The sequence below is a fragment of the Hevea brasiliensis genome, chromosome 3 (genome assembly GCF_030052815.1).
Source record: "Hevea brasiliensis isolate MT/VB/25A 57/8 chromosome 3, ASM3005281v1, whole genome shotgun sequence".
Lineage (NCBI taxonomy): Eukaryota > Viridiplantae > Streptophyta > Magnoliopsida > Malpighiales > Euphorbiaceae > Hevea > Hevea brasiliensis.
The window spans coordinates 3363474-3588055 of NC_079495.1; the positions used below are offsets into that span (position 1 = coordinate 3363474).

Genomic DNA, 224582 nt, shown 5'->3' on the forward strand with positions numbered 1-224582 from the left:
TAGTCTCCAGCTTGCATCAGTTCAAATAATTTACCAGTAGATAAACTGTCCCATCACTAAGCTTATTAATTTACAATTAGTTAGCAATAAGACAATGATGAAGATGGTGATTATCTTCTTGGCTTTTATATTGTCATCAAGATTTCTTGACAGTGATTTTGATGATAAATTTACTTTTTAATTTTAAGTTTGACTGAAGAATGTGAATATAATGATGAATTTTTCATTGAATAAAATTCTTGGAAAAAAAAATGCTAAATGTTATTTATTGAATATATTTAATTTAGTCTATTTTTAATTTTTTTTATCTAAATTAATATAAAAGTTTCAATTTAAATTTAATTTAAATCAAAAATTAAAATTTTGAACTAAATTTCTTAATTTAGATAAAAATAAGAAGTTTAATTTCTTAATTTTTGAGTTAGATTTCTTGATTTAGTCTAAAAATAAGAAGGAATCTATGTTTTTCTTAATTTTTGAGTTCAATTAAATTCAAATTAAAACTTTTAAGAGTAATTTAGATAGAAAATTAAAAATAGGCCAAATTAAATATCAAATGAAATTAAGCATCAAGTCCCAAAAAAGTTACCACCTCTAGAAAAAAAAAATCTCCAACTCATCACCAAGTTAGAGAAATTTTTTACCTAAATTCAGCTTATCATGAACTAAAACTATAATCATATGAAATCTATATATTTAATTAATAAATTTTACTATATATTTTATTTTTTAAATCTATTATACACAAAATCTAGAGAAAAAAAAAAATCCCACCAGAATATCATATGAACTATTTGTATGCAGATACCTGTACTTCAGAAACCTGCATGGTCATCATTACATATCTTCTGTACATTTCTGCTTTAACAAGAAGAAACTTGCAGGGAGTTTAGATTTTAAATGCCTTGCAGGTAAATTAGGGTTTCAGTTATATCAGCAGTGGAGAAATGCACAGAACTGTAGGTAAAATGTAAATAATATACATACAAAGGACAGGAATTTTACATGCCATGTCTCATCAAGCAAAGGATATATCAGACAAATTCCCCCATCTCTTACATGATAAAATATACATAAAACCATACTACCATCTAACCCAGATCCTTCTCGCCTTGGATCTTCTTTTCTAATTAGCTTATCCCTTGATGGTGGATGTTAGACTAGACCCTCATTAATATTTAATTTAGAAAAAGGGGAAAAATCAAAGAAAGTTAAACCAAAATTCATTTTAAATAACATGAGAGCTTCAAAAATTGTTTCTCATTAGATCCCAGTTAAGCCAGCTAGTTCTTCAGACAACTCCTCCACCAATAATCCAAAGATTCCTAGTTCAATATCTAGTGTTGTCTCCCCCACCTGTTGTTGGTTTCTTTTCCACCCATTAATCTCTTCTCTCTCAAAATCTTGTTCCACCATCATATCAATGGTGTTTGATTCCACCTGTTTCCATGACTCAAACCTCTTGCAGACCCTTTTAACCATTGTTTCTCTATCAGCAACACATTCTGGTTCTTTCTCTTCTTCTTTAATGAGATCAGAAACCAATCTCTTCATGTCTCTTGGGATTTTTCTTAGACGACAGAAGCTTTTTTTACTAAGTTCTTCAATGATAAACCTGTCAATGTTCTGTTCCCTCTCAGAAAAGACTAGCTCATTGTCTTCACCTTGCACGTCTTCCTCTATGTCATTAACATCACCACTGTTATCATCACTTTCTTCTTCTTGCTCCAGCATTATTTTCTCGAGTTCAACTGGATCCAACTCTGCTAGTTTCTCAAATCTACGTAGCTTTTGCAATAGCTTCTGCTTTGCTCCTGAATACAGTTAAGGAAAGAGGTTATCAATACCTTTCACTCATGATCGTTTAAACATCTTAGTAAAAGATAAATTATGAACTGAAGTGCATGTTGAATAATTTTCAACTTCAACAATATGCATGAATCAGAAACTCTTCTGTTTTTTCACATCAGAATCAGTTAATCTGAATGCAAGTCATTTCACTTAAATTCACCCTGCGGCACCATAAATACTTCTCAGTGTTGCGCAAAATAACACATTCATTATCCCAAGGTTTTTACCCTTGGAGGAGACCAAGTACAATTGGATAATCAGTTTCAAAAAGAAGTACAGTGGGCATTTAAGATCCAAGTGGATGGTCTTTCCTCCTAACTATAGTCTTTTCATTTTCTCAGTGGATTAGACTATGAAGTTATGATTTGATGGGTTTGGCTGCTGTCAAGATTCAAGATAAAAGAAAATGTAGAACAACAATGAAGATGCCATGGTAACTGAAAGTGAAGGTTACATTTATTATTTACAGCATCTGAAACATTGGGCCCATAAATTCATGAAAAGGCAGGTTACAAGCAAATTTGCCATCAATCTAGGGAAAATTTCAACTAGAAATCATGTAGATCTGCCCCAGTTAAAGACAACATATGGCCACATGTTTTAATTTTAGATTAAGGAAAATTCAATTACTAGGTCCCTACAAGTAGTACCAAAGGAAACTTAAATATCTATACATGATTATACAGCAGCTTTTGTGCAATTCAACCAAAAGAAAAGAGAAGCAAATGATTAATAAGTCAAGAGATCTCATAGCTGAAATGGGTTCCACCAATTTTTTAAATCTTGAGGACAAGAGACATCAATGGCCTGAGATCATCAAAGATATATGTAGCAAATTTCTTGAAGAATTAGGTTGATCATACCCCAACCAACATCCCTAACAGGACTACCAGACTTGTGAAAGCCCTCCAAGCATTAAAAAATGTGGGTCATGGTAAAACGTTATGAAATATATATATATATATATATATTCTGATTCAAGAGAGGGAATACATGTAAATTTCTTGTGAAATGTCCTTTTTGTCGACTAAAATAGCTGTATATACCTGCATATATATATATATAACATTTCACAAGAAATTTACATGTATTCCCTCTCTTGAATCAGAATATAACTTCATTTACACGTCTAAATGGAAATCACAGGCACATTAATCTCTACTACTCTTCAAATGGAACCCACATAGATCTCACGTGATCATAACCCTCCATTGATCCTCTATCATTGTAACAGGGCATTTAAAGCATACAAGTGTCATCAGTACTACAGTAAGCTTGCAGTGATAAAGACCACACAACCGACATCAGAAAATTGTACAACTTTTCAAATTTTTTTCCCGTATTTCTTTTTTCACCTGGCTGAATGGCCCTGAAAATGACTTCATGGTCATTGAGCTAAAGCTGATTATTATTCTTCTTGCATTTTTAATCTAACATAATCCTGATAAAAAAGTATATTAATTTAAAGAGATAAGGTGGCATGTGAGATTGTTAACTTACTTTGTACAATTGCATAGCTGCATTCAAGATCAAAACCGTCGTCCTCGCTTTGATCGTCATGTCCATCGTCATCGTCTTGGAAAGGAGGTTCCAATACAGAAACAGGACTACATTGTTCTTTATCTTCTTCTTCCTCCTCATCTTTTTCTTGATGTGCTTGGAATTTCATTAAACTTTCTACATCATTATTCTCTTTTCCCTAAAAATAATCACACAGCAACCTTGATTAGGACATCATTAACTTTAATGGGTAAAAGAATTCCATTCCATTATTGTGTATTTTATTTTTAATATTATAGTTTATATAATTGGTGGTGGGTTTGTTGACTGTTTCTTCAAAATTTTCAAGAAAAATACAACTAAAAATAGCAAGTTTACTGAAAGGGATGTCGGATTTTGGTGCTGGGATCTAGCAGAAAAAACAAGAAAGCGATTTGTCCTTTATTGGGAAATTATTTTTTCTTGCCATCAATCTTTAAAAATAAAAGATTTGCATGGTGGACTTACGATCATAAGTATTTACAAACACACAACTAGTAATGCCATTAAATGGACCAAATGACATCTATAGCCCTCGAAAGCATTTGTCATTATTTTGCGGTCAACATTCCGGCCAAAATTGCACAGAATTACCATATTGCCGACAGTTCAAATAAGTCAAACTCAGTTGAGTCACGAGTTCACCAGCTGAGTCATAATCATCCATATGTATGTATCAATAAATAATTAACAAAAGAAAGGAGGAGGAGATAAACCTCTGTTTTATGGTGACTAGGTGAGGTGGCCGGAGACGAGAATACTGGGGTCCGGTGACCGGAGGAAGGGCTTCTTCGAAGAACAAAATGGAAAGGACTTTCACAGAAGTGATTATCATAAGAAGCAAAATCAGTATTACCATCCAAATCTATTATTAGTTTGTCAACGAACTCAAAATTTCCTACACAGTCCTCCTCTTCCTCCTCATATTGGCTACTGCTTGATGTATTTAAATCCAAATCCCAGGACTTCTCTTCATTGCTCTCTGACCAAACCGCACTAGTTGGCCCCCCATTGCAAGAGCAAGAAAAACCCATCTTACAAGTACTCTTCTCATGTACATTAACCATAATCGCTTGCTCTCGCTTGCTTTCTCTTTCATTAGATAGTTTTCTACGGCCAAGAGAAGAGTCCCACCTTAGAATGTCCTTAACTGAAGCTTTAACCCCATCGCCACTGATTTCTTGCTTTCGGATTTTATTACGATGAGTTATTCTCTTTATTAAGGACCCAAATAAACCAAATCCATTATTGTTTTTGGCTTTTGGAGATGATGGTTGTTTTTGGATCCTAAGGGCAGCTTCAAGAAGAAGAGCTGCGGTTTTAGCAGGGATGTGGAGGAAGATGGCATTGGGACTTCTGCAGGGGCTTTTGGAAGGAGATTGGAACTCAAAGAGAGGGGATTTTCTGAGGTCTGGAGAGTTGTTAACAGATAAAAAGCAAGCATTCCTGCAGAAATTGTGAGGGAAATTAGAGTTGTGGGAAACAGGCTTTCGTTTCTTGATTTGTAAGTGGGATTTTGGAGATGGTTTCTTGAGCTGGCAACGTCTGTCAGCAATGTAGTTCTTGAGCAAGAATGGTTCTTGATCCTCTTGCAGGAGCTGGTGCAAGGGCTTTTGAGACATCATCAGATTCTCTGCAACTGATTTTAGCAAAGCAAAGCAACTCTGTTCTAGCTTTTAACAAAAGAACAAAACAATGCGTGTAGAACCCAATATTATATACTTAAAGAAACAAGGCAGGGAAAGAAAGACTACTGAATTTTTTTTTTTTCTTCTTTTTCTTCAGGATGGTATGAATTTCAGCACCATGAAAGAGTTGAAGAGGTTTCAACTTTTGAACTGAAAATGAAATGCAAATGGGGAAGGCTGAAGGAGAACCGGTTGCCTACAAATACAACAGATAAAAGAGAGAGAATGAGAGAAGGGAAGGAATGAGGAGACTTCCTGATTCAAATCTGGAGTTTAGTATAACGAGGCAAGGTGGTGCTGCCAAATAAAAAATAATAATAAACATAAATAAGAAATGGCTGCAAAATGTAGGTGCTTTTTATTAAATTAAAAAACAAAAAAAAAGAAATGTAAAATCTCTCTCAGGCTCATCCTTAGGGCCCTAACACAGTAAAATAGAAAGAAACAGAGTACAGAATACTTGAATACGTATCAGTATTGTGTAATGAAGATTAGTGCCATTGTCTTCTCTAATGACAATGTTAACTGTGATTAGCAGTATAGTACTGAATCACAGGATTGGCGAGAGAGCACAGCTACTACCAGTACAGCGCACTGCTCTCGCTATCCACATCTTGTGCTTTTCCTCGTTGTCGTAGCTACCTCACATATTTCCTGAGATACTCGTACCTCATCTACGGGTCTACGATTACCAGCTGCACCTGGCGATACAGCAACTGATGATGACAATTTTAATTTGCGATTAAAATAAATAAATAAAGTTTTTCAGTTTTAATTTTTTTTTTTGTTTTAATTAAATTTATAAATTCAAATTATTTTAAATTTTTTTATTTTTAATTTAATTTTAAATTAACCGATTTTAATTCATTTAAATTTAATAAATTAAATTTGAGAGAAATACTTAATTAGATTTTTTAAAGTATTGACAGATGAGGATTGTATTTATGGAGATTTAATATACTAATAGTCTTATTTTTGTTGTTAGACTAAATTATTAATTAAAAAATAAATTATATTACAATAACACAATCAAATTTTTACTAATAAATAAGCTAAATTTCTTCATTTTACTTGATTTTATTGTGAGTCTCTAAAAATCAATCTAAATATCACGTGAGCCTATAAACAAAAAGAAACATTGTGATCAATGACCTTATGACTGTGAATTTAAAGTAAGTGAATTAGATAATGAGAGTTTCTATAAAAAAATTTGATAAAATGTGCTTGATTAATAGTTATTTCTCATATTTATTAATAAAAAATTAAATAATCCTTATAGTTATATGCATGAATATTAGAAATTAGGTTAATATTATGAGATTCTATCCTAAAATACGGCCTTATTATTGATCAATATTATTGACGCTCAGTATAGTTGATGCTTGGCTTACCGAGTGAACATTTACATCCCATCAATCTTCTTTTTTGTTTGGTCTAGGTTGCTTGAACATTTTTCACTCTTTATAGCCCGAACACCCTTTTGCTCAATCTTAGCTACCGAGCATTCTTTTGTTCTGTTCAAGTATAGGCTCTTTGCTGCTTTTGACTATTTGATCAAGTTCCGACACTTTAATTAGCATGTTAAATTTTTCACTCAAACGCTAATTATTTGACTCAATTTTAGGTGAGTAATATCATTACTATTTAAATCAAACTCATTAAATATGTGGATTTGACAAAATTTTTTATTTAATCAAGTAATATGATTTCACAATGGACACAAAGCTTATCCTATATTCCTACTTGGGTTACTTTAATTTTTTTTTTCTGTAAGATGCTAGGTATTTTTGGGTAGATATGGTCACGGTCTGATTTTAGTTTTAAAATCAGAGAGATTAGAGTTAAATAAAAAAGTCCTTTAATTTTGATTTTAATTTTAATTCAAATCCATCTAATTTTAATACAATTTAATTGTCAAAATTTTTGTAATTTTTAATTTTTATTAAAATATTGAACTTTAATTCAAAATTAAACTGAACTTATCAATTCCGATCGATTTAATTTTCATTTCAATTAATCAGGTTTAATTTATTTTAATTTAATTTTAATTTTAAATTGAGTCGATTTGATTTTTATCTATCTTCAAATTAAATCATATCACAACTACCTATATTTTTTAGATCAATTTACGTACATTGAGAATTTTTTTAATGATTTTAATAATTTAATGTATTCAACACTTTAAATCATATTAATCTCATGCATTTAAAATTTTTTAAATAATTTAATTTCAAATCTCAATTTCAATGTTTGAAGATTTAACTTTTGCTCCATTTTTTATGAATATAATTTCAGTTAATATACGTGGTAAATTTTCATTGCCCATTAATAGCTCTTATGTGACAAAATTGCAGTCCATCATACTCAAAATGGGTCGCTTTACAGCTGGACACTATTATAATCCTTGTTGAAAATTTTTTATCTAGACAAAATGGTCCAATACCCTAAATCATTTAGCCATATACTCACATAATCGACACCGTGGGATCCATCCAAATCTCATATCGGGTGTAAATTAAGTGTGTAGATAGCTTATATAAAAAAAGTTCATTAAAATTATTATAATTTTAATAATAATTTATTTTTCTCATTAAATCGTTATTTATATTTTTTACGTAAAAAAAAATAAAACCTTATAAGTAAAAATAAGTGAAGAATCTTATTTTCGATGTGACTGAGAATTGAGGTTCACTAGTTTACGGGCATATTCCCTGAACTGATCCTTAGGGATGAGCAGTCGGTTTAAATCGAACCGAATCGAATCGAATAGGATTAAATTATAAAAATTGAACCGTAAATTTTAGAAACTAAACAGAATCGAAATGGGTGAAAAATTGAATCGAACCGAACCGCTCTATTTCAGTTCGGTTAGGTTTAAATTGATCGGTTTGATTTTTTAATTTAGACTTGATTTTCAAGTTATTTGGTCTAATTTTAACTTTAGTTTGAACCTAATAACCATTAATCAATGAAATTAAACAATTAATATATATATAATTAAATATAATTCATAAATTTTTCATAAAAATAAATCAATTCAAAAATCGATTCGATTCGATTTAGTTTGATTTGACTATATAAATTACTATTCAGTTCGGTTCGGTTTAACCGATTTTTTTCTCTTCAAAATTGAACCGAACCGAAATTTTTATAATTTAAAATCAAACAGAATCAATTTAATTTTAAAACCGAACTAATTGAACCGAATTAACTCGATTCGATTCGATTTTTCAATTTGAATAGAATTCTGCTCAACCCTACTAATCCTTTAAGATTCTACATCGATTATGAATTGAATATGTGCGTAATTTATATGAGAAAAATAATTTTATTAAAATTATCATAATTTTATTAATGATCTATTTTTATCATTGAATTATTATTTATTTTTTCTATGTAAATAAAAGATGTCACCATTTACAAATAAAAATGTCTAAAATACCCTCAGGTTGGCAGGTGTCTTACGACATCTTTTGGTTCATAATATTCAGCAACGGGGCATTGCACCATAAAATGTAAAAGCGTTGACGTTTACGACGTTGTCATTACCCGGAACCAACCACGAGAAAATGAAAAAGAGACGAGAAAATGGATATATATATATATATGTATGTGATTATTATGGGAAGGCGTGGCAACGTCTCGGGGGCTCTAGAGCCGAGAGGGATCGGAAAACGACAAAAAAGGAGACGACCGCGCGTGCCAACTAAGAAACAGAAACCGCATCTTGACTAAGATTTTGACGCTTCTTCTGTGCCAATGATGTGGATGACTTTCGACTTTTTTTGCTTGTCGCTGTTATTGTTAACTTTTATAATAAATTATTGGGTTAATTACATGTGATTGTATCAGTAAATTTCTAATTTTATTTTAAAATTATTAAACTTTTTTATTTATTTATAAATTATTTTATTATTAAATTTCACTAACCATCTTGTAATTTGAATAAATATATTATAATTATCCTTCAATTTTACACTATGTTTGGGAAGGGGGAAGGAAAATAAAAGAGGGAAGGAAAATAAAAGAGAGAAAATAAGGAATTAAAATAAAAATTATTTTCCTTCCCCTTGTTTGGATTGGGAGAGGAAAATATTAGAGTGAAAATTGTTTTATGAATAGTAAAATTACAACTTTACCCTTAAATTTAAAAAAAACTATTAAATATAGGGATATTTTTGTATTTTTTCCTTACTTTCCCCCCATTTTGGAGAGAAAGGAGAAAAAGACAAAAAAATTTTATTTTCCCTCCAATATTTTCCCTCCCCCTTTATTTTCCACTCAATCCAAATAAAAGAATGGAAAATAAATTTATTTTCCCTTCACATTTTCCTTCCCCTCTCACTTTCCTCCCTTCCCAAACATACCCTTAATCTTCATCACAAAAAATTCATTAATTATTATTTATTTTATTTTATTAAAAACTATGCTCTTATTATTGCTTTTTTAAATAAAAATTATAAAGGTTTCACATCTAATTCTATTTTAATGTAATAAAAAATTAATAATATATATTATTTTAATTTATTTTAATAATATTCAAACTCTAATTAAATATGGATTATTCATTTTTTTATATATAAGTTGATATTACATGTATAGTTTTTGTCTTATTTTTTATATTAACAAAATAATATATCTAATCTTAAATTATTATTTAGCATATTTTATATTAAAAAATTTCTTATAAGTTAAAGTCGAGAAATATTTATAGTACATTTATTTAAACTAAGGGAGGATAAATAAAATTTAACCATGAATTAACTTGTAAATCTATTGAGAGATGACACTAATAGAACTATCAAAATTGAAGGAAAATGAATAAAATTTTTGAATAAAAAGCTAAAATTTAAAAGTTATTAAATTCAACTTGTAAAAAAAATTATAAAGTCAAACAATGGCCTAAATCATTATCGAATAAAGTGTAATTTTCATTAGTTAATCAAATTAACTATCCTATCAATATAATTGAATTATTCAAATTAAAGTAATTATTATTTTTTTATAAATAATTTATATTAAATTTAGAAATGTATAAATATATAGTAACACGAAGGTTTATATGTAACACTCCTGATTTTTTATATATTATTATTGGGCTTCGTGTAGGTATCCTCAATTCGCGGAAATTCGACAGTTGTCCTGGATGCTGAATTTCCTACTCAGGAAAAGTCTCGAATTGGATCGAGGTTTTGGTTACCCCACCATTGTCGGGCATCCCGGCGCGTTCGAAGTCGGAATCGGCAAAGGTAAACCCGAACCTTGCTTTTTCGTAATTTTCTAGTGCTTAAATAGGATTGAAAATCCATAAAATATTCGTGGTAGCTTAGAAAATTACGATTCTTTTTGCAATAGCTTAGTAATATTTCTAAGGACAGCGGGGCAGAGTTTTATAATTTTTAGAGCTTATTTGAGCAGTTTTTGCAAAAATGATCAATTACAAGGACTAAATTGAAATTTTACATATTGTGATGAATGATTGATTTGATGGGCCCAGGAGGGGCTGTGTGATGTGATTGAGTTGTGGATATATGGATTGTGGATATAGAAGTGTGTTTTGAGCCCTTTTGCAGGTTGGGTAGGTCCTAGGTCTAGGGAGACTGGATTTTGCACGACTTAGGGCGTATTGGGTCTTTTCTTGATTTGTATTGAGTCATTTGTATTAAATAATTGTAATATAATTGTCGTGAGCTGACCTTCTTCCTTCGCGTGATTGCCGTCAAGTCTGTGAGTAAAATATTAATTTTAATTATAATTTCGATATTATTATATGTTCAGCATGCCCATGCATCACTTATATGCATATATTTATGTAGTTAAACTCTAGGCACGATTTATGTTGCATTCATAACTGTTAGCGTGCCATGGATGTTGTTGTGGTAATTTGGAGCAGTGTGCGTGTGTTGGCGTGCGTGTGATGTGGTGTGGACTATGGATAGGACGGGTAGACACGGCTTGAGATCTTTGCTGGGACCCGGTCCTCCGGGGTAGACACGGCTTGAGTTCTTCGCTGGGACCCCGATTTGGTTATTAAGTGGAAGTCCGAGCTGAGTTCTTCGCTGGCACCAGGTTGGATTTAAGAGAGCTGTATAGGGGATCAGCTCCCATATATTATGATTGATATTACAGGGTGTGTGAGTGCTCCAAATTATCTTTTTGCTGCTATGATGTGAAATTATTGCTATTGTTGCATTTCACTCTACAGGGTGCATTAGTTTTAGATAGTTATAGAGATTATGGTTAAAATTGATATTTTACTCTCTGAGTCGAACGCTCACTCCTGTTCAATATTTTTCCAGCCACGGAGGAGTTATTTCTGAGAGCAACCTGTTTTCTTCTTCGCAGTTTAACGTCAATTATTTAATTGTTTTACTATCTTTTCTAAATTAAAAATCTAGAACTCGCATGTGTTAGAAATAGTGTGGACCTTGGTAGAGGTTGTGTGAACTTAAATTTTTAAGATTAATAAAGGAATATTTGTATGGTTTTTAAACAGTTTGTAAATGAGGTATAAGGGTTGATCTGGGCTCACCTGATTTTAGTTACTGATAATTTATGTGCTAAGTTGTCCCGAAATTAAATTATAACATTTTGATTTTAATTATTTTATATGCATATTGGGCCTAAATTGTGGGCACGGTTATGGATTTGAGGAATAGTTAGGCTTACTACGGGCCTCGGGGCTTTAAGTGGCCTGTGTCCTAGTCTGGTCCGCCCATAGGTTGGGTCGTGACAAAGTGTGGTATCGAGCTTAGGCTCAGATTCATAGGGAAAAATTATCTAAGTGTTGGGAAGAGTCTACTAGGAGTCACATGCGGAGTATAGGATTACATTTCGTCTTTTCTGTAATTCTTTGTTTCTAAATTCTACGTTATACCTCGGGAAATATAAGATTACCTCAGTTAGTGTCTTGATTTTCGAGTTAGTAGACATGTGAGATCTATCATGAGGATACGTACTCCAAGAAATGTTATATTTTTGTCAAGATGGGTTTAAATGGTGTGCCCATTTCGTGTAAGACACGAGTACATAAAAGTGAGTCTTAAAAGTGGGTTGCCCTAGATAAGGATGAGGATACCACTCATCGGTAGATGACCCGACTGAATAAGTTTGTGATAATAGAAGATTCGGAGAGATAAGAAATTAGAAGACCTATCGGTCGTCAGACGTATCGTAGTAACTATACAATGTTCTCGATGTCCGCTCTGTAGATTCTGATGCAGACATGAGATTATTGTGTAGAGCTGCGTGCATCCGTGGTGCTCCATAATGAGGGTGTTTGAGATGGCTTTTGTTTTGGTACGCTTATGCCGAGTTCTATATTTGCAGAGGAGTTGGGAACTCCTGGCTAAGAGTCTAGAGTTAGAATATTGAAAGGTCACAGTTGGGTGATAACTAGAGTCAGTGACTCAGTTACCCCAGCATGAGCTAGAGTTACATCGAGAGTTGCCATCAGACCAGAGGTTTCGGACTAGTTGCAAAGTAAAGGTGACACTTATAGAGTGAGAATAGTATACCTTGTGTGTATCAGTATGGAATAAAGTACAACTCTACTACCTAGAGAAGGTCGAAACTATGAATTGATGATTTATAGAGCTATGATATGATAAAAGAGTCATTAACTTGACATGGTTTGGGCAAGGTGGTAGATGTAGTACCTTTGTTGCAGCAAGTTAGGATATAGTCCTATCTTTTCAGAATGGATCGAAGGTTATTACTGATAATGATGACTTATGGAATAGTGTCCCAGATGGGACTGTAGAGTGTGGTAGAGAGTAGTTGGCTCGGGCATCCTGGAGAGGATACAAGTTCCATTATAGGAATCATATATAATCAGATCACGATGGATGTAAATCCTTTGAATTGGATGACGGGTTTGGGTGCCCGAAATCTTAAGTTTTGGAATTGAGTAAACATGGAAAATAATAATAATAATAATAATAAAAATAATAATAAATAAAATTAGAATCGGTTCTCGAGGTAGTAAGGGTATTATGTAAGCTAAAGGATAAGAATAGAGATCATACAATAAAAGTATGACTGTAATTTTTTGAGTTCCTTTCTAATTTCAAATTATTCAAAACAATAGTATAATCTAATTATAATAGTGTTAAGAGTAATAAATTAGCGAAGATAAATCACAGAAGGCCAATGGATAAAGAAAGTGCAGAATGAAAGTTTGGGCAATTGATTGCAGATGCAATATAATCTAAATGCTAGTGGAAGTACTAGCTAGAGTTGTCAAAGGACCAAATCTGAGTAGCAGGACATATTATAATGCGATAGAGAATCTGAAAGATATAGTTAGCAAGTACAGCTATTATGTTAGGAAGAAGAATGGAACCAGGGATAGAATAGTCAAGTTCTATTTTGGGTAAGACAAAGGAAATAAATGAAAGGACAACCTAAAGAGCGCATAATAAAAGGAACAAAGTTAAGATATAGGATAGGCTAAGTGTTATTCTTGGCAAGGAGAATGACAAGGATGGAAAACCCAAAATGGGACCACATTAGTGAGAAAAGTGATGGAGGTATGGAATACAATAATAATGAGTAAATGTTAGAAGGTGTGCGATGGTATTGCGGACTACCTAAATAGGTAGAGAAAGAGAAGTTAGTAAGCGAAGTTGAATAAAAGTCGGTCTAAGGGATCAAATAGGTATGATGAGAGGAAAAGAATGATAGATAATGACACATAGGTTTTAGGTTAGACTTTTGAGATAGTGAGAAGGTAGTTAGAGGTTAGTTATAAATGTCGTGCAAACATTTTTAGTGTGATCAGAATCACTTTGTAGTGAAGCAATAACGACAATAGTAGGGGTAGAACGAAAAGTGACAAGTCTGGATGGTTATAAATCAGTAGAAAGTTCAAGGATCAAATTAATGACCCTAGATAAGGGTGGAATTAGTGTTGGAATAATTTATTAGTGAGAGAAATCTTTCAGGAATCAACAAAAGTTAATGGCACAATAAAAACGATGATAGATATGAATCATAGGTCGAGTATAAGTAAAGTTAATAAATTATAAAATATTATGTCAAGAAGGAAAATGGTACGGTAAAGGGTTCATGCAGATGATACCTTATAGGTAGAGCATAATTGTGCTAGGAGATGATGAAATTTGGAGAGAAAGACCAAGAAACTTAGGTGAAACGTTATAATATGACAATCGGGTGTAGTTGAATATAAGAGGATATTTTCTTTCTTTTCAAGTTTAGCTTGTGCTTTTGGTTCTAGAAGGTTATATACGGAACAGACCGAGTCAAGGAGACCTAGTTATTGAGAGTTTAGTAGGCACAAATTCATACATAATTTCCTGATATGAGAATGACAGTAAGTGCATACCTAGTATTAAGTATGAAAGGACGAACAGAGTAATGACAGGAGTTAAATTGAGTTAGCTACTAAGGCTTGCAACTGTTTTAAACTATGAGCTGGAGGAAGTACTATTTATGGTTGAGATTCAATAGATGAAATTGTTGCTGATGGGTAATTTGAGGTTGAAGTTTAGAAAGCTATTGGCAGTATATATGATTATATTAAGTAGAATGAACACGTGAAGTATCTTTTTTGGAATTAAGTAATGACACATATTTCATACAGAAAAGTTATTTCATATGGAACTTATAGTTTATGGGGCTCATATTCATCCAGGATAAGCAATTTCCTACTAAGGCTGATAGGGAATGATAATGTTCTGATAGTTAAGTTGGAAAAAAAAAAAAAGGGGATACAAGAAAAAAAAAAAAAAAATTCTATGGGTAATTATAAGTGTTACATAAGGTGAAGAATGTGCTGGTAGGAGTAAATCATAGGGTTAGAATTCTTGAAGTAATGAAACTAGTATTCAAGATAAGACTAAGAAATAAAAAGAAAGTTAAAGTTGATGATGGGATAGACATCTTTGAAGGAAAAGGTGTAAGGATGAGATAGGACTAAAATTAAGGAATAAGTACAGCAGGTTGAAATGATACCAACAATGCCAAAATAGGAAAAGGGAAGTGGATAAGATGCAAAGGACAGGAAGAGAGCTCGATAGAGTCAGTTATAATGATGAGGATAAGGAGTGTCTAACCACTGCCCCTGTGTTAACACTACCTATGAGCGGTGAAGGATACACCGTGTACTGTGACGCCTTCAGAGTTGGCCTAGGGTGTGTTTTGATGCGGAATGGAAAAGTAGTGGCTTATGCTTCAAGGCACCAAGAGGCATGAGCAACTATCCCACCCATGATTTGGAAATGGCGGTGTAGTCTTTGCACTAAAAACTGGAGACCCTCCCTGTATGGTGAAGTGTGCGAGATATACACCGACTATAAGAGTTTGAAGTACATCTTCCAACAGAGGGATTTAAACTTGAGACAGAGGAGATGGATGAAGCTTCTGGAAGACTATGATTGCCCCATCCAGTACCACCCTGGGAAGGCCAATGTAGTAGCAGATTCTTTAAGCATAAAATCTTCCGCGCTTGGCGCACATTTCACAGAGAAGAGACTGATTCAGGAGGTACATGAGTTGATGGATCAAGGTTTAATCCTAGATCTTTCGGATGATGGGTATTGTTGGCTCACTTTTCGGTGAGGCCGACTTGAGGGACAGAGTTAGAGTTTCCCGGACAGAGACCAACAATTGATGAAGATCATAGAAAGAGTACAAAGAAGGTGAAGGTGGTCAGTTTGTCTTTGCCAATGATCTCTCCCTAGTGCAATGTTATAGGATATGTGTGCCCGATGTGGAAAACCTCACTAATGAAATCATGCGAGAGGCACACTATACACTGTACAGTATCCACCCAGGTTCCACCAAGATTTACCATGATGTGAAAGATATCTATTGGTGGAATGTCATGAAGAGAGACATAGCCGACTTTGTGTCAAAGTGCTTGACTTGTCAGAAGGTGAAGTTTGATCACCAGAGACCGTCAAGGAAGGCGCAAGAGCTCCCTATCCCGAATGGAAGTGGGAAATGAGTACTATGGATTTTGTGGATGGGTTGCCTCGTACCACGCGAGGATATGATTCGATATGGGTAATTGTAGACCGCTTGACCAAATCAGCTCACTTTACTCAGAAGACTACATACTCGTGGCACAAGATGCCCGGCTCTACATTCGAGAAATAGTCGATTGCATGGAGTTCCGGCCCATAATATCGAGGGTCGATTCACTTCTGGTTTTGGAGAAAGTTGCAGGAGGCACTTGGCACAGTTGAACTTCGACGGCTTTCCACCCTTAGACAGACAAATTGAAGGACGATCCAAACATCGGAAGACATGCTTCGCATGAGTGTTTTGGATTTTGGAGGTCAATGGGATGAGACTAGCTTTAGTGGAGTTTGCCTACAACAACGATTATCACTCCAAAGATAGGGTTGGCACCCTATGAGGCACTATATGGAAGAAAGTGTAGGTCTCCGTTGTGTTGGACAGAAAGGGGGGAAGCAAGGGTGCATGATGTAGACCTAGTGCAAGACACTTGCAGGTAGTTCCTTTAATCAGGAACGATCGAGGAGAAAAGTTATGCAGACCCCAGACGGAGGGATGTGGAGTTTGCGGTGGGCGACTATGTATTCCTGAAGGTATCTCCAATGAAGGGAGTCATGAGATTCGGAAAGAAGGGCAAGTTGGCACCTCAGTATATCGGACATTTTGAGGTTACGGATAGAGTTGGAGCGATTGCTCACGGTTGGAGCTACCACCCAACCTCTCTCACGTTCATCCCGTGTTTCACATCTCCATGCTCAGGAAATACATTCCCGATCCTTCTCATGTACTGCAGCCGGATGTGATAGAGCTAAAAGAAAATTTGACATTTGAGGAGCAGCCTGTAGCCATAGTGGACTACCAAGTGAGAGTGAGATCAAAACAGATCCCTATGGTTAAGGTTTTGTGGAGGAGTCGGTGGAAGAGTGCACTGAAGTCGAACGGGACATGCGTAGCAAGTACCCTTATTTGTTCAATGTATAATCATGTGCTTTATTACGCTTGTGTAAAATTCGAGGACGAATTTTACGTAAGGGGAAGAATGTAACACCCACGATTTTTATATATTATTATTGGGCTTCGTGTAGGTATCCTCAATTCGCGGAAATTCGACGCTTGTCAGGATGCATGAATTTCCTACTGGAAAAGTCTCCGAATTGGATCGAGGTTTTGGTTACCCCACCATTGTCAGCATCCCGAGCGTTCGAAGTCGGAATCGGCAAAGGTAAACCGAACCTTGCTTTTTCGTAATTTTCTAGTGCTTAAATAGGATTGAAAATCCATAAAATATTCGTGGTCGCTTAGAAAATTACGATTCTTTTTGCAATAGCTTAGTAATATTTCTAAGGACAGCGATGCAGAGTTTTATAATTTATAGAGCTTATTTGAGCGCTTTTGCAAAAATGATCAATTACAAGGACTAAATTGAAATTTTACATATTGTGATGAATGATTGATTTGATGGGCGGAGGGGCTGTGTGATGTGATTGAGTTGTGGATATATGGATTGTGGATATAGAAGTGTGTTTTGAGCCCTTTTGCGAGTTGGGTAGGTCCTAGGTATAGGGGAGACTCTGCGGATTTTCGCACGACTTAGACGTATTGGGTCTTTTCTTGATTTGTATTGAGTCATTTGTATTAAATAATTGTAATATAATTGTCGTGAGCCGACCTTCTTCTTCCTTCGACCGCCACAAAGTGATTGCCACAAGTCCGTGAGTAAAATATTAATTTTAATTATAATTTCGATATTATTATATGTTCAACATGCCCATGCATCACTTATATGCATATATTTATGTAGTTAAACTCTAGGCACGATTTATGTTGCATTCATAATCATTAGCGTGCCATGGATGTTGTTGTGGTAATTTGAAGCGCAGTGCGTGTGTTGGCGTCGTGTGATGTGGTGTGGACTATGGATAGGACGGTAGACACGGCTTGAGATCTTTTGGGACCCGGTCCTCCGGTAGACACGGCTTGAGTTCTTATTGGGACCCCGATTTGGTTATTAAGTGGAAGTCCGAAATGAGTTCTTCACGGCAGTTGGATTTAAGAGAGTCGATAGGGGATCGGCTCCATATATTATGATTGATATTACAGTGTGTCTGAGTGCTCCAAATTATGTTGATGCTGCTATGTTGTCAAATAATTGCTATTGTTGAATTACACTCTACAGGGTGCAGTAGTTTTAGAGAGATATAGAGATTATGGTTAAAATTGAGATTTTACTCTCCGAGTGAACGCTCACTGCTCAATATTTTTCCAGGCCACAGGAGGAGTTATTTTACAGAGCAACCTGTTTTCTTCTTCGCAGGTTTAACGTCAATTATTTAATTGTTTTACTATCTTTTCTAAATTAAAAATCTAGAACTCCGCATGTGTTAGAAATAGTGTGGACCTTGGTAGAGGTTGTGTGAACTTAAATTTTTAAGATTAATAAATGAAGATTTGTATGGTATTTAAACAGTTTGTAAATGAGGTAACAGGGTTGAGCTGGGCTCCCCTGATTTTAGTTTCTGAAAATTTCTGTGCTAAGTTGGCCCGAAATGAAATTATAACAGTTTGATTTAAATTATTTTATATGCATATTGGGCCTAAATTGTGGGCCTGGTTATGGATTTGAGGAATAGTTAGGCTTACTACGGGCCTCGGGGGCTTTAAGCTGGCCCAGGTCCTAGTGCCGGTCCGGCCCATAGGTTGGGTCGTGACATTATATTTTAAATTTATATTTTATTTTAAATTAATGAATATGTTTTTCTCTAAAAAAATTAGAATAAATTAATATTTGATTTTATAATTTGTTAATATTTATAAATTAATCTTTATATTTTAAAGTTAATTAATTTCTATGATTAATTCCATTAACACTTTAATATTTCTTTTTCATTTTTATGCATTTTCTTGGTAATCAAAATATTCAAATGTGTAAAAATATGGAAAATTATCAAAATATTTCCCCTTCCGTTAATAAAAAACTATAAAAAATAATTCACATATCTAAGAGTTAAAAAAATTTAAATTTAAAAAAAATCTAAATATATCCACATGCTTTGATTAATTTAACTGATAAAAATATAAAAATAAACAAAAGAATTAAAATATTAACAAAATCAATTTATAAGAATCAATTAATTTAATTTTAAAAATATAAAATTAACTTATAAATATCAATAATTTTAAAAATTAAATAATAAGTTTCCCTAATTTTTAACTGATAATTGCAAGCATAAGAGGCAATCACTACATGGTATATCCATCTCTCTCGCCCTTTTCTGTATCCTGACCCATCTATTTCACAATTCAACTTTAATTTAAAATTTTTGAATTTTTTTTTTACAATTTTTTGAAATTTTTGGGGAAGAGTGACCAGTGGGAGTGACCTACCCACCAGAATTTTATTAACATTTTTTTTTTGGTTGCAGGTGAAAATGAGAAGGAAAGGAAAGGAAAGGAAAGGAAATTCCATTTCTGAGAATGAATGAATGTTTGTTTGAGTGTTGACAGGTATATACCGTGCAATCAGACGATAACACTGATCTGTGTAAGAGTAAAAGTAATAGTTATTTTAATCAGTAAATGAAGAAATTTAAATTAAATATTTCTTCATATTATAAAAAAAATTGTGTAATAGTAAAATTACACTATAATATATTATATTATGGGATTACGAGGATTTGGATAGGAAAATGATCTTTTCGCCCCATACAAATTAAGATCAAAATGGAGTTAAAAAAAATTAATCGAATTTGAAATGAATCAAATCGACTTTATAAATTTTTGCTATGCTAATTCAAATTGTAAAAATATAAATTCGTATTAACCATCGTCGGAACTCAGAAGTGTGTGATATTTTAGTTCTTCTCATATTCTGCATATATTAAAAGTAAATTAAGAACCTAGTTAATCACCGCTATAATCCAAGAACATGCAAACTAGTTCATAATAAGTGCATGTAAACCTATAATATATGATATTGCTCGTACCTACATTTCAAGCTTAGCTCTAGATAGAGGTCAACCGTCCATGTTCTATAATAAATTAAAGACTAGTGCAAGCTATAGATTTATCATCACGTTTTCAATGCCATTGAATTAGAAAAACATGTTTTTCAATGCCATTGAATCACTAGATATTTACCATCCCATGTTTTTTTTTTTTTTTTGAGTTATCTTTATTAATTATCTCTCACATAATGCAAGAACTCAACACATTTGATGTTGTCGTGAGCTTTTGGGATCTAATTTTATTGCAGTAGAAATGAGGTTAATGACTTTATGGCCAACTATTCTAACGTTCAAGTCAGAATAATAGTAATAAAAGAATGAGAGAATAAGAAAATGATTTAGTATTGATTTAGGACAGTGTGTGCGCATACCTCATTTCTGATTTCTTTTATATTTATAGGCTTTTAAGAAAAATATACGTTACCTTAATCACGAAAATGATTGACATGCCGAGATTGCCTCCTAAAATTTAATTTTATCTTTGCTTTATGTTACTTTTGCTTGGTTATAGTTTCGCTTGGCTTGTTGGGTGAGCATTGCTTTTTGTCCAATTTAGACCTAAACAAATTATGTTTTGTTTGGTTTGACTCTGTCCGGTTTAGGTTGAGCGACCTTTTACTTGTTCCTTGACTCTGTCATATTGAATTTTCGTGCGTTGACATTTTGACCATTACGCTAGATTTTTGAGTGAATAATATCAATATCCAAACTTAAACGATACTTTAACTTATGATGGATAATGAAACTTGAAATTGTTACTTCATCTTGAATCTGTCCATGCCACTTTAATTTGAATTTTGATTGTATGGTAGGTTGTATAAAATTCTTCGGAAAAAAATAAAAAGGCTGTATAAAATTATGTAGACAGTACAATTGAAGCAGGTGGCGTTTAAAGTGTTGCATTAGCAGCCAAAGAGACAGAGAAATAGCTGGAATCTGCCTAAAAAGCTCCTACATATAAAATTACCTGGCGTGGTAGATCTCGTCTTGTTTATCAGAAGAAAGGCAAAGGCAAAAATCCCAATATCAAGAACAGAGACAACATTTAAAAGTGCATCTTCTTTTCTTGTTGCCCACAATCATTAAGCTTTTTGGCCTCAACGTGGAGGTTTGGTTTTCGTGAAAATTCCTTCTTTTAGCTTAACCAAAATCACTTTTTAATAATATTATAACATGTTTCTGCAAAATAACCAGCCAATATATCAGCTAAAGCAGAGCCAGTCACCGTCCAGCTTCAGGCTGTGGCCATATGCTCTAGGAATAGCAAGAGAATGGATATATCAGCTAAAACTGAGCCCGCCACCGTCCAATTTCAGACTATGGCCCTATGCTCTGAATCGGATTATATGGTGGCGGATTAATACTATTTTGTTTTTGCGATTTTCAATTAATTTTTATTTTATTTTTTTATTGAAAAAATACACACAAAATAAGGATAATATACATCCTTAATAAAATTATAATAATTTTATTAAGATATATTAAGCTACACATCTTATATTGTACACACTCTCCACAAGCAATATGAAATTTTAAAAAATCAATTTTATACACTAAGACACTTAAAAACTAGCATAAAACACTACACTGCACACACAAACACAATTAATTGCTTAAGAATGGATAAGTACAAGGGATGATAACACGTGTCTCCTAAGACTTGGGTTAGTGGGAATGAATGGGCGAGCTTCGGCTAAGTACGACTATTTTGTTACTTCATGGTTTGAGGGTAGCCCTATTTGGGAGGGCTCTCCTAGGGTATGATAAAGGCTAAGTGAGAATTTCTTTTACTTGTTGAAAGATGACTTGTATTTATAGAGTTAAATAACCATTGAATTCTTGATATCTCGTTAGTATCAATCGTCTCATATAAAAAAAGGGAAAAAAAGTGAAAAGTATTACATGATTTGCCTAATTGTATAATGCGCTTTTAATTTTAATAATGATAAGACCCAAATAATACATTGTGAAATCAGTTGAGTTAAAGCAGACAATACCATCATGCAATGGGCTAGGAGGTTACAAAATAAATAGAGCAAGTGTGATAAAATAAAAAAGAAAAAAAAACTTTTTTGATTCTTTAATTTCCTGGGAGGTTAACTATCTGTGGCCTGAGTGGAAGAATAATAGAAGAAATGGAAGGCATAATCGATTAGGCGCCGAAAGCTCTTTAGCTCATTGTAGGTGGCACTTTAATTAAGGACAAATTAGATGATGAAGAAAAGCTAATTATATATATATTAATCGCTCAAAGAGAACTCTAGTTTATACACGCACTCGACTTAGTTATATATAATCTAAAATTTACCCAAAATTAAGATAAGTTGGGGATAGGGAGATGATGAATATCTAAGCACGTAAGAGGAAATTGCAATAATAATAATAATTTTAAGATTTTTGCTATAATTAATCTTTACAAAGAGGAAATTCCTTAATTATGGCATGAGAAAGGAATAATGTCCTAAAAAGTCTTGCGTTAAATGATTGGTAATCATTAGCTGCTTTATAGCTTTAGAGTTGGCATGGGTATATATATATATATATATATATATATATATATATATATATATTTCGTTAGATAAATTATACGTATACTTAATTTTAGTGGTAAAAATGAATCATTATTAAAATCCTAAAGATTTTAACAGGATGTTTATAACTTACACTATAGAGTTGGAATGGACATGTATTCTTTCAAATGTGCCATTTTGCTAGTTTAGGCTACACTAATTAATGTGTGGTGTTGCCTAATTCTTCTCTAATTACACATCACAACCTATACTAATTATAAACTCTAAGAATTAAATCCTCGAGTCAAATCTAAATAATGTTTTTTGTTATAAACAGATTAGGGTTTTTCATAATAATAAGAAATAATTAAATTATCTAAATTACAATAAAATATTATTTAATTTGATTAAATTACTCTTTATCTCATCTAATAAAAAAGAAAGAAAAAAAGTGATAAAATAGTTTTAGAAAATTGTCAAAATAATTATTTTATTTAGTAGAAATAAAAATAAAATTTGAAAAAAAAATTACTCCCTCTATCTCATTATAAGTGATATTTTAAAAAATCTTTTTGTCCCTCTTTATTTACTTTTTTAGAAAATTAAAGAAGTATTTTTACCATTTTCCTTATCTATTGTTTTCCTCAATACATTTATCTTTTTCATATCATTTTTTTTATTTTAATTAAATATCAAAATATTCTAGTTAATTATTAATTTTTTTATAAAAGTAAGATTGCTTAATTATTTTCTTAATATTTATAAAAAAATCTTAAAAATACTTGAAATGAGGTGGGGAATAATTAATACTTTCTAATTTTATCAAAATGATAAATAATTTTAAATAAAATAATTTTTAAAAATTAATAATAAAAATAAATAGAGAGAGTATTATCATGTGATTATAAATATATATATATTTTTAAATTTCATTTTTTAACCATTAGAAACTATAGAGCAACAGCTGAAAGAGAACATTATCCGTCCCCAGTAAAACCTACGAGGGATTTATGAGCATTATTGAAGTTAGGTTCAACAGTTGAAGAGAAAAATTAAATGAATTAAGCTGTACAGTGTCTGATTTTATAGGGACATAACGTCTCTGTTTAATTTTGGCTTGGAATTCAGTGATCCTTCTGCAACTTGTCATCGACATATAATCCCCACTCTAAATACAGGGACAATGTTACCCCTCCATAAATAAAATTTAAAAAATAATAATAAAAAATAGAACAGTGAGAAAGATTAATTAGTCAGCAAAGACTTTTTTTTTTTTCCTCCTATTGCTGGTTGTTAGGGTTTCGTAAAGTGGCAGCATCTTTCTAATGTAAACAGAATCCTTTTTTATTTTATTTATCTACTCATTAAAAGAGTCGTTGAGGACCCATGAGCTGCCTTTAAGCCTACTTTGAGTTTTTATTAAAATTAGATAAATAATGTAATTATTCGCTGCTGAATGAGTACCTCATTTTACACTTAAATTTTTTTTAACACTACGAATATTTAAAATATTTTATAATATATCTTAATTCTTTTAAAGTAAAATTAAAATATTTTTAATATACTGTATGAATTTTAATTGTATTATCATAATAATTTATTCACTAAAATCTAAAAGGTGTCTTAATTTTACTTTTATAGAAATTAAAATGTGTTATAAGATTTTATATAAGTATGTTATTAGATGTTTTAAATACTTAGGGTACCATCAAATTTTTTTGATAAAATTCAATGGTGAATTTATGTATTCTGCCCTACTCACCTTATTCTCTATTGCATTTTATAATTATTTTATTCATAATTATTTATCATTTTAAAAAATAAAAAGGATTATTTTTTTTTCTAATTTTATTATTATATCTACAAAATACAATAATTATTTATACACTATTCTAGAACACATTTTATCACCTCTCCATCTCTCTTTTAATTAAATGAGATAAAGGGTAATTTATTCAAATTAATTAATATTTTATTAGAATATAAATGATTTAATTACTTTCTTAATTATTATACAAAAGTTTTAAACAATTGATAAAAGTAGATAGAGAAAATATTAAAAATCAAAATGATTGAGTAATATTAAAATCATTTATAAAATTGTGATGTCTCAAATTCTAATTATTATAATCAAATAAAAAAAATTAATGAGAATGTAATTTTTTATTATTATTTTAAAAGATTTTTTAGCGATTAATCCATGATCTCGCTTATTAACATTTTTTTTTATGAAATTGCATTAATTGAGCTAATCTCTAGTGAGTTCATAATAGTTGCTTAATTAAACTAATTAACAAAGAACTTATCTAATAATTAGTAATGATCCAATGAATTAAGTAATTATCGTGCTACTATTCATGCTTTTTAATTAAGTTGAGTTCCTTAATTCATCCCCACAATATTTTATTCTATGAAACGCATGCCATAACTTTTGCTTTTTAAAAAGACACAAGCTTCTTTAGCTTTTTTTTTTTTTTCTTTTTAATAAAAGTAATTAAATGTACATTCTTTCATAATTACTCTTCTAATTGAGTATTAAGTTATTCCTTTAATGGAACTTTATTGTATGAGGATCAATCACATCTTTTGAGGCTGTAAAGTGAAAATTGTGAGCACTCAAATGTGAGAAACTAATTTTTTATTATTTAGAGATGGAAGTAGGGATGACAACGGATAAAATATATAAAAATTTATAAATATTATTTTAAAATATATTTTATATTTAATTAAATATTTATATAAATAAGTTTGATAATGGATATCCAACACATAAAACCTAAACTCAATCCAAACCTGTCACGGATATTAAACTTTAAATTTGAATCCGTCTCAAATCCGATTATAATTTTTTAAATCCGTCTTATTAGAATACTCATAAAAATCAAATATCCGTGAAAATCAGACTTATTACCATCCCTAAATGTAAGATATATACAACAAATTACTCTTTCAATGGAGAATTTGCCACAAATTACAATTTTCCCATTATAAATTTTTGTGGGGAAATATTATTTCGTCGCTAATTCAGCACGTAAAAAAATTTTGTGGCAAAATATAAATTTGGTATTAAAGTTTTATATTTTTTTTGAAATTAATTTCATCACAAAAACATATTTACTTTTGTTTAAAAAATTTGTTGATCCAATGAAATTAATTTTTTTGTAAAGGATTAAAGAAGTCGAGATTCGAATTTGAATATGTTAAATGAGTTATATGCATTCAGCAATTGAATTAAGTCAAGGTAAGCGATGAAATCATATTTAATTAAAATCATTCAACTTTTTTGCGAGAAAAATTTTTTCCGCAAAATATATATGTTATTTTTTTGGTGAATTAAATTTCCCATAAAATATACCATTTTATTGGAAAAAATTTCTGCAAAATATGTGATCATTTATTTAAAAAAATTAAATATATACATTTTTTAATTTTTATAAAAATATTGATAGTTTTTAAAGTTAATGAGACTATTTTTATTAAAATTTATTGCAAGGCTAATTAATATAGCCTATTATATCCAATAAAAATATATTTAATATTAGAAAAAATAAACAAATAAAAAAAAATGCAGAGCCTGATATAGATCAATATCATATAGCTCCAACTGCCAACCATACATTCAAGAACATAAATAAAGGAAAATAAAATATAAAAAGACAATAAAAATATGTTCTTCTCAAAGTTTTAAAAAAATAAATTATAATATTAGTTCGTTAACAAAGTATGCAAGAAAGAAACATTCAAATAGCCAGAGCCATAATGAATATCTAAAGAGAAGAATAACAAAAAAAAAATAATAATAAAAAGAGAAAAAAAAAACTCTTTTCTTTTATTCTTTTTTCTATAGTTATTAAATTTATATTGAACCGATGAGTCAAACCAGTGAATTGGTGAACTAATTCTCAAATAAATCCAAATTTATAATTAAATTAAATAAAAAAATAACTCGATTGACTCAGTTGAATCAGCCTGACCCCGTTCAGTTATTCAATATAATCTTTCTTTTTTAATGTTAGTACAAAAAACTAAACTCAACGCTTCATAAAAAAATTTTAAAATTAAAATCAAGTAAACTAACTTGATAATTATGTGTTTTTCATAGACTTAATATTTCATAAATATTTAACAGAATTATATATTTATAGAAATTTTATTCATTATATTATTTAATATTTTTATATAAAATTAAAAAATACAATTAAAATTTATTAAATATAATTTAATAAATATTAAAGTTTTATTTTAAATAATTAAAATTAATTATTAATTAATTTATATATATTTAATTAATTTTTAATAATTCATTGATTGAGTCATTAACCTATTCGGACCGAATTTAACAACACTGCTTTATTCATTCTAATTGATATTGAGGCTCTAAAGTATTCAAATGAGAAAACTGGTATTGGTATATCTATATATTATACAATAAAATAAAGAGAGATAAAAACGAGTAATAATAAAAATAATCAATATCCTACAATGAACTAACTTTGAATTCTGAAACAGATGCAGAATATTTACAAAAGTACATAAATCTCTATGTTTGTTACGCTTGAAGTTTTAGATTTCAATCAATCTCATAAGAAAAAAAAAATTATAATAATAAAACAAGCTAGTGCACATAGCTTTTCCTGGTTTTATATGTTGAACAACAGGGCAAATTAATTATCAACCCTTTCACTAGTAGAAGCAAACAGCCATATGCTGAAACTGCAGTACACACAGATTTGAAACAAGTCAGAAGAAAGATATGATTGCTAGATTTTCTTCTTGTTCTCTCTTGTTGGTAGTCCTATAATTGTTTTTCCTTGGAAGTTAGTTGCTTCTGGTTTTTTTCCTCAATCTTTACACCATATCATGACTTTAGGAGGCTTGATGTTGCTGCTTTGGTGTCTCGGTTGGTTTTATCTGCATGTTTGCTTTCAAACCACCGGTGATGCTTTTAGGTGGCTAGGGCAATTTTGGTTTCTGTATGCCTAAGGTGCTAAGCGGTTTTGCAGTGATGGGCTAGGTTTTAATTTAGTTGAGTTTAGGTTGGATTTGATTGTGGGTCTCAATTCGTTATTTAAGTTAATTAAGTTCTAAAGTGAAATTAAAATATAATTAAAAATGAGACACTAAGCAATTAATTCAATTAACAAACAATTAAATCAATTTCAGTCAACATTGACATTGAACAAATGTTATTGAAATTCAATGTGTTTCATGGCATGCATTTTGGGGACAGTTAGTTAAAATCATATTATATGTTTTAATCTTACGTAATTAGTTTTAATTAGGGCTTAATTGATTTAATTGGGTGGTTAAGAAAGGTTGACGTGATGTTTATGTTATCCAATAACGGGCAAACCAATAATAGGGTGTAATTGCACAATTCACAATAGTTCAATGCTTAATTAGCAATTTTTGAAATTTAGGATGAAATTGTAAATTTTTTAAAAATTAAGGATTATAAATATCCACATTCATCTATTTTTTAAATAACTTAAATTAATAATTTTAAAAGTGGTGATTTAAATTGGAAAATATTTGGAGCAATTAAATTTAGATATTAAAAAAAAATACTTTATAAATCATTCATTTTTACTTTAATTTAATATGTTTAGCGACGCCACCGCTCAATACAACGACGACGTAATCTTTGCAAAGTTGATCTTAGTCGCAGAGGACAAAAACAACAAAAGGACAAGGACCTATAAATGCACCGTCACTCGGTGCATCCGCATCTACGGCCAATAATGCTTGTTGAATTCGCACGTGTTCCAGAAGGTACCAGAGCCACGTGTCAGAAGTGGTCGGATTTTTGTCCTCCCGTGTTGTGGACCCTTGCGACCTTAGGTGAAAATAAAATTGCTTCCCGTCTCCGACATGGCAATCTCCCTACATCGGATACTTTTTTTTTTTTTTAATCTTTCTTTCTTGTTGAACATTGGATACTGTACATGATTTTGCATTGTTAGTGGAATATTTTTCTTTTTTTTTTAATTATTGAATTTATGATAATTTTTTTTAATTAAAGTGTTGGGAATCCTTTAAACATGAAATTTTTGGCTCTATACACTTTAAATTAGAGACAATAATTCATGATAGATCATTCAATAAAAAGAGAATAAAAAAAATTTATTTAGACAACATAAAGATAACTAGACTCAGTTTCGTTCATATGCTATATCTCTCATAATAAAAAAGAAAAATCTTTTATTCAATAGATGGATAATAAATTAAATAATAATCGATAAGTTACACTTATTATAAAAGTAAAAAATCACAAAATAAATAAATAAAAAGATTTAAACCGAAATATTTCATCTCTCTTCAGTAAGAAAACTAACATAAAATCCCGCAAGAAAAGTGCACAGTCTCATGTGGGTCAAATATTCTAATGAACAAATAGGTTTCTCTCAAAGGAGACATCAAAATCCTCATAGCAAGAAAAGGACATCTCCCTCCTTCACATGCCCAACTCAATTCTCTTCATCTAGTCATAAGATGCTTCATAGGAATGGATATGTATATATATTGTCAAACAAATGAAGAACCTAAGATATGGAATGGGTAGATAGATCATATTAGATTCTGTTTTTGTGCAATTTTTTTTTTTTTGATGATATGATTCAAATTGGGTTATTATGGAGACAATAATTAGTCTTGTCCTTGCATGTTGTGTTTGGATTAAGCTAGGAATGTTCCTCCATACTTGATGAGATCACTCTAGAAACTAAAGAGAGAGACACCTTCAATATATCTTTTCCGACCAAAGTGTATTAATTATTATTTTGGGTTAGTTGTTAAGATTAAACTACTTTCTTAGTGCTCTAAATAGGAATACAAATGCCAAAAGAAATGACATAGTGCTTTCTATTTCAAAATTAAATATAAGAACATGTCTTGGAGCAATTTAGACAACAACCCAATTATTGATCCTCATTCCAAATTTTAAATTTCCTAATGGCTAGCTAATCAATTTTGCTCATATTCATAGCCAGCTATATATTCTAATATTTAAATGGTTGTAATTTGAAATTTTTCACTTCTCCATGCCTTTAGAATTTTAGGATTTTGTGCTATTGGATTAAATGTTAATGACACGATCCATGAAAATTGCTCATGGGTATGAACCTATAAAACATAAAATAAATGGGTCAAAAGTTCATCGAAGTATTCCCGGTGTGAACCCTTCGACGCTCATTCCAAATTTTAAATTTCCTAATGGCTAACTAATCAATTTTGCTCATATTCATAGCCAGCTATATATTCTAATCTTTAAATGGTTGTAATTTGAAATTTTTCACTTCTCCATGCCTTTAGAATTTTAGGATTTTGTGCTATTGGATTAAATGTTAATGACGCGATCCATGAAAATTGCTCATGGGTATGAACCTGTAAAACATAAAATAAATGGGTCAAAAGTTCATCGAAGTATTCCTAGTGTGAACCCTTCGACGCTCAAGTTAGGGCTGATATAAGAAAATAATGTATCAGATTCATTAGGAAAAAGAGCATACGTTGCTATTATGATGTGATTCCTTTACAAAGGCTTTACATGGAGGTTGGCTATAGAAAGTCAACTATGTAATAATTAGCTAGCATAATAAGAGGGATATGCATAATTATTGGCAGTCTTTAGTGATGTGTCTAGATGAGCTTCCTGTCTAGATAAGCTACTTGTCTGGATGAGTTACCTGTCTGAATGAGCTCGAACTCTATTTTATGAATCTAAACTACGTGTCGCTAATCTCTGTCTAGATTTGGTTAAGCCGATCTGTTTGTGGCTAAGTCGAGCTAGCCGATCAATACATAACCAAGCCAAGTTGGCCGATCTACTCATGGGTGAGCTAAGCTAGACGACCTACTCATGGCCGAGTCGAGCTAGCGGATCTACTCATGGTTGAGCCGAGCTAGCCGATCTACTCGTGATCGAACCAAGCTAGTCAATCTATTTATGGCAAACCGCTAATACAGTTTGGCCCATGAGCTATCTAAAAACCTGAGTTTCTAGGTCAAATGTATATTTTAGGGAGCTATATCATTAGTCCTCCCTCAAGTACGAATCTTTAGGTTCGTTTAGCCATCGCCATAAAATGTTTAGAGTGTAGACTATCATCTTTAAATCGGCTACTGAAGCCTGTCATCTTGGTAAACTACTACTTTGAATTAGCTCTTTAGAGCTTCCTGGGTGAAGATCACCTTAAAGTGTATTTTCAAGGCTTAGCGGTCAAAAGGTAGCCTTAAGAGTGCCTCATTAGGTCTTATGTGGAAGAAGATCTCCTAAGTGCCTCTTTATAAGTCTTATATGGTTGGAGATCTCCTAAGTGTCTTTTGACAAGTCTTATGTGGTTGGAGAACTCCTTCGTACCTTTTTCCAACTTTGTAGGTAGAGATCTCCTGAGTACCTTTTTTAGGTCTTATATAGATAAAGATCTCTTGAATGCCTTTTTTGAAGTCTTATATGGGCGGAGATCACCTGAGTGTCTTTCTATAGGTCTTATGTGGTTGGAGATCTCCTAAATGCCTTTTTATAGGTCTTATTTGGGCGGAGATCTCCTGAGTGCTTTTTTATAAGTCTTATATGATTGGAGATCTCCTGAGTGCCTTTTTCAGGTCTTATATAAGTGGAGATCTCCTAAGTGCCTTTTTTAAGATTTAATATGGGCAGAGATCTCGTGAGTGCCTTTTTACAGGTCTTATGTGGTTAGAGATCCTGTAAGTACCTTTTTACAGGTCTCACGTGATTAGAGATCTCCTTAGTGCCCTTTTATAGATCTTATGTAGTTGGAGATCTTCTAAGTGTCTTTTTACAGGTCTTATGTGGATGGAGATCTCCTTATTACCTTTTACAAGTTTTATATGAGCGAAGATCTCTTGAGTGCCTTTTTATAGGTGTTGTGTTTGGAGATCTCCTGGGTGCCTATTTTAGGTCTTATGTAAGCAGAGATCTCCTGAGTGCCTTTTTTCAGGCTTACATGAGTGGAGATCTCCTGAGTGCCTTTTTTCAGGCTTACATGAGTGGAGATCTCCTGAGTGCATTTTTCAGGTCTTATGTAAGCGAAGATCTCCTGAATGCTTTTTTTCAGGTATTATATGGGCGGAGATCTCCTGAGTGTCTTTTTACAAGTCTTATGTGATTGGAGATCTCGTTAGTGTCTTTTTATAGCTTTGTGAGCAAAGATCTCCTAAGTGCCTTTTTCAAGTCTTATGTAGTTAGAGATCTCCTTAGTACCTTTTTTCAGCTTTGTGGGAGAATATCTCCTGGGTGCCCTTTTTTAGGTCTTATATGGTTGGAGATCTCCTGAGTGCCTTTTTACAGGTCTTGTGGTTGAAGATCTCCTAAGTGCCTTTTTATAGGTTCTATATTATCGGAAATCTCTTAAGTGCCTTTTTCATGTCTTATATTAGCGCATATCTTCTGAGTGCCTTTTTTAGGTCTTAGGTGCCTTTGTCCAGTCTTTAGTGCCTCTTAGAGGTCTTTGGTGCCTTTGTCAGGTCTTTAGTGCCTCATGAAGTCTTTGGTGCCTTTATTAGTTCTTTAGTGCCTCATGGAGGTCTTTGATGCTTTTGTCTGGTCTTTAGTGGCTTATTGAGGTCTTATGATGGAAGTGGGAGTTGGGGCTTTGGGCTTGTATTTAGTCTTCATTGCTTAAGAGCTTTTGCTTTGAGGTTTTTGATCTTTGACTTGAGGCCTTTAGCCTTTTTGTTCTGAACATGTTTAGCATTTGATATTCATTTTCAAAATAATTCTTGCACAAACATATTTGTGAAGAAAATTCATATAATCAATGTTGTAAATTTATCCAAAATATATTATAAATCAAATGTATAATGTACATTTCCAAGGGGTTTACACACTGATTTTGATCAGTAATAGTGGCCTTTAGGCTCAAAGAATATTTAGAGTAATATCGCTTGCTTATACATGTATTCACATGTGCATAGATATCAACTGAATTTAAGTTTGATTAAAGTTTAAAGTCTATAGCATTATAAGCAAGAGCCATATCAAAGACCAAAACAATATTGGAAAATTTTTGGATGCCCCAATTTTACCATTCATTTTGTTGATAATAATAGAATATATAAAACCAATTAACACTTTATTAATTTCGATCTTGAAATTAATTTCAATAAATTGAAAGCATGGAAGCAAATATTATAAAAATTCCTATTATGAAAGACACAGAATCATGGAACTTCATTCGAGCAGTCAATGATTGCATTTATTAATTTTTGAGCAAGAAAAAGACAGTACTATCAGTGGACTTTCCATGAATTTGAACAACTTAAAGTAGCCACATGGTAGCAGCAAACTTGTAAATAAATCAAAAGCACATGACAATTGCGATTTAGTAAATGAGATGAAAAATATGGAAACTTTAAAATGAGCTGTCTTCTCCTACTTTGAGTTAAAAGATAGAATCTTTTTAAAAAATGATATTTCTCACAGGTTCGAGAACCAAAAAATTTTAAATAAATTGGATATAGCTGTGAATAGATTTTTCAATTCATACCTGGACAGAATTCGGAATAAATTTTTTTTTTTAGTGACATAACAAATTTTTCTGACTAGGTTGTCACAAATCACAAGCCATCCACTTGTTTGGTTCCTTCTCCCATTTTGAAATCAAAACATAAAAAGTGGAAAGGTGGTTGAATCTAGTTTTTTCAACAGAGATAAAGAGGGAAAGACATAGCTTTTTGTGTCTCTTCTCACAAACGGCACCATTGATGTGTTCCATGAAAATTTCTAATGGGTATAGACTTGCAAAACATATAATAAATGGGTCAAAGGTCCACTAGGGTGTTTCCAGTATGAACCCTCCGACACTCTAGTTAGAGTTGATATGAGAGAATAGTATATCAATGCATTAGGGAGAAGAGCATACCTTGTTGTTATGATATGATTCCTTTATAAGGGTTTTAGATGGTGATTGGTTATAGAAAGTCAACTGTGTAATAATTGGCTAGCATAATCAGAGGTATATGCATAATTATAGGCAGTCTTTAGTGATGTGTCTTAATGAGCTTCCTGTCTGGATAAGCTACTTGTCTAGATGAGTTATCGATGTGGATAAATTACTTGTCTGGATGAGCTTGAGCTCTATTTTGCTGATCTAAACTACGCATGGCTAATCTCTGTCTACATGTGGTTAAGCCGATCTATTTGTGGTTGAGTCGAGCTAGCTGATCTGCATATACCCAAACCGAGCTAGCCGATCTACTCATAGTCGAATCGAGCTAGACAATCTACTCCCTAATTTTTAATTTAAGTAAAGAATCTAAAAACCAACTATTGAAAGTTATTGAGGATTTTACGTTATTTAAATTAAAGATTAAGAGATTTTGTATTATAAATTGAAATGATTACATACTCTTAAGTTAAAATACCATATATATAATTTACTCATTGAAAATGTCATATATTATAGGATAGCTTGGAGCATGTGCTCCTTCACTAACTTAGGGGTGGAATCCACTTTCAAAAATTTATGGGAACACCCACACTTACGTGGGTGCGAAAAAGCAATATAATTTAGTGCTTTAAGTATACCCAATAATTTCCTCATCCGTAAAAGTTGCCTAATGTGATTTTAAGAATGTATTTCTTTATATTGAATCAATATATTTATAAATTTTATATATATATATATATATATATATAAACAACTTTTATTTTTATCAATTACTCTAACCCATAGTGGGGTAATTCATATAAAGAGCTAAGAGTACAAGCCCATCCTGAAACAGATTGGTCCATCATTCATAACGGATGCCATTTTAATTTCTCATTTTTCAACGGTTCCCAAATTTCTCCCTCGCTCTCCCCCTATTTTTTAAGTTCGTTTGAAAGTCCATTAAAGCTATACGGGCTTTTCTTTGGCCTTGAGTAGGCTTGTGGACAGGTCAGGTCTAGGGATATATTTGTGGTCCATATTAATGATATGTTCATTATTATTGAAATTATTCTTTTAAGAGAAACAAAGGATATGGCATTCAAAACAGGACTTGGGTTGGGTATTATTGTATGATATAGGCTTGTAATGCTAGACTTGGCATGAGTGAGATGCAGGTTCTTAGCTTAAATTTTACACAGAATGGGAGGCTTCAAATGAGACTATGGACCCCAAAGTCAGCTATTCTTTTTACAGTGCTAGCCACTCACCACTACACCATGGCCAACCTTTGGTCTTCAATTCATTTTAAACGAGTTGCTCAGATATGGAGCCCAATTTCTGAACCTGATTGGGCAAAACATTTTAAAAACTGAGATATTGAAGGATGTATAAGAATATGTGATGGTTCCTACTATTACAACTGTATGATATGAAGATGGTATATTATAGGCTTCTATAAGAGGTCTTCTCCCAATAATAAAAGCAGATTGACGATTCCCGATACAATAAGTCACGTGGAGGCACGTGAGGTCATAGCAAGGCCCTCGCGTGCTGGCGTGCCATAATTTTTATCTTTAATTCTTTATATTAAAAGATTTTTTGAAAAATAAAACGGAATTTCTGGGACCCACGTGAGCATCTGTCTCTTCTGACTTCTTTTCTTTTTCCTGCAATATTTCCGTTAAAAAAAAAAAGAAATTTTAAAATAATTGTACTGACAAATCTGTGCCAAGTAACGTATTGTTCCGAGACATGTGAAAGATTTTCTTTTTCTTAGAGTAACTTACAATTTAATTTTTATTATACAATTTAATTTTAAAATATAATAAAATTTTCGACATATTTTATTATATATAGTAATTTAATTTTTTAAATTTAAACTCTTTATTTTAATTAAAAAACAATTAGAAATTATTTTCTTTTTTTATAAAAAAAAGAGATTAAAATACATTTTTTTCTTAAAAACTATCTTAATTAATTAATTTCTGGAATAGATGACGTGAGTCTTAGGGTTGGTGGGTCCCATGACAGATCCGTACAAGTCAAGAATTGACTGTTGATCCAAGATGTTTTTTTCTTGGCCTTGTGAGCTGTGGCCAGTGGGTTTCCTGGCTCCTGGTGGTGGTGCTGCTTCGGTTCTCTTCTGTCGTGACTCGTGACTGGTTCATCTTTACCAAAATACCCTCCTCTTTACTTTTATATATAAATATACATTATTTGATCGAATAATTAAATTAAATTAATAAAATTTAATTATTTTAATAAAATTTAATTATTTTAATAAAAATAAATTTAATTTAATTTTTTTATTAATAATAATAATAAAATTTTATTTTTAATTATCAATTCGGTTATTATTAATTTAATAACTAAATTAATTGAATTAATTAAAATTTTAATTAATTAATATATTAATTATAATTATAATATAATTATTATTTTTATAATTTTATAATAATATTTAATTTATAATTATTATTTTATTAATATTAAATTATATTTATTATTTTTTTATAAATATTTTTTTTCAATTAATTCAGTTATAATTATTAACCGATTGAATATTTTTAATTTTGATTAATTTTAATTTTTTTTAATTTAAATTTAATTTAATTAATATTTTTAAAATCGATTAATAATTTAATTAGTTAAAAATTTGATTTGATTAATAAAATGCTCACCTTACTTATATGAGTTTTTAACGCATAAAATTAAAATTCAACCAAAATAAATTTAAAATTTTTGTTTATATAACTTTTATTAAAAAAAAAATTGAATCTAATATATTGAAAAAATAAAACATAAATCAATGAATCGTACTAAAAATTTTAGACAACTAAATCTATATTTGTAAATTTGATTTATCTTATTAATATTTTTTATTAAAATTTTTAATTTTTCTAATTAATATTTTTTGAATAATGATGTTTTATGTAATTAAATATTTGAATAATATATTTATATCATTGTTTTAAGGCATTATACATGAGTGATTTTGTAGTTTCTATTCATAACTTTAATAAAATTTCCATTTTTACTATTTCTTTGTAATAATTCATCCGCGCGCGATTCGATTTTAGTTAAAGTAATAAAGTAAAAAGACTTTTTAAATCTCTAACTATTATTTGTAGACTCAAATAAATTTTTATTAATTTAATTAATTTATTTAAATTTTTAATAATTATTTTTAGAGTTAAATAAATTATTATTAATTTAGTTGATTTATTTAAATACAAGCCCTTGACAGTTATTGTTATAGTCAAAACGTTAAAAATTTGAGTCAAAACATTAAAAATTTGTGTCCAAGAGGTCTAATCTCTAATCTCTATTAGGTAATCTACATTTGATAGATAGACGTTTAATTAACGTCCGTTTTTGTTAGATAACCTAAGAGATAAATTCTATACTACTATTTCACACACTTTCTCTACGTAACTTAATTCTATTAATAAAAAATAAATGATTGAAATATATGTATTATGTACAGTTATTTTTATTCAATATACTTAGTGTTGAATTCAGTATTTTTCGATACGTTTAGTACTAAATTCAAAAGAGGAGCTTTAACCGCTACATGACCGAGTAACACTGGGCATGCTAGATTCAAGTTTAACAGAACACACATCGTCAGGTAAAGGCTTATAAAAGTGAATTTTCGATTCATAGGAGCTTAAATGAATTAATTAAATTGATACGAATTTATTTTACTTTAAGAATAATTGTCATGGGTTTAAGATGATAAATTAAATTAATAATAATTTATTTTACTCTAAAAATAATTATTAAAGACTTTAAAAATTAATTAAATTAATAAAAATTTATTTAATTTATAAAATAATTGTAGTTTAAAATAGCTTTTTGTCAAGTGATAATTATCCTCAAGGAAAAACCACTCGTCAGTTGATTGTCATTTCAAATTAACTGAAAAGAATATCTTCTCTTCTTCATCACCAAATTATTGATGGTATTGATGAATGAGATTGCAACTGTAGATGAGTTGGAAGTAGGAAAGGCAGCAGGTTGGGATTTTATGGGTATAGTTATTAAATTTGAATTGAATTATTTAGTTGAATAAGTAATTATATTTTTAAATTAATTCAGATTTATAATCAAATTATATAAAGAAGAAATCAGATATATTGACTTGATCTAATATTAATAGGACGAGTTTGAATAGTATATAGTCAAGTTTATAATGCATTTAGATTTGAAAAATAATATTCATAATGAGTTATTCTAATTTTACATGTTGAATATTTATTATCTGAATATATTTATATAAAATGTTTAATTAAATATAAAATATATATTTTTATAATAATATTTATAAAATTTTATATATTTTATTTAAAAATAAAACAATTTTAATTATTTTATAAAATTATTAAATTTTTTTTAAATACAAATTTTTAATAAAGAATTAAGTTTTATATAAATTATTAATTAAAATATGTAGTTCGTTTATTAAAATATATAAAATTAAATAAATTTAAATATTTTTTAATAGGTTGGAGTGGTTAAAAAGTAAAATTTAATCCAATTTGAAATGAATTTAAATTTTAAAAATATTAGTAAAATTCAGATTTTTATTGCATCCTAATTTTAAGGCAGAAAAGAAAGAACGGTGGATTTATTTAGTAAAAAAAATATTTTTTAAAATATATTAATTAGAAAATAATATAAAATAATATAAAATTTAATTTAATAAATTTTATTTATAAAAATATTAAAAAAATTAATTATTTTTTTAATAATATTTTTATTAAAAAAATAATTTAAATGCCATAAATTCAATGTGAAATAGACACCTAACAGCGTTGTTCGGTGCGTCACTCACGCTTCTCTCGCTGCCAATGCCTGTGCAGGCGTGGATTGTGGACTTTCGCTTTCCTTTTTTAGTGCGTTCTGTTGCTTCAATTTCCTTCCTTCTTTCTCTACTTCAAAAGCGCATTATTCTATGACAATTAATGTCAGAGATTTTGGTTTCTAAAGTTGAAAATCGAATCGGCTTCTGTTTTAAATTTTTTTTTTTAATTTTTAATAATAAAAAAATCAATTATTTCTTTAATTTTTTATATAAAAAAAATTAAATATATTAATAAATTAATCATTCTATCTGAAAAAAAAAGCCACTCCTTTGAAGTGATGTTTTAAAATTTTTTTCATATTTTATTTATTATTTTAAAAAAAATTAATGAAGCATTAATTTATTATTTTTCTCATTATATTTATCTTTTTTTATCATATTTTTTATATTTTCATATATTTTATATTTTTTTTATAAAAATAAAGTTATTAAATTTTTTTCTTTAATTCTTTTGAAAAACTTTAAAAATTATTTAAAATATAGCAGAAGGAGCAAATTAAAATCCTAAAATTAATTTTATATACACACTCTTCCCTCTTAAAATTAAATTTTATCCCACGCATTCTTGTTATTATGGTTTTGTCACTTGAATGTGGATTTCTACAACCAATTAGATTAGGACCTATTGCGAAGCAAGAGGGATTGAAATGCAGGCTTGAATTCTTCCTCTTTCATGCTCAATCCAATAGAAAATTTTCAAATCTCAAATTGAAATGATGAATTTTGCAAAACCCAATAAATCACAAACCAAAATTGATTGGATTTTTCAGAGAATGATGGAAAGATTTCAAACAAAGCGGAGTGGCGAGACAGAGGAAAAGCCAGGGAGCTCGCGACACTAGCGGCCAAGGGATAGGACGACGCGATGATAAAGCAACCATATAGAAAAAAAGACACTGCTGTAGTGCTTGGGTGCAAAGAAGCGCGCACCAGCGAAGGAGACAAAGAGCATCAGGAGCTAGGGAGGATGGATGGTAGAGAATATTAGCGGCAGGGACAGGAGAGTAAAGACCGGAAAGAGTGAGTTGAATTTTGGGGGTGATGAAGAAGGAAAGAACAGAAGCGATTTTTTTTTTTTTCAATTTCATTCTCATTAAAATATTTCAATTAGATTAATATCGTTTTTTTTTCTTTATTTTAATTATTTTATAAATAATGATTTTTTTCATTTTGTTAATCTAATTTAAAAATAAAAATTTTTAATGTTAAAAGAAATAATTAATTTATGAATGCATCTAATATTACTTTGGCCTCATGTAAGAATAAATTTAATAACTGTTAGATTAAATATTTATATTGAAATTTCTATAAAATCAATTAAAGTATATATAACTAATAAATAAATTTAGATTTTAATACAATACGAGTATATGAGTCCTCATATTAGGGACATGTGTAAATACGTAAAGAAGCCGGATAATTACCTCAACATGAAAAGCCCATTCCATAATATGATTGCACTGGTCACAAACTTACCTCTATTTCTAAAAGAAAGGAGTCGCACAACAGACACCGAGCATTAATTATGGTCATCTAGCTCACTCAATGAAAGATGATGATGACTGTTAGCCATGTTTTATAAGGAACTCCATTGGTAATATTCATTCATACTGAAGAGGTAGGTCACTGGAAAGCATCTTTGAAATGAAGTAGTCGGTGCAATTGATGTACTTACAATTAATGGAAACCAAATTCTTTTATAAGGTCATCGTTTGTTAAGTATCATTTGTATAACTTGAGTAAGCATGACTAAGAAGTGTTGTATTATCTAGATATGGTTTACGTTTTCCTCCGATTAGTTTGAGTGAAAGTGTCTTCAATAAATAATTTACTTGTTCAAACAAACAAGTCGTATGAAATGTTTATTATATCGATTTATCTCATTACCTCTTATAACTATCAGTTCAGGCATGTCAGAGTTATTATTGCTATAAAATGACCTGTTAGACCTTTTAAGCATATTTTAATAGTTGAGACAACCCATTTATAATATCTTTTTATGTGTCTGACAGTTATTAGCTTAATCATTCTATAAATAAAGACTCCCATATCGTGTGGGGGTTATATTTTTCTGGCTAATCTTACTATTCCAATCAGAATACTGCATTATTCTTTCCCCTTAAGCACATTTTCTAGTAGTAGTCATGATAGCATTATATCTTAAATAAGTAGTTGTACGAACTCGAAATACTTATGCTCTAATATGTCCTAAAGTCATTTTAGTCATAAGTCACTTGTTCAGACACCACCTATATCATTATGAGCTGTAAATATTTAAAACTCATTTTTATACGAGTTTGAGTTTTTCATAGTCGCATCTTTAATTGCATTCTTAATTTATTAACGTTATTAATCATGAAGAATTAAATTATTAAATAATAAAGACAAACTCATGCATTTTACCTAAAGTCAAAAACATTTTTACAAAATACTCAAATAACAATGAACCATGCTCACCCCAGCTTAACTAGCTAGGGGTTTAGGGTTAGGTGGCATTTGGGTTGTAGCCTTGCGTGCATTTACCTCAACTACAGCCTGCAATTGCTTGTGTAGTTCTCTACTTGTCTTCTATTGCCCCTATATGAACTTTTTCTCTTCTTTTTTTAATAAGACCTTATTTAGTTTAAATTCTCAAACTTATTAAAAAGTGAAATTTTCAATTAATAACTTACTCTCATATATGAAATAAATTATTTCGGAAAGTAAAGGACATAATTTTTTTAATTTCATAGAAAATTGAAATAAAATATAAATTAAATAAATTAAATTTTCATATTTTCTAAAAATTTAAAATTCACTAATCAAGTTAATTCAATCAAATATAGTCTAAATAATTACAGGCAATAAAAATAATTATAATAAAAATAATTTTAAAATTATAGACAATAAGTAATAAATATTTACTTGAGAATCACTAGATAAAAATTAAAATTTTAAAATACTAAACTATGATAAATTATACAGATTGTTTTATAATTTATTTAAATAAAATAAATAAACATAATTACAATTTTTATGTATAATAATTAATATTAATATTAATAAACAAAGTAAATAAATAATAGATTTGTTGAAAAAATGTAATTTTAATATTAAAAATATTTAAAATAAAACTTAATATAATATAAAATAACAAATATTTTATTTAATTACATTATATATATATATATTATGAGAATATCTTGGTGTCTATCTATTGGGGATTATGGATTGGGGACAGATGGGGATTATGGATTGGGGACAGGCGAAGGTAGATAGCGTGGCGACACAAAACGCAATCTACTGTAATTTCAGAGAGGAATCAGGGGCGTATTCGTCAACCATTCTGTCGTCCTCATAATTGGTTGCACAGAGCCCACGGGCCCACTTCATCGCCCTATTCTTCACACCAGTTTTGCGGCTCGGCTCAGATGTCAAAGCCGGTTAGCTAATAGCTGGCTTGGGCCGGCTAGGCTAGAAAGTTGAAAGGAACTCCATAATATTGAAGCTAGGCTAATGGGCCGAGTGTTTTGGCCCATAGTTTATTTACATTTCTGTTCCCCCATTTCCAAAAGAAATTCAATATTTTATTATCACTTTCTGTACCAAAAAAGCTTCAACTTTTGGGGATTAAATGTAAATATGGTAGAGAATTTAGATGAATTTCATTTAACATATTTTATACCTAATTTTAAAATTTTTTGTCCGATATTATTTTTATTTATATAATAAACTTAGAAATTGATAGAAATTATTCATGCTCGTATTAAATTTAAATCTCATAAGATAATTTTTTTAAATATTTTTTTATTTACACCTAATTCATCATTGATTCAAGATATTTTAAATTTATTTTAAATTTATAATAAATTAAATTTAGATAAAAAATTTTTAATATTTAAATTTATTTTATGCAGATAAAGAATTTATTTCTTTACATCGACTTAATGCATTAAAGATAAAAATATTCAATCTAATTAATATTTTAACATTACAAAAGAGAATTCAAAAATTAATTTATAATATCTGTAATTGTTATTACTCAAAAGTACTTTCAAGAGTATGACATAGGGCTTCATTAGAAAACAACCCTTTATAATGATTAACAATATTGTTAAGTAGGCTTAGTATTTATTTTCTGATTTAAATTTGGACAAAATTAAAATATATTAATATAAAGTAATAATAGCTCGATGAGAATTGCAATGAAACCTGAAACTGAGAGCCTCAATCTTCATCAGGCTTGATTATAGTTAAAATCAAACCCATGTTGCAAAAACGTAAGTAATGCATTAACATCTGATTTTATTTATAAAAAGAGAATTTATACTAATAAATTTAAAGGGAATAATAAGAAACCGAAGCAGTACAAAGGATATCTCATTTATGGAATTTGACATGTCAGGATCAATGCAAGAAAGACAGTGTAGAAGAAGACAACACAAGTTTGAGTTTGACCCTGTCAAAGAGAGAGAGAGTTGAAAGGGGAGCGCATAAAGGTCTGTGATGAAGGTGGATGAGATAGGAACTGCAAATGATTCTGAGCTCGGCTGAGAAGGAACTGCATTGTCGGCTCAACTCTTTTTTTTTTTTTTTTTTTGACCTTTGCATGGAAGGAAAAAGTTTATTGTTATTAGGCCAAGGAGGCTAATAAAAGAGATTTATCTATGGACTCTGCTTTTTCTTTCTTACATCAAACCCTAACTCTCTCTTTTCTCCCTATCTATTCAGTGCTATTCCCAAGGCAAAACAGAGAGAGACAGACAAAGACTGCAGGTGATATTTTATCTCATCTCTCTATAACATGTTTAAATATTTTATTACATTTTGGGATTCTCCTTTTTTCTCTCAACTGTCTTGTCTGACTGTCTTTTTCTCAAGTGCTCCAAGGCTTCTCCGCTGGCCATAAACAAACTTTGCAGCCTTTCTTGTCAGAATTATCTCTCCTCTCTTGTGCTACTCTGCTACTATCTGCCAAAGATATAAAAGAACCTGCAGAAGTTCCTGGAAAAGCTTATCCAACTTTCTCTTCGCATAACCAAACGCCAAACAACCCTTATTAAAATCAACCAAATCCAAAACAAACCAAACTAAACTGATCTCTCTCTCTCTCTCTCTCTCTCTCTCTCTCTCTCTCTTCATGGACTTCCATCTGAAGCAATGGAGAACGCAGCAGCACGAGTCAGAAGAACAACCCTCTGCAAAGATGCCAAAACTCCTCCTGAATCCTTATCAACCTCAACCACAGCCACAACACCCGTCTGCGTCTACTGCTTCTCTCCCTTTGTTTGTACCTGAATCCAACAATAAACTCAGTAACCTGTCAGCACTTCCAGATTCAACCCCAGCTGCCACCAACAGATTTCCCAGTAAGCTTTCGCTTCCTTTTCTTGCACCCTTTATGTTTCCTTCCTTCCTCCTCCAAGAAACTTTACTTCCTGCTATAGAAAGTTTCTTTGTTGGTTTATTTCCTAGTTTGATGCTTCAAGCCTACTTTACTTTTCTCTCTTTTAAGTTTTCCTTCTTTTTGTTTTTTTCCTGATTTAGGGATGGAAGGGAGTTGCTTCAGCTTGGCTCAGTGGCAGGAGCTAGAGCTGCAAGCTCTGATCTACAGGTACATGTTGGCTGGTGCTGCCGTTCCCCCTGAACTACTCCAACCAATCAAAAAAAGCGTTCTTCGCTCTCCACCGTATTTCCTCCACCACCCACTTCAACATTATTCTTATTATCAGCCAACTTGTAAGTTTTTGCTAAAACCTCACTTTTATAATTACGTAGTCTTTAATTCTTAATTCCCCCAACGCTTGCTGCTGTTTTCTTTCTTGTGAAAAGATTAAAGATTGTTTTCTTAGATATGCGTTCCTGGCCATCTCATGAACTTCTTGGTAAACATGACCTTGTGGAAATGTATTTTCTTGATATTCTCTCTACTAACAAATCTTGCTGTTTCTTCCGCTTTTTACACTATAAAATGCATTCGTCTCAACTATTGGATCTCAAAGAATTTTCTTTTCTTTCTGTCTTTCTAAATATATGGACTTGGTTATCAATATGCTTTATCAGTGTTGCAAACAGGGTATTGGGGACGAGCAGCCATGGATCCAGAGCCTGGTCGATGCCGGAGAACAGATGGTAAAAAATGGCGGTGCTCGAGGGACGTGGTGGCGGGTCAAAAGTATTGCGAGCGCCATGTTCACCGTGGTCGCAACCGTTCAAGAAAGCCTGTGGAAATCCCCACACCCACATCCTCCACCACCACTACTACTATTGGTACTAGCGGGGGAGGAACGGGTGGTGTGGCCGGTGCTGCTTTTAACAGCACGACATCCATTGTTGCACCGCCTCTAGGAGCGGTAACTAACGGTGCAAGTTTTCCTTTTTCTGGGCAATCGCCTTCAACAGATCTCCTCCATCTGAATAACGGGTAATTTTGATGCCTGTTTCTTAGCCGTCTTACTATAAAAATTAAAGTGACTTTACTGAAATCTTGTAGTTAATGCTGTACCAGAGAAGTTGGTTTTGCTAATTCGATAAAAACGTTTCTCTCAACTTGGGAACATGATGGAATCTCTTTGAATTATGTCCTTTGGTAGGACCCCAGTGGAGGTCTGGTCATAATGTCTCAAATCTGGGGGAAGAGCTCTAGATTCTGTACAAGCTAACCCTGACCACAACTTTTGAAGATATTGTTTTTGCTTATGTGTTTTCTTTTGCTTTTTCAAACTTTTCTTTGTTTTGTTCTTTGCTTGATCTTTTTGCCCTTGTCCACGTTCTTTTGTTCCCTTGCAGTTCCTCGGATTCCAAAACTGAAATCAAGGGCCTGCTTGGGCCCGAAAAAGAGGTTGCTAACAGAAATAATGGTCACATTCTGAGGCATTTTTTTGATGACTGGCCAAGGTCGCATCAAGAACCGGACAGTGCAGGAAGCAATGCGAGTCCAATGAACTCGGCAACCTGCCTCTCAATCTCAATGCCTGAAAACTCTCCTTCAGACGTGTCGTTGAAATTGTCCACTGGCAATGGAGAGGAACCAGCAGGCCCAAGAGGCAATGAAAGAGAGCACCCCCAAGTGAGTTGGACCGGTGGATGGGGGACAAGCCAGGTGGCTTCCATGGGAGGACCTCTTGCGGAGGCACTAAGATCCTCCACCTCTAATTCATCTCCAACCAGCGTTCTACACCAGTTGCCTCCAGGCTCTGCTTCTGAACCTAGCTTTGTTAGCACTTGATTCTGGTTTCAGTTTTATATAATACCTTAATAATGGGTTCCCCAGCGTTGGCTGCTACAGACATCCCAATCATAATTCTACCATGTAACATTTGCACGGCTGGCTAGTGCCATGGCGGCGGCTTTTGATTGTTTTGGTTGGAAAATTTACATGGATTTAGTTTGTTCCCAAATTTGTAGCGTCTTTGTTCTTACCAGCAACTTGGTACGCAGCCCAAGAAGAATCATTTTGGAGACTTGAAGGGGTAAATAGCGCAGCGCAATGTGCAAGTAGGAGACTTTTGGGGATCAAAATTCAAAACCATTTTGTCTCGAGGATGCGGTGGTTCTTCCAAGTTCATAAGAATCATTTTCATCATTCCAGTCAAGAACTGATCAAATTATTATGCAACGCCACTTTACACGACATAACACTTAAATATCGTTGTGGGGCTCTACACAAACTTTCTTGTTAGCATCCACAGCTAACATAACAAACTTGGCTTGCCAAGTACTACCCTGCAGGCAACTTGCTTTATAATTTAGGTTTGCGCTACCTATGATGACGGAATCTGGCATTTATCTCTCCTTCCCCCTTTATCTTTTGATTATGCTTGTCATGGGCAGCAAAATGCCAAGAAACGCGATGCAAATTTGCAAGGACCATCACATCAATTATAGGCTCAATGTATTTCGTTCAATTAAGATGCACAGGTAGATCAATAATGCCATTATTGCCTCAGAAGAACCTGTTGCTAAGGTCGAGAGGTTCCACTTTATCCTCCACTAAAGCATAGACCACTGCTGTTCTAGATGGTGTATACACCATGAAGGACCGAGGCCGGTTATCATACCACCCTTCCTGCACAAGTAGACGTGCAAGTTTAAAACCCATCATGTTTTTATAGGGAAGAGCCATAGCAAAAAAAAATTTCGGGTAAAATCTTTGGTAAATTTTCTTACAGAGCTGAAGTACTCTGCATTATGATTAAGCCTGCCGAAGCCTCCAAACAAGGGATCATCTGAATCCAAGACAATCTGGATGCAGAAAAAGAACATGAGCGAAGCATACAACTACAATAATATAATCTTCTCCCTCCTCATTTTCTCTTGCTCTTTTTTTGCCCACATGGGTCAAGGTATGAAAAAAGAAATGTATTTTTCTCTCCTTCCATTTCTCACTCTTTAATTAAAGCATGAAAAATTATTTTGTCAAAGTTTCGAATTGAAATTTAATTTCAGTGATATAATTACTACAACAATATAAGTTTCGGTGATTTTCAAGAGGCATCGAAATTGAGCATCTTCAATGGGATCCAATAACAACCTTAATGACTGAATGAAATCAACTCCACACAATTAAAACAAGTGATTTTCGTTGTTTCTTTGCTATGCAACCCCTTTATATCCTCATCACTAGCTTTTTCAAGTTTAGGCAAGAGAAAAAGAGACTTTACCTTGTACTTTCCTGGCTTTAAGCAGCCAACTCGGTAATCTGAATAGCTGCTAGTCCAATGAAAATTGAATACAAAAACCAGGTTTCCCCTCTCGAAGACAATGATCCGATCTCCTTCATCTTTCCGTGATATGTATTGGTGCTCAGAAGTCATGAACTGCACCAAGAGTTGCCCTTAATGGATTATATTCATTTCATCTTCAATTTCCATAAGAAAAATGCACATACACAATAGAAAATTAGTAGAACACACTTGAAATGCGGTATATCATCTTAGATGCGTAGAGGAAGAAGAAATTGGAGGTAGATGACGAATCAGTTGAAATTCTCATGGAAGGGCAAAAAAAGGGAAAGAAAAAAAGAATCGGCAATATTTGGTTATAATTTGCCGATATATTGTGGGATTCTGTTGAAATGACTTGACATCTTCTCTTTCTGTTACAATGAGAGATTCTGTCCCTTTGCAAACTATAATGGAAATAAATCAGGACGCTCTTCTAATATCTCAAGTCTTGTGAATTTAAGAATTATGTGTATATGGTATTCCATTTTATAACTAGACGAGAGAGAGAGAGAGAGAGAGAGAGAGAGAGAGAGAGAGAGAGAGAGAGAGAGAGCCTAGCATAGATATTAGCTACCTTCTCCACCCATAGTAACAATTAAGTGAAGACACCATTACTATTTCACTCTTTTAACAGTATTAGAAAAAGAAATAGTTAAACACAAATGGATAATTTGTAAACGCATGACAAGAACAACCAAAACAATGCTAAATAAGTAGTATGATTGGAACTTACACCATAGGCTTCTTCAAGATGCTGCATTCCCTGATCAAACTCTTGCATTCCATGATATCTTAGATACTCTGCATCACCCTAGGGGCACACAGCCAACAGAAATCAGATGCGTCCAGATTTATTTAGAAATTAGAATCTATCCTGGAATAGCTACTTTCTCAAGGCATAAAGGTAATTATTGACAATTTAAACAGTCTTAGGAAGACAAAAAGTCATCTATTGCTTTCACAACAAGGTGATTACTTGCACTGGTCATCACAAGACACACTTACTAATTATGAGCTGTGACTGTCACAAAAAAAAAAAAAGTTTTCTTGAATCATTTTGTTGGCATAATTGTCTCTATGACTCGATAGAAACATTAAACAGATAATAATTCGAACCATCTTACACAATCACAATTTTATAGTTAGGTCTAATTGGTTAGCATCCATTAGAAACAGAAGTGAACTTCAGCAATATGAAGATATTTTTATAGTTAAATGTGGTACATGCTTATGAAACCCATCAAACTGAAACATTAAGATGTATACATATTTAAGCATTTAAGGCTGCTGGCTAAATGGTTCTAGTTAAAAAGCGAGCGTGTAGCTGCCAAGTCCTAAAAATTTATTAAGAATCCTAGTTTAGAAGAGTAAATCTATACAGATGACTTGTGATATTTTTCCTGCATGGCAATCTATACAAAAATAGAATTAATTAATTAATTAATTAATTATATATATATATATATATATATATTGATACATGCATTTTGCATAGTCATTTAGGTTAGATTTCATGACCATTTCATTTATTTGTTAGTTCCTTTTAACTAATTTTATTAGTTATTTAGATAATTTTTTATAATTGTCAATTTTTGGATAAATTTGTAATTTTTGCTTTGTTTTGTAGGTAAAAATGGTGTTTTTGAGGGACTAAAATGTAATTGTGTCAGTGAGGAATGATTCCTGGAGCCAAAAATATCAAAATGAAGCTTGAAAATTGAAGAATGCAAAATTACCAAAGTCTGCATAACCTTTTGCATAAGTCGTGCAGTTTTTGCACATGAAGAAGAAGTAATTTTTGAACCTGCTGAAACCTGCATGACTTGTTACATAACCTATGCAGATTCACTCCCCGCTTATGCAGTTTCACGGAGACCTGCATAACTTGCTACATAACTTATGCAGTCTCATGCCTTGCTTGTGCAACTTCACAGAAGGCAGCAGTCAAAGTGGCCGAAATCTGCATAACTTACTGCATAACTTATGCAGTCTCACTCCTCACTTGTGCAGTTTCATGAAAGGAGCACTCATTTCAGCCAAAACTTGCATAACCTATGCAATCCACTTATGCAGCTTCACGGAAGATACCAAACCTGCCGAAATCTGCACAACTTGCTGCATAACTTATGCAATCTGCTTATGTACCTTCACAGAGACTCCAAAGCATGAAAAAACCTGCACAACTTATGCAGTACCACGAAGCTTGCACAACTTGCGCAGTACCACGAGAAGCACCTGGAACCGCTAAATTTGCATAGAATCTGCATAGGAAGCTTGCACAACTTGTGGAACTCTTCATAATGAGCTAGCAGAAAAATTTTTACACGCAAATCTTTATCTCAAACACACCATTTTAGGGTTATTTGTCAGAAAGTATAAATAGTGCTCTTACCTTATTTTTGACCATAAGAAGAAAGAGAGGAAGACAGAGAAAGGGGCAGAAAAAACAGAGCAGCAGTCGACTTCCATTTTTGGAAGCAAAATCCAATTTCTTCTTCTCTTCTTCACCATTTTCTACATTTCTTCTATCGGGTTTCTTTAGTTTTAGTTTATTTTCATGATTTATTTCCTCTTTTACTTAGAATTTCTTATACTAAACATGGATTATGAGTAGTTTTCTTTCATTCTTGAGTAAGAGATGTAATATTTGAGCTATTTTTTTGGATTTGAACTGGGTTAGTCCCAATTTAATAAAATTTATTAGGTTTAATCCATTTATTGTGTGCTTATTCACATGCTTAATGAAAGGCCCAATTAAGTTACGTTCTTAATCCTTGGTTGAAGCCCCGAAAGGAGAAAACCAAGTGATAGTTAATCAAGAAATTGGACTTAATTAGCTTAGATCTAGAAATAGACTAAGGGTTAAGAGGGTTTTAATAGATTGAGTAAAGAACGTAATGGGTCTTGGTTAATTTTAACTCCACGAAAGTAGGATTAAATTAATTAAGACACTCTTGGTCTCGGTCGAAAGAGTTTTCAAGGGATTTTAGAATAAATCTCCTTTAAACTCATAAATTTCATGGATTGGGCTAGCTAGAGAAAATCTCAACATGACTTGAATATGAACCCTTAACTCCGGAATCGTCTTTTATCAATTGTTGTTTAGAATTTTATTTTTGAGTGCTTAGTTTAATCTTATTTTATCAATTTTATTATTAATTTCTCAATTTCTTTATTTAGCAAATTATTAAATTAGTCATTGTTTGAATTTAATTTTACATTTTCACACCTTTAAGTTTAAATTCCAAAATTTCTTTTATTTGTTAGATTAAATTACAATTTTAGTATAATTCATTTTACATCAAAAATTCAATCGAAAACACAATTATTCGTGAGAACGATATTTTTTTCTATACTACTTGACTGACCTGTGCACTTGCAATTAGGACAGATCAAGTTTTTTGCGCCATTGCTGGGGAGTAGTTTGTTTAAGATTGAATTCTTGATTATTTTAGTTGCTTATAATTTTTATTTTTATTATCTTTTCATTTTGTGATTGTTCTTTTTAGGTACTTTTTGATCTTTTATGAGAAGAGCCAAAAGCATAAGTGACACATCTCTCTTGTACAATCCTGAAATTAAGAAGTTTTGTAGAGCCAACAAAAAAGAAACTAGAAGAAGAAAAGAAGCATTGAGAGCAGCTGAAATTGAACCAGAAATGGCTGAAGAAAGAGTTAGAATTGGTGGTGATAATGCTAAAAATGATCAAAATAATGAAAATGAACCTCGAGGGGAAGAAGTTGTCAATGCTAATGTGTCTAGGAGAAGTATGATGGATTATGCATTCCCTCATTTTGATGACTTGAGGGAACATTGCAAGACCAAGGATAAATGCAAACAGCTACAAGATGGATTTTGGAGTACTACAAATGACTCATAATTCTCAATTTGGAGGTCATCCTTCAGAAAATCCTCATACTTATCTTAAGAAGTTTGTTATGATCTGTGACATGCAAAGGCAACCAGGAGTGTCTGATGATGCAGGAAGGCTAAAATTGTTTCCATTCTCTTTGAAGGAGAGAGCATTGGATTGGCTTGATTCTTTACCTCACAACTCAATTACAAATTGGGAGCAGCTCACTGATGCATTTCTTGCCCAATACTTTCCACCTGGAAAAACTCGAGTTGAGGAATCAAATGATTGCTTTTAGACCAAGAGAAGATGAGACTCTTTATGAGTCATGGATGAGATGGAAGGAGTTGGAGAGACAATGTCCACATCATGTCATTCCTAAATGGATGATAAACCAAAATTTTTACACAAATATCACTCTTGCTATCAAAGGAATCATTGATGCTCAAACTGAAGGGGAATTCATCATTAAGCATGAAGATGAAGCTTATGAGTTGTTAGAGAAAATTGCAAAGAACACTCATCTATAGAGTAGTCCAAGAGGGCCAGCTCTAACTCAAAAGAAGCAAGTTGCTGGAATGTATGAGCTTAATCCATTCAACATGATCAATGTCAAATTTAATGCACTTACTAATGTCCTTGCTAAGAAAATGGAGGATTTAAGTATGCGAGTCAGCTCATCAACATCTTCTGGAAGTTCTCAACAAGTTGCTTATGCAGAAGGAACAATGAGTTGTGGAGTAGATTATCCTTCATATGCTTGGAGGAATCATCCCAATTTTTTATGGGGGAATCAGCAAAATCAAGTTTCAACTGAGAACTTTCCACCACAACAACAAGGGCATCAATACCAACAGCCTAGGCAACCACCACTTGGTTTTCAACAAAGGAATGCAAATCCTGCACCTCTACCAAAACAACAAGAACAAGGCTCTACAACTAAAGCTTTGTTACAACAAATTCTTACCAATCAAATTAAGCATGATGAGGAGATGAGAGAGATGAAAGCAAGGCTGGAATAGATGCAAACATACAATGGGATGTTGGAAAATCAAATTGCACAACAAGCAAGCTCCTCAAGTACCAAATCAATGGGAGGACTTCCTAATCAGATAGAAAATCTAAGAGAGCAATGTCATGCCATCACACTGAGGAGTGGTAAAATAGTGCATAATGAGAAGAGTGAAAAAGGTGAGAAGAGAGAAAATGAGGAAGATGTTGAGGGAGACGAAAAACAAGAGTAAAAAAGAAGAAGGTTTAAGAAAAAGCAAAAAGGAGGTTGAAGAGAAAGAAGAGAAAGAAGAGAAATACATACCTCCAGAGCCTTACAAGCCACAGCTTCCCTTTCTACGGAGATTTCAAAAAGCCAAACTTGACAAGTAATTTGGGAAGTTCTTGGAGGTTTTGAAGAAGCTATATATAAATGTGCCTTTTATTGATACTCTTTCCCAAATGCCTTCTTATGCTAAGTTTCTAAAAGAAATTCTCTCAAACAAGAGGAGACTTAAAGATTATGAGACTGTAGCATTAACTGAGGAATGCAATGCTATCCTCCAAAGGAAACTTCGTTCAAAGCTCAAGGATCAAGAGAGTTTTTCAATTCCATGCCACATTGGGAAATCATGTTCTACGAAAGCTTTATGTGATTTAGGGGCTAGTGTAAGCCTTATGCCTCTCTCCATATATGAAAAGCTTAACATGAGAGATCTTAAACCAACCTACATTTCTCTTCAGTTAGCAGACAGATCAATTAAATATCCAAAAGAGATATCGGAGAATGTACCACTGAAGGTTGGAAAATTCTATATCCCAGTTGACTTTGTCATTTTGGACATGGAAGAGGATTCTCATATGCCAATCATTTTGGGAAGGCCTTTTTTGGCTATAGCTGGTGCTTTGATTGATGTGAAAGGTGAAAAGCTTACTCTTAGAGTCGGAGAGGATCAGTTAGTCTTCAACATTGGCAATGACAAGAAGAAGCAACATTAAGATGTAAACTCTTGTTTGAGAATTGATATAGTTGATGAGTTCGTAAAAGAGCACTTTAGAAAGAGCTGTCCTAAGGCTTCTCTTAAAAGTTGTCTTGTCCATGAAGGGAGTATCAATGGTGAAAATCCAAAAGTGGCTGCATTTGCACAACATTTGAAGAGTAATCCACCTTGTCCTATAGCACCAATCTTTCAAGTTGAGCAAGTGGATAAAAGTGAAGTCAAACAACTATCTCTCAAAGAAAAAGATGCACCAAAGGTTATCAAGAAAGAAATGGTTGAATTTTTAGACAAAGCAACAAGAATCTTCTCATGTGATGGAAAGAAAATGAAGTATAGATTCATTGAAGCACCTTTTGGAAATAGAGGCAACAATTTCCAATTCCAGCCACCATGAAACATGACAAAGGTCAAGCTAATGACCATAAATTAGCACTCTTGGGAGGCACCCCAAGTTTCTTCATTTTGTTTTTGTTAAGTTTATTCTACTTTCATTATTTTTATTTTGTTTTAAATATCCCTCAAATTCAATTTTGATATTGTTGAATTCTTTCTTTTGTAGATGCATTTTGAAGGATTAGAGGCTGTTGCACTGTTGGAAAAATATTCTTACTTAATATCTTGATTATCTACTTCCCCAAGACTGATTTGTTTTAATTTCCTTTGTTGTAGATCCTTTTGGGCTTATGCAAAGAAATTTTTGTGTGCTAATTCTGCAATATATGCTGTCAACTATCTGTTTATTCTTATAGCTGAGGTTAGGTGTATTATTTTTTGTGTCTTTAATGTTAGTATTATGGTGAGTGGTTCATTTTTGTGGTTGTGAGCTCAATTGGGTTGTTTCATTCAATTTTATGGTGCTGCATTTGATTGAAAAAACTGAGCATGCATGATTTGCTTTTGTGGATAAATGCAACTTTCTGATTGTAGTGCAGTGGTGTTGGTTCTTGCTAAGCTTAAGATGTGATTAATGTCAAGTTGCAGGTTTTGAGTTGAAATGATATTGCTCATAGGCTTTTGTGCAGAAATTTTTGCTATCATAAACTTAAATGTGCAACTAATTTGGATTTGCATGTGTTGATAAAATTTTTGATGCTAACTTTTAATGATTCATGCAACTTTTTTTTTTTGCTAAAAATTCTCATTTTTAATGAAGTTAAACATTAAAAGTCATTTTCCCTTGCAATTTCCAAATTTGCAAAGCGATTTTATCAACTTTTGTTTCTGCTGAATTGTGCATAGGCAAACTACGCAACTTGTTCAGTTTTTATAGTTCGTTTTTGCCCTATTTCTCATTTATGTCAAAACCTGCACAACTTAGTGCATAACTTATGCAGTTTCGCATCACTCAACTTCCTATTATTTCATTTTTGCCAAAACTTGCATAAGGACCCGCATAACTTGTGCAGCCTGCTTATGCACTTATTTTACAGAGCACTCCTACTGCATAACTTATGCAATCTGCTTATGCAATATGCATTATGCACTTTAAGCTACTAAATCATTGCCCTATGCCAGGTAACCTTTCATCTTTGCTTTTCATTTCACTAATACCTGGTTATTCATTTTTAACTTGAATTTCACTATACACTACCTTAGACATTGAGGATAATGTCTAATTTTGAGTTTGGGGGTGTATATAAGATTTTCGCTTAATTTTGCTTAAAAATTTTAGCATTTTTAGTCTAAGTGCATTTTATTTCATTCCATACATCATACATTCATATTGTAAATATTTTATACACACATACATACATACCATATATCATACAGTAACCATATAGAAATTTGCTTATAGATTTCTTTTATTTAGTTAATGCATTGCTCATTTTTTAGGAATTATGCATTCATGAAATAAAATTTTTGTCAACTCCCTTGAGTTATGAGAGCTACTTAGTAGAGTGATTTAGCTTATCTTTGGTTGGGTTTGAGGATTGAAAGTTTTGAAATGTTTATCCTTTACCTATATCTTTTTAGCCAAAAAGCCACCAAACTAGTCATTTAGAGATGGAAGTGTTTAAAGGGAGCTGTAGGATAAAAGGTAGTCAAGTGATGTCTCACCATTCCTAGAACAAATTTTCTAAACCTTTCGAGACAAAATACCAGCTTGTACTTGAAAAGAGAGATGATTAGGTATTCATTTATTTAAACCTTTTCATTTTAAATCTTTGGCCTTTTTCCCAATTAAAATTAACCCTTGTAAACCTCTTTGAGCCCTTATATTCCTAATTTTTCTTAAATCCTTATTGCTACCTAGCCAATGAACCAAACACTCCAACACGTTTCATTAGAATAATTATTTATAATATTAGGTACACTATAAAAAAAAAGAAAAAAAAACAAAAAAAAAGGAGAAATAAAAAAAAATAATAATAAAAGGGAGAAGAAATGCTTATCATGCTGTAAAAATGCTAGTATGTATGTTCTTTTCATCATTGCCATTCAAATTAAAAGAAAATCCATCCAAAGTAATTAAAGGAAATGAGTTTGGAGGTGGTATTTTTAGGGATAATCATCAAGAGAAGATACAAGATACAAACTTAAAGTATTAAAGTGTTCCTCCATTTTATGTATTTTGTAAAATATGCTAGCACTTGAAAATTCTCATTGTGTATTTCTCTCCTCTTTATATATAAAAAAAGAAGAGAAAAAAAAAAGGAAAAAAAATTATAAAAAAAAGAGAAAAAGAAAAAAGAGAGGAAAGAAAAAAAAAAGTGTACCTTATGTTTTCAAGATTGAAAATATTCTCATGCTTTGAATCCCTTTTACCCTTTTTCTTCTTAACCCCATTTTGAACCTTATAGCCATATTACATCCCTAAAAAGACATTTGATCTCTTGATAGTACTTGCTACATTAGTGGAAATAGGAATAGAAAGTTTGCCTATGGGATTGGAGCTTATTCATACATCAATCAAATTCCACCATTCTATATAGAGGCACTTTGATTATTGATTGTTCTAGAGTTCTTTTTGAGCATGACTTTCCCATATGATTGGTTGGTTTGGGAATTTTGGATGATAATTGATTTGATGGCTAAGCAGTGAAAGCTTGGATAAGCATTAGATTCTTTGCATCTTGAAGGATGGGTATATGGATCGTTGGTATGGCTAAAGGTATGTTAAGTTACTTTAATAGGTAATTTTCACAGCTCTTTGGACAAAGCACCCCTAAAATTGCATTATGTTTTAAAGTTTGCTTGAGAACAAGCAAAGATTTGAGTTTGGGGGTATTTGACACATGCATTTTGCATAGTCATTTAGGTTAGATTTCATGGCCATTTCATTTATTTGTTAGTTACTTTTAGCTAATTTTATTAGTTATTTAGATAATTTTTTATAATTATCAATTTTTGGGTTAATTTATATATTTTGCTTTGCTTTGTAGGTAAAAATGGTGTTTTTGAGGGACTAAAAAGTAATTGTGTCAGTGAGGAAGGATCCCCAGAGCCAAAAATATCAAAATGCAGCTTTAAAATTGAAGAATGCAAAATTGTCAAAGTCTGCATAACCTTCTGCATAAGTCGTATAGTTTTTTGCACATGAAGAAAAAGCAATTTTTGAACCTGCCGAAACTTGCATGATTTGCTGCATAACCTATGCAGATTCACTCCTCGCTTATGCAGCTTCACGGAGACCTGCATAACTTGCTGCATAACTTATGCAGTCTCATGCCTTGCTTGTGCAGCTTCATGGAAGGCAGCAGTTAAAGTGGCCGAAACCTGCATAACTTACTGCATAACTTATGCAGTCTCACTCCTCACTTATGCAGTTTCACTGAAGGAGCACTCATTTCAGCCAAAACTTGCATAACCTTCCGCATAACCTATGCAGTCCACTTATGCAGCTTCACAGAAGATACCAAACCTGCCGAAACTTGCACAACTTGTGCAGTCTGCTTATGTACCTTCACAGAGGACTCCAAAGCATGAAAAAAACCTGCACAACTTATGCAGCACCACGGGAAGCACCTGGAACCGCCAAATTTGCACAGAATCTGCATAGGAAGCTTGCATAACTTGTGCAACTCTTCATAAAGAGCTGACAAAAAGATTTTTACACGTGAATCTTTACCTCAAACACACCATTTTAGGGTTATTTGTCAGAAAGTATAAATAGTGCCCTTACTTATTTTTTGGCCATAAGAAGAAAGAGAGGAAGACAGAGAAAGGGGTAGAAAAAACAGAGTAGCAGTCGACTTCCATTTTTGAGAGCAAAATCCAGCTTCTTCTTCTCTTCTTCACCATTTTCTACATTTTTCCTATCGGGTTTCTTTAGTTTTAGTTTATTTTCATGATTTATTTCCTCTTTTACTTAGAATTTCTTGTGCTAAACATGGATTATGAGTAATTTTCTTTGATTCTTAAGGGATGTAATATTTGAGTTATTTTTGTTGATTTGAACTGGGTTAGTCCCAATTTAATGAAATTTATGACGTCTAATCCATTTCTTGTGTGTTTATTCATATGCTTAATGAAGGGCCCCATTAAGTTATGTTCTTAATACTTGGTTGAAGCCCCGAAAGGAGAAAACCAAGTGATAGTTCATCAAGAAATTAGACTTAATTAACTTAGATCTAGAAATAGACTAGGGGTTAAGAGGGTTTTAATAGATTGATTAAAGAATCTAAAAAGTCTTGGTTAATTTTAACTCCACGAAAGTAGGATTAAGTTAATTAAGGTACTCTTTGTCTCACTCGAAAGAGTTTTCAAGGGGTTTTAGAATTAATCTCCTTTAAACCCATAAATTTCATGGATTGGACTAGCTAGGAAAAATCCCAAAATGACTTGAATATGAACCCTTAACTTTAGAATCGTCTTTTATCAATTGCTGCTTAAAATTTTATTTTTGAGTGCTTAGTTTAATCTTATTTATCAATTTTTATTATTAATTTCTCAATTTCTTTATTTAGCCAATTATTAAATTAGTCATTGTTTGAATTTAGTTTTACATTTTCACACCTTTAAGTTTAAATTCCAAAATTTCTTTTATTTGTTTGATTAAATTACAATTTTAGTATAATTTATTTTACATAAAAAATTCAATCGAAAACACAACTCTTCGTGGGAACGATATCTTTTTCTATACTACTTCAATGACCCGTCCACTTACGGTAGGGACACATCATATATATATATATATATATATATATATATATATATAGAGAGAGAGAGAGAGAGAGAGAGAGAGAGAGAGAGAGAGAGAGAGAGAGAGAGAGAGAATATGATGCTCAACTATAATCAACCTACTTCCGGGAGCAAGGAACATTACAAAAAGAATGGTTTGCTTAGTTTCAAGAATCCATGATCGTGTTCTAAGTAGGGGCGTCGATTGGACGGTTTGTTCTGAACTAGACAAACCAATACCTAAAATTATGAGAACCGAACCAAAGTACAGAGAAAACTGAATCAAAACAAAAACTGAACTGATTGACTGAAAAACCAAATTAAAACGGTTCAGTTTAATTTTCCAGTTATGACTGATTTCTACTTAGCTCTAGTTCTACAAAAGAAAAGTTGACAAAAGAAGAAAAAAGGCAAACAACAGCATCACATACAACTCTAAGAAATCCCAAGCTTACAAACTACAAGGTAATAGTTTACCAATCCCCAGATCCACATCTACTTCTCCTAGTTAGCAAATCATCCTAGCCTCTTCATATTCTTTCAATACTTTCAGAGAATCAGTGGGAGACGAGGAAGGAATAGTAAAAAAGGAAGATTATCTGTTCCCTTTTTGTAAATGATATTGTGTAAAGATATGTATATCCCCTTCTTGATATGTTCACAATAAGAATTTTCTAGAGATGGATTTTTTTTCCGTTTTTGCTTTTTGATTGAGGAAATGGCTAAAAAGACCTAGAAAAAAAAAATAATAAAGATTGAGATTGTAGGATGTGAAGATGGTATGCACTAGATTAATGGATACCTCATCTAACTACATTAAGGTGGTGTTCCAAGAGATTTCCATGGATTGACTGCAGCAGATCCAATTCAGTATTGAAACACAACAAAACTATGGCATCACAAGTGAGAAGCAGTTCGTATGGTATCATCTAACAAGCATAACTACTCCACCCTCAATGACCTTTATTGGATAAGGATACTTGGACATTGGTGCGACTCTTTGACACTTCAAACTAATGGAAGGAGTCATGAAATTTCAGAAAATATGCAGTCCAATACTTTGCCAAATATCTGTATTGGATACTTGCAATCAAGTCCAAGTAAAAAGGTTGGCAAGATGCAATAAGTAAATCAAGAAGAAAGAAATCTTGTATGCGAGATCCTATGCTCAAGACTATCATGCTATGCATAGGAATTGGGAAAGAAAAGAAACAGGAAAGATAGCCTTTAAGAACCAACAGAAATGAATAAATAAATTCCAATCCATAACAACCTAAGTCCCAGCTTTAGGCAAAGGAGCTATAAATGGTCACTAAGGCCCACTATGAAAAGGAAAGTCGAAATGAACTCCCCAGAGTCATGAAAAATAAAGCACCTAAACAAAACAAAATGAAACATAGCTGAATCATGATTACAGATCATATTTATGAATTATGATTTTAAAATATACGCCTAAAATTATTATGCCTATAATTTTTTGTTGGTCACTATTCTATTGCATAGCATTATTATTGAGTCCTCAATAACTGTCGTGATTTGTTCACAAGTAATTCGTCTCCAGTATTAAATTACTCTACACAAACTCCAGGCCCAATTATTAGTTTTCTCCCTATGTCTTTGTCTATAACAAATTGCCTTATCATGTAATATATTAGTTGTTAATACCAATACTAGGTGACCTGCAATGAAGTCATGTAGATAGTGCCTAGATGAGGCTAAGGAAATTGAGTTACAAAATGCGGTAGAAGCTTACCAGATCAAATCTACGCCGGCATTTATCATAACTGTTATTGTTTCCAGGAATGAATTTACCACTGGGAAGATGTTGATCACCTCTTGGAAAATCAATCCACTCTAATTAAGGGGGAAAAAATAAAAATAAGTACCCACATAGTTAAGAGCTATGGATGGAATATTAGCTCATTGAATAATGATAATCCAAAGAATGACACCAACAAATAGCAAACACTGGTTTAACTGAGTTAACAATCTTATTCTTACCAGGGTGTCCAAATTCATTTCCCATAAAATTCAAATATCCTTCTCCGCCTAATCCCATGGTAATAAGCCTGATCATTTTGTGCAATGCTATTCCACGATCTATAAGAGGAGTAGATGGTCTTTCAAGAGCCATGAAGTCATACATATCCTGAGAAAAGAAATTGGTGTATAAGAAGAAAAGAATATAAACCATAAAGTTGTGCTCATATGTAAATTTTCTTAAGCTAGAATTAGAGTGCTTTATGTCCACCAGAACATATCAGCTGTGCAAAATCAGTTGTTAATCCTGGCTTAAACTTAAACCATAAAATACCAAACAAAAAATTGTAATGTTATTTCAATCAAAATTCACATTGATTCCAAAGTAAATGCAGGTTCATTTCAGATACATTTCCTTATGTCATTCCAAACTTGTTTCACAGATTGGAAAAGGCAGGAAAAGATGAAAAAATGACATGAAGGCAAACAAACATTTAGTCTAAATAACAATAGATGTCTTTACTCCCTCATTTTTCAATCTATGCTTGCAAACGGCAAGTAAAACAACCTTTACATAAATATACAAGGCACTGGTCGCTTCAATTAAAGTCAATAGCATAAAACAGTATAAAAGCATGAAATAAGGCATAAAACATTCAATTAAAACAACCTTTACATTAATAAAGGCAATGGTTGATAAAGTTACTTTTTTTTAACCATGCACTCCTTTTCACCATTATGCTTTACCTAATACATCATCAACATTGTTTCATAAGAAGGCATCTATCTAAAAGATGTTCACAAAGAACTGATTAATTGCTTATCTTGTCCTATATCCACACAATTAAGTTCATAATAGTCTAAAATACAAAATTTCCCATCTTGTACGCACACAGTAGAGTTTCCAACACTTGTATAAACTATCACATTGAATTGTCATGCAGTTAGAGAAGCAAGGGACGCTAAATTGATTCTAGTGCTAGTTTCCAAGCTTATCCATCTAAAAAATATACAGATAAGTTATCCCTAGTTTTATTCTGCAGGAGAAATTATCTCTATCAAGTTAAGATGATCTTAAGAAGATTGGCCGGTTAAGTATAAACAACAGAATTGAGTTCTCATTATATAAGTTTCAAGTAAATACTGCATCAACTATCAAAAAATATGCGACGTGCATCCAAGCCCATCCTTAGAACCATAAAGCATGTTGACCTTCTAATTTTGAATTGTGTGCATGGTCTTCAGGTAGAGTGATGTGCACAAATCAATAGGAGAGAAATTCTATGACCTTGTCCATCAGCCAAAATGCAATAGTTTTGTCACCAACAAGAGCTTGATCATGACTTTCAGCATAAGCAACACACTTTTCCAACCACCGTCTGTTGGTGAGTGTATGTGCAATGTCGCCCATTTTCCAGTCTTCGTCTCTCTTCCTACAACCAGTATCAATACAAAGGAAAATGTAGATTATACTTGGCCTTACACCTTAAAACTAACATTGACAACTCAAAGATAATAGATTCAAGCTAGTAAAAAGGAAGTTCTAAAGGTTTTTTTAAGACAACATACTGAAGAATCTCAATCCATTTATCAGCAATGGCCATCTGGAGACGGTAATCAAATCCAACACCACCGTCTTTGACTGGAATGCAAAATGTTGGCATTCCACTAACCTGTAAAGAGTGAAATCATCATTATAAACAGCAAAGTCAGAAAGAGCTTGAGAATTTTATTAGACCAAAGAGTCTTGGCGGTGATTTCTCTAGTGATGGGATTAACATACATCTTCACCAATGGTGACAGCCTCAGGGAAGAGACCATGAATCATATCATTCACCAGCATCAAATAAACCACAGCATCTACATCAGTTGCAAATCCAAAGTACTCATTGTAGTTGCCGGTAAAAGCTACCTACAGCCCACAAAAATTTAAGTGCGAGTGTGAGGGAAGGAGGGAGGTTTTACCATCAAAGAAAAAGGTAAAAAAAAATTATTAAGTTGCGTTATTAATAGCCCTAGATAGGCCAAAATGCCAACGAAGCCACATGAAACTCATCATTAGCAGTCAGCATAATCTTTTGTTAACTAAAAGTAGGAATCAAGTTAGTCATTCCTACCCAACAAATTAGACATATTGAACCTTGATAGTCAACTGCTTAACAAGTAACCAAATCATTGTGCTTCAATAAGAATTCCTAGCCACCTAAATGGTACCTGCAATCCATGGTGAGTGTACATCATTGAAGTCACCCCATCAAATCTGAACCCATCGAACTTATACTCATCCAACCACCACCTTGCATTTGAAAGAAGAAGCCTTAGTACCTGAATCAATCAGCAAGAATTAGTCTTGACCAACGATGGATAAAGGGAAAGAACACCAGAAAACTCAGTATGCCAAACTATTCCTCAAGTTTCAAACAATCACATACCTCCCAGCTTCCATAATTGAAAAGGCGAGAGTCCCACATCCAATGATGACCCCGTGGCCCAGAGTGAAAGTAGTGAGCATCCGTACCATCAAACATGTTCAGCCCATCCAAGGTATTATTTGATGCATGGCTAGATTTGTTTGATAAATTTTGTTGAAAAAGAAAAAATATTAGTTAATGGACCGAAACAATTAAGTGGTAAAAGTTACTGAGATTTATGACAAAAGATCCCACAAGCATCTGAGGTAACAGAAAATAAGAGAGAATTTCATCATCACATCAATGATCACAAAGATGATAAAACAGGCTCAGTAAACAAATATGCACAAGAAGATATTTGCTACCTCATAAAATTGTATAGTCTAAGAGAAGTTTCCGTCCATAATCTTGGATGAAGTTGAATTCACATTGCAACTAACATGCTTCCATCAGATGCAGTAATAATGAGAGTAAGCTGAATATTTGATCAACAAACATGAGATACTTAGAAAAACCTAAAATTTCAGGTGTTTTGCTACCTTTCACAAGTTTTCAATCCTAATAAATGTTGAAAACTCATTCTTCATTTCAACTAAATCAGATGAATCATACTAACTTCTAGATCCTCAACATATCTGTTTCCTACAATATTTTCCAACAGCTGAGTAATATACAAAGGAATAAAAATTGTTGTTGGTGCAAAACTGAAAATTTCAACATAAAGGAATTGAGCTCCAAGGCAGCCAAAAAAAACTTCAACAAATTAAAAAAAACAAATAAAATGAATAAGCCAGAAAACCATTTAGTTTTAAAATTCTGCCAAGTCGCCCCTAACCCCAAAATTAAAAAGGCTGAGCAATTAATATAAATATTGACATTTGACAGCATTCTCTAATGCTTACAGCAATAGTTACCTATGAACAATATCCATGAGAACAAGAAGACCCAACTCATGAGCTTTATCTATTAGAGACTTTAAATCATCAGGAGTTCCAAACCGGCTGCTAGGAGCAAAAAAGTTTGTGACGTGATACCTGCATTGGACCAAAGGGAACTCGCAAGTTTATGAGGGGATAAAGAAGAGGCACTCCAACACAAACTGTTGATAAACAATAAACATGGACATTATGCCAAAGAACCATACCCAAAACTAGCATAATATGAATGCTCTTGAATAGCCATGATCTGAACAGCATTGTAGCCAAGCTTTTTGATGCGAGGAAGCACATCATCTCTAAAGTTGGCATATGTGTTAATTACTGGCTCCTGCATTTCAAAGTTGGAATATGTATGTTATTTACAATGCATGCCTGTAAGCCATACTTCCAGGTCCAATGGAAAACAAGAACCCAGAACAAGGTTGTAAATTGAGAAGCTAAATTAGAATGTGCGCCTAACAAGACTCCACTCCAATAAAACCCGAGAGGCTCTTCTACATAAATAAATAAATAAAGCAAATCCATATAGCCGACCCCAAATTTTTGGGATAAAGGCTTAGTTGAGTTGAGTTGAGTTGTATATTTAAACTGTTACCATGTAAAAAAATAAAATTAAGAATATCAAGAAAACTAAGCTTCTTCATTTGAGATAGCACCAAAACATGATATTTGAAAATTAACAACGTAAATAAAAGTATTTAATAAAAAATTTCTACATGAGAGACAAAGGGAAAAGATGCACACCGTACTACTCATTCCAACATGTGACTCATAAATCCGAAGTGATTTTGGTCGCTTTGGCTGAGGATGTTTGAACACATACTTCTCCTGTAAAGAAAATAATAGGAAAATCAATGCCAAAGAAATCACATAAGAAAATAAATAAATAAAACAGAGTATGTTCAATTGACTTTGCAATCTTAAGCATTTTACAGAATCAAATGCAACCAATGCTTGCTGATTCATCACTCAACAAAAGCCAAAAGTCCTATATGGCTACAAGTAAGGCCACATGGATTATTGAGGCTAGTGAAATATAGATGTTCATTAGGATGACGTTTTGTAAATTAAATGAACCATTCTCTTGTGCAGCATATAAAATGGCCTGCTCCCAACGAGTGTGACTTTCTGAAGCTTTTACCCAGGACAATGTTATTTCTGCTCTTGGAAGTGGCCAACTTAGATAAAATGCAGAAGGTTAGGACATTGGACAATTGGTGGGACGACCAATGGATCATGGATAATGTCTTTTTCAAGCATTCGCAAACCCTCGCTTTAGTAATATTACTACCAAGTTTTAACATTTTCCAATGCCTTTCTATTGACTTAAATTCCATAATATTATCAGCATATAGTTTCAGTTCAGTAACTTATCATACGGTTAGGAAAAAAAAAATGAATGAAGAAAATGGGACAAACATACCTCCTCAGGAGGATCATAGTATATACCACTGTATGGGATTTCACCTGGTGCCTGAACTGAGAACTTGATCCAAGCAGGAATAGAATCTTTGATGCCAGATGGTGTATCCATGCGTATCTACATGCACATGGTCAAGTTAAAGCCTTTGACTTGGAGTTTTAGATTCACAACATTTTAGATATTCAAATTTCAAACACTAGCACTTCTGTGACATTGCATAGTTTTGAAGACCTTAAATTTGTCTTTAACTAAACCATAATGAATTCGAACTGCTAAAACAATAAGATCTCACTTCAACTGGGTGCCGGAAGCTAAAATGATGCTAAATCAGATAAGAAGTCTTATTAGCAAGTGTGAAATATATATCGCAGAAGCTAAAATTCACCCACCCACATATACAGACACTCATGCATGTACACATTTCAAATGATATTTGAAATATTTTCATAAAGGAAAAGAAGCACAAATAAATGGCAACAAGCCATATTTGCAGTAATTTTAAGTACTCATCTGGGGAATAGTGCTAGGCTTTTAAGAATCAAATACTTTCATTTCAGTTGTTGAGGAATATAGGGGCTATTAAAGAAGTCCCTATAGTAAACTCAAGCAATAATGAAATGCTTTATTTGTTTTTATCTTTTTAGAAATTTCTTCATCTACAATGAGAAAAGAAAAAACCTTTAAACTCAGAATGTTATAGCCACTTTGGCCCAGTGCTTGGATATATTAATTAGTAATGATGCTCATCTTATAGGAAGCAGTTCTATTGCACAGATAGCTTAAAGATAATTTTGTCACAGAGCAAAGAAGCCAACATGTCCATTTCACGCTTGCTGAACTCTCAACCCATTTTCATTTTTACAAGAAAGCTCAGATTGTTGGTCATTCTGGCAACTAATTTTGTCACACAACAAAGAAGCCATCATGTTAGTTTCACACCTGCAGAACTCTTGCTCCTTTTTCATTTTTACAAGAAAGATCAGATTGTTATTATCTTCCATTTGCCAGATTCAAATTTCTTTAATATCCAATACGAACATAATATACTTTACAAGCACAGATATTAGCATAATTTTCCTTATTATTGTAGGTAATTCAGATAAGATGACAAAATTGCATTGTTAACATCGATTTCTGGTTGTTCATAAGTTGCTTCATTTTATGTTTTATTCACTAGCTAAGCCTCTACATGTAGGACATGTCCTGGTCTTCTTTTCCATTGACTTCAACAAAAGAACTAGAAGTGATAAAATCACTAGAAGCTTTTATTTACACTTTGCATGTGAATAAATATCTAGACATGAAATTAAAAAGAAGCCAAATTTTATTATTTACTTGATGAGAAAAAAGAAAAAGACCGAAGAAATAAAATAATCAGCAGTGAGAATCAAATTTAAAGCACAGAACTCATAATTTTTACAATACAAATCCAAAATTCATTCTAGAGAAAGATTACCTTTACTCGAGAACCATGGGGAATTGGTGATGAACCATCTGCATTATTCGGCAAAAAGATCTCCCAGACACCAAATTCATTCTTCACAGGTAGGTGTTTTTGCGTGGAACATTAGCACTATATGAGATCTAACATGCAAAGAATCCAAATACAGCAAGCAAATAGCATATCTTTGTAGAAATCCATAATTTTGTAAAACTTGGACATGGTTAACTGCCTTCGTGCTTGATATTGTTAACACTCTCTCTCCATAGTTCATCAACCACCCAACACCCCCCAACCACCACCCCCCCCCCCCCCCCCCCGGGCCCGCCCCGCCCCGCCCTGCCCTGGGGCGCCCTCTCCCCAAAAAAATAATAATAATAATAATAATTAAAAACCACCCCATTACCCCAACGAAAGTTACTAGTCCCCCTTTCCTATGTTCAATGCCAATCAAGGTGATCCAAGAACAATCCCAATGCAACAAGAGGATGATGGGTTCCAGTTTTTCAGAAGATGAGAACACTATATTTTCAATCTTTCATGGTCTGTTGATACCATTACACACTCTAAACAAGCAAAATTGTTAAGACTCAGCCAAGCAAAAAGTGCCAACTGCATAATGTAATACAAGAACATGGAAAATTCTTTCAGATAAGTGATCCTCATTCAACCAATGAAAGAACAAATATATATATATATATATATATATATATATATATATATATATATATATATATATATATATATAAAGGTTTTAAATGATGGTTTTAGTAACGGTCGAGAAGTTGGACTGAATTGGATGGTAACAGACCACACCAGCGGCAGTAGTACAATGAATTTCTTTAAAAAAAAATTATATATGTATGATATCAGCTCAATCGAGGAGAAAAAGTTAATGGCTGGATTGGACAATCAACAAAGCAATGCAAAAATAGCATACCCGAGTCATGACATCTGCATTAGGATTCCAGTTATTGAAATCTCCAATCAATGCAGCCCACTGAAAACAACATTAACATATCAATACATTTGACAAGATATGAAAACAAAAGACAAATTTTTAAACAGTCAATTTGTTTTCTCAGTATCAGCTGGAAAGAACATTTATCCCTGAGGCTCAAACTCAATTGACAAACCACAAAGGAGCAACCCCTTGTATAAATGAATGGAGATTTACAAAACTAGATAACTGATGCATTGTCTCTGAATTCATGCCTATACACTTGTGCATTTGTTTTGTAATACAGGCCCTACAATCACGCAAATGATATTTCAAGACGAGACCTGAACTGATTGTCACCATATTTGAGAGCATGTAACACAAATGTCATGATTTGTAGGGTACACATGTCAAATGAATATTCAAAATCAATAATAAAGAAATGGGGCAGAACTAACCGTAGCTCCTGGTGCCCATTCCCTATAAGTTATTCCTGTTTCACTGAAACCCAGTAGAAATTATATTCAGCAACAATGAAGTATTATTTGAAGAAACTAAAACTGAATAATGATAAGGAAAAAAAAAATTCTCTCCAGAACTGCAAAATTATTATTTTACTTATTTTTAGTTTAAAAGGCATGTATCTGAAGCAGTACCCACAAGGGGAACATTTGAGAGGATGAACAGAAGCCAAAAGCATAAATAAGTGCCACCACAAAAAAGTCTGCGAGAGTATTCAAATTCATGGGGCCATCATAATAGCTTTCAAAGGTCACCTGGGTTACAAAAGTAAATTATTTGAAACAATCAATAGTTGAACCAACAAGGTGCGCACTAATTTACCTGACCCCAACTTCTTACTGCCATTTCTAAGCATAAGTCACTTCCCAAAGCCTACGAACAAAACATACTATTTTGTCCTTTGACCAAACCAGATAATAGAAAATTCAAGGTGTCTCAATTACACTTCATTGCGATGAAAACAATAATACCAGCAAAGGCATACTGCATTAAATAACAGATAGCATATGCACATAAAGAAGCTACTTTATGCAACGGAAGATAGGAAAAGCAAAAACCTGCGTGAGAAACCAAACTTTTCATAGCCACGAGAAAATTCATCCAAACCACCTTCATACTTGTCAATTACTTCACGCAGTCTTTTGTACTGTGCATACCTGTAATTGGACAAAAGATCAGACAGGATACAATTGAATTAAGTATTTGAACTATAAAATACTAAACTAGCCTTAATCAGAAAATAGTTGCGGTTGGCCTTTTTCCTCTCTTCAACCCCATTTAGGGCTACATCTTCAGAAAGATAGGGCCACTATATCCTTTTTCACTACTTCCCTTTATGTCATCCTAGGTCTACTGTCAATTTTTTTCTTTCCTGCAACTTCAATATGCTCAACCTTCCATACTGCTAAAGTCTCTAAACTATTATGGTTAGAAAACAAACTCCGCAATAAGCAGGAATACTAAACGAAAAGACAAAAAAAAAGAAGTTATTCTAATAACAGGATAGCTGAGAGGTAATGAAGCATCAAAATTCCAAGTCTTTAAAATAAGACAACACTACCAGAAAAATCCACTTAATCACACAAATAAAATCACAAGTAGAATTGAAAATAATAATTTAGCTCCCTCTTTCATGGAAAAAGAGTTAATTTCCTTGGGTTTCCAGGTGGGAATTTTGATGATTTTGAACAATGAGTATATTTTTTAATAAAATACTTTGCACAAATTGTTTTTTGAGAACAATGTGGCACGGAGTTGAAGGCTTTTCTTTCCAGAAATATGATTAATGCACTATTATCTGTTTAGTCATTTATGCTACTTCAAGTTGGAGAAAAATTAATAACTTCAAATATAATGCAAGCAAATGCAACAAGGCAAAAGGATCAGAGTTACTAGCACACTGCACACTATACACATACAATTGTAATCTTGCATGTGTTAATAAACTGAGAGAGTATAAATCTAGGATAGGGTCAAAATACTCAAACATAAACATGACAAAAATTAAACAATGTGAAGTCTTTTGGTATTGCTCCTTAAACAATCATTGGATATCAGATATAAGAAATGAGGAGAAAAGAACATGGAAAAGGATCAATAAAAAAAACTTAGTAGGAGCATCATCTCACCGGTAATCTAGGTGCTGACGGAAACCTGTCAAGCGTGGATCTATATCATATATTCTCTGCCCACTGCCAGGTGGAGGAATGAACCTTGGTTTAGATCCACTTTTCCCAATGTTAACTGTCTCATGCAATGGAACAGACTCTCTTTTTACTTCATTCTCAACAATCTTATCATCCATCATGAGACTCTCTGCATCAGTAAGCACCTAACACAAGCATCATAGAGGCAAGAGCAATTAATGAGTTGTCGGAAATTTGATGTCAATGAGATTTATCTTGTCATGGTCATTTACTTGAAAAGACATCAAGACATAAAGAACATGCAAACTATCAAAGCAAAATGACAATGCTAATTGGTCCACCAAAATAGACTGCAGTATAAGGACACAAGAATTCTGATCACACATGACTTCAGTCTTTAGTAAGCCCAGCACAATTATGTCGGAAAAACTCTTCTAACATGAAAAAAGAATTCAGTTAGACCAGTGATTATCATTGCAAAAGGGGCTATGTAACATGTTTGCAAAATTGCAGCTGTTTCAATATAAGATACTTTTTCTACATGGTTCTTAGAAAGTACAACTGCTTTTGCTACCATCTTTTAGCTCTTTTGTGGCAATACTTGATTTGCCACAAACAAAAGCTTTTTGTGGCAAGACCCTTCGGATATTCAAAATATCACAAGATCCAAGTGAAAACCAAAAATTATTACACTGCTTGGGAACTAGCAACAAAAACAACTCTGTTTAAAACCAGTTCTGCATCAATATTCAAGGATTGCAAATCTTTTGAAAATACTTTCCTCCATATCATTTTAGGTATCCTCATTTTCTTCCTCACTCTTTCCACCACTAATTTATCACATTTCCATATAGGAGCATTTGACTCAAAATATCACAAGATCCACTAAATTGGGGAAAAATAAGTGGAGGAAAGAAAACGTAGCGAAATTAATTTAACCTTATTTTGAAAGCAAAAGTAAATAGGGAGTAAAAAAATTGTGAACAATGAAATTACAATGACACCCTATACATTTGTACGATAAAATATAAGAGGTAGGATAAATAATTTGAAGAGAAAATTTGCCATTTTTACCACACTCACCAAATTTAGGAAGAATAATTTTTGTGTGCCCCATGACCCACGTACTATTTTATACCCTATTTTTCCTTTCTCTCATTTTTGCCCCTCTCAAACAATGGGAAATTGGAATATTCCTCATGTTCCTCCTCCTCTGTGTCTTTACGAGCTTTTTCCACCTTTCAAGTTGCAGAGTTAAGGCAGAAGGTCCACATAATATTTGTAGGTGCTGCATTTGGTGTTGTATGGTTCACGGTCGTGTTTCATATATGTGTTATACTCATTGCCATATAATAGGCAATCAAAACTTTCAAAACAATAATTTTGAAAGAGAAGATGAAGTTATAATAAACAACTCAGCGTAACAGCTATCTTTAAAGCTCATCATGCTTCAGCTGTTGGCAAGAGGGGTCCATAATCATCCCTTCCTCATTTTGTAGCACATATTCTTCTCCTGCAGCATTCAAGTTGATTGGCTAATTAGCTCCTAGAAGGATTACTTCTTGAAATGAGGTAAGGCAGTAAACGTTCAATGGTTGAGGCATGGTATTGGCCCATTGGGCAATTAAGGAACCTGGGAATGAAAACATGTTACAAGATAATAAGCGGATTTCCAGGTCTGTAAGTTGGAGTAATCTTCCACCGAAGGCACGCGCCTATACCATACCACAGCTTGACATTTCCTAATAGAATGTGATTTTACCAGTTCAGGCTTGGACCACATATTCTACCAAAATTGCAAGCTAAACATGTCTTTTTCAGAACGTTATTCCACACCCTTTTAGGTGCAAACTTGGTTTCAAATAAAGGCCGTTACGTTATTTACAAATTTTGGAAGGGGTCATTACGCAATAGATCATTATTTACAGGCAAATCTAGAGTTGCAAGTGTAACAGTTGTTACATAACGGTATCGTCCATTATTTACCATTACGTAACGGTAACGACCGTTATTTTAATTATTCCTCTACTGCAATCACATGGAAACAATGTTATTTTGTTTCTCTTTTCTTTGTCTACGTATTCTCTCTTCCACAATTACTAAATCTCTCATATTCTCTCAAAATTTCATCCAAATTTCTCATTTCTTCTACAAAATCTCTCCCTTATTGTTTGCTAAGCTAAAATCATCATTAATATCTCTATTCTAGCTATAAATTATTTAATGCTAATGATGTCTAAACATGATAGGTTTAATGTCTTTATTTGATATATTTGTACTTATTATATAGTTGTGCATCTTAGTTTTACTTGTATCTACCAATATATAGTCATCTTATGAACTTCACAAATTTTTCAAAAAAAATTTGTGTAGCTCTAGGTGGTTACCATTACATTACGATTGTTACAGGCCTATTTCTATTACTCATGACCGCGATTTGAAACCATGGGTGCAAACCAGTTTAAACTGAAGCCTGACTTCACAATAATAGCCATAGGCCTTCAATGAACATGACACAACTATGTCAACAAACTTTACTCTATTTTTCTTTTTTTTTCCCCCAATTGAACCTCACTTCCTTCCCATAATTGCATTTATCTTGTCCTTCCTTCTATTGCCACCCATGCATCTCAAGCTCTAAATTTAAATGTCATTTAAACTAAAAAAGTACCATCTATATCTACACAAGCACACTGCATCACAAACCTGAGATTCCTCTAAAATTGTGCCAGGGGTTTCTAATTGATCTGTTGAAGAAGAAGAGCCATCAATCTGACCATCTGGAATAAGGATTTTCTCAGATGCAGTGACTGTTAAATTTGAAGAGTCAAATTCATAAGAGGACTTTCCAGCAAAGATATTCCCTACAAACAAGAAAACAGATTAGTTTTACATATATAATAAAAGAACAGGAATGACTATTAGAAAATTCTAAAGACACTTAGATCCAACAGTAAATAATATATTCGTCTTCTTTTGGGGTGGTGGGAAGGAAGATGTATTCATACACACTAAGAACTGAAAACAATCCTAGTTACCAGTGATCTGCGAACTAAACAATAAAATTCAGAATATTCCAATGGGAAGTCTGGTCAAGAAGAGCCCCATAGCTATTCAAAGGTTGATGTATCTCATCTAAAGTCAAACACACTTGTTCCAACGAAAGGCAGCTGTGTAACCAAAATAAACAATTCCAGCAACCAAACCCTGTTGCTAGAATATAGGAAACTTCAGTTTCCCTAGATATATCCCAAAAACTTAAAGGAGATAGCAAATCCCTGCCACAAAATATTCACACAGATTCTGCCAAAGGTATAAGACTGTACAATTTCCAGCAGTATAACGCTCCACGAGTTAGCATTACTATAAGAAAGATTCACCAAAGGTATAATCCAATTTCTCAAGCTTATTAACAGAAAAATACGAGGAAGAATGCTCTCCCTTCTTAGAGAAAGATTCAAATCAAATGCTAAAAATCAGTAATCCAACTGCAATTAAATCACATAATCACCGAAAATTCAACGGAGTAGACAAAACTATTAATAATTATCAATTGAAAAACACTAGTCAAACTACAAAAATCTTAACTCCATTACTGTGCTAAAATCAAAGCTGAAATAAAACCAAAACTGATCCAGCTCTTCAATCAGAACCCACATAAAGCCACTATATCCACCAATAACAATAATAACAATCAATCAATCAAGAAGATAAAATCCAACCGCGATTAAACAAATACGGAAGCCAAGTCGAGCAAAACGTAAATCCAGAAATGAAAAGAAACAACTAGAGAAAGAAAGAGAGAAATAATACGAGAGAACGGCTCCTTCTTCAAGAGGAATGAAAGGCCAGAGGAGGTCCTTCGATCGCCATGGAAGCGAGTAGATTGAGATTTGTATAGCGAGGAAGCACAAGGAAAACGTATTACTGAAATGGCGTAGTATACCATTTCGCTGAGGTTGGGGAGAGAGAGAGAGAGAATGAGAAATGATGTAACTAATTCTATATATATATATATATATATATAATTGATATTTACAAGGAGAGAAAGATTGAAAGCTCGGGCGAGAGATGCGCGAGGCGGGGATGAACAGAGAGATTTTCTAGTAGAGAGAGAGAGAGTGGAGCTTGCAGTTGCAGCCAAGAGACCTGCACATGCACTTGCACTTGCATTTGCACTTGCACTTGATAGTTGCATGGGGATGGGATTTGTGGGTTCCACCATAATCATTCTCCACCGTCAACCGCCTCCAGATTTTTTTTCTTTGTTTTTTTTTATAAAGTGGAATGGCCCGTCTCTCGCGGCTCTATCCTCTTTTCACAAACTGAACACTGAAAAGTATTTTTTTAGGGACAAAATGATTTTTTTATTTAAATTAAATATAAAAAATAATAATTAAATTTTAATATTTATATGTTGTAGACAAAAATATTTTTATAAATGATTATCATTTTAACATATATTAAAAAATAAAAATAAACAAATATATTATTTTATAAAATTTATTATTTTATTGTGTCGATTTGCATACGTCTAATTATTTTATAAATTTTATTTAATTTTATAAAGGATAAAATTTAAGATACGATGCAGTCCACTTTTCATTGATGCTGTCAATGACTCAATTGATTGGATCAACGGGAACCGATGATACAGTCGACGGATCAATAATTGTTTACTATTTATTTTTTTTATTTGATTCAATTAAAATTATTATCTAATTAGAAATCGAATCATCACTTACCCGACCAACTCGGTTCGGATTGACCCACTACAGAATTTTTTGGCCTTCTGTTGCCTTGCCTTTTAAATTAGAGGATAAAAAATTAAGAAAAGGTTCCTTTTCTCCATTATTTTGACTGCCTCTTTTTGCAATGTTTTCATGCAATCAATTTAACTTTTGCTCTTCTGTCTCATTTTAATAATTGTTTAAGATTTTTTATACAATAATTAAAAAATAATTAATATTATTTTTATAAAAAAAAACTAATAATTGATTTAAATATCCTTAAATATAAAAAAATATTAAAAAGAGATAAATATATTAAAAAATAATAATAAATAAAAATAAATTTTAAAAAAATAATTCATATTTTTTAATTTTTTAAAATTATAAATAAAATGAGATAAAATAATTTTTCTAAATCATATAGTACGATGGGGATAGAGGGAGTAATTTAGGAGATATTGTTACCATCTTTCACAAAGAAATAGAAAAAAAAATATTATTATTTTATTTTTATATGTCATTTAAGATTTTTATATGGTGATTAAAAAATAATTAAATTATTTAAATTATAATAAAATTAAATTATTTTTTATTTCACCTAATTAAGAGAGAAAAGAGATGTGATAAAATGAAATATAGAAAATTATAATAATAATTATTATGTTTAATAAAAAATAAAGTAAAATTAAAAAAAATTAATTAATGCATTCAAACAAAATAACTTTTAAAAAACGATAAATAAAAGTAGACGAATGTAATATCTTTTTAATATATTTTTTAAATATTATTAAATTGTCATATTTTAAATATATGTAATAATTCTAACAAATTCTAGTCCTCAATTAGATGGGATGAATATTAGAGAAGGAGCGGGAAAAAAGCTAATATCATTATGCATTCATTTTGCCATTACTAAAATATTGGCATATGAATCCATCTATTAATTAATTATTTGAAAACAAAAATCTTGATTTTCATCAGAAGAGTTTAATTGAAATGAATTTTTAAGAAAATTAATTTGTTCGGAATACTTTTTTAAAATCATATAATTAATTTGAATTCTATTGTTTGAAATAATTAATAAGTGACATGAATGTATTTATTTTCATATTTTATCTTTATTTTTAAAGAAATAAATATAATTTAAATATAAGTATTTTAGATATTTAGTAAAAAAAATTATTAAATGAATTGAATTCTAGTAAAATTATGTTATTTTTTATATGAATTTATTTCTTTTTAAAATAATTTATTTTTTAATTAAAAAAATAAATTTTAATATTTTAAAATTTTTAAATAAAAAAATTAAGTAAATTAAATTCTTTAAACCTATTCATTTAAGGGGGAAAAAATCTTCTATCTAAGACGATATAAGTACTCAAAAGCAATACAAAGAATAAAATTAAATATGTAATTTAGAGAAAATCCGGAATGCTAAATTGTGATAGGCCGCACAAAAGCAAACAAGATATTAAGGAGCGGTGGTTATGAAATGACCGAAGTGGAAAGTGCAGAATTGAGAGTGGGAATGACAACGGCTGCACAAGGATCGCTTCTCCAGTCTTTGTCCAACAAAAATTCGGGGTGACGGGACTTTTTCATTGAGAGGGAGGCGAGCGAGTTTTCCTGAAGGAATTTTTTTTTTTTAATATATAATATAAATTCATTTATTAAAAAAATATAATTAGGTGTTATACATTATTTTACCAATATGTTTATTTTTTAAAATTATATTATTTAAATATATAAATATATAAAAATAAATTATTTTTTAATAAAAAATAATAATATATTATTATATGAAATGAGTTATAAAAATTTGAGGCAAAAAGACCATAATACTAAACCAAGAGGTTTTACCTAAAGAATATGCCAATAGTTAAACAAGAAAAAAAGAACATACCACATTTGCAAAATTCCACGTGTCATAATTAGAAATACCAGTGTAGTCAAAAGCGCAAAAAAAATGTAAGAAAAAATTATTTTTAATGATTCTCATGTGTACGTATTTGGAAAGTAAAGGATAATACAAATGATAGGAAATTTATTTTAATAAAATTCTTTTTAAATTATCAATTTTGAGAAAGATGTTCTTATTAGAGTTATATACGAACAATAAAGAAGAGTTAACCCCCGATTCGCATTATTATGCCCGATAAAAGAAATGAGGTAAGCTCCAACAGAAAAATATTAAAAGGAAAAAATACTTCGAAGATGCACCTACTTCTATGCAATAGTAGGTAATTCTTGATAATATCAAGCTAGAGCAACTTGTTTTTGTTGAACACCTCAATTAAAAAAAAAAAAAATTGCTTTTACATATGCAAAGTGCAGCGCATTTAGTGAAGCAAAAGCATTTTGCCCTCAAAGAGCAAAAAGGTTTAACTTCATGGCCAACATTGAAAGATGTTCGAAATTGATTTGAATGAAGATATTAATGGAAATGCATCTTATTTTAGGGATGAGGATGAAAGGATTGAAGACTTTAATGGGAAATCCAATAAATATCTCTAGGTTATGACTATGAATTTGAATGCTAAAAACTTTTGGATATTTGATTATTTCTTAAGAGTTTAAATTTTATACAGATGATTGTATTTTCTTTGCATAATATATTATTAATTAATTTTTAAATAATTTCGTGCCTCCTTCTTTAATCCAAAAATAAAAATGCACTTAGTCTAAAATGGTTAAACTTCTCAGAATATGATAGCAAAAGTTCTCCAAAATGGTTCCAATGGTGAGATTTCGAGTTTGAGTCCCAATCAAAACCAAATAGATTTAAAAGGAATAAAAAAAGAAAAAGAAAATCATGTTTGCCACTCAAGCACAATCGCAGAAACAAACAACAGGATCTACTCTGGTTGATCTTATCAAGAGTTTTATATAGCATATTTGCCTTGAATAAGCAATCAAATTTTGCTAAAATCTACATGGAAAAGAAAATAATTATTAAAAGACATTGCAAAGTTTACACTAGAAACTGTGAATACCATAAATGATATACATTCTGCAAATATCACATGAGTGTAAGAAGCAATATAGAGAGTGGAACAAAGTGTGTTCTTAAAATAAATTATTTACAAATGGCACAGAGCTAGTATGGATTCAATTCCATGAATGGATAAACATGCTTGGCTAAATTTTGGAAAGCATCAAGTGAAGCAACTGTTATTATATAATCTAGTATCTACCACAAAATTGAAATTACTCTGTGAACTTGTCTGTATCACGGACAAGCTTCATTGAGGGAAGCACAATAGCAGCCACTGGATTGTTCTCTAGTCCACCACCTTCATCGATAATCAACCTAAGACCTTCAATATGAAGTTTCCCATGATGACCGCTAACCACGATAGTTGGCTTCTCAGTTAATTCCTGTTAAGCATCAGACACCAAAATCTACACTTCAGTTTCACATCAGAAGGATGGCTATAATATACATGTAACGCCACCAAAGTACACAGATTAAAATCTCAGAAGAGTAACATTGTCTCAAAGTAGAGAGCAGTTTTAACAGAAGGAAACGAGCAATCACCTTTGGGATATCCCACACATTTTTCCTCCCACTGAGAGCCTCTACCTTGGGCACCCTGGTATCCTTGGCCTTCAAAAGTTTCAGTTGTTCTTCAACATTTTTCCCTTTCTCTAAACCAGCATGCACAGCAATCAATTTACAGGGTTTAACTCCTCCTTCATTCTCTATACATACATTTTCCTGCAAACAAAAAAGAGAAAAATTTGCATATTACCAACCAATTTTTTCTATTTCTCTTTTGCAGTTCATATCATTTCATAACCGCAGTCATTTGCTCATCATTGAACAGAGTTCTAGAAGATAAGAAACATCAAAAGAAACAAGCCTTGCCTCTTCATGGACCCAAACCATATCAGCCAGAAACTTCTTGTGCTCATCAGGAACCACCTGCATTAAATCTGCAGCAAAAATTATTACTCAATAAAAAATTTAACACAACAGAAGCACAGTACTAATTTAAAAAAAAATTCCATCTCAATTTTGAACAGGAAGGATCTAGCTATTGTCTATTATTTCTACTTCATACTAAAACACTGTTGAATAGGGGAAAAAAAGGAAATAAAACAGCTTCGAACACAATATGCTAGAATCAAAATTGATAAACCAAGAAATAAACTAATACATCAAACACCAAATTCCATCAGAAAAAAAGATCAACAATAAAATAATGAACTAGAAACCACAAGTTCAAACACAAGAATCTACTTCATATAGAAAGCCCAAGACAAATACAGTCCCTAATTGATTGCTGAAATTCACACCAATTAATCTCTATAGTCCATTTTCCATAACAAATCCAAAAAAAAACCCAAGAATCCACTGCCCATATAATAATAACTGAAAGATTCAATTTGCCATCAGAAATCAAGCAAAAGCACTCACATACCAGCAGACCCATGAGGGACTCCATAGGACTCAAATGTGGGTCCAGCATCATAAATAGAACCCTTATACTCAGTCCCTTTAGCAGCATTGAACCGAACTTTAATAGTCCCAGCCCACCTCCTCCCCTGCAGATACATATTCTCGTACCCAAGTCCTTTATACCAACCTTCTCGCTCCTCGTTCTGTTCGTACTCCTTCCATCCCTCCTTAAACGATACCCCGTTTCCGGGCTCCGGCAAAACCCCCAAAAAAGCCGCAAAAGCAAGGTCGTGATTGCCACAGAGAAACACATGCTTTTGATTTGGATAGGCCAAGGGCAAATCAATCAAGAAATCTATGACTTTCTTGGTATCTGGACCTCGGTCACAGTAATCACCCAGAAAGATGATCAAAGCAGAGCCAAAATCTTCGGGGTTGATTACGGTTTGGAGATTGGACCAGAGGTTTTGGAGCTTGGCGAAGTAGCCATGGATGTCACCTATGCATATCACGACTCTGAGTTTGGCGGTGATACTGCTGGTGGAGTTTGGGTCTGCCATTTCTATGCATATATAGCTTTAGTTTCTGTGGAGGAAGACGATTAGCTAACAACAGTGGCTGCTGGCGGTCACGGCTGGAACCTGGAAAACAATTAGATTTTAATAATTTATTATTATTTTATCACGTCATATATAAAAATATTAAAAATTAAATTATATTATATATTTATACAAAATTATATTATTATAAATACATTTTACACCGCCCCATTCCACCAGGCGATTTGAGATTGGGAACCCACGCATTGCTTTTACGGGTGTAAAATTATATTATTATATTATATTATAAATAAAATTTATTAAATTTAATTTTAAATTAATTTTTTATTATTATTTAATTAATATATTTAAAAAAAATAATTTTCTCATTTACAGTTTTAACAATAATATTAAATAAGTTCTAAAACGTTATACGAACATGAAAAATTGGACATCATAATCCATTTGCTATGCTTAATAGGGTAAATAGGAGGATAAATGCAGAAGATCTAAATTCTTTTTTGTAAGGAATATGTGACTCTTGAGGCTTTTTTTTTTATATACAATTAGTAATGGTAGATTTATAACTGAAAAAATAACATAGCCCTTATGAAATTAAAAGTGGATAAATCTGAAAAGGAAAAAAATGGTTATTTTCTGTTGTATTTAAAGACCCAAGACTGATCCATTTAGTGGTACCTTTATCTCGTTTGGAAGTTAATGAACTTGATTCCATATCCGAACACAAAGAAGAAGACGAGAACCCAGCCCATATGAGCCACGCCAACAGCTGAAAGGAACTCGTGATGACGTAATATGTGATAAATAATATTTTTATATAAATAATATTATAAAAAAATAATATAAATAAATTTTAAATATTATATTTAATTATAAAATATTTTAATTTTTAAAAATTAAAATTAAAAAAATAATAATTTAAATTATAAATGTTAAAATAGAATTATAAATAATAATGATAATTAAAAGAGAAATAAAAAAATTAAATAATAATTAATACTTATAAAATAATATAAATAATTTTTAAATATTACACATAATTATAAAATATCTTAATTTTTAAAAATTAAATTTTAAAGGAAATAATAATTTAAATAATAAATATTAAGAGAATATTATAAATAACAATGATAATTAGAAGAGAAATAAAAAAAATAAATAATAATTAGTAAAAACATGAATATTTATTATTGATTATAAAATTATATATTAATAATCAATTTTCTTTAAATTGATGGTCATTAATGATTTATTATTATTATTATTATTATTATTATTATTATTATTATTAAGCATAGAGGATAATATGTGATAAATAATATTTTTTTTATAAATAAATTTATAAAAAAAATAATATAAATAAATTTTAAATGTTACATCTAATCATAAAAAGTTTTAATTTTTAAAAATTAAATTTTGAAGAAAATAATAATTTAAATTATAAATGTTAAGGTATTTTTGTAAATAATAATGATAATTAAAAGAAAATTAAAAAATTAACTAATAATTAATTTTTATGAAATAATATGAATATTTTTAAATATTATATTTAATTACAAAATATCTTAATTTTTAAAAAATTAAATTTTAAAGAAAATAATAATTTAAATCATAAATATTAAGATAGTATAATAAATAATAATAATAATAATAATTAAAAGAGAAATAAAAAAATTAAATAATAATTAATATAAAAAAAAATAATTATATAAAGTAACACATGATAATTTTTTCAAAGAAAATGCAACGTGTCATTTATTTGAAAACACCTCCTAGCTTTATATAGATTAGCAATTGCAGGTTATAAACCGAAGAAATAATATAACTCTCATGGAATTAAAAGTGAATAAATTTAAAAAGGTAAAAAATGGTCACTTCCTGTTGTATTTGAAGACTCAAGACGAGTCCATTTAGTGCTGAAGCTAGTCTATCTTTATCTCCTTTGGAAGTTAATGGACTTGATTCCATATACGAACACAAAGAAGAAGACGAGAACCCTGCCCATATGAGCCACACCAACCACTGGAAGGAACTCATGATCATCACTTACCCAACCAACTCGATTCGGATTGAGTTTAATAACACTAATGGACCCATTACAAAATTTTTTGCCCTTCTGTTGCCTTGCCTCTTAACTTCGAAGACAAAAAGTTAAGGAGAAGATTTCTTTTTCCCAGTTTTGTTAGTGCCTCTTTTTTATGTATATTCTTTTTTTTGCTTGCAAAATAGTGCATTAAACAAACGAATAAGAATCAAAGTACAAAATAGACCTAAGCTTGTCAGGAATCGAAGCTAACCAATTTGAAGACAATGTGCTTATCATGACCAAGGAAAACAACACATTATAGAAGTGAAGAAGAAGAGATTTAATAGATAACACAAAATAGCTCTAATCTCCCACCATCCAATATCATCCAAATTAGACGTTGTTCCGAATACAGAAGAAGAATCCATCTCAAAGATAATCGAAATTGCGCCAAGGGATCAAGCAAACTGTAAAGCTTGAAGAAGAGCTTTTGCCTCACCCACAAGAGAAGAAGCAACCTGAGTAAGACATACTTGACCATCCAAAAGTTTTCCTTCATGATTTCTAAGGACAACAGCAATGGTAGCAATGGTTGCACAAGATGCAGCATCTCTTCAAGCCACATCACTATTCAGCTCAAGAGTTCCAATTGGCGGAGGAGACCACATCGAACTCATAGTAAAATCATGCAAGGAGGAAGTGTTATGATCTCCCCTAGTAACCAATCTAGATAACTCAAAGAAAGAATTGGAAATATGTCCAGCAGCTGCTACTGGATTCAGATCAATATGATCAAACATAGCGAGGTTCCTCTTTTTCCAAATGATCCAACAAGAAATAGGTAAAAAGCAAAAGCACAGCTGGTCCTCACAGAATTCATTCACAACGGCTAACCACCATGACGATGAAGAGCCAAAACCAACTGGATTAGGCTTATAAGTGTTAGGGCTCACAAAGCTTGTCGCCCTAGCATGATTACACCAAAAGAGTCTGATATTAGATAGAAATCTATATCCAAACTTAACTGAATAATTACCTGAATGATCAAAGTGCCATACAATAGAATCTTCGTTTCCCAAAGGAGTAATAGGAATAGCTTTGATTGCTGTAGCAATAACTGGATCAAAAATAATATCAATAAGATTAGTTTTCCATTGCAACAAATCATGATCGATTAGATCTACCACTAAATAAACATGAAGTGGCTACTGTAAGGGTCAGGATACCCTGAAGCCTTCAATGCTTGCAATCCAAGGATCAAACCAAATAAGAGTTTGAGTGCCATCCCCAATATTGTGTCTGTAACCCTCTTTAATAACATCTTCACCGGCCAAAAGGCTTTGCCAAATCCATAAGCTTCTTCTGGGGGTACCTAAAGCTTGCAAGAAAGATCAATGAGGAAAATGCAAACCCTTAAGAACACAAGCCCATGTATAATTAAGGTTGTGAATGAGCCTCTAGCATTGCTTGGCTAAGCAAGCCAAATTGAAGAGCTAAATATCTCGAAAACCCAAACCACCACAAGCCTTAGGAAGAGAGTCCTTTTTCCAACTAATCCACTACACTTTTTTCTCCTTATCCTTTCTCCCACACCAAAAATTAGAGAGGATATTGTTCAACTAGCGAAAGAACCCCTTAGGTTACTTAAGAATAGCCATAGAATTTGTAGGTATAGCACTTAAAACTGACTTGATGAGCACCTCCCTGCCTGCTTGAGATAACGACATCTGCTTCTAGGATTGCGTCTTAGCTATAAGTTTCTCCTTAATAAAGTCAAGAGCTTGAACTTTAGATTGTCCCCACCAAGAAGGTAAGCCAAGATATTTATCTCCCAGATTCATTTCCTTCATATTAAGCAAAGATAAAATTCTATGCTTCATTTGGAAAGGCATGTGCCTGCTGAAGAAAATAGTAGATTTATGGAAATTCACCTGTTGGCCAGAAGCTTCCATATTTATTCAAAACAGACAAAAAAATTGAAGCTTCTTGAAGAAAACATAAACGATATACATTCTGCAAATATCACATGAGTGCAAGAAGCAATATGGAGATTGGAACAAACTGAGTTCATAGTTATTGCATACTCATCAAATAAATTATATAAAAATAGCACAGAATTAGTATGGATTAAATTCCATGAAAGGATAAATATGCTTGGCCAAATTTTGGAAAGTATCAAGTGAAGACACTGTTATTATATGATCTACCACAAAATTTAAGTTACTTTGTGAACTTGTCCGTATCACGGACAAGCTTCATTGAGGGAAGCACAATAGCAGCCACTGGATTGTTCTCTAGTCCACCACCTTCATCGATAATCAACCTAAGACCTTCAATATGAAGTTTCCCATGATGACCGCTAACCACGATAGTTGGCTTCTCAGTTAATTCCTGTTAAGCATCAGACACCAAAATCTACACTTCAGTTTCACATTAGAACGATGGCTATTATATACATTTAAAGCCACCAAAGTTATCAGAAGAGAAGCATTGTCTCAAAGTAGAAAGGAGTTTTAACAGAAGGCAAGGAGCAATCACCTTTGGGATATCCCACACATTTTTCCTCCCACTAAGAGCCTCTACCTTAGGCACTCTGATGTCCTTGGCCTTCAAAAGTTTCAGCTGTTCTTCAATATTTTTCCCATTCTCTAAACCAGCATGCACAGCAATCAATTTACAGGGTTTAACTCCTCCTTCATTCTGTATACATACATTTTCCTGCCAAAAAAAAATTGCATATTACCAACACCAGCTACTCTTCAGCATTTGTTCGTAGAATGCAAATGAAGTCGCAGAAGAATTAGAAATCACTGATCAAGGAAACACAGAGAACACAAAGAAACCAATTGTTTCTATTTCTCTTTTGCAATTTGTATCATATCATAACAGCAGTCATTTGCTCATCATTGAACAAAGTTCTAGAAGATAAGAAACATCAAAAGAAACAAGCCTTGCCTCTTCATGGACCCAAACCATATCAGCCAGAAACTTCTTGTGCTCATCAGGAACCGCCTGCATTAAATCTGAGGCAAAAATTATTCATTCAATACAAAATTTAACTCAACAGAAGCACAGTACTAACTACAAAAAATTCCATCTCAATTTTGAAAAGGCAAGTGAAAATAATTCCAATTTTATACAAGAACCAGTTATTGTCTATTATTTCTACTTCATACTAAAACACAGTTGAATTGGAAAAAAAAAACAAAAGAAATAAAACTGTTTCGAACACAATTTTCTAACATCAAAATTGATAAGCCAAGAAATAAACTAATACATCAAACATCAAATTCCACCTGAAAAAAAAAAAAAAAAGAGACCAACAATAAAATAATGAACTAGAAACCACACGTTCAAACACAATAACCTACTTCATATAGAAAGCCAAAGACATATACAGTTCCTAATTGATTGCTGAAATTCACACCAACTAATCTCTAGAGTCCATTTGCCATAACAAATCCAAAAAACCCCAAGAATCCACTGCCCATATAATAACTGGAAGACTCAATTTACCATCAGAAATCAAGCAAAAGCACTCACATACCAGCAGACCCATGAGGGACTCCATAGGACTCAAATGTAGGTCCAGCATCATAAACAGAAACCTTATACTCTGTCCCTTTAACATCGAACCGAACTTTAACAGTCCCAGCCCACATCCTCCCCTGCAGAAACATATTCTCGTACCCAAGTCCCTTATACCAACCTTCTCGCTCCTCGTTCTGTTCGTACTCCTTCCATCCCTCCTTAAACGACACTCCGTCGGGCTCCGGCAAAACCCCCAAAAAAGCCGCAAAAGCAAGGTCGTGATTGCCAGAGAGAAACACATGTTTTTGATTTGGATAGGCCAAGGGCAAATCAATCAAGAAATCTACGACTTTCTTGGTATCTGGACCTCTGTCACAGTAATCACCCAGAAAGATGACCAAAGCGGAGCTAAAATCTTCTGGGTTGATTACGGTTTGGAGATTGGACCAGAGGTTTTGGAGCTTGGCGAAGTAGCCATGGATGTCACCTATGCATATCACGACTCTGGGTTTGGCGGTGATACTGCTGGTGGAGTTTGGGTCTGCCATTTCTATGCATATATAGGTTTAGTTTCTGTGGAGGAAGACAATTAACTGACAACAGAGGGCGGCAGAGGCTGTTGGTGGTCATGGTTGGAACCTGGAAGACGATTAGATTTTAATAATTTATCATTATTATTTTATTACGTCATATATAAAAATATATATAATTTTATAAAATTATATTATTATAAAATAATTTAATTAAATTAATATCATTATTTTTTCAATTATATGTTATTATTTATTTGACAAATCATAAAATACATTTGACACCGCCCCATTCTACCAAGCGATTGGGATTTGGGAACCCTTGCATTGAAACGTTTTACAAACATGGAAAATTGAACATCAGAACCCATTTGTTGTACTTAATAGGGTAAATATAAGGGAGAAATGCAGAAAATCTAAATTCTTTTTTGTAAGGAATATGTGATTCTTGAGGCTATATTTTATATACAATTAGCAATTGCAGGTTTACAACTAAAGAAATAACATAGCTCTTGTGAAATTAAAAGTGGATAAATGTGAAAAGAAAAAAAATGATTATTTTATTTGAAGAACCAAGACTAGTCCATTTAGTGCAGAAGCTATTTTATCTTATCTCCTTTGGAAGTTAATGAACTTGATGCCATATGCGAACACAAAGAAAAAGACGAGAACCCAGCCAATATGAGCCACAGCAACAGCTGGAAGGAACTTATGATCAAAGCCCAAGCTTTCTTTTAGATATACCTTCAAGGGTACATTACCAGCCCCAGGTATTTCCAGAAGAACATTCTTGTCACCCACTTGAGATGCCACAAGCCCATATATTGTCCAGGCAACTGGAGTAGCCCAGTAGTACCATCTCCACCATATAGGTATTTGCTGTCAGAAATTAGAAAATTATGTGAGTTTTCTTGAGCAAATTAACAGTTCAATGTACTGGAAATGGAATGAGAAAGAAATAAACATTGGGAGTATGAAAATTGGAAATACAATGTAAGGCATCACTTACAATCCTGGGAATGAGAAAACCAGAGAACAAGTTCCAGAAAGATAAGAAGAAGGACATGACAATAGCCGCAATTTGGTGATTCGGAGTCAATGCAACAACCATCATCCCATACAATGTGAAGTAAATGAAGCCCGTTGTTATGAAGTAGATGAACCAAAAGAACTTTCCAGCCTTCCACTCGAAGCCAATCATGGTATAAAGGATAAAACCGTAGATGATTGATTGAATTGTAACATAAATTGCCTCTATTGCCACCTGCAGGAATAGAAGTTTGTTTCTTATACAAATGGTTGATAGTTAAACATTGCATATGTTAAAAATATGATTAGGTCTTTATAAAATTTTTTGGACACTTGAACAAAAGTTTCCAATAACTTTCTTTACAACTGTGCTTCACTAAAAGTTCTTCAATCATTTTCAGTTTAAGTACCATAGTAAGTAGAAAGAGAGATTTATTTTACCTGAGCCAATGCGTAAGGCAGTGCGGAATACATTCCAGCTGCTCTTTCACGGTAGAAAACTGTTCTTTCAATTGCAACAATGGGTTGCACTGAAGAAGTATTGGTTGCACCAAGGAAAAATATTGCAGTATACATGGCTCCCAAAAGATTCATTAGATCCTGTTGTTTGGTACTGTCAACAGAAAAATTTTCACTTAATCTTATGGCACTACAATTGAGCAATTTCTTAAATGATTCTTTTTTCTTTTAAAAAGATACAGAGCCACTTCCACTCTATACTTGTATGGGGTAATAATTTTCCAAATATGTAGGAACATTTAAAACACACTTTAATGTGCAATGGCAATTCTAAAATGACATAAAGAAGAATTAAAGGCTTACGTCTTTTGCCCTTCGTTCCAAAAGATGAGACCAAACAGAACCCCTATGACTATTGTCAGGAAGAAACGGATGGCATTATATCGAGGGTTTCTCCAGTAAGACCAATGTTGTTTCCAAAAACATGCCTGGCACTGAACAAGGAAAGGTTGTGAGTATTTGGATGGGAAGTAGAGATCCTTTGAGCCTGGCACTGGAGTGCTAAGTTCTTTGATAAGATCCTGATTCCTCCTAAAAGTGTTCCAAGAACAGACAAGAAATAAATAAAATTAAACATTTTTAGCCATTTACTCTAAAAAAATTAAGGTGTTATATCAGGCTTACTGATAGAGCGAGGAGTTGACATAAATTTCCGCAAAATCCACGTTCAGTTGTGTCTCGATTGAAGAAGTACTGATATCAAGCATCCATGTTGCAGGGTTATATCCATCCTTGATCTTAGGAACTCCAGGGACAGCCTGTATCAAGTTATGAATATCAGTCAATATACTGCAAATCTTTGAAGCGGAAAACTAGCTAGCCTATATGATTGTTGGTTTCAAAGCCATGAATTGATCAAGATCTGCAAATGCAGAGGTAATGATTACTTGTAAATACATTAGTCAATACACTAACTCCACTCTTTGATGCTAAATGAAATTAAAGATGAAAACAAAGAAAGGGATAAACTCACCTCGAAATATTCTATGAGCTTGTTAGAATGGTGGCCAAGGGGTCCAGCATAAATGATTTGACCACCTCTTTTCATCAAAACTAGCTGCAAGCAGCAAAATATAGTGGGAATGCCTTAAAAATAGACACAGATGCATAAACATTAGCAAACAAGAAGAAAATTTAAGAAATTGATATATACCTCATCAAAAGCCTCAAAAATGTCAATGCTTGGCTGGTGAATTGTGCATACAACAGTTCTCCCTGTATCCACAGTGTTTCTCACAGTACGCATAACAATGGCAGCAGCTCTGGCATCAAGGCCAGAAGTTGGCTCATCCATGAAGATGATGGAGGGATTAGCAACCAACTCTACAGCTATTGTCAACCTCTTCCTTTGTTCTGTTGATAGACCATCTACTCCTGGAAGTCCAACTAGAGCATCTCTTATCGGATTTAGCTCAACTAACTCCACAACTTCTTCGACGAACATCTATATAAATTACATTGGACTCATTAGACAACTATTTCAATGGTAGAATTAATTAATTTAGAATTAAATGTTAGGAGATGTTGCATGCCTTTCTTGTTTTTGTTTCTACATCTTTAGAAAGGCGAAGCCAGGCAGAATATAAGAGAGATTCGTAAACAGTAACATGTGGTGAATGAATGTCATTTTGTTCACAATAACCACTGACACGAGCAAATGTTGCTTGGTTCTTTGGGTAACCAGCGATGGTAATACTTCCTTCAATGTACCCACTTGTCTTTCTTCCAGCTAAGACATCCATCAACGTAGTCTTCCCAGCACCACTCACACCCACTAGTGCTGTTAATATACCTGGTCTGAAGGCACCACTAGCATCTCGTAGCAATTGAAGTCGCTTCTCTTGAACTCCTTCATTCTTCATTTCCTGTTAGGTAAAAGAAACTTTCATCTAAATGTTTGCTCAGAAGAATGACAACTATTTGGCCCCTGATGCTTAAGAATGTAAACAAAACTTAATTTGTTTCTAACTTTGAAGCAGTTCTGAGCTATTCAACTCATTCAAACACAAAGAACACTTCCACTTGCTCCAATAGAAATAGGAAAAGAAAAATCATACACATGAGAACACAACAAGTGTGATTTGGAAACAGCCTCTGGGACCTCCCAATCTATCATGAGATTTTTAGAGCAAAAAGTGTATTAGGACAGGAAAACAAAATCCTATATATAATGTGTGTACGTAATAAAAATAAAACATTATCTTATGTGAGACTGTATTTCAAATAATGCACACAACTGCTCAACATTGATAGTAAAAGCTGATAGATATGTTTCCTGATGAAATAAGGAAAACTGTTCTGAAACAAAAAGTTATATGCAAACATCAGGGAATAACACATTTGAAAAGGATTGACTTACAGTAGGCATATCCACATAGTAGTTAACATGGTTGAAAGCAAGTGATAGGGGCTGGAAGGGCAAAACCATTCCTCTTCTGGATGAACTACCGACAGCACCAACGCCTGAAGAATTTCTAGCTGCCATATCAATACCTGTAATTTTTCATTAAAACTTTAGGCATGAATCTCTTTCTAATGCTAACATATAAACTTGTTCATTAGGATATGTTGTGATAATTTGGAAGATTTTCTTCACATACACACCAATATGTTTATATGTTTAGGATTTAGGGTCTAGAGTACAGGGTTAGGGTTCTTAGGGTTTTGGGTGATATATGCTAGTTCCTTATTCCATTTTGCATAATTTAATAAAAGCCAAAGATCATGGACATGTGGCTGGAAGAAGTTTATGATATCCTGTTGATATGGGTCTTGTGTAATTATAACTTAAGCTCAAGCACGGATATTTTAGCGTTCGTGAATTGTGCCAGTGTGAACATATTCAGCAATCATGTTATATGAGAAGGACGAAAAAGGGGTTGAAGGATGCTGCAAAATAGAAGAGGTTTAAATAAAGACTTAACCTTCTGTCCGATGTTTTCCAGTTTGTGACTTCTCCTTGTTATCTTCATCGATAATAATGACAGTTTTTGAATCGCTCAGTGCTGAAATTAAATTGAATTTCCGAATTTGAGGTTTCTCAACCTTATTTCATTTTCATACAAAAAACCTTTGAATAGGTATGAGCTGACTTACGATTTAAGTAACTCAATGCGGCAATAAATAAAATGTTGTACAGAAGCGAAAACGCAAATAGTGCTCCAATGCAAATCCAAAACCAGTAGTCATCAGTAAAAAAGCCTCTAGACTTCAAAAGGACTTTACCAACTGTAGGTGCATCAATCCTGGGATCTGGATTGGGCTGGCATTAGGCAACAATTAGCAACATATAACAAAAAATTAATCGTCATCTAACTAGAATTTGGGTTGCATATGAATGTGCCTTTCCTTAATTGAACAAGAATATATATTAAAGGCAATCAAAGTGTGAAGAAATCATACTGCGCTCCATCTTTTATCTAGGAATTCATTCATGACAACGGCATTCTGTCCATACATCATAGGAGAAGCATAATAGCCCCAAATCATCCAGGGTGCAATATCATCTGCAATCATAACGAAGAGAGATACAATATCATTGATTTACAAAGATCTCAAAGATGCACAATTTTTGTTAAATTAGTATCATCATTAATTGAGGGTGGCTTTGGTGTAACCATAAAGTTACTCCATTTGTGTTACGGGCAAAAGCCACGAAAATATTCTCTCTGCAAAACAAGGTAAGTCTGCGTTCATCAACTGAGCCCACAAGTGAGGGATGCTTTGGTCACCGATCATTAGGAATGTCAGGTTTTTATATTAATGCCTTGATTTAACCATAAAGTTCAATATTGATGAGTAGTCAACTACTTACTTTTGGCAACAATGAATCCTCCAAGCACGAAAACCAAAAGCAAGGTGAAGCTACCAAGTGTGTTTGCCACAACTTGTGTTCTTCCAATCGCAGCAATGAAACGAAAGAGGGAAAGAGCCATCTGATGTATACCAAAAAATGCCAGGAACTGTCTGAAGAATCTGAAGAAATAATGAAAATGTTGTTGCCAAAAGTTATAGCAACATTAAGAGAGACTGAATTTCAGTCATCTTTAAATCCAGAGCAGAAAAATGTAAATTGGAAGTTCAACATATAAATGAGTTGTCCACCGAAGCCGCAAAAGAGAAAGGAAACAAGTTGCCAACCTAAGCAGTGGACAAACAATTCACAAAAGCAGCTAGAAAGTTTGAAACCTTTGAGAACAAATAGAATAAAAATATCTTATTAATAAAAAAAATTATATATATATATATATAAGCAGTGGACAAACAATTCACAAAAGCAGCTAGAAAGTTTGAAACCTTCGAGAACATTTACCTTCTAGCACCAGGAGCAAAACCAATTGTATAGTATGTTAGTACAATCCATATCGCTGATTCCAGGAATGATAAGGGCATTCTAAGGACCCATATAGGTAAGCCAAAGGCCCATGCAGGATAGAACAAGAAGTCCCTCTGTTTGAAGAAGACAGGAAGCCTGAAAACTGTCAATGCAAGTTCTGCCATCCCATTAAACATTACATTGATTAGGCTGAAAAACATCGCTCCAAAGAATTTTTGTCCATCTGCAACAGTACCCACTTCCATTTTTGTCCTCAGGAACACTGTAAAACCAATTACTGACATGATTGTTATCTGGGTTGTTTTGAATATATACACAAAGGAGTTTCGCTTCATCAGCAGCCACTCTCTTGAGAAGCATGCTCTGAACAGTTCCCAATATGAAATGCCAAACTTGTCCGTTACCAGTGCAGCACGATGAGCTCTTGATTTATCATAAGGAACGCTAAGATCTGATGCAAGTTGTTGGCCAATGCGGAAAGAGCCGAAGCCCTGCACAAATTCAGGAACTGAGATAAATCTATAAGGTTGATCCTTTTTGTTCCAATATTGTTCTTGGTCCTTCTTGGAAGTTACTTCTTGCAGAAAGTCAGCAACTCCTTTCCTTTCAGGGCACTTGAAACCCATGTATTCAAAGAATTCAAGGACATTTTCACGTGGACCTTGATAGACAATCTGACCTTCTGAAAGTAGGATAATATCATCAAAGAGTTCAAAGGTCTCCGGTGCTGGCTGCAGGAGAGAAATGATCATGGTTATATCCATAATATGAACCATTTGCCTCATGAACCTACATATCTGAAAAGTGGTGGAACTGTCCAATCCTGTTGATATTTCATCCATTAAAAGGACCTTTGCTGGACCCACCAGCATTTCTCCTGTAAGTTCACATAGCAACTATTAGAATGGTTCTCAAGCTGCCAAAAACTGTAAGAAACGCCATTAAAATGATGGCAAGTCAAAAGAACAGAAGGCCAAGAAAAAAGTTTCAGAAGTGTTAGACGAGTTCTAGCATAGATAACCAGTAACATTGACATTTAGCAAGACATTTGTCCAGAAAGAAATAAACAGGCGAAAGGAGTGATAACAACAACTAACTGAAAACAATCGTTATCATAATAGTTTGGCTTCTTCTGTTTCTCAGCAACTGGTTATATTAGACCAACAACGGTATTGCTCGAGTATAATTATTCACATCAGAAGACTTGAGGAGGATTTATTTCCTATGCTTAATTACCCTTTTCTGATAAAAACATACCATTTGTCACACGTTAATTACCCTTTTCTGATAAAAACATACCAGTGGTCACACGCTTCTTTTCTCCCCCAGAAATACCTCTACGCATCTCATTCCCAACAATAATATCCGCACAAATATCCAATCCAAGTATCTATTGGAGATTCAAGAGGAATTAGTCTTTGAAGCTCAGCATAAAAGGATAAGAAAAAGGAGATGGATGCACCAACATGAAATGCAGAAAACAAACCTTGAGAACGTAATCAGTAACCAAACTAGTTTTTTGGCCTGACACTGCTGTGGCTTTCATGAATGCATCAATCTCAGGATCTGGCTTAATTCCTGCATCCTTCTCTCTTCTCGAAAGTTCTACCAGCATTTCATATCTTGTGCCCACACCCAAGCAGCGTCCAGAGAAATCAAATGTTTCTCTCACTGTCATCTCTCCATTGTGAAGATCATGTTGACTAATATAAGCACAAGTTCTCTGAGGAACAAACTCATGCAATTCGTGACCACAATAGGTGATTTTCCCAGTTTTCTGTTCACAAAATTATCCAGATATCAAATAAATTTACAATGCAAATATAACCGGTCATGCAAACAGGAGATGTACCCTTAGATCCGTATCAAGTTTTCCAGCAAGTGCCTGCAACAATGTTGTTTTCCCTGCACCTGGAGGACCAAGTAGCAGGGTCATCCTGAAAATTACCACATTGAGCAATAATTAAAGCAAAGGCTTCTATAAGAATTTAAAAAAAAAAAAAAAAGAAAAAAGCTACCCTTTTCATACAAATAGACAAAAAAAAATCAACATTTTCAATCAATTAACATGCAAACATGATTAAAATCAATATTTTTCAGTCTTGAAAAAATGTGAACTAGAAAATATGCATAGTGTCCTAAAGATACCTCGATGGTCTGGCAATTCCACTGATATCTTGAAGAATTTGGATTTTTCTCTTCTTTGATGGAGCAAGTCGAATCAATCGAAAAATGTTCTATTGTAGATGAGAAATAAAAATAGATAAACAGAATCAATGACCATTTAAACTCAATAATTTCAAATGATTAAATGTTGTATCAAATTAATCAACATGTTAACTGCAGGATCATTTGATACCCATGACGAACTTATTGAAAACAATAAAATTCACCATCCAGAAAAAAAAAAATCAAATTTAGATATTTTTAGAAAAAACATCTTCACTAAAATAAAAAATAAAAAAAAACTAAATAATTTTAAAAAAAATAGTCCTAAATATCATTAAAAATTCACAATTCTGACAAACCTAAAGCTTAATTTTTCCTTTTTTTTTTTTCTTCAACAGCATATAAAAAGGGTCATATAAAAGTACAAATCAAAACGAAAAATAAAAATTGAAAAGAAAAGCACCTCTATTGTGTTTAGAGTAGCATTAAGCAGAGTAGGAAGAGCTCTGCTCCCTATATGCACTTCTCCTTCCACTGATAAGTGCTCAAACCGGACTTCAACCTTTGGGATCTGAATCCTGACCCTGAAACAACCATTAAGCAAAATAAAAATTCTCAAAATACACAAATTCGACTTTCAAGCTTTTTTTTTAAATAAAAAAGGAAAAATATATAAAAATATATTAAAAACTGACCCATCAATTGTACCAAAAGAAAAACTGACCTATCAATTCTGTCCCTAAGTCTCGTAAGAAACTTCTCGCTATCATCCTCAGCATCCTTGAATATGCTCTCCATCAACTGTTTCTTATCCTGCATTCTAAGATTCCTTACATCCACCTCACTTTGAATAACTTTTCCATTATCAAGCACCTGTCTCAGCATCCCCTTCCTCATCCGCTCAAATGACGGCAACCTCTCGATGGCGGCCCATCGGAGCTCCTCCTCGTCCTCTTCCCGCCTCATACTCTGGTTAAAAACGTCCGGCTGAGTCCAGCTCCGGCGGCTGCCAAAGCTCCGCCTGCTTCCTGTCGATGATCTGGCCAAATCATCTCCAGCTATAGCCGACGCCATTGCTGGTGCCACAGTCTATTTCCTTCCTTTTTTTTTTTTGGTAAAACTAGCTCGCTAAATCCGTCAAGTCTGAACTACTTAACATCACTCTTCATGTTTGGAGGCTAAACAGAATGACTCACGATCCGAACAAAACTCGACGAGACCTTAACATGTCTTCTCGGCGACGGCCACCGGCGCAAGGCAAGGAAAGCACGATGCGACTCTCCACGTTATATGATATTAATGTGAGTCAAAAGCAAAGCGAAGCGAAACGAGAAGCAGATAAGAGAAGGAGAAGAGAGTAAAATAAAATTTGTGAACGTGGAGAAGAGAGTGCGACAAGCTCTTTAAAACTTTGAATATGGAAAGCAAGAAAACTGAGATTTCATGGTTTGGTGGCCGTCTGGGTCTCTCGATAAGAAGGTGAAAGTTGGTTACGTATGTTTAATGCTCTTTAAGAAATTATTTATTTATTTATTTATTATTATCATTATTATTTCCGGTTCACTCACAGTTAGATTTTTTACTATTCATGACCTGTACAAGTGGCAGCAGCGGCCGCAGCCTCATCCTGTAAGAGTTGTACGGAATATTTTTAGAAGGGAGCATTTAATGTGAAACATTGAAATTGTAACGATAAATATTTATATCGAATTTTATAAAATATTAATTAAAAAATATATATATAACATATAAATTTATATATAAATATTTAATTTAATTATTGATAATCTTATTTTTATTTTTTTTAATTGTAAAAAAATAACTTTTTAGATATAATAGTTATAGTCTCTATAAATTTAAAATTTAAGATCACTTATTTTATTATTAAATTAAATATGACGCTCAATGAAATGAATCATTGAATGATCCATCACTTTCTTTCGTTACATTTTTAAATAAAGATAATATTTAATCATGCGAAGAGTTAAATCAGAATAAAATAAGGCCATCTAAGTGATGCGCTTCTAGTAGTTGTATCTTATTAGCTGATTTTTTAATTTCATTAATCCACAATTAAAATTGAAATTTTTTTTAAGAAGGATTTGATATTTATAATAATTTTATATTTTTATTAAAATTAAAATGTTATGATAAATTTATTTTTATATTATTAACAATTTTAATTTTCACTCTGATTAAGAATTTGTAAAAAAAATTAAGTATTTAAATATATTTTAAAAGCATAATTTTATTAATAAATTTATGATAATTGGGTGTATATTTTATAATATGAAAAAGCAAAACTCAGCGATCTTATTAGCATCCTCTGTTTCGATTTATAAGATCTAATGCATTGTTGTTAAGGTAATAGTATTTTGTTGAGGGAATTAACGATCAAAATATATTTAATAAAATTTCTTAATTTGTTTTATTATAAAATAGCTTATAAAATAAAAGATAAAATTTTTTATTTTCCAAATATATTAAAAAAATTATACACTTTACACTCTTGAAATTTCAGTTATTTTTTAAAATATGAAATATAAATTTCATGGATAAATGAGAGAAGAAATATGTGCCTCAAATATATGAAATAATTTCTGCTAAGTTGAAACATCCATTTTGCATAACATAGGAAGAAGGCGCATGTAACAAACTCATCGACGGAAATATCTCTCTCTTGTTTACCTAGAGAGAGAATATCTTCTCTTTTGATTTTGATCTATTGTCCTCTTGGGTTTTCGCCAAGCGTCTCCAGTGGCCCTCTCCTGCCCTCTGGATAGAGGAGGGATGGTTTCTCCGACTGGGTAATGGGTCCCCCTCCCCTTCCTGGTTTGGTTTGTTTATAGTTTTGTGGGGTTCTTTTGTTTTTAAAATCTTGATCTTGTTCAGGTGACGGTGGAATAGAGACTATCTGATTTATGGTGCTGTCTAGATTTCTATCTTGGGGCCTGAAAAGTTCTCTACTTAGTGGTGCCTTTCGGCTAAGGAGGAAGAACGAAGGATGGCTTCCCAAGGATTGAAAAAATAACCAAATTTCACATGCACCTTCTAGATGTTTCAACTACTATAAAGTAGGGGTGAGCATTCGATTTGAATTGAATCGAATTAAATTATAAAAATAAAATTTTAAATTTTAAAAATCGAACTAAATTAAAATGGATGAAAAATCGAATTGAATCATTTCGTTCTATTTCGGTTCGGTTCGATTTAAATCGATTGATTTTGATTTTTGATTAATTTTTTAATTTAGACTTAATTTTTTAATTTAGACTTGATTTTCAAGTTATTTGGTCTAATTTTAACTTTAGTTTGAACCTTATAATCATTAATCAATGAAATTAAACAATTAATATATATATATATAATTAAATTTAATTCATAAATTTCTCATAAAAATTAATCAATTCAAAAATCAATTCGATTCGATTTAGTTCGATTTGAATATATAAATTACTATTTAGTTTGGTTCAGTTTAACCGATTTTTTTCTCTTTAAAACCGAACTGAACCCAAATAACCGAAATTTTTATAATATAAAACCGAACCGAATCAATTAAATTTTAAAATCAAACTGATTGAATCGAATTGATTTGATTTGATTCGATTTAATTTTTCAATTTGAACCGAATTCTGATCAGCCCTATCATAAAGTATTCTATACAATGGAGTATATGAGAGAAGGGGCTTCTCTTGTATGTATGTGAAATTCATATTTCATACTTTAAAGAATAACTAGAATTTTGAGAGTATAAAATGCGTTATTTTTTAATAAATCCGAAATTTTTTTTAATTAGTTTTTAACTGGCGCCATTATTTTGTGACAAATAATAATTACTCCTTGTATTTTATAAAGATAAATTTATTTTTATTTTCACACAATTTAATAAAATATAGTTAATATAATTAAAACAATTAATTTTGTTTAATCTTTTCTTAATATACATACCACTCATATTGTTTCATTAAAATTTAATTTTTTATTTTACAAATATTAAATATAGGATACATATAATATAAGGTCGAATTCATATAAATACGAGTTTAATAATTATTAAATTAGATATTTATATCTATATATATGTTAAACTAATTAAAATTTATATGTAGAATGCACTAATCTATATGTAACAATTGATAAGCTCATTCTCATGAGCTTGATCTCTTCGTAGCTGCTCCCTTAAATATGTTTATAAATTATTAAATTTGCATAAATAATAATATAAAAAATTATATATTTTATGTGATAGGGCACCATTTTTTATGCAATATTACACATTTCTATGTAATATTGATAATTTTTTTGTATAAAATTAATAATAAATAAATATATTTAATGAATATTAACAAGTATAATATTGTACTTGTTATAAAAACTAATTAAATAACTCATGTTACTAAATTATAATCCAAACTAATGAATTTTAATTTTTTTAATATGGGAATATTAGTAAACTTGCAAATAAACAACTATTTCTAAATAGAATAGGGTCTATAACTCGAGACAGATGAATTAGGAGAGTAAACTTATTTTTCTTCCATTTAGAAACTAAAATTTTATAAAAATTTAATTCAAATGATTTCTTTATTGTTAATTTTCATGTTTAGAATGAAAAATTTTAATTTTTTTAATTTAAAAAATTTCATTTTAAAATAAATATAAATTAACTATCAATTTTACTAAATATTATTTTCCTATAAATGATTTATTTTAAAAGAAACCTATGAAATGGAGGGAGTACTTTGTGTTTAACCTCATTGGTAATAAAGGGACAAATTCATAATATTGTTAAAAATTATTGATGTGTCACCAAATTATATTTTAAAGGAAGTTAATGAGATGGAAGAAGTACTTGTTAGAGTCAAAGTCCAATTGAAATTAAGAAGTATAATTGATTTAGAAATTATAATTAGTTTAGAAAGTTTAGTAGAATTTAAATTATGAAATTTAATAGTTAAGTCCTAAAAGAACTAGATTTTAGTAGAATATAGTTGGTTGGTCATTATACGGGATGTATTGTAGAGAGTTCACAATGAGAAGAGGTGTACAGAATTTTGTGAGCTTTATTTGAGTAATTTTGAAGATAAGAAAAATAATTAGTGGTTATAATTATTTTTCCTTGATAGTGATTTTATTGGTGAAGTAGGCTTACGCCGAATCACGTTAAATTTTGTATTCTTCATTTTGTGTTGGTGTGATTTTTCTCAATAATCAGTATCAGAGTATGAGGATGATCTTAGTGAGTTTAGTTAAAGGTGGAGCTGTTGTGACATGTAAAAAGTAGCACATGCAATAATGACGGTGGTGGAGAGTTGAAATTGAAGTGGAGATCTTGATGCAAAATCAAGAAGGTTGATAACGTGAAAATTTTTTAAAGAAAGGAGTAAGTTACACCCAAAATGAAGATTGAACAAGTTAATGATTTGAAGGCTTCAAGCTCAAGTATAGAGATTTGATGATTTGATAACACCAAAGAATTTGAGGTATGTAATAATTGATGGATTTTATGAAAAGGTGGAGATTGTTATATTTATTATCCAAAATCCTAGTTGATTTGGAAGGCCATTTCCTAATTTGAGTAGGAAAAATATTTAAGGAATATTTTTAATATAGAGTAAAATTTTTATTTTAGTGTTATTTCTAAATTAAGTGAAACTCATAATCATGTTAGGATTGAGGGAATTAATACTATAAATAAAAGAATGATGAAAAAAGTTATTTGGCTTTCAGCTTATGAAGTAAGGTTATCGCCTACTCTAGAAAGGGACCTTGTCAATTGCTGCAGATTTGGCTTTGCCCATTAATAAGGGGTTTTTGTTCATTTTAGTGAAAAAAGACTTCGGCTTAAGGTGGATAAAGGATATATAATTCAAGAGAAATGAATTCTTATCAATTAGTGAGATGACTCTTATCAATATAGTTGAAGACACTTTGAGAGAAATTAATTAATATATTTACTATAAGCAATTTAATGTTGTATAGATTTTCCTAGGTGCAATTAGGTTGATGGGTAGTATAACTTTGAGCTTGTAACGATTATTTATTTATTAATAATAGTAGAATATGACAAACCCACAGATGTAACTCTATTTTGAGAGGGTGAATCATATAAATATTAATATTTTATGTGTTTACTTTATTTCTTTATAATTTACGCCATTTCGCAGTCCATAATAGTACTTAATTTGTGTTTATCTTAATTGGTAATAAAGAAACAAATTCTTAACATTATTAAAAAAATATTGATGCGTCACCAAATTATATTTTAAACATAATTTTTTATTAAGAGAATTAATTCAAATAAAATTTAAAAAATACAAATTACACTTTATTTTCTCTCTAAACTAGTCTTTTTTTTTTACATCGCATTTATTAAAATTGTTGGATTGAAAAGATTGGCCTCATACATGCAATTTTATAGCGGTGCAAAACCCTTGTTTTTTTAATTTTATTTTATATTAATTTTTTTAATAAAACACTGTTAAACTATCAATATTTTTTTCAATGATAATTATTATTAATTTTTAAGAGAGAAAAATAATTAATATTGAAAAAGTGAATACTTAAATTTATGTTTGTCAAATGAGTGATATACTTTCAATCACCACGCAAAGACATGCTAGACAATATTATTTCCTTTAGCCAATTCTATCCAAATTATCCATTGTTTTGAGAATATTAAAAGCATTAATTAATCTTTTTTTTTTATTACTTTTACAATAATCTAAAACTCATCTTATCACTTTTCTCTCCCAATCAAGTGCGATAAAAGTAATTTAATAAAATTAAATAGTATTTTGTTATAATTTAATTATTTTTTTAATAATTATATAAAAACCTTAAACGATAAATAAAAGTAAATAAATATAGTATTTTAACATTAATTAACCATAATAAATAAATATTATAAATTTTAATAATATGACCATTAAAAGTTTATTAATTATTGCGGTATACAAAAATTTTTAGTGAGTATAGACCTGCAAAATAGAAAATAAATAGGTTAGAGGTTCATCGAGAACCCAGTAAATACTCTGCGACACTCAAATTAAAATTAAGATAAGATAATAGTGTATTAAATTGATTAAGAAGAAATAATATATTTTCATAAATGATATTATCTCTTTATACAGGATATTAATAATAATTAATTATGATAAGTTAACCATATAATAATATAGATATTATTAGCTAGTATAATTATAAAATCATATTTTTATTTATAGTGCATAAGTATAGGTATTATTATATTTAATAATCTTACTAAGATTATTTAAGATAAGCTTATTGAATATTAATTTAAAAATTAAAATTATTAAAATTTTTAATTTACTTTATTTTTATCATTAAATTAAATTTTAGTAAATAATCCATTAGTATTTATTAGTAAAGTACAATTTACTTCATAAAAAAATAAAATTAAGTCGTAAAATAAATATTATTATTTACTATATCGCTTGTTGTGATATTATAATATTTAATATTTAAAAGAAATTATAATTAATAAAATAATGCCTAACAGAAAAAAAATATATATATATATTCTATTAAATTTGAGTTTTGGATCTCTCACTATAAAAATAAATATAAATCATTAAGGGAGAATTTGCTTTTAAATTACGTTTTTAAAGGTTACCGTAATTACTAAACTATCCCTAATTCTACAATGTCAGCGAGATAAATTAGTTCAGCAACGTGTTTTATCGCCGATATTCCTGTGAATATGTGATCCCTTTCGCTTTCTTCACCGAGAGAGAGAGAGAGAGAGAGAGAGAGAGAGAGCGGTTTATGTCCGTACGATTTCTAGAACCTGAATCTGGATGTGTGCACCCATGTTTTGCCACGTCGTCTTGTGATGAAGTGGCATAATCTTATGGGGAGTTTAACTACTTGCTTATGAACGGAATCGTGTCTTTATCCTTAAGTATTTCAAGAGCGTACTCGTTACGTCATAAATTCCTTATTATTTTTTTATATTTAATATATATCTTTTTATATTTTTATAATCATGTAGAAATATTTTATTTTAAGTTTTAATAAATGAATAAATTGATTGATAGAGTATTTGTTATTATTATTACTTTAAATTAATCGATATATATCAATAAAATGATAAATAAAAGTAGAAGAAAAAATGTCATGTCATGATTTTTAAAATATTATTATTTAAAATTTTTAAATTTTAAAAATAAAAAATATTTTTAAAAATTTAAATTTTATAAATAAATTTTTATTAAATATTATTTAAATGTATATATTAATATGACTTAAAAAATATATATATATTATGAAGAATTGTCAATTTTAATTAATATTTTTATTTAATAGCTAGGTGAAAGTAAAAATACATCTATCTTTGTAAGATGAAGAGATTATTAATTTAATTAATACTTTTTATTTAATATAATATAAATTAAATAATAATTGATTAATTATACCGTGAAAAATAATTTTTTTTTAGATGAAAATGTGCACTTAGATTGAGAAATCTTATGGTTATTAGGATCATAATTAAAAAAAAAAAAATTATCTAACGAATAAGATAAATTGCAATTTAATTTTTGAAAATTGTCTATATATGATTTAAATTAAAATAATATTTTCAAAACCATTATTCCATTATCATTGAAAGAGTTAATATAGCTTTAAACTATATGATATTTTGAAAATAATATTGGCTTTATTAGCACCATCACTAGGAGTGAGCAGATTTTGGTTTGAATCAAAAAATTGAATTGAACCGAGTCAATTCGGTTCAATCGATTCGGTTTTAAAATTTAATAGATTTGATTCAATTTTATATTATAAAAATTGAAATTATTTCGGTTCAGTTCAGTTTGAAGAGAAAAAAACCGGTTAAATCGAATCGAACCGAATCAATTTTTGAATTAATTTATTTTTATGAGGAATTTATAAATTATATTTAATTATATATATATACATAAACTATTTGATTTCATTGATTAATATTTATTAAGTTCAAACCAAAGTCAAAATTATATCAACTAACTTAAAAATCAAGTCTACATTTAAAAATTAATAAATAATGAAAACCGATTGATTTGAACCGAACTAAACAAAAATAGAGCGATTCGGTTCGGTTCGATTCGATTTTTTATCCATTTCAATTCTATTCAATTTCTAAAGTATATAATTTGATTTTTATAATTTAATTCGATTCAATTCAGTTTGATTCGGTTTAAACCGAATGCTCACCCTCAACCATCACAAAAACATTTTGAGTGAGATAAAAGATTCATAATTAAGATTTTGATTTTATAATGTAGTAGAGATACAATCGAGAGGAAAAAGAGAAGAGGATGGGAAGAAAATGAACCCCCTTTTATCCTTACCTAACCCTATTTAAAGGAAAAAATGATAGAAAGACGGGAAGAAAATGAATCACTTTTTACCCTATTTAAAGGAAAAAAGGATAGAAATATATTATTTGGCACACTCTATGAAATATTTCTTAGTGTATGTCCCTATAAAAATAAATTTGAAAGAATTGTAAATAAAAAAATTATTTAAAAAAAATTATAATAATCATCATATTTTGCAATTATTTTAATACATTAAAATATTAAAATAATGATTGTAAAATAGGAACACTTTCTTTTTATTTATTTTTTTTTAAACTTCTTCTTATTGATATTACTTAAAAGAATTTAAACATAAAATATATATTTATATATACCTCGAATATTCATGTATCATTTAAAATATTGAATACAAAATTTCACAAAATAATTATATAATTTTTTTAGTAAAATAAATTACATAGTTACTTTAGCCCTTTTTTATATATATTAATTTAAAATATAAAATTGATCCATTTTAATTGTTTTTAACAACTTTAATGAAAATTTATTGAAAATTATTAAAAAATGTTTTGTATATTAAGCTTATTTTAAAAATTTTTTTATAAAATTGTGTAATTCAATTAACAAACAAAAAAATTTCTGACTCTGCCCTGCGCATCATAAAGTATTTGTTAATGTACAAGATTCTAATTTAAGCGAGTGCCAAGAAAAACAACCCAACTACACAATGCTTAGAGAAGCTGCATTTGTTGGCCTTATTGACAATTTACAAAAACACTTAATCAAAAGCTCTATCACCTAATAATTTCCTTTTTGATTTTTGTTTGGCATCCAAGAAAATTCTTCATTTTCATCCTTTTTTGGTGTCTTTTCCCTCTTGGATAGTATCATTCATTCCATAGAAATTTTCTTTTTGTCCTTAATTTTTTGCAAATATTGTTGTCTAATTCAACTTATTATTTAAATTGGAGAGAAATTGAGAAATTTATCGTTATATATATATATATATATATATATATATATATATATATATATATATATATATATATAAAACGTCCCTTTCTTCTTTGCTTACAAAAGAAAGAAGAAAACACCAAGCTTGTGGGGACTGGGTTAGAACTTATCACATTGCGGTTGGAATCGATTCTAAATAGCTTAATTTAGTTAATTTTTAATTTTTTTTATTTAAACTAGTTTTAATTTAAGTTTAAAATTTAAGAAAATAAAAAATTAAGCATCTTATTTTTTTTTAAAATCAATAAATTAAGAAACTTAATCTAAAAATTAAGAAAATGAGTTTTTTAATTTTTTTATTTAAATAAAAAAATTTAATATGTAAATTTTTATTTTTAATTAAATTGAGCTTAAATTAAAAATTTTAAGCTAATTTAAATAAAAAATTGAAAATTGAATAAATCTAGCTTCCTTAATAAATACATATACCGGCGAAATTGAAACAAAAATAATTGAAATGAATTTTATTAATTTCTAAATATTATACTTGATTAAATTACAGTTAATATAAATAAAAATTAATATTACAATACATTTAAAAAAATAATTCATATCATTTCTTAACTTAATTACAAAAATAAAAAAAAAATAAAGTAAAAGAAATATCAATCAAACTATTTAATGTTGCCGTGAGCCTCTTTGACCAGCTTGGTGATGACGTTGGCCTACAACATGCAATGGATGAGGTTGATTATCTGTGGCTATTGTGCTAAACATGGCAATTGATTGAATAGTTGTTGCTTGATTGGATGTCTGAGCTATCTAACACTCTGATCACTTGGCCAAATATACTGACCTCTTGACTTCCCTAACCATACTCAATTGAGCTATCTCAATATATGTAGATATTTTTTTAATAGATAATAGTAAGTTATTTTGGGTGCGAAGGTGGTGACGTAATTTCTGAAAATGATTTCATTTAATAGAAATATATGATATTGGGTAACAATTATTCATGGTCCCATCCCCCTGAAAACGATATACACTCTTGTGCCCTTTCAAGGAGTTAATTCTCGGGCAGTGGTTGTGGAAATGAAATTAAATACGTTTGGTAATTGACAAGGCTTATAATTATGGATTAATTATTAAAAAAATAAAATTATTTTAATATGTATAATTATTATTTCTATTTTTATTTTTTTTATTTTTTTTCAATATTTTTTTTAATGTATGTATAATTATTATATATTTTAAAATTATTTAAAACTAAAATAAATAAATAAATAAATAAAAACAATTATAATATCACAAGGATTTCACCTAATGAACAAATTGGGAATTGAGTTTTATTTTATTTTATTTTTAATGTGTTTTAAATTTTTTAAGGGTAAATTTTAATATAATTTTTGAAGTCTGATTAGATTAATAATTTAGTCTATATATTTTAAAAATCAAATAAATTAATTTATCACTTTTTATTATATTAACAAATAGGTTACTTTGCCCAATTTTTGTTTAATTTACCATTTCTTATAATAAAAATAATAAAAATACTTTTAATTTTATTTTTCATATAAATAATTAAATTTTGAATTATTTTATTAAATAAATAATATCTTAATTAAAACTTTATATTTAATTAGCTAATAATTTAATATATATATATATATTATATTAAATTTAAAATATATTATAGACATATTATGAATAAAGTATAATAAATATAATCATTCTTTAAAGGAAAAATGATTGAATAAAAATAAAAGAAAAAAATACAAATAGAAACAGAAAAATAATTATATACTTTTAAATAATTTTAATATAATATATGACTGTATTTTATAACAAAAAACTATTAATTTAATTTATTAAAAAAATTCTTTTTTTACTGATATTTTCTTAAATAGACACTATTTTTATAAATAATTTCATATTCACATCAGATTTGTAATTAGTTTTTTCTTTTATATTTTTTAATACTTAATCTAATGTTTTACTATTGTTTTTTTAAAATTAATTTTTTATTAGATTTTCCTATTACAAATTGGATTTTATATAAAAACAATTTTAATAATAATTGAATCAAATATTTAAATTTAAATTCGTATAATTATTACATACACTTTGATTGATTTTATATAAATTTTTATATAAACATTTAATTTATAATTATTAAATTATAAATTTTTTAATTTATATTACATTATATTATATCTTTAATTCTATTGCATAATTAATTACATACCATCACATTACACTATACAAACCTACCATAGAAAAAATAGAGAAATTGACTGAAAAAAAGCAATTATTGAAGGTGGTAAATTAGTTAGCTGTTGCAGACAATTTAATTATGGTGGAAGTCAAACCAAGCTTTCATGTTTCACATATGCAGATTGTCTAATGAATATCAGAACTTGGTTCACTTATCTATGCAGGTGGGCCTGGACAATTTGGCAATTTATTAGTCAACTATATTATCAATGATTCTAATTTAAGACTAATCTATCCTATATACCCACTTGATATGGGTATTAGGTAGAACACTAATAATTAATTAGATATTACCTAAATTTGTTATTGTAAACTTAAGATATAATATATTTGACAAGTTTTTCTATTAAATAGTATATATATTTGTATTTTAAATTGATGGTACATCAAAATTTTAATAAATATCTCTATAAGTAGGAGTGTACAAATTGTCGGTTCAGTTTCGATCCGAACAGAACAGAATCGAACTGATAAAACTAAAAATAAAAAATAAAAAATTTTAAAAATCGAATCAAACTGATTATTAAGAAAAAATCAAACCAAACTAAATTGATAAATATCGGTTTGATTCTGTTTTAAACCGATCAAATCGAATTTTGTAAAATTTTAAACTTTTAATATTAAATATCAATAACAAAAATATAAAAAAAACTTAGAAATCAAAACTAAAAAATCTTAGGATTTTCTTGATATATATATTAGTAATTTCAGTTCGGTTTGATTTTTTTTATGAAAATAACAGAACCAAACTGATTAATCGAAATTATCAAAATTTTTAAATCGAACAGAACCGAATCGATTGAATTTTAAAATCAAACTGATTGAATCAAATTGATTAGATTCGATTCGATTTTTCGATTTAAACCAAAATCTACTCTCCCCTGACTATAAGACATATAAATATATTCTAATTTTTTTTAAAAATAATTAAGTCATCAACACTTACTCTCATATATGGGAAATATATTAATAAACTTTTGGATGCACCAATGCCTGTGTGATTTGAGTAACGTCATTAATTCCATTTGTCTCATTTTTTACATTTTGAGGCGTGTTACTACTTCAATAAGTGCATCTAGGCTAGGGGTGGCCACGGTTCAGGAACCGCCGGTTAAGGTTCCTGAACCGCCGGTTCAGGTTCAATGAAATCATGAACCTGAACCAAACCGTCATGGGACGGTTTGAAAGACGGTTCTTGAACCGCCGGTTCCGGTTCGAGCCCCGGTTTAAAACGGTTTGAAAGACGGTTCGAAAAATGACAGTTCAAGACGGTTTGAAAGCGATTTAAGAGCAATTTAAAGGAAAAAATTAGAGGAATATTTTATTGATTTAGAATTTAAGTTATATTTGTAAAAATATTTTAATTTTTCTTAAAAAACTTTCAATCAAAATAAAATAACTTAGTTTTTAAAAAAATTTAATAAGCAAAGACTTGAACTTATTAAAAAATTAGAGATAAAATTAATTTAAAAAAAAATTAAAAAAATGTGCATAAACTTAATTTTGCCTATGTATCCCTTTAGGATTTAGAGGAATCAAAATTTTCAGTTATAAATTGAGAAAAGGGAGATTTAGGTGGTTTGGTCATGTGAAGTATAGACATAGTAAAGCTCCAATTAGAAAAGTAGAGCATATTTGGTTGAGGATAGAAAGAAAATAATAGATAGACCTAAACTAACTTAGAGGAGAATAGTACAACATAACTTAGAAACATTACACATTTCCGAGGATTTAACCCAAAATCGTTTAGAGTGGAGAAAGAGAATCCATATAGCCGATTCCAATAATTTTTTGGGATAAAAGCTTAGTTGAATTGAGTTAAATTGAGTATTATTTGCCATTTTAAAAAAAATTATATGACAATTGATAATTAAAAAGATATAAAAGAAAAAAAATTAAAATAGAGGGTATTGAAAATTTTATTGAAGATAAGTACTGAGAATTAAAAGGAGTGTAGAAAATAATTATTTAGAAAATTTGAGAAATTGAAAGAATATTAAGAATTAAAGAGAATATAGAGAATAATTGTGTAGAGAATTATATATATATATATATATATATATATATATATATATATATATATGAATTAGGTGTAGAGTGAAGGATTTATTGAATTTTTTTGTATTTAAATCGCCAGTTTGGTCCGGTTTGGAATCGCCGGTTCAATCCGGTTCGGAACCGCCGGTTTACGGTTTCTAAAAATTATGAACCTGAACCAAACCGTAGAAGGACGGTTTCGGTCCGGTTTGAGGCCGGTTCCGGTTTTGACCGGTTTCGGTCCGGTTTTGACCGAATCGGTTCCGGTTCGATTCCGGTTCGGAACCGAACCGTGGCCACCCCTAATCTAGGCCTTATTAACGTAGGGTTTAAAATTAAGATCAAATTGAAATTGATTAAACTACCTTTAAATAAAATTAAAATTCATCAGTTTAATTTAATTTTAAATTAAAATTCGTCAGTTTAATTTAATTTAAAATTAAAATTAAAACTTTTTTCTTTTAAATTATTAATGTTAAAATTATTTTCAAAATTATAAGGTTCCGAATTTGAATTTGAATAGAAGATAATTGTAAAACATATATATAATTAAATCAAAATCAAATCAAAATTAAAAATTAAATCAATGAGATATTGTTATTCAATTTTGATCTCTTTAAACTTTAAATCAAAATTACCAATTCAAACCCAAAATCAAACCGGATGGGTCCGTATGGGTTCTATTTGGAAATTGTTATTCAATTCAGGCATGGTCATCCACAAAACCTACAGTGTTAAAATATTAAATTTTGTAAGATTTTTATTGAGATTGGTGTGCATTTACAATGATTGATGATTTAAATTTATGTTTAAATAAAAGATTATAAAATCTAAATATGATATAAAATTTAAATACTTAAGTATTGTATAATTTTTATATATTTCAATCACTTTCTATATTTTATATCTCAATTTTTATAATTTTATTCTATTCTATTTATTCACATTTTGTAACTATCTTCTTCCTGGAAAGAAACTCTCAGGAAGAGATTTTGGAGCTGGAAGGCTTTATGGAGAAACTTACCATGAAAATGAATAGGATAGCTTGGATAAAAGAAATAAGTTGTATAATTTGTGCTCTAATGAGGAGATCATAAATGAGGTTATTATTTCTTTTAATATACTGAATTGTGTATTTATACTTAAAAAATTAGTCTTTTAATCTCAACGAAAGTCATTCAGAAAGACTGCTGTTGTTGAACCACTCATGGAGAAATTTAAATGCCAATTTGTCTAGCATTAAAATTTAAATTAACTTTGTGATGCACTTTCAAGTATATTTTTAGGCTATTCTTTCTCAATATTAAAAAAAAAAAAAAAAAGATAAGCAAGCATGTTCAATTTCAAGAATTTTTATATAACTGCAACTAATTGTATATATAATTAATCAGAAGTATAGTTGCGTACTTGGCTGCAGTGGACTGAGTTAATGCCACCAAACCTATGTGCAGGCAGGCAGGCAGATCTTAAACTCTTAACTTTATGGCGAGTTTGTACGCATTAAAATTAATGAATATATTAAATAATTCCACTGTAATCTATGGTCCACATTCTTTAAGATTGACCTCTGTTGTTCTTGGACTTTGGGAACAGCATTTTGCAACAGCAAATCAGGCATGAAATGAAGGGTGTCAAAGTTTCTATTGAGAAGATATTAATTAAAACTAATTAAAATTTAATTTTAAATTAAATTTAATATATTTTAATTATAAAAATTTTAAAACAGTTAAACTGTCTCTTTAAATTTTTTTAATAATATTACCAAAAATTTTGAATTGAGAAAGCGAATTTATATAGTCGATCTCAAATTTTTGAGATAAAAACTTAATTAAGTTAAATTGTATTTAAAAAATTTTTATAATCCCAAATATGCTACTAATTTATAATTTAATCTCTTGGGTCATTGTTTTTTTTTTTTTTTAATTTTTAATCCGTAATTGATGTACAATTATATAATAACAACACCCAATTAATAATTGCATTTCAGAATATTTCACCAGCTTTTTTTTTCCCTTCTCAACATTCAATGTAATGTGTTGTGATTAGCTAAATGAATTATGACTGATATCTAACTTCTTATGACTATAAACAGTTGCAGATCTTGAATTCAATACAAATCTTTTTTTTTTTCCCTAAAAATATTATATATAATAATCCTCTTAAAAAGCAGCATTCCATGGATCATCATTCATCAACTGAACTTAATATGATACAATAGGAATAACTAATGGACAGAGAAAGACCGGGTTGGACATTGATGTACCATAAGATGCATGGAGATGGAGATGAAGAAGCTAATGAATAAAAGATTGAAATATGGGACTCCAGGAAAGAGACATGATATTGGTTGCAGTGACCTCAAAATCAACATCATATGCTCAAGTTCAATGGCCAAGTGTGACCTGTGAGTTTCCACCAACAACACAACTGCAGCCGGTGAATTCCATTGCCTTTCCATCAATTATCATTTGGATCTTGTCTTGTTACTCATATATTCTTCTCATTCTTATCTTTTATAATTTATATGACCTTCAGCTAATAATTAATCAGACTAATGTATTTCGATTCGGTTACTAACATTACTTTCTTTGAAACTTTCCGAATCAAACTTATCAATGCTCATCCCTGTGGCCAACCCAGTTCAGTTTTGATTTCTCTGATACCTTTAATTTCTAAAATCGTACCAGCCCAATAACATTAATTTTTAAAATTGAACTGGCCCAGTTCATTCTCTTTTCTTAAAAATGGCTTTAATTTAATGAGCTCAAAACCAGCTCGTTTCTAGGCATTTAGAACAATGGGCTTCAGTTAGGGAAGCCAGTTGAGCTTGGGGCCCTGGGCCAAGCAGGTTTATGGAAAGAATGTTACCTTTACTCCCATTTTAACCAACGAATGAACCGATGTGAGGACCCTGAAAATTGCAGCACAATAATTAGCTTACTATTTTAAGCTGCCTATAACTAATCTAAGTATCTAACTCTGCAAATTGTTCAATTACATAACATCTTCAGAAAGTATAAAAGCAGTTGTTAAGACTCTACACAAGCCAACTATTTCCTGACGGTTAAAATTATGTCTAATTATCACAACTGCATAATAGTTAGGCCTCTCCAAAGAGAAACAATAATACTTGTGGCAAATGCCAGCTTTGATGGCATCCACATTGTTGTTTAGTTTACAATCCAGTTCAACAATAAACCAACTATAAAGCAACTGGGCATCTCCCGTATGCAAAGCCAAAAAGAAATCATTTAATCACCACTTGCACGACCCTGGCAACCGCAATGGACGCACTCTATGACCTTCTCCTCCCTCAGTTTTTTGCGCACTCAGTACACACATGCAGTTGCAAAGTTGAGATCCCGCGGTTGTATGCATCTTAAGCAACAGAGACATTCATAACCAGGCCGCGATTCAAACACAAACCATGAAAGTGAATTTATTCGCATTGTACATGACCAATATCATCATATCAAGATCATATTTTTTTCTTTTTAATCAAGCAAAAGTAGGAGAAAATGCATCTGATTTTTAAACATAAGTTTCTACACCCATGCTTCAAATATATTTTAAATTTAATTTCCAAAATTAATCACAGTTCCAAATTATTTCTGGACTTTTTGTTTTGTTGCCATAAAACTCATTTAACAGTGTTATCTAAGTTATTTACCTTTTTCCAGAACGAAAACACAGTTGTGGTTGCTATGTTCCATAAACAAAGCAAGCAAAGTTTAAAAATAATAAAAAATTGCAGTCTCAACTGTTGGAGTTGTAAGAGTAACCTTCTTCCACTTTGAGATAAGATTACGGTCAGCTTAGCTTTGATCCAAACACAGCTCGTATAATTCCTTGGATATTTCCTTTCTCCGATGGTAAAGGTCAAAAATGTAGCGGCTCTTTTGATGTACTATCTTAAAAATAGGCCACAAAGCCTCACATTTTCTTTTACCATCATGCAGATCATTTTCAGCCGTGAAAACAATCAAGGATGTACACTGTCAGGTTTACAAAGCTCAGCAAATAAAATAAGAAAGCACATTTAATGTAATTTACTGTGCAAAACACTAACCTTCTCTCATCTTTGCTTGTAGTTCGAGTAGAGTAGGCTGAATCAATTCCCAACCCTCAGGGTACTTGACACTCTTTGTCTGGACCCTTGGCATTAGTTAACAAAAAATGTCATTTAATTTATTACAATAAAAAAAACTGCCCCCCTCCCCTCTCTCCTTCCTAAGCAAATTTATAAAATAAAACCATCTATATCATCCACATATTTTCATGTCTTTTAAATGGAAATATAAAGAACTTTATCACAGAACAGCATTCATGGCAGCAGTAGAGGAAAACTCGGTTAAAAGTTGGCAATGGCATGTTTGCACATCTTTGCACATCCCTACATACATTATTCAAAATTACCATATATCCTTCCCTCATGGTAACATCCTCTAATCCAAGTAACATCCAAACTATTTTTTGGATTGAACTTATGCAAAATCCCAGCGCAAAATAAAGTCTAGTTAAAACATAGTTTACATTTTGTTTGGTTTAATTTTATGGTAAAATTTATTTGATTTGTAAATAAATTTTATAATATAATTTATTTATAAATAAATTTATTTATTTAATATATTTTATATTAATTATATAATTCATTTTAAATGAAATAAACTTTGTATTTAAAATAAATAAAATAAAATAATATAATATATAATAAGAGAATAATTTTATTATTTAAAATATATATAATTTTAAATTTAAAATTTATTTATAAATTCTATTAATTTTGATGAATTTGATTTAGTTATAATAAATTTCATAGAATTAATTATTAAGAATTTTAAATGAATTTTCATTTAAATCAAATATTAAAATTCTAGATTTATAAATAATTTCATAAAATTCTATGCAATTCATTTATATTAAATACCATCTTAATATCGACAACTTTATATTTTTGTTGATTTTGCTTTATATAACAGCCATATTAGCATTATCAAAAAAAAAAAAAAAGCCAAATTAGTAATTGATTTTACATATAATCAAAGTGTCCTCATCATAATTGTAAAATTGTAATAAATGATAAAAGCATATATATATTATTTTAAAGTTCTAGCTATAGTTATAAATTGGATTAATTTTTAATTCTCTTTAATAATCTAAATAATTAATAATTTATATTTCAGTATAAAATAATATCGATAAAGGCGTGTTGATATACTATTTCGTATCTAAATTTTAAAATAATAATTTAAATTTTTTTGTCAACTTTAAATAAAATATAAAAATAATCCATCTCTTATTATTATTTTTCCTTTTTCAAAATGAATTATTATTTTATTTTTTAAGAAAAATTATTTTTACCTTCTGATTTGTGATTAACTTTTTTTTTTATTAAAGAGATAACATATATATATATATATACTTTTCTTGTTTGATGAGCAATGTGATAATGCTCCTTGACTTTGCTATCGTGGATGACGTCAGCCTTTACCTAAGCGTCGTCGTTGGTCTTCATACATCGTGATGAATCTACAAATACTGGCTATAAAAGAAATTTAACAAAATATATAAAAATTGACCAAATAAAGACAGAATTGTTTGGCTTTTCATTTTTTTATTATTTTAGCTCAATTAAATTCAGCCAATCCCTCTTTAATCTCTTAGATTAATCTAAAAATCTCAGAGGTTCGATAATTAAATAATATTAATCTCCAACTTAAACAATATATTTAATATTTCCAAACTTAAATATGAGATATTAAATTTTATATATATTAAGTAATAAGAATAATTGGATAAAATATAAAAGATCCATTGAATCTAATTAAGGAACCTGCCCAGGATCATTTGGCAAACACATTTATCCGAATCAGTGGCATATTTAGAAAAATATTTTTATTAACATATAAAAAAGAATTTTGAGATTAAGTTTTTTAATAAAAAGAAGGCCATTATTTTTTATTTATAGAAATAAATATATCATTAAAAAAATAATAATTAAATTTATAAAAAAAATAAATTAGACAATTTTTTTTTTCAATTAAGAAAAAAGCTGCATCAATCGAATAGCATTTCTCGTACTGAAAAAATGACCAGTAACATTGATATGGGCAGTTTTGGGCAAGGAATTGAACGTGGACGGCAGTGATCCGTTAAGCGGTCCGGTGTCGTGGCATATACTGGATCAGCAAGTAATGGACGGCGAATGACTCGCCACGTGACTAAATAGTGTTTTACCATTAACGGAACGTTAGCAGAAAATCCTGGTGTCCAGAAGGTCAGCCAATCGCGAGTTAATCGCCCTATAAATATATGACAATTACAGAAATAGAATACATCACTTTATAATTTTTTCATTTGCGAGAAGCACAGTGAAAAGCACCGGAGGAAGCAGAGGAGAAAATAATCAAATGGCGGAGAAAAGCTTCAAGTACATGATCGTCGGTGGTGGCGTCGCTGCTGTGAGTTTCTTGATCGATCATTTCTCGTCTCCTTTTATTTTGTTTGGTGAAATTTTTATTTAGTGGTTGATGGGATCTGTTGTTGAATTCTTGCTCGCTTGTTGACGTCTGAGTGTTTCGATTCCGAAAAAAATCGGCTATATGATTCCTCCGGTTTTGTGTTTTTGTTTGTATAGATCTGAATATGATCTTGTTTCGGCTACATGACTCCTCCGGTTCACTGACGATCCAGCTGAATCTTTTTTTGTTTCTGGATTGATTTTGACCTGTGTAAACGTTGAAATTTGCTGCGCTTTGAGCTTTGATTACTGGTTAGATAGTTTTAGATCAATTAACCATAGCTCAGTTGACCAAATTTCCTTGAACCTTTTTTGATTCGTTATTTCTTTTTCATTTTTGTGCTAGGTTACTTGAATGAAAGATTAAGGCAATCAGATAAGGGGTTAGTTATTTGTGGTGGAATTATACAGTATAAATTAGAATGCGAATTGCGATTGGCCGTTGATAACATTTGTAGTGCTCTCTTATCCAAAACTTAGATTATAGAGAAATGGAAATGTTGAATTGTTATCCACATTTCTCTTCTTTTAATCCTTTTTCTTTTATCTTATTTTGATGAATACTGTTTCATTTTCTATTGGCTGAACATTTGTACATGGATTTCCTTATTTGCTGAGGAGCAAACGGAAAACAGGAACATGCTCTGTTGATTCTCATTGGATAAAGGACTGCTTTTCTAAAATATGATAAATGTTAATTACACAATACACAGTGGCGAAATTATTGGCAGAGGGGGCCATCCACATTCTATTTATACATATATTTATTTATATTTATTTAAGTAATTATAAAAATGTTATGATAATTTTTAGTTTTGTAGCCCTCCACTCTCCAAAATTTGCTTATAATTTATATCACACGTGTTTTAATTTTTCAATGCCATTATTTTTTTTTTCTCAGCAAATGTGGTAAGACATTAGTTACTGTTGATGCTTGTGTAGCGAGTCGATGCATGATATGCATGATGCTTACGTGGCGATTACGTGATGAATACATGGGATTGACATGTTGTTCATGTATTGGCATGTTGGTGCTACTTTTTTGCTATGTTGATATTATTTAATGTTAATTACCGGCTTAAAAACAATATTTGCTAAAGAAGAAAAATACAATATATCAAAATGATAAAAATTAAATTACGATAACTCGTGTGTTAAAATATGAAACTATTGGATTTCTTTTTTATATATTTTTTTCCTAATTTATAATTTCTAATTTTAATATTAATTTCATAAATCCTACTTTATTTTTGTAAGTTTTCTATTACAATTATCCATTAAAATAAAATCTTATTATAATTACTTTAAATAAATCTAATATTTTAAGTGATAGACTTTTATCAAAATAATGTTATAATTATTTACTTATTTAAAGGACATAAAATTTATTTTTTTTTATAATATTTTAAAAAATATGTTATTAATATTACAAAAATTTTATATCTCTAAATAATTTATCAAAATTTCAAGTAAACGTAATTATTTTTTATTACATAAAGTTTATAGTAAATATAGACATTTAATGATTTTAAATAAAATTTTGAAATAAAAAATAAAATAACTAATCAATCGGCCCCTCAAATTAAACATTTTAGCTCTACCACTAACAATGCACCAGATACATTAGAAAATAATCCATCATTCACAATTTTAGGTTAAGTAGTGTTTATGAGTGCAAGGTGCACTGTTTGTGATGTACTGAGTGTTCTTATTGGCTGCCTAACATGCAGCACGATACAAATTTCAAAGAAATGCCCCTTTTCTTTTTCTTTTTCTTTTTCTTTTTTTTTTTTAAATTTACAAATATGTTAATAAATGAAAATATATAGCAGTAAGCCATGAATAGTGTTTGGTGATATTCATTTAGATTCTATTTTCATTCTATTTTCCTTTTCTCTTCTTTAAACTTGCAATGTGTATGTGGTGATGGAACCCCTTTCATTTAATCCATTAGGAGTCATTTGTGGTCATTTTTGCTGGCATTGAATTGGTAGCCTTTTTCCCTTCTTCTGAGCTTTAATACTTTGACATTGTAGGGATATGCAGCTAGGGAGTTTGGCAAGCAGGGGTTTAATCCAGGTGAATTGGCTATCATCTCCAAGGAGGCGGTATGCTTTTTACTACACTCAATCAGATTCTTATCTGATTATTGCATTCATGTGAATTATATTGGTTTTTTTAGCTATTAGTACAAGAATTAGATTGGATGGCGCTAAAATTGGGATGCAATTTGTACTGTTAATGTTTTGCCAATTTAAACTATACTGAGACTTATCATTTGATCACCGTTCCCAGAACTTGGGTTTCTATTAATTATCAATAACAGTTATGAAGATGTATTCATTTATGTAATTAATTCTGATTACCATTGGCGTAAATAGTTTGAGTACAGTGTAGTGGTTTTTTAAGAGGTATCAAACAACTGAGGATTTCATTTTTATTGTAGTCCTTTTAGAAAAGCAAAATGACATGCATAGGTGCAGCTGTTAAATTGATTAGATGGATTTAAGTTTACTGGATTTGTTTCTTACTCATGGTTCTATTGGGATTGGTATTTACAGGAAGTGCTCAGTAACTTTATTTCTGCTGTTTTATTTAACTCATCAATGAATATATTTTTATTCTAAAAAAAAAATTAATGAATGTATTTTTGCTCTTCTTATAGGTGGCTCCTTATGAACGTCCTGCACTTAGCAAGGCATATCTTTTTCCTGAAGGTAAATCATGTTGCCTGTTTACACAAATTGTGCAATAAGTTAATTAGGGTTATATTTGTTGTACTCCATCCAATGGATTTATGTCGACATTGGACTGATTCTCATCCAACTGTGTTTTTCCCCTTTTTCTGAATGATATAGCTTTTTAATCTCGAGAACCTTTTGCAGGAACTGCAAGGCTTCCAGGATTCCATGTATGTGTTGGAAGTGGAGGGGAGAGGCTAGCTCCTGAATGGTACAAAGAGAAAGGTGATACTATCTTAACCCTCTTGTATAATGTACGAGAATTTGGTCACCGACAGAAGATTGGCTGAAATAATAAGTCCAATTTGTTATTACTCGTTTATTAGTTTTGTTACGTCCCATTTAATTTTTGTAAGTTTCCAAAAGGTTAAATTGCCAAAGGTAAAATATTACTCTCTGGCCTCCGGGTTTGATACTTGCAGGGATAGAGTTGATACTTAGCACAGAAATAGTCAAAGCAGATCTTGCTACCAAGACTCTCATAAGTGCAGCTGGAGAAATCTTCAAGTATCAGATTTTGATAATTGCTACAGGTTCCACTGTAAGTTTCATGTCCAATTGATTATTCAATCAATCATTCTCCATTCATTTACATGCTTCCTATTAACGTTGGTTTACTTTACTGCTTTGCTGTAGGTTATAAAATTGTCAGATTTTGGTGTCCAAGGAGCTGATGCCAAGAATATCTTCTACTTGAGAGAAATTGATGACGCTGATAAGCTTGTAGAGGCAATTAAAGCAAAGAAGAATGGAAAAGCTGTTGTCGTTGGAGGAGGATACATTGGACTTGAACTTAGTGCGGCACTGAGAATTAACAATATTGATGTCAGCATGGTTTATCCTGAACCATGGTGCAGTAAGTAGATTACTCTATTCTCTACTAATTAAAGAAGCATAATCATTGAATTGCTATCTCCTTTTGGTTGCTTAGAATACATCCCTGGTCTGCTAATATAAATATTGTTCACGCAGTGCCTCGCCTTTTCACTGCTGACATAGCTGCTTTCTATGAGGGTTATTATGCTATTAAGGGAATCAACATTATCAAGGGAACAGTAGCAGTTGGGTTTACAGCTGATTCAAATGGGCAGGTAAGAATTCAACTACATGAACCATATGATTAGCTGATAATCTTGGCGGTGAAACATCGATGGGACTAGAAGTAGGTTGAATAATGTTTTTGTGGTGATTCTTTCAGGTAAAGGAAGTGAAACTTAAGGATGGTAGGGTGTTGGAAGCTGACATTGTTGTTGTGGGTGTTGGTGGAAGGCCACTTACAACATTATTCAAGGGACAGGTTGCAGAGGAGAAGGGTGGAATAAAGGTTAGAACGACTTTTAACACCTCAATTGAATTCTTGGATTTCATGTACTCAGTAAAATATTCTGGGACAACATATATTTTCTAGTAACAGGAATTGAAGGGGTTGCTTAGGTGCTTGAATATTTGTTTTTCTATTTTAATCTAATGTTTTGCTTCAGTACATGCAAAATTAATGAAGTTTTCCTTAAACATTTTACCCTTCATCAGTGATCAAAACATAAGAATTTCTAACTAATGTATCGAACAACTTTTTGGATTGCAGACTGATGCGTTTTTCAGAACAAGTGTGCCTGATGTGTATGCCGTTGGTGATGTTGCTACTTTTCCTTTGAAGTTGTACAATGAGATCAGAAGAGTTGAACATGTTGACCATGCCCGCAAATCAGCTGAGCAGGCTGTGCAGGTACATGCTTACTGCTTTTGCCGTTCTAATTTGCCCCAACTAACACTGAAGTTGTCTAGAACCCTGTTTGGTAAATATGACATTAACACTGAAGAGTGCTTCCTGAGATGCTGTTGCTCTTTTGTTTTAGGCTACAATATCTATCATGTGCAAAGTTAAAGAGTATCTTTGACTAATTCTGTTTTTCTATAGGCCATTAAATCAAGTGAGGAAGGAAAAACGGTTGAAGAGTATGACTACCTTCCGTACTTCTACTCTCGTGCCTTTGATCTGTCCTGGCAATTCTATGGTGACAATGTTGGTGACACTGTGCTCTTTGGAGACAATGATCCAAAATCGCCCAAGCCAAAGTTTGGATCATACTGGATCAAGGATGGTAAGGTTGTTGGAGCTTTTCTGGAAGGTGGAAGTCCCGATGAAAACAAGGCTATTGCTAAAGTTGCGAGAGTCCAACCGTCTATACAGAATTTGGATCAGCTGACAAAGGAAGGTCTTTCCTTTGCCGCTAAGATTTGATTTATTTCCTTATGCATCGAAGGGCTCGCAACCCCATGACACAGCTTCGTTGGTTTTCCATAAAAAATTACTACGGATTGTTTGCATAAATTCTGCTGTTAAATTTGTGGATCCTCTTGCAGTTATCATCTACTTTAGTGTTGATGTAGACTGCGCGCTTGTCCTTGTTTGGGATGATTATGTTTCTTACCAGTTGCAAATATATGCAAAATGTTGTCAATAATTTTATTTTCATCCTGATTTAATCTGCCGAACATATATAAACTAGAAGTCTTAAATATCATATACATGTCTAAGCTGTGTTGGATGACAGTAAGCACAAGAATATTTCTACTTTTACACAGACACTTCATTTTACAGTAAGGCCTCTTTCTAGTTTTTACGTAGGAGTGGGTCGCTTACTAATATTAGCCTCTAATATTATCTTCAAACATATAATTGAATCCCATTTACATCAAAATTAAATCTTTAACAAAATTCACTTCAAACTTCGTCAAGAATCTCATCTATCAAAACATAAGACTCGAGAACTACCCCAATCTGATATAATTTAACGTCCATTTAAAAAGCCCTAAAACAGGAAGAAAGGGATCCGTATGGGTATATAACCAAATCAAACTCTAGTCGAGGATACTGAAGCCCATATCCTGCAAGAAGGAAAACAAATGGACGAATTGGACTATTAATTATTTCTTTTAGGCAATGCTATTAATTCGCCAAAGTAAGAAATTAACCTTCAGTTAGTCAATAAGTTAGTACTTATCAGTGCATATACTAAGTTGAAACTAGAAACAAGCAGTTTCAAACTAGGGAAACTAGAGCGCATTTTTAATTTAGATGCAGTCGAGGAAAAACTCACCTCATCCGACTCCTCTTTCTCCTCCACCTTTTTCTTCCTTCTTTGCCTCAGCTGCAGCTGGAGCACCACTACCACCACCAGCACCATTAGTTGCAGCAGCTGCAACAGTAACGCTGCCAGCAGAAGGCACTGATGCCAACTGCTCCCGACCAGCAGCAATAAGTTCTGTTATATCCTTACACTTTACTTCTGAAAGAAGAAATTCAATTCTATCATCCTATGATCCACTCATCAACACCACGATCGAGTCTAATTAACATACCTAGGTAACCTACAGCTACTCAGTGAGTATCCTAAGACCTTTAAGGTAAATATCTTGCACCCAAAGTCATCTCATGCCGACCGGTATTAAATAAGCCAACTGAGCGTATTTAATATTCTGAAGCGCTAAGAACCTATACTCAAGTAGAATCCCGACACAGCTACGGAAATAGTTTCCAAAATAACCGCTACTGGCACCTAGGTATAATAGCAACAACTATCTGTTATAGGAGAGACAGACATGACCTTCCATTAGAGTCTGCATCACTCATTTATGCCCACTTACTCTAACAGGACATACGGCATTCCTTTATTGGTCGAACGATGCTTCCAGGTATAGAACATCCTAAGATCATTTATTCTAGCTTTCACTCTGCCTTAGGCCCTTAGCCTTATTTACTCTCCCCTACCCCACTTGGCCCTTTCCACTCTTCCTTATAGTTGTAGATCACCCATATCGGGTCCATTAAGAATTTAAGATCTCTTCAGTAATTCACAGTGGTCGTCTGTGCTCACCAATGGTCGTCTAGTAGTGCCACTGGTCGTATTAGAGGTTGTAAAAGCATTCCCTCATATATCAATCCACGTGGGACGCGGCATCATCCAAGAGACCTCAGTATCTCAGGAATATCAAGCTCTAAACAGAAGACATGTAAAAAAGGTTTGGCAACATTCACCACATAATAGCCATTTTACTAGTGGAATTCCCAAAAACAAGTCATAAAACAGAACGTAAAGGACCAAAATCACAGAACAAAAGCTGTATCTAATTTCATTACTCATTACGCTAGAAAACACATATTAAATAAAAAATGAACCTTTTAAAGGTGTTCTGGCACAATAAACAATTCCCACGTACAAGTAGATTGTAGAGTCTTATAGTAAAATAATTAAACCAAAAACATAAATAATTAGATTTTAAAATGATAATCTTATTAAAATTAGACATGACAATATATAGCCTTAAAAAAGATAGATAAACACAAATAACGTAAAGTTGTTGAAAAGAAAAAATAACAGCAGATAAATCCTAATAGTCCCAAAAGAATAAGACTTCCTGAAGAATAGGACTTTATTTTAATAGAAATTGACTGGACCAAGAACTCCTAACATTTCCTCCCTTAAACTTATTCCCCATTTTTTTTGGATTTTATAACAAGAATTAGTTTAAGTATGAAACATCACATACACCAAGCTCTTTACGCAGTTTTTGAAATGCCTCCAACTTGAGAGGCTTTGTCAACAAATCAGCAAGTTGATCTCGAGTACCACAAAACATTAAGTTGACAGTTCCTTTCTTAGTAAGATCTCTAAGAAAATGAAATCTTACCCTTATGTGCTTGGAACGACCATGCAGAACTGGATTTTTTGACAACTTAATAGTTGAAGCATTATCACATATAAGCTTGGTTCCTTCTACCTGTAAATGACCGATCTCTTTGAGTATTCTTCTCATCCAAACAGCTTGACATGCACATGCAGCAGCGACAACAAACTCCGCTTCTGTAGTTGATAAGGTGACTATAGGTTGCTTTCTAGATGACCATGCCACTGCTCCTTCACTCATCATAAACACATAGCCTGAAGTACTTTTGCTGTCTTCCATATCGTCGGCATAGTCACTATCAATAAAACCAATCAACTCACTAATTCCTCCCCAATTCCGAGAAAGAACCTCATCTGACCCAGATCAGTCATATCAAACTCCTTTTTCATAGAACATTTAAATTCTCCCAACAATATTTAATCATTGCTAGTAAACAAAAGATCATCAACATAAATGCCTACAATAAGAATGTTACCTTTCTTCCTTTTAACAAAGAGCGTATGCTCACTAGAACTATTTTCAAATCCTTCTTTGATGAAGTAGGATTCAATTTGGCTAAACCAGGCTCTAGGTGTCTGTTTTAACCCATAGAGTGCTTTGTTGAGCTTGTACACCATTTGTTCACTCCCCTTTTTTTCATAGCCTTTCAGTTGTTCTACAAAGACATCTTCTTTCAATTCTCCATGTAGAAAAGCTGATTTTACATCTAACTGATAAAGTTTCCAGCCTTTCTGAGCTGCAAAAGCTATGATCATCCTTACAGTATCCATTCTGGCCACAGGCGCGAAAACTTCAGTGTAATCAATTCCATGCTCTTGTGTGTAGCCTTTCACCACCAACCTCGCCTTGTATTTATCAACCTCTCCAAGCTCATTTAGCTTAGTTTTATAAATCCATTTTACTCCTATTTTCTTTGCACCAGCGGGTAGAACTACTAAGTGCCAAGTCTGATTTTTTTCAATGGATTTAATCTCCTCATCCATAGCCAATCTCCACTTTGAGCTTTTGACTGCTTCCTCAAAGTTTACAGGATCTAAAATCGTCAAATAAGCCATGTTAATATCATCTTCTTCAGACAAACCTTCACCGGAAACATAATCAGTTGACCATATAGGTGGACGTCGACTTCTGCCCTCTCTTATATCCAAATTTGGTTCGATTTCAGCAGCAGGTGTTGCATCGATAGCTGCAGGTTCAGCAGCAGCTTCAATTTCACCATCTGGATTAATCGATGAAGCTGAAACTGTGTGTTGTTCAGTGTCTTCTTCTTTTGCGGCTGAAATTTCAATACTTTCTCCCCAATCTAAATCAGCTTCATCTTCAAAATTTTCCCAATCCCATTCACGATCCTCATCAAAAATTACATCACGGCTCACTATGATTTTTTTTTGTAATAGGATCAAACATTCTGTACCCTTTGGATTCACCACTGATTCCAAATAAAACACAGTTTACACTTTTGTCTTCTAGTTTTTTTCTCTTAGCATCTGGAATATGAACATATCCCACACATCCGAAAACTCGAAAATAGTCAACTGATGGTTTTCCTCCACTCCAAGCCTCTTCTGGTGTCATATCCTTTACTGCAAGTGTCGGTGATCGATTCAAGACATGATTCGCCCACATGACAGCTTCAGGCCAGAATTTCTTAGGTACTTTCTTTTCTGTTAACATAGCTCTTACCAAGTTCATCATCAGATTTATTTTTATGCTCAGCTACTCCGTTTTGTTGTGGAGTATAAGCTGTGGTCAGTTGTCTATTCACTCCATGTTGCTTGCAAAAGTCATTAAATTCTGCAGAATTGAATTCCTCTCCTCTATCTGTTCTTAGGCATTTTATGGGCATTCCAATTTCTTTTTCCACCAAAATTTTGAAACATTTAAAATGGTAAAATGTTTCTGATTTTTCTGGGAGAAAGTACATCCATGCCTTTCTAGAAAAATCATCTATAAAACATAGCAAGTACCTTTTTTCGCTGCTTGAAGGCGGTGTAATAGGACCACATAGATCCGCATGAACAAGACCCAATTTTTCAGTTGCTCTCCACTGACTTCTTTTTGGAATGGGAGTCCGATGTTGTTTGCCCTTCATACATGCTTCGCAAGTGATGCTTTGATCAACAATTTGCGGCAAACCTTCCACCATGTTTTTATGTTGCAAGATACGAAGGCCTTTGTAGCTGAGATGGCCATAATGATAGTGCCAGAGTATTGACTGATCCGAATTTGAAACTTGGAGGCATCTCCCTTCATGTGTTGTGATTGATGACTCTGTAAGCAAAATGAACATCCGGTTTGCACTCATAATTGATTCTGCCATTTTCCCTTTTTGTGGATGATAAATACTGCATACTCCATTTTTGAACAGCACTGCTACTCCCTTTTCTTGAAGTTGTCCAACACTCAAAAGATTATTTTTGAGTTCAGGTGCCCAATATACTTCTCCAATGGTGTAACAATTTCCCTGTAAAATCAATTTCACAGTACCTTTTCCAGACACTTTCATTCTTGTATTATTTCCAAGCTTGACACTATGAGTGAAAGTTGTGTCTAAGCTTGAAAACATACTTTTATTACCACACATGTGATTTGAGCAACCCGAGTCTAAGAACCATGCGTCACTTCTTTTTGCTTCATGGAGTTCTACATAGGCCATTAGCAGCAACTCATCTTCTTCGTCGAGCTCGGCATAATTTGCTTCATTTTTCCACTTTGGACATTCATACTGAAAATGTCCTAAGTCGTGACACTTATAACATTCAACAGTTGCTTTGTTGAAATTTGTTCTCCCTCTTCCACGCCCTCTTCCTCTGTAAGTTCCTCTTCCTCTGTTATTTGTACTTGATCGACCTACAACATTCAGCACTTGATCCTCATCATTGTTGCTAGAACGTCGAAATTTCTGTTCATACACCACTAATGAACTCTGTAACTCATCAATGGACATAGTATCAGTATCCTTTGATTCTTCGATGGACACTACAACATATGTAAATTTGTCAGTTAGAGTGCGTAGGATTTTCTCTACAATTTTCTTGTCTGGCATTTCTTCTCCATTGCTCCTCATCTTATTGGAGACCATCATTACTCTTGCAAAGTAATCAGTGATGGTTTCATCCTTCTTCATCTCTAGAACCTCAAACTCTCTCCTTAGTGCATTAAGAAGAGATTTCTTCACCTTTAGATTCCCACCAAACTTCCGTTTCAGTGAGTCCCAAACACTCTTGGCTGTGCGACGGTCCAAGATTTGCTCAAAGACAGTTCGATCAATCGCTTGAAAGAGGTAATGCTTGACTTGGTGATCTTTGAGTCTAGCATCATCGAACTGCTCCCGTTGTGCCTCAGTTAGTATCGTTCCTTCTATTGGTTCTGTAAAACCAATTTCCACTAAACTCCACGCACTTTGCTCTAAGCAAATTTTCCATCAGTTCACTCCAATGATCATAGTGACCGTCGAAGTGAGGAATTTTTGTTAGAGTTTTATCTTCACTCATACTCTGTGTTTGATCACTCAAAGATTGCTACTTCCCTTTTTTCCAAAACCCAGTGGGGGCTCTGATACCAATTGTAGAGTCTTACAGTAAAATAACTAAACCAGAAACATAAACAATTGGATTTCAAAGTGATAATCTTATTGAAATTAGACATGGCAATATATAGCCTTACAAAAGATAGATAAACACAAATAACGTAAAGTTGTTGAAAAGAAAAAATAACAGCAGATAAATCCTAACAGTCCCAAAAGAATAGGACTTCCTGAAGAATAGGACTTTATTTTAACAGAAATTGACTGGACCAAGAACTCCTAACATAGATGTCAATGCATGTGAATTTTAAACTAATGACATTGAAGAGAGGGAGATAAGGTACCAGTGCTGAGGATATCTTTGATATGCTCAGCAGAGGGGGAGGTGTTGCCTCCCAACACGGCCAGCAAATATGCAGCAACCATCTTCATCTCTGCTTGTATACAACAAATAGCACACAAAAGGACAATTTAATTCAGTATCAACTGAAAATCTAGGGAGAGAGAGAGAGAGAAGAACACTGGAAGCTCTGGATCTGCAGCAGTGGGAGGAGAGATCAACAACTGAATTGCAATCTGCAATTTTAAGAGAATATATGGAGCTAGGGTTTTAATTGGACCGGACTCCAGAGAGTGTGTAAAGAGGGTTAGTGGTCCGTTGGAGCAAATTCAAGTTATCCTTAATCAAATTCCTTTCAAATTCAATTATTATTATCTAAAATATTTGAATTTATTTTATTTTTTATATTTTAATTAATAATTTACATAAAAAAATAATTATATTAATAATTTATATTTAAAAAATTTAATAATTTTATAAAATATTTTAATTTTATTTATAAAAATAAAAAATATAAAAATTGATAAATATTATAATAAAAAGTATATATTTCATATTTAATTAAATATTTATATAAATAAATTTATATAACATATATTTAATATGTAAAATTCAAATTTAAACTAAACTTATAGATATTAAATTTTAAACTCGAATCAATTATAGGTATTAAATTTTAAACTCAAATTCGTATCTAACTCGATTATATATTTTTTAAATTCGTCTTATTATGATTTCAACGGTATATATAAAAACTCGACTCATTATCATCTTTAGTGCCGGCACGAGGACATACAGGCGCAGGAAAACTTGAAGTCCCTCCTCCTTAACCACTGACCTTGCGGCAAAACTAAAAAGTCTATAATAACTCAGCCCTGGAAGCAAAAGAGGAAAATCCACTCTTGGAGGTCAGGAGAAGACTATCCCCTGCTCCAAAGGAGTAGGCCGAATATTCAGCAAAGAAATGCATGGAGCGCAGAAAACAAAAGTAAAGAAAGAGTTTTCTCTCTCTGAAGAATTAGAGAGATACAACTCTCTCTTTGAAAGAATATCCCATTAGGAAAATATATATTGAAAACATCTTCTACCCTATATAAATTTATGAGTCTATAAAAATATATTGAAAAAATTCAATATATGGGCTAATGAAATTTTCAGAATTTTGATATTTTTTTCTCAATTTTATTAATTTAATTCAAAGATTAACAATTTTATTTTAATTATATTTGATATATTTAGAGTGTGAATGGCTTAGAAATTGGAGATAATAGTGAAAAGGAAAGGGCAATGAGATTAAGAATGACTTTTGGTTGCCTGCTACTATGCAGGCAATTCTTGAAATATATTGGAGGATCTGGTTTTGTTTGCATATTACAACTTTTGTAAAATGAAGAAGAGCAATTGAGCACCACAAATTCTTTTGATTCTTCAGCAATGATTGATTAATTAATCATATATATCTTAATTTAATATATATATATATATACTGAACAGCCAAGCAGCTATGTTCATTGATAAACAAAAACAATCAATTGCATAACTGTCATGGCCACCTTTAATCCTTTTCAAAGTGAAAATGACAAATTTCTTAAGTTTTTTTCTGCCAATATAGATAATCGTCATGAGTTGTGGAAAAATCATTCACGTTAGGGCCGAGCAAAATTCAGTTCAAATTAAAAAATCGAATCGAATCGAATTAATTCGGTTTAATCGATTCGGTTTTAAAATTTAATCGATTCGGTTCGGTTCAGTTTTAATTTATAAAAATTTTAGTTATTATCGAGTTAATTCAGTTCAATTGGTTCGGTTTTAAAATTTAATCAGTTCGGTTCGATTTTAATTTATAAAAATTTTAGTTATTTCTGTTCGGTTTGATTTTGAAGAGAAAAAAATCTATTAAACCGAACCGAATAGTGATTTATATAGTCAAATCGAACCGAATCTATTTTTGAATTAATTTATTTTTAAGGAAAATTTATGAATTATATTTAATTTTACATATATTAATTGTTTTATTTCATTGATTAATGGTTATTAGGTTCAAACTAAAGTTAAAATTAGACCAAATAACTTGAAAATCAAGTCTAAATTAAAAAATTAATCAAAAATCAAACCGATCAATTTAAATCGAACCGAACTGAAATAAAATGGTTCGATTCGATTCAGTTTTTCACCAATTTCAGTTTGGTTCGGTTTCTAAAATTAACGATTCGATTTTTATAATTTAATTCGATTCGATTTAATTCGGTTTGAATCGATTGCTCACCCCTAATCCACATAAGCTTTCTACCTTAAAAAAAAAAAAAAACTTAGATATTAAGTTCAGCAGGTTAATTCAATTGATATTGATGAAAGTTCTATTCCTTTTATCAATTAATGCTTAATTTTATTGAAAAGTATTATATTATTATTTATTATAAATACATTAGATTGATATAAAAAAATATATATTCTTAAAATTATTTAAAAAATAGATTTAAATTTAATTTTAATGTATAAAAGTTAATTAAAAATAATTCTAACTATACGTAAAAAAAAAAAAAATTCATGCCATTAATAATTGGGTGGTTTTGAGTGGAGAGAATCACAGTGGAGAGTGAGTCAGATACTTTGATTCTCATAAAACAATTTCTTCTTCAAAACAAGTGGGCCCTTAATAATAATTGCATTACACAAATCAAGAGTCAATAGAGAAGACCTTCCTTTTCAAGTCCCTATGCAAGAGTTGTTTGCTATTATGCCCATCGCACAAATTCACGTGGTGACTTTTTCATTAATAGAAAAAACTAAAAAAAAATTATATAATTTCACGTATTCATATAAACAAATTGTAATTTAATTTTTATTAATTTAATATTTTATATTTTTTTTTATTAATAAATATAATTTAAACTTTTAATTATTATAAAATAATACTGATATATCAATAGGTTTGCCACATAAAAACACGTGAATAAGTCTGTTATCTATTATCGCGTCAATGTCATTTAATAATAATTAATAATTTTAATTATATTTATTAATAAAAAAATATATGATATTAAATTTAACTCAAAATTACATAATATTTTTTTATGTAATTTTTTTCAATTAAATTTATATGCAAAGTGTTGCATATATTTATAACTAATGTTAACAAATCTTTAGTTCTATACTTTTTTTTTATACAAAATGTTTTTTTTTTATCATTGCTTCAATTTTATTTTAATTATATATTAATATTTCAGTATGTATTTAGTATTTACAAAATTTAAATGAATGATTCCCATTTTCTAAAAAAGAAAAAGTGAGAAGGAAAATAAGATAAAAAAGTATTTTCTTTAATAATTTGAATAATAAGCTAATAGGTTAATTATGAAGGAAAACCATTAATTTTTTATTCTATATTCAACTTTTAATGCATTAATTTAGTTGTTCAAGATATTTGATTTAGTTATTGAATAAAAAAATATTTATTGGGTTTTTTAAATATTTAGGAAAAATCATTGTTATTATCTAAAAATTATTTTCAATAATACGATTTTAATTATTTTTAGTAATATTTAAAATAATATTTTGTCTAAAAAAATTACTTTTTAGCCATAAAAATTCAATACCAAAGGAAATTTAATGTGAAGTCAAAGCATTATGAATGTGATCATTGCATTTTTGTGCTGTATTTGCTAAATTAGTAATGGATCAATTTATGAGTGCTAGGTGAGGTAGACATCTACTTATAATTTAAATTTATTCATTTTTTAAATTAAATTTATATATATTTTTATTTATTAATTTATAATATTAAAATCATTTTTAAAGTTGGAAAATTTTATAATTCTAATTTTAAAATTGAAATTTTTATTAGAGGTATTAATTAAATTGGTAATGATTGAGGTTGGCAGGGCACCACTTTTGCCCTTTCTACAGACCAATCTAATGAAAAAGTGATGAACATGTGATTCACAGACATCTGCTTCCCTATGGACTCTGCCATCCCACTTCCTTAGAAATATATAGAGATGAAATTGTAATTCACTCTTAAAATTAATTAATTATTGGCCAATTAATTCACTTGAATTTTTTTTTTGTTTATTTGAGTAATTTTTTAATAAAATTTTAATTTATAATATTTACTTTTAAAATTAATTGCATAAAATATTAAATACTTCGATAATAAATTTTTAATAATATATAATTAAAACATGAAAATATATAAAATATTAATTTATTAATGATATTTTTATATAATAACTTTTAAAAAATATGTATATGTATATGAATATTTTGAAATTTGTTCATGATTTCAGTTAATTAATGATTTCTAAAATTAAAAATCATAACGGTATGTATAAATTTAATTAATCAATTTCTTCGATTTAACTTTATGGATTTTAATTTGTTTGCCATGATTATAAAAATGCTGGCCTGGTTTAAAATAATCCTAATATGTTAAATTTTTTCTAAATTTTATTAATAAAATATTATTATTTTTTTAAAAAATATAATTTAAATTATTTAAAAATCAAATTGTATTATAATTAAAATTTAATTTATTGATTTACTAATGAATAAATGATTAAGTTATGAGATTTTGAATATGAACCTCCATTAAAGTTTAAATAATAAAATTTATTAATTTATTAATAAATTTTAAATAATTAAAATATTATTTTTGAGACAGTAATAGAATTACAATATCTTATATAATAGAATCACGATAATAGAATTATGATATCTTACGATATCTTAGTTAACAATAGACCGCTATATCAATAGGTCAAAAAATATTTTAATTATATAAAATGTTTACAGAAATTGAGATATCATATGACGTTTTAAAAAATTAAAAGTGTTACGAAATTTTTTTGTGAAATTAAATTATGAAATTATATATTACATGGATAAGATTAATACTTAGAAAATAGCATTAAGAAAATATGAAATTAAAAGATAAAATTTAATATTAATAAAATTAAATAATAATATTAATAAATTTTATCACAGTATATTCGAATGGTATTTTGTAAAGTTTCTAGTGGAGTAATGAATAGGAACCAAACCATAACAACGGCACCATTCTTATTCCTTGGTTGATTTTACTCACAGAAAGGAGCGAGTGCATCTCTTCCCCTACAAGAGCGCGTCTCATTCCACTCCGTTAAAATAAATAAATATATTTTTTTTCCCGGGAAACACAGATAGAAAACTAACAGCTACCATATATGTATCGAACTCCCAGAATCCAAACCCACAACGCCCTTTCTCGTTCTCTGGCTTCTTCAAATATGGAGGTTGAAACCCATGCTTCAGCTTCTCCTTTCCCTTACTCTCTTGATAAAATTGACATTTCTCGAGATTTCCTACCTCATGATTCGCCTGACTTGCCGCCTCCGGGGGATGATTCTCGAAAATTCGATGGCCTTCAGTCTTCGGAGTTCCGTGATCGGAAATGTGAGGAATTTGAAATGCCGGTGTTGAATGATGAGGTTGGTGTGATGGATGCCACCGGGAATTCGCCTGTGGTGGAAGTGTCGGGAGGTGCGTGCTCTGACAGTGCGGCTGTGAAGCTGCAGAAGGTGTATCGGAGTTACCGTACCCGGCGCAGGTTAGCTGACTCTGCTGTCGTGGCGGAAGAGCTCTGGTAGGTGTACCAAATGTTGTCCTCTTGTTTCTTTTTTCTCTTTTCTTTTTTTTTTTAATGAATTTTTAATTAAGATTACTTAGTTGGTTTTGTGGTAAATTTAAAGGTGGCAAGCGATAGACTATGCGAGATTGAACCACAGTACAATTTCCTTCTTCAATTTCTTTAAACAAGAAACTGCAGCTTCTAGGTGGAATCGTGTTACGTTGAATGCTTCCAAGGTCAGCTGAAATCCCTTTTTCTTTTGCCTTTTTCGTTCTAATGCTTGTGCATAAAGGTTTGATCACTGTTTAGACATAGAAATATAAAGAAAATGAAGTTTTGAGTTTGATATGAGAGGGGTACTATTTCTGAAAACTGTGACTTTTTTTTTGGGCAGGTGGGTAAGGGATTATCCAAAGATGCCAAAGCTCAAAAATTGGCTTTTCAGCATTGGATTGAAGCTGTAATTACATTTTTTTATGCCACTATTTTTTAAGTTATTTATATTTAATAATAGATTATATGGAGTCTGAATCTGCAATAGTTTTTCAGAAACCTCTTTTTTTTTTTTTAATTTTTTTTATTACCTTCTCAATATGTGATTTCGATGTATAGATTGATCCAAGGCATCGTTATGGGCATAGCTTGCATATGTACTACGAAGAGTGGTGTAAGACAAATTCTGGTCAACCATTTTTTTACTGGTAGGCAGATCTTGCTTTCGTTCCTCTAGAAGTGGAACTTAAGTTCTTTTTATAGTTATTGGAATTCTAGTTAAAAATCCAAACCAGATAAAAACTTTTAATGTCCATCAGCTGTTGCTGAAGGTGTTGGTTTTCTGTTACCCTTTGCAGGTTGGACATAGGAGATGGTAAAGAGCTTGATCTCCAAGAGTGTCCAAGGTCAAAACTGCGGCAACAATGTATTAAGTATCTAGGACCGGTATGTGTTGTTGCCTGTCAACTGCAATTTATTTTATTTATAACTTCAAACATATATCTTATTATAAGATTGCTGAATTTAGTTCCTAATGTGGTGCCTTTTATCTTCATTTACTTCTTCTGCTTCTTTTCAACTTGGTGGCAAATCAGCAAGAGAGAGAGCATTACGAGTATATTGTTATTGAGGGAAAAATTACACACAAAAAAACTGGGAATCTCCTTGATACATCCAATGGACCAAAAGGAGCCAAGTGGATATTTGTTATGAGTACTTCTAAGAGGCTGTATGCTGGTGAGGTATGAGGTCAATTGAACAGGAACACTTCTTGACGTACTTTTCTCTTTTGATTCACTGCTTGTACTTACTCCTGAAATATTGATATATTGTGAATTTCTTCTAGAAAAAGAAAGGAATTTTCCATCATTCAAGCTTCTTGGCTGGGGGGGCGACGTTAGCTGCTGGCAGATTAATGGTAGAGAATGGAACTCTTAAGGTATTGTTTATAAGGGATTATCATCAGCAAAATACTAAAGTGAAAAGTCAGAAGCAGCACCATATGGGCATTGAATTTCTTTAAATCTATTGATTTCCAGTATCACATGGATTAGGATTGATTCCTACTTTAAGAATCCCATGGAAGACCTATTATTCAAGCTATCCTTTTAAAACTTCATACAGCTAATATGTGAATAGTTGATATACCAGTTGTGAATTGATTCTTGAATTTGTAAACCAATTTTCAAAATTTTATTTCTGAATATCAAGTTAATCCTTACTAGGATTTGATAACAATTTCAAACTCCGTGATGTGTGTTCAGAATCTCAGGGTACTTTGTTTCAGATAGTATACAGTTACTGCAGCCTTGGCCCCAGTACATGCTGAGTGAAACTGAGACATATTGGCAAGCTGTTGAGTGTTTTTTGGATAATGACAAAATTTAGTTCCAAAGATGGCTTCTGGCTTATTTGGCATGCTTTTTGCGCCTTTTAAATGTTTGAGAAAACTTCAATTGTATCCATTGCCGCAATAGTGATTGTATTCCCTCCTCACACTGAATGTGAATATGCCTGGCACCTCTTTAGGAAATTGAAAAATGCATGATCTGAAATAGAGGCGGTGAAATGTCCATGATCTGTCTGTATTCTTGCAATGCACACAATTAATATCAATTGTATTCTTATTTTTTCATTACTAAAAAGTACTTGTATTGAGGGAGCACTGGGCACCAATTGGAAAAGAAATCACCATATGAGAATGTGTGCCTATTAAATGTTCAAAACTTTAGAGCTTTAGTTGAACAACTTCATTTCATTACCCTGCCAAACTCACTGGAATTTATATCGCAGTCCATTTCTCCATATAGTGGACACTACCGGCCGACTGAAGATAGCTTTGACAGCTTTTTATCCCTTCTCCAGGAGAATGGTGTGAACCTTTATGAAGTCCAGGTAGCTATCTTGTCTCACTATGGTTTCTGAAATGTAAGGACATGAAAAAAACAAAGAGGGAAAATTCTGGCTAGTGGAACACCAATATAGTCCACTGGTTGTATAAGTGATTGGTCAAGATCCTGTCAGTAATCTTTGATGGCTTGGACTCTGGGCTTTTGAATTTTTATCTCAGTGGCATTTTCCTGATAGTGGCCTGAAAATTCATTGTGAAAATGTAAACCACAAACATTTCCTGATGAAATGCCTTTGCATCTCTTGTTTTCAGATAAAAAAGGCCAGTGAAGATTCTGATGTCTATGATGATGGCAAATTCAGTGCAAGTAGGACAATGGTTGAAGTGTTGAGCAGTTTGAAGCCTCTGAAACCTGATATTCTCAATGAAGAGAAGAATTCTACTTCAGAACGGTCAGAAGTTGCACAAACTGAAAGCAAAGGTGAATACAAAAGGACTTTATCTGGTGGTCTTCGAAGCCCAAGAGCTGAAATACCAAAGACAGCAATCTTGCACAGAATCAATTCTAAGAAGGCAGCAAAATCTTACCAATTGGGGCATCAACTTTCTCTCAAGTGGTCAACAGGAGCTGGGCCAAGAATCGGGTGCGTTGCTGACTACCCCGTTGAAGTTAGGCTACAAGCATTGGAATTTGTTAACCTATCTCCAAGCCTTCCGCCCACTCCATCTTCCTACAGGCGGATCGCTGGTCTCGCATCACCTACAGCTCAACCCACAACCGATGTCCCTAATGGTGATGGGACTTCTCATAATTAAATTTCCTTCTAATGCTTTTAGCCTAGTGGATACTTAAGTGAATGTAAATAGCTAGCATGTTCTTTGTGTCACTTCAGCCTTTCTGGAATGCTAATAACATCAATCTTAGTTGCATCCGATTGCGTTTCATAATTACTAGATTGCTTTTTAATCCACTTACTTGAAACATCTGCCATGGTTGTCAAGAATCAAGATTTTGGTGCTCAGGTAGACAATGTGATTTTACTCTAAAGTCATAATGTCAACTTCCTGCCTCAGTCACATGTTGCTTTTCAATGGAAATGACAAACATATCAAAAGGTCAAAACATACTTGATTTTGTGGATGAATTTATCCAGGCATGAGGATTTGATTTTTCAAAGTTAGAAAAGCGCTTCCCTTTTCATACACTTATTGCTGAGACCTTTTGTTTTGCCCTTTCCCCTGTAAGAAGTTCTGTTATCATGAGTTTTTCAGCTCTTTCACTGCTTATTAATTATACAAGGAGTTTAAAATTTGAATATAATTATAATATTTTTCATAGATCATTTTACTTCTAAGATAATTAAACGGGCTCAGAAGAATAGAAAAAATAGTGTATAAATTATTTGATACACCCAACCGATTAGAAATTAAGAAATCATATATAATCATATTTTATAGTGGGATCTATCATATTTTATTGTAGAGTTCACCATTTTAATGATATGTCAGTTATTTATTGAATGGTTTCCAAGTAATTAGGCCTGAATTGTGATTTCATTCAAAAAAATCTGTTGTGCATTCAAATGAAATATTTTATAAGATTTACAGTTAGACTGATAGAATCAATATAAATGTCGTAAATTTTGAGAAAAATCTATTGAGATTAGGATTTGAAAGGTTCACATGGATTATAATTTGTTATTTTCATCCCAGGAACATTACTTCTGCCCTTCAATAGGGCCAACGGTCTACTGAAACCATAGGAAAATGGATCCCATTTTCATATGAGACACGCATTATGATTCACCATTGAAAAGAACAAGAATTCAGATAACACTTTGTCAATTAAGAATCACCATTACAAGCCAAAAGCAACACACTGATGTAACAAAGTAGAAGATGTTTTATTGTTTATAACTACATATATGAGATAGCTTATGAGATTCCTTATGTCGATTTGGCGATATGGTAGCTACCCTGCTGCTGCTGATTGCTCTTAATGGCTAAGATACTTTTCTCTAGCTGTAACACCAAAAACGACCCAGTGATAAACACAGATAAAGAATATTGTCATGAGAAATAGGGTATGCTAGGAACTGGAAAGAGCATGGTTTAGAATTAGTAGTAATACAGCTTCAAATGGAAAGAAAAGAAAAACTGATAGCAGCAAGAAATTGACAGATGAAGGTTTTCTTTTCTGGGAAAATTATTAAGTAGCTCCCCAGGAAACATAGTGATTGATCCCAACGGTAGGATCCACAGGTGGGTCCCATGCTGTTTGAGCTCTAGGACCAGAACCACTTAATAATTTCTCATGTTTTTAGAGTTAATCATGTAGGGTAACAGGTAAACACTAATAATGCCCTCTCAGGCAACAGAAAAGAACAAAGAAACTTAAATCAAATCAACATTACCAGAAAATTTTCCATGTTATTGCTATTCCTATATATATATATATCCTTCAAAAATTTAATAATCATTAAAGAAGGGTCTTTTATTACCTGAATTAAGGTCTCAAATTTGCCTCCAAGAATGCAATATTCGCGTGTGATTATGTTTAAAGCTTTGAGGCACCTGTAAGGACATTTTTAGTGTTAACACTAACAGAGTAGAGGCGTACATATATATTCAAAACAATGCAGTGCTTACTACTTAATAGCTAATTAACCTCTATTCTGAGTTCTTACCCTCCCTTGTTTTTTTCATCGAAAGCTTGTTGAAGATCAGCACAAGCAAGTTTCAGCCTGTGTGCTCCAATGCTGCACGGCGATCAAACAAGAGAAATTAAAAATATTTAATGCCAAATTCAACAGATGATGAAAGCAAATGATGAAACATGTTCAGGTCATTGATTAATTAATTAATTACCTTGAGCTACTTCCTTTCAGCTGATGAACACATGATTCCAACTTGGAGAAGTCCACATTTTGTTGAGTCCTGAAAGTTAAAATGATATTCTCATCAAGAATTAAGGGAAAAAAAAAAAAAAAAAAACTAATAAGTGGTTTACTAAGAAAAGCCTAAAAACCCTAATAAATGGTTCTAAAACCCTAATGTACAGATCAAGTTTCTGAGATTACATATATTTGTTCAATTCTGTTATAATTCTTTCAGCATCATTGCAGAAGGAGGTGATCACTTCAGCAATAAAATTGGGATTGGTTTCGTCTTGCAAGGCTTGAATTTGAATAAATTGTCCATCCAGCAGTCCCTACAAAATACACTACAAAATTAACCTAGAAAATTAAAATATATTAATTAATAATGAAGAAAAATAAAGGAAAACAGAATCCAACTGGGTTACCACAAGCAAAATTCCAATTTCCAAATGATGACAATTAAACAAATTTCTAAAATCACTATAGAACAAGGTCACATGCATCTCATTTGACAAGTCCCACAAAAACCCAAAAATAAAAAAAGATAAAAAAAAAAAAATCCTCAAATGTCTCTCTCTATATATATATATATACCTCATCAAACATAGATTGTACAAAGGCAGTGAGCTGTGCTTTGAGAGCAAGCAGTGCCATTAATTCAACCTGAAAATATGGTGTTTTGAAAAGGGAGAGAGAAGTGAAGCGTGGATTAAGGGAGAAGATCAGGTGGGTTGCCTTTTATATATGGCAGAGAAGTGCACATAACCCATGAAGTGTGATCCATTTTATTCATGCAAAAGCAGCAGTCAAATGGGCTCTAAGATTCCTAAATTGGCATGCATTGTTTGCCGACGTACACTTTTGTTTACCATTTGTGTGTAGTCCTTCTCTCTTTCCAACATCTCTCAATTTTTTCTTCCTTTTTCTCCCCGGATTTGGTGGTCATAGATTTTCTTTTTTTCTTTTTAAAGTGAGAAAAATACTAGGGAAAAACTAATTTCTCGATTATTTTAACACCAATTATTCCAACCTCAAATGGGGCAAAATAGTTTCAAATTTCCTCTCCATAAACTACGAAGGTTTAGAAAGCACCAAGACAAAACCATATCATGGAGATCACAGCCATGTTTTCTGGTTCCCTGCCGACCTAAAAATCAATTCACAAATGTTGCCTTGTCCATCACCTTGTATACTTGAGCACCATCAAGTGTCTTTGTGTGTTATAATTGGGACTATTGCTTATTCATGGGTCCTTCAAGACTCACGAGTCATCATTCTTGGTGCTGCCAACTCTCCTATTCTATGGGCTGGCCACGGCTCACAATCAGCCCGAACTGGCAGTTCGATGGACTGGCCAATTCTTGCTAAATTTAATTATGGATCCAGCCCAGTCAAATTCAGTTCCAATTTCCGTTATTTTTTTCTTTTTTTAAATATTTAATTTAACATTAATTTAATCAAATTACATTTTCAAATTTAATTAAGTGTTGTAATTATGTTATGGTAAAAATTGTTCTAATTATATTAATTTTGTCTAATTTTACCTATTACGTTAACTACATTATTTCCTTTTTTTTTTCTTCAATTATGTTATTTTTTTTATTTATGTCAATTTATTTTATTTCTTTTTCAATTTTCTTAATTTCTAATATTTATATTAATTGCATTAATTTTATCTTTTCAATTAAAATATATATTTTTTATTTTTTTTTTCAAATTTACTTGTTTTTGTTATAATTATAATTAATCAAATTTTTTATTAAATAATTGGGTTAAATTTCTTTCATATTATATTGCAATTTACAACCAATAAAAAAAAAATAATAATGCAATTTTGATTTGATCTAGCATTATAAATCGGTTAAGCTGATATTTTTCATTTTTGAACTTCATACCAATAAAAAAAAAAAAACTCTACAAATAATATAAATGTACGGACAGTTATAAATTTAAACTAATAATTTTAAATATTTTAAACTAAAGATAAGTTTGTTAACATATTATTTTTATTGTTTTTTAAATTAATAATTAATATAATTTTATATTTGATAGATAATATAATGATATATAATATTTTTTAAAATTTGAAAAAAAAGTTTGTTAGCATATTATTTTATTTTTTAAATTATATTAATTTAATTCATTAAATGTCATTTAATTTTTAAAATTTGAAATAAGTTTGTTAGCAGATTATTTTTTAAATTATATTAATTTAATCTATTAAAATGCTACAGTAATTGTCACAGCCCAAAATTCTGAATCGTGATAATGTATAATTTAAGTATTCTTAAATCATGCAAGCCTTATCAGAGTATCTTGAATGAATATATTGTCACTTACTAATCCCAAAAAATAGACAAAATCCAAATAAATAAAATGCCGAATAAATATCATAAATATCTCATAAGTAAACTGCGAAGTCTCTATAAATTTCAAATAAAAACTTAAACTGTTCAATAAACTAAACTAATTATTAACCTAATAAAATATAAATTCGGACATAAAGATTATCCCTCTTCAGAAAATAGATTGAATATTTGGATCAGCTGCAGCATTGTACTGATCTGAAATAGATAACAGACAGAGAAAACATAGTTTGAGCTAAATGCTCAGTGAATGATAATTATAGCATACAACGGAATAGGAACAAGCAGATGCTTGATTAATTTCACAATAAATTGTCTATTCAATAAAATAATGCTCATACTGTCAAAATCATTAATAAAATAATTTCATAAAACATATATATAAAAGAAATTCATTCAATAAAAATTTTATGGTACAGTGAACCAGAGTGATGATACCCCACATCACCAAAGGCCAGATGTAAACGATGATATTAGATACCTTCCTTCTCCTTCACATAAATAATATATATTTCAAGAGATGAGAGCAAAGTTTAGCAGAAATAGATGATTATGGTATATATATTTCAAGAGTTATATTATGTATGAAAATAATTATATTAAATTATTATTAATTAATTAAAATAAATAAAATATTGAGTTTCTACAGTAATTTTATAAGAAACCAAATAGCTTATTCTTGGAAGGCATTTTAAAAGCTTATATATATATATATATATATATATATATATATATATATATATATATATATATTTGAATTTAATTCAATTTTAATTATTTTAAATATTTTTTAATATGTTTATCAAATTAATTTAAAATATTTTTAATATGAATTGTTTGACTCATTTATACTTTTAATTAAAGTAATATCTCATAATGGTGATTTATAATAATAATAATAATAATAATAATAATATTATTATTATTATTATTATTATTATTATTATTATTATTATTATTCAGAAGAAATTATATACTATAATTAATAAGTTTGGTATTAATTCATTTCATAATTGGAATAAACTATATACTATATTTATTATTTTAGGTAAAATATTTATTAGTAATGAATAAAAATTTATGCATAGAGATTTTAAATTACAATTACTAAATATTTATTTTTTTTCTTTTTAAAATAATTGTTGTTATACATTCTTCTTGATTCTATTGGTTTACTATCTCATTTAATCTGTTGACCATGCATCGCCGCTTTACTTGATCAGGTCTCGCGCTACTGGTTCCAGCCAGGAACCCGTGGTCCGGAAGAGGAATAGCCAACAAGCAATTGACACAGCTGTAACAAAACATCGTAAAAAGTGAAATCCCAAGCAGTAACTCACAGTAAAATCACTTTTCCCTTTTCTTCTGGTGCTCCTCCTTCCACGTAGCACACTTTCCAAACGCGGCAAAAATCTAGCCGAGCCGCGAAAGCCAGGAGACTCAAATTATCGTACTCCACGTGTAATTAATATTTTTCTCCACGTGTTTCTTTGCCTACTTAAGTTGTCCCCCAAACCGAAACTCACATGGTTCACACGTGCCAGATATCACACGTGCGATGTGGCTGACGTGGGCAAAAATGAAACATGGCAAGCTCAGATACGTGGGGGTCCTTAACTTAGATGTTGAGCGGTGAGCTGGCTTGAAACGTGTCATTCGTACACAATCTGTGGGCTTAGCTAACCAGTAGTAACCCACTTCTCTCTCTCTCCCTCACTCTCTCTAACACTGCCTTACCCTTCCTCGCAGGAAATGAGATTTCTCTCTCTTTAATTTTGTTCCTTTTATTTTTTTGGGAGATGGATGTGGATACATGTATTGTTTCGAGTTCGAATTCTTCTTCTTCTTCTTCGTCGGGGAGTTCCTCGTCTGCTATGGCGGCGGATCGGATGGTGCGGATAGAGATAGAGGCGGCGGAAGCGCTGGCGGATTTAGCGCATTTGGCTATGAGAGAATGTGGAAGCGGTGATTCCGGCGGTAAATGGGGGGGCAAAGGAAAACGAGGTAAGAAGCGAGTCAAGAGCGAGTCGTCGCCTGATGATTGTGCTTCGAACCCTTTTCCTGACTCGGTCCACAGCTGCCCGGATCTCGCTCCGGTTAGTCTATTAAATTCTCGACTTGTTGCCCCTTTATTTTTTTTTTACAAAAAATGTAACTAAAAAGGGTACAGAACCTTCAGATAGTTTGGTTGTTAACAGAACGCTTAATACTCTCTGTTTTGGGATCCATACTTAGAAATGCTTCTGTTGGGTATGCAGTTTAAGTCAAGTGCTAAAGTTAATAATCAAATTCCTAATTATGGGATAAACTTTAGCACTAGCTTGTAAAAAATGGTAATAGCAAATAGCAAAAATCTGTACCATAATAGTAATCAAATAGTAATCTATTGAAAATATTGATATCCTATCGAAAAGGCCCTACTAAAAATCCTTGCAGCTGACTAATAATGTGGTCTTTGGATTAGTGGCACTGGCACTGTAGGAAATTCTGTTAGTGGATGTCAATTTGCCCAGTGCTTAACCAAATTCGTGTTATGCAATTCACTTGGGCTTAGTTCAGGTGATTGATTGGACACAAGTTTGAGCCATGGCTCTTCCCTGTTGTACCCAAACAGAAGAAAAAAAAGGGTAACATGTGGAAAAAAAAAAAAAAAACTTCTATGCAGCAAACTAATCAGACATTGCATGTGATAGAGGTATAAAGTGGCTCTGCCAAGTTTGTGGACAAAATAGCTTGTAAATTTTATTATGGAATATTGACATTTCAGTGTTGCTCAAAATTTAGTAAAATTAGACTTCATACACGAGGAAAACTCAGTTGTACTTGCAATAAAGAGAATGTGTTAAAGACATTTAGACGTAATTGTTAGTGTTGACTGAATTTTAACTTGCAAATTTTCTATGTGAAGGCAGCACCTAAAGCAGTAGATTTGAGGTATAAAAATTAGGGCATGCTTATTAACCTATATCTACTCTTGTTAAAATTGATTTTCTTGCTTTTGCTTCTATCGTTATCACTTGGTTTATTGGTTTTCTGATTTGTTCTTTATTTTCCTAGGGCATTTTACTTCTGAAACACAAACAAACCAGAGTAGATAAAAAAAAATTAATTAAGGAGAAGAAGAGAAAGTCTGAAATTTTCTAATTGCTTCTTGTAAATAATCCAAATGATTTTGTGGATAAATTTTATATTTATAATGATCTGTCACCAAACATCACAATATTTTCTGCGGGACTTGAGAAATATTTTTGTTTATAACAGGATCAAGCAGTTGTGGATCACCAACAGAGTAAATCAATATGTAGAAATGTAGTGATAAATCCTACAAAGGCTGAGCTGGATGCAGATGCAACTAAACCAATTCCTAGTTGTGTGAAAAGTCGTTCATCATATGGTGGCAGCAGGTCAAGACAAAATTTAACTGAGGTAAAACTTCATCCCCCAGTCGTGATCTCTCGGCAGTACTTATAAGAAACTGAAGCCTTTTTCCCATTCAGGCTGAAAAGGAAGCACGGAGATTACGTCGGATATTGGCAAACAGAGAGTCGGCTAGACAAACGATTAGACGTAGGCAGGTAGTATTTTTTTTTAAAGATTTGGTAAACGATCTACTTTAGTTGAACTTTTGATCTTTGATCCTTGCTCTTTTCTGGTGTAGTATTGACTGCATTCAGTATCTTAGCAACATAGGCATCAATACTTCAATTTTGGAATAAATGCAGAAATGTGATCGATTGGTCTTTGATCTAAGAAGGCTATAACCAAAATCTAATGACATACATTTGTTCCAGAGACTAATATTACTATATTGTCTTAACATAGTGAGTGAAAATATGATTAGCTGTAATGTAAAAATCTAATTTCCCTAAAAGAAGGCATAACAATGTAGAAAATCTAGTTAAGCTAACAAGAAGATATAATATAGAAAATTGTTGTTGCTTGGAGTACCATTCTGAAGTCATGAGAAATTGGATCATTTTTAAGCATTTTGATTTCTGTAGTAGAAAGACATGTTAGTTTTATGTGTGCTTGTGGTATTCATCATCTTCTTTTAATTTTATATATTGAGTTTGTATGCTCTTCTTTAAGTGGATGATTTGAGTCCAACTGGATTTATACTTAGTTGTGGTTTCCTTCAGGCTCTTTGTGAGGAGTTATCGAAAAAAGCTGCTGATCTAGCATGGGAGAATGAAAACTTAAAGAGGGTAAGCAGTGTTCCCTTTTATTGACATCTGCCCACAAGACCATTTTCCTCCTTTTCTTTTCGTATAATGTTTTATATATTTCTGAATTTTATTGCAGGTGGTTTCATATTATTTCATATTTTCTGTTTCAATTTCCAAGTTATTTACCTGTTTACGATTGCATAGAAGTTCTTGAATTGCTAATATACCCTTTTGCCCCATATTTTTTGAAATTTCTGCCGAGAAGGAAAAAGAACTGGCCTTGAAAGAGTATCAGTCTTTGGACTCCAAGAATAAGCACTTAAAGGCACAGGTGAGATGTGGTTTCTTTTTTTTTTTTTTTTTTTTTTTTATTGGATCTAAGTTTGTGATTGACACTGCAAAGACCTATAGTCCTATATGCTTATGAATTCCTACCACCCTCTTGTACTTTATGATTTTGCCAGATGGCCAAATTAATAAAAACTGAGGTGGAGGAATCTTCAGGAGATCTTAAGTCAGTCCATGTTGAGAAGCCTACTATCCCAGCTCCAAACTGCCCATTGCTGTTCTATAACCAACATCCATTTCCACCGCTTTGCTGGCCTTCCATGATTCAGTCTTCAAGTCCTGTCCAATCACATAATGGGCGTCAAAATGCCATTGTCATTCCATCAACCATTTCCATGGTACCTAATGGAGAGCTTGATTCGGCTCAGCGGCAACAGGAAAACCCCATGATTGTCAATGGGCCAAGGACTCCCTTATATATTGTGTCATGCCCGTGGTTTTTCCCAGTTCCTGATCATGGGAATGGAAGCCACCCTCAACCCTCCCTTGGCTTGAAACACATACAAGATGGGACTTTTGTAAATGATCAATGTAGTAGTAGTTCATCTTCGAAAGCTGCTGCACTTACAGTGAACCAACTTTCCCCTTTGCCTGAAAAAGTTAAATTAGAAGCTACTGGCTCAACAGAAGTCAGGGTTATTAATGATCTTAATGAGACACCAGTAGGATTTCCCCCAGATGGAGGCGGTCGATGTCTGGGATCCCACTCTAAAGAAACAACTACTTCTCCAGTAATGGTTGGTTCTGTTGCTGTTAAAAATGAGAATGGGCTTCAATCAGAATTTTTTCCTCATGTTGATGGCATTTGTACAAAATCTAGGCAACTAATAAGTGCTTTTCCAGGAAAGAATCAAGATCCATTTAAATTCCCAAGTAAGAAACTAGTGGATGCAGCTGCTGCAGCAGAGGCAAGGAGGAGGAGGAAGGAACTTACAAAATTTAAAAATCTCCACAACCGCCAATGTCGGATGAACTGTTGAAGGTAGATTTGGATGGTTTCTTTATCAAATGCATTCTGGGTGCCTGAGCTGTTAAACCTTAATCAGGATACTGATGTAAAAGCAGAGAAGGTTTCTGCAGGGAATAGAGATCAACCACTTGGTTATACATCTATGCAACTGCTATTTAGATTTAATGGAAGGCTTTTCTTTTTCATCCATGTATTGTGGGCAAATTCTGTTAGCCCTTTTATGGCGCACAAGTAGTCTGACACCATGGAAGCTTTGAGAATCAGGAGAGAAGAGTACATCAGGAATGTATTATTTAGTGGCTTAAGTTGGAAAGTAAGGTAAGTAGTATTTATGTAAACTGAGTATTGCTGCATTTTGGCGGGTTGAATCGGAAAGGGCAGCGAAAGCAGAATTAGGAAATGAATTTGAATGTAGCTGGGTTGTCTGTAACATTATGTTGTAAGACGTACTCTTTTAAGAAAAATGCACGAGTAACTTCAGGCATGGGGCGTTGATAGTCTCATTCTCTTATCTCTGCTTGATGCTTCATGTTACTGCTAATGATAAAATTATATTTTCTGCAACTTCTGATTTTATCTGTTATATGTGATGACCTTTTACTTCTACCATTCTGATCAGCTTTTCATCTTGATCCATCCTATTGTGATGTTAAAGTAGATGATGATGGTGTGGCCGTGTCAGCTGGTAGAAGTGTTGAGCACTCTGGAAAAAGCACTTCTCTGAAGGTTCTTTTGGATTTTCTTGTTCATTTAAACACTGCTAAACATGTTTTTAGAAAAATGATTTCGCAGAAAGGGGATAAGAAACGAACTGTTGTGGAGGATAGAGTCGGTATTAGAATCTTGGAAGGATTCTGTCCTGATTCCCAGAGCACCATCTTCTCCTTATCTTCTTCATGCTTTATTTTGAAGTGGACATCGTTCGTAAAGAGTGAATTTATATTTTCGCATTGTTTTAGCATTTGCCTTCGTTTACCAAAACGTAGGTAAATTAAAGTAGACAAGATACCCTTTGTTGTGTCGAGATCCTTAATCACTTCTAATTTAATTTAAAGCTTGTGATATTTTCAAATTATAACACTTCCGAGCAAGAATTTCACGTTAGAATTCCTTCAACGTTGTTTGTTACATAGGAAGTACTGATCATTATGCAACCCAAACTCCAGAGGCCTCAGATGATAGGCAAACATCTCACAAAAAGAAGAAGAAGAAGAAAGAAATTCGAGGGAACTTTGACAAAATGATTGCTAGATCAAACTGTTAAGAAATTTTATTGCCTAAGGAATAGATACTACTCAGAAACTAAATTTAGCAGTCTAGTTAGCAAATCACAAATTAAGCCTACTAGCTATCACCGGAAAAAATCAACTAAAGGGGCCTAATAATAGAAGGGTTGGAAGACAATAATAGGGCTCCTGACACTGTGCTTGGAATCATTCCACTCGAGCAAAGCTGACAGGATCTGTGTCCCATTTGGCATTGGACCACCCTTAACTACAACTTTGAAATTTTGCTTTTGGTGCAATACAGTGAATGTCAAAGTGTCTGGTACAACTTTGATTGAAAGATACTTTGGAGATGTCACAGTTGCTTTATACACTGATTTTCCATACCCTACTTGGGTCACCGTCCGGTAGAACACCGCCGAAATTCTGGAGTTAATAGTTTTGAGCTGTGCGTGCATTGAAGGATAGTTGATGCCATCAGTGCCTTGTCCAGGTTTATAGTCGGAGCAATTGTATTTTTTCTTGCCACCAATTAGCAGACCAATGGTTGTGCTATTGTAGCCTTCCTTGCATAGGAAACTAATGTAGGAACTCATTGAATTGTCATAGACAAGGCCAGGGTACAATGCCTTTCTTGGGTTTATTTGGCCTGATCCAGATCCCAAGTCTGACAAGTCATCTTTGATCTTCAAAGGTGTGGCTGAAGCAAAGGGAAAATGGGGCATTGCTTAGATAATAGTTTAAAGACAAACATTTTTTTTTTTTTGCTTAATAAAAAAAGGGCTTAAGTAGAGTATCACCAGTAGTCATCAGAGCTGATTTGATCGCAGCAGGCGACCAGTCAGGGTGGAAGCTCTTGACATAGGCAGCAGCTGCAGCAGCATGAGGGCAAGCCATAGATGTTCCTGATATAATGTTGAATGCGGAAATTCGCTTGTCATTTGGCTCCCCTGTTATTGTTGCCAGTCTAGTGTAGGCAGCTAATATGTCTAGCCCTGGCGCAGCGAGATCAGGCTGTCGAATACAAACTTTTAATACATAAATATGGAGACTGCAATAGATATGTATATATGCTAAGAAGTCAACATGACCAACCTTGAGAATGTTGAGGGTGATCGATTGAGGTCCTCTAGATGAAAAAGATGCCAAAGCAGGAGCACTAGCTTTGACAGTTCTGGTCTTATAGATAACAGCCTGAGGATTCCTGCAAATATTGATTCATCCCAACCATAGAGTTCAATAAATGCAAATAAAACATGTTATTTTGTTGAGGAGAATCTGATTATAAATTAACTATAGCAGAAAAATACTTAGTTGTGTTAATGTAGTGATCTATCTTGTGGCCCTCATTGAGGTTGACAATAGTAGCTGGTATTAGAGTGGTTAAAGCAGTGTCTGATTGTGCACCAGTGGAACTGATTACTCCTGCTCCTTTTAGCTCTCTAATGGTGTAATCTTGGCCACTGTCCCCAAGGCAGTAAACAATTCTTCCCTTCACATTGTCCATGCTCAGTGTCCCATAATCACAAGCACTACCCCACAGTTGTCAATTGGATTAAGTTAGGAACTCCAAATGAAACTTGGAAAGAATTTCTACTTCAAGAAAAGGGGATTGAAGAAAATATCTATGCACTACAGGGTTTAGGGGGTGCCCTTAAACCATGTTGAAGTACACAATACCTGGCATTTCCATAGTTATTTCCACTAAGATTAGCTGCATGGGCTCCACTTGTTAAAGGGTACATCTCCTTCTTTGGTGAAAATGTGCTGATTGTTAGTCCCTACCAACCAAAACCCAAAACAAATTACATTTAATACAGGCCATTTATGCAATACCAGAGATTTTTCCGAATTTATGTGCAACATGAATGAAATAACTTACAGAAGCTTCCATGCCATTTCCCAGCTTGAGTGCAGTCCTGAACTGTCTATCAATGGTAGATGCAGCAACTGTCATGATCCATGGTGCAACATTCTGCACAGTTGATGGACTAGGCCCTTGATTCCCAGCTGAACATGAAGTCAATATACCCTTCTTCATGGCATGAAATGATCCAATGGCAATTGGGTCCTCAAAATATTTCCTGGGGTTTCCTCCAATTGAAACTGATATTATGTCTACACCATCAGCTATTGCATCATCAAAACCAGCCAGTAAATCCATGTCTGTGCAGCCACCTCCCCAGCATACTTTGTAGATGGCAATACGAGCTGCAGGTACACCGCCGCGGGCTGTTCCATTAGCTATACCATATAAGCTTGCACCCTTCACAGCAACACCTGCAACAGTGGAGGAAGTGTGTGTGCCATGGCCATCGTCATCTGCTGGACTTTGGTTTTCTTGAAACCCAGGATCAATGTTATCCAGGTTGTAGTATTTTGCACCAATTACCTTGCTGCTCATTTCGGCAATTAAGGATTCACCATTAAAATCCCATTTAAGGAATCTTTAGGACATTAAAAATAGTTTTAAGATCGATCTCGTTTACGATTCTTAAGCCCTTTTCAGCAGAAGAGAAATATTCCTAAATGTTAATTGTCAAAACAGAGAAAAGATTTTATACTTGTTGCAACCAGTGAAATTGGCTCCTGTTACACATTTTCCCTTCCATTTAAGAGGGGCAGGCCCATAACCTTCATCATTGAAGCTGGGACAATTCATATAAATTCCTGAAAAGAAATAACAGGAGAAAGAACTGCTTAGTGAATCCATTAATTAATTTTTCTGTCAAAGAATTCTTGTATTTATCTTTCTAGCATTACAAGAAGAGTAAAATTTTCTTACCAGTATCCATCATACCCACTATGATGCTGCTTTCCAATTTGAGTCTCCTGTTTACAGTTTCTGTCATTCCTAGAAAATCCCATGATCTAGTTGTGTGAAGTTTGTTCCTAGTGTTTGCAAACACCGACATCACATTCTCTTTCTCTGCATGCACATGCAAAGCAATTCATAAGCAAGGCCATTATTAATACGTAAACTATTTGGGAATTTAGATATTAATTATTGGCATATTTTATATGCAAACAGCACTTATTCATACCTAATAGTCTTTCCACTTCATGAGGTAATAGCCTGGCTGCAAATGCATTGAAGCTCTTTCCATAGCTATATATTTTGGATTCTCTGGCTATAGATTCACTGAAAAAAGATTAATCATACATCCAATTTAGACTAGTTTCTTCGTCTGAATTGTTTTATATAAATAACAGTGTAATCAATGTTTGTGATGTCAAACTAATAATATATTGAAACGATGATAAAAAGATTATGATCAATACTCTCCAATTGCCGTCAAAAGCAAGTTGTGATGCTCATCAGCAACCGAAATTTCGGCTCCAGGCAGGTCTCCCATGTAGACAATATATGGCTGATGTTCATAACAAAATATGAAAAGTCCATGCATCAATTCATGACTTAATAGTAAACCTCAATACAAATTATATAAAAAAAAACACTGAGTTTTCTCATTTAATATCTCGTGTTTCAACGATTGGTGCTGGAATCATCTCTAAAACTGTGAACTCATTGGAGTCGTTTTTAAAACTGTGAGAACCCGTGTTTGAGTTCAAGTAGGAGCTAATTATAAAAAATTATGTTGCCTATGCATGGATATTGAATCAATATACCTTTCTTTCATTGCTACTATTGCCATGAACCAATGAAGCTGCAAGGCAGAGACTGAAGCACAACGCTAGTAGATTCTGTGACATATCCATATTGTGATTTTTTTTTTCCTTTCACTGCCTTGGAAAGCAAGTGGAAGCCTGCTTTAAATATATATGGAGAGGGAAGAGAGATTCATAACAATTGAGTTCTTGATCTTTTTAGCCGCAAAATATGGCAATAGAATAGAATTTTAGAAAGGAGAAAAAAAAAAAAAAATACTGTATATTTGTCAGTCAGTTTAAAGACTGAGAGTTTGGTGGCTCAGTTTTTGGATCTTTACGTAAACGCATATGTTAATTACATTCTTGAAAGAATGGAATGAACATGAACATGAGACTTATTCACCTCTTCGTGTAATTAATTCTGTAAATCTATTGGCAAAACTTTTCTTAATGGCTTCACGTGATAGTTCTAAATAAATGCAACAAGTTTAAAACTACCACATAAAGTCTTCACTAATTACTTGCTTAGCTGACTAATTAAAGTCAATAAAAAATCTTAAATTTAAAAAAGGCAAATTAAACACTAATTTCTCAATGAAAATTAAAAATAAGAATGTTAACTTGATTAAAAAAAAAATAATCAGGTAACAAAATTCTAAGAAAAAATTACATGTCCAATTTAGTATGGTCATAAAATAATTTATATTTTAAAATTATGCAAAAAAATAACATCTTTCATGCTAAAGTCTATTTAGTGATTTTTTTTTTTTAAAGAAAATGCAGTCCCTAATAATAAAATAATTTATCTTATAGAGTTTGTTTCATGCAATTTCCAATCAACTCTTTAATACTATTAATACATATTAACATATATTTATTTCATATACTTATAACATATATTTATTTCATATATTTAATATCTTTTTATAATATATTAAGTGGATATAAAAAAATTTTGATATTTTAAAATGAGGAAGATGATCATATAATTTAATTAATTTTAAAATATTTAATATTTTTAGTCTGTATTTTTATTTTATTGTTATATTTTTCTGTTATTTTAATTGATAAGTTTTTATAATATTATAAAAATTTTCATTAAAAAAACTATGAGATAAAAAGTTTAGGTCACATAAAAGTAATAAAAATAAATTACATAATAATAATTAAAAATAAATTTAAAAATTTATGTACTAAAATTACATGTGCAAAAACATATGCAATTCTTTAGGACTAAATTCATTTTTTCAATGATAAATATTTAAAATTGTCTAGATTTGTAATTTTATGTGACCCAATTATTTTAACTGATAAGATCAATAAAATTTAAATTATTTTTATGAATAAATTAGTCATACTATGTTTGAAATAGAGTAATAATGGAAACTACCATTTATTTAAAAATTATAGAAATCACCATTAATTTATATATTAAAAAAATAAATAAGTTATTTTTAATTAATTAAGCCACAAATTAATTTAAAAAATTACCACTATAATAGAAGAAAAATCATTTAAATTAAATGAATTAATAGAAAATTCTAAATAAAAAATAATATATATATATAGGGAGACTGTGCATAGCATAGACGTTATGCTAGTATGTATATATAAAGTAGACAAAGTTTTCTTAAGACATTGACACATGAGATTATTTTTTATAGTATTGCTACATGACATTTCTATAAAGAGTTTGTCTTTCCTTATAATTATTAATAATTATTTTTTAATACCAAATTTAATTATCTTTGTATTTTTCTTATAAACATCATTATTATTATTATTATGCTTTCTTAATTTTTATGATTTAAATGATTATTTTCTTTAATAATTGATTCCCAAAACTCAATTATTTATGTAATATTATTTAAATAATCTTATATTATTGCATTCAGAAATATTATTTCATTGATTCAATTTTTTAAATGAAAGTATATTTTTTTTTGTTTTATTTGCTTTTTATTTATAATTATTTGAGATGTTAATTTAAATTTATGCTAATATTAATTTATTTTAATATTTTATATATTTTTAATTCATTTTATATATGCCTTTTAATAATTTGTGTAATATTGAAATTAAATTTTTTATTATAATTGATTAATATTAATTTTAAATATAAAAATATTAAAAATTTAAATATTAAAATTAAAAATAAAAAATTAACAAACCCACGTACTTTTACACAGATATTTAACTAGTAAATAAATAAATGAGAGAAATTTATTTATGCAAGACTAAAACAGGAGAGATTATTTAGTACATTCAGAATATTAAATAATAATGCTCTTTATTTTTATATATATGTGAGACCTTTCACCCATAAAGAGAAATTAACTCACATTAATGTGAATGAAGGACAATATTCAGAGTTTAATTACATTATAAAATTTATCCTTAATTTTACAACTGATGAATTTGTAACAACTTATGGACAAGATTGATCCTAATTTTATTATTTGTCTTCCTGTCCCTCTATGCCTTTTTTTTACTACAAATAAATCATGAGATAGAGCAACAACCCTATTGAATTAATAACTTTGAGTGCTTTTCTATTAATGTAAGAGTAATAGCTCAAATTCTAACAATTCTTTCTTTTTAAAAAATTTTAAATTTAATATATATAAAATAAGTTGAGTTTTTCCTTAAATTGTCACATTACACTTTCTAAAAGAAAAATAACTATTATGTAATTTCTTTATATCAATTTTAGCATTATTATTATTATTATTATTAAATACTAATAAATTAGCAAAATATCGGCTAAATAAATTTAAAGAAAATAATAATAATGATAGAAAAAAAAATTAGAAAGATGTTGAATTTGTATATTGGATTATTTTTTGGTTGATTGAAAAACCAAGAATACAATTAATACAAGCCAATGATTCTAGCAACGTAGATATATATAGATAGAAATCCAAACTACAAAGATACATTTAATATCAATTATATTAAATTATCTCTATCATATAGAGACCAATTTTTGTAGTTTGCGGTTCCTTTTCTATTTCTATGTATAATATCTAGGTTCATTAGCTTGCAATTATATTCTTTTGATCCTCACAAAGAGTATAACTTGTATAAGCATAATGCTTGGCTAGCTTGATGCCACATTCTAAGCTTAATTATATGTGATAAATGGTCCCTCCAATGGTTATCCATTCTACAGCTTGAGATATTTGATGTTTTATAACAATTTCTATAAGATTTTTCTTATTTAAATTAAGTTTACTATGAATTTAAGATATAAATTGTATGTTGAGGCTCATCTATTAAATACATAGATTTCACATGTTTGGTTATTAAATCTATGATGAACCATGTTTAGATAATAAGTTCTTCGTTCTTATTAGCCATATTTGAGGAGAAACTTCGCCTATTTTTCATATTATATTTATCTCTATAGAATAGAGTTTGGGCGTGACACACACCCCCTCTTCGCTCTTATTGCTATTATTTTTTCTCTTTTTTCTTCTTTTTTTTTTTTTATTACTTATAATCTCCATTCAAAAAATTCATGTATGCACTCAGGTGTATATATACACCCAACTAATAGAAAGTTAATAAACTATAAATTTAAGTAGGCTCTGCTATGATTTTGAAAAAGACCAACATGATTTCATACAATAAGACATGCATAAATTAATTAGATGTGTATAACTGGGTGTAGATAAGACTTACTCTGCCCAATCTTCAATTTTCTTCGCTTTAACAGGCTAAGACACCTGTGGCGTTATTTTAGCTAGTTGCTCGTCATGCTTAAGAATTTTGATTGGTTCCATAATGAGGTTTTGGCTAGGACGTCAGGAGCAACGGTGGTGCACAAAGGAGGCGGTTTTGGCTAGGACACGAGGAGCAACGGTGGTGCGTAAGGGAGGTATGGTGTTAGGGCTCCGCTACTTGCGATTGGGTTGAGCCCAATTCAGGAGATTTGCATTTGGAAAGAAAACTTAGAAGAGGAAGACTGTTTTTTATGTTTTTGGTTTTCCTAAATTTTTAGGAAATTTTCAATTTTCTTTCTAACTATTGAAAATGTAAAAATAATATTTTACTAATTAAAAAAAATTAACACTTTAATTTTTTTTAAGCAAAAAATTTGATTAAATTGGTGCTAATTAGACTGTAAAAATCAATTTGGGATGCATTAGACATTTAATAAAGGAAAAAAAAAACTTTACCATTTATGAATGATACCAATGTTACTCATGCTAATTGTTGTCAAATGTGGCTAATATCTCTAATAAAATCTTATTATTATTATTATTATTATTATTATTATTATTATTATTATTATTATTCAATAGAGATTCAATAAAATGAATAATAACTAATGAATTATATCGTAGAAAATAGGTTTTTTTTTTTTTTTTTTCCTTTAATAACTCTCATCATAATTTAAATAAGAAATAAATCTTAAAAATAAAGAGTGAGGAGAATCAAAACTTCTTGAAACCTTCTACAACACAATGCCCACAAATAACAAAACCGAATAATAAAAAAATTATCATAATATCTTTATTTTAAATATAAAATTAAAATTAAGCAATTTTTTTTTTTGTTAAAAAAATTATAGTCTTCAAATTTCATGTAACTATTTAAGACTTTAGGCAATATGAAAGAAAATTTCCTTCATATAAGGTTGCTATATTTATTGTAAATAAAAGAAATAAATATTTAACATTTTCAAATTTATGAACTTTTTTTTGCTGATTTATTGGATGGTTATTATTGATTTCTGAATTACTCAATTGTTTTTTTTTTTTTTTAATTATTTAAGTGATCGTTTCATGGGTTTGATCGGGTTAATGTCTTAATTGGGCCTAAACTGTATAATGAGCCTCTTGGGTTTGGTTGGAAATAGACCAATTTTAGGGAAATATGAATATTTCATTCATAGAGATAATAACACATCTTAATTTAAAAAAAATAAAGAAATACACATAAATTAAGAAATATTAAATATAAAGCTTACTAGAAAAGTAATTATTTTCTTCAATATTCTCTAAACGTGTTAAAAAAGTATTTGAACTTGTAACTCAACGAGAACAATACTTATTGTAATCCATAAATTTATTTTTGTATCTTTAATTCCCTATTTGAAAAATAGATTTATTTTAATAATAATACAGTTTATAATGAAAGAATTTAATTATTTTTAATTAAAAAATTATTTTAAAATAAATATAGACCAAGTATAATTTTATGAAAATTTAATTAAATTTTTTAATTACAAATGATTTATTTTTACGAAAGTCATTATGTTCTAAACATACATAAAATTTGATTAAAAAATTAATTAAATTAAATTCTTATAAAATTTTAAATTCCAAACAGAGTAAAGGAATTCAATTGATTGAAATCTTGAAAATTCCAACGAATTCAAGAGAATTCAAAACTTTCATAAAAGACCTAGTTAGTTCTAACTTGGTCTAGTGACTAAGTTTTTTTTTTTTTTTTTTTTGGTCTAGTGGTTAAATGTTTATTACTTACTTGATAAAGTCAGATTCAAATTCTCTATTCTCTTCATAAAAAAATAATAAAAAAACATAATTTTTCAAAGGAAAACTCAAATAATCACATTATGAGAATAAAAAAAAAACAAAATTACAAAAAAAAAATATATCTAGCACATAGATTAATAAATCTAAAATATTTATTTCTATTGAAAATAAAAAAAATGAAAAAGATGGGGACGCCATTGAGCAGTGGAAAAGGCTGATGAAGGCCTTCAAATAAGATAAAAAAAATTGGAAGAAAAAAGAAAAAAAAAAAAAAAAGAATGGAGGCAGAGAGAAGATGATGCGATCAGGTTTTTGCTGCAAATACATATTCTTAACACAAATAGAGTTAAACAAAGATGTGATATACTGTTGGTCTTCTACAAGATTGTGAGGTTTCGAATTTGAATATCAATCAAAATCGTTCACGTGTATATATATATGAAAGTTGCATTCAAAGCAAAAACAGATTAAAATTTTATTATATTGAATATTATAATCACATTGAACGTACCAGCAGATTAAATATGTACTTGGCAGAAAAACATGAACAAATTAAGAAAGCACAGCCAAGTCTTTCTGAGTCATGCTAATTAATTAGTTTAGATTATAAAACTTCAAACTGACGATTTATAATAATAATTGCAGGATTTAGAAACACGTTTTGAGGTTGGCATTGATGAAACCTATTAAATTAGATGACAAATGAGATTTGAAGTATACGTTAGGGCTAGACATGTTTGTCTTAATCCACGCACACGTCACATGTATGTAAGCATGTGAAAGCATGAATCTTTGAGGGGACCACATCATAAACAGTCATTTCTAGTGTGGATTAAGGGTAAAATGTGGCCCACATCTCCCATAAGCTTTTTGACATCTCCCCTAAACTCTCTCGTGGTGGCAAAAGGAAAAAAGCTTCAGAAGGAAAACGCTTGAAAACTCTAGCTCGGTCTAGCACATCTGTGGAAGAGCCTATAGACAGTGACATCAGGTGAATGAATGCTCACCACAAGAGCTCAAACTTCGATTCCTAAGTGCAATCTTTAAGCATAGATTTCCCTCCGTTCAATGATGAAGAAGAGGCTCGTAAAACACGGGCTGTTGGAAAAGAATTAGGTTTATCATTTTCAATACCTGATGAAAAAGTGGTTAAAGTCTTTCTAAAACAAATTCAAGAAGAGCTGGAAGCTTTTAAGGGCATTAATTGAGTTTTTTAGGCCTTTCTTTTCATTTTCTATTTTGTTATGATTTCTAGTTTTCTTTCCTTTTAGCAGTGGCTTCGGTGCTCTTTCCTCATTCTGGTTGAGTTTTGTTGCCTGATTTGCCTATTCTTGTTTGTTGTTGCTTTGTTGATTTTGTTGTTGGTGCATTATAGCTGCTCTTTCGGGTTCTTTGTTTCTTTGTAGCTTGTTTTTTCTTTTTGGGCTTGCTTGTTGGTTCAGCATGTTTGGATTTTTTTTATTTTTGTCATTTTGGCTTGTGCATGCCTTGATTTTTTTTCATTTCTGCGCTGCTCTTTCCCTGTACCTCTCTTTGTTCTTTCTTTTTTAATAATTAATATTTTCTTTAACTTATGAAAAAAAGGGTAAAATGTGGTTTAAATATTCACTTTCATAGTACCTACTTTCTTTACATAAGTATCATTAACAAAACATTGTACTAACACACAAATAAATACATGTCCAGAACTTTATCCTATTTTGAATCTTTGAAGCCTCTGCCATGATCTGCTCACTAAAACATGTCCTGAATGGGCTTAGAAGAGAAAAGGGAAGTGAGTTAAAAGGCTCAATGAATAAAAGACTGTATAGGGGAGAAAATATTTATATAGCACTTTAGGTATGTGAATGCAACATACACATGGTCTTTCACAGCACAAACAAATTAAATATGGTAATCATGTCATCGTAAGTTTCCCTTAACATTTCATCCCATTATTCCAATTAATGTGTCTAACCCTCTATAGGAGCTTTTCAACATTTCCTCTTAATCTTTCATATAACATAGTGGATACTAGAGACAAAAAATTACTTTACTTGGACATCTGAATGTTAGAGACATATAAAATTTTCTTATCTGACATCCTTATCATTTCAATTGAGCTAACAACATTTCGTAGTATTTCATTTACTTATCATTATCATATCATGGCCATTATCTTCCATTAGGAACCAATGATTGATCTTGATCTATCACAAATCACAATTAATAAGTGCAACACTTTCGTGATTTATGTAATCATATCATTATTATAAAGATATATATTTATATATAATAAAATAAATTTGATGACTCATGAACATGTGAGCATAATAAGAGCATTATCTCTGAATTTCAAAAGTGTAGTTTTTATTGACATGAAGTGATGGTGTTCCACTAAAACAGTCACTTTTAGATAAGTATTAATCCGTCGATTTAAGTCACTCGTGCTCTAATTTTCAATCTATAAGAAAGGTTTAAAAGGGTCTTTAATTATAAGGTTTAAGCAAAATTGTATAAAATTATATTTGCTAATAAATTTATTTTTGATGGTTAAATGATAGACTCTTGACTTCTGAAAATTTCACGCACTATTTATATAACTGTTGTAGTTTGATTGTCGAAAATCCACTTTTAGTTACCAAAATTAAAATTTCCAGAATTCTACATGCAATTCAAAACTCAATTCCCCAGCTCTCCGAGACTTTAATTTACCATTTCCAACTTATTTTAGTAACTTTATATGTTAAATTACTAAAATAAACCTTAAATGATTTAGATTTCATAAATTATCATAAAAATATTCTAGGTTTTACTAAACCTAAAAACTTTAAACTTCTCCAAACATTTAAATCAACCCTTAAACATCTTCATCTACACCTAAATAACTACAGAACACTTACAAGGGGTTAAAAAGGAAGAGAAAACATCTTCATCTACACCTATTTAAAAATAGTGCTCATTTTCTCACAGAAAGTGGGTCTTTTCTATTATATAGGGAGTGGGTCCCACATGATTGTGAGAGAAAGTATATGTGCACCGAGTACACCTAATAATTCCTCCTAATCTAAGGCCCTATTCAACATACACTTGGTTTCACCCGATCCCATACAAATCGGGAATAATGGGATATTGGATCCCAAAATCCTAGGCGACATATCTGTAGAAGTGTTAATGGATGTCCCTGAGTGAAAGCTGAACAATAACTGGACCGAGCGGTTGATCATCTGGATGAAGACATCGAAACAATTAAGAGCGAATTATGTTCGATTTTAGGACTCTCAATCGGGCAGGAGCATCATCGTCCCTAGTTGCTTCTTATAATTTGAACAAATTATGGTCTCTTTGCATTCCATAAAAAATACATCATTTTCTTTAGCAGGCACTGAATCATTATAATCTCCCTACTAAGTCTAATCTGTGCCACTTGGCAGTATCAACGGTAGATTGTTGCAGTCTCCACGAGTCAGCTCTACAAAGCGTGGATCATGTGTTTTTCTACTACCCTACTATTCATCTGCTTTAGTATGTTAGTCTCCTTCGACTACTGATTCCTTCATAAGTAGTAGGTGGTTTCTAGACTTTCCTTTTCTCTTTTGCTCAACTTGTGTGATGAGTAGTACTTATTATTTGCTACAATTACTTGGTCCTTATAGAAAGCCCAAAATGATATGATTTTCAAAGGTAACGAATTTCGAATGCCTTCTCAAAGATTTTTCCTTTTGAAATTACTACAAGTGAAGGAGTGGTTCGTAGCAATCAACATTAGATAGCCACACATGAGCAATTCTATAAGTCGAATGTTGATGCAACGGTACGTGCTGATAATGAAGTTATTGGGTTGGCCATAGTGGCACCTAATCATGTACAGTAAGTAAAGTTTGTTGTGGCAAATTAAAGATGATGGCTTTCAGATGACGACTCTAATATGGTTGAACTTATAACCATTCAGTTTGGAGTACGTAGAGACATTCTTAGCAGCAGATTTCATTAATTTGACAGTGAAAAGTAAAAATTTAGCATCCATGTGTGCCTTTAAAGGCGGTGCTCCAATAGATCCTTATCATAATCTATAGATTGAAGATTTTTTTTTTTATCCTCTTGAGTTTTGTTATATTACTATAAATATTAATGTTATGGATTTTTTTAATCTACAATTAAATATATGGTTTTTTTTTTATTTGTTTTGAGTTAATGATAAATTAAGTCTAGACAAAAATTTATCGTAATGTTATTAAGTTTTTATTTCCCCATATATGAGGAAGATATTTTGTGGATGTGGTATACATTGTCCATAGTTGTCAAGACCCAACCTATGGGCCGGACCGGCACTAGGACCTGGGCCAGCCTAAAGCCCCCGAGGCCCGTAGTAAGCCTAACTATTCATTAACCTAACTCTAAGGCCCATTTGGGCCCAATTTCAAGAATTCAACAGGATAGAGTCCGACCATAAAATGGACCTTTCAACGGAGAGTTTTTGACTCACCCGACCTGTAAACACAATATATATCAATTTGGGAGCTCAGCTCACCCTCCACATACTCATATCATCATAAAAATATATGGGAGCTCCGCTCCCTCATCCAGTCCATCACACATGCATGAAATATTAAGTTTATAGGTCCAAAATAACAATTTATATTACAGACCCAATTCACATGAATATTTCTAACACATGCGGAAATTCTAGTAATTTATAGAAATACACAAACATGAATAAATAACCTGCGAGGGAGAAAGCAGGTTAACCTAAAAAATATACTCCTGTGGCCTGGAAAAATATTGAACAGGAGTGAGCGTTCGACTCAGAGGGTAAAATATCAATTTTAACCATAATCTCTATAACTATCTAAAACTAATGCACCCTGTAGAGTGAAATGCAACATCAGCAATAAATTCACATCATAATAGCAAAAAGGTAATTTGGAGCACTCACACACCCAGTAATATCAATCATAATATATGGGAGCTGATCCCCTATACAGCTCTCTTAAATCCAACCTGGTGCCAGCGAAGAACTTAAGCCGGACTTTAACTTAATAAACCAAATCGGGGTCCCAGCGAAGAACTCAAGCCGTGACTACCCCCGAAGGATCGGGTCCCAGTGAAGATCTCAAGCCGTGACTACCCGTCTTATCCATAGTACACACCACATCACACGCACGCCAACGCATACACACTGCTCCAAATTACCACAACGATATCCATGGCACTTTAATAGTTATGAATGCAACATAAAATGTGCCTAGAGTTTAACTACATAGATACATACATATAAGTGATGCATGGGCATGCTTAAACATATAATAATATCGAAATTATAATTAAAATTAATATTTTACTCACAGACTTGACAACGATCACTGTGGCGGTTGGGCGGAGAAAGAAGGCTGTCCCGGCTTACCTGTCAATTATATTACAATTATTTAATACAATTGACTCAATACAAATCAATAAAAGTTCAAATACGTCCTAAGTCGTGCCGAAAATTCGGCAGAGTCTCCCCTATACCTAGGACTTACCCAACCTGCAAAAGGGCTCAAAACACACTTCTATATTCATAATCCATATATCCATAACTCAATCACATCACACAGCCCCTCCTGGGCCCATCCAAACAGTCATCCATCACAATATGTAAAATTTCAATTTAGTCTTTATAATTGACTCTTTTTGCAAAAACTACCCAAACAAGCTCTAAAAATTCTAAAACTTTGCCCCGCGGTCCTTAGCAATATTACTAGGCTATTGCAAAAAGAATCATAATTTTCTGAACTACCATGAATATTTTATGAATTTTTAATCCTATTTAAGCACTAGAAAATTACGAAAAAGCAAGGTTCGGGTTTACCTTTGCCGATTTCGACTTTGGGACACGCTCGGTATGTTTGACAATGGTGGGGTAGCCAAAACCTCAGTTCAATTCGGAGACTTTTTTCGGTAGCCGGTTTGTCTGGCGGGAAATTCACAAACCTGGACAACTGTCGAATTTCTGCGAATTGAGGATACCTACACGAAGCCCACAACACGGGGGTTAATATAAAATTTTTACGGAATTTTCTAAGCTCATTTAATGCTCGGAAAAACACTGCGAAGTTCCGTGGGACCCACCGAAAAACGGTGTCGGAAAAATTTGAAATTTATATCGCCGCGAAGCTCTCGATGAGTGGAGCGCTCTGGTACTCTCGGTTTTCTCGTGGGGTTCACGGTTTGCGAGAAATTTAGCCCAAAAGTCAAAATGGGCTAAAACTTCCTAGGCAAAAATTGGACAAATCGCTCGATGGATTTCGGTGTTCTTGGTGTCTATGGAAAGCTCTCGACGAGTAGATGAGTTTAGACACAAGACTCGGTTCGATTGGTGGCTGGATCGGCCGAATTTCGGCCGGGAAGACGAAGCGCGTTGCGTCGCCGGCGCTGCTTTCAGCGTTCAGCGGCGCCGGTGGTTGGGACTAGTGGATGGCGCCGTGAGTCGGGTGGCAGGGGAGGCGGCAGCGCGGCAAGGGGAGAAGGGATGAGAGAGAAAACGGGAGAGGAAGAGAGAAGGGTTGGGACGCGCGCGAGGAGAAGAAGGAAGAAAAAGAAAAGGCCGGTCCGATTAGACCGGTTCGATCCGGTCCGATTCGATTCAGCCAGTTCGATTCAGGATACAAAATTTTGAATTTTTACTCTGCCTTGGGACCGAAAACAAGGTCCAAAAATTCCGAAAAAAATTCTAGAAAACTTAGAAAAATTTATAAACTCCAACTATATTTTTAGTTTTGCCACGTGGTCTTTAAACTAATTTTTAAAAATCATCAAAATTTATATTTTCGAAAAATTGAACCCGATTTTTAAAATCCGAAAAATATCAAATAATTTCTTAAAATTTAAATAAAATTAAAACATCAATAATACTCATAAAATAATAAAATTTAAAATTTTGGGGTGTTACAATAGTCTTGTCTCCTTTGTTGATGATGTTATGAGCAGTTGAAATCCACAACCCAGTTCGAGTGCCAATCAAATTATATATTAATTTATTTAATTTGAACTTATATAAGTGATTAAATTGTTTTACAAATCAAAATCACTAATCAATTTACTATTACAGCCCAAATACTTATATTCACCCTTTAATTTTTATTCATTCTTGATGTGAGACTTAGATTCCCACTAAAAACAATGGTCATCGATTGATAAGACAAATTTTACAATACATTGGGAGTATGTGAACGTGGAATTTACTTCTCATTATTTATGAAAATGCCCACATTTATAGGAGTAAAAAATACTTAATAATTTCCCAATTAATACTCCATGTACTTGTTTTTGAGAAATTATTATGTACATGTGCACATGCATTATTTCTCATAATTATGTGAAACTCACTCTCCTTATTATAAGAAGAGTTCACTTTTCTTTGAGAGAAAGAGTACTATTTTTTTAATACTTTCAGTGTATTTAATAATTAGCCCTGTTTTGGGGATTTATAATTTTTTGCATAATAAACACGTGACTATGTGAGACACCTTTGCTTATAGATCCAGGGGTCGACATAGGGTACTACTGTAGGGCCTCATGTGGATCTGTAGCAAGAGGCATGTGAGTGAATGTGAACAACAACTGTGACAAAAGTTTAACTTACTAATTGCAATTTAAGCACCTCAACTAACTATCCTTCTTCTTCCTTATCACACTTGCTTTATGAACTTCATTTCTTTCTGTCCTCTTTTCAGCATGAAAATTAAAAGCCTGCTACATGCTCCAGCTTACCTTCTTAGTCATAAACACTAAAAAAACTAACCCTCTTTAAATGTTCCAGGAGAATTATCGCTCCTAACAATGTTTTCTCTAAGAATCGAACCTGAGTTCTCTCTTTAACTTATCATTATACCCAATACTTATCGGTTCCATAAGTCAAATATTAACCAATAGTAAAGTTTGAACAACGCATTAATGAAAAAAAAAAAAGAAAATAATTAGAAAACAAGATAATAAAATGTACTAATTAAGAAGGGGAAGTAGATTGAAATACCATAATCATGAATCCATTCAAAAATTCAATAACAAGAACAATAATCCAAAAGAAATTGCACAAACTTCCATTAAGGAGTACATATACATGAAGAGATTAATTGAAGCATGTTCCACGTTTGAACTTTAGAAGAGTACACAGTAGAACCAATTGGTCATATGCCCTAAAAACAGATGAGAAAAAGTAGCAACCCAAGAAGGGGAAAAATGTACACATCTGCACAGTAAGAAACAGGAGGCCATGGCAGCATTTGGGAGTAGCTAGCAGATGAAGATAAAAATCCCATATCCTGCCGACACAAACCAGACATTCTGGTAATGGTGCTTAAACACTTGTAGGCCATTAAATCACGTCATCAACTTGATTGGTAGATGCACTAATCAATATTCCACCTCCATATAATTGCAATGTGAAGATCACATTTAATTACACAGATAAATCATTAAATGTAAAGATATAGATAACCACACAGTGGGCGTGTGTGTGTGGTGTGTATATATATATATATATATATATATATATATATATATATATAGAAAGAGAGAGAGAGTGGTTACTATGATGATTGATGAACAGTAGGTTCTTTTTCTCGAACCAGAACCGGGAGCCCACCGCTGAAAGTGGCTGTCAGCCCTGGGGAGAATCGTGGAGTGTGATATGAGGGCACTAATTGGATTTGGAATCGTCGAAGCAATGAAATAGCCACACATTTAAGCTCCAGTAAAGCCATTTCTTTGCCCAAACAGACCCTTAGTCCTGCTTGGAAAACTGGATACTTAAAAGGATTTTCAGGGAAGAAGGTACCGTCATCATCTCTCAACCACCTCTCTGGTTTGAATTCTAAGCAATCTGGACCCCAGAGTTCTTCAATCCTTCCCATTGCATATGAATGGTAAGTAACCCTTGTTCCTTTCTTCACCAAAGTCCCATCTGGTAAAATATCATCTTCTTCACAAAACTTGGAATCAAATTGGATTGGTGGATACAGTCTCATACTTTCGTAAACAACTGCTTGTAAATAATGGAGATCTCTCAGTTGTTCATAGCTTGTGAGCTCTTGGTTCGGTCCAAGAACTCTATCTGCCTCTTCAAGTATTGCTGATCCTACTTGTGGATACTTGGCCAGTAGCCAGAAAAAGCTGGTTAAGGCTGAAGCTACCGTGTCTCGGCCAGCCAAGAGGAAACTTATGACAATATCTCTCAAAAAAGTGTCATCGTTCACACTATGCATAAAGCGAGATAAAAGATCCTTGTGAGATAGGAATCCCATTTTACGCTTTTGCCTTATCACCTCTTGGGCTAAAATATTGATCAACTTGATAGCTTCTTTCATTTTCTTCTCTGTCCCTAAATTCAGCTTCCGTTTGATCTTCCAAACAAGTGGAGAAACAGTCATGGCTCTCTCGGCTGATAATTTCGATGCTAGGTCAAAGGCAACAGCGAAATCTGACATGGGTAGTGTAATCTCTAAGCATCTGGGGTCTAAACCAAACGAAAATCGGCATATACTATCGAAAGAAAATCTTCGAAACACGTCTTGTAAATCCAATACCCCATCTCCTTTCCCTGAAACTGATGATAACAGTGGAATTAGGCGATCCTTAATCTCATAACAAACGATCTCAAATGCATATGCTCTTATAGAGAACCTATCCAGCTCGAGACTAGCCATCTTACGCTGAAACCTCCACAAGTCACCATCAACGTTGAATATACCTCGACCCAAAAAGTCACCCAAGATGGTCGAGAAAGGTTTCCCTTTTGGGTAATTATCAAATCTCGTTTTGAGCATATACTCAACGTTTTCTGGGTTAGCTGTAATGGTATTGCCAAGAACATGTATATGGATTGTTTTGGTGGCGGAGTTCTTTAGAAGATGAGCATACCAATCACAAAGGTTATTGAATTGGTTGGTCCAACTCAGGGTGAGATAAGCATTGCATATCTCACAATTGCACCAGAGCTTTAATCTCAGTGAGTAGATTGCGAGAGACAAAAGAAAGAAAGTTATGATGGCCAATAAAAGAAAGAAGTAGATGGAACGGAGAGCTTCTAAAAGCCAGAAGGAAGCTTCAATCTCCATTAATGGATAAAGATTTGTTAAAAATAAAAGGAAAGTAACCAAGAGGGAGGGAAAAAAAAAGAATTTCAGAATGACACAGACAGGGAGAGACCAGTGGGATAAACAAGAGCATGGTTGAATGGTTATTATGCACAGGATTCTCATGTTTTCTCTCTCTATATATATATTCCCAAAAATAGTACTGTAGTGGTTGATAAAGCTCATATTGCTCCACTGTTTACAGTGGTATTCTCTGTTTATTTTATTTTATTTTATTTTTAAAAAGAACTCAACTATTGGCTAATCGATGCATATGTCAAGGATCGAATGCTTGACTATATGAAGATAAAAGAGATTGATATTGAATCCCTCGTATCAAGATTTCTCGATTGAATTAGAGTTATTGAAGGAATACATCTTAATATATATATTAAATGATTAACTTAAGCATAATATTATTTGTTTTAATTTTTTTAATTTGATATGTTATTATTTTATTAATTTCAATTTTTTCTAAAGTGTATTATTTCATTATTTTGTATTAATATTAATCTATATTTATATATAAAATAGGAAAGTATTTTCATGGCACTGCAACATGCTAATATTTTTTATAGTATTGCTACGTGGCATTGCCTATAGTATTATCACTTCGCGTTTTTTCATTTAATTCTCTTTTATTTTTCTTTTAACTATATAACAAAATTTTAATATTTAAAATGATAAAAACAATTATATGATTGAATTAACTTCAAATGATTTTATATTTTTAAGTAAGGTTATTATTACATTACTATGCTTTTATTATTTTTGTTATGAAATTTTCATTAAAAATTTTGAGAGATTAAAAAATTAATAAAAAATATTGAACAATATTTAATTAATAAAATATGAAATAATTAATAAAAAATTAAGATATTATTTAATTTTCATACATTAAAATTACAAAAAAAATATAAATTAAAATTATTTATAAATTAAAATTATTAATAATCAAGCGCTAAAGCACGGACAATTCCATAGTTTAATTAAAAGGGATTTACTGTACCCAAAGAGGATTAGTTAATTTAATAAATATGAATATTTTTCTATTTTTATTAATAAGAATTTCGTTCTGCTAAACAGCATCAAAATTATTTGTGTTGAATATATTAAGTCGATATATCAGCAAATTAGAATAAATATATCTTAATCATAAAAAAAAACTATTTTTACACATTTAAATAAAGTCATAGTGGGGTTGAATTCTTGTTTAATGGAAAATTTTTATATGTATATGGGTATATACATCTATCTAAAAATAATTTAAAATGGTGGTACATTCTATCTAAAAATATAATATGGCCTATTATATATATAGGGTTATAATTTCTGATTAGCAGATTGTATTATGTATATAGAATTTTTCATGTTTTAAAAAGAGAGGGAAAAAAAATAATGTCAAAAAATAATTCTAAATATGTAATTAAAAAAAGGCAGAAAATCCGACAGAATAACATGAAAAACCCGTGTGTTAAAAGTGAGTAATAAAAAATAATAAATAAAAAATAAAAAAAAAACCCAGTTTCTGGTGGAGGCATCTTCTGAGCAACAAAGCAGCAAATTTGCAGCACAATAATTTATGTGAGGGAAAAAATATTGACCCACGTGCTTTTATTGTTATTTCCACCGACTATGGATTTTCTTTATGAAAAAAAAAAATAATAATGAAATAAAAGTTGAAAGAGAAAAGTTAAAAGGGTGAGTTTGCATAGTCTTCCAAACTTAATGTTAGGACGAAATGGCTGAAGAAGGAAATGAGTTGCTGCTGTTGTTGTTTAGAAAAATATGTTTTTAATTTAATTTTTATTAAAAGATAATTTTAATTAAAAGATAATTTTAATATCATTAAATAAAGATGTTAAATTTAAACCTTTTATGATAAAAACTTTCAATATGATATTAAAATTTTAAAATCTTCCTTTTATTTAATTTTTTTTATTATATTTAATTAAATTTAATTATTTTTAAATTAAATTAATTAGGAGTGAAAGACGTTTGATATGACATTTTTATTAGATCATTAAGAGACTTGTTCACGATAAGATGTAATTAAATAAGTATTAAATATTTTTTTTTTAGTTTAAGGTTGAATTATAAAAATTTTGACTTTTTTTATTTTGGTAATTTTCTTAAAAGGAATTTGTAATATACACTTAAAATTCAACAAATTTCATATTAGATGGCGTGTTAGAAGTATTAAGGGATAAAATCTATTATTCAACCAACATTTTAATTAAATTTAATTTTAAGTGCAATGCGTGATTAGGAACTTAATTAAGAAATGTAAGATTTGAAGATAATATCTTTACTAGCAAGGGAATTGAATCTTTGATTCTTCTTTTTCTTCAAATAAAATTCATATCATTCTCGGGTATCCTTGTAATAGCTAATTCATAGTTTGAGAGTCCAAATTTTGAATCCTCATATTGTAAAAGTCATATCATACACTTGCAAGCAATTCCTCCTAATTTTTAGAGGTTTAGAGAACGTTTTGACCAAGATTAACTAGATGATATTATTGTTTTTATATTTAACAGTAAATTCAATAACCATATTTATCGAACACTTCTATTTTAAATCTGTGACGCCCCTCATCCGTCTACAGTGTAGCCGAGCGATGAGTGCCATATTCGGTGCCGGAGCACCCTATCTTGTTTTATCATGTCTATTGTAAATTTTTAATGTCATTTAAAATCAGGTAATTTATGTATAGAATTTTTGTTTTTAATATCTTATTTCTGTAGAGACCCGGACAGATCCTCCTCTGCTTTATTAGTATCTGGCGGGTTCCACTATTACCTGTTAACATATTCATAGTCATCTCACATATTTCCATATCATATTCTCTTTTATCATATCATTCACAACTATTTATGAGATCTCAAAATGAAGTATCATCTATTGCATTCATATGGAAATTCATAGATAATAAATTAAAAGTTTTCATTTTAATCTCAAAGTTTAATTACAAGTCCAAAATGAAATACATCACGACTAGACATAATGACCAAAATACTAGTCTATACATGAGCCCTACCAAAACACAAAAGACTGGTGAGGTGACTCTGATCGGTGGCAGATCTGGTTGGAACTTTGTCCGAATACTACTGTGGCGGCTGCTGATTTTCAGTACCTACGCGATGAAAAACCAACGCGCTAAGCATAACGCTTAGTGGTGCATAATTTATAATAACAATAATTTAACAATTGAAATAATAATTGCAATTCGTAATTTCTGGGTCTTTTACATTTTTTTTATTACACTTTGGAAACAATTAACATTATCGGGATCTTTTATGATTACTTATTGTATTTTAAGTCTCAATTAATTTTTATCAGTGCCCAAGAAACCTATAACAAATTATAAAAGCTGGATGCATGGGTGTATACTGGTTAGACAGCCATATGTCTATCCAGTATATGTCTGTTAGGCACAAGGCCAGCTATCGGGCACGAGACCCGCTGTCAGGCTTGTAAAGTCAGAAATAAAGTTAGGCACAATGACCAATAAGTAGGCATATAGCCTGTAGAATAATCATACCAGACATATTTTATCAGTTCATGATTTTCTCGGTAGGTAGTACTGCTATCTGTAGTCCCTAATTGGTATACCAATTTATCCAAACTAAATAAATAAGTCTAGGTATACTATGGGTAATTAAACATTTTTAATCACTATTCACTGTTACTATTTTCTGGTATTGTTTATTGGTACCATTAATTTCATATTAATAGGACATTAGTCCCAATTTAAATATTCATATCATTTTTAATATTTAATTATCCTTATGAGTATTTTAATTATCATATATAGCATTTTTCTCATGAACCTTTCTTTAGGTTCATATTAATGTGTTATCTTTATCAAGGAATTTGACTAGGTTAGAATGTCTATTTAGTCACACTTCCTTCATAACAATTGCTCCTCTATGTTTAAACTTAAATTTCAGTTTTTGAATCACTGAATTTGGTGTTATAGAACTCAAGTTATGGTCAAAATACCATAACTGGTCCCTTTGCCTCTAAGTTGTCCAGAATTTACAATTTCTGGTTAATAAACTTTGATCAGTCATTTGATCATTTTATTGTCATTTTTAGACTTAGATTCCTTCACAAGATATGTTCCTCTATGTCTTATGGACTCCCAAGTACAATTTCATAATTTTTCAAGCTTGGTGTAGTGAGTTATGCTCAATGTATTAACCTGGACTCTCAGTCCTATAAGGGCAATAACCAACTTCAAGGCAGTATGTTTGACCCTCTTTTTAGGGTCTTTACACTTAGAATTTGGTAAAAGTGTCTGAATCAATGTTGTAGCCCTAAGTATCATGCTTCCATATCATATTGGCACATCTCAAATGGAATTTCCTAGTGGGAGTTATGGCCAAATGAACACACGGGTATCAAATGGCATTCTGGGTTCAACTTAACATTTCCCAGATTTCAATTCCTAACTTTGGCTAATATTTTTCCTAGGATGCAATGGTTTCTAGAGCTTGGCCAAAACTTAAAAATTGTTGTGCTATGTCTTATAAAACTTTTAGTACTAGCTTCACTCAATTTTCAGCTTTGGAGACCAAGTTATGACATTTTTGCCAAAACTGGTCAAGCATACCAAAGGAACAATATTTTGGACAATTTCTGGGTTGGCAGTTTTAGTGACTCAAATTGTACTAACAATTTGATTTAGTTAAAAGCAAAACTGAGTCAAGTAGTCTTCATGAAAAGTGTAGCCCTATGTCTAAGCTTTTCATTGATGAAATTTTAGGTCATTTGGACCAGTATAGAGAGAGTTATGACCAAATGAACACGTACTATTCATTTGGTCATTTTCTGGATTGGCAGTTTTAGTGACTGAATTTGTGCTAATAATTTGATTTGGTTCAAGGCAAAAATGGGTCAAGTGGTCTTCATGAAAAGTGTAGCCCTATATCTAAGCTTTCCATTGATGAAATTTTAGGTTATTTGGACCAATATAGAGAGAGTTATGACCAAATGAACACATACTGTTCATTTAGTCATTTTCTAGGTCGGCAGTTTTAGTGACTGAAATTGTGCTAATAATTTGATTTGGTTCAAGGCAAAACTGGGTCAAGTGGTCTTCATGAAAAGTGTAGCCCTATGTCTAAGCTTTCCATTGATGAAATTTTAGGTCATTTGGACCAGTATCGAGAGAGTTATGACCAAATGAACACGTACTGTTCATTTTCTGGGTTGGCAGTTTTAGTGACTAAACTTGTGCTAACAATTTAAATTGGTTAAAGGCAAAACTGGGTTAAGTGGTCTTCATGAAAAGTGTAGCCCTATGTCTAAGCTTTCCATTGATGAAATTTTAGGTTATTTGGACTAATATAGAGAGAGTTATGACTAAATGAACATGTACTGTCATTTGGTCATTTTCTGGGTTTGGTGTAGGGTAATCCGGATTTAGGCAGTATTTAGGTCAAGTTTTGGACAGAATTTGGTCATGATTTCTTCATAGAAAATGGGCTATTTTGGGTCTAATTTCACCTCCAATTGGCCTCATACCAATTGGGGTCGCACAATTTCATTTATGGCCTAAAATGTATACTGCCCTCATCAAACACAACCTGCAGAAAATAACACTTCCAATAATTCATTTCTCCTCCAACTTCCTTACTTCAATTTGACATTCAAGGCACTTCTAAATATCATCAACACATCTCAACAATCCCAATTGCATGGTATAATACAAAAATACCAAAGTTAGGTCAAACCCTAACTCACAATTTCAACCTCATAAAATCTCAATGTAAATCAACTTCTAATACTTATAAATGCATCAACCAACATCATTAAATCACTTTATATACATCATAGTCATCAAAAACCATCACTCACCATGGGTACCAAAGATTCACTCCCCTCATAAGTCACCTTTTTTTTTTTTTTTTTCCTTTCTTACAAATTTCACTTCATTTTAACCTTAACTCAAGGATTAATAAAGGAAGAAAGGAAGATTAGGGACTAACCTCTTGTGACCCAACTTCAAACTTTAACTTTTCTTCTTCTTATGGGTATCTAAAGCTTCCTTAAGGAGTGGGCTAAATTTTTAATGAAGAGAGGTTAAGGTTTTGGTGAGGAGAAAGCTTGGAAAATCACGCTTTAAGGAAAATAAAAATGGTGGAAGGGAACATCCATGGCAGCCAACTCCAAGGAGAGAGAGAAGAGGGAGGAAGAAGATGGTTGGTGGCTCTTGTCATCTTGTGTCTATATATATATATATATATATATATATATATATATATTATTGTACTTCATTTTTATTTTATATCATAAGTCTTTTTCATTTTCTTTTCTTTTCTTTTCTTTTCTTTTCTCATTTTCCAATTCATTTCATAAATTTTTAATTTATGTTAATTATTTTATTCTCCAATTTTTTTTTTATTTTGACATTTAGGTCAAAATTCACCTTTTGGGGGTGAAATGACCAAAATGCCCTTAGTAGTGCATATTGGGTTATTTCTATTATTTTTGTATCAATTTATAAATTCTCTAAACTTTAATTTATTTTTTTCTCTACATTTTTCCTATATTTTCTTAACATTTATTTCTTCAATTTATGCATCCTTACTAAAGTCTAGGTGTAGTTCCAGACATTTTAACTGTCCGAACAGACATTAGTCGTCAGAGTAGTAAAATATATGGACTACCTTTGGTGAGGGAGTTACAAAATCAGTATATAAACAGCTAGCTGCTAACAACTAATAGTTAATAGTTAACAGTTAATAGTTAGTAAAATAGCTAACGGTTATTAGAACAGCTAATATTGCTGAACAAGACCCGAGGATTAATCTGTGGATTTTATTATATTTCAGGGATTTAGTTGTAAATTATCTTAAATTATATGGATTGTTAAATTAATATTTTAATTACAATAATTTTATATTTATGAATCATTTAAAAATTTTTGTTAATAAAAATAAATTATAGATGACTTAAAATCTAAGGAATTTGGTGGACTGAAAAAAGAAAGAAAGGGACGTAGGGTAAGGTGCACCTCGTGTAAAGATGTTGATCATATAAACTCTATCTTCTAACGTACCTAAAATAGATGGTCCCCCAGGGACATCCCATGTTATATGGTGCATGCTTTCCAATTTCATTTTCCTTTTCCTCTTCTAATTTTTAGAAGCACACCATTAGCTGCTATCAACTCAACTCTTAACCTTAAAAACGCACGTCTATTTCATTTTCTACTATTTCTTACAATAAATATAAAATTAACGGCTCGAAATGAATTGTAAAATTTTCTAAAACTGAAGGCTTAAAATTCAATTCTCAGTCCCTATTTTACAGTTTTTGGATTGTGTCATAATTAATACTTGAGACTGTCTGTTTAGAAATAGCTCTACATAAGAAACTTGTTTTCCTCCTCCACTCGGTGATTCAAATCCCTTGTTTCTTCTGCATTTTATTTCCTTTTGCCTTCATTAGTTTCATTGCCACCTCTATCTCTATTGCTTCCTTTTGTTAGGGGTCTGTGTGTCTTGTTTTTGGGTGTTAGTAAGCATCTATGTCTCCATTGAATGGTACTATAGGGATTTAGGATGGAGGCATATCAACAATGTGAATTATAAATGTGGCAAAAAGATAGGAGTAAGAATGTTTTAGTCAGCAGACAACCTTAACAAGCTCTATTATTATTACAGGGAAAACAAGAGTGGAAGTTTTCATGGGTGGTGCATAACTGTGTCTTGAATCACTGCAACGTCTAGTGTAGATATCAATAACTCAGAAGCAAGAGCACAGATTAAGATGAAGGAAGAGCACATACTGATTCATGGAAAGTTGAAAAGGATTGAAATCATTTTAAGGCATTTAAAATTTGACATTTGTATTTTGATCCTTATTATAGTTGTGGTTAACATAAATTTAAGATCACTTAGATTTTGTTGGTAAAAGTGATTTTAAATTTAGTGGAGGTTCTATGAAAGAAAATGGTTATATTTGAGGACCCACCTAATTTGGAACTTAAAGTCCCATTCCAACTAGACTTCTTCTCAAGCAGGAAAATATGACATGAATTTTATGATAGGTATTGGAAAATATGTTAAGAAGCTGTGTCATCGATTGTGAAGGGAATTGGGAGAAATATCTTCCTTTGGTAGAATTCGCTTATAATAACAGCTACCAAGCCAGTATAAAGATGGCTCCATATGAAGCATTGTATGGGAAGAGATGCAAAATTCCCTTATGCTGGACAGAGATGGGAGAAGAGAAAGTAGTGGGCCTATACCTGGTGAGACAGACAGAAGAAAAAGTGAAACTCATTAGAGACAATTTGAAAGCCACCTCAAACAGACAGAAGTCATATGTTGACCTAGGGAGAAAGGACATAGAGTATGAGGTTGGCGATAAGGTGTTTCTCAAGGTATCACCTTGGAAGAAAGTGTTAAGATTTGGTAAAAAGGGTAAGTTGAACCCTAGGTTTATTGGTCCATATGATATCATTGAACGTGATGGTTCAGTGGCCTACAGGCTAGCTTGACCACATGAGCTGGACAAGATCCACAATGTATTTCATGTGTCAATGCTCAGGAGATACAGATCAGATCCTTCACATGTCATTTCAGCAGAGGAGAAAATTGTACAACCTGATTTGACATATAAAGAAGAACTAGTCAAAATCTTGGCAAGGGAAGTGAAAGAACTCAGAAACAAGAAAATCCCATTAGTGAAAGTCTTATGGAGACACCATAACACAGAAGAAGCGACATGGGAGAGGGAGAAAACGATGAGGCAATAGTTCCCTCAGCTCTTCAGATCAAGTAAATTTCGAGGACGAAATTTCTATTTAGAGGGGAAGAATTGTAATGCCCTCACCATAAGTAGTCTGTACATTTTACTGTTCCGATGACTAATGTCTATTCAGACAATTAGAATGTTTGAAACTACACTTAAACTATAGTGAAGAGACCTAAATTAATGAAAGAAATGTAAAGAAAATTTAATAAATATAAGAAATAATTTTGGGACCCAATTTTAAGGTTTATTTAGGTATAAATGATATTAAAAATGTTAAAGAAAATTTAGAGATAATAAAATAAAATTTAGAGAATTTATTAATTGGTACAAAAAAATAATAAAAATAACCTGATATGCACCCAGAAGGGCATTTTGGTCATTTCACCCCCAGAGGTGAATTTTGATCTAAATGTCAAATTAAAAATTGAGAGAATAAAATAATTAACATAAATTAAAAATTTATGAAATGAATTGGAAAAGAAGAAAAGAAAAGAAAATAAAATAAAATGAAAAAGACTTATGATATAAAATAAAAATAAAGTACAATAAAAATATATATATATATATATATATATATATATAGACACAAGATGACAAGAGCCACCAACCATCTTCTTCCTCCCTCTTCTCTCTCTCCTTGGAGTTGGCTGCCATCGATGTTCCCTTCCACCATTTTTGTTTTCCTTAAAGCTTGATTTTCCAAGCTTTCTCCTTATCGAAACCTTAGCCTCTCTTCATTAAAAATTTAGCTCACTCCATAGGGAAGTTTTAGATACCTATAAGAAGAAGAAAGGTTGAAGTTTGAAGTAGGTCACAAGAGGTTACTGCCTAATCTTCTTTTCTTCCTTTATTAATCCTTGAGTTAAGGTTAAAATGAAGTGAAATTTGTAAGAAATTAAAAGAAATTGGTGAGTTATGAGGGGAGTGAATTTTTGGTACCCATGATGAGTGATGGTTTTTGATGACTTTGATGTATATAAAGTGATTTAATGATGTTGGTTGATGTATTTATAAGTATTTGAAATTGATTTACATTGAGATTTTATGAGATTAAAATTGTGAGTTAGGGTTTGACCTAACTTTGATATTTTTGTATTATACCTTGCAATTGGGATTGTTGAGATGTGTTGATAATATTTAGAAGTACCTTGAATGTCAAATTGAAGTAAGGAAGTTGGAGGAAAAATGAATTATTGGGAGTGTTATTTTCTGCAGGTTGTGTTTGTTGAGGGCAATATACATTTTAGGCTATAAATGAAATAGTGTGATCCCAATTAGTATGAGGCCAATTGAAGGTGAAATATGACCTATAAAAGACCAATTTTTTTTGTAGAGGTTATGCCAAAAATTTGCCTAGAAAGTGACCTAAAAAGTGACCAAATCTGAATTGCCTACAATGTGAACCCAGAATTTGACTATATGAACAGTAATCAGTCTTTTGGCCATAACTCACTCAAAACATGTCCAAATGACCTGAATTTTATACCATTGGAAAGATTAGACATAGGGCTATAATTTTCATGAAGACCACTGAACCTAGAAATGTTAAAAACCAAACCAAATTGCTGGCCCAAATTGGGTCACAAAACTGTCATGACCTGTATTGCTCAGAAACTACTGGACACAAACTTACCCGATCAGTTTTGGAAAAATGGCCATAACTTGATTTACAAGAACTCAAATGAAATGAAACCAGTGGCAAAATGTCCACAAGACATAAGTCTACAAAATTGGTATTTTGACCAAAACCCAAAAATCAAGAGAACTAGGTCAAATAGTTAGAACAAGTAACTGTATCAAAACCTGCAATCTGACGAAACTTCACTTGACCCCAGAATAGTCTTTTAGTCATAACTCCCACTAGAAAAATCCAATTGAGATAAGCCATACCTTTCCAGAGACCTGAGAAATAGGGCTACAACTTTGTTTTAGGAACCTTCCTCAAATTATGAATTTAAGAACCTCAAAAAGTGACCTGCAGTCACTGACCTGAACTAAAGGTCTATTGACACAGGGTATAGGAGTCCAGCCCAGTTAATTGGCCTTAAATAATTCCACAAATTAAAAAATCATGATACAAATTTCTAAACGATCATAAGGCATAGGACAACAATTTCTATGAAGATTACTATGCCTAAAAGTGACTACAACATGTTCCATTAATTAGGTAAACTCTAAGTCCAAAAACTGCCTAGTTAAGGAATCAGAATTTGAAAATGAGTCAGTTATGGTTATCCAACCATAACTTGAGTTATAAAAATCAAATTGACAAGATTCAAAAAAGAAAATAAAGATAAGACATAGTGGAACAACTTTCATGAAGGAAGTGTGGGCAAATAGTGGCTACAACCTGATCATATGGATAGGTAAAAGTAAAACAGTAAAACTGAACCTAAAGAAAGGTTCTTGAATTAAATTGTTTTTATTAAGGACTTATCCCTAATAAGTCACTACATGCTAAATTATATGAAATAGGTATGTGGGACCTACTTTCTCACTACAAGGTGACATGAAATTAGTTGATACATAAAATATAAATCTACCTAAATGATTTGCTAAACACATAAGTCATAGGAAAATACACTTAGAAACTATGTTTCCATCATATATGAAATAACAATACTGTAAATATGTATAGAACATGACATAAAATAATGAGAGTGATAAATACATAAGTTATACGAATAAGTGCTTGGGACCTATGTTCTCATTATAATAACATGGAAATGGTATAAAACATAGGTAGTACATGAAGTGAAATAAAAATATGTTATGAACCCTTAATAGTACATAGCATGAAATAATAAAACTATAAGTGCTTAATAGTACTAATTTGCCCAAAGTATGCTTAGGCTTATATGTATATAGTTGGATCGATTGGCATACCAATTAGGGACCACAGATAGCATTACTGTTTATAGAGCAAATCATGAACTGACAATATATGTCTGATATGATTGTTCTACAGGCTATATGTCTACCCATTGGCCATTGTGCCTAACTTTATTTCTGGCTTTACAAGCCTGACAGCGGGTCTCGTGCCCGACAGCTGGCCTCGTGCCTGACAGATGTATACTGGACAAACATATGGCTGTCTAACCAGTATACACCCTTGCATCCAGCTTTTATAATTTGTTATAGGTTTCTTGGGCACTGATAAAAATTAATTAAGACTTAAAATACAATAAATAATCATAAAAGATCCCGATAATGTTAATCATTTCCAAATAGCAATAAAAATATAAAATACCCAGAAATTATGATTTGCAGATATAAATTCAATTATTTAATTATTGTTATTATAAATTATGCACTACTAAGCGTTATGCTTAGTGCGTTGGTTTTCCATCGCGTAGGTACTGAAGAGCAGCAGCCGCCACAGTAGTGTTCGGACAGAGTTCCGACCAGATTTGCCACCGACCAGAGTCACCTCACCAGTCTTTTATATTTTGGTAGGGCCCATGTATAGACTAGTATTTTGGTTCATTATGTCTAGTCATGATGTATTTCATTTTGGACTTATAATTAAACTTGAGATTGAAATGAAAACTTGTAATTTATTATCTATGAATTTCTATATGAATGCAATAAATGATACTTCATTTTGAGATCTCATAAATAGTTGTGAATGGCATGATAAAAGAGAATATGATATAGAAATGTGTGAAATGAATATGGACATGTTAATAGGCAATTAGTGAAAACCCACCAGATGCTAATAAAACAAGAGAGGTTTTATCCAGGTCTACATAGAAATAAGATATTAAAAAAAAAAAAAAAATTATACACAGAAATAGGATTGTTTTAAAAAAAAAATCCTACACATAGAATACATGTTTTAAATGACATTAAAAGTTTACAATAGATATGATAAAACAAGATATGGTGCTCCAGCACCGAAATGTAACACTCCTCGCTCAGCTGCACTGCAGACGAGTGAGGGGCGTCACATTTATCCTCTTTTTGGTTCTAGCCTTGGCTCACCCTCTTGCCTCCTTCAAGTTTTCGTAGCCTTTCAGGTTGCCTTTTCAGATGTGGAGGTTGCATGGCTGATGCTCCTCATTTGGTTTCAACTATGTTTATAGAATGAGATGAATTATTCCTTCATAAACCTTTAAGTAGGTGGCAATGTTGCAATATTCATGATAATAGTCTTCTATATTTACTCTTTTATAGCCTATAGCCCTTGTATGCATGCTTACAGGGTATTTCACTGATCTCCTACCTATATGAACAACTTTTAAATTAAAATGATTCATATTCCTAAGAAATGATTGAATTTTTTTTTTTTTATTTTGAATTGCAACAGTTGCATTACAAGACCCAATGGGTAACATTACATTAAACAGTAGCAACCATCATAGAAAACCCCAACCCATTAAACAGTAGCCCTAGCTTGTAGATGGGAATAACCATCAACCAAAATCCTTGCATCGCTGAATTTGGTTCGGTAATTGGAAAAGAAGAGAAATGGAACCATCCCTGATGACAAAAGAGCCCACATGCTTTCAAACACCTATATACTTAGCCAGCCGCTAAACTTCAATCTAAATTCGCCATTAATCTTATTACAATTCTCCTCCTATCTTCCAATGGTGGAGTTCCCCTTGGCGGCCAAAAAGTTGCATAGTGTATGTAGAAAAAGACAAGATATAAGTGGCTTAAATGGCGTTGCATGGAAAAATTAGACCTAGATAGCTAGGAAGGATCTATGGTGGGTATTAATTCCATCACACAATGGTACTTTAGCTAGTACCATTTGCACAGTATGGAATGGTGACATCAGACATGCATTTGCCTATGCCCACAATGCTCTTTTCACTTTTCAAATATATATCATATATATGGAAGAATCAAATTATTATTTAATGCCTTCAGTTTATTTTTATTCACAGTTGAATAGGATGAGTAATGACTACTAAGCTACATAATGAGATATTTTTTTAATATAAAATAATTAATTTTAAAATAAATAAATATATAAGTTTGAATTCAATTTTTTTTAACTTTTCATATTTTAAAAATAAAAAAAAAATCATTTTTTTTATAAGCTAGTAAAAAAAAAATAAATTTTATGCTGCATACGAAGTTTGTCCAGTAAATATATCGTCAGAATTTCATATAATATTACTAGGAATTTAATATGATAGGTAGGAGGTCAAATTTTGTTGGTTGAGAAATTGAGGTCATGTATGATGTGATTCAGGAATCCCAATTTATAAATATATATTAAAATTAAAATGATTTATAGTTGAATTTTTTATTAATAATTGTTTAAATGTATATAAAATTATTATTATTATTATTATTATTAGAAACACTCTTATCAATAAAAAGTCTAAGATATCATATGGTGAGTGTCCAATTTTTTGTTTTCTAACATATTAAAATTCTTAATTTATAAATTTTTATACTTTAACTAAAAAAATTATTTAATTTTCTTTTATTTTTAATATGAAAATAAAACCTCATTTCCAATGTTTAAATCGAAAATAATATTTATATAAAACTTATCCAATAATGATCACTTCATATTTGAATTTCTAACTTTATAGATAAATTTCATCTGAATTAATTCCATACCACTAATTTAACAATTTATAACATTTTTTTATTGGCTAAAATAATACACTATATTACACAATTTTCCTTAAATAGTTATGCCACTCAAAAGATAAAACTCAAAAATTCAGAATTTTAAAATATGAATATAAGTTTCTACTCTAAAAAGGCTGGTAATTTTTTTTTTATGATATTATATAAAAAAACTAGAATTTAAATTTTGATTAAATTCTATTTATTAATTAAAAATTTTATCTAGAAATTTGCGTTTTTAATTAAATCTAGTAGTTTAAGAGACGTAGGTTGTGGAGCTGTAGTATATGGAAGACTGGTTTGCGGGGTCCCATTGGAACAATGATTGGAGCTTTCGATGAACCCCACGTTTACATGTCTCATAACCCATTACTCCTAACCAAAGCAGCAAACTATAGCTTGAAATCTTTTCTTGGATTTTGCCGCTTCCTCCTATTTGCGCATGGCAGCCACACACCTAAACCAGTCATTTCATCTCTCTCTATATCCCTTTTTATCTGTATAAACACCGACAACACCATTAAAATTATTTACGATGGAATTCACGTAAAACTTATTGCTTCAATTCAACAGGTTTTGATATAAAAAAGAGCCGACATATCCTCGTGAGAATTCCAACAGCATATATAACATATAAAAATAAGGTCTTTGATCAGGACAAATCAATCAAAAAGCATTATCAAAATTCTATCCAAAATAATGAGATCATTCGAGCCATGGTATATATCATGTTTTTGATAAAAAATTCAAAAATCATGTTGAAATTAGGAATCCAAGATTGAGAAACTGAGAAGGATAAGGCTTAATGGACAGCTAAAAGCTTGGCTTATTAGAGTCCCCATATACCAAGCGAAAACACAGGACCTTCAGAATGATCTCTCTAAGAACTCCACCGGCTTACCAAACGCAGCATCTGGGCAGTACTTATTGCCATTGGCCATTTGCCACGCAGTAAGTGTCAAAAGAATTTACACTATTAGTATAAACAACGTTAGCTTAAAAACTAAAGTAGTACTTTATAGATTGGCTTCAAACAGTCCATTGAAAATTTTGTAATATAATTACAAGAGTTTCTTACTAATATTTTGACACGTGCATGCTATATATATATATATTTATTTATTTTAATTTGAGTGAAAGTTGATGGCACTTGCAAGTACACTGTATCGCGAAAACCAGCAACTATATATGTCGGCCACTACTTTTCTGCAGGTTGATAATGCATTGCAGTGTATGCAAATGTCTCCAAATGATGATGACTTATTATGATCATGTTTTTATAGAATTTGAATTATTGGAATAACATGAGGCCCCATCTTTAAATGCAAGTGTTTAATTAATGATTTGAAATTTTTTTTAATAAAAAAATTAAAAAATGAGAATTTATACTCGATAACTATTAAATGAGTAATATATTTTTAAATTAAATAAAAATTTGAAATCAATTATGATGAGTGTCAGTTTAATTGATTATTGTTTTGACTTTAATTTTATATTTTCAATTTTAATATCAAAATTTTTAAAAATTATCTATCAACTAGTAGTAATTCAAAATTATAGTTATATTGTTAAAAATTAAAATTTTTAGTTATAAAGTATTTTTTAGGTTTTATTAATCACTAACTATAATAATTGAATTAAATAAGTCTTCATGCTCAAATTTAGTACATTTATATTAAAAATTAACATGGATACTATAGTTTCTTCTTACCCTTTAATTATATATATGTGTGTGTTGAACAATTTTATGTATTTTATTTTTACTAGTTGCCATGCCAATCTTGTTATTTAAATAAGAAGCTAAAGAATACAATTAAAATTATTCTAACAAATAATTAAAAAAATTTAATCAACACCTTAAATACATAAATCAAATGCCCACTTGACATTTGCTTTTCGATTATCAACCGTTGCCTGTTAGAATAATTATAATAAAATTTATCATTATTCTAATTTATAATATACACTTCAGTGTAGAAAGAAGTTACGATTGAGTAATTAACTTTTCTTATCCATATAATTTGGCTTAATTTTCTAATTATATAGTATTGAAATTAAATTCTTTTTTAATAAAATAAAATAAAATTCTATTTTGTTTATATGATTTCTTAAAGGCTGATATAGAATTAGGATGTTAAAATAAATTTATTTTTTTTGGGTTATCTTACATTGTCTACATATAAGCCTTGGAATTTTTAATAAATATCGGCCCCTTATTGAGAGTGGAACCATTTTATTAATGAAATACAAATTTTTGCAGTGAAATTGATTTAAAGATTTAATCATTGCATTGTAGAAGATGATCAATATCAAATTAGTGCTCCAATAATAGAATGCTCGCATGTACAGTTTTGCCTTTCATTTTCTGCGTCTATATTATGTGTGCAATCCGATCATGTCCCTTAAAAAAAAAATTAAAAAAAAAACCCTAATTCCTGTATTGTGTCTTATCTCATCATATAGATATGATCTATCATTTCATTTTCCATTAATGAATAAGACTTTTCAACCCCACCTAAAAAAAAAAAACTTAATTCATACATCTTGTGCTCTCTCTCTCTATATGAATATACATGATCCTCTCTCTTTCATATATATATATATATATATATGATATTATTTATTTATATGTCAATAATATTATTTATATTATATTTTAAATTTATAACATGCTGAATTTAAGTAAGTACAAGCAAACATATTATTTGCATAAAAAATTTAATTATTTATATAAAAAATAATATGAAGAATTTGAAAGATCTAGAGCATATTACTTAGCTAATTAATGAACTGTGCGCTCTACTTTTTGATATCATAATTTTTTATAGGTCCTTTTCAAATTTAAATCTCTTAATGAAAAAAAAAATCTACATCTTATAGAGCATTTATATATATATATATAAAAGAAAAAAAAAAGTCCATAAACACAAATAAAAACTCCTCAATAAATAGAGGAACTTCATTCAAGTAAAAAAACACAACATATACATTTAGAAATATTAATAAAAACATATTTAAGAATTTATTCAATTAAAATTTATAAATAATAATAAATTTAAGAAAATATATTTAAAATTTGAATTATTAAAAAAAATAAAAAAATAGTGATTGCAACCGATGAAAGTACCCACCAATAATCATCGAAAAGAAATATCAGAACTGGGCCAGATTTTTTTATTCTCTTGAAGTTTGAGTCTGCAACGGATAAGACATTTCAAGATTAATGGTCATGACCTACACGTCAGTTTTGTTGAAAGACAACCCATGGAATGGTGAATGGATCACATTAAGTTTGCCAAGGATTAATGGTCATGAATAAGACATCATACAAGTCAATTTTGTGAGAGACAACCTTATGGATTGGTGAATGGATCACATTAAGTTTTACAAAAAAATTTTGATAAGGTAAGCAAATATCTAATATACCCCCACTTGAAATTAACTCCACATAGTTTAGTTTAATTAAATCCAATAATTAAAGTCATATTACTTATGTGATAAATGAAGATATTGAAATTTCTACTTTTCCAATTCCCCTTTAAAAAAAAAAAAAAACTCAACATTTACCACTTGGTCTAATGGCTACCTAGTTGGTAATCCTATATGTATTTGATGGATATGAATTTAGACACTTCTTCCAAATGCTGCTATTACAAGTTGAGTACAGCAAAACTACTAAAAAAATTCTGTGCATAACAATAGCTCAAGCTCCACCCACAAGACTTGGTGGATCATACAGCTTTGGCCTGCCTTGAAAGGTTGCTTTTGTTACTAAACGATATTGGAATCTCACCTACCTACCAGAAGATGATTAAATCTGGGCACTACTCAACTACCAGTAATGAAAAACTCTCCTCCTTTGTCCTATCAATTACTTGCAGTTTATATCAACAAATTAATTATATCTTTTTTTTATATATAATTAAGTTTAGATATAAATTAATTATATCTTAAATTAGGTTTCATAAAAAGACTACCCATCTGGCATTTTATGAATCTTCTTTTTTTAAGAGGAGTTTTACATAGATTATATGCTTAATTAACAGATGATCACCATCTGCAGCTTTTCTTCTTCGATCCAAAATCAATGGATTGCATTATAAATAAAGAAAAGATAAGGATAAGTCTTGTTTTCATGCCATGATTAACTAACTAGCTAGACAAAGTGAAGGAAACGATAATAGTAGGGTAGAGGAGGTGGATTGAAACATTTTCAACGTGCATGAAAACCATGCTTATAATGTAGGTGCAAATTTGCCAGTAAGCTTTTAGCATCCGAACAAAAGAAATTAACTGGCAGTATGGCAGGTTGCCAGCTATTGCTGTACTCTTTTTCCAATATTGGAAATCCTGTTTCCCATCACTCAACAGAATCATTATACTGTTCTTTTATAGATCAGGGTTTCCACCAAGTCGATGATCATCTTAAAAGTATCTGACAAGGTTTTAAATTTTCTGATAAAATTCATTGATGTAATCTGCTAATTTTGATGTTTTGTTGAGCATACTATAATTGGAGCCAGCCATGCATTTTTCTTTTCCCGTTTTCTTGAATTATTACTAAAGATCTGCTTAATTATGCAGTATTTCCCTCATCATCCGGGATCTGATTGGGTTTTTGTATTATTGCTGCAATTTTTTAATATATCTTTAATATTTGTCCTCTTTAATTTGTTAGGTTTTATAATTTCTAATAGTTTTTTAAGCTAGTTGCTTCCTTTATGGATGGAGCTTCAGATTGTACCCTTCAGTATCAGATTAATCATTCTTTAATTCTTCTTTCTAAGCAAATGTGATTATTATTTAAAAGAAAAGGATATGAGAGAGCTCGCAAACATAAAGAACACCCGGCCAACATCAGCACAAACACTGGACAGAGACTAAGGTATGTTTGGCATTAATGTTGCTTTTAAGAATTTTTTTTTTAAAATATATTATTAAAGATTATTAAAAATAATTTAAAATTAAATTTAATAAATTTTAGTCGTCAGAATAATAAAATAATTTTTTTCAATAACTTTTAAGTGTTTTTTCTTAAAAAGCAATTTTAGCCCTTAAATTATAATGTCAAACAAGAGAATGTAAAAGAAAAAATAATTATTTAATTATTTAATTAATTCTTTAATTTGGCTGATAAAAGAAAAAAATATATATTTTGAAAATTGCCAAGCAGATAATATATAATCGTGAAAGAGAAAATTTGCATAACATGCCATTGTTTAAGTTGAGTGTATTGAAAAGGCCTATGAACTTAGTTTGGTTGGGATGATCATGCTAAATTTTTCCTAATTTTTATATCTTTAATAAAATTAAAAAGAAAAAAGTGAGAGAGAATTTGCATTGAGTATTGAATGACGCGAAATGTTAACATAATTAGTAGCTTTCTATATTAAGACTTTCTTTGAACTTTGTGAAAGGTGTCATTTGCAGCAACCATCTGCAATATGAAGGGTCCCTTAAGCAGATTAGGTTATATCGATCGTGCCACTTAGCTATAGTCACTAATCATCAAGAAAAGACAAGCCTTTAGCTTATTGTTTATATGCTTGATTTAATTTGATTCCGACATCTACAATATTCATATCCACAATTGAAATTGTTGATAGAAAATGAGCACGTATTGTTGATAAAAGGAACTATGTCTAACTTTTACTTCAAAAAGTCTAACTTTTACTTCAAAAAGCTGTTTATAACATCTTTCATCCATATCCACAATTGAAAGTAATGATACAAAGTGAGCACATAATATTGATAAAATGGATTGAATTTAATTTTATTTTAAAAAGTAGTTAAATTATAATATTATGTTTGAGAAGATCTGTTGATAAGGTGTAATTAATATATTTATGTTAAATTTTTCTTAGCTCCTTTATTTAATATAATAAATTTTTTGCCGATAAAAAAAAAAATCTATTTCCATATCCACAATTGAAGTTATTGATAACAAATGAAAACTCATTGTTGATAGATTTAGTCTAATTCCATTTCAAAAGGCATTTTGTAGGAGAAGAATATTATCCAAGTTATATATAAAGCATTTTTACTTGATTAATGTGGGACAACGTATTATCCAAGTCATATATTGAATTTGTACTTTTTTTTTATTTTGTGTTTTGCTTCAGGTTTTTTCACTTAGCATATTTTATCCTAAAAAGAGTGTGGTGGATAAATTTGTTGCCCTGGTAAAATCAGTGTAACACTCTAGGCAAATCTCACATCTGCAAAACACGGAAGAGATGCTGGGTTTATAAGTTGGTGGTTCGTAACCCCTAGTGATGCGTTTTAAAGCCGTGAGGGCTTCGGTTCAGAGCGGACAATATCACTAGTAGGCCGGGCCATTACATTTGTGGTATCACAGCCGCTTCGCGTGCAACCTTGGGCGATGGTGGATTGTAACACCTTAGGTAAATCCCACATCGGCAAAACACGGGAGAGATATTGTGTTTATAAGTTGACGGTTCGTAACCTCTAGTGACGCGTTTTAAAACCGTGAGGGCTTCGGCTCAGAGCGGACAATATCACTAGTGGACCGGGCCGTTACAATCAGACTCTGCTTATTAAGTTTTTCCTGAATTTCATTAATAATAAAATTATGCTTATTAAAAAAATACATTTCTTTTAAATTCAAAATTAAATATTTAAATTATGAAATTTATAAAATAATATATTTACAAGTGACCTAACATTAAAAATTGAGATTGATTTTAATACCATAATGATAAAATGGGATGCCTAACTCTACTTCAACATACACACTATAGGAAAAGGATTATTCAAAGTATATATCAAGTACTTTTTACCTTATTATATCCTACCAATATTAGATGAAACAACAAATATTGGGATAATCTTGGGAATTATATATTCCCCTTCAATAGGCAGTGAAATAATGAGAGACAAACAATAGATTACAGCCAGCTACATGTGCTTAAGATTCGAATCATTAAGGTGGGTGGGTGGCTGATTAGTATAAAACAAGAAAGTATAAATCTTCGTGGAATTATATGCACCAGCAAGGGGGTCTCTGAGCATCATCAGATAGTAAAATACATAAAAAAGAAAAGAGATAAGTTAATGTAATTAACTGCTAGAATTAGTATTAGGGTTTATGAAAAAGAAAAGAGAGCTATAACCATTTTTTAACTCACCAATGTCATGAAAAGAGCAATCAGTCATGAGTATCCTACATGAAATCATAAGAATATTATATAAATTCTCATATTTGATGACATCCGTAGAAATTCAACTGAAATTTAAATATATATATAACTGTGACTGGCAATGATATGCTGCTGGAATCATTAAATATAGTTTCATTAATGATCTTCGATATACTAGTGGCCCATTAGGTTTAGTTTCATTATCTCATGTCAATTTTGCTGCCTACTTTTGAAAAAATTTTAAAATATGGTCATTATATGTATGATAGCAGTTATAGTAAATGATCATTAATTACAATATTGAGCTTTTTTTTTATTTTCTCTTAAAAGAACATGCTATTAATTTATTACAGTATGAACATGGAAAATATATTGTTGTGTTATATTGCCCTGAAACTGAAAGTGACTTGGAAATTCCCTGCTGTGATTAATGTTCATCATATATATCCAATATCAAACAATGTTCATCATTCTCTATATTAATTGCTCTATCAAATCAAATCATGCATCATATTTGTATGTATATTTTCATTTTATAATTGTTCTTCTGCTGGTGGTGTTGAATTTTTAAGGAAAAAAAATATGCAATTTATTAAAAAATTTAGCCACTAGATTTTTTTTCTTTAAAAAAAATAATTGCTAAATTTTGAACTTTCTATCAAATTATCAGTTTTACTAAAGGTACAAATATGCACCCATTAAAAATCATTTAAAGCATTCCACTAGTAAGAAAAACTACAATTTTAATGATAAATGCACCTTATTAGTATGTGAAAAATGTGTATTTCTCAGTAAAATTATAATTCCTTATGCTAATAAGTGTAGTAGAAGTTATATTAAATAAATCTTAATGAAGATATATTTATACTCAATAAAAAAAGGGCAATGCTATTAATATGTAAAAGGTCTAATTAATTTATAAAAGAATTAAAAACATAATTTTAAAAAATATAATTATATATATTATCATATAAAAATAACATTATAACTAACCTAATTATTACTTATAATACTATTATATTTATCTATTATTTTTTATAATTTAAAATAATTTATTAATATTAAAAAAATTTAAAAGCACAAAAATTTTAAAATTAATAAGTTTTAGTTTACTTAGTTGAATATCTATTAGTTGAATATCTATAGGCTACCCACTACATTCAAAGTTAAATCAAATACTCTCTTAATAAATTGAATTATAACTTTAAGTAATTACATATCATAACTCTATTCATTTTTTACCATAAAAGTAATATATCAATAATTGGGAAAAATATATATATATAACTATCTATAAAAGAATTCACCTTTGCACAAGAATCTTTAGGAGCAAGAAAACTTAAAGCAACTCTATAAATATCCAATAATACAATAGCACACATTGTATTATTATAATGTTACTCTCCTGCACTGAAATAGCTCTAGTTCAACTATACATTTTGGCAATCAGTAAGTGAAAATTTATTAATTTGAATCTTTTGAACTCTTATATTAAGAGACTCGATTACTGAGCTAGCTAACTACTGGCTAATCAAAACCTTTTTGCTTTTATGTATGTATATATACATATATATATATATATATATATATATATATATATATATATATATATATATATATATATATATATATATATATATATATATATATACGGGCCAAATGGCTGAACACATGGCCTAGAATAATAATGAAACCACAAGTTAATTTGAGATCAATATATATCCAAACCACATATTGAAAGGGTGTGCTTTTATATAATATATGAATTGTGGCAAAATTATTTAATTGTAATCCATCATCATATTTTGTAATAGGATTCACCATTATTTTAAAATGATATGTAATTTTTTAACTAAATAGGTGTTTACATGTGAGCAAGAAGCATGATAATCACTCACATTCTTTGAGTTGCAAATTCTGCTGCTGATACTCTAGCAAAACAGGGTGCTTTTAGATCAGAGGAACTGATTGCCTTTTTATAATTGATGGATTTCCGCTTGACTTGTCTCGCTTGTGGTGTTGATACTGATCTGCTGTTATTCTGGATGCTTTTTGCTCTCATTGCAAATTAGTGTCTCTGGGTTTTAGATGCTTCATGGACTTTTGCTCTTTAATTAGTTGGGTTTTGATTGGATTGGAGTGTCTCAACTTGGTGGTCTCCTGCATTTCAGGGATGATCTGCTCTATATTCTACACTGGACATATTGCTCCTTAGTCTATTGGTTTGGATTGAATTGGGCTTGTCTCATGTTGGTGGTCTCCTAAAGTTCCAGGACGTGATGCATTATTTTCTGCAATTTAGTTTTGTCTCTTGCTGATTGTGTAGGGATCCTTGATGGTTTTGCTTTATTTCATTTGATCTATTCAATCATTTTTGTATGTTGTAGCCAGGGACCCTCTTTTTGTAATCCTCTTGTTGATTGTCTTGGTCTGCTTTGTACCGTGCACTTATCCAATTTTTTCATTTAGCATATTTTATTTTAAGGTGAGTGTTTTGGAGAGGTCTAATGACTGAGTATTAATTAGATATCACATGCTAAGTTTTTCTTTTAATAATAAAATTTCTTGCTTGCTTATGAAAACAAGAAACAAGGAGAAAGATTCAAATGACCCTTGCCAACAAAAGCAGGCAAAACAAAGACACCCATACTCCAAAAAATGAAAATGGCCAGAAGTCTTTGATTAATTAGTTGTAAAAATCTTAACTTCTAAACCGTCACCTATCTGATTAAAAGAGAGATTTATAGTTTTTCATTTGCTATTTCAACTATAATTTGTCTTCTTTTGTTTGGTTTCTTTGTTTTCTTGAGCTTCTTCACCTATGGTGTACAGATATGAAGTTTGGTAGTAGTACCGTAATAACTTTTGGATCAGATATTAATCATTCTTTAATCAATAGATTTGTTTGGACTACAGAGCAATGCGAAGCAGAAGCAGATGTTCTTGGAAATAGATGCCTATATTTATTACGTATGGAATGATGCAGAAAGAAAACAAATTAAAAATTAAAAAAATATATTAAAAAAAAAAAGAAAATAGTTGCTTTCTACCGAGACTTTCTTGGAGTTGGAGCCTTCGATAAAGGTTCTTGCGCTTGCTGCAACCCAATACGACCGAAAGGTCGATGACTAGGCTATTGTGGTTATATATTTTGTGGTAGCTGGTTAGTCACTGACCAGGCGAGAAAAGACAAGCCCCAGCTTGTTTCTTTCTTGATGTGAATCCCACGTCACTTGGAACTACATACACACAAAAGTGTGGTAATTTATTGGTCAATTTACTGGCAATGTTACTTCTTTAACTTCTATATTTTAAAAATTCTTTTAAATTGAATTTTTTTACATAATATTTTTAATTAAAAGATTTAGAATTTAAATATTAGTTATTTTCATTTATTAATTAAGAATTTAACTTTTGTTTATTTAAACTTTAAGTTAAATAATTTTTGCACATTGTGTATATTAAACATGTAAAACTATTCTTGGAATTTGTTTGGCATTTGTTGAGAAAAATACTTCATTAAATATTTTAATTAGAGATATTAAAATTTAATTTAACATTAATTTTGATATGTTTTAATATAAAAATTAAAAAAAATTAAAATAATTTTTTAAAATTATTTATGAGTAAAAAAATAGAATTAAATGTTTTTCAATCCATGGATAACTATAATTAAACAAGTAATTTTTTTTAAGTTATAATTACTATCAATCTGTGAATTCATATATTTAATAAGTAGGTGTCATCATATATTTGTGTCTTAGATTGATGATAGACTAAGATTAAGTAAGAAAAATCTTAATTTATAAAATTCTTAAATTTTATTGAGTGTTAAATTGATTTTTTTTTTAAAAAAAATTAATTAAAAATGAAATAAAAATGAAAAGAATTGCAAACTTGAACAATTTTCAGGAACACTAACTCTTTTTGAGGGTACCATTAGCCCTATTTGAATCCCTGAAAAAAGGTTGGACATTTAACAATTGGTGGGCTGTTTATTGTTTTTTTAATTAACTTAATCTCTCTAAAGGATCTTAATTCAATAGGTCTTTCAATTTGATGAAGTTTTGGTGATTCAAACTGAAACGAAGTCGTTTAACCTTAGAGTTCTGCATTGACATGGGTGGGAAAGGAAGAGATGGGCCTTGTAAAGGCAAACTTTTTGGATCAAATAGGTTTGAGACAAAATGAAGAAGAGTTGAAAGTAGTAGGCTTGCTCATTTGCAAATGATTTCAAAACCCACTTAATTGGAGTTCCAAATGTGCAGAAATTGGCATGCGAGATGATGGACTTCGAAGCTCAAAACTTGTAATTTCAATATGGCTGTGAAGCTTACCAGCCCAAAAGTATTTTTAACTAATGTCAAAAGTTCAATTAATTTTTTTAAATTTATCAAAGCTACGATTTATAAAAATTTAATTTTTTCAGAATTTGTAACTGTCCCTTTTAATGATACAATATTCAAAAATCAAATCTTTATTATCCCAGTGTTAAGACATCTATTGATTGTAAAAGGTCTGATTTCCCTATTGTTATCATCTATTTCACATTATTATGAAAATTATTATTTTAAATTTATATCTTTAAATATATTAAATAAAAATATTAAAAATTCATTTAAAATTAAATTTTATCTATTTTAATTATAGGAACTCTATAATACTTACGATTATAACTTTTTAAAAATATTTTTGTTGTCTCCTAATTATAATTCTAAATAGAATTTATATTAAATTATTCATAGTCTAGTAGTAAGTGTATGTCTACTACTATAAAAGATTAAAATAAAAATCCTAGATAAGCCCAACTCCTTTAAAAAAAAAAATTCAACTTATTTTTTGTATAATTGTGAGGGCTAGAATTCTATTCTATTTTAATTCACCATAACGAGATATTTTCAGTGAATGGCTACACTCGTGAATTAATATTAATTAGAAAAAAAAAAAAAAAACAGCTCTCAAGGCTAGTTTTTTTCCTTTCCAAATGATGAACATATATGTGACGTCCCTTACCCATCTACTGTATAGCCGAGCAAGAAGTGCCACATTCAGTGCCGAAACATCCTATCTTGTCTTATCATGTCCATTGTAAACATTTAATATCATTTAAATGTTGTATTCCATGTGTAGAATTTTTTTTTTTTTTTTATATCTTATTTCTGTGGAGACCCGGACAGAGCCTCCCTTGTTTTATTAGCATCTGACGGGTTCCACTAATCACCTATTAACATGTCCATATTCATTTTACACATTTCCATATCATATTCTCGTGTATCATATCATTTACAATTATTTATGAGATCTAAAAATGAAGTATCATCTATTGCATTCATATAGAAATTTATAGATAATAAATTACAAGTTTTCATTTCAATCTCAAAGTTTAATTACATGACCAAAATGAAATACATCATGACTAGACATAATGAACCAAAATGCTAGTCTATACATGGGCCCTACCAAAATACAAAAGACCAGTGAGGTGACTCTGGACAGTGGCAGATCTGGTCAGAGTTCTGTCAGTGCACTATTGGTGCTGCTGCTGCGGCTGCTGGGACTGATCTCTAGTACCTACGCAATGGAAAACCAACGCACTAAGCATAACACTTAGTGGTGCATAATTTATAATAACAATAATTTAACAATTGAAATAATATATGCAAATCATAATTTCTGGGTCTTTTACTTTTTATTGCTCTTTGGAAGCAATTAACATTATCGGGATATTTTATGATTACTTAATGTATTTTAAGTCTTAATTAATTTTTATCAGTGCCCAAGAAACCTATAACAAATTATAAAAGCTGGATGCACGGGTGTATACTGGTTAGACAGCTGTATGTCTATCCAATATATGTCTGTCAGGCACGAGACCCGCTGTCAGGCTTATAAAGCCAGAAATAAAGTAGGCACAATGGCCAGTAAGTAGGCATATAGCCTGTAGAACAATCATACCAGACATATATTGTCAGTTCATGATTTTCTCGGTAGGCAGTACTACTATTTGTAGTCCCTAATTAGTATACCAATTTATCCAAACTAAATAAATAAGTCTAGGTATACTATGGACAATTAAACATTTTTAATTATTTTAGCACTATTCACTGTTACTATTTTCTGGTACTATTTATTGGTACCATTAATTTCATATTAATAGGACATTAGTCCCAATTTACATATTCATGTCATTTTTAATATTTAATTATCCTTATGAGTATTTTAATTATCATATATAGTATTTTTCCCATGAACCTTTCTTTAGGTTCATGTTGATGTGTTATTTTTATCTAGGAATTTGACTAGGTTAGGATGTCTATTTAGTCACACTTCCTTCATAACAATTGCTCCTCTATGTTTAAACTTGAATTTTAGTTTTTGAATCACTGAATTTGAGGTTATAGAACTCAAGTTATGGTCAAAATACCATAATTGGTCCCTTTGCCTCTAAGCTGTCTAGAATTTACAATTTCTGATCAATAAAATTTGACTAGTCATTTGATCATCTTATTGTCATTTTTAGACTTAGGTTCCTTCACAAGATATGTTCCTCTATATCTTAGGGACTCCCAGGTACAATTTCATAATTTTTCAAGCTTGGTGTAGTGAGTTATGGTCAATGTATTAACCTAGACTCTCAGTCCTATAAGAGCAATAACCAACTTCAGGGCAGTATATTTGACCTTTTTTTTAGGGTCTTTACACTTAGAATTTGGCAAAGATGTCTAAATCAATGTTGCAGCCCTAAGTATCATTTCCATTGATGTAATTTTAGGTCATTTGGACTAGTATAGAGAGAGTTATGACCAAATGACTGTTCATTTGGTCATTTTCTGGGTTGGCAGTTTTAGTGACTCAACTTGTGCTAACAATTTGATTTGGTTAAAAGCAAAACTGGGTCAAGTGGTCTCCACGAAAAGTGTAGCCCTATGTCTAAGCTTTCCATTGATGTAATTTTAGGTCATTTGGACCACTATAGAGAGAGTTATGACCAAATGAACACGTACTGTTCATTTGGTCATTTTCTGGGTTGGCAGTTTTAGTGACTCAAATTTTGCTAACAATTTGATTTGGTTAAAAGCAAAACTGGGTCAAGTGGTCTTCATGAAAAGTGTAGCCCTATGTCTAAGCTTTCCATTGATGTAATTTTAGGTCATTTGGACCAGTATAGAGAGAGTTATGACCTACTGTTCATTTGGTCATTTTTTGGGTTGGCAGTTTTAGTGACTCAAATTGTGCTAACAATTTGATTTGGTTAAAAGCAAAACTGGGTCAAGTGGTCTTCATGAAAAGTGTAGCCATATGTCTAAGCTTTCCATTGATGTAATTTTAGGTCATTTGAACCAGTATAGAGAGTTATGACCAAATGAATACATACTGTTCATTTAGTCATTTTTCTGGATTGGCAGTTTTAGTGACTCAATTTGTGCTAATAATTTGATTTGGTTAAAAGTAAAACTGGGTCAAGTGATCCTCATGAAAAGTGTAGCCCTATGTCTAAGCTTTTCATTGATGTAATTTTAGGTTATTTGGACTAGTATAGAGAGAGTTATGACCAACTGAACACATACTGTTCATTTAGTCATTTTCTGAGTTTTAATGTTTGGTCATCCAGGTTTGGGCAGATAATTGATCATGATTTTAGCAAAATTTGGGCATAGTGTCTACATAAAAAATAGGCTATTTTGAGTCTATTTTCATCTCCAATTCGCCTCATACTAATTAGAGTCACACATTTTCAGTTATGGGTCAATAAACCCACTGGACTCATTGAGTCCTGTTATGGAAAGTCAATCATTATATTATTTCTGTGTATATTCTGTATTCTGTATTCCTATTTAGGATTTCTTATTTAGGATTTCTTCCTAATTAGTATAACACAATTATAGGAATCAATTGTATATAAATACCCATGTACAGATTAATTGAAATATATGAGAATCATCTCTTTCTACATGGTATCAGAGCAGGTCATCTATCTAGGGTGATTATTTGTTCTCACCACCCATTTCAGAGAGACCTTGGCCACGACCGGCCGCTTCGACTCCGATCAACATTGCCGCGTCGCCTCAATCCCCTCATTCCACCACCGTGTCTGTTGCACGATCCAAAGACACCATTAAAGGACTTCGAGGTTTGGCTCTCGATCCTATTTCGATTTGCTTGATTTGTGATTTTGGATTATTTTGTTGTCACAAGACTTTGGATTAGCGTTTGGTTAGTTTTCTTTGTCTCAACAAATGGCATAATAAGAATGTTATTTCGATGTTATTCGATGATGACTAAGATCACGGAACACAAACTTAATGGTTTGAATTATCCGGAGTGGAGTAAGATGTTAGGGTCTATTTGCGTAGCATTGATAAGGATGATCACCTTACTAAAGATCCACCTATCGATGATACACAACAAACTTGGCTAAGGGAGGATGCTCGGTTGTTTTTACTGGAACTCGATTCACGGTGAGGTAATTAGTTTAATTAATCACTGGAATTTGTTAAGGAATTGATGGATTACTTAGATTTTCTATATTCTGGTAAAGGGAATATCTCCCGTATTTATGATGTTTGTAAGGCATTCTACCGTGCTGAGAAAGAGAATAAGTCTCTCACGGCTTATTTTATGGATTTTAAACGGGTATATGAGGAACTTAATGTATTGTTGCCTTTAGTTACGATGTGAAAGTTCAAAGAGCCTAACGAGAGCAATCGGTTGTTATGAGTTTTCTTGCAGGCCTTCCTTGAGTATGAGATCGCTAAATCTCGATTCTTTCCGCTCGAGATTTCCTCTTTGCATGAAACATTCACACGGGTCCTTCGTACAGAGAGTACCCACTCTTCACAGCCTGCCAGTATTGCTCTTATTAGCCGTAATCAAAATGGACAACAGGGTAATAGAAGAGGAAGTAGAGGAGGAATTACAGGCAACAGAAGTAATCAGCGTAATGGAGAGGCTAGTTCTAATCAGGACTCAAGAGGAGTCATTTGTTATTATTGTCATGAGCCTGGCCATACAAAATATAATTGTCCGCAACTTCAGAGGAAAAATCGATCACATATGGCAAATATGGCAGAGAGGATTCTACAAGATGTTCCTCCGAGAAAAGCTTTGGTATCCGCAGAGATTTTGCACGCTTTCCCAAAGATCGTGCATCTCTAAAGCCTACGGTTCCTATCATCTGCGATCACGAGTCGTAAATCCACTACATGCCTTGTGTCTTCCTCATCCAAATGGGTTATTGATTCTGGTGCAACAGATCACATGACAGGTAATTCTAGTCTTCTATCTGCTTTTCAGTCTAATCCCACTTCCTCTACTGTTACTTTAGCTGATGGTTCTACTTCTTGTGTCATGGGTTCTGGAACTGCGAATCCGACTTCGTCAATTTCTTTGTCATCTGTTTTGTGTCTACCAAATTTCTCTTTTAATCTACTTTCTGTTAGTAAACTTACTCGTACCTTAAATTGTTCTATTTCCTTTTTTTCTGATCATTGTTTGTTTCAGGATCTTACGACGGCGTATTATTGGTAGAGGACGTGAGTCGTGTGGTCTCTACATTCTAGAAAATCATGTACCGCGGTCGCTTGTTTGCTCCAGGACCTTAACACCTCTTGAAGCTCATTGTAGATTGGGTCATCCTTCTTTGTCTACCATGAAGAAGTTGTGTCCTCAGTTTCAGTCTTTATCAGTACTAGAATGTGAGTCGTGTCAGTTTGCAAAACATCATCGTTTGCCTTATGTGTCTAGAGTCAATAAACGGGCTTCATCCCCTTTTGAGTTAGTTCATTCTGATGTTTGGGGTCTTTATTCTGTTACTTCTAACACTGGATTCCGTTATTTTGTTACTTTTGTTGATGATTACTCTCGTGTTACCTGGTTATATTTAATGAAGAATCATTCTGAGTTGTTTTCTATCTTTTGTGCCTTTTGTAATGAAATCAAAACTCAATTTAATATTTCATGCATATTAAGAAGTGACAATGCTAAAGAATATTTTTCAAAGACAATTTCAGTCTTATATGACACAAAATGGCATTCTTCATCGATCTTCTGTGTGGATACCCCATCCCAAAATGGCGTGGCGAAAGAAAAATCGGCATCTTCTTGAGGTAACTCGTGCTCTTCTTTTCGGATGAAAGTTCCTAAACACTTTTGGGCGGATGCGCTTTCTACGGCATGTTTTTGATCAATCGTATGCCTTCTTACATCCTTAATGGGGATATTCCTTATACTGCTTATTTCCCTACAAAATCTTTGTTTCAAGTTGAACCCCGTATTTTTGGTTGTACTTGTTTTGTACGTAATGTTCGTCCGCAGGTTACTAAATTGGATCCAAAGTCTCTCAAATGTGTCTTCCTTGGGTACTCCCGGATCCAAAAAGGGTACCGTTGTTTCTCTCCTACTCTTAATCGTTATCTTGTTTCTGCAGATGTCACATTTTTTGAGACCACTCCATTTTTTCTCAATCATCCGTATGAGAGTCGGGGAGGAAGATGATATCTTAATATATACTGTCCAACCAATGTCTAATCCTCTCTCACAGCCTATTTCTTCCGTCTCTAGACCTACTCGGCCTCCCGTTGTTCATGTTTAATCCAGGAGATTGGAGATTCCTGACTCAGATCCTCCACCAGCTACTTCGTTGGGAGATCCTGTACCTCATACTGATCATGATTCTGATCTAGACTTACCCATTGCTCTTCGTAAAGGTAAACGTTCATGTACTTACCCTATCTCTTCTTTTGTTTCTTATAATCAATTGTCTTCTTGTTCTCGGTGTTTTGTTACTTCTTTAGACTCTATTCCCATCCCTAATACTGTTGGTGAGGCACTGTCTCATCCTGGCTGGTGTGCTGCTATGAAAGAGGAAATGGAGGCTTTAGATGCTAATGGTACATGGGAACTGTTGCCTTTGCCCACTGGTAAGAAAGTTATTGGTTGCAAATGGGTATTTACTGATGAAGGTAAATCTGATGGTTACGTGGCTAGATTAAAAGCACGCATTGTAGCTACAGGATATGCTCAGAAATATGTGGTTGATTTATCTGACTCTTTTTCTCGTGTAGCTAAACTTACTTCTGTTCGCTTGTTTATCTCTTTAGCACTACATATGATTGGCCCTGCACCAATTGGATATCAAGAATGCCTTCCTTCATGGTGATCTTCGGAGGAGGTGTATATGGAGCAACCACCGGTTTGTTGCTCAGGGGGAGTTGGGTAAAGTTTGTAGGCTTCGGAAGTCTCTTTAGGGCTTGAAACAAAGTCCTAGGGCCTGGTTTGGGAGATTCAGTGAAGCAGTACAGGAATTTGGTATGCAAAAGAGTAAGTGTGATCACTCAAGATTTTATAAGCAACTGAGGTCGGTCTAATTCTCCCGGTAGTCTATGTGGATGACATTATCATCACCGGGAGTGACTCTGCAGTATTTCATCTCTTAAAACCTTCCTCCAAACCAGTTTGGACCAAAGACTTGGGATTATTAAAGTATTTTTTAGGTATTGAAGTTATGAGAAGTAAGAAGGGTATTTAATTGTCTCAAATAAAATATGTCCTTTATATATTGACCGAGACAGGAAAATTATGTGCTAATCCTTGTAGTGCACCAATGACTCCAAATTTACAAATCATAGCAGGTGGATAGTGAGTTGTTTGAAGATCCAGAGATACAGGAGATTGGTAGAAAAATTGAACTACCTTATCACACTCGTCCCGACATTGCTTATGCCGTTAGTGTGGTAAGTCGGTTTATATCTTCCCCAACTGTTGCTCATTGGGAAGCCTTGGGACAAATCTTGTGCTATCTGTAGGGAGCTCCAGGAAGAGGTTTGTTATATGGTAATCATGGGCATTTAAATGTTGAATGTTTTTCAGATGCCGACTGGGCTGGATCTAAGGTTGATAGGAGGTCAACTCTTTGGATATTGCGTTTTGTTGGAGGAAATTTGGTGTCTTGGAAAAGCAAGAAGCGAGTGTAGTTTCTCGATCTAGTGTCAATCCGAATACAGAGCCATGGCACAATCAAGATGTGAGGTAATGTGGATATTTCAATTACTAGATGAGACAGTTTTAAGACCCCGCTCGCGAAATTGTGGTGTGATAATCAAGTCGCTCTCCATATTGCTTCTAATCCGGTATTTCATGAGCGGACCAAACATATTGAGATTGATTGTCACTTTGTTCGTGAAAAGATTCAACAATGATCATCTCAACAGACATATCAAAACCGGAGAGCGCTTAGGAGATATTTTCACAAAAGCTCTGAATGGAGCTAGGATTGACTACATTTGTAACAAGTTGGGCATGATTAACATCTATGCTCCAACTTGAGGGGGAGTGTTATGGAAAGTCAATCATTATATTATTTCTGTGTATATTCTGTATTCTGTATTCCTATTTAGGATTTCTTATTTAGGATTTCTTCCTAATTAGTATAACACAATTATAGGAATCAATTGTATATAAATACCCATGTACAGATTAATTGAAATATATGAGAATCATCTCTTTCTACAAGTCCAAACCTGCAGAAAATTGAACACTCACAATATCTCAATTCCTTCAACTTTCTTACTTCAATTTGCATGCAATACACTTCTATAAGCAATAATCTCAACTCAATAGGTCAATTTCAACATTTACACCAAGTCCTCAAGCATTTACACAAACCCTAGTTTTCAAAGTTTTAAATTTTCACAAACACTACACAATCAAACATCCAAACATTTCAATTCATCGCACATTCTCATGGAACCATTTTTCATCACTTAAAAGCAACAAACTTCAAGTTCCATGGCTGCCAAAAATTCAAGGGTTCTTTCCTCAAGATTTTCTTTTTGTTTTAATGATATTTATGCTTGGCTAAACATGTTTTTCATGTTTATTAAAGAGAAGAAGAGGGATTAGTGCACCAACCTTACTTGTGCTTCCCAAACCTCAACTTTCTTGCTTCTTATGGGTATCTATGGCTTCCTTATGGAGTGGAGAGTATTTTTTTGTGAAGGGTGCTAAAGGTTTTAATGGGTAGAAGCTTCGAAAATCAAGCTTGAAAGCTTGAATATCAATGGAGGAAATGGGGGACAAGGGTGCTAGAGGAAGAGAGAGAGAAAGAGTGGAGAAAAAGATGGAGTTGGTGGCTTTTGTCTTCTAATGGATATATATATATATATTCTATTGTGTACTTTAAATTTTAAAATTTCCATAAGCTTTTTTTTTTTTTCCTTTACTTTTCATTTCTTTTCTCTTCTCATTTTCCAAATTCAAATTCATATTTAATTTATGTTAATTATTTTATTTCCTAATTTTAATTTGACATTTAGGTTAAAATTCACCTTTAGGGGTGAAATGACCAAAATGCCCTTCATGGTACTCATCGGATTATTTTTATTATTTTATACCAATTAATAAATTCTCTAAATTTTATTTTATTTTCTCAAAATTTTTCCTACATTTTTTTTAATATTTATTTCATTAATTTATGCCTCCTCACTATAGTTTAAGTATAGTTCCAGACACCCTGATTGTCCGAACAGACATTAGTCGTCAGAACAGTAAAATGTACGGACTACCATTAGTGAGGGCGTTACACCTTAGATCTCCTGACATGTCAATTAATAGCGAAACCAGAAATTATAGTTAGAAAGGACAAAGATTTTATAATTTTATTTCTCTTTTGAATAATAATTAGTCACTTTGGATTTAGAGTTAAAATAGTAGTTTTTAAATTTTGAGAAGCTTTTTTTCATGAAATATGCATTAATAATTTTTTTTTAAACTCATGTTCTTAACTTTTTATTACTAACTTAAAATTTTATTAGTTCACAATTAAACATACATATAATTACAAAAGTGATAACTTAAAATTTGATGAAAAGTTTTATAAGTTCACACTTTATGTATGGATATAATTACAAAAATAAAACACAAGTGGTTAAAAATTAATAATATTTTCATCAAATTTTCCATCTATCCATATGTTAAACATCAAAACTTAATAAATACCTTACAAAATGAAATTATCAACTTAATTATGGAATAGAATGAAAATGAAAAAGTATAATGAAATTATCAATTTTGATGTGTTGAAATATTTATTTAATTATGAATTTGAGTTAGAAAATGGACAAAGATAATATTATGAAGAATAATTGGACTCGATGTTAAAAAAGAAAATTTTAATCTGGGTTAAGGGGCAACATTAATTCATTAAGAGAACAAATTGAGAATTATTTTTGGATTAGGGGGACAATGTTACTGGTATATGAATTACCTACAATTATGAGTTTTAACTAAATGATACTAAAATTATTTTAAAATCTTGACTTTGAAGATCAATCAAAATCAAATGAACAAAAAAAAAATCCATGTGAAGACAATACTAATGTTGTTGCCAATATATATGTAGAAGCCATAATTGAAGTGACATGTGAATTGTGGCATGCCTACTATAATTCAGAAGACATAGGAAAGAAGCAACATGTTACCTAGCAACATGCAAGGACAATAATAGAGAGATAATTGTTAAGGATTGTACTCTATAAAATTGAAGTGCCATAACAAAGCATTCACATGTCAATTTTAACTACAATAGGCTTTGAAAATTCCACTAATGATTCAAATGAGAACAATAGCACTTGTCATTCCAAAAGCAAATACATGGTACAAATGAGACATGTATTATTCAAATACTATCATATAGGATATAAAAACTTAACCATTTGCAACATCAACCTATTAGTTAGGAAAATTTTTGTCTATCAAATGACATGGTGAAATCAATTTACATGATCAATTTAAGTCAATGATTTAAAATTATATATTTAAATTATAACTATAAGTTAATTGCAGCAGTTTGAAAATTGTTATATATTTGTTGTTGTAGTACAAAGTAATACTTTCATTAATTCGCAACATACAAAAATTATTGCATATGCAAATCATTGTTATTGTAATAGTTTTAATGGTAATTTTTTGTGAAACGAGCTATGGGTTTTGATGGGTAAATGAGGGAGGAATCAAGCTCAAAGCTTGAGCAAAAATGGTGGAAAAGAACACCATGGCAGCTAGCTCAAAAAGAGAAAGAGAAGAGGAAGAAGAAGACTTGGTTGGTGGGATTTGTCTTCTTGTGTCTATTTATGTACATATTTTTATTGTACCTTATTTTTATTTTATGTCATAAGCCTTTTTCATTTTTTTTTCTTTTCTTTTCTTTTCCTAATTCAAATTCATAAACTTATAATTTTAATTTATTTTAATTATTTTAATTCTCTCAATTTTTAATTTGATATTTAGGTCAAAATTCACCTCTATTGGTGAAATGACCAAAATACCCTTCGGGATGCTCATCAGGTTATTATTATATATTTTTTTTGTACCAATTAATAAATTCTCTAAATTTTATTTTATTTTCTCTAAATTTTCTTTAACATCTTTAATGTCATTTTTACCTAAATAAACCTTTAATTAGTCCCAAAATTATTTTTTTATATTTTCTTAACAATTATTCCTTCAATTTATGTCTCCTCACTATAGTTTAAGTGCAGTCCCAAACAGTCTGACTGTCCGAACAGACATTAGTAGTCGGAACAGTAGAATGTACGGACTACCTACGATGAGGGCGTTACAATTCTTCCCCTCTAAATAAAATTTCGTCTTCGAAATTTATACAGTGTAATTAATTGAGGGACCGCTATCTCCTTGTCTTTTCGCCTTTTTGTGTTATAATACTTTACTTTTTCTTTAGTCTGTCTTATTAATCCTAGTTTTACAATCTTATCCTTATCTCGATTTACTATTGGAAATACGTAGCTCTACACAATAGTCCTAAGTGGATACTGTAATCTGCAACTTATAGCACAAACATCATGATTGTTGCATAGTTACCACGGTATATCCCAATATACTAACTCTTTTTTCTTTTTCTTTTTTTTTTATCCTCAACTAGTTCTGTACTCATCTTCTTTCATCTCATATATAGCCTCCTTCTCATTTCCATCTATTATCTTTGATATGATCCTTTTCGGTTGATAATCTACCATAACCTTATGGTTCAAAGGGTTGGTGACAAGCATGTCATCTTCTAACCCATCTCTCAGTATCCTCTTTTAATAAGAGGTACAATGCATATATAGGGTTGAACATAATTAGGGTCTATCAATACATATTTAAAGGTGTTATAATTAGAAAATGTACCTCTGACAACATCTACCAGGTCTGGCTCCTCTCGAGCCATAGCGTACACGCGGGGTGCTACTTCAACCTCGGGTTGTTCTATAGTCTCAGAAGCTCTCTGTGATGTACCAGCTATCTCTGGTCTCATCGGTCTTCTACCCCTCTGTACTGTCGGGGCAGACTTCTGAGTCTGTGGTGGAGCTGTGGAAGCACTCCTCCATGGGCAATCTCTCAAAAAAAATGCCCTATGGACCCACATTTGAAATATCCACCCGTTAATAATCTACACTTTCCTCTGTGGTTCTTCCCACAATGTGTACAAACCGGCATTGGGGTTGATCTTCGTGCAATAAGACCCGCAAAATTGCCAACTGATACAACTGTTTGACCTCCTCTCCTAGGGGCAAATCGGAACCTCTGCCTCTGTTCTCTGCTCTGAATCTAACCCTGATGCCCCCTGGGTCTCTTGCTCTCTATAGCAGCTGCGCTGGACTGGCTAGGTTCAGACTCTCTCTTGCGCTGCCTGTCCCTCCTGAACTGCTCATCATTTCTAACTCTCTCTACTGGGGTCCTATATACTGGCTGGGGAGGTGGTGGCATAGCTCCAGTGACCTGACGGAGCAATTGAGTCATTGGCTCTAGGAAGGCCTGCTGTGTCCTTACTAAAGCACCCAACAAAGGTTCTACTCTACTGCTACTGCGCCCCTAACTAGACACAGGTGCAGGTGCATGACTCTCTACCTCTTCCTCTATCGGTTTTGGAGACCTGTGCTCTGATGAATCGGACGCCATCAATCCTATAAAACAGACAAAGAACAGATCTGTATTAATGTCACCTCGATCATATCTAAAGGCCCATGCATGTGATGCAACTATTTTTTTCCATCTATCAAGGTCTAGGACCACCTAAACCTTTGCTCTGATACCACTAAATGTGACGCCCCTTACCCGTCTACTGTATAGCCGAGCAAGAAGTGCTACATTCAGTGCCGAAACACCCTATCTTGTCTTATTATGTCTATTGTAAACATTTAATATCATTTAAATGTTGTATTCCATCTGTATATTTTTTTTTTATGTCTTATTTCTGTGGAGACCCGGACAGAGCCTCTCCTGTTTTATTAGCATCTGACGGGTTCTACTAATCACCTGTTAACATGTCCATATTCATTTTACACATTTTCATATCATATTCTCGTGTATCATATCATTTACAATTATTTATGAGATCTAAAAATGAAGTATCATCTATTGCATTCATATAGAAATTCATAGATAATAAATTACAAGTTTTCATTTCAATCTCAAAGTTTAATTACAAGTCCAAAATGAAATACATCATGACTAGACATAATGAACCAAAATGCTAGTCTATACATGGGCCCTACCAAAATACAAAAGACCAGTGAGGTGACTCTGGATAGTGGCAGATCTGGTCAGAGCTCTGTCAGTGCACTATTGGTGCTGCTGCTGCGGCTGCTGAGACTGATCTCTAGTACTTACGCGATGAAAAACCAACGCACTAAGCATAACACTTAGTGGTGCATAATTTATAATAACAATAATTTAATAATTGAAATAATATATGCAAATCATAATTTCTGGGTATTGCTCTTTGGAAGCAATTAACATTATCGGGATCTTTTATGATTACTTATTATATTTTAAGTCTTAATTAATTTTTATCAGTGCCCAAGAAACCTATAACAAATTATAAAAGCTGGATGCACAGGTGTATACTAGTTAGACAGCCATACATCTATCCAATATACGTCTGTTAGGCACGAGGCCAGCTGTCGGGCACGAGACCCGTTGTCAGGCTTGTAAAGCCAGAAATAAAATAGGCACAATAACCAGTAAGTAGGCATATAGCCTGTAGAACAATCATACCAGACATATATTATCAGTTCTTAATTTTCTCGATAGGCAGTACTACTATCTGTAGTCCCTAATTAGTATACCAATTTATCCAAACTAAATAAATAAGTCTAAGTATACTATGGGCAATTAAACATTTTTAATTATTTTAGCACTATTCACTGTTACTATTTTCTGGTACTGTTTATTGGTACCATTAATTTCATATTAATAGGACATTAGTCCCAATTTACATATTCATATCATTTTTAATATTTAATTATCCTTGTGAGTATTTTAATTATCATATATATCATTTTTCTCGTGAGCCTTTCTTTAGGTTCATGTTGATATGTTATCTTTATCTAAGAATTTGACGAGGTTAGGATGTCTATTTAGTCACACTTCCTCCATAACAATTGCTCCTCTATGTTTAAACTTGAATTTCAGTTTTTGAATCACTGAATTTGGGGTTATAGAACTCAAGTTGTGGTCAAAATACCATAACTGGTCCATTTGCCTCTAAGCTGTCCAGAATTTATAATTTCTGGTCAATAAAATTTGACCAGTCATTTGATCATCTTATTGTCATTTTTAGACTTAGGTTCCTTCACAAGATATGTTTCTCTATGTCTTAGGGACTCCCAGGTATAATTTCATAATTTTTCAAGCTTGGTGTACTGAGTTATGGTCAATGTATTAACCTGGACTCTCAGTCCTATAAGGGCAATAACCAACTTCAGGGCAGTATGTTTGACCCTCTTTTTAGGGTCTTTACACTTAGAATTTGGCAAAGATGTCTAAATCAATATTGTAGCCCTAAGTATCGTGTTTCCATTGATGTAATTTTAGGTCATTCGGACCAGTATAGAGAGAGTTATGATAAAATGAACACGTACTGTTCATTTGGTCATTTTCTGGGTTGGCAGTTTTATTGACTCAACTTATGCTAACAATTTGATTCGGTTAAAAGCAAAACTGGTCAAGTGGTCTTCATGAAAAGTGTAGCCCTATGTCTAAGCTTTCCATTGATGTAATTTTAGGTCATTTAGACCAGTATAGAGAGAGTTATGACCAAATGAACACGTACTGTTCATTTGGTCATTTTCTAGGTTTTCAGTTTTAGTGACTCAAATTGTGCTAATTGATGTAATTTTAGGTCATTTGGACCAGTATAGAGAGAGTTATGACCAAATGATTGGTCATTTTCTGGGTTGGCAGTTTTAGTGACTCAAATTGTGCTAACAATTTGATTTGGTTAAAAGCAAAACTAGGTCAAGTGGCCTTCATGAAAAGTGTAACCCTATGTCTAAGCTTTCCATTGATGTAATTTTAGGTCATTTGGACCAGTATAGAGAGAGTTATGACCAAATGAACACGTACTATTCATTTGGTCATTTTCTGGGTTGGCAGTTTTAGTGACTCAAATTGTGCTAACAATTTGATTTGGTTAAAAGCAAAACTGGGTCAAATGGTCCCATGAAAAGTGTAGCCCTATGTCTAAGCTTTCGATTGATGTAATTTTAGGTCATTTGGACCAGTATAGAGAGAGTTATGACCAAATGAACTTGGTCTTTTTTTGGGTTGGCAGTTTTAGTGACTCAATTTGTACTAATAATTTGATTTGGTTAAAAGCAAAACTGGGTCAAGTGGTCTTCATGAAAAGTATAGCCCTATGTCTAAGCTTTCCATTGATGTAATTTTAGGTTATTTAGACTAATATAGAGAGAGTTATGATCAAATGAACACGTACTGTTCATTTAGTCATTTTCTGGATTTCAACGTTTGGTCATCCAAGTTTGGGCAGAGAATTGGTCATGATTTTAGCAAAATTTGGGCATGGTGTCTACATGAAAAATGGGCTATTTTGAGTCTATTTTCACCTCCAATTGGCCTCATACCAATTGGAGTCACACATTTTCAGTTATGGGTCAATAAACCCACTAGAGTCATTGAGTCCAAACCTGCAGAAAATTGAACACTCCTAATATCTCAATTCCTTCAACTTCCTTACTTTAATTTGCATGCAATACACTTCTATAAGCAATAATTTCAACTCAATAGGTCAATTTTAACATTTACACCAAGTCCTCAAGTATTTACGCAAACCCTAGTTTTCAAAGTTTTAAATTTTTATAAACACTACACAATCAAACACCCAAACATTACAACTCATTACACATTCTCATGGAACCATTTTTAATCACTTAAAAGCAATAAACTTCAAGTTTCATGGCTGCCAAAAATTCAAGGGTTCTTTCCTCAAGATTTTCTTTTTGTTTTAATGATATTTATACTTTGCTAAACATATTTTTCATGTTTAATAAAAGAGAAGAAGAGAGATTAGTGCACTAACCTCTTGCAACCCACTTCAAACTTTAACCTTTCTTCTTCTTATGGGTATCTAAAGCTTCCTTATGGTGTGGGCTAAAGTTTTTGTGAAGTGAGCTATGGGTTTTAATGGGTAAATGAGGGAGGAATCAAGCTCAAAGCTTGAGCAAAAATAGTGGAAAAGAACACCATGGCAGCTAACTCAAAAAGAGAAAGAAAAGAGGAAGAAGAAGACTTGGTTGGTGAGATTTGTCTTCTTGTGTCTATTTATGTACATATTTTTATTGTACCTTATTTTTATTTTATGTCATAAACCTTTTTATCAGTAAGTAAATAATTAATTTTTATCAGTGCCCAAGAAACCTATAACAAATTATAAAAGCTGGATGCATAGGTGTATACTAGTTAGACAGCCATACATCTATCCAATATACGTCTGTTAGGCACGAGGCCAGCTGTCGGGCACGAGACCCGTTGTCAGGCTTGTAAAGCCAGAAATAAAATAGGCACAATAACCAGTAAGTAGGCATATAGCCTGTAGAACAATCATACCAGACATATATTATCAGTTCTTAATTTTCTCGATAGGCAGTACTACTATCTGTAGTCCCTAATTAGTATACCAATTTATCCAAACTAAATAAATAAGTCTAGGTATACTATGGGCAATTAAACATTTTTAATTATTTTAGCACTATTCACTGTTACTATTTTCTGGTACTGTTTATTGGTACCATTAATTTCATATTAATAGGACATTAGTCCCAATTTACATATTCATATCATTTTTAATATTTAATTATCCTTGTGAGTATTTTAATTATCATATATATCATTTTTCTCGTGAGCCTTTCTTTAGGTTCATGTTGATATGTTATCTTTATCTAGGAATTTGACGAGGTTAGGATGTCTATTTAGTCACACTTCCTCCATAACAATTGCTCCTCTATGTTTAAACTTGAATTTCAGTTTTTGAATCACTGAATTTGGGGTTATAGAACTCAAGTTGTGGTCAAAATACCATAACTGGTCCATTTGCCTCTAAGCTGTCCAGAATTTATAATTTCTGGTCAATAAAATTTGACCAGTCATTTGATCATCTTATTGTCATTTTTAGACTTAGGTTCCTTCACAAGATATGTTTCTCTATGTCTTAGGGACTCCCAAGTATAATTTCATAATTTTTCAAGCTTGGTGTAGTGAGTTATGGTCAATGTATTAACCTGGACTCTCAGTCCTATAAGGGCAATAACCAACTTCAGTGCAGTATGTTTGACCCTCTTTTTAGGGTCTTTACACTTAGAATTTGGCAAAGATGTCTAAATCAATATTGTAGCCCTAAGTATCGTGTTTCCATTGATGTAATTTTAGGTCATTCGGACCAGTATAGAGAGAGTTATGATAAAATGAACACGTACTGTTCATTTGGTCATTTTCTGGGTTGGCAGTTTTATTGACTCAACTTATGCTAACAATTTGATTCGGTTAAAAGCAAAACTGGTCAAGTGGTCTTCATGAAAAGTGTAGCCCTATGTCTAAGCTTTCCATTGATGTAATTTTAGGTCATTTAGACCAGTATAGAGAGAGTTATGACCAAATGAACACGTACTGTTCATTTGGTCATTTTCTAGGTTTTCAGTTTTAGTGACTCAAATTGTGCTAATTGATGTAATTTTAGGTCATTTGGACCAGTATAGAGAGAGTTATGACCAAATGATTGGTCATTTTCTGGGTTGGCAGTTTTAGTGACTCAAATTGTGCTAACAATTTGATTTGGTTAAAAGCAAAACTAGGTCAAGTGGCCTTCATGAAAAGTGTAACCCTATGTCTAAGCTTTCCATTGATGTAATTTTAGGTCATTTGGACCAGTATAGAGAGAGTTATGACCAAATGAACACGTACTATTCATTTGGTCATTTTCTGGGTTGGCAGTTTTAGTGACTCAAATTGTGCTAACAATTTGATTTGGTTAAAAGCAAAACTGGGTCAAATGGTCCCATGAAAAGTGTAGCCCTATGTCTAAGCTTTCGATTGATGTAATTTTAGGTCATTTGGACCAGTATAGAGAGAGTTATGACCAAATGAACTTGGTCTTTTTTTGGGTTGGCAGTTTTAGTGACTCAATTTGTGCTAATAATTTGATTTGGTTAAAAGCAAAACTGGGTCAAGTGGTCTTCATGAAAAGTATAGCCCTATGTCTAAGCTTTCCATTGATGTAATTTTAGGTTATTTAGACTAATATAGAGAGAGTTATGATCAAATGAACACGTACTGTTCATTTAGTCATTTTCTGGATTTCAACGTTTGGTCATCCAGGTTTGGGCAGAGAATTGGTCATGATTTTAGCAAAATTTGGGCATGGTGTCTACATGAAAAATGGGCTATTTTGAGTCTATTTTCACCTCCAATTGGACTCATACCAATTGGAGTCACACATTTTCAGTTATGGGTCAATAAACCCACTAGAGTCATTGAGTCCAAACCTGCAGAAAATTGAACACTCCTAATATCTCAATTCCTTCAACTTCCTTACTTTAATTTGCATGCAATACACTTCTATAAGCAATAATTTCAACTCAATAGGTCAATTTTAACATTTACACCAAGTCCTCAAGTATTTACGCAAACCCTAGTTTTCAAAGTTTTAAATTTTTATAAACACTACACAATCAAACACCCAAACATTACAACTCATTACACATTCTCATGGAACCATTTTTAATCACTTAAAAGCAATAAACTTCAAGTTTCATGGCTGCCAAAAATTCAAGGGTTCTTTCCTCAAGATTTTCTTTTTGTTTTAATGATATTTATACTTTGCTAAACATATTTTTCATGTTTAATAAAAGAGAAGAAGAGAGATTAGTGCACTAACCTCTTGCAACCCACTTCAAACTTTAACCTTTCTTCTTCTTATGGGTATCTAAAGCTTCCTTATGGTGTGGGCTAAAGTTTTTGTGAAGTGAGCTATGGGTTTTGATGGGTAAATGAGGGAGGAATCAAGCTCAAAGCTTGAGCAAAAATAGTGGAAAAGAACACCATGGCAGCTAACTCAAAAAGAGAAAGAAAAGAGGAAGAAGAAGACTTGGTTGGTGAGATTTGTCTTCTTGTGTCTATTTATGTACATATTTTTATTGTACCTTATTTTTATTTTATGTCATAAACCTTTTTCATTTTTTTTTCTTTTCTTTTCTTTTCCTAATTCAAATTCATAAACTTATAATTTTAATTTATTTTAATTATTTTAATTCTCTCAATTTTTAATTTGATATTTAAGTCAAAATTCACCTCTATAGGTGAAATGACCAAAATACCTTTCGGTATGCTCATCAAGTTATTATTATATTTTTTTTGTACCAATTAATAAATTCTCTAAATTTCATTTTATTTTCTTTAAATTTTCTTTAACATCTTTAATGTCATTTTTACTTAAATAAACCTTTAATTAGTCCCAAAATTATTTTTCTATATTTTCTTAATAATTATTCCTTCAATTTATGTCTCCTCACTATAGTTTAAGTGTAGTTCCAAATAGTCTGACTGTCCGAACAGACATTAGTAATCAGAATAGTAGAATGTACGGACTACCTACGATGAGGGCGTTACAATATATATATATATATATATATATATATGATACTAATTAAATTATAATTTTTTTCACATTTCGAAAATTGAATTTATTATCCTAAAATTACACAAGAATTTATTATTCCTAACCAAGAATATGTTACAAGGAAAGGAGAGAGATTACAAACCAATGAATAAAGGGAAGTCGATTGAAGAGAACTAAAATACAATGGAGAATGTTTCAAAGAAAAATAAAAAGAGAAAAGAGAAAAACACCAAACACCAATATTTCTTTTTTTAAAGTTGATACAATTAAAGTTGTTCTAGAGTGGCTTGTAAAGCTAGATATACAGATCTCCATCCCTCCTGTGTAGGGTGCACTGTGTCCCAGAAGAATGTAGCTTCAGGGTCATCACAAACTGTATACTTCTTTGCTCCATTTTCATCTACACTTCCACAAGAAAAGTTAGTGCTTATTCCAATGCAGCATGGCTTCAATGGATTCTCAAACTTTGAATCTCCTGCAATACAAAAAGAAAATTGTTAATTAATCAACCAAAACTGTAATGAAAAACTCAAGAAACCAAAATTTAAAAAAAAAAGTTTGGTGTTGGAGACGTCTTTGATGAGATTGTGAGATTTTAAATTTGAATCCCAATTACCTGGACGTTCCCCTTTGTTCTTGAAAACAGTCATGAATGCGGTATAAAGATCAAGAATGAGAAAAGAAGAATCCTTTGTCTCATTATTCAACTTAGAGACTACTTGCTGCAACAGGAGGTTATGGTAGCTAACGAGCTCGTTTTGAGTTCCATTGCATTGTTGGAAGGAGGAGGCAAAGGTGCTTCGAGGAAGACATCCTAAGGGTTGTAGGGCACTCACTGCTATTTTCTTCACTCCCAGCCCTTGAATGCGTTTCAAGTTCACTGTAAGCTGATTCACCACTTGTGTAATGAAGTCTAGCCAACCCTATAAAAGATCAAAAGAAATTTATGGCAAGTTTATTTCAAGGCCATTAATTGAGTAAGTAATTAATTAATTATATAATTAGCTTTTTTGGTTTTGTATTGCATCAGATATATATCACCTAACCCAAAAACAATTATAAAATAAAACTTGTTTATCTTTAGGCTTCAGATTTGGACCAGGAGTGGTTAAGTGTACAATCACTTTCTCTAATGAAAATGACAAGCACATTGGACAATATTGGCGAAGATAATAATACAAGCCCTCAATGTAAGCAGATGACACCAAATATACCGAAAACAAAAATTAATGGAATTACAAAAAGAAAAATCAATTTTCTCTCCTAAATTTTCCCAGAAAATAAAGTTGTAAAAAAAAAAAAGGAAAATAAAAATAAGAGCATATATATACTGTAAATTTGTGAGTACATGGTGCATTAAAAATTAGTACATAAATTTCCATTGCGTTGAGTATGGTTGGTGATTTTTTTTTTTTTTTTTTTTTTGCATACAGAGCATGTGGGTTTTGGCAGTCTACCCACCAAATCTCTGTGAAAATAATGAATAATCATTCGTACCCAATTCTACAAATAAAATGATATAGCATATCTTATCTTCATAATTAATTAAGTGGATTTATTAGCTAACAATTGTAAAGAAATGTTGTTGGTATTGGTATGAAAATCACCTGAGCAGAGCCATTTCTGGCGATGTAAGTAGAGTAGTCATTGCCTGAAAGAGTGACAAGGGCCACGGAGGATTGTAGGTCAATAGGGGTGTAAACTTTGTCTTTGATCAGTTGCTGGAAGAAATCAATCTGGATGGTCATGTTCGGATCTGGAAACAATGTGTCAAACACTCCTGTCCCTCCATATGCAAAATTCATTCCATATTTTAACCGATTCACTGCAAAATTTCTCCATCTGTAGGGGATTGGAGACTTCACCCCAATAAACCTAGCTGCACACATCCACGTAAATTAAAAATATTAATTAGAGTTGCATTAATTTGTGTTGATCAGATGTTTTAGGCTCTTGATTAATCATATCTTCCTAAAAAATTTTGGGAAAGCGATATAATAACCATGCTTTTGAAGGGAAAAAAAAGGAAAAGGAAAAAAGAAAGTGAATTCTTGATTAGTAGTTTTAGTCACTAGCTAAAATACAAATATGTCAAAATCAAAATGCTTTCCTAAGAGAGCATTAGCAATAAAGTTGATGGAAATGTATATGACACAAAGGTTTAATATTAATCAGACCACAGTTATTTTCAGTGATTGTTTGTTTATTAGACAAAGAAATAGGGATTAGGAGGGCAAAAAGCTTAATTGATTAGTCATTCAAAGCAAAGATTACACTACAAAAATTTGTGGGAGGTGAGGAAACTTCTTACGGGTCTAAAAGGAAAATAAAGAATGATGAAATGTGGGGTAAAGTTGCATAGAGCAAAAGAATATTTGCAGACAAAGCACCGGAACTTACAGGGATAATAAGTAGTAATAAACAAAAATGTACAACTTAAAGGTCGCGTGAGAAAGTTAGAGCAGGGGAAAAAATAAAAAATAAAAAAAATAAAGAGATAAAAAAAATAAAAGATAAGAAAAAGTTGGCCCCTAATAATGCAGCATTTTGCAGGTAAAGCAAGTGCATAATTCAGTGGTTATTATTACTATAAAAGAAAAGTGGCAAGCCTGGATGCAACAGGAGCCCACCACTTGCATAGCTAAGCCAAAGCAAAGCTAAAGCAAAGCAAAGCGCATTACTGTTGTCGTAGATCTACCTTAAGAAATTGATTAATAAAGCTAAAGGCGAAAGAGCATGAGGACCCACCAAGATAATCAGTCAAAACACGACCGTCGGAGAAACGTCCGGCTGGTTTTCCAGGGAAGGTGACTCCATAAGGGACTTTCCATGAGTTGGCTATGGATTTCCTGTTGTTGCCTGTGTCTGCATATGAGTCTCCAAAAACAAAGAGCTTGCTTGGCTTAAAATTAAAGAGGTGGCGGTGTGTATGGTGGTGGTGGTGGTGGCTGTCACCAGATGACCCATGCACTCCTATAAAGAAAGACAAGAGTTCAAGCCTTGAAACAAGCTAAAAGCCACATGAAAATTAACTACGTATGTTTAATATAATTGAAAGAAAATTAAAAGAGTGCAATTCTTGAAACCTGTGAGGAGGAGGAGGAGGAGATAGAAGGAGAAGGAGGAGAAGAGTAGCCTTTGATGTGTGCCCATAATAGGAGTCAGGAGCGTACCGAGTCTTTTGAAGGAGCCAGTCTATTGCAAAAGAGATGGGAATTGTTAGCGGTGGAGGGATATTGAGAGGGTGACAGTGATCATATATATAGTGGTGAAGGATTGGTGGGTGACCCAGCTAGTTCAACGGCGGCGTACGCTTTGCGAGAGAAAATAGGCCACTTTGGAAATGGTAAAATCTGTACACATGTTCATATTAATACAATCATTTTGTTTCCCATTGATGAATGAATTGATTAATCAATGAGATGTTGTTATTTTTTAAACAAAAACTTCAAACTGACTCTATTTTAACTTAATTTTTGTTGGAAATGTATTGTCGAGTAGTTTTAGTGTTTACGTTTGATAAACAAATGTCATATATTGTTGGCTAAGCGATAAAATTTTATTCAATTCTTTTAATTTTGACATAATTATCAAAATTTTTAAAAGTTATTAAATTTTTATTTAATTTTTATTAATCAAATTTTAAACTTAATTTTTAAAAATTTAATTTGGCTAAAATTTAAATATAATTTTTATAATTTTAAAATTTTGAGCTATTTTATCAAAATTAAAATGATTGAATAAAATTATCAAAATGTAATAAAATTTGGCTTTTTTATCAATAGACCTATATTACATACGATCACGCATAAATTTTTCATTTTTGAAAGAGTTCATTAAAAGAGAAAAATAAAATAAAATAAGTTTTATTTTGTTAAACTTAATGAATCAAAATAATAATTATTTAATTAATATAAAGAGAGTTTTTTATTATAAAAATAATAAATATCAATGAACTATAAGAATTTTCAATAGAAAAGTGATTTAAAGACTTGAATTTAAGATTAAATTAAAAAAAATTAATTAGACTACTACCTCATATCATTGAAATCAAAAATAGGAAGAATTTGAGTTTGAAGAGTCGCTTCTTGAAATTTATTTTTAAAAAAGTTTAGCAATATTATAATATTGCTAATTGATTAAATTTATTAGCAACTTATTTCTTTTTTTTTTGCTTTCACATTATTATTAATTGACCAATGTTGAAATTAGAGGTTAGGCCATGAATGTTTGAATAGTTGCCTTTTATGAAAATATTTTAAATTAATTTTGACGTGGGGTTTTGCTTTTTTTTCTCCATTTATATAGAAATAATTATGGAAAGTGCAAAGCATATATATTTTATACTTCTTGTCCTTTGGATTATAATTAGCTAAGGTGTGGCAAATAGGAGAAGCAGAGATGAGAAATAGGATGGAAACATTCATATTTGTAGGAATATAGGTAATTAAAATGGATTTTTCTTGTTTAAATCCAGTTCATTATCAATTTCAGATATAAGATGTGTGGTGGACTCACCTATTAAATATATAGTTCTCACATTTTTTTTTTTGTTTTAAATCTATGATAAACTGGATTTAGATAAAAATTTCTCAATTACCATTCGAACTGGTATGTCCATTTTGAATTTTACCAATTTAAGATTACTCATGCAAATGAAGGTTGATTTAGTTAATTAAGACTTATTACTTCCATTAGGTTAAGAGTTCAAGTCTTATCCGTCATCATTTTTTACGAGCAATCTATAAATTTCACCATAATTTTTTTAAACAATTGATGGTATCTCCTGCCTCATATAAAGCCAAATCATATTTAACCCCTTTTAAATAAAATCAGAGGTTAAAAATTAAAATCCAACCCTTTTTCCTTTAGTTAAAAATGTGTTTAGCATGTTAACTAAATTTTTCTAGAAAGAAAATTACCATTAGAAACTGATCCGTTGGTTCTCATTTCAGAATTTTAATTGCTTTGAAAATTACTTTTACCAATCATATTATAGATTAATACAGTTAAAAATATTAGTAGAGCCAGAAAATTATTATTAAGATATCAATTTTTTAACACAAATTAAAGTTATATATAAGTTTCACATCATATTATCTCATATTAATTTGAAATAAAGTGTTTGTGCTATATATAAAATGTAGTAAATTTTTTTTCTATAATAACCTAATAAAAAAAATTATAAAATTTATATATCATAAATTATTTTATATATAAATTTAATTTATATTATATATTTAACATAATTTTACAAGGGCAAGGATCCCCTTGCCGCACCCCAACCCTCTGGCCCTAGTTAGAAATTTCAATTAAATGTTCATGTGATTGCTTGACGAGTTACTCCCTTGAGGATTACAACACCAATTCAATATGATCTGTTTGCATTATAATAATTACAATAACAATAAATTAATTAAGAAAGGAAAAAAAGCATGGAATTTACTTTTTTTTTAGTGGTCCACGTGTATGGAGCACTTGAATTGTCAGATTTTTACAGGTCAAGAGTTTCTTGTAATTAAAAATTCTGAAATAATGTAAAACGTGTATTGGAAAAAAACAATATACAATAAAAACTTGACCTTGTTAAAACGTTGCGATCTTGACTTTTCTGGGTCAACACAAGATTTTCGTAATTGGCATGCTATGCCCCACAGGAAATAATTCTAGTCTTAGGACTTATTTAAATTATTATTAAAAAAATTATTATTTTTAAATATATTAATTAGAGGATATTAAAAATATTTTAAAATTAAATTTAATAAATTTTAATTATAAAAATATTAAAATAAATAAAATTATTTTTTTAAATTCTTTTTTAATGACATATAAAATAATATTTTTTTATTCAGAAAATCATTTTTGATTTCTCAAATTTAATGCAAAATAGATAGTTTTAGTTGGGTTTGATTAATATAATTATGATTTTAAATATAAATAATGTATTAATTTTAAAATAAATATTTATATAAAATAAATTAAAATGATAATTTTATATTTGTATTAATTTTAATTGGATTTTTTAATTTATTACCTGATTTTATTTTCACGTTGTAAAGTTTGATCCAACACTTCTTTATTTGTTTATATGCAGAGATAGAGAGATATAGATCCAGATCAGGATCATCAACTTTAATTGGAGATCAATTAATGCATAATGAAATAAGAAAGTAAGATGCACTAAAATTAATGTGAGTGCTGGAGTTTATTAAGAATTAAGTATTTGACTTAATATATGATTGTCTTGTGAGTAACGCTTCAAAGATCGAAATTATATATATTTTTTTATATTTTTAAAAATACTCATTACAGTTGATTTTTTTTTCTTTTAATTATATTAATTTCGATAATATATATATGTTCTTTAAAAATAAATAATTAATTATATATGCATGTATGTACCTATTAATATAATGGAATATAGGCTTGATCACATGACCTCATGTTGAGGGAACTTTTCTCTCAACTTAGTCTTCTTTCAGAAACTTCTGTCTTTTTAGATTTATCGTTTTTTGGGTTTTCTCTGTTCCATCCGGACAGAGGATGGCTTCTTTCTCTGACTTATACTCCGTTTGTTTCATAAGAAATAATTTGTATATAGAAAATATTTTTTACAAAAAATAAAAATATATTTTTTATAAAAATATTTTTTATTGTTTAGTTATAATGTTAAATTAATAATATTTATTTATTTATTTTATACATATACAAGTGTGTTTATATTTTAATAAGATTTTCAAAGTTTAAAAAATAGAAAATGACTTTCTCTTTTAAAAAATAAAGATTATTTTCCTTAAAAATAACGTAGTTTTCCTTTGACAGGGAAAATATTTTCTGTTGATCAATTTTTCTGAGTGCCCCCAAGCACCAGAAAATACAAAAAATGTTTTCCAAGAAAATATTTTTCGTAAAACAAATGGAGCCTTGAAGTATGGGTTTCATCCTCTTTACCTCTACGTAGATTGTACGTAGTTCTTACTTGAGCTTTTTTGTATTACAGGTTTGGGCTTCATATGGAGGGATTATGAAAACTTGTTCTGTGTTTTGTGCAATCCCTCAAAGCTCTAGAAAAGGCTTATGTTGGTGTTCTATGTATAGAGTTAATTGCACCGTCCATCCCTAAATTTTAGGGGTATTTTCAATTCTATCCCTGAACTTCAATTTGTTATAATAAAATCATTTAACTTCGTTTCAATTGTAATGGCAGTCCTTTAAACCAAAATCCGGTGTGAGCTCCATTGACTTACTTATGTGTCAATCTAAGGTGTCATTTTTAAATGAAAATAAATCCATGTCACCCAAATACATTTTCCACTCCCGCATTACCTTCCCAATGTGATTACAGTCAATCCTCGTGAATCTACCCATCTCTGTCAAACTTTCTCTTCATCTCCTTCCTGTCACTCACCTTTCTTTGGTTTATCATCTCCTTCAATGATACAAGTGCAAAACAAACCCTAATTTGACCAAAGTGAAAAGGTAAGTTTTGTTTGGAGAAAACATTTTTCATCTCTCTTTTGTCAGGTGTGAGTGTTGCTTTCTTGACTTTTTCATCGAAAGTACTATTTTGTCGTATCTTTTCTAATAGACAAATATAATATGGGTAGGACCACATTGAAAGGGACGAAGTGCGATGGGGGACAAATAGTCAAATATTTGCAGAGGTTGGAAGCCCCAGAAAAATATGGCTACCCCCTCAATAGGCAAACCCATTAAATACCTCGTGAGCATAAAAAGTTGTGTTTTGGTAATAGTTTAGGGTTTTTTTATTGATAATAGTGAAAAAAAGAAATTTTTATGTACAGTTCAAAAGTTAGGGTTTTATAATTATGGACTGTAAAAAATTTAGGGTTTTGTACTTGTGGTAGATAAGTATTAAATTTGGTTTGTTTATTGTAGTCAAATTATTGCATGTTGCAGGACCTGGTGGTTCTAGATTTTTTACTATAATATTGCATGTTAAGGGGGTTAAGGGAGAGTGGGGCTATATGATGGAGTTACTTGGACAGTTTCTTTCTATCAAGATAATGAAATGTCATTAGTAAGGATAGATAAATTATGTCAAGGCTTGAAGTTACATGGTTTATTGAGGTGTTATTGGAGGGTTCTAGGTGTTATTTACAAGGGTGGTTCAATGACATTGGGTTCTGACAGTGATGTAGCAACAATGTGTGAGCATGCTGTTGAACATGGTGGGGTGGATATTTATGTAGAGCATTTGACAATTGAAGACTTAAAAAGAGAATTTCAAATTGATGACAGTCTACCAAAACAATCTAATTTGGTTATTGAGGAGATTGAGGAAGAAATAGTAGCACATACTAACATACCAAAGCAGCTTTTAGCTAAAATAATTGAACTTGGGGATTGTAGTTGGACCACTAATCATGCTAATTTATTATATAATGGGGAAGCTAATGTTGATTCTAATAAATGTAAATGATGTGTAATGTGAAGTAAGTATCAGTGAACATGGTGTAAATGAAGAGAATAGTGATGGTAGTGTAAGGGTAAAAGAAGTAAATACCGATGATGGATTTACTGAGTATATTGATACTTTAATAGAGAGTGAGAGATTTGATGATTATATTAATCCCATTATGGAAGAAAATATGGGGAATATTTGGAATAATAGTCAAGATGTGCCATATGAAGAAGTAAATATTTGTCATAGTGGGAGGGGATCATGCAATGAATGTAAGAGAAGGAGTGAATGTTGAAGAGGGAAATCCCAACAGGTCAGGGGTAAATGCTCAGGCAGATGATGAATTACATGATAATGAGTACGAAATGGAAGAAGGGGATGAAGATGTTCAAGATTTTCATCATGGAATTAATGCTGAAGTTAATAATGATAGTAATAATCAAAAGCAAAATCAGAAGGGTAGGCCTAAAGCAACTGAGGAAAAAATGAGGAATGAAGGTATTAGGGCTAATTTGAGGTTTGACGTAGCTGATACTGATTCTGAATATGGTGATCTAGATGAGCTACATTCTAATTCAGATTCTGAGGGTGATGGGGGAAAGGTTAGATTTCCAGAGTTTAATATGGATAGGGATATTGATGATCCTACATTCAAGGTTGGTATGGTATTCTCAACTAGAGATGAGGTTAAAGATGCATGCAGGGCTTATAGGATTAAGCATAGATTTGAACTTTTTTTCCCCCAAAAATGACTTCCAGCGGGTACAGGCTAGATGTAAGAAGGAGTGTGGCTGGAAGATTTGGGCAAGTAAATTACACCCTATAGACCCCGATGATCAAACCATGCAAATAAAGACAGTTTCATTGAACCATAGTTGTGGAAAGAGTTTTACAAACTATCATGTCACTGCAAAATGGATTGCTTCACACTACTTAGAAACCTTCAAAAATGATCTAGACTTGACTTTAACAAGGTTAATTAGGAGGATCAAAGATGATTACAGCATAAGTATTAGCATGGCCAAAGCTTAGAGAGCGAAAGATCATGCTTCAAAAAGGATTCATGGAGATGAGGCTGCCCAATATGGTAGATTGCATGATTACAAGTGTGAAATTTTAAAAACTAATCCTGCAGTATAGTGACATTTAGAGAAGAAAAGGGAGAGCTTGCTGGGATGTACATCTGTTTGTCAGCTTTGAAAGAGGCATTTAAAGATGGTTATAAGAAACTCATTTGTCTAAATAGATGTTGGTTAAAAGGGACTTATGGGGGACAACTATTCTCAGCAATAGGGATAGATCCAAATGACTGTATGTTCCCTTTAGCATATGTCGTTATGTGTGTGGAGAATAAAGACAGTTGGCAATGGTTCCTAGAGCAGCTTAAAGAAGATATGCACATGTACAACAGTCGCTAGTGGTGTTTCATGTCAGACAGGCAAAAGGTAAACTTTTTTTTTAAAGTAACTTTCACATCAAATACATAACAACTTATTATAATTTTTATATTTACTTATTATAATTTTTATATTTACTAACTCAAATCTTTTTCTTTTTGTCCAACCACTTGTGAATGTATCTGAATTGGGTGGATTCAAGGACTTGTTAATGTGGTTAGTGAGATGTTCCCAAATTCAGAACACAGGTTCTGCGTTAGACGTATGTACACAAACTTTAGGGGTAGAATTAAAGGGAAGGAACTTAAAGACGTTGTGTCGAATGCAGCTAGGGCCACATACCATGCCAAATTGGACTTTTGGTTAGAAAAGATTGAGAATAAAAATAGTGAAGCTAGGGAGTGGTTAAGGGAAAGACCTTGTGAAAATTAGTCTAAAGCTTGTTTCAAAACCACTGCAGTTTGCGATATGTTAACAAATAATTTGTGTGAGTGCTTCAATAGTTACATCTTAGATGCAAAGGACAAACCAATCATTACCATGCTGGAAATGATTAGAACAAAATTGATGAGAAGATTGTTTAGAAAGAGAGAACAAATGCATAAAATTTAGAGTGCAATTTGTCCAAAGAAATTGAAAAAATTGGAAGAATTGAAAAACTTGTCAAATTTGTTTTAACCTCAGTTTTCAGGTGGTCCATAAGTCAAGTTTTTTTTTTTTTTTTTTTTTTGGAGGAGGGGGTGGTGGGAGAGGGTGTGGAGAGAAGACATGCACTTGTCTTAGATGGGAATTAAATGGCATTCCCTGTGCTCATGCTTATGCAGTCATATTTGGAAATGACGTGGATTTATTTTCATTTAAAAATAACACTTTGGACTGACACGTAAGCAAGTCACAAGAGCTCACACTGATTCTGGTTTAAAGGATTGTCATTGCAATTAAAAAGAAGTTAAATGATTTTATTTTAACAAATTGAAGTTCAGTGATAGAATTGAAAATACCCCTAAAGTTCAGGGACGGACGGTGCAATTAACTCTCTATGTCTGTGTTTTTTAGTGTGTTGGGGGTAATGTTCAACTCTAGGTTTTCTTCAAAGGTTGGCAACTCTAGGGATGTTTATGGCGCTAGCTGATGGCCTCCAATCTCTCCATGGCTACAAGAGATTGAGAAAGCCAAGAGTTTTGTCTTGCCTCTCTGTAGAAATTCTAAGATTGGATTTCTGTTTTGACCACGTAGAGGGCCTTGGGACGACGACTAGTAGCGAGGGTCCTTCTTGGCTCGATTGGGCTACACTAGCATTACATGTTTCTGGTGGCTAGAGACCTTTTGCTTATGCTTCCATGGTTGATGTTGTCCCTAATTATTGGATAGCTTGGTGCTCAAGTGGTTTTGTAACGCTACTTTCTCTACTGTTCGGTTTGGGAATTACGAGTTGGATTCACTCGTAACTCCATGGTTACAGTTGTATGGGTTTTGGGCCAATTTTCATATATGGGCTCTGGATAATTTAGGATTAGTTGGGGATCCATCCTTATAACCGGACCTTGGGCCTTGGGATTATAATGTTTGCCAAATAAAATACAATTTATCTTTAGAAAAATTGAAAAACAAAAAGCGTTCAACGAGATTCTCCTCCCACTGTATATATCCATATTTTTTTAAGTTTTATTAATTTCTCTTTTTCTAAACAAAATTAAGATGGAGAACCAATTAACTAATCGATTAATTTTAACATTTTAGTAATGATTGGTCCAACCTCAAGCAATTTCATCTCAGTCTTTACAAATTTATGTCTCAACTCAATCATTCACCTCTACCTGTTTAATCTCAATTCACTAATATAATATCAGAATTAGAGTTTTCAGAGTCTCACATTAGAAAAGAAAAAATAAAGAAGTCAAATAGCTTATAAGGATCAATGGTTAACTTTTAGAAATGATTGGTCTAAACCTAAATAAACTTATTTCACAGACTCTTATTTTACCCATTTATTTAATAATAATTAATTTAATAATTCATATGATTAAACTCAAAATTGCTTTTCGAATTGATTCAATTGGCATGATTTATAATTTTAGTTCAATAAATAAATTACTTTAAAAAATAAAATAAAATATTAATCTAAAATAAAATAGTGTCAACTTTAATTTAATAGTGCGAAAATTCTCTCTATAAAGTATAAAATTCAAGTCTCCATTTCTGAATTCCAATCATAACTTAAATTAAAAAAAAAAAAAAAAAAAAAACCATATGATACAAGACAATCTGATTGAAAATTAATGCACAAAATGGAAGTTTAATTACCTAACATTGAAAGGGGTAATCTTGATAACCAAGCCAGGAAAAACATCATCAGGATCATGAATGTGAGGGTTTTCTTCAACAATATAAGGATCACCACATTTTTCACTAATGGTGTGCAAGGTCTCTCCTTCTCGAACCACATAAATCTCATCGCAAGCCTTGTTCATGATGCCCTTCTGGTTCACAAACAAGTTAAATTCGCTTTCTCTTTCGCCAACCTCACAGTAGTTCAAAACCAGCAGCATTGCCATCAACAAAGCAAAGTAGAAAGAAATCTTCCATTCCATTATAATTGATGAAGAAACACTCACCATTGTTGAACAACGAGGGCAATAACTAAAATTATTCTTGCTTCTTGATTCGTTCTGGTCTGAAACAAAGCTTTTGCTTAAAGATAATTTATATATAGGAGCGCTAAATAAGAGAAGAAAAGGTTACTTTCTGTAGGTGGTTGAAGGTGTAGTTTCAGGCGGGAGTTGAGAGGGTTCCGTCAGTGTGGTAGGTAAAGGGAATTCAAAATAAGAGCAGAAAAGAGTTGGTTAACTGCTGTTATATTTATTGGGTTTGGTTCCTTTGCGATCTCTCAACTTTCAACAGTAACTCATAAGCTGTTCCCCTAACAATTTTAAGGGCACACTCTTTCCTGTTAACCTAGGACATTCAAGATAAATAATGCTGAAATACCCTACTACAAAGTTTAATCCTGATTGATAAGGAACGAGAGTTTCCATCTTTACTAACTGGACTAACTCTATTGAGCAGAAGAATTTGAGTATTCTTATATTTTTAAAGATTTTGTAAACTTAGAATAACATATCTACCTTCCATTTAATGGAAAAGAAAAAAATGAAAAAGACATTGCCTCAATAACGTTGACCTTACTTGATTTCATGTGCAACAAGAATAGCATCAACTCCTCTTCTGTACAAAAGATTCGTGCAAGGCTGTGATGTATGATACTGAGGTTGAGTGATTAATTTGAGAAATTAATTATTTTTTAATGAGATTAATTAAATTAATTTGGTGAGTAGCATGGATAACTTAAGCATTATTTGTAGTTTGAGGGTTACAGTCCAACAAAACCATATTTATGTGGGTAAGGTATCATGCGCCTGAAAAGTCCTGCAGTGGGCGACTCTGCTTTACTCTGTTTTTTTTTTTTTTTTAAGCTACAAATGGGGGATTAAGCCCCGGAACTAGATAACGCACCCACAAGAATCTATTTCACCATTATTATGACTCTACTTTACCTTTGAAAAGTAATAGATTCTTGGAGTTCATTCGTCAGCAAGTACTGGCTAATAACCTAAGGGAAGAAATGAAATTTGGATTTTCTTGAATAAATCTGGACAACTTTTTTTTCCGCCGAAATATTAAAGTTTTTATTGCATAATGGATTAATACAATAAAAAAGCCCAAAGATGACATAGTTACAAAAAAGAAAAGGAGGCCCAAAGGAAAGCTCTGCACTATAAATGGCCCAAATGCCCACAAATAAATCCACGGAGAAGAGGCGGTAGTCAAGCACAATACTACCAGGCTCCACGCTCAACCTGGATGAAGACCCTGGGGATCCCGAACGAAACTGACCGTCAAATATCACACGCAAAGCCATCCTTTCATTGAACAAAGCAAAGCCTGCATAGACAAAAACCCACCGACTCCGACCATCTGCGGAGACAGTTAATGGGCAGAGCTCAACAACAGCATCTATGCTTGTGAGGCCAATACAGACAAGCCAGTTAAGGTACCCCTGAGATGCCTGTCCTCAAGGTAGCAAAGCACCCTCCCGTGGGTTAAACTAGAAAGCCATATCCAAGTCTAATTATGGCTTCTCTGGGCAACGACAACACCATCGCACGTTGAAACAGCAAGCTCCCTCTGGTCACACTCCAATGCATGCACAACAAAAGAACACGAAAAAAAAAATTATATTCAAATCCCGTCCAGTGGGGGGGAAGGACAAACTCATGTCCAGGTGTAGACGGAAATTGTCGTCCCTTGCCCAGAAGGGGCAGGGGATAACTTGGCAAAAAACCAGGAGAGACTAGAGAAATTTTCTTTCTGACAACTAGAGAGAGAGAACCCGTCTGAAGAATGAACAATTGAATACCTAAGATGACACGGCCTTGTATTAAGAAACTTGGTGTTGAACTATATTTTTTCTTTCATTTTGAGTGGAGAGATGGTTGACAAAGATGGAAAATTAAATTGGAAATAAATGAATCGCCAAAAGACCTCAAGTTTCACCTTTGGTCAATTACAAGATTTGGGTTATGCCAAGCCATTAAGGACCTCAATTATTG

General features: G+C 31.7%; 13 protein-coding genes, 1 long non-coding RNA gene and 1 other non-coding gene across 19 annotated transcripts; 4 read left to right on the forward strand and 11 right to left on the reverse strand.

The window, feature by feature from the left end:
- Positions 1-960: 960 nt before the first annotated feature.
- Positions 961-5462, reverse strand: LOC110651144 (uncharacterized). Its single transcript, XM_021806381.2, has 3 exons — positions 4107-5462; positions 3352-3550; positions 961-1814 (listed from the first exon to the last, which is right to left on the reverse strand). The coding sequence occupies exons 1-3, from the start codon at positions 5013-5015 to the stop codon at positions 1264-1266; spliced, it is 1659 nt and encodes a 552-aa protein (XP_021662073.2). The 5' UTR covers positions 5016-5462; the 3' UTR covers positions 961-1263.
- Positions 5463-43199: 37737 nt separating this feature from the next.
- On the forward strand, positions 43200-45713 carry LOC110648136 (growth-regulating factor 3). 2 transcript variants are annotated; one of them, XM_021802259.2, is made up of 4 exons: positions 43200-43682; positions 43861-44052; positions 44377-44737; positions 45103-45713. In XM_021802259.2, the coding sequence occupies exons 1-4, from the start codon at positions 43454-43456 to the stop codon at positions 45539-45541; spliced, it is 1221 nt and encodes a 406-aa protein (XP_021657951.2). In that variant the 5' UTR covers positions 43200-43453; the 3' UTR covers positions 45542-45713. The 2 variants fall into 2 exon arrangements, with proteins under 2 accessions (XP_021657951.2, XP_021657952.2); XM_021802260.2 differs by having other exon boundaries at positions 44389-44737.
- A 153-nt stretch (positions 45714-45866) lies between these two features.
- Positions 45867-73482, reverse strand: LOC110648135 (1,4-alpha-glucan-branching enzyme 2-2, chloroplastic/amyloplastic). The gene is made up of 22 exons (XM_021802258.2): positions 73119-73482; positions 72012-72169; positions 69288-69490; positions 68217-68315; positions 67596-67638; positions 67138-67197; positions 66213-66293; positions 64757-64873; positions 64078-64161; positions 63540-63661; positions 63310-63429; positions 62417-62546; positions 62199-62309; positions 61768-61896; positions 61554-61657; positions 61273-61417; positions 60006-60153; positions 59758-59858; positions 47773-47850; positions 46977-47132; positions 46483-46557; positions 45867-46381 (listed from the first exon to the last, which is right to left on the reverse strand). The coding sequence occupies exons 1-22, from the start codon at positions 73252-73254 to the stop codon at positions 46259-46261; spliced, it is 2523 nt and encodes an 840-aa protein (XP_021657950.2). The 5' UTR covers positions 73255-73482; the 3' UTR covers positions 45867-46258.
- On the reverse strand, positions 51162-51268 carry LOC131178937 (small nucleolar RNA R71). The gene has a single exon (XR_009147944.1). It is a non-coding gene; the product is annotated as a small nucleolar RNA R71 (small nucleolar RNA).
- A 3470-nt stretch (positions 73483-76952) lies between the features above and the next one.
- LOC110648140 (tyrosine-protein phosphatase RLPH2) lies at positions 76953-79092 on the reverse strand. The gene is made up of 4 exons (XM_021802265.2): positions 78460-79092; positions 77904-77971; positions 77574-77753; positions 76953-77413 (listed from the first exon to the last, which is right to left on the reverse strand). The coding sequence occupies exons 1-4, from the start codon at positions 78995-78997 to the stop codon at positions 77243-77245; spliced, it is 957 nt and encodes a 318-aa protein (XP_021657957.2). The 5' UTR covers positions 78998-79092; the 3' UTR covers positions 76953-77242.
- Positions 79093-81612: 2520 nt separating this feature from the next.
- On the reverse strand, positions 81613-85206 carry LOC110648139 (tyrosine-protein phosphatase RLPH2). Of its 3 annotated transcripts, none has more exons than XM_021802262.2 (4): positions 84571-85206; positions 83979-84046; positions 83562-83741; positions 81613-82954 (listed from the first exon to the last, which is right to left on the reverse strand). In XM_021802262.2, exons 1-4 carry the CDS (start codon positions 85100-85102, stop codon positions 82757-82759), a joined length of 978 nt encoding a protein of 325 aa, XP_021657954.2. In that variant the 5' UTR covers positions 85103-85206; the 3' UTR covers positions 81613-82756. The 3 variants fall into 3 exon arrangements, with proteins under 3 accessions (XP_021657954.2, XP_057999602.1, XP_021657955.2); XM_058143619.1 differs by having other exon boundaries at positions 81613-82919; positions 84571-85204; XM_021802263.2 differs by lacking the exon at positions 81613-82954 and adding an exon at positions 83075-83414 and having other exon boundaries at positions 84571-85202.
- Positions 85207-85621: 415 nt separating this feature from the next.
- LOC110648137 (ABC transporter G family member 39) lies at positions 85622-94608 on the reverse strand. The gene is made up of 20 exons (XM_021802261.2): positions 93862-94608; positions 93601-93721; positions 93117-93205; positions 92821-92905; positions 92455-92745; positions 92268-92358; positions 90945-91845; positions 90447-90607; positions 90035-90138; positions 89729-89894; positions 89557-89637; positions 88992-89125; positions 88165-88497; positions 87786-88076; positions 87606-87689; positions 87257-87390; positions 86936-87163; positions 86555-86726; positions 86094-86348; positions 85622-85963 (listed from the first exon to the last, which is right to left on the reverse strand). Exons 1-20 carry the CDS (start codon positions 94209-94211, stop codon positions 85694-85696), a joined length of 4341 nt encoding a protein of 1446 aa, XP_021657953.2. The 5' UTR covers positions 94212-94608; the 3' UTR covers positions 85622-85693.
- Positions 94609-111365: 16757 nt separating this feature from the next.
- On the reverse strand, positions 111366-111889 carry LOC110646611 (uncharacterized). Of its 2 annotated transcripts, none has more exons than XR_009147519.1 (2): positions 111795-111889; positions 111366-111667 (listed from the first exon to the last, which is right to left on the reverse strand). It is a non-coding gene; the product is annotated as an uncharacterized LOC110646611 (long non-coding RNA). The 2 variants fall into 2 exon arrangements; XR_009147518.1 differs by having other exon boundaries at positions 111366-111720.
- A 2105-nt stretch (positions 111890-113994) lies between these two features.
- Positions 113995-119511, forward strand: LOC110635548 (monodehydroascorbate reductase, seedling isozyme). Its single transcript, XM_021784930.2, has 10 exons — positions 113995-114186; positions 116282-116353; positions 116911-116962; positions 117131-117211; positions 117409-117527; positions 117623-117842; positions 117959-118077; positions 118185-118310; positions 118572-118712; positions 118905-119511. Exons 1-10 carry the CDS (start codon positions 114136-114138, stop codon positions 119226-119228), a joined length of 1305 nt encoding a protein of 434 aa, XP_021640622.2. The 5' UTR covers positions 113995-114135; the 3' UTR covers positions 119229-119511.
- An 11181-nt stretch (positions 119512-130692) lies between these two features.
- Positions 130693-134420, forward strand: LOC110646617 (IQ domain-containing protein IQM3). The gene is made up of 9 exons (XM_021800113.2): positions 130693-131161; positions 131268-131382; positions 131541-131606; positions 131759-131847; positions 131998-132085; positions 132235-132381; positions 132486-132578; positions 133433-133534; positions 133803-134420. Exons 1-9 carry the CDS (start codon positions 130743-130745, stop codon positions 134304-134306), a joined length of 1623 nt encoding a protein of 540 aa, XP_021655805.2. The 5' UTR covers positions 130693-130742; the 3' UTR covers positions 134307-134420.
- An 895-nt stretch (positions 134421-135315) lies between these two features.
- On the reverse strand, positions 135316-137132 carry LOC110646623 (histidine-containing phosphotransfer protein 1). Its single transcript, XM_021800123.2, has 6 exons — positions 136964-137132; positions 136571-136701; positions 136359-136427; positions 136178-136249; positions 135992-136064; positions 135316-135512 (listed from the first exon to the last, which is right to left on the reverse strand). The coding sequence occupies exons 1-6, from the start codon at positions 137021-137023 to the stop codon at positions 135438-135440; spliced, it is 480 nt and encodes a 159-aa protein (XP_021655815.2). The 5' UTR covers positions 137024-137132; the 3' UTR covers positions 135316-135437.
- A 3270-nt stretch (positions 137133-140402) lies between these two features.
- On the forward strand, positions 140403-144703 carry LOC110646619 (uncharacterized). Its single transcript, XM_058143620.1, has 6 exons — positions 140403-140831; positions 141997-142161; positions 142233-142310; positions 142875-142940; positions 143167-143232; positions 143366-144703. Exons 1-6 carry the CDS (start codon positions 140535-140537, stop codon positions 144227-144229), a joined length of 1536 nt encoding a protein of 511 aa, XP_057999603.1. The 5' UTR covers positions 140403-140534; the 3' UTR covers positions 144230-144703.
- A 515-nt stretch (positions 144704-145218) lies between these two features.
- On the reverse strand, positions 145219-149181 carry LOC110646624 (subtilisin-like protease SBT4.15). Its single transcript, XM_021800124.2, has 11 exons — positions 149076-149181; positions 148728-148816; positions 148490-148587; positions 148231-148374; positions 148010-148115; positions 147328-147841; positions 147126-147226; positions 146756-146977; positions 146541-146649; positions 146246-146459; positions 145219-146145 (listed from the first exon to the last, which is right to left on the reverse strand). The coding sequence occupies exons 1-11, from the start codon at positions 149163-149165 to the stop codon at positions 145598-145600; spliced, it is 2235 nt and encodes a 744-aa protein (XP_021655816.2). The 5' UTR covers positions 149166-149181; the 3' UTR covers positions 145219-145597.
- A 13913-nt stretch (positions 149182-163094) lies between these two features.
- Positions 163095-164779, reverse strand: LOC110646612 (cytochrome P450 94C1-like). The gene has a single exon (XM_021800108.2). It carries the CDS (start codon positions 164635-164637, stop codon positions 163111-163113), a length of 1527 nt encoding a protein of 508 aa, XP_021655800.2. The 5' UTR covers positions 164638-164779; the 3' UTR covers positions 163095-163110.
- A 45516-nt stretch (positions 164780-210295) lies between these two features.
- On the reverse strand, positions 210296-213455 carry LOC110646610 (GDSL esterase/lipase At5g03610). Its single transcript, XM_021800107.2, has 5 exons — positions 213237-213455; positions 212899-213123; positions 211758-212029; positions 210767-211073; positions 210296-210625 (listed from the first exon to the last, which is right to left on the reverse strand). Exons 1-5 carry the CDS (start codon positions 213301-213303, stop codon positions 210417-210419), a joined length of 1080 nt encoding a protein of 359 aa, XP_021655799.1. The 5' UTR covers positions 213304-213455; the 3' UTR covers positions 210296-210416.
- Positions 213456-224582: the final 11127 nt, after the last annotated feature.

Bases quoted from the DNA above. Each gene is read 5' to 3' on its own strand.
- LOC110635548 (XM_021784930.2), top strand. From the start codon at position 114,136: ATGGCGGAGAAAAGCTTCAAGTACATGATCGTCGGTGGTGGCGTCGCT. The intron at 118,078-118,184 runs GTAAGAATTCAA...TGATTCTTTCAG, and splicing joins CAGCTGATTCAAATGGGCAG to GTAAAGGAAGTGAAACTTAA. The intron at 118,311-118,571 runs GTTAGAACGACT...TTTGGATTGCAG, and splicing joins AGGAGAAGGGTGGAATAAAG to ACTGATGCGTTTTTCAGAAC.
- LOC110646619 (XM_058143620.1), top strand. From the start codon at position 140,535: ATGGATGTGGATACATGTATTGTTTCGAGTTCGAATTCTTCTTCTTCT. The intron at 140,832-141,996 runs GTTAGTCTATTA...TGTTTATAACAG, and splicing joins GCTGCCCGGATCTCGCTCCG to GATCAAGCAGTTGTGGATCA. The intron at 142,162-142,232 runs GTAAAACTTCAT...TTTCCCATTCAG, and splicing joins CAAGACAAAATTTAACTGAG to GCTGAAAAGGAAGCACGGAG.
- LOC110648137 (XM_021802261.2), bottom strand. From the start codon at position 94,211: ATGGCGTCGGCTATAGCTGGAGATGATTTGGCCAGATCATCGACAGGA. The intron at 93,206-93,600 runs GTGCTTTTCTTT...CATCTACAATAG, and splicing joins CTACTCTAAACACAATAGAG to AACATTTTTCGATTGATTCG. The intron at 87,690-87,785 runs GTATATATCAAT...TGCTGCTTGCAG, and splicing joins TTTTTGAGGCTTTTGATGAG to CTAGTTTTGATGAAAAGAGG.
- LOC110648140 (XM_021802265.2), bottom strand. From the start codon at position 78,997: ATGGCAGACCCAAACTCCACCAGCAGTATCACCGCCAAACTCAGAGTC. The intron at 77,972-78,459 runs GTATGTGAGTGC...TTTTTGCTGCAG, and splicing joins AGTCCCTCATGGGTCTGCTG to ATTTAATGCAGGTGGTTCCT. The intron at 77,414-77,573 runs GTGATTGCTCGT...GATGCTTAACAG, and splicing joins ATGTGTGGGATATCCCAAAG to GAATTAACTGAGAAGCCAAC.
- LOC110651144 (XM_021806381.2), bottom strand. From the start codon at position 5,015: ATGATGTCTCAAAAGCCCTTGCACCAGCTCCTGCAAGAGGATCAAGAA. The intron at 3,551-4,106 runs GTTTATCTCCTC...GATTATTTTTAG, and splicing joins CTAGTCACCATAAAACAGAG to GGAAAAGAGAATAATGATGT. The intron at 1,815-3,351 runs GTAAGTTAACAA...AACTGTATTCAG, and splicing joins CAGCTATGCAATTGTACAAA to GAGCAAAGCAGAAGCTATTG.
- LOC110646610 (XM_021800107.2), bottom strand. From the start codon at position 213,303: ATGGGCACACATCAAAGGCTACTCTTCTCCTCCTTCTCCTTCTATCTC. The intron at 213,124-213,236 runs GTTTCAAGAATT...CTTTCTTTATAG, and splicing joins CCTCCTCCTCCTCCTCACAG to GAGTGCATGGGTCATCTGGT. The intron at 212,030-212,898 runs GTGGGTCCTCAT...GGATGTGTGCAG, and splicing joins TGTTTTGACTGATTATCTTG to CTAGGTTTATTGGGGTGAAG.
- LOC110646624 (XM_021800124.2), bottom strand. From the start codon at position 149,165: ATGGATATGTCACAGAATCTACTAGCGTTGTGCTTCAGTCTCTGCCTT. The intron at 148,588-148,727 runs GTATTGATCATA...ATCTTTTTTCAG, and splicing joins CTTTTGACGGCAATTGGAGA to TGAATCTATAGCCAGAGAAT. The intron at 147,227-147,327 runs GTAAGTTATTTC...TTTGGTTGGTAG, and splicing joins GAAATGGCATGGAAGCTTCT to GGACTAACAATCAGCACATT.
- LOC110646612 (XM_021800108.2), bottom strand. From the start codon at position 164,637: ATGGAGATTGAAGCTTCCTTCTGGCTTTTAGAAGCTCTCCGTTCCATC.
- LOC110646617 (XM_021800113.2), top strand. From the start codon at position 130,743: ATGTATCGAACTCCCAGAATCCAAACCCACAACGCCCTTTCTCGTTCT. The intron at 131,162-131,267 runs GTAGGTGTACCA...GTAAATTTAAAG, and splicing joins GTCGTGGCGGAAGAGCTCTG to GTGGCAAGCGATAGACTATG. The intron at 133,535-133,802 runs GTAGCTATCTTG...TCTTGTTTTCAG, and splicing joins TGAACCTTTATGAAGTCCAG to ATAAAAAAGGCCAGTGAAGA.
- LOC110648136 (XM_021802259.2), top strand. From the start codon at position 43,454: ATGGACTTCCATCTGAAGCAATGGAGAACGCAGCAGCACGAGTCAGAA. The intron at 44,053-44,376 runs GTAAGTTTTTGC...ATGCTTTATCAG, and splicing joins TTCTTATTATCAGCCAACTT to TGTTGCAAACAGGGTATTGG. The intron at 44,738-45,102 runs GTAATTTTGATG...GTTCCCTTGCAG, and splicing joins CTCCTCCATCTGAATAACGG to TTCCTCGGATTCCAAAACTG.
- LOC110648139 (XM_021802262.2), bottom strand. From the start codon at position 85,102: ATGGCAGACCCAAACTCCACCAGCAGTATCACCGCCAAACCCAGAGTC. The intron at 83,742-83,978 runs GCAAGGCTTGTT...TTTTTTTGGCAG, and splicing joins TGGTTTGGGTCCATGAAGAG to GAAAATGTATGTATACAGAA. The intron at 82,955-83,561 runs GTGATTGCTCCT...TCTGGCCAACAG, and splicing joins ATGTGTGGGATATCCCAAAG to GTGAATTTCCATAAATCTAC.
- LOC110648135 (XM_021802258.2), bottom strand. From the start codon at position 73,254: ATGGTATACTACGCCATTTCAGTAATACGTTTTCCTTGTGCTTCCTCG. The intron at 61,897-62,198 runs GTACCATTTAGG...TGTGGGCTGTAG, and splicing joins ACACTCACCATGGATTGCAG to GTAGCTTTTACCGGCAACTA. The intron at 59,859-60,005 runs GTAAGAATAAGA...CCCCTTAATTAG, and splicing joins AAATGAATTTGGACACCCTG to AGTGGATTGATTTTCCAAGA.
- LOC110646623 (XM_021800123.2), bottom strand. From the start codon at position 137,023: ATGGCACTGCTTGCTCTCAAAGCACAGCTCACTGCCTTTGTACAATCT. The intron at 136,702-136,963 runs GTATATATATAT...TGTATTTTGTAG, and splicing joins TACAATCTATGTTTGATGAG to GGACTGCTGGATGGACAATT. The intron at 136,065-136,177 runs GTAAGAACTCAG...ATGTCCTTACAG, and splicing joins GATGAAAAAAACAAGGGAGG to GTGCCTCAAAGCTTTAAACA.